Consider the following 231,372-nt stretch of genomic DNA (forward strand, 5'->3'; position numbering starts at 1 on the left):
ACAAGCTGAAACTTTGTCGATTGATTGATTTAATGGGTTTTTTTTATTGATTGATTGATTGATTAATTAATTGTTTGATTGATTGGTTGTCCTTTGCATATCCTCCCGTGTTTGCGAGTTTTGTGTGGGGCTTAACGTATGTTCTAAGCTAAAGTTTTACGTGTCATCATGTTCGTCTGGTTCAATCGCCGCTGTTGCTGAATATGACATAATATATAATAGTCGTGTGTATTTAAATATTCTTTCAATAAACCCAATAAAAAATTTAACAAAGTTGAATGGACTTTGTATTACGTCAAGGTAATGTAAAACACACAGTACGGTGTGTTCCTCTGTCCTAACAATGGTGTGTTGATTCTCCTTACTGATACAGTGATCCGTCTATCATAACACTACCCTTTGGGAATGAAAAATGGTCTAATAACAAAAGTGGTCTCTCTTGGGAGGAATTATTATAACTAGAACTATCTTAAAGCACAAGACATTGGTCTTATGCGGGAGCGTGGTCTCTTGTCGGACTGGTCTCATATAGAGGGACTACTGTAATATAGTTATTGACTGATTTTGTGATACTACGTACATGTAATTAAAATAGGTTAAGAAACAAGCATCAAGTGCATTCAATTATATCATCATAATTAATGATTGTTGATGAAAAGATGCGCCATAACTAAAATCTTCAATACACGTATTTATATTTTATTATTATAATTAAATGATAAGAATAAAACAGAGACGACTTTGATACCTTTAATTCATCATTTTACATAATTTATCATTTTACATAATTCATCATTTAACATTATTCATCATTTTACATAATTTATCATTTAACATAATTCATCATTTGACATAATTCATCATTTAACATAATTCATCATTTAACATATATCATCATTTTACATCAATCATCATTTTACATAATTTATCATTTAACATAATTCATCATTTTACATAATTTATCATTTTACATAATTCATCATTTAACATAATTCATCATTTTACATAATTCATCATTTAACATATATCATCATTTTACATAATTCATCATTTAACATAATTCATCATTTAACATAATTCATTAAACATAATTTATCATTTTACATAATTCATCATTTTACATAATTCATCAATGCATTAATAATTACATTCACTATTTCACTCATCTTTGTCATTTCTAAATTCAAATTCAACCCAGCCATTCATTTAATACCGTATCATATAACACCTTCATAATTTCTTCATAATTGAAATCATAATTAATTAAAATCACCGTTTATTAAACATGCATCAATTCATCATATATTGCATTGAAGTTAATGGTTTGGAAATGCATATTTTGTTTGTATTATGTTCGTCTATGAATGTCACGTCATGGAAAGACATGTCATAATGTTCATATATATAAAAAGCATGTGATTGGTTTTGTGATCCTGTCTATCATTTCATGCCCTACAAGGATTTTAGAATGTTCTAGCATCAGATTTATCATAATCGTGAAAGGCGACTCTATTCGGGATCTTATTTTTTCTCAGTAGAATAATTCTTCCTGTCTCCTCTCTTTGTTGTCGCTATGAGAAAGGTTCTGTGTTCTATCCATTGGCAAAGACATGTCATAGTCTATAAAAGTAGTTGTTTCTCCTGCGGCTTAACGTTCAGAATTAAGAGAAGGGGTAGAATAATTAATGTTGGCTGGTTATTTGGTAGAGCTAAACTTCCTCAGCTCTTCTGTGTAAAATTATGTTCTGTGTGTGTGTGTGAATATTTGCATTACATATCATTAGTAAAAATTTTAATTAGTGGATCTCTTACGTTTTTTACTGCTATTTAACTGAAGCTTTCTTCGAAAGACATCGAACGGCGCACCACACCCGGTCACCATATATGCCGATAAGCACACACTAAAACATTTTTTTTTTATAGAATTTAGGTTTTCTCGTCGAGGAAACAAACTCAGGGGACGAACTTTTTACTTAAGCCTAAATACGAGACGGTATCTCCGAACACGTTGGGACGAATACAATTATTTAAAAACAAGGAAGCAAATAAAAAGTCATGTTTATGAAGTAGGTACAATCATAAGGCCCTATGTGAGTCGACATGTTTGCATAATGCAACCAGACAGAATGTTTTCTCGGTGTCTGGCAAAATGTTTCTATGGGGTATTACAGTTAATAATCATCTAAGTTGAATACTGATGAAATATAATGCATTGTGAATGTTTATGTTCTATTGTGTTTAGTGCACGACATGATTGATGGAATGACTTTAAGGTAGACACTATAAAGCCGGTTACTTTCAAGGATGGCTAGATTTGGAAGTTTGTGTATGGACTCGCAAAAATGCTGCAATATCTAGGCAGAATAGAAAGAATAAGGATGCTACAAGCGACATAAAATTTCAGAATCATTATGCGTTTATTTTCAGTAATAAAATTACAGTTCATAATCTGCCTATGTCATCATGTTGAAATGTGTAGCACGGGTTGCAATAGAATAGCCATATCCTCGTCAAGGTTATAGCTATTTGAAAAATTATGACGCCAACATCTATCGTGATAGCAGATTGGTACATCAAAATCGAATAAAAAATATACATGGCTTTGTCATCTCTTGTCAAATTTGTTCGATGACATTTACCTAAATATCAAATATCAACATTTACCAAATAGAGCGAGTCAAAGGAAAACGTGAGAACATGAATACTTTTTAGGTTGCGTTATATATCGATGTTTTCAATACGTGTGCACCGGTTCAAATGATATTATCAATATGTTAATTTCAAGATGTTATCTAGTCCAAGCTTAGCATAGATTAAGACGTCATGGGAAAATGATACGTATTCTTTCTATATTTCATCAAGAAATATTTTAATCATTTACGTTAAAAGTGTTTCTCGTCATTTTTTAAATAAACACGTGGCGGGTTGGTAAATATCAGCGCGTGCTTTTTCATGTTTAATAAAATCAATACGCCGTCCGTCAGCTCGTATTGAAAAGACGTGTATCGATGTATACTTAATTAAAACATGAGAATGATTTACTCTTGTTTATTGAAGTTAAACATATCTAATAACTGATCAAACAGCTAACCTCGTCATTGAATATTTTAGACAAACATGGATTTATCTTAACGATGTCTCCAGGATGAATTACAATTACAACTTCATACGTAGATTGTAAGTACAAGTATACTGACGAAACGATGTATTTACTTATAACGAATTACTCTGATGTTTACAACGCAGTGTGGATCCTCGTTACGCTTCAATGGACATTTAAGAAATAACAGACGCTGTAAAATTAGTTCTACTTTATGTGTGGTTCACATCGTATAAGTTAACGCCAAGCGTGGGCTGGTGTATAAGTTAACGCCAAGCGTGGGCTGGTGTAGATATTGTATTTAACACTTTCTTCTTGAATTTTTATAAATTTCCAGAACTGTTCATAAAGAGAAGGTTGTGATCAGATTTCTAAAAATAATTACACAAAACTTGAGATAACTATACAAGAAATTTTATACCTTAAAACCAACTACTCGGTGTGTTCTTGTTTCCGGTGCTTTGTTTTTATATTTGACCACAGGGTTCGAGTTATTTTTAATTTAAAGGCGGATGCACTCGTATCAATGCCATGGTTGTATTAAATATGAAGGTTTTAGTTGAATGATTAAATTCATGTGTGAATAATATAGAATGTAATGTTACATTTATATGTGAAAATATTAATAATGTAATTTGAGTAACGTAAATATAATATTATGCGAACAAGATCATGTATACGTAATATAACGTAAGAATGAGATAACATGAAATATTATTAATGTAATGTGCTAGTAACGTGTAATGTATTATAATATATAGTTAATTATAGTGTATCAATGTAATGTGCTAGTAACGTGTAATGTATATAATATATAGTTAATTATAGTGTATCAATGTAATGTGCTAGTAACGTGAAATGTATTATAATATATAGTTAATTATAGTGTATCAATGTAATGTGCTAGTAACGTGTAATGTAATATAATATATAGTTAATTATAGTGTATCAATGTAATGTGCTAGTAACGTGTAATGTATATATAATATATAGTTAATTATAGTGTATCAATGTAATGTGCTAGTAACGTGTAATGTATTATAATATATAGTTAATTATAGTGTATCAATGTAATGTGCTAGTTACGTGTAATGTATTATAATATATAGTTAATTATAGTGTATCAATGTAATGTGCTAGTAACGTGTAATGTATATAATATATAGTTAATTATAGTGTATCAATGTAATGTGCTAGTAACGTGTAATGTATTATAATATATAGTTAATTATAGTGTATCAATGTAATGTGCGCTGGTTAAAGTGAACAGTCGGGCAAGGATGGCGATCCTATACTTGTCAGTGACACTGTAAATGTTATTGAATCTTCTGTAATTCCTGTCAATAATGAAATTAGCGACCATTCAGCTACCCATGCGGTTGTTAAATTGACAGAAGATATTACTAAAACATACCAGTGTAACATGTGGTTGTATAAATATGCCGACTATGATCAGTTCAATAAATTAATCAGAGAATTTCCATGGCAAGAGAGATTTGAAAATTGTTCCGTTGACGAAGCTTGTGAAATTTTCACTGACTCCTTTTTAAACTTTGCTAATATGTGTATACCCAGAAAAATAGTAACTATCAGAAAAAATGACAAACCATGGTTCAACTCGGAATTACTCACTGAAATTAGAAAAAAGAAATCGTTTGCATAAAAAAGCACGTAGCTCTAATAGTCCAGGTGATATATTGAGATTTAAATACCAACGAAACCGGGTTAACAATATGAAAAAATTTGCTAAAGTATCCTTTTTTGAAAATATTAATGGAATTATAGACAATTTTGCTATACACGATTCAAAATCATATTGGAAATTGATGCATCGTCTAATTGGAAAATCTGCTTTATCAGAATCTATCCCTCCATTATATGATAGTGGTAATGGTATATTAGTGTACGATAACAAGAAAAAAACTGATTTACTGAATTTTTACAAAAATATTTTGTTCCATATCTGAAATTATTGATGAACCATGTAACATACCCGAATTTCCATCGAGATGTCAAAATACCATTGAAACTGTATTTTTTTCTGTTCAAGAAGTTAAAGATATTGTTTCAACTCTTAAGCTAAATAAAGCTACTGGTAAAGATACTATTAGTCACGAAATGTTAAAAAAAAAAACAGCTGAAACCGTGTGTTTTCCTTTGCAATTACTTTTTAATCTATCCCTGAGACAGTGTAAATTTCCTAGTCAATGGAAAAGTGCTGTGGTAATGCCTATATTCAAAAAGGGTGAACGTTTTCTAACCTCTAATTACAGGCCGATTTCACTTCTAAGTACTGTAAGTAAAGTTTTAGAGCGGGCTATTTATAAACATCTGCATAATTTTGTCATTGATAACAATCTTCTATATAAGTATCAGTCTGGTTTTCTTCCGGGACACTCTACCTTGTCCCAACTTTTAGAGATTTATTATAATATATGTGTATCGTTAGAAAATAAACAACAAACATGTATGGTATTTTTCGATATTTCAAAAGCATTTGATAGCGTATGGCATCGTGGATTACTTAAAAAACTCTTTTCGTATGGTATCAGGGGAAATATCTATAATTGGATAAAAGATTATAAACGTGATAGAAATCAAATTGTCGTTATTTGTGATTGTTACTCAAATCCTGGTTATTTAAAAGCTGGCGTTCCTCAAGGGTCGGTTCTTGGACCATTGTTATTTTTGATATTCATAAACGATATATCTGAACATTTGTTTTCCTTATCAAGAATGTTTGCTGACGACACCTCTCTCGCGTATTCTTCAAATAACATCCAAGATATTGAACAACACATAAATCATGATTTATCAATTATAGAGCGCTGGTCAAGGGAATGGAAAGTAAATTTTAATCCTAATAAAACTGAAGTAGTTTTATTTAACGGTTCTGTTGAGAAATTAGATATTAATTTGCAATTTGATAACACGATTTTGACTAACGGTGGTTTACACAAACACTTGGGTATAACTTTGAATGAAAATATGAAATGGGAAACGCATATTACTAATACCGCTAACTCCGCCTCACGGCATTTGTCGGTTTTGCGCAAGTTGAAATTTACATTAAAAGGGGAAACGCTGTCTAAATTATATATTGTGTTTATTAGACCTTTATTGGAATACGCGAGTGAGGTGTGGGATGGATGCACCAATTTAGATTCAGAAAAACTAGAAAAAATACAATTAGAAGCTGCCAGAATAATTACAGGTTTAACCTCTTTCGCAAGTAGAAATTCATTATATATGGAAACTGGTTGGGACACATTATCGGAAAGACGGAAGCAGAAAAAATTATTATTATTTTATAAAATTCATCATAATATAGCTCCATCTTATTTACATGATATTTTACCTGATAGGGTTAATGAAAGTACCGTTTGTATCCCCTAGGTGTAGCCTAGTGCTATTTGAAAAATCGTTTCTTCCCAGTACGGTGAAGCTTTGGAATTCATTAGATTTGACAGTAAGATCTTCAGAAACTGTTACAAAATTTAAAACCCTAATCAAACGGAAAAAGACTGTAGCAAGACGGTCAGTTGGAAACAGAAAACTTGATATTATGCATACAAGACTTCGTCATGGTTGCAGTGCGTTAAATGCTGATTTATTCAAAGTTAATTTAGTTTTATCACCATCTTGTCGTTGTTTATTTCCTATAGAAAATGCATTTCATTATTTTTTCCAATGTGACCAATTCAATGACCACCGTGTCATACTTATGAGAAAATTGTCTTTGTATAACACGAATATTAATTTGAAGTTGATACTTAATGGTTCTGATACACTTAGCCCGAAAGATAATGAAAGCATACGCCTGACAATTCAAGAATATATAAGAAATACCAATCGCTTTGTTTGATCGAACAACATTCACTGATTGCTAAATGATGATCGCTGGCATTTCATTGTCAAAACTTGTTTCATGATATTTTTTCTAAAAGAACATTAATGCCAAAATGTATTTGTAAGATATTAATTGTAAAATCATTTATATATCATTTTAGATTGTTTACAAAATTAAGTTCAATTGTATGGAATTAGTCACGTCATGAATGTCAAATGTTGAAACAATTTTATATGTAGCTATAAAACGTGGGTGCTGGTATGGCTAAACAAATCAAATATGACCACCAATAATTATTAATGTTTGTTTCTTTCTTTTTTCTTTCTTTCTTTTACATATAATTTGATATACAATCATTAATGCTGCTATTGTATGTTTGATTATGTAACATCATATACATTTGTATGGGAGAGGGCAATTCTAAGTTGTATAACTTGTGCCTAATTCCTTTTGACTTTGTTCAAATAAAATATGTTTAAACTAAGGATGGCTAAAGTCGGTAAAAATGGTGTGAATGTATCCAGTATAATTTCTTATGAAATGGAAAAATAAAATCTCTCGTCAAAATCTGTCTGCGTACGAAGAAATTAATTTAAGGTATGGAAATTCTAAAACGTCCTCCCGGCTCACTATGTCCGTGGTTACATTTCAACGCAGCCTCGCTTTCAATGCTTTCAACTTTTCTTTATTTCAATGGTCAGAACTGGGAAACTAAGCAGACTGTGGGATGGGGATGGGAGTGGTGATTGGGATGAGAGTAAGGGTGGGGATGAGGGTGGGTGATGGTGAGGATAGGGGTGGGGATGGGGATGTGGATGAGGGAGGGGGTGTGGATGGGGGAGGGGGTGTGGATGGGGGAGGGGGTGTGGATGAGGGAGGGGGTGTGGATGAGGGAGGGGGTGTGGATGGGGGTTATAGATATAAGTGTAAAACATCTGTATTAGTGGTGTACTCGTTTTCTATACATAACTTTTATTTTACAACTGTTCTGCACATTTATTTTTAGTTTTGATCTGCTTAACTACGACAAACAGTTAGATTGAAGAGTTACCTACATAGCCTTATACGCCCACGTAACTTATACAATAAACACAATTTAAGATATTTTGCCACGTTGTTTTAGCAATCATAAGTGGCATGACATGACACTTTTTAAACGATTTTTTTTACCTCACAAATTATCCTTACCTAATCAAGTCAACAAATAAAATCTACATCTTCAAAGAATGACATCGTTACAACCAATTACAGGAAAAAATGTACTATCAAAATACAATATGTACTATCAAAATAAATTACATTGTATGTACTATCACAATTTCTTTGTATCGGGTAGGAAACATCATCAAACAAAAAAAAAAGAAAAATGCGAAAAAGCACAGGATCCTATGGAGAAATGAAGTTATTGTCTTAACAGTTAAAGTACATACAATATATAACACTTTTTTATTATGACACTATTTCCACTGTTGCTATTTCAATATTTTCGTCTGGTGCTATGTAAATGTATTCTCTGTTGCTATGTCACTATTTTCTCTGTTGCTATCTCAACGTCTTCTCTGTTGCTATGTCACCGCTTTCTCTATTGCTGTCACCGTTTTCTCTGATGCTATGTCGCCGTTTTCTCTATGATGCTATGTCGCCGTTTTCTCTATTGCTATGTCTCCGTTTTCTATGTTGCTATGTCACCACTTTCTCTGTTGCTATGTCACCGCTTTCTCTGTTGCTATGTCATCGTCTTCTCTGTTGCTATATCACCGCTTTCTCTGTTGCTATGAAACCGCTTTCTCTATTGCTATGTCACCGCTTTCTCTGTTGCTATGTCACCGCTTTCTCTGTTGCTATGTCATCGTCTTCTCTGTTGCTATATCACCGTTTTCTCTGTTGCTATGTCACCGCTTTCTCTGTTGCTATGAAACCGCTTTCTCTATTGCTATGTCACCGCTTTCTCTATTGCTATGTCACCGCTTTCTCTGTTGCTATGTCACCGTTTTCTCTGTTGCTATGTCATCGTCTTCTCTGTTGCTATATCACCGTTTTCTCTGTTGCTATGTCACCGCTTTCTCTGTTGCTATGTCACCGCTTTCTCTGTTGCTATGTCACCGCTTTCTCTATTGCTATGTCACCACTTTCTCTGTTGCTATGTCACCGCTTTCTCTGTTGCTATGAAACCGCTTTCTCTATTGCTATGTTACCGCTTTCTCTGTTGCTATGTCACCGTTTTCTCTGTTGCTATGTCACCGCTTTCTCTGTTGCTATGTCACCGCTTTCTCTATTGCTATATCACCGTTTTCTCAGTTGCTATATCACCGTTTTCTCAGTTGCTATATCATCGCTTTCTCTGTTGCTATGTCACCGCTTTCTCTGCTGCTATGTCACCGCTTTCTCTGCTGCTATGTCATCGCTTTCTCAGTTGCTATGAAACCGTTTTCTCAGTTGCTATATCATCGCTTTCTCTGTTGCTATGTCACTGCTTTCTCTGCTGCTATGTCACCGCTTTCTCTGCTGCTATATCATCGCTTTCTCTGTTGCTATGTCACCGCTTTCTCTGTTGCTATGTCACCGTTTTCTCAGTTGATATATCACCGTTTTCTCAGTTGCTATATCATCGCTTTCTCTGTTGCTATGTCACCGCTTTCTCTGCTGCTATGTCACCGCTTTCTCTGCTGCTATGTCATCGTCTTCTCTGTTGCCATATCACCGTTTTCTCTATGATAAAAACAGACTGGGTTTCTTAACGTCAATGGTTAACAAGGAAGTGTTAGTATTTAGCTTATGCGAGTTAATCTTCATTTTGTTTTAAAACTTATCATGTCATGCAGAATCTTTTGCATCATGTAAATGCTCCATTAAGTTCGTTTATGATGCAGAACATCGGATACGCATTTTCCAACTTAGAAATTGTTTGCAAATTCCAAATACATGATAAATATGTAGGTTAATATAAACCAAATATTTTTGTCTGATAACTCGGGTAGATAGATAACACCATCCCACACCATGTTGTTAATGTGTTCATACATGTACTTACATTTATACGGTTTATAACCACACACATATGCAATGAGCCGAATCAACATCATCTAAACATTTAAATGTTAAAGATGCTCCACCACTGACGAATTGCATGCTTTCTCTATCAAAAGCAGGAGCAGATGAATAAATACATTTATTCAGTTACAAAAGTTATTTACTTTACACCATTACCACCATGGGAAAGTTTGATCTTTTAATTTTACTTCAAGATTAAAATATTAAAAATAATTAATTGCATCCCGAAAAAATTCCGTGGCGCTATGTCCTATATGAAATGAAGTACTGATTTGACATTCACCAAGAGCAAAATAAGTTATTTTTATATTATTTTTTGTGGTAATTAGACATATATATACACTATTAAACACCAATTACTATTCAAATGATGAATATCGTTTATGCTCTGTAGGCGGTGGAGCATTTTTATTTAAAGTACATAAAAGTTCACTAGGCATACCACAATGTTGATGTTTTATTAAGTTATACAACTTAATCATCTTAGACTGGCGGTTTCATAATATCTCCTTTTCAAACACAGGGTTTAAAATCTAACAAATGCTGTTAGAAAGCCTGAGACTTGAAAGATCTACGAATCATTAGTATGCTGTAGTCATTTCACTTCCCGACTGAATATGTTTAAATCGCTGATAAAATACTAGACATCATTTCCCTTTCTAAAGAAAATAAATATTATGAAGCATCGGAGATTTGCATCGCTGAACTTTTCATAACTTGTTTCCTTTCGTTTCACTGTTTTTTGTTTTTGTTTTTATTTTTCTTAAATTCACATGTATTATTAGTGGGATATATATGCGAGGATACACGAGTTGCTACATAAGCTTGTCTAGCTTGTCTCCTCTAAAAATAGAGCGAAGTCAAGCTTTACATAGAACATGACGCATTTTTCTCCAAAACGAGGCCGCATCAACAAACGGTAGCGTGCAACAAAAAGTCAGATAGCAGTGACAGTTTGCGACGGCATGTTTAGTTAAAAAACAACAACAATTGTGTGAAGTGTGATGGACTGTTTATACATATCATATAATCTAAAACACTTCATGTTACTTACATTCGCTCGCTAGCTTCGTACATCAAACATTTATGAAGTTAGTCTGCGCGCTTGCATACATGTATGTGTTGAAATTTGCAACACTAGTCCCAACAGATCCGGGCAAGTTCCGCTTGAGATGTGGCTTCTGTTTCTTTATTGCGACATGCAATCTCTGAATTTCATTCCCTATAGTTATTCTAAGGTGCTACCGAATCCATTCTAATTTCACGCTTTCGTTCAGCCATTTTGTTTACTTTTAGTGCGTAACAATGCGCATGCGCGAAACTTCGAAAACACAATCGATCGCAGCTTCATTTGCATATTATTCTGCCTGGCAGACTACGTAATAAATCAAGGATTTCTTCAATTTTGTATTCAAGACACATGTGTTCAATCTCATACGCATAAAGAAATTAAATTGAGGTATTTCGATATGTTTTTCACCTTTTCTTCCGTTTATCAGATTTACAAATTTTTTTTTGAGCGAAGCCTACCTTTAGTTATCTACAGTATACTCATGCTTCATTCTTAGAGCTCAGCATAAAGGAAGTCAATTTTGATACTCCAGGGGTTCCGATCACTGACGATCTCTACACTTGTTTGTTGTTTGTTTGATTAATTAACGTCCTATTAACAGCTATGGTCATGTAAGGACGGCCTCCCATGTATGCGATGTGTTGCGTGTATGTTGTGCGAGGTGCGTGTTTTAGGAGACTGCGGTATATTCATGTTGTGTCTTCTTGTATAGTGGAACTGTTTAGTGCTATATCACTGAAGCATGCCGCCGAAGACACCAAGCAACACCCCCACCCGGTCACATTACACTGACAACCGGCGAACCAGTCGTCCCACTCCCTGTATGCTGAGCGCTGAGCAGGAGCAGAAACTACAACTTTTATAGATTTTGGTGTGTCTCGGCCAGGGGACAGAACCCAGAGCCTTCCTCACAGGGGCGAACGCTCAACTCAAGGCCAAAAGTGAGGCAGTGCCAAGGAAGGCATTAGGAAAGATAAAGACAGTTAGGAAGAAGAGAAAAGATAAGATCCTAAATTTAGTCGCCTTTTACGATCATGTTATAGGGGCAGCAGGTACAATTCTAACGCCCTACCTGCAGGGCAGGATCTCTACACCCCTGAACTATCGCATAGCAAAACTTGAGGCAACAGAGTAATTTATTCACTCATCGTCGTCAGTAAAATAGCATATCAGCTTCTACTCAGTAGCGATTATTATAAAAAGAATAATCACAATAAGTATTCAGTGAAATATTCTTGTTGTCTTTTCTCCTGCGTTTGTTAAAATTTTAACATTTTTATAAATCTCAATGAGTTTCGGTTTCGTCCCGTCGTCTATTTGAAACATTATCAACGTCACGTAGATGTTTGAAATCGCATATCTTCCGTTCACCTAATCACCGACGGCTTGATAACAATAGGCTCATGGTCCTTAACGGTCATCTGAATATTGGCACAATACAACATAGTTATTTAAAGGTTTTAGTCATTTTGACCCCTTGTGACCTTTAAAAGCAAATATGGAAGCCCTTCATCCTAGTAAGTCACAGGCCCAATATCAGGTCTCTAGGCCTGTTAGTTATTCACAAAAAGTTAGTTTAAGATTTTAGCCTATTTGACCCATGTGACCTTGGTCGAAGGTCAAGATCATTCATTTGAACAAACTTGGTAGCCCTTCATCCCAGCATGTCACAGGCCAAATATCGGGTCTCTAGGCCTCCTAGTTATTTTCAAGCAATCGTTTAAGCATTTTAACCTAGTTGACTCCTGAGACCTTGAATGACAGTCAAGGTCATTAATTTGAACAAATTTGGTAGCCCTTCATAAAAGCATGCTGCAGGCCCAAATATGAGCATCCTAGACCTTTCGGTTCTTGAGAAGAAGTTTTTTTTAAAGATTTAAGCCTATTTGACCCTTATGACCCTGAATGAACGTCAAGGTCATTTATTTGAACAGACTTGGTAGCCCTTTATCCCAACAAGCTACATGCCTAGTTTCAGTACCCGGCGCGTTCTGGTTCTTGGAAAGAAGTCATTAAAAAAAATTAGCTTCTTTGACCCCTGTGACCTTGAATGAAGATCAAGGTCATTCATTTCAACAAACTTGATAGCCCTTCATCCCAGCATGTCAGGGGCCCAATATCAGGTCTCTAGACATCTTAGTTATTCACAATAAGTTGTTTACAGGATTTTAGCCTTTTTGACCCCTGTGACCTTAAACGAAGTCAAGATCATTCATTTGAACAAACTTGGTAGCCCTTCATCCCAGCATGTCACAGACCAAATATCAGGTCTCTAGGCCTCCTAGTTATTCTCAAGAATTCGTTTAAGGATTTTAACCTATTTGACCCCTGTGACCTTGAATGAAGGTCATAGTCCTTAATTTGAACAAACTTAGTAGCCCTTCTTCAAAGCATGCTACAAGCCCAAATATGAACATCCTAGACCTTTCGGTTCTTGAGAAGAAGTCATTTAAATATTTAAGCCTTTTTGACCCCTGTGACCTTGAATAAAAATCAAGGTCATTCATTTGAAGAAACTTGATAGCCCTTCATCCCAGCATGTCAGGGGTCTTATATCAGATCTCTAGGTCTCTTAGTTATTCACAAGAAGTTGTTTAAAGGATTGTAGCCTATATGACCCCTGTGACCTTGAATGAACGTCAAGGTCATTCATTTGAACAAACTTGGTAGCCCTTTATCCCAACATGCTACAGGCCCAATATCAGTATCCTGGGTCTTCTGGTTCTTAAGTTTAAGTCGTTTAAATATTCTAGCCTCTTTGACCCCTGTGACTTTGAATGAAGACCAATGTCATTCATTTGGACAAACTTGGTAGCCCTTCATCCCAGCATGCTACTGGCCCAATATGAGTACCCTCGGCCTTCTTCTTCTTGAGAAGAAGTCGTTTGAAGATTTTAACCTTTTTGACCCCTGTGACCTTGAATGAAGGTCAAGGTTATTCATTTGGAAAAAAAACTTTCATTCCAGCTTGCTACAGGCCAAATATCAGTACCCTGGGCTTTTCAGTTATTGAGAAGAAGTCGTCTGAATGAAAAGTTTACGCACGGCGGACGGCGGACAGCGCACGACGACGGACGATGCATGACCCTTCGGGTCAGATGACCTAAAAATCAACATATAGCGCTTCGACAGTAAGTGAAAAAACGGAAAGCTCCGTCCTTAATTTGAAAAAAAATGTTAATTAGACTAATTAGCCAAAATTATTACCAAAAAGCTCCAGATAAATTTTGAATTGTCGCTTCAAAACACAAAGATGGCGTTGAAGAAAGAAACGTGCGCGCATCTTTTAATTTTGCCCTGTCAAAAATGCACTATCACCCGTTGCTAGAGGGGTTGCTACGAACGTGTATATTGTCTCCTATTTTACCAAATATCTCTCGATCAATCAGAATTCAAGATATTCACATGAGGTATTATAAGAGAAAATATATACTGATGGCCTAAGGTGAGGCTACAATAGCAATCAGATGCAAGGTTCCTGACGTAATCTATGTATATAAAATGACCCGCGTTATGAAAATTAACATTTACTTTTATTAAAAAGATTGTTCAGAAGGCGACTGATAGTATAATATTAACGTTACGCCAATCACTTCTTACAAAATTATCAATTTCGTTTTACATTCCATTTAAAATCGAAAGCCGTTTCGGAAAGGTTGTGGAACTTTAATATATTAAATGCTGAGTACACGTAGATACACGTAGATACCTACAGGAAACTAAATTTACATGTGTCAGGTTACAACACTTTCACTGTGTAGTTATATTACTGATAACTCCAACTAAATATGTTTCACGACTCACTACATCTATAACAATCATATCGGGTAAAAATATTTTGCACCTGCTGCGGTTATGGCAATTAAAATGGTGTGAAAATTGAGATGAGATGTACTATAATGTCAGACGCCTATATACATAGATAAAACCTGTCACACACCACAGTCAGAGGAATGAGTCTCGACTTCATAGGCTTGCTTGAAAATAATGAAATCCGAGCTGTATGACTAAAAGTAACCATAATTTCCTGCATATTGCCTCCAGGCTATACGATTTTTTTTACACCAGAAGATGCGGCTGTTGCAACTATATTACCAAATTTAAAAATATATATCCAATTTTCCAGTGGTAAAAAAGGTTTTAAATGTAGATGCTATAAGAAGACTAACGATACTGTCAAGAGAATCTTGTCGGTATTAATCATGATTCATCGACTTGTTAAAACAATTTTCCAGTGGTATATTTAGTCGAAAACTACGATAGTATCTAGTTTTTGTCATTCATTGAGTATTATAAGGGAAGTGGTATACACTTACAGATACGTATTGAAAGGGGAGCTACCAATATTCGTAAAACATTCCTGAGTGTGATTAGCCGAAAAGTAGAAAATATGGAAATTCCGTATCTTTTCTACTTTGCGTCGTCTAATCTTATTCTTAGGTGATATCACATGCACATCTCTACTGATTACATGATATCAATCGGCCGTTGTACAATGAAACACACTATAACGTTTACCCTGTAGTCCTACCCGTTATTCAGGTATCACACATTCCACACTCAATCGGATCAACTCGTCATTTTTCTCCGAAACTAGACTCGGAGATACGTAACCATTTTGGACTACTCTCGGTAAAAGATGGCGGCGCCCGCATGGTAACACGCTTCAGCGTAATCAGTTGGCGGATATGAGGTATTTCTTCTTCGACTGCATCTACATCTACTGTACATGGGAGATATATTTATATTATCTGCGATGACGTAGCTCTGAAAGTCGGACGGAAGATTTCTGACAGACGGTCGTCGTCAGAGCTACGAGTCCGTCCCATTGACCGTAGTGATGCAAAACATCCAGCGGTAGAAAATATTAAATTTCAAGTGTGTCATGTAATTTTGTAATTAAATTCAACAAAATCAAACATATTTTACATAAAATGATTGTAATTTTACCCACCTCCATGTCTAAATTATGTTTTAAGCACTTTTGAATGCCTCACATCTCCGACACGGCTCACTTAAATTGGCCGCCATGATGATTCTCGTTAGAAAGTCTAGCGCTCCAAATATGGCATCTAGTACCATATATGGAATGACCTACATGTACAAATTTTCACTACGAAAGAAATATAATGTCACAAAGTTTTTAATATGAACTATAAAAAATAGCTAAATTCTAAATAGTACTAACATTTGTTCGGTTTCACCGTGTTTATTCTTAGTTTGGTGGCTTTTTAAAACTTTTAAGCATATTTTACCTGTTGAGCACGGTTTCTGGTAATCAATCATGGCGGCGTATTTGAACACAATTATACGTGTACCTTGGATTTTACCACTAAAAGTTTATGAAACATTATAATCGAAAGGTTTTTTAATTGAATATTGATCACAGTTGTCAGAACAATAAGTTACAAATGTAAATTATCCGCAAAATATATTTTTATCAGTCAGCCTCAAAGTGCCCGATGTTGATCACACCGGGGCTTGCAACACTGTCCGCAATGGGTTGGAATTCATACCCTGCCGGGAACGGAGTGAAGGCAGAGTATGAACATTCGTTCTAGGGATATATATGATGGTTCATTTGCTTTTGTATATAAATGACTACTAGGAATTCGATACGCTATTACCACTGTTAGCCGATGTCCAAGTGAGTGTTTTTAGGTTTTGTCGTATATATAGGATGCATATTACATAGATATTTATACTTGAGAGTAATCTACTGCAGTACCGACTTATAATTACTGTAGCGTTACTTCTGAAACTTAAATAACTGTAGTTAGCCCCATAAATGCTGGGTACATCAGAAAACAGACATGTGTATACGGCATTTCTAGGCCATAACACGTACGGTGTAACGTTGAAAATGGACCCCCGTTGAAAACTGACCTCGGGTCATTTTTCAACGTTGAAAAATGACCCCGAAAACTGTTGAAAACTGAAGTTTCAGCGCACTTTTTACACCTACCCGTTTAAAATAGACCCCGTTGAAAAGTGACCCCATAAGGACTCGTTTTTTTCACAACAACACAACACGACACCACAACACCACGAAACCACACAGCAAAGCAACACACAAACAACACAACAACACTACACAACACAATACCACACAACAACACATCACATCACACAACAAAACACAACAAAATAACACAACATCACACAACATAACGCAATAACATTTCGTTTTTATGTTAACCATGCTTGTATGGAGCAATTCCTCTAAGAATATATTCTATGGGGCGCGTTAGCGCCCCATATTGAATATATTCTTAGAGGAATTGCTCCATACAAGCATGGTTAACATAAAAACGAAATCCAATCCCTATATTTACACTCACACGACTTTTTATTTATATTTTATGCAATAAAATCGTCATTTGAAAGTGACGTAATTATTCAATAAAAGTCGGTCAAAAGTGGGAGGAGCTTACTCAATTGAACAGCGAATGATGACGCTTCACGTAAGGTAGAATTATTCAATTTTGCTAAAAGTTAATATATAGCGTAATAACATAAAGAATTTGTACACGGCCACATGTGTGAACTCGGTGACCGTTATTGTGCAGCGAGGCGAAGCTGACGCACGCTTACACACTTTAGTTTGCGGAAGTTGTGAAAACACCGATTTTCAAGTAGCTCAATGTGTTTGAGATGTCGTCTGACTTGACGATATTACATCCTTGGGAGCCATGTGATTATATAATCTACGTTTAGATCCATATCGCCATCGATAGATGAAACAAATTCACTTGTGTTCGATGGATACAATGTATTTGTGGTGACGCGGAACTGTCAACACGTGGATTATTAGCGGTGCATGTTTTATAATACACATGATTAAATACTCAAAGAACAAAGACAAGAGGATATGTTTATAACTGACCTCTATCAGAGGGTCTCACACCCGTCCACCCCAAAGGCTCGATCGTAGGACGAACATAGGCACAGAGGTAATGTTATACATTTAACACCCATCATTTTTAACAAAAATGAAAGCACGTCGCCCCGGTCGGGATATTTTTCCGTTTCTTTATACAATTGTTAATTTAAAAATTGTTTGAATCATATATAAATATAAAACATGTATATATTGTTTACATTTTTCCAAAATTCTATGAAAAACAACAATATACACGTAATGTTTCGTCAAGATGTAAACAAAGCCATGTTTTGTTTTTTTTTAAAAAGTAGTCCTTTTACGTTGCACAGAACATTTCCTTACGCAAGTTCAAAGTTCAATGTTACCATGCAGTTATGGTAAACAAAATCGGCTAGTATTAGCGTATAGTGACCAAGCCTAGCAAGTGTAAATATAACGCAATAACACATCACAAAACAACACAACACAACACAACCATACGCAGAACACAACATAACTGATCCATACGCAGATATAATACATGCATTCTTGTATTGCAGGGAATAAATATATATTAACAATTACTGAATATATCTGACAAACGTAAAATCGTCGAAAATATAATTATGAAAAATAATTAAGAAACAAATTAATGATATTCCATAATTATATTTTTGTACCACTATCCACTGGTACTAGGAAGTGAACACCACATAGTACAAACTTTGCATGCAGTTGATAACAACAATTCCTTTTTATTTACTACGTTACCTCAGTGTTATATAGCAATTCCTCAGTCTGAGAACAATTAAATTAACATTATCTACACGGACGAACAAAATGACTATAGAAAAAATGAAAGTTTTGTAGTGCCGTATTCTCCATAATAAACATACAAGCACCTAAAATATTTGAATGAGGTATTTGTTACGATGATAACAATACCAAATTTCAATTCAAATCGAGGTGATTACGTAATTTAAATACCAGCACAGAATGGTCGCTTATTTTAGGAAATGCGGTAACAGAATTCGAGAATCATGTGTACTAGGGTCATATTTCAACAGACCATCCGTTGATAGTTTGCCAAAGCCATTTTTCAACGGTCATTTTTCAACAGACCTGCCGTTGAGAATTGACCCTAGACACTGTCAATTTTCAACGGCATGTTCAATTTTCAACGGCATTCGGGTCCGTTTTCAACGTTGAAAACTGACCCGAGGTCAATTTTCAACGGAGGTCCATTTTCAACGTTACAACGGCACTTCACACATAGGTTTCAGCTGTTATGTTGTTGATGAGCGCAAACAAACATGGTGCATTTAAAAAGAAAAATAGTGGATTTTCTTGATACCGATTTTATAGAATATGTTTATCATGGTAAATATACAGAATAATGCTTCCTTCTAGGCAAATTCGATCGCGCGTATTTCCCCCCCCCTACCCCCCCCCCCCCCCCCCCCCCCCCCCCGCCTCATTTTTAAAACCTCGTGATTCATTTTGAAAAAAAAATATCTACCCTATCGGACAGAGATATCTGCACTTCCGGTGAGGATAAGTTTTCGTCTTATAAAGGGTAAGACAGCCTACACGCGTAGAACATATTCGCGTGATAAACCGGAAGATATGATTCCAGAGAATATAGTTCTAGTGGACAATCAATATCACATTCGAACTCGAGCTCGTGCTTTACGCGCGTGCTAAACTTTGACCTAATGATCATCGCAATCGGAATTTACCTACAATGTACATTTACACATTTCTGTGATATCTACCTGGTAAAAAGACTCTTTGAAGTGGTATTAATACAATATTAGTTAATATTTTTGTGACTGTGAATATTTCAAAATGATTTAGATTCTTATTTGTCACAGTGCAACAAGTTAAACAAAGTGAAATAGAAAAAACCATGTTGATCTATTGTTAGTTTTTTTAATTGCGTATTTGTAGAACACAGTATTTCACACTGGGTGGAAATAACAGAGGCAGAAAAATAACCATTTTCTACCTTACTGCAGTCAATATTGCCGAGATGGAATTTTCCATAATCATTTGATTTGATTTATTCGAAAGAAAAACACAGAAACCATTACCTGATTACTGAAATACTAAATAACATATGTTGGTTACAGACGCTTAATTAGCAAAGTGTATTAAGTGTTTATTGTAGTCGCCAACTCACAATAAATAAACCATAAATTGGGTTTAGACTAGTTTTACTCATAAATAATTCAGGAAAATAATGTAACAATCAATGAATCAGGTTCATTATTAGTAAATGGTTTATTAACCAACTTAAACTATACACAGTTACAGCATCGCGGCGTCCATCAGCTTGACTAGGTTTGACTAGTAACTTTATGAGAGGCTCTGCTCTACTGGAGAGTTCAGGTACAAATCTGGCTAAGTAGTTAACCATTCAAAGAAAAATCTGTAGTGATATTTTGTCTTCTGGTCTCTTCATCTCGATAATAGCTGAAACCTTTTTGCTGTCAGGTTTGATTCTTTCTGAGGTTATCGTATCGCCTAAGAATGTCAATTCTTGTACTCAAATCACACTCTTGTCACTATTGAGTTATAGATTTGATTTTCTGGCAATGTCGAGAACCTGTTTCACACGAGCACGAAACCTGTTCCTGGATTGAAGATCCACAGATTACGATATCATCCATAGAGGTATCTACCCCTGACAGGTTTTCGAACAGCGTGATCGGACATGAACAACAGCTCCTGCTAATATCGACATGATTTCCTTGAGTTGGAAGTTTAGAATGCTCTCTTCTCATGGACTCCTTACAATTTCTAGGGTCAAGACAAAGGCGGAGATTTTCATTGGGTTTTGGTACAATTGCCAAAGGGCTTACCCATTCTGTAGGTTCTCAATCATCTTGTCTAATTCCTTCTTGACTTGGTCATGCTGAGCAAATGGAATCTTTCTACATGCTTCAACAGTTGGTTCCGCATCTGATATAGTTTCAATTGAGACTTTCCCCAGTAGACATCCAAATCCATGAAATACGTCTTCGTAGTCAATTTCGGTGAGCTGTTCTGGTTTAACTTTAAGAATGTCTACTTTCACTTTCGATTTCTGAGAATTGTCACTGTTCTTGGAACTCATATTTTAAAAGCAAGCACTAAGTGAACTAGTCCTAACGCCTCACTACTCTTTCTTCCAAGATTTGTTTTACGTTGCCTGGACATATGATAAATAACACTGTGTGTTTCTTGTTCTTGCGTTTCACTTCGCACAGACATTGTCTTATAGTTTCAATGGGGCCTGCAGTATGCCGTTAGTTTCACTTTCGTTTTGTGTATTCGAGGCTTAGTTCTCATCTTAACAAACTAGTTCTTCCGAATAATGTTTACATCTGATCCTGTATCTATCTTTAATGGTATCAAGTTTCCCTGGACTTGTAGTGGAGCTAATCTATTCGTGTATTCCCGTCATTGCATTCCACAGAGTCTATGAATGATTCATGTTCAATATGTTCTACGTCATTCACTTGTTGTGTATGTCTGTCTGTAAATTTCTCTTTTGATTTGCATGCTTTAGCGAAATGGTTTCTTTTCACACACTTTCTGCATGTCTGTCCTCTTGCCGAACATAGGTTTCCTCGATGTACCATAGCGCAGTACGAACACGTGTTTGATGTTTGTCTAGACTGGCTGTCACCTGGAGTTGCCTTTCGAGACGGTCCCCCTCGGCCAGAATTTCTATTGTTCCCTCTCGCTTTACCTCGCGATCTGATGTTATCAACATCTTGCTCCTTGCTTTCAGCTAAGGCTAATGTTTTCATGTGTTTTTCGGTTATGGACGCGGCTTTACATAAGTCAATGCATTTTTGTAAACTCAGGTCACTCTCGCGTAATAACCTTGCTCGTAGCGCATCACTTCTAATTCCTTAAACAATTATGTCTCGGAGTATACCATCTTTCATGTCACCACATCCAAAGTTCTTTGTCTCAGTTCAGTTAGAAACTCATCAAATGTTTCATCATTTTTTTTATTTCTAATATTGAACACGTGCCGTTCCAGAATAGATAATAAATGTTATATCATTACAAATAACATGCTTACGTTATCATTTTGTGCACAAGAGGTTTTTTTATAATTAAATCAAGTACATAATTTATATATACATGTATTTTATTGGTTTAACCTTCTTGTTAAATATCCTCCACCGCTGGTAAATGATTTTTTTCTCTTTTGAAAATCAGTAGGCGATTTAGTATTTTTCTTCAGTTAAAAAAGTTACTTACACCATTACCAACAATGAAAAGTTTGAACTTCTAATTTTACTTCAAGATAAAAATATTAAAAACAATTAATTGAATCCCGAAAAAAAAATCCTTTACACTATGTCCTAAATGGAATGAAAGTACTGATTACGCACGCACAAAATGCAAAATAAATTATTTCATATTATTTTTGGGTTAATTAGACATAAAAATACACGATTAAACACCAAATAGTGTTCAAAACATGAGTATCATTTTTGCTCTGTCGGCGGTGGAGCATGTATAAATATGTACTTGTATATCTTTTCTCGTACTATATGTACGAGAAAAAATGTCAATTTGTTATCCATAAAAAACGAACTTGATGTGACAATATGTAAGTAAACATATGCTTTGTGGGCGCTGGGTATCATGTATTAAATAATCAGGATTGACCAGAATAATGACGTAATCAACATATGTGACCGGGGTTCTTTATTCGGCGAAACCGTACATTGGACACGAATGGGATGGTAATACATGTGGTCGTATTAAAACTAAAAAAAACAAATCGGAGAACAGGAAGGATAGGTCCCTACTACAGTGACGACAGCTAACATGTACACGTTAAAAGGGTGGCAAGGCAAAATTAGTGTCTCGGTGTACCTGAAAATACCATATTTTCATAAATTATAGAGATATGAATTCTTTAACACTCAGAACAGACTTTTGGAAATTATAAAAATTCTATAACTGTTCTTAAATAAATGAACCTCTTGGTCATTACGATATCGAATCAGTTCTATTCAATACAACAACTCGTTTATCTACAGTTCCAGTACCATAAAATCTTTTGAGTCAATCAATCAAAATGAATAACAAAATAAAAACAAAACAGCAATAAAATAAACATAGAGGAGAGGAATCTAAAGAAATTAAAGCACCGGCAGAATAAGCTATCTCTGTACTGAAAAAAAGTTCGTGGCAGTTTGATATTTTATTCATGTTTTTATTTCAATGAATTTCAATCGAAATGACAATTGTCAGTTCATCTCCCAGAAGCTTGAGTGAATGAATTATGTATGGCCGAACACGAGCATTAATAATATCCAACAGCAAAAATCTATGACTTGACAACATATTCAGTTTTACCTCACATCCAACTAGTGTTTTGCGATACTAATCGAGTGCTTTCTTTCTGTCTGTGTCCTTGTTTATCAAATGTTAACACATTCACAGACAATGCCGCCAAGGTATTAATGACGTCATAAACTGATCCCTTAATGTTATTTGTTAGTTTTTGTTAGCTGTTTGTTAGAATTGTTTGTACGATTCCGATCGATGTTTCATTCCTCTCTCTATATACCAAATACACAAGTACGAACAGTCAATAACAGATTGTGCATATTAAGTACAAATTTTATTGATTGTAATGTTTGTTTAACTGCATCATAAAGAACAAAACAATAGCATTGTTTTCAGGTAAAAAATCACAGATTTGATATTGACTGAATACACATCCGTCACCAACCTACCTCATCATTTAGAATCTCATTATATTTCACTACCAAGTAGGTTCTATTTTGATTTTGATTTTTGTTTAAATATCAAATGTTTAAGTTACATATCGTTACAGTGAAATTAGCAGCAATACAACTTTAAGAGGCCAAAACGTATATTAGATCGGGCATGTATCTTCGTTCTGGTGTTGAGCAAGCTGCTAAAAAAATCATTCTTACCTACTGAACGTCTTTTTGAACGTAAATTGTTACAGGTACTTGAACAATAAACTACTCGTTTTCTATCTATATGTGGGCATATTTACGGCAAAATGTTACCGTAACTTTTCCATACATATGCCAGCATGTATTTCGACAACGAGTATTTCATTGTTCAAGTTCCTATATAAATCTATGTTCAAAAAGAAGTTCATTAAGTAAGGAATATATGGAATGGGTGTTCATAAATAAAATAATTTGTTATTAATAAATATTTAATACAATCAAGATTTTTGAATATTAACGAGTACCTACACGTATATGCTTATGAAGATATCACTACACCTTATTTGCATATTTCGGCAAACAACGTTATATTATGTTGGCTTCTTTAAGATTTAATTGTGGTAGAAGCAAGTCACACAACTCACTTACAAAGGTATTTTATATGGGATTTAATTTAAATTTGTGAGTTATTTCAAGCTTATGTCTTTTATAACTTTTGAAAAAGAACTCACTTATATGAAATAAATTCTACATCCAACAACCACTCATTGATTAATCTCTATATATGTCCGATTATGAGAGTAGAAACATTAAATATGGAATATTGTGGACGAGTTAGTAATCGCCATTATTTGACCATGATGACGTCAATTGAAACAAATTGAACAAGAAGTCACTCTGGAACAGAATTAGATAGTTAAATAGTAGAATAAATATCACAATCGATATTTTTTTCTTTTTCTTCATTTCATGTGTTATTTCTGTACATATTTGTCTTCAGGAAGCTTAAATAAGGATAAAGTCAAACACCATTTAATTACTTTACTACGAAATCGATAACGCTTGTTTCAATCCTACTACGCGAGTTACATTAGTAAGGCAGAACGGCTCACACAGAATAATCAGTATCTGTCAGATTCCCAATCTACTAGTCACAGAGCTTTCACAGTGCCTACCGTCCAGAAGCAACAGTAACATTACTATCTTATTTACGATGCTACCAACAATGGAATCACTTATATCATCTGATTAACACAAGCTGCATCATGGATTGGAATTCAGTGTTGGTTTTTATCTTCATCTTCATACCAAGTAAGTTAAGGTCACATTTTTATTTATTTACTTAATTACTTTTTTTTCTTTATGGGTAATTACTATCTTTTTTTTTAATAAGTCGTGATTTGTATCTATTCTTGTATATTTTCTTTGAAAAGAAAGAAAAACAAACAATTGAAAGAAATGTGATTATTAAACAACCGTCTTCCTTATTATTTATACCCCCGCAACGACGTTCGGGATGGTATATTGGAATCAGTTTCTCTGTCTGTCTGTCTATATAGACACATTGTCTGGACAACTCCTCCTAAACTACCAGGTCAATTTCAATTAAATTTCACAGCAATGTTGGAGACAATGCATAAATATGCATTCAGGTTTTATTTTGACGAAAGTCTGGTTGTCGCGATAACCAGGTCACTATACACAGATTTTGTAAAATTGCCAATATTCATTTTTTTCCTTTTTTTTCAAATTCGGTCAACCGTTGTAACATATGAATGCCTATAATTTGAAAAATCATATAATTCAATAATGGTTCCAAGGAAACATAATGGATGAAAGTTTGGTTGCTATAATTTAAAAGAATAGTGAGGATATTAGTTAGTTGATGTTTTACAGTTCTAGATTTTACAGAAATGCGTATGACGATTATTTACAGTTTTGTTCTAACACAAGATTACACTAATATGTACCCAGTTATGACAAATTGGAACTTGGAAGTATTCGGAAATTAGGACGAGGTGTCATTTTACCCCCGATTTATATTAAGATATATTTAAGAAATATGAATTTGTTTAAAATGTTGTATAAGGAAATTGTTTGTTTTTCTTACTATTAGGACCCCTAAATATCGAGAATATTGTGCATTTTCGTCACAAGAATGTCGCTTTTAACTACTATTTATCACATACATGTATCTATAACCATTTACAAGAAGTAGAAATGTTCTTTAAAAACGACGCGATTAACAATGCTATTTTGTCTAGAAATCATTAGTACTGAATTCAGCTAAATCCTACTGGTAAAGTAATTAAAAGTTTAAATTAACTTACTGAGGAATAAGAGACTAACTTGACAAGAGTGACTTTCCCTAAATGATGGCGTTATGTTGTTTTACCGATAAACACATTTATTTCGCAGAAGAAAAAATGCTTTTTGAAAAGTCACATCATTTAAAGTTAAAATATTAGACACAGCAATGTCTATAATTGTATTAGATTTGTGTTCTCAACCATGTTCCTTTTTGTTCAATTTTGACCAATTGCATGTTGTGACGGCCATCATGAATGCCTATTATTTGAAAAATCATATAATTCAATAATGGTTCCAAGGAAACATAATGGATGAAACTTTGGTTGCTATAATTTAAAAGAGTAGTGAGGATATTAGTCAGTCGATGTTTTACAGTTCTAGATTTTACAGCAATGTCTATAATTGTATTAGATTTGTGTTCTCAACCATGTTCCTTTTTGTTCAATTTTGACCAATTACATCTTGTGACGGCCATCTTGGTTCCTGTTGTGCAAAAGTTGCACATCTACAGGTCACATCTACAGGTCACCAAAAAATAACTTCAAAATAGTTTATGTCACTAGTAACAATATGATGTATAACTTAAAAATACAACAAAAATAAACTTGGACCTAAAACGGATCCCTGCTGACCAGTAAATAAAGTGAGATAACTCACTACTAATAACTACTCATTACTGGTACTCATCATTTGAACATTAATTAATGTTCAATCGTGTATATAAATAATGTTCAATCGTGTATATAAATATGTCGGATTAACACAAAAATAATATAAAGTAATTTATTTTGCTTTTAGTGCATGCGCAGTCAGAACATCGTTCTATATAGAACATAGTGGCACCGAATTTTTTCGGGATGCAATTAAATATTTCCAATATTTTTATCTTCAAATAAAATTAGAAGCTCAAACTTTCAAATAGTGGTAATGGTGTAAAATAAGTAACTTTTGTAACTGGAGAAAAATACCAAATCGTCTGATCCTGTTTTTGATAGTGAAAAAAATACCATTTGTCAGCGGTGGAGCATCTTGAAAAACACTCTGAAATTTAGAGTATGATTTAAATTACATATTGAAACCGATTCCAGGTAAATGGGACCAGTAGTTAAATATCTATAAGTAGTTCAGTTTTGAACAATGAAAGGCTGTGGCGGCCATCTTGGATGCTGGTCGGAAAAACTGAAACCGGTATACACATCTGCGGGTCACCAGAAATGACTTTGGACAATTTCATGCTGGGATGAATGGCTACCAAGTTTGTTCTCTTGAATGACATTGACCTCCATTCAAGGTCACAGGGGTCAAATAGGCTAAAATCTTTAGGAGGCCTAGTGACCTGTCATTGGACTTGTACCATCAATGGGAGCAAAGGACACCATGTTTATTAAAATGAATGACCTTGACCTTCATTCAAGGTCTAATTCATCAAATATATCAGAATTTTTTTCTATTAAAAATGTTCTTTCGGTTTGCCCTATTATATTCTTTGATGTGTTGTATTATGCCAATAGTCAGATGACCTTAAAGCCCATATGACTTCATAAACAAAAAGATATTGAGAATAATGCTTATAATTTGATATAAATAACTCTATCAGGCAATATTTAGGCATACATTTCTGCGATTTCACTTACTATTACAACAAAACAAATTGAGATGTAGCGCATTGATATCTTATCCAATAGTTCAGTGTGGCCAATGACTGTGCCGCTTTTTAAATGTATCCCGCGGGTGTAATATATGAAATTAAATTATACTATAATATTAAGTAGATATTATTTTCATTACGTAAGATTCGTCAATGTTCAGTAGCGAAAACAAAGTGTAGCCATCTGTCTCAAACAAAAAAAACCATTAGATTAGGTTAATACTTATCTAGATTGAAATAAAGTAGAGGATTTTTTTATTTATAATTGCTACGTAACATAAACCAGTACTTTAGAGGTGAGTACTGTTGCAACAGAGGGAGAGACAAATGATGAGTATGGAGGGGTATGATAATTGGAAAAGGGTACACTTTTTGTTAAAATCTTGGATGAACTTAACGGCATTACTACGATTGGTAACTCGGCATTAACACTTCGAACTTATCACATGTTTAAGATACGTTGACAAAAAAATTATCAAAAAATTTCCCACAATTTTGTAGAGATTTGAGAACTGGCACAGATGGTTGCTTTTTTAATGCGGTATCAGTTCTACGGTGAAAATTCCCAAACCTAATGACGAATATGTTATATTAAATGAGGTCGTTAATAACAATTGGAGTTCTCTCTAGCTTCATAAAGCTTAGCAAGACGAGACAAAAAATTGAAAATGATTTGGGAGAATAAATTTCGTTTTAAGAATTAAAAACACTGATACTAGCATTTTTCGCACCAAACGTCAATCTGTGAATCAATAAAGTGCGTGATCAAACTAGATTAATATTTTAAATATTACGGCGCATCGGAACCTGACCTACTTTTGTAAATATTACGGCGCATCGGAACCTGACCTACTTTTGGTTATTAGTGATATGGTCCGAATCGAAACTGATCAATTGATTAATCATCTGGCGGAAACCTAACAAACTGAAAATAACAAACTCAAATATTAGTCATATGATAAAAGGGATCTCTATAAATTATCAATATAAGATTGGTTAATGCTACGAATCTACAGGAATGTGCTTAACTTATCAATTAGAGCTTTGTGTTGTTGATCAGTATCTCTATTTGACTACGTTTGTCAATACAAGTTTTGCATTCTCATGCTCAGTAGCTTATTGATAATCTATTATCCTTTTAAATGTCTTAAAAAGGTTTTATATTAAACGTTCAATTAGGTATGGGAATGTTGCCATTAGGTGTTGCTTACTAGACCTAACAAGTACCAAGCACATATGGGTCACACGGTTGTAACACAAATTACTGTGTACCTCGGAAATAAGCATATCAAGTCTGTTATAACGATGTTTTTGACGTTGTTCAGAACAAGACTGATTTAAGTCTAATTAAGATAATTGCTAGTAAAAAGGCTATTAGATGTGAAAATCAATTAAACATTGATCGATCATTCTTTGCGGCGAATAATACCTATGTTTTTTTATTAATTAATACGTTCCGATATTTTGTGTGTGTTATTACAAAGTTTATCTCAATTAAAAATTGTATTAACAAAAATAAGGTTACCGACACATAACTTGAATCTTGACTTTCTTAGATAGCAGTAAGCGAGTTGTTTAGTTTTGTGACCCTCATCGTGATATTGAGGATGAATTTTATTTTATTCTTATTTGTCCAAATTGCCAAGATACAAAATGTATTAGAAGGAAATTTATAAAAGGACGTTATTGAAAAAAAACCTGTATTGAAGTTCACCAAACTTTTGAGTACTACAAATGTAAAGGAAATAAATCCGCTTTGAGAAAATCATTAATATAATGATGTTTTCCATTCACCACTGCTTAAGTTCAGTGTCCTGTATGTATGTCCGTTGTATTTGTATAATATTCTAAAATTTGTGCAAATAAGTTGAAATACTTAATGCAAATAAAGAATTTGAATTTGATTATACTGGTCGTGAAAATGAATCTCCACAAAAGTATCAAATTCATTTAGATTTACTTATTTCATTGTATATCGCTATTCCGTCTTTGCATAATACAGATTTACCTCCCTTGTGGTTAGGTATCGATTGTTACTTCATTATTTTGTGAGCGCAATTCACGTCGTTTTCCCGAAAAGAATGACATTACGCTCGTAAACACATGACACCACAATCAATACCTATCCGCAAAGATAACTCTGTAATATGCAAATACAGAATATCAATTTTCCGAGAAAAAAAATCGATTATGCATCAAAACATGAAATAAGGTTGCCTCGAAAATTAGATGACGTATGGTTTGTTTATGAACAGAGTTTATACAAGGTGATTATGCATATGTCGGAAGGGTTACAGGTAAGCTGTATATCTTTCTTTTCACGCAGGTCAAACGTTTTGACGATGTTATTTAAAAACTAAAACTTTATCGGTTTTAATTTTTCTGGCTTTCAGAGTCAAGCTTTGTCTTTATATTTACATGAACAACTCTTCATTGAAATTGCACTATACATTTGTCACGTTCTCGCTGTATCGACACCATTATTCTACAGTCTCCCGAAACGATTTAGCAGGAGCATCATCCGCTTAAATGACATGAGCTTTTGTTAAGGTGTTATATTATGTTAATGTAATGATTTGCGACGTGAATGCGTAGCATTGATGTTTGTTAGGCTTAGGAACAGTAATGTGTAAGACATGGTTTAGAATATTAATAATGGAATACATGGTCTTAGAATAATAATCACATTTCATAGTTTAGCTATATCATTTTCGTCCACTTACGTAACAAAAGTGAGCATGTGCTTAGCTATAGCAATCCTTAGGACATAAGTCTTATTTTTTACAGTTGCTATGGGAGATAAGCCGGACAACCAAGGGAAAGATTTCGTTGTTGCCTTCATGCAGAACAGACCAAACGATGCTGACTTTGAATTGTTCATCACGACATTTGTCGACGACATTGTGAATGTCACTGTGAGTACTCCTGGAATCCATGGACTTGGATCGTTTTACAGAGAACTTCAGGTGTCTAGGGGAAGCACAGAATTAGTATTAGTTGATGTCGCACTAAGAATAGATGGGACTGCGTTATCACCCACGGGGCTTTCTGTACAGGCTACTGACGAGATCATCGTTTATGGAGTAAACAGGCAGTTGTACACTACGGATGCCTTCCTCAGCCTCCCCACTGACGTTCTCGGAAAAGAGTACTATGCAATGACATATTTCCCGACTGTGACAAAGAGCTTTCCTCAATATCCTCAGGTCCTGGTCGTCGGGGCTTTCAACGAGACACAGGTTCAGATCACTTTACCTGAAAGCAATGATTTCAGTCACGTGACCTTCAATGGTACTGTATTCAGCGGCGGAGATACGCTGTCGCTCACGATGGATAGATGTGACGCACTACAACTCCAGGCGGAAGGATATTTCGACCTCACCGGAGCAGCTATTAGGTCGGACAAACCTGTAGCAGTTTTTAGTGGAAATATTAGAGCAGTTGTTGGAACGGCAAGCAGTAGTGACCATTTAGTTGAACAGCTCGTATCAACCGAGAGATGGGGGAAACATTTTGTGATCGTCCCAATACCGCACAGAGAAATCGGGGACTACTTCAAAGTTGTTGGAAACACTGACACAACAGGAATTGATATCAAATGCATCGACGATGCTTCAGTGGTGATTTCAGAGACGATAGTGTTGTCTAAAGCAGGAGATTATAAACAAGTCGAGATGAATCCCAAGTCCTACTGCAATGTTCTGGCCAACAATAGCGTGTTCGTCACACAGATCGTGAAGAGTGACAGTAATGATGATCACGACCCCGCTCTCATCCTAATCCCACCGGTAGAACAATACGCAGCAGAATACATGTTTACAACTCCAAGTAGAACGGACGGCAGCTACGAAAATTTCTTCTTGTTTGTGGTGAATGATGGGGATAAAGACGGCCTTCGAGTTGATGGCGTGCCATTGCCGTCCACCATCGACTACGTTAGTATACCGGATACCTCCCTCGTTGGTGGGTACGTGGTCGTCACGGATGGGTTCCACCGCTTCAGTCACGTGTCCCCGATATCCATGTTCGGCGGATTTATGTACGGACGCTATCCCTTTGAGACGTATGGGATGTCAGTTGGTCTAAGGTTGGCAAATATCAATCAGGTAACCCTTCCCCAATGTAAATGAGTATTGTTTTTGTTACATTCAAATCTCGCTTTCAATAAACTTTTCCATTGTCATAAATTGTGTTACCGTATATTTGGTACTTTTGCGATTCATAATTTTTATATTATTTTTTACTGAAACGGGAAAACAAAATAATTTAGTGGTTGTCAAATTTCACAACTTAGTTGTATGAGAATTTTATATTCGAAATATATCTTAACTTTTCCCAGCTAAAATTTTCGCATCAATAGCATTGGAATCTAGAAAATACCATTGCCACGAAAATAAGCGTATATACAGTTGGATTTGTAAACGTAAAAGACATTAATGTCGCATTTTGTAACCATCATTTGTGACGGTTAGTTATATTCAAGGACTTTATTTTATGAACGTTCGATCACCTATTGTAACTTTGTAACAAAGAAGACAATTTAGGAATTTTTTCGTTTTCAGTTTCATTTTGGAACCCTAAAATAAATTTTGAAATTGCGTCAACATTTTATAAATGTTTTAACATAGATAGGGCGGTCAGTTGTATTAAATATATTACACTGGACAGAACGCTTCAGCTCAAAAAATATCCATGGATTATCAATATTCTGGAATACATAAGGACTCATATATCAACAAGAAGACCTCTAACATGTGCTGTCTGTTCCGTAGCCTTGCACCGTCACGGTTGATGGGATGGAAGACGGACTGGATAACGACTGTGACGGACGTATAGATGAGGAACTTTGTACGGGAATTTACACGGGAATAGGTGAGTATCACAAACCATAGGTCAGAAACAAATCCACAGGTCAATATCACAAACCACGGGTCAGAAACAGAAACCACACGTCAGTATCACAAACCACGGGTCTATAACAAAAACCACAGGTCAGTAGCAAAACCACATGACAGTATCACAAACTAAAGGTCAATATATCACAAACCACATGTCAATATCACAAACCACGGGTCAGAAACAGAAACCACACGTCAGTATCACAAACCACGGGTCTATAACAAAAACCACAGGTCAGTAGCAAAACCACATGACAGTATCACAAACTAAAGGTCAATATATCACAAACCACATGTCAGTATCACAAACCACATGTCAGTATCACAAACCATTGGTCTGTAACACAAACCATAAATCAGTATCAAAATCCACAGGTCAGTATCACAAACCACAGGTTAGTATCTCACAGGTCAGTATCAAAAACCACAGGTCAGTAACACAAAGGTCAGTATCACACAGGTCAGTATCACAAACCACAGGTCATTAACACACAGGTCGGTATCACACAGGTCAGTAACCACAGGTCAGTAACACAAAGGTCAGTATCACACAGGTCAGTATCACAAACCACAGGTCATTAACACACAGGTCGGTATCACACAGGTCAGTATCACACAGGTCAGTATCACAAACCACAGGTCAGTAACACACAGGTCAGTATCACACAGGTCAGTATCACACAGGTCAGTATCACACAGGTCAGTATCACACAGGTCAGTATCACAAACCACAGGTCAGTAACACACAGGTCAGTATCACACAGGTCAGTATCACAAACCACAGGTCAGTTACACAAAGGTCAGTATCACACAGGTCAGTATCACACAGGTCAGTATCACAAAGGTCAGTAACACACAGGTCAGTATCACACAGGTCAGTATCACACAGGTCAGTATCACAAACCACAGGTCAGTTACACAAAGGTCGGTATCACACAGGTCAGTATCACACAGGTCAGTAACACAAACAAAGGTCAGTAACACACAGGTCAGTATCACACAGGTCAGTATCACACAGGTCAGTATCACACAGGTCAGTATCACACAAAGGTCAGACCACAGGTCAATAACACACAGGTCTACCACAGGTCAGTATCACACAGGTCAGTATCACACAGGTCAGTATCACAAAGGTCAGTATCACACAGGTCAGTAACACAAAGGTCGGTATCACACAGGTCAGTATCACACAGGTCAGTAACACAAAGGGTCAGTAACACACAGGTCAGTATCACACAGGTCAGTATCACACAGGTCAGTATCACACAGGTCAGTATCACACAGGTCAGTATCACACAGGTCAGTATCACAAACCACAGGTCAGTTACACAAAGGTCAGTATCACACAGGTCAGTATCACAAAGGTCAGTTATCACAAACCACAGGTCAGTAACACACAGGTCAGTATCACACAGGTCAGTATCACAAACCACAGGTCAGTTACACAAGGGTACAAAGTCGGTATCACACAGGTCAGTATCACACAGGTCAGTAACACAAAGGTCAGTAACACACAGGTCAGTATCACACAGGTCAGTATCACACAGGTCAGTATCACAAACCACAGGTCAGTATCACACAGGTCAGTATCACAAACCACAGGTCAATAACACACAGGTCAGTATCTCACAGGTCAGTATCACACAGGTCAGTATCACAAAGGTCAGTAACACACAGGTCAGTATCACACAGGTCAGTATCACACAGGTCAGTATCACAAACCACAGGTCAGTAACACACAGGTCAGTATCTCACAGGTCAGTATCACACAGGTCAGTATCACACAGGTCAGTATCACACAGGTCAGTATCACACAGGTCAGTATCACAAACCACAGGTCAGTAACACACAGGTCAGTATCACACAGGTCAGTATCTCACAGGTCAGTATCACAAACCACAGGTCAGTATCACACAGGTCAGTATCACACAGGTCAGTAACACAAAGGTCAGTAACACACAGGTCAGTATCACACAGGTCAGTATCACAAACCACAGGTCAGTAACACACAGGTCAGTATCACACAGGTCAGAATACAAAGCACAGGTCTATAACAAAAACCACAGGTCAGTAGCACAAACCGCATGTCAGTATCACAAACTAAAGGTCAGTATATCACAAACCAAATGTCAGCATCACAAACCATTGGTCTGTAACACAAACCACGGGTCAGTAACACAAACCACAGATCAGTATCAAAATCCACAGGTCAGTATCACAAACCACAGGTCAGTATCAAAAACCATAGGCCAGTAACCACAAACCACAGGTCAGTAACACAAACCACAGGTCAGTATCACAAACCACAGGTCAGCATCAAAAATCAATGGTTAGAAACAAAAACCACAGGTCAGTAACACAAATCTAGGGTCAGCAACACAGGTCAGTATCACAGATCAGTATCACAAACCACTGGTCAGTAAAACAAAGCACTGGTCAGTAAAAAAAGCCACAGGTCAGTAACACAAACCACAGGTAAGTTTCACAAACCACAGGTAAGTATCACAAACCACAGGTCAGTATCACAAACCACAGGCCAGTATCACATAACACATATCAGTTTCACAGTCCACAGGTTCATAAACCACAGGTCAGTAACATAAACCACATGTCAGTATCACAAACCACAGGTCAGAATAACACACCACAGGTCAGTATCACAAACCATAGGTCAGTAACACAAACCACAGGTCAGTATCAAAAAGCAAAGGTCAGAAACACAAACCACAGGTCAGTAACAATAAACCTAGGAACAGTAACACAGGTCAGTATCACAAACCACAAGTGAGTATCACAAACCACAGGTCAGTACCACAAACCACAGGTGAGTATCAAAAACCACAGTTCAGTATCACAAACTATAGGTCAGTATCACAAACCACAGGTCAGTATCACAAACGACAGGTGAGTATCACAAACCACAGGTGAGTATCAAAAACCACAGGTCAGTATCACAAACACAGGTGAGTATCACAAACACGGTCAGTATCACAAACGACAGGTCAGTATCACAAACATCACAAACCACAGGTCAGTATCACAAACCACAGGTCAGTATCACAAACAGTCAAACACAGTCAGTATCACAAACCACAGGTCAGTATCACAAACCACAGGTCAGTATCACAAACCACAGGTCAGTAACAAACACAGGTCAGTATCACAAACCACAGGTCAGTATCACAAACCACAGGTCAGTATCACAAACCACAGGTCAGTATCACAAACCACAGGTCAGTATCACAAACCACAGGTCAGTATCACAAACCACAGGTCAGTATCACAAACCACAGGTCAGTATCACAAACCACAGGTCAGAACACAGTAACACAAACCACAGGTCAGTATCACAAACACAGGTCAGTACACAAACCACAGGTCAGTATCACAAACCACAGGTCATATCACAAACCACAGGTCAGTATCACAAAAACACAGGTCAGTACACAACCACAGGTCAGTATCACAAACCACAGGTCAGTATCACAAACCACAGGTCAGTATCACAAACCACAGGTAAACAAACCACAGGTCAGTATCACAAACCATAGGTCAGTAACACAACCACAGGTCAGTATCACAAACACAGGTCATATCACAAACCACAGGTCAGTATCACAAACCACTGGTCAGTATCAAAAACCAAGGTCAGCACAAACCACAGGTCACAAACCACAGGTCAGTATCACAAACCACAGGTCAGTATCACAAACCACAGGTATAACACAAACCACAGGTCAGTATCACAAACCAAGGTCAGTATCACAAACCACAGGTCAGTATCACAAACACAGGTCAGTAACACAAACCACAGGTCAGTATCACAAACCACAGGTCAGTACACAAACCACAGGTCAGTATCACAAACCACAGGTCAGTATCACAAACCACAGGTCAGTACACAAACACAGGTCAGTATCACAAACCACAGGTCAGTATCACAAACCACAGGTCAGTATCACAAACCAAGGTCAGTAACACAAACCACAGGTCAGTATCACAAACCACAGGTCAGTACACAAACCACAGGTCAGTATCAAAAACCACAGTCAGTATCACAAACACAGGTCAGTATCACAAACCACAGGTCAGTATCACAAACACAGGTCAGTATCACAAACCACAGGTCAGTATCACAAACCACAGGTCAGTATCACAAACCACAGGTCAGTATCACAAACCACAGGTCAGTAATCACAAACCACAGGTCAGTATCACAAACACAGGTCAGTATCACAAACACAGGTCAGTATCACAAACCACAGGTCAGTAACACAAAAACAACAGGTCAGTATCACAAAACAGCATATACAACACAGGTCAGTAACAACCACAGTCAGTAATACAAACCACAGGTCAGTATCACAAAACAGGCAAAACACAGGTCAGTATCACAAACCACAGGTCAGTACAAACCACAGGTCAGTACACAACCAGTCAGTATCACACAGTCAGTATCACAAACCACAGGTCAGTCAAGTCGAACAAACCACAGGTCATTATCACAAAGCACTGGTCAGTAACACAGGTCAGTATCACAAACCACAGGTCAGTATCACAAACCACAGGTCAGTATCACAAACCACAGGTCAGTATCAAAACCACAGTCAGTATCAAAACACAGGTCAGTATCACAAACCACAGGTCAGCAACACAAACCACAGGTCATTATCACAAAGCACTGGTCAAACACAGGTCAGTATCACAAACCACAGGTCATTATATAAACCACAGGTCAGTATCACAAACCACAGGTCAGTATCACAAACGACAGGTCAGCATCAAAAGCCACAGGTCAGTATCACAAACCACAGGTGAGTATTACAAATCACAGGTCAGTATCACAAATCACAAAGGTCAGTATCACAAACCACAGGTCAGTATCACAAATCACAGGTCAGTATCACAAACCACAGGTCAGTACCACAAATCACAGGTCAGTATCACAAACCACAGGTCAGTACCACAAATCACAGGTCAGTATCACAAACCACAGGTCAGTACCACAAATCACAGGTCAGTATCACAAACCACAGGTCAGTACCACAAATCACAGGTGAGTATCACAAACCACAGGTCAGTAACACAAACCACATATCAGTAATACAAACCACAGGTTAGTAACAGTAATTACAGGCCAGTATCACAAACCACAAATCAGTAACAGCAACACAGGTCAGTATCACAAATCATAGGCCAGTATCACAGGTCAGTAACACAAACCACAGGTCAGTATCACAAACCACAGGTCAGTATTACAAACCACAGGCCATTAACACAAACCACAGGTCAGTATCACAAACCACAGGTCAGTATCACAAAGCTAGAGTCAGTAACACAAGTCAGAATCACAAACCATAGGTCAGCAACACAAACCACAGGTCAGTATCACAAACCACTGGTCAATAACGCAGGTCAGTATCACAAACCACAGGTCATTTATATAAACTAAAGGACAGTATCACAAACCACAGGTTAGTATCACAAACCACGGGTCAGTATCACAAACAACTGGTCAGTATCACAAATCACAGGTCAGTATCACAAACCACAGGTCAGTAACACAACCACATGTCAGTACCACAAACCTCAGGTCAGTATCACAAATCACGGTTCAATAACACAGGTCAGTATCACAAACCATAGGTCAGTAACGCAAACCTAGGGTCGGTAACACAAACCAGAGATCAGTATCACAAACCACCGGTCAATATTAAAAACCACAGGTCAGTAGCAAAGGTCAGTACCACAAACCACAGGTCAGTAACACAAACCACAGGTCAGTAACACAAACCTAGGGTCAGCAACACAGGTCAGTATCACACAGGTCATTACCTATCACACAGGTCATTATCACAAACGACTGGTCCGTAAAACAAACCACAGGTCAGTATCACAGGTCACTACACAAACCACAGGTCAGTATCACACACCACAGGTCAGTATCACAAACCACAGGTCGGTATCACAAACCACAGGTCAGTATCACAAACCACAGGTCAGTAACATAAAACACAGGTCAGTATCACAAACCACAGGTCAGTATCACAAACCACAGGTCAGTATCACAAATCACTGGTCAGTTTCGCAAACTACAGGTCAGTAACACAAACCACATGTCATTATCAAAAGCCACAGGTGACGTAACAATGACTGTAAGGTGGGATTAATCGATGGTATATTGTATCTAACCTGTATTTACTTTTCTCTGCTATAGAATACAATAGATAATCAACAGCAAGTTCGAGTACATCAGGATTCGTCTATAAAAATTACCAGACCTTGTGCTAGGTATTGTTAAAATTATATTCATTATAAACGTGCATATCATAATTTATAAAAATATTGATTCAACAAACGGGTTTCGTCTATAAAATATACCTGTTCTTGTACTAAGCATTGTTCAGGTTACATTCATTATGAACTTGTACATCATAATATATCAAAATATGAAATCAACAAACATACGTAAATGGGATTCAAGTTATGAATAATTCAAAACTGGTACAATGTACAATATAGTATTGAGTACCAGGCAAAATATTTAACATCGTCTCGAAAGCCACCTAGTTTTCTAAAGAAGTTATTTTTCAGAGATATCAGACTCTTTGATTTATTGTTAAAAATATTGATATATTATGTGCTGTTTACAAATCAGTTCTATGTTACATGAACAATAAATGAATAAATGAACTCTATATATTGTGATGTTAGCAAAATAGTAATTTGTTTTCTTTTAGTAACGTAAACGTATCAAGCGCGTTCGTTGTTGGTGTTGACTATCTACAGATACTGTAAATGTAAAGTACAATGTTTGACATGTCACAATTCTCCATTTACCTATCCAATAGGATAAATTAACCAAACAAATGAAATGTGTTTTCACAGTGACAGAGGTACAGACTGAATGTTAGGCATGTCACAATTGTTGTAGTTCTGTCGCTGTTAATTCGCTGTACTGATTGCAGTACTATATTGCTGATTCGCTGTCCTGACTGCAGTACTATATTGTTGATTCGCTGTCCTGCCAGCAGTACTACATTAGATTCGCTGTCCTGGCTGCAGTACTATATTGTTGATTCGCTGTCCTGACTGCAGTACTATATTGTTGATTCGCTGTCCTGGCTGCAGTACTATATTGTTGATTCGCTGTCCTGACTGCAGTACTATATTGTTGATTCGCTGTCCTGGCTGCAGTACTATATTGTTGATTCGCTGTCCTGACTGCAGTACTATATTGTTGATTCGCTGTCCTGACTGCAGTACTATATTGTTGATTCGCTGTCCTGTCTGCAGTACTATATTGTTGATTCGCTGTCCTGGCTGCAGTACTATATTGTTGATTCGCTGTCCTGACTGCAGTACTATATTGTTGATTCGCTGTCCTGACTGCAGTACTATATTGTTGATTCGCTGTCCTGACTGCAGTACTATATTGTTGATTCGCTGTCCTGCTGTCGCTGATTTCATGTACCATGTGACGAAATGACGTTAGCGCGGGATATCGTCTTTTGGCGTCAATTTATCATCAATAGAAACAATATTCCCGTACAAACATTATCAGGTATCACGCGTACATTTAGTACGTGAATGAGACCAATTAGAATACCTTTATATAAATGGTTTTTACCTTGCAGACGACGACGGCGACGGAAGAATTGATGAAGACTGCGCTGATGCCTTGCTAGGTTCGTATATACCCTTGAAGGACCAATATTCTTTAGGGTAATCAAAGCTTCCGTATATCAACAAACCAAAAAATGTACCAATTTTATCAACACAAATATATAATATTTTGTCTTACTTGTACAACAATTTGTCTATCAATTCGTTATTTATCTATCGTGATACGGAAGATTTCTACCCGCCGGTCGCTGTTTGGTGGCCGACACAATAGGGACCTATTTTCGTCAGGGGGCTGTTTGGCTTATTACGAAAATTGACGTTATTCCAAATAAATGTTGAGCAGCAGGCGATTGTGAGATCGTGTTTAAGCTGAAAAATTCTTGATCACATGATCAGACACCTGACTTCCGGTACTTTGTTGACATACTGCTAATCAGTGCACGTGGATAGTCAAACGCTGACGGTAGGGTTTTAAAGTTTCATTTAAAATGGACTTAAGAAAATACCTTCATTTTGGGGTATATTGCTACATCGTTTTTATAAAATCACTTGGTTATAGCACACAATCTTTTTTAAAGCAAGATAAATCTTCCTTGATCAAATCTGCTTTGGCAGACGACACTCTTTATGAAATCATGCGATAGTTCATGAGATATTTATATATAAGCAAAATTGTAAACATGACGAAAACAGGTCCCTAACGAATTTAGGGCACATGACCATAATTACTTACATCATGAATTAAACTGTTTTGTGCGCAAAGTAGACAATCGACTATGTTCTTCATTAGACCTTATTCATTCAATCAGTTTAAATAGGAAATTAAATTATCAATGTATAACGTAAATCGCCATTTGTGCTTATAATGCTGTCGGTTCCGTTTAAAATAATTTTCATCTTTTCTAAGTTTTCATCTGCATTTTCAATTTGTGTTTTGAACGTTCAAATAATTCAATGGTAGCAACGACCGTAATCAACGCATGTAAAAACAATGATGATATTATTACAGTAATGGTGTAAACGACGAAAGTTTCTACAAAATATATATTATTAAAACGTGTGACTGATTCCATAGGTATTTATGCTTAATTCATATTTTCATCCGTGAAGTAATTCATGAGTTAAATATCAAATTGTCATAATTTCTGCTGGGTCGATCCTCAATACTCCAAGGGTCAATATCGCTGTCGCTATATTAACCCCTGGAACATGACATAGTAAAACAACTGAAGGTTCCGTGTGCGACAATAGTTGATCAGGTAGTTTGGTTCTTTTATGTACATCAAAAGAATAATATGAATCAAAGGAAAGCACATTGTGAGATTTTGTAGTTGAGCGTCGCTCTTTGTAAATCTTCCAAGGAAGGCTCTGTAGGCCTCTGATTGGTCAGTATTTTTCTCATGAACTGCCTCTAGGTTGGCTATGACATATTCCAGGGCTGGATCATCACGACAGTGATAGTAACCCCTAGAATATAGAGTATGTCTGGGTCAGACAAGAATTGATATTTGTCCGTAAAGAAGAACAACTAGTGAACATATTCTAGACCTCCCGCTGTATTATCAGCCAGTTGAGACCTAGAACGGCTGAATGAATCTTTTGTGCCTATTTGTAATGTCTTCTAATTAACCATCGAGTAATCAATTAAAACAGGTTTAGTTGCTACCGATTTGTGAAAACATGAATGCCAACTTCTTTTTATCTTTAATTAAATTCGTATGAGATGAACTATAAATATAAACTGAAATAAAATAATTAAAGACTTATCAAACAATCCTTTTAACAACATGTATATAAAACAGTTATTGACTATTGGTATGCGCAATACTTAAAGGATTAAAGTCTCGTGTACAATTGTATATAATCGAGTTATTTGAATAATCGACTATGACTTTGGACGTCATTAAAGAGTTTTGTCGAGACATGCTCATACATCGCCTGTGTTACCTAGGATAGTGTCGGAATAATAAATGAATTGACAAGTTTCGTCAGCACATTCGCTGAACGTTTTTTTTTTTTTTTTTTTTTTTCTCGTCTTTATTTCCCATTGACCTACAGTATGGCGATCATCAATAGCACACACACACACACACACATATATATATATATACCTGGTTACATTTATATCTACTGGTGTGCCTTGATGCGCTTAGTTGTTCTTATCAATAATTGTTCCCGCGCATTCAACGGTTTGAGCTCTTCTTTCTGTCTATCAGATTATGATCATTTCGTCAAGGCTTCCTTCCTATCCCTGAACAACACAGACGTCATCAGGCCGTTGGAGACAGGCTTTAATGTTATTTCCTATTCTTCTATTGCGCCATACATTGTACTGTAACACCTTTTAGCACGTCTCCATTAAAGGATTTGTGCAGTCAATATCTGTTTTTGAAATATACGTCAGAGAATTGCTTTAGGTGAATGAAAAATTAAGTCCCACCCAAAGAATCTCCAAGCTTTTAGCGCTATCGGCTGATTTTGGTCATGATTTACAGGTAGTGTTGGTTCAGAGATAATGAGCTAGGCGGTCACAACAAACGCGAGTGTTATCGTATAACCGGCTGTATTCGCGCCGCAATTTTTTCGTGATATGTTATAATCTTCGCGATCCGTTTGTTCTACAGGAGACCTTACTGTGACTAAGGTGATTTAGTCGTTAGATTTGAAGCTACCAATTCGTACTCTCACCAGCCTGTTAACACAGCTGTTTGCCGCATAGCCGGTTATTTACGCGTCGCAGTTCAAATTAACTAAAATAACGGCGAGGGCGGGGTTATATGTGAGCAGTTTTCAACTGCACGATCTGGCTTCCAGGTTTATATACGATTTATTTAATAATATCTTGAATCATTTTTTTTATGATTATATCAATGTCCCGCGAAGTCGCGAAAATAGAATCACAAAAAATAACCAGACATGTTCCATGTGTACGAATTATCAGTGGATATACCATGTAGTTATGAAAATTTAAAGTTCCAGGTACAGACGACTGGGATGAATGGAGCTCGTGGTCTGAATGCATTAAGACGAGAAATCGCACGTGCAAAAGCCAAGGCATAAGTGATAGTTACTGTCCTAACCTTGATTCCGAAACAGTCTCTTGTGAAAACACAAGCTTTGGTGAGATATTTATTCATTATTCAGAATACTTTGACATTCAAGGTTTTATGAAATTAATTAATCTCGTGTGAAAACACGATCTTTGATGAGTTATCTATTCATTGTTTAGAATACCTGGACACCCAAGATTTCATAAAATTTATTAATGTCAATAAAGACAAATCATAATAGAAGTTATTTGTATCATGAGGCAACAACAACAAAAATGTTAATCGCCATACATCATGATATTTCCAAAGAATGATGTTTCCGAAGAAAGTAGTAGTGTTTAAGACATGTTTTTAATGAGTTAGTTAGTATCTTTTGTGTCACAGCACTAGGCTTTATAATTATGTAAATTCCAGACAGTCAATACACTTCTCTATCCACAGTTTCCTCAGGGTTAACACACGAAGAAATCATTGAGATGATCAATACCTTAAGAGTGAATAAACGGAATACATCGAACTACAAAAGAACCCTGTACAGTGCCCCTGACGACAGGGAAAGTAGCGCAATCATCGGACATGTATGGACTGGAGTCTTAGTTTTCATATTCCTTTTCTTTTTGTATTTGGATCTCGGTAAAATATACAAGCATTTACGAGGGTATTTTATTTGACGGAAGGAGGAGAGAGCTTACCCTGCGACTTTCATCAAATAATAGTAAGACATTTAGAAGATGATGTCACTGGAACTATCTGGACTTAATAATGCTTTTCAAACGAATGGCGTTTCAATATCAAAATGTAAATCATGATGTTATCTATACATGTACTATTGTAAATATTAAGTTGATAAGAGAAAATTACAATGTGATAGATTAGTTAGATAACTGATAGTGTAATGAACTATGAGATAAATGAAAACGACGGTGTAGTGATAGCATAGTAATTTGATATGTACTCTATATACAATACTACCTATAATGTGTAGATGTGAAAATATACATTCCACGAAGAGTAGTGGTAAAAACATACGTATCGAGTATTTATTGGGCAGTGGTAGCTATGAAAGCGCTAGGAAAGGCATATTTGTTTGGTTATTTATAATTTTATATATATATGTGTTAGCACCACTGTTGTATCTTGTGGGTAAGAATTACCAAATCGATGCACTACTGTTGCATTATGATGAAATAGATAGTGTCATTCAGTTTAGCTCTAACAGGACACTCATAAAATCAGTCAACCAATCAAAATATTCGTTAGAGTGTGTAGTGCTATATAAGTTCAATCAAGGAAACTTACAATGACATGGCACCACTGTCACCTGTCTGGAATGGTTATAATTGTAACATCCGGTTACTTTCGCTTTCTCTGTTTTTTGTTGTTTTTTTTTTTGGTTGGGGGGAGGGGGGGGGGGGGGGGGGGGGGGGGTTTCCACTACCGACAAATCATTAATATGTGAATCAATGTACGTGATAATCGAAGTGTTCTCTTTGTAGAACAATACTCATATACTCATAAAAACTTTCCGTCCCGAGAATACGTATACTGGCATATTATTTACAAACGATTGTATTGCTTAGGAGAAATGGCATACACCGTAATGTGTATGTGGTATGTACACGTGTTTTTAAGGCCTGGCTGATACTAAACAAACACTTTTTCTTCTAAATCACCCGTGTCCAATTGTGGCCCTCTGTGGAGGGATACATCTAGAATTGTCTCACTGGAAAGAGTTATTTTCTCGATGGCGAAGCCCGAGAGAAAATAACTGTTTCCAGGGAGATAATTCTAGATGTATCCCGACACATAGGAACATGATTATTTCATTATACCGAACAAAACTAGAAAAAAAATCTCTGTTAAAAGAACCCATAAAGATATTTCCCAACAACAAAGTTGCTATTTTCGTTGTGAAAAAAAAAAATAATAATAAGCAACAACGTTACCATTGTTGGTTGACATTGTAAATGACGTCGACTTCCGGTCACGTGCGGAGCTTCCAGGGGTTTTATTTCCCTGGAGTTCTTTCCCTCGGGGGTTATTTCCCTGGGGTTATTTCCCTCGGTGGTTATTTCCCTAGGGTTATTTCCCTCGCCTTCCAATTTCGGGGAAATATCTAACTTATTCAATGTCATGTGATCAAGTTTAATCCAATCAGAAGAGAAATGAAAGCGAGTTATAATAATTCAAATTATCCCCCGCGAAACGCGTTTGCGGGGGATATTAAATTGGGCTCCGCCCGTCCGTCTGAGATCCTTTTCCGGGCTATAACTCAAAAACCGTTCAACTTAGCTCATTGAAACTTATTGATTACATCAGACAAGTGCCTTAGTTGTGCCTTTTGCTGTTGCGGACCTTCAATTTTTGGATTTTTTCCCGTTTCTGTTTTTCATTTTACAATAATCGCATACATTTACAGTTATACTTGACTATCTTACTTTGACCTTGCTGTATTTTGGTTTTATACCAACTGCGGCACGCGGGCGACCCCTTGTTCAGTTTTGTTATGTAACATACATATATATTTTCATTTGACACATTTTAAAAATTACATTTAAAACCTTCAAATTATATTTATGTAAATGTTGGTTATTGTTGTAATCGTTGTGTATTTATTTTTCCTGTCGACGACGACGATGTGAATGATGATGATATTTTGATGATGATGATGATGATGATGATGATGAAGATGATGACGATGAGGATATTTTAATGATGATGATGATGACGACGATGATAATGATGAAGATGATGACGGTGATGATGATATTTGATGATTATGATTATTATGTTGATGATGATGATGATGATGATGATGATGATGATGATGATGATGATGATGATGGACGATGATTATGATGATGATGATGATGACAGATGATGATGATGATGATGATGATGATGACAGATGATGATGATGACGATGATGAAGATTATGACGACGATAATTAAACATGCTTATAATGTTAATGATGATGATGATGATGATGATGTAGAGGTGTATATAAAAGTCAGACATCGAGTGAGTAGTACTTGCTGTACATGTATATGTGGTTACTGATGTGACGGAATCATATTTGAATTTCTTTTGTTTTCGGTGTGGTTTTAAAGAAATGTAAAAAATGGAAATTCATCTGCACAAAAATCTTTGCCGTTCACTGTCCGCCAGAAATTCAGTAAATAAACATTTTAAATCTGTATTGGACAGATCAACTGGTATTTGTATTTTCAGCAATTATTTCATTATGCTTTTACATGTATCGAGCCTTTACTGTAGTAGACTGAATTATAATGATTAATTCTAATAGATTTTAAAACATCAAAATCGAATCGTACTCCCATCATAAATCTCGAAGAAGCGGTTTAGTTTTAGTACACTCAGATTTTTGTGCTATATCTCCATAACATATAAAGTGTATTCAAACTAATGCTTAAAGATGCTCCATCGCCGACAGAACATAAACGATACACATCAGTTGAAAGACAACTAATGTATAATCGCGTTTATGTGTCTAATTAACACAAAAAATACATATGAAATCATTCATTTTCCTATTGTTGCATGCATAACCAGTACTATTTCATATACGACATTGTGCCATGGAGTGTTTTTTCGGGACGCGATGAATAAGTTTTAATATTTTTATCATGAATTAGAATAAGAAACTCAAACTTTTCAATGGTGGTAATGGTGTTAAGTAAGTAACTTTTGTAACCGAAGAAAAATACTAATCTGTCTGGTCCTGTTTTGATAGAGAAAACATATCATTTGTCGGCGGTGGAGTGCCTTGAAATAACTGATAGTATTTAATCTATTACAACAGCATATTGCTAAGAAAAGAATTCGTATATATACGATCTTACATGGGTGTTCATTTCATATGAAATTTTATGAAACGAGTCTAAGAAGTTTTTATTTTTGCGAGCCTTGGCGAGCAAAAATTAAAACTTCGAGACAAGTTTCATAAAATCTCACATGAAATGAACACAAATTTAAGATACTTTTTCTCACATAACTACAACTACCTACATAACAAAGAATTTCACATCAAAATGTATTCCTAAATTCCAGTGGAGGCCGCAATTTTGTCCCGCTATCCTCGTTATCCTGACGTCACGTAGTTTTTCCTGACGTCATTTTATTGTATCCGTCTGAAGTCACAACAGATTTGCAGCTAATGAAAATCGCTCTAGGTCATATTACACTAGTTAAGCATTGATGTCACTATTTTTTAATTTCATCGGGGTATGAAAAAAAAATTGTTTGCAAACTGTGTGAATCCGCGTAGCGGATTCTCATAAAAGTTTGCAAAAGATTTTTTTTTTCATAACCCGATAAAATTAAAAAATAGTGACATCAATACTTACAATTAATTTTATACTATATTTGATAAAAATGAAGTATGTTTAAATGTAACATTATAGTGGTTTTTCAAGGGTTTCTTTTTTCCGAATCAATACGCAACGTCAACATTTCTATTGTGACGTCACGATACGTCGGTGTTTCGCACCATTCTCGATTTTTTTCCATAGTGGTATGCAAAAAAAATATTGGCCAATCAGAACCAGATTTGGTATGAAAACAAAGAAAAATTAATTATTGACATATGAAAAAATATTGCACAGGCGAATCACTGGATATCAGGCGAATTATGTGATAAATTACCATGTAATCTAGGGATGTCTTCCTATTGATTTACCTATGAAGGATTGACATATAGATTTCTATTGGAATGTAGCACTATTGAGGTATAAAGCCGAACCTGGTCGTCATGGTTATTACTTAGCAACAACGACGTAATATACAGTTGTTGACTTGGGGTGACGGCAACAGATGATTTGTTGGACCCGAAGATAAACTCTGCCCGAGGCCAAAGGCTGAGGGCAACAGTTTGTCTGAGGGTCCAACAAATCATCTGTTGCCCGAAAGCCCAGTCGATAACTGTTTGTTATACCCCATTGTGATGTCAATCCGGTCCAACAGCACATTTTAACTGTCGATTTTAACAGCTCTTTGGACCGCTTGACAGAACAGTTCATTTATTGGTATTTCTGTCAATAGATTTTATATAGAAACTTTTTTTTTATATTTTTGAAACAATATACAGTATGAACGGGAAACTTATTACAATACGTCGCCTACGTCTAAAACAGAATTGATAAGATAATTGGCTATTTAATTCAAAGACTAAAAAATTATAATGTTTTGATCAATAAAAGTAATTAACTACATTTTGAATTGAAAATAATATTGAGTCAATACTTAAAATGTATTCATGAAAGTTCTATAAGTTTTTGTGGGATAAATAGGCCATTGACGTTTGACATCGATTTATGATGGATAGCATTAGGTACGTATTGTAGGCCTAAATAAATAATTATAGTCAAACCTGTCGGACCACTGAAGGGAAGACAGAAAAACGGTCACTGTAGACAGATTGCCTTTATAAACAGGTTGAGGTTTTCGTGCCAACCAGCCAGCCAGTAAATATACCAGAACTATATTAATGCAAAATAGACCTGTTTTAGGATATTTATATATATATATATATTACCATGCATCATTTAATTATGTAAATACATGTCCGTGATTTGTGTTTGTATTATTTTTTTCGTTATAGACACGCGGTTTTTATATACAGGTGGTCGTTAGAGTAGGTTTGCTGTAGTAAAACATTTTATGAAACATATCCAAAATGATTTGACTAGTAATGCAATACTTATACGTCTTCGCTGATTCAAAACTGAGAACGATATTCTAACACTGTTGATTGTTGGTTAAATAGTAAACAAAATAAATCTGAAATAATTATTTCCTTCCCAATTCTTTGTTCTTTATCTAATTTTATTTTTTCTCTCCCTCCTCCCTCTCTATAAATATCCAAACAATGTAATCATACTAATGAAAGAATGACAGAGTGATTGATGTGAATCGAAGATAACTTTATATATATTCATATTTCATGATTATGTGCTGAATATAAAATTGATATATTGTTTGGAAAAAAAAAGAAAACAGAAAAAAAAATGAAAAATTCTGAACACTTGTAGTTCATGCGTCCATACCCAAGTCTTTTGTATTTCCTGAGCAAATCTAGGCAGACTCTTATTACCGATATTCTTCCGTCGGGATCACAAAATGTTGTAAAAATTGAACTGCATTCAGTTGGCCAATGTGGGAGTATGAATGCCAACTGGTGTAACGTTTCGCCCACTAGACGGTCACGTTAAATTTGTATTCTCGCTGTACCACTGTTCCAATAGTTTATATTGCACAAATAACCAAGAGTTTAATTAAGTTTCAATATTTAATGAGTATTTGCATATGAAATTATATATTAACAATAGATGATAAACACTAGCAGTCATACACTCTCATTGAGTCACATACAGAAAGTATATTATTATAGAAATTATTTATGTTGACTACTAAATATTACAAAGAGAATGCTAGAATATTGTATAGAGAATAAACGGTTAGTATCTAACAATACGAGGTTTATTTTGGTGCAAGACTTAGGAAAGCCGAGATGACGAGGTTTTGCCGAGTTATCTCGGCTTTCCGTGTCGAGCACCAAAATAAACCTTGTATTGTTAGATACTAACCGTGTATTCTGTTTATCCTGCAACCATTATGACATTCAAAACGAAAGCAAAATGTCAGTTATTTTCTTAGTTTCGATCGAAGAGAGACGCTTCTTTGATGCGGAGGATAAGATTTATTTATGAATGAACCGAACGAGAATGTACTCATTTTTACTACCGCATTCGCGACCAGTACCAGTAATTATATTCCGCAAAGCGCGAGCGTTATATATAAGAAAAAAGTTCCAATACAGGAGTTCCAAATCTTGGCGGAACGAACCAAGCTCACATACTGACTTTCATACAGAGAATAATGTATGCAGTTTATACGTTAAATACAGTAATCTTCGCTAATACAATATGCGAAGTTGATCATAACAACGCCAGGAATACAAATAATCGACCCTGGAACCGTGTATATAAAATTACAGGTAAATATTGACATAAAACATAGTGCCAGTCGCCGACCTAGTTTGCGCTGTTTACATGTGTTATAGTTCAATCTTATAGCGTCTCTTACTCGCAATAATATGATGTAAAGATAAATATGATAAATTATTACTATTTACATTGTGAATATAAAGATCTACAATCGATCATATATTATATCATTAGAAACGATATATGATAAATGTACATGTTTATGCTACTATACAATGATAGGTGAAATATGGATTAGTAAATTAGAAACGGTATACACAATGTAATTCACTATTTGCAATAACAATTATCAGTTTATTGTGAATGGATATGGATGACTGAGAGGGAATAAGGAGTAAATGATGAATGCATCTGCAACTAATATGAAAGAGGTGAAAGTTTGAGTGCAAGATTAGAATAATCTATTTAAATATGGAAATTGGTGAGAGAGAGGCCTTCTTTGAAATGAAAATATTGTTATTTATTTGTATGTCTATTGAATTATTTTTTTGGGGGTGGGGGGGGTGGGGGGGGGGGGGGGGGGGGGGCAACCAAACGGTCATAACACAGCGAGGACCGTTACACTGGACAGCGAAAAATCCAACATGAAGCGCTAGCTCTCTTCATTAAATTTGCCGCTGTCCAGTTGACACTTTCATACAATTTACTCCCATGATTGCCAACCGAATGCAATTCAATGCTTATATTTATATTCAATTTGTTTTATGATGTATATACAATGAATAAAAAAATCATTTTTGCCAAGAATGGAACAGCCATTTGAACAACCATTTTCCTTGATTTTGTCGAACGTCAATTATGACGTCACAACGATAGCGACGTCATTATAAGCGTATAAACTGATGAATGCCAAATGGGCCTGGTAAGGTTACACAGTAGGATAGTGAAAATATAAATATGATATTTCGTGAATCTCGGGTAGAATATTCTTGATATCTACAAATAAAAGAGTATTTTTCTCTCATAGATCGTCGTTTTATTTCAATTTTACAAAATTCAATAATGAAATACCGCCATTTTGAAATTAAGTTCGAAGAATACCGTGGCGGCAAGTCAAAACTCCATACATGAAATTTGTGATATTTTATACACAAACCCCGTTGTTTGCATCCTTTATAGAAACCCCAGCCAAGTTTCTGAAACAAAAAACTGAGAAATCGTGACGTCACAAAGCTGTATTGTAGGGATATGTAATACAGCCTTAGGCGATATGAGTGTATTGTATGATAAATGTACATATACCAGCCAGTATTGCACCCGTAGGTATGAGAGAATAAGTTGAATTGTCGGCCCATTGAATGGCTCATTGACTCTCGCTGATGGTCTATAACTGTATAAAATATATCTTATTTCCTCTGCAAATGAATTACCAATAACCGACGTGTTATTTTAGAAACTCTTATAATGATTTGGTTATTTAATGATTTAAGTAATTGATAACTAATTTACATTACCAGCTTGATTATACAATCCACTTAACTTTCCGTCATAAATAATGATATATCCTCCTCTTGATTTACCGTTTGAGATATTACTTATTAACCTAATAGAGGTTCTAACAATGTGGCCTCTCAAGTGACCTCTCCAGTCCTCACAAACATCTATATACGTCATACCTATCAACCGCGAGCAGGCTGCCATTGTTTGCGAAAAACATTCTGAACATAACACAACAATAAGTTGTGAATAGTAACATAGATTGGAAATTAACTCGCTCTCTCGTTATAACTCTCCAATACCTTTTTATAATTGTTGATCGAACAAGGAGATCTGGCCATTCTAGCTCCGGAATATTGATCGGCATTATTTCATCACAGTGAATTGGTCAGGCATGTCAGAATGGTAAACTATAGTCTCGTGTAAATAGAGGATATTACATGAAGGACTATGTGATATGAAATTTATCAAACAAGTTCAAGAATTTGATATGCCACGAGCCTTTATGCGAGTGACATATCAGATTATTTAACGAGTTTGATAAATTCCATATCACATCTTCATGAGTGTAAGATTCTAATCATCATATAACTTTAATTTATAGAGATATAAGCAAATCTTTAAGTTTGCACTCCAGATTTCGTCTCTACATCAAACAGTAGAAATCCGGCTCGGATACCTTCTACCCCTACCCTTCAGCTTCTACGCCTACCCTGTACCTTCTATCCCTACCTTGTACCTTCTACCCCTACCCTGCACCTTCTACCCCTACCCTGCACCTTCTACCCCTACCCCGCACCTTCTACCCCTACCCTGGACCTTCTACCCCTACCCTGCACCTTCTACCCCTACTCTGGACCCTCTACCCCTACCCCGCACCTTCTACCCCTACCCTGGACCCTCTACCCCTACCCCGCACCTTCTACCCCTACCCTGGACCCTCTACCCCTACCATGCACCTTCTACCCCTACTCTGGACCCTCTACCCCTACCCTGCACCTTCTACCCCTACCCCGCACCTTCTACCCCTACACTGCACCTTCTATCCCTACACTGCACCTTCTTCGCCTTACCATGCACCTTCTACCCCTACCCTGCACCTTCTACTCTTACACTGCACCTTCTTCGCCTTACCAAGCACCTTCTACCCCTACACTGGACCCTCTACCCCTACCCTGCACCTTCTACCCTTACACTGCACTTTCTTCGCCTTACCATGCACCTTCTACCCCTACCCTGGACCCTATACCCCTACCATGCACCTTCTACCCCTACCCTGCACCTTCTACCCCTACCATGCACCTTCTACCCCTACCCTGGACCCTCTACCCCTACCATGCACCTTCTACCCCTACCCTGCACCTTCTACCCCTACCCTGGACCTTCTACCCCTACACTGGACCCTCTACCCATACCCTGCACCTTCTACCCTTACACTGCACTTTCTTCGCCTTACCATGCACCTTCTACCCCTACCCTGGACCCTCTACCCCTACCATGCACCTTCTACCCCTACCCTGGACCCTCTACCCCTACCCTGCACCTTCTACCCTTACACTGCACCTTCTTCGCCTTACCATGCACCTTCTACCCCTACCCTGGACCCTCTACCCATACCTTGTATCTTCTACTCCCTTCCCTGCATCTTCCACCCCTAACCAGTACCGTCTACCACTACTCTGTACCCTTTACCGCTATGATCTGCCTTCTACCCCCTACCATGTACAACACTCCTCCCTATACTCCACATTCTAGCCCCGATCTTTACCATCTATCCCTATCCATGGGCCGTTACCCTCTAAATTATACCCGTAACCTTCTACACTGTAACTCTTACCCTGTACCCCTAGCCTCTACCCTCTATCTATACCTAACCTATACCTCCTACCATGCACCTCATGTACATGTCTAGCTTACATCACGAAAGTTCATACATTTCCCTTGAAGGCTGGTTTATATGTTGTGTTGAAGTGTGTGGCAGTGTCTTACTCCTTACACATTCTTTGTAATACAATCTAACTCGTTTTTATGAAGTACACGAGAAAGAAAGTGTCACAAAGGTTCCCTGCAAATTTGACAATATTTCAAATACCAAAAGGAGAATAACGGCCTGTAATAATATAGCAATAATCCCGATTATCCAACTTAACCCCATAGTTGTTGATATTTTTAGAAAAATAATGGCATTACTCTTATCAGAATTTGAAGCGACGGATGTCGAAGAGATATAATGAATAATGGATATCAATAAATAATTATTTCCACATAGAAGCAGAAATATTGGGATCACAAACCTGCACAACAGAACGTATATATTTGAAAGAAAACATCTATATGTCCATACCATTTCTCGTTCGGTTCCAAGCAAACATTTGTTATCTTGGTACACACAATTTCAGCAAATGGTAATGCAAATCCAATTAATATATATTTTAGTGATTTTTTCAATTTTTCTGATTTGGTATATGTTTTCGTGCATTTTAAATCTGTATTTAGACGATACGAACAGAGAAACATGAATACAAAAGTGCCTAACCATATGAAGTGCTGAATAATACCAACCCATTCACATTCATTCTCAGAAATTTCAAATACAGACACATGTAAAAAGCTTACCTGGGCTAAGAGTAAAAGTACTACAAGTACAATAACACCAGGGCTGTATAGATGTATAGTACTAGGCTTACCTTGTGTAGCCGCGGACTACTGTGACATCACAAGACCACGTGACCGCCTAGCTCATTATCTCTGAACCGTAGTCGACACTACCCGTAAATCACGACCAAAACCAACCGATAGCGCTAAAAGCTAGGCGATTCGTTGGGTGGGACTTAATTTTTCATTCATCCAAAGCAATATCCTGGCATATTATCAAAAAAAAAAAAAAAAAAAAAAAAAAAAATTTGGCTGCACAAATCCTTTAATCCAGTGTTTGCTCTGTTTCTCGTTTAGATATATATCTGTTTGTGTATATAACAAAGTTCACACTTTTCAACCATTATATGACATACTCGTCTATACTGTGCGCGAAATACGGGACAAAGTATAATACAATAAAAGATCAATTTTGCTTCTACCCATTGGTGAAACACTCTACTGTTCCGTGGGCAACTTGTATATTTGGATTTTTGGCCGTGATTTTAACACCGAGCAAAGATTTATCACGTACGCACCCCCAGACGAGATTTTTCTATGTAAAAGAAGCGTTTCCACAAGCGTAAATAGCGTAGCCCGGTTTGTACGATTAGCCCCGGTGAATATCCGTCACGTAAAAATGGAATGAAACTGGGCCAGGAAATACACCAAACATGGTATTGAGACAGATAAACAAACTATGTTGATGATACCTCTGTAGGTGTCAACATGGACTTTCTTTCCACGAACAAATTGATATTTTGAAAGCAATGTATCAACACATATAAAACAGTCACCGTTCGCTAGCACAATGTCTGAAGGATCTATAGTAATTTCACCGACAGAGAAGTAAGCGTTAGTCAGTGACGCCATATTCGTGGAATGTATTTCCAATTCTTCACTGTTTGACTGATATCTGACATACTTCAGGGCGGGACAGTTTAATTCCTTACGGTCATCGTCAGACCTAGTAGATACAGTGGATTATTAACTGAAATATTTGTCTGACATGTCAGATCGCTTGTTTCAGTCTATCCGTCCTTCCGTCTATATGCCTATTTACAATGGCGAAGGTGTTGTTCACGAGACCGATAACGACACCTGTATACCGTTACCTAACGGTACAACCAGTGCTAGATGTGTTGTTAACGTGACCGCTAACGGCACCTGTATACCGTTACCTAATGGTACCACCAGTGATAGAGGTGTTGTTAACGTGACCGCTAACGGCACCTGTATACCGTTACCTAACGGTACAACCAGTGCTAGATGTGTTGTTAACGTGACCGCTAACGGCACCTGTATACCGTTACTTAATGGTACCACCAGTGAAAGGGGTGTTGTTAACGTGACCTCTAACGGCACCTGTATACCGTTACCTAACGGTACCACCAGTGATAGAGGTGTTGTTAACGTGACCGCTAACGACACCTGTATACCGTTACCTAACGGTACCACCAGTGATAGAGGTGTTGTTAACGTGACCGCTACCGGCACCTGTATACCGTTACCTAACGGTACCACCAGTGATAGAGGTGTTGTTAACGTGACAACTAACGACATCTGAATTCCGTTACCTAACGGTACAACCAGTGCTAGATGTGTTGTTAACGTGACCGCTAACGGCACCTGTATACCGTTACTTAATGGTACCACCAGTGATAGGGGTGTTGTTAACGTGACCTCTAACGGCACCTGTATACCGTTACCTAACGGTACCACCAGTGATAGAGGTGTTGTTAACGTGACCGCTAACGACACCTGTATACCGTTACCTAACGGTACCACCAGTGATAGAGGTGTTGTTAACGTGACCGCTACCGGCACCTGTATACCGTTACCTAACGGTACCACTAGTGATAGAGGTGTTGTTAACGTGACAACTAACGACATCTGTATACCGTTACCTAACGGTACCACCAGTGATAGAGGTGTTGTTAACGTGACAACTAACGACATCTGTATACCGTTACCTAACGGTACCACCAGTGAAAGAGGTGTTGTTAACATGACCTCCAACGGCACCTGTATACCGTTACCTAACGGTACCACCAGTGATAGGGGTGTTGTTAACGTGACCGCTAACGACATCTGTATACCGTAACGTAATGGTACCACCAGTGAAAGAGGTTTTGTTAACGTGACCGCTACCGGCACCTGTATACCGTTACCTAACGGTACCACCAGTGATAGGGGCGTTGTTAACGTGACATTTAACGGCATCTGTATACCGTTACCTAACGGTACCACCAGTGACAGGGGTGTTGTTAACGTGACCGCTAACGTCACCTGTATACCGTTACCTAACGGTACCACCAGTGAAACAGGTGTTGTTAAAGGCCCGCTAACGGCATCTGTATACCGTTACCTAACGGTACCACCAGTGATAGGGGTGTTGTTAACGTGACCTTTAACGGCATCTGTATACCGTTACCTAACGGTACCACCAGTGAAACAGGTGTTGTTAAAGGCCCGCTAACGGCATCTGTATACCGTTACCTAACGGTACCACCAGTGATAGGGGTGTTGTTAACGTGACCTTTAACGGTACCACCAGTCATAGAGGTGTTGTTAACGTGACCGCTACCGGCACCTGTATACCGTTACCTAACGGTACCACCAGTGATAGAGGTGTTGTTAACATGACCGCTAACGACACCTGTTTACAGTTACCTAACGTTACCACCACTGATAGGGGTGTTGTTAACGTGACCGCTAACGACACCTGTATATCGGAACCTAATGGTACCTACGAAGATAGGGAGTGTTGTTTACGTGACCGCTAACGGCACCTGTATACCGTTACCTTACGTTACCGCCAGTAAAAGAGGTGTTGTTAACGTGACCGTTAACAACACCTGTATATCGTTACCTAACGGTACCACCAGTGATAGGGGTGTTGTTAACGTGACCGCTAACGACACCTGTTTACCGTTACCTAACGTTACCACCAGTGATAGGGGTGTTGTTAACATGACCGATAACGGCACCTGTATACCGTTACCTAACAGTACCACCGAAGATAGGGAGTGTTGTTAACGTGACCCCAAACGGCATCTGTATATCGTTACCTAACGATACCACCAGTGATAGAGGTGTTGTTAACGTGACCGCTAACGACACCTGTTTACCGTTACCTAACGTTACCACCAGTGATACAGGTGTTGTTAACGGCCCGCTAACGGCACCTGTATACCGTTACCTAACAGTACCACCAGTGATAGGGGTGTTGTTAACGTGACCGATAACGACATCTGTATATCGTTACCTAACGGTACCACCAGTGATAGGGGTGTTGTTAACGTGACCACTAACGGCATCTGTATACCGTTACCTAACGGTACCACCAGTGATAGAGGTGTTGTTAACGTGACCGATAACGACATCAGTATATCGTTACCTAACAGTACCACCGAAGATATAGAGTTTTGTTAACGTGACCACTAATGACACCTGTATACCGTTACCTAACGGTACCACCAGTGATAGAGGTGTTGTTAACGTGACCGCTAACGACACCTGTTTACCGTTACCTAACGTTACCACCAGTGATAGGGGTGTTGTTAACGTGACCGATAACGGCACCTGTATACCGTTACCTAACAGTACCACCGAAGATAGGAAGTGTTGTTAACGTGACCCCAAACGACATCTGTATATCGTTACCTAACGATACCACCAGTGATAGAGGTGTTGTTAACGTGACTGCTAACGACACCTGTTTACCGTTACCTAACGTTACCACCAGTGATACAGGTGTTGTTAACGGCCCGCTAACAGCACCTGTATACCGTTACCTAACAGTACCACCGAATATAGGGAGTGTTGTTAACGTGACCACTAACGGCACTGTATACCGTTACCTAACGGTACCACCAGTGATAGGGGTGTTGTTAAAGTGACCGATAACGACATCTGTATATCGTTACCTAACGGTACCACCAGTGATAGAGGTGTTGTTAACGTGACCGATAACGACATCTGTATATCGTTACCTAACAGTACCACCGAAGATAGAGAGTTTTGTTAACGTGACCACTAACGACACCTGTATACCGTTACCTAACATTACCACCAGTGATACAGGTGTTGTTAACGTGACCGCTAACGGCACCTGTATACCGTTACCTAACGGTACCACCAGTGATAGAGGTGTTGTTAACGTGACCGCTAACGGTCCCTGTATACCCCTACCTAACGGTACCACCAGTGATAGAGGTGTTGTTAACGTGACCGCTAACGGTTCCTGTATACCTCTACCTAACGGTACCACCAGTGATAGAGGTGTTGTTAACGTGACCGCTAACGGTTCCTGTATATCGTTACCTAACGGTACACAGTGATAAGGGTTACGGCGCTCGCACTGTAATCGTTACTAACGTACCAATGATGGGGGTTGTTAACGTGACCGATAAAGACATCTGTATATCGTTACCTAACGGTACCACCAGTGATAGGGGTGTTGTTAACGTGACCGATAACGACATCTGTATATCGTTACCTAACGGTACCACCAGTGATAGGGGTTTTGTTAACGTGACCGATAACGGCACCTATATACCGTTACCTAACGGTACCACCAGTGATACAGGTGTCGTTAACGTGACCGCAAACGTCACCAGTATACCGTTACCTAACGGTACCACCAGTGATATAGGTGTTGTTAACGTGACCGCTAACGTCACCTGTATACATTTACCTAACGTTACCGCCAGTGATAGAGGTGTTATTTACGTGACCGCTAACGGCACCTGTATACCGTTACCTAACGGTACCACCAGTGATAGGGGTGTTGTTAACGTGACCGCTAACGACACCTGTATACCGTTACCTAACGTTACCGCCAGTGGTACAGGTGTTGTTAACGTGACCTCTAACGGCACTTGTATATTGTTACCTAACTGTATATCGGAACCTAATGGTACCTACGAAGATAGGGAGTGTTGTTAACGTGACCGTTAACGGCACCTTATACCATTACCTAAAGGTACCACCGGTGATAAAAGTATTTTAACGTGACCGCTTACGACACCTGTATGCCGTTATCTAACGGTACCAACGGTGATAGATCTGCAGTTAACTTGACCACTAACGATACCTGTATACCGCTAACTAAAGGTACCACCAGTGATACAGGTGTTGTTAACTTGTTTACTAACGATACCTGTATACCGCTAACTAAAGGTACCACCAGTGATACAGGTGTTGTTAACGTGACCGCTAACGTCACCTGTATACCGTTACCTAACGGTACCACCAGTGATACAGGTGTTGTTAACGTGACCGCTAACGGCACCTGTATACCGTTACCTAACGTTACCGCCAGTGATAGAGGTGTTGTTAACGTGACCGATAACGGCACCTGTATACCGTTACCTAACGGTACCACCAGTGATAGGGGTCTTGTAAACGTGACCGTTAACGGCACCTGTATATCGGAACCTAATGGTACCTACGAAGATAGGGAGTGTTGTTTACGTGACCGCTAACGGCATCTGTATACCGTTACCTAACGTTACCGCCAGTTAAAGAGGTGTTGTTAACGTGACCGTTAACGGCACATTATACCATTTCCTAAAGGTATCACCGATGATAGAAGTATTTTAACTTGACCGCTAACGACTCCTGTATGCCGTTATCTAACGGTACCAACGGCGATAGATCTGCAGTGAACTTGACTACTAACGGTACCTGTATACCGCTAACTAAAGGTACCGCCAGTGATAGATCTGTTATTAACGTGACCGCTAACGACACTGTATACCGTTACCTAACATTACCACCAGTGATACAGGTGTTGTTAACGTGACCGATAACGGCACCTGTATACCGTTACCTAACGTAACCACCAGTGATAGGGGTGTTGTTAACGTGACCGATAACGGCCCCTGTATACCTCTACCTAACGGTACCACCAGTGATAGAGGTGTTGTTAACGTGACCGCTAACGGTCCCTGTATACCGTTACCTAACGTTACCACCGGTGATAGAAGTATTTTAACGTGACCACGTGTATAATCTAACGTACCGTGATAGACCAGTTAACTACCACTAACGATACCTGTATACCGCTAACTAAAGGTACCACCAGTGATACAGGTGTTGTTAACGTGACCGCTAACGTCACCTGTATACCGTTTACCTAACGGTACCACCAGTGATACAGGTGTTGTTAACGTGACCGCTAACGGTCCCTGTATACCGTTACCTAACGGTACCACCAGTGATAGAGGTGTTGTTAACGTGACCGCTAACGGTCCCTGTATACCGTTACCTAACGGTACCACCAGTGATAGAGGTGTTGTTAACGTGACCGCTAACGGCACCTGTATACCGTTACCTAACGTTACCACCAGTGATACAGGTGTTGTTAACGTGACCGCTAACGTCACCTGTATACCGTTACCTAACGTTACCACCAGTGATAGAGGTGTTGTTAACGTGACCGCTAACGACACCTGTATACTGTTACCTAACGTTACCGCCAGTGATACAGGTGTTGTTAACGTGACCTCTAAAGGCACTTGTATATCGTTACCTAATGGTACCTACGAAGATAGGGAGTGTTGTTTACTTGACCGCTAACGGCACCTGTATACCGTTACCTAACGTTACCGCCAGTTAAAGAGGTGTTGTTAACGTGACCGTTAACGGCACCTTATACCATTTCCTAAAGGTACCACCGATGATAGGAGTATTTTAACGTGACCGCTAACAACACCTGTATGCCGTTATCTAACGGTACCAACGGCGATAGATCTGCAGTGAACTTGACTACTAACGGTACCTGTATACCGCTAACTAAAGGTACCACCAGTGATAGATCTGTTATTAACGTGACCGCTAACGACACCTGTATACCGTTACCTAACATTACCACCAGTGATACAGGTGTTGTTAACGTGACCGCTAACGACACCTGTATACCGTTACCTAACGTTACCACCAGTGATACAGGTGTTGTGGACGTGACCGATAACGGCACCTGTATACCGTTACCTAACGTTACCACCAGTGATAGGGGTGTTGTTAACGTGACCGATAACGGCACCTGTATATCATTACCTAACGGTACCACCGGTGATAGAGGTGTTGTTAACGTGACCGATAACGGCACCTGTATATCATTACCTAACGGTACCACCAGTGATAGAGGTGTTGTTAACGTGACCGATAACGGCACCTGTATACCGTTACCTAACGGTACCACCAGTGACAGGGGTGTTGTTAACGTGACCGCTAACGGCACCTGTATACCGTTACCTAACGGTACCACCAGTGATAGAGGTGTTGTTAACGTGACCGATAACGGCACCTGTATACCGTTACCTAACGGTACCACCAGTGATAGATCTGTTATTAACGTGACCGCTAACGACACCTGTATGCCGTTATCTAACGGTACCAACGGCGATAGATCGGCAGTGAACTTGACTACTAACGGTACCTGTATACCGCTAACTAAAAGTACCACCAGTGATAGATCTGTTATTAACGTGACCGCTAACGACACCTGTATACCGTTACCTAACATTACCACCAGTGATACAGGTGTTGTTAACGTGACCGATAACGGCACCTGTATACCGTTACCTAACGTTACCACCAGTGATAGGGGTGTTGTTAACGTGACCGCTAATGACACCTGTATATCATTACCTAACGGTACCACCAGTGATAGGGGTGTTGTTAACGTGACCGCTAATGACACCTGTATATCATTACCTAACGTTACCACCAGTGATAGAGGTGTTGTTAACGTGACCGATAACGGCACCTTTATATCATTACCTAACGGTACCACCAGTAATAGATGTGTTGTTAACGTGACCGCTAATGACACCTGTATATCATTACCTAACGGTACCACCAGTAATAGATGTGTTGTTAACGTGACCGCTAATGACACCTGTATATCATTACCTAACGGTACCACCAGTAATAGATGTGTTGTTAACGTGACCGCTAATGACACCTGTATATCATTACCTAACGGTACCACCAGTAATAGATGTGTTGTTAACGTGACCGCTAATGACACCTGTATATCATTACCTAACGGTACCACCAGTGATAGGGGTGTTGTTAACGTGACCGCTAACGGCACCTGTATATCATTACCTAACGGTACCACCAGTAATAGATGTGTTGTTAACGTGACCGCTAATGACACCTGTATATCATTACCTAACGGTACCACCAGTAATAGATGTGTTGTTAACGTGACCGCTAATGACACCTGTATATCATTACCTAACGGTACCACCAGTAATAGATGTGTTGTTAACGGGACCGCTAATGACACCTGTATACCATTACCTTACGGTACCACCGGCGACACATGATATCGACCTTTCCATCCATACAAAACACTTATGTAGTTTTAAATGAATTCGGAAAGACAAATGATTAAGACAGTGTAATAACCTATTATTAAATGATTTTTAGTACATCACATGATAATTACTAGGAATGCGATTGGATAACAGCTATGATCTATTTTGCGACAGTTCCCTGTCCTTCTTGACTACGGGAGACTAAACCTGACTACGGGAACTATAGTAAAGTATAGTCCCCCAGGAATGAGCACGCGACCAAATATATGACGTCATAATGAATGTCATGTGACGTACTAAATCTATTAAGGCCCTTTCCCTCGGGAACAGTTCTCCTATAGTGTTGTCTGGTGAGGTATAGTCCCCTCGTCTTCGACTCGAGGACTGTACCTCGCCAGCCAACACTATAGGAGAACAGTTCCCTCTGGAAAGGGCCAAAATAGAATAAGAGTATCTTAACTCAAATCAAAATGTACTATTTAAATGTCATGTCAATAATTACCCATGTGATATCGGCCGGTGTAACGTTGAAAATGGACCTCCGTTGAAAATTGACCTCGGGTCAGTTTTCAACGTTGAAAACGGACTCCGAATGCCGTTGAAAATTGAACATGTCGTTGAAAATTGACAGTGTCTAGGGTCAATTCTCAACGGCAGATCTGTTGAAAAATGACCATTGAAAAATGACCTTGGCAAACTATCAACGGATGGTCTTTTGAAAAATGACCCTAGTACATTCACATATATAGCTGTTGCACAAACATGATTCTCGAATTCTGTTATCGCCTTTCCTAATATAAGCGACCCTTCTATGCTGATATTTAAATTACGTAATCATCTCGATTTGAATTGAAATTTGGTATTGTTATCATCGTAACAAATACCTCATTTAAATATTTTAGGTGCTTGTGTGTTTATTATGGAGAATACGGCACTACAAAACTTTCATTTTTTCTATAGTCATTTTGTCCGTCTGTGTAGATAATGTTAATTTAATTGTTCTCAAACTGAGGAAATGCTATATAACACTGAGGTACATGTAACATAGTAAATAAAAAGGAATTGTTGTTATCAACTGCATGCAAAGTTTGTACTATGTGGTGTTCACTTCCGAGTACCAGTGGATAGTGTTACAAAACTATAATTATGAAATATTATTAATTTGTTTCTTAATGATTTTTATGATTATATTTTCGACGATCTTACGTTTGTCAGGTATTGCCTGCGATACAAGAATACATGTATTATATATAGATCTGCGTATGGATCAGTTATGTTGTGTTCTGCGTATGGTTGTGTTGTGCTGTTGTGTTGTTTTGTGGTTGTGTGTTTTTGTGTTGTGTGTTGTTTGTTGTGTGGTATTGTTATGTTGTTGTGTGATGTTGTGTTGTTATGTTGTGTGTTGTGTTGTTATGTGTGGTTGTGTAATGTAATTGTATTGTGTGTTATTGGTGTGTTGTTGTGTTGTTGTATGCTGTGTGGTTGTGTGTTGTTGTGTTATGTGATGTGTTGTTGTGTGATGTTTTGTTGTGTAATGTTGTGTCTTTTTGTGTTGTGTTGTGCTGTAATGTGTGGTTGTGTAATGTTGTTGTGTTGTGTGTTGTTGCATGCTGTGCGGATGTGGTTTGTGTTGTGTTGTTGTGTGTTGTGTTGTTGTTCCGTGTTTGTGTAATGTGTTGTTGTGTGATGTTTTTGTGATATGTTGTAATGTTATGTTGTGTGATGTTGTATTGTTGTTAGGTGTTGTGTTGTTGTGTATTGTTGTGGTTAGGTGATGTTGTATTGTTATTGTGTGTTGTGGTGTGGTTGTGTTTTGTGTTGTGTTGTTGTGTGATGTTTTGTTGTGTGACATCGTGTTGTGTGATGTTGTGTTGTGTGATGTTGTCGTGTGTTGTGTTGTTGTGTATTATTGTGTTGTGTTGTTTTGGGGTAATGTTGTATTGTTGTTGCGCGCCTGTGTGTTTTGGTTGTGTGGTGTTTATGTGTTGTAATGTGATGTTTTGTTGTTATGTTGTGTTGTTATGGTGTTGTGTTGTTGTTGGGTGGTGTTGTGTTGTGTAGTGTTGTTGTTGAATGGTGTTGTATTGTTGGTGCTTGGCTGTGTGTTGTGTTTTGTTGTGTTGTGTGATGTGTTGTTGTGTGGTGGTGTGTTGTGTAGTGTTGTTGTGTTGTTGGTGTGTTGATGTGCTGTGTGATGCTGTGTGGTTTCATGGTGTTGTGGTGTCGTGTTGTGTTGTTGTGTAAAAAAGGAGTTCTTATGGGGTCACTTTTCAACGTTACACCGGTGCGGGGCAAACTCTCTCAACCTCACTTCCGGTAAGATTGTACAGCATTTTTATGGTAAACCACAACTCGGGCTCCTCACTAGAACATATTTTTTTCAATCAAATGAAACCATACATGTACGTAAACTTTCGCACCTCGCAAAAACAATATTTGTACAGTTGTCAGAGTTGGAAGTGAAGACTATTTATACATGTATTGGATTGTTGGTAGAAAAAATAATGTAACAGGAATTAGCCGATTCGTTGATCCCTCCAAGGCCGCTTCTCAAAGACAATAGACAAACTTCTTTTTAGTCTATCAATTTATTTAGGTGGAACATGTTTAAAATTACATAACAGTTTTGGCCTTCCTCTAGGTCTCTCTCTTTCTCTCAAAGTCGCTAGTATAGTAGGAGATAGCTCTACAGCATTGTAATTGACATATGACGAATATACGGGCGCGTTGACTGGTCAGATACCATCATAGTTTTAAATATAGAAACGTAGAATGACCGGATGTACCACCTCGGTATATAGTATTAGTAAATGGGAGATAACTCCATGAATTGTGAGGAAATATTCATATTATTTAGAATTTAGTTACTTTCTCTTTGACTCATTTATGAATAGGTATATAAAAACCTATTGAATACATATATAATATCCAAAATTCCCAAGCCATGATGTTAGGCTAAGTACCTTGCCGTATCAGTGTATGCTGCTGTCGCTGGCTGAGCAAATCTGACAAGACAGTTGAAATCGCGCGCTTATATAAACTTTCCAGCGATCACGTGACCGAATCTGACCAATCGCCGCTTGTCCGGCGCCGTACAATAATCTCTTCGCCGGACAATAAAATCAATAACATGACAAAATCTCTAAGTAATTAACTATCGCATGTCCGTTTGATCTACGATTAATTTACACATAATAAAGTACTAGAATATGACGTGTCCGTCAGAATTTACACAATAACAATGTTTCTACTAACTTGTCCGGCACTTTGGTATAGATACTATTATAGTACCGGAAGTACACTGATGCTCTCTGACACGAAATATAGTCCGCAGACTTTACTCTAAATGTATGCGTTACACAACGCATCGTTCTCACACTTTGATACAACATTCTTTCAAATCACTCTTATGATATTACTATAGAATATAATAAGTTATTTAGCAAGGCTTTCCTTATCCCTATTCTGCTACTTAGTCGCTACGTAAACAAAGATGGCGCCCGCGAATCGGACAACTCTGGTAATCGCGCATAGACTGACGATAACGCCTCAGTTACACTTCCAGGTTGTAGTATCAGGATGAGAATCCAATATCACAAGTATGTATAAAGTCCTTCCAACTGACGAAAGTCTATTTTGATATAAAATAAGAAGATTAACAGACTTTGTTGCTCCGAATTCCTTCAGTTCACAAATCCATGTCGTCCACGAAAATCCACTAGATGCATCACAACTGTGATTATCGGTAAACTATTACTATAATGTGAATATATATATAGGTAAAAATCTATGTCCTGACTTCCCAACATTTCCCATGTACATTAATTTGGTATCCTAAGATCTAAATAACCAGAATCTCTCATGACACACACGCACATTGCAAATGGCCAGAGTATAAACGTTACTGGTAAATACAAGTCCCACGTTTATTACAACTTCCCCCCTCCCAAGCTGAAAATTCTCCCGAATTTTATCTATTGATGAAAGTTCTTGTTAATTTCAGATATTCCTTCACCATCCACGATAAGTTCACTGTTCCTTAGACACAATTCCCGTTAGGGTCTCATCGAGGTGGAGGGCAGACTGTACCTTAAACACAGCTCCCATTGTTGTCTCATCAAGGTTGAGGGCAGACTGTACCTTAAACACAGCTCCCATTGTTGTCTCATCAAGGTTGAGGGCAGACTGTACCTTAAACACAGCTCCCATTGTTGTCTCGTCGAGGTGAAGGGCAGACTGTACCTTAAACACAGCTCCCATTGTTGTCTCATCAAGGTTGAGGGCAGACTGTACCTTAAACACAGCTCCCATTTGTCGTCTCATCGAGATGGAGGGCAGACTGTACCTTAAACACAGCTCCCATTGTTGTCTCATCAAGGTTGAGGGCAGACCAGATTAAAGGCGTAACGGTACCCCAGCCTTATCTAATATGTCAACAAGATAGTCTGTGGACTGGTCCCTAATCGATGATGAGGCTTCAACCTGTCTCAGGAACAGCAGTTGATCTGGAGAGTGCTGACGAGAGTTAATGATCTCCCTCAAGGCCTCATATGTATAGTAGCGAGATTTCCTGGTCACCCCTTCTACTGGCGGCAGATCTGTTCCAGGTAGGCCCAACATATTATACTTGTCAAGAAGATCTCCCCGACTGCGTGGTACTACGACTTCGTCAGTCACGCCTCTCTCGAGTGTCATGGCTGCAAACTCCCAGGCCCTCAGCTTCTGGTCCGCTGTGAACGATTTCCAGCCAAGAGGCGGCCATCTAATGGAAGATATCACTGTCTGTTTCTCAGTCCAAGCTCTTCTCGATGGAGCAACTAATGGCATGCATCCCGTTCTTAACATGTGCTGCGCTCTCATTCCATCACAGTTTGGTTGGTGACGACCCTTCTCTTCATTGGCTACTCCCTTGCATCTACTTGGGTTGTCAGCTGTTGGTACACTACTGTCGCTAATGTTGGCTGGTGGAGCGCTTGGTGTTGGAATGCGACGGAGGTCGAGGACTGTCTCCTGGCTGCCACCATCCTCGGACCTGCTGACTGGACGACTTAAATCAAGTACAGCAGTACTGGACAAGTCTTGGGGCTCGGAAGATAGCTTGGTTTCCGTCTTCTGCAAAACTGCTGGTGTAATTGCTGCTGTCTCTGGGGCTTCCACTGCCTCTTCTGGCCTAACAACGGGTCTTGTCACAGATGAATCACCATCCACACTGAGGTCCATAACTTCCTCATGGGAGTCATCTGGGAGATTGGCTTCCTGCGTAGATGGACAAGCGACCTCGCACACGTCTCCTGGAGTTTGGCTTCGGTTCTCATTGAGTTGTTCCCCGGCGGCCTCTGCAGTGAGCACTCCGTCTTTATCTCCACTTGATTCAACCCTTGGTTCCACCCTTGGTTCCACTCTCCTTCTCTTTGCTGGGGACGGACTGCCATGACGACGGCGAGCGACCGGAATTGATATCTCACCCTGCATGAGAGTCTTGATGGCCTTGGGGGCAATACCCAGCACCGCCGATAGTTTAAGCCGGAGAGCTGTTTGATTTCCTTTCAGTACCCGCCGGACTGGTGTACTGGACAGCGTTGAAGGAACTGTCGTTGATATCCTCCGGGCGAGGCTGGCCATGGTCGTGCTGTTCTGTAGAGCCTTCTCTTCCAGCTCAATGGACCAGAAGGTCCTCTGGTCCCGGGAATACATCTCTACCTTGGCGTGGCGGCTTGTTAAAGATATATGCCCGATGATAACATCCGGTGCACCTATCTGGGGGTTGGAAGGTGAATATGCCCTGGTGTCTTCGTCGTAGTCTGGCACAAACTGGCTCTCAGTCGATGGCGACCTCTGGATTCGGCGGGACGTATCCCAACCTGACCGGAATGATGTCTGCGTCTTGTCTGTCTTCCGGCATTTCCGAAGCCAATCTAGAACAGCTTCCCTAGCCTGCAACGCCTCTGGAGATTCCCAGCTAGTAGGGGTGACTACTCTTCTGTAGTCCTCCGGGTGGACGGACAACCAGAACCCGTTGGCCTCTGTCAGGAAAGCATCTAATGTGGCTTTCAAAAACGTCTTATGCTTCTTCTGACAATGGGGCTGTAAATCTGCTACTCTCCGGAATGTTTTCTCCTCGTCGTAGCACCAGGGGCATACTACTCGTAGTACAGAGTGTGGTGACGACATCAAATGAGTCTTTAGATCTCGGTTTGAAGGAAATGATGATGTGTGTGATGAGCACAACCAGCAGGTGAACACCTTCGTAACAGTTGAAGTCATCTGTGAATGAGATACAATTGATCTTTAAGTTAATTTCATCAATCTATCCTAACGCATCCCTAAGATGGTACATCTTCGGGTAAGCTACTCAACGAGATTCTTCGGTTACACGGATTTGATACATCTACACGGCGTGGACGAAGAGGAAGGCTGGTTAATACAATCATACAGTATATCAGCTACATATTTACAACAAAATAAAACGCGTGGCAATTCTTTACTCCCCTCTAGCTTCAAGCTTTACATGACTAACTGCTCGGCTATCCAACGCCATTATGGACCTGCCGAACCGGATGAGACCCGACTGGGTGATCAAGCCAGTCGCACATCCATCGAGAGCTCTCTTTTCCTCTAGCGTGTGCGCGGCACCTAGGCATACAGTCAATACTTCCGAGCTAGAATAGAATTCCACCTCATGCGTTCAATACGGCAAGCCCAGTCCGTAACTGTCCTCCGTCAACAAATAAATACTGCAACTGCGTCACTCCGTTGCTCTAACCTCCCTCACTAATTTCTTAACCCACACCAGCAATGATCGTCCTTTATATGGAAGCAGGCGGTCAACATGGTACAAGTTTGGTTGCTTCTTCGCTGACCTCTGGACCTTATATGTCGTATCATCAATCCTTTCCAGGATTACACAAGGACCCTTCCATGCACATGTCAGCTTCTTACAAACACCTGTCTTCTGTAATGGCTCATACAACCAAACAACTTGACCAACATCCAACCCATGTCTCCTACTGGCTCGTACATCATATTGTCTCTTCTGATATTCACTGCTCCGTTTCAATGCTTTACGGGCCATCTCGTGAGTCTTGCTAAGAGTTTTCTGTAAGTTAAGAACATATTCGTTTTCATCATCTTCATTATCTGTCTGAATTTCAGGTTGGGCGACAACAGCTTGCAGAGGCATCACAATCTCTCGACCAAAGACCATCATGTTTGGAGTCCTGTGGGTACTGCTGTGAACTGACGACCGATAGGCCATCATGACCTGTGGCAACAACTCATCCCATGTGGACTGTTTCTTCTCACAGTACATTGTCAACATAGCTGTCAGTGTTCGATTAAAGCGTTCAACATTACCGTTACTCTGTGGTCTCATACTTGTTGTTCTTGTTTTGTCTATTTTCAGTAGCTTACACATCTGCTGGAAAGTCTCAGACTCGAAATTCCTACCCTGGTCTGAGTGTATCTGGAGTGGAGTTCCAAACCTACAAATGAATTCATCTACAAACACCCTACACACCGTTATAGCTTCCTGGTTTGGCAGAGGATACGCCTCTGTCCACTTTGTGAAACAATCACAAACTACTAGAATATATCTGTTATTCTTGTTTGTCAAAGGCAACGGACCCAGGATATCAATTTCAATTCTCTCCATAGGTCCACCGGTAATAAATTGCCTCATAGGAGCAGGTTTGTTGTTTCTTCCTGTCTTACGTGCAAAACATCCGCAGGTCCTGCAATATTCTTCAACAGTTGCTTTCATATTTGGCCAACAGAATGCGGTTTTTATTCTCTCCAAAGTTTTCTCAACTCCCAAATGACCAGCTGTTGGAACATCATGATAAAATTTTAGGACTTCCAGTTTCTTCTCTTCAGGAACTACAAGTTGAAGGCAAGATCCCCTATTGTCATTCAGCCACTTCCTGTATAGCATGCCAGATCTAATCTCAAGTCGTTCCCACTGGCGCCACAAACATTTCACGTCGCTTGTCATCCCAGAAATGCTGCTCCATTCAGGTCTGACTTCATCAGCTTCCTTATGAACCATTATCGTGGATGTCTTTGGATCCTGAAGTTGGAGATGGTGAATAACTTCTGGCTCCCAACCTGGCAGCAGAGCTTGATTGCGAATAGTCTCCTGAATTTGTTTGCTTTTGTGACCCCTGGTAACAGCTTTGACATAGTTACATTCCTCTACATCACCACACTCCTCGGCGCCATGTTCATCATCCAAGCTTTGCTGACGTCTACAGGTGTTACATGGGCGCCTAGAAAGAGCATCGGCATTGGAGTGTTTAAGTCCAGGACGGTGTACCACTGACAAATTGTATGTAGCAAGTTCTTGTAACCATCGAGCTACCTGGCCGGTAGGGTTCTTCAGATTCCTCATCCATGTTACAGCTGCATTGTCCGTCCGCAGGAGTATTTCCTGGCCATACAAGTAGCAATGATAATTCTTCAGGGCGCAAACCACAGCCAACAGCTCCTTTCTAGTGATACAATACCGCTGTTCATGATTGTTCATAGATTTACTGAAGTAGGAAATTACCTTCTCTGTGCCATCCTGAAGCTGAGACAGAACTGCTCCAACTGCATGATCACTAGCATCAGTGTCGAGGATGAATCCTACACCGGGGATAGGATATGATAAAATTGGTGGAGAAACCAAGGCTGCCTTCAGCTGTTGAAAAGCTGATGCATGATCATCGTTCCAGTGATACTTTTGGTTCTTTTGACTTATCTTATGCAACGGGCGGGCAATGTTAGCAAAACCTTTAACAAAGCGACGATAATAGCTGCATAGTCCTAAGAAGCTTCGTACTTCTTTTGTGCTAGTGGGTCTGGGCCAGTTCTGAACTGCATCAACCTTTGCTGGATCTGTGTGTATTCCTTCCTCAGAGACAACGTGGCCTAGGACTTGGATGTGTTTTTGGAAGAAATGACATTTGGATGGTTTTAGCTTTAAAATTGGCATTGAGTAGTCTCACAAAGACAAACTCAAGTCTTGATAGGGTCTGTGCAAAACTGACAGCTGGTACAATAATATCATCCATATACAGCAAGCAAATTTCCCACTGGAGTCCACGCAATACATCCTCCATGAGTCTTTCGAATGTGGATGGTGAGTTTGCCAGACCAAAAGGCATAACTTTAAATTGGTACAATCCTTGACTGGTGGAAAAGGCTGTTTTCTCTTTATCCTCTTCATTCATGCCTATCTGCCAAAATCCCGAATTAAGATCCATGCAACTGAACCACTTTGCTCCGGATAAAGAATCTAGACATTCGTCAATCCGAGGCAAAGGGTATGCGTCTTTTACTGTGACATCATTCAGTTTCCGATAATCCACACAAAACCGAGTACTACCATCCTTCTTTGAAACTAGAACGATAGGCGAGGACCAGGGGCTACTTGATGGTTCTACAACACCACGTTCTATCATCTTTTCCAACTCTGCTTTTTCGATGTCCCGCTTACCAAAGGGTAGTCTGCGTGTTGGTTGGCGTATGGGATGGGCAGTTCCAGTATTGATTCTATGTTGAACTCTATCTGTACGGCCAAGATCACTAGATGACTGTGAGAAAACATTCTCATATTTCGTCAGCAATAACGCCAATTGTCTTCTCTCATCAGCTGAGATGTGAACAGAGCTTCTCTCCAGCAAATCTGTTAAATGCGGTGGAACCTCTTGGTTATTGGAATGATTGTCATTGTACTCTGCGGATGTCACAGCCTGGACAATATCTGGGGCAGATTTCCTCATAGTAGGACTCGCATGTTCCCAGCCGCATATTTGGATACAAGGTCACAGGTACACTCCCAAAGTTAACAATAGTTACAGACTTCTCTTCCATACGAGTATTGACAATGCCTGGAAGCAAGAGTACATCTTGATCGGCAAAAGTATCCGTCGTCATCTCAATAAGTCCAGCATCAGCTAAATGAGTTGAACCCGATATATAAATACGTACACCAACACGTGAAAAAGGTGGAACTACGGTAGTCTCAGTTGCAGAAACTTTACATACCATCTGTGTTTCTCCGCCAAGCCAACAAGGAATGTCGCCGGTGTTTGTACAAAGTGCCAATTTCCTACGGACTATCCTGGTTATGTGTTTCAGAAGAAAATCTTGTCCCAGTATGGCATCCCCATCGATGTCACAAACAGTAATGGGTATGTGATATATGGTATCACCAATTAGGATCCCAAGTTCCGTACGGCCTTGAACTTTCACTTCATTACCATTTACATCTAACAACCTGCGTGAATTTGAGGTAAGATGGTAGTCACTGCTTAAAGAATGGAAAACAGATGTCGGGATTAAAGTAGCTGTTGAGCCGGTGTCAATCAAAAAGTTTACAGGAATTCCACAAAGATTTCCTTGTATGTATAGGCCATTGTCCCATTTCTTGTATGGTTCTCCAACATTTCCTAGCCACATCACACTTTCGTTTCCGCTGGGCCTTTCTTCCGTCATACCTAGGCCCTCTGAGCTGACGGATTGGAGTTTCCCTGAATCTGTTGATTATTACTTGGATTCTTCTTATCAGGACAATCCCTCATGAAATGATTTGGAGATTGACAGATATAACAAGTCCGGTTCCCGTTCGGTTGTCCGGTGCCACGGTATGACTTCTTATTGCCACTCTCAAGTCTCGCAAGTCGTTCCTCCAGCCTTTTAAGCATACTTTCTATTCCTCCAGAGTTGCTTGATCTGTCAACTGGCATATTGTCTTGGGAGTGTTGGGTTTGCTCACTGACTGCTCTAACTGTTGACCTCTTCTTGTCATCTTCTCCAAGTATTCCTTCGTATCTCTCCACCACCTCTACAGCTTGTTCTACAGTTTTACAATCTTTATCAATACACCGACATTTCATCTCTAAAGTAATGCTTTTATAAAGTTGATTCAAAGCTAACGCTTCCTGTGCAGTTGCACTGAGATTTACATAGGCCCGCTGTGACATCTGTCGAAGGTCATCCCCAAGGGCAGCAATAGTTTCAGTTGGTTGGCGTTTACGAGCTTCAAACCTTGACAGCCACCTATTCTGTTGTCTAGAACTCCCAAATCGTAGCTCCAGCTTATCAATAAGACTCTGGTATGTCTTCCGGTCGGCCGAAGGCAAACTGATATAAAAGGTTCGTGCTGGTCCACGAAGGCATGCTGCTAGGGCCAATACTTTCTCATTGTCTCCCCATCTTCCAAGTTCAGCACATGCATCAAAATGGGATATGTACTCCTGCCAGTCTTCAGTCCCTGTATACTTCTCGGGCTTCATCTGGATAGTCTTCCTTGGTTGGAAGCGACCACTTGGCTCCGGAATGCGATTTGGCTCTACATAGCCAGATGCGTCTTCGAATTCCTCAAATTCCACTGTTTCATCATTAGCTATATCATCCCTGTCTCCTTGACCTTGCTCATCAGGTTCCATGTCATGTCGGAAAACTATGTCGCGATCCGGTGAGTTCGCCATCATAAATTGTAAGACTCGGATAACTATAACACAAGTTGGATAATTTTAAAAATATGTACAAAGTTCCACTACACTAGCAAGTTGTCAAGGCGAGGTCCGTATCCTAGATATCGTAAAAAGTCTGATATCCCACTTCTGACACCATTTGTAACAGGAATTAGCCGATTCGTTGATCCCTCCAAGGCCGCTTCTCAAAGACAATAGACAAACTTCTTTTTAGTCTATCAATTTATTTAGGTGGAACATGTTTAAAATTACATAACAGTTTTGGCCTTCCTCTAGGTCTCTCTCTTTCTCTCAAAGTCGCTAGTATAGTAGGAGATAGCTCTACAGCATTGTAATTGACATATGACGAATATACGGGCGCGTTGACTGGTCAGATACCATCATAGTTTTAAATATAGAAACGTAGAATGACCGGATGTACCACCTCGGTATATAGTATTAGTAAATGGAAGATAACTCCACGAATTATGAGGAAATATTCATATTATTTAGAATTTAGTTACTTTCTCTTTGACTCATTTATGAATAGGTATATAAAAACCTATTGAATACATATATAATATCCAAAATTCCCAAGCCATGATGTTAGGCTAAGTACCTTGCCGTATCAGTGTATGCTGCTGTCGCTGGCTGAGCAAATCTGACAAGACAGTTGAAATCGCGCGCTTATATAAACTTTCCAGCGATCACGTGACCGAATCTGACCAATCGCCGCTTGTCCGGCGCCGTACAATAATCTCTTCGCCGGACAATAAAATCAATAACATGACAAAATATCTAAGTAATTAACTATCGCATGTCCGTTTGATCTACGATTAATTTACACATAATAAAGTACTAGAATATGACGTGTCCGTCAGAATTTACACAATAACAATGTTTCTACTAACGTGTCCGGCACTTTGGTATAGTAACTAAATAGTACCACAAGTACACTGATGCTCTCTGACACGAAATATAGTCCGCAGACTTTACTCTAAATGTATGCGTTACACAACGCATCGTTCTCTCACACTTTGATACAACATTCTTTCAAATCACTCTTATGATATTACTATAGAATATAATAAGTTATTTAGCAAGGCTTTCCTTATCCCTATTCTGCTACTTAGTCGCTACGTAAACAAAGAAGGCGCCCGCGAATCGGACAACTCTGGTAATCGCGCATAGACTGGCTATAATGCCTCAGTAACACTTCACATGTTGTAGTATCAGGATGAGAATCCAATATCACAAGTATGTATAAGTCCTTCCAACTGACGAAAGTCTATTTTGATATAAAATAAGAAGATTAACAGACTTTGTTGCTCCGAATTCCTTCAGTTCACAAATCCATGTCGTCCACGAAAATCCACTAGATGCATCACAACTGTGATTATCGGTAAACTATTACTATAATGTGAAATATATATATAGGTAAAAATCTATGTCCTGACTTCCCAACATTTCCCATGTACATTAATTTGGTATCCTAAGATCTAAATAACCAGAATCTCTCATGACACACACGCACATTGCAAATGGCCAGAGTATAAACGTTACTGGTAAATACAAGTCCCACGTTATTACAATAACAAGAAAACATGCTACAACGTACCAATGAAAATTCCTAGAATTGCTGGGCTATTGATGCACCTACATTTGTAATTGCTGGATGGTGTGGCACCATATATTTGTACCATTGCTGGGACTTGGTGGTGGCACCTACATATTGTACCATTGCTGGGACTTGGTGGTGGCACCTACATTTGTATCATTGCTGGGGCTATGTGGTGGCACCTACATTTGTACCATTGCTGGGACTTGGTGGTGGTGGCACCTACATTTGTATCATTGCTGGGGCTATGTGGTGGCACCTACATTTGTATCATTGCTGGGACTTGGTGGTGGCACCTACATTTGTACAATTGCTGGGACTTTGGTGGTGGCACCTACATTTGTACCATTGCTGGGACTTGGTGGTGGCACCTACATTTGTACCATTGCTGGGCTTGGTGGTGGTACCTACATTTGTACCATTGCTGGGGACTTGGTGGTGGCACCTACATTTGTACCATTGCTGGGACTTGGTGGTGGCACCTACATTTGTACAATTGCTGGGACTTGGTGGTGGCACCTACATTGTACATGGTGTGTACATTTGTACATTGCTGGGACTTGGTGGTGGCACCTACATTTGTACCATTGCTGGGGCTTGGTGGTGGCACCTACATTTGTATCATTGCTTGGGCTTGGTGGTGGCACCTACATTTGTACAATTGCTGGGCTTGGTGGTGGCACCTACATTTGTACCATTGCTGGGGCTTGGTGGTGGCACCTACATTTGTTCATTGCTGGGGCTTGGTGGTGGCACCTACATTTGTACCATTGCTGGGGCTTGGTGGTGGCACCTACATTTGTATCATTGCTGGGGCTTGGTGGTGGCACCTACATTTGTATCATTGCTGGGACTTGGTGGTGGCACCTACATTTGTATCTGCGTGGTACTACGACTTCGTCAGTCACGCCTCTCTCGAGTGTCATGGCTGCAAACTCCCAGGCCCTCAGCTTCTGGTCCGCTGTGAACGATTTCCAGCCAAGAGGCGGCCATCTAATGGAAGATATCACTGTCTGTTTCTCAGTCCAGCTCTTCTCGATGGAGCAACTAATGGCATGCATCCCGTTCTTAACATGTGCTGCGCTCTCATTCCATCACAGTTTGGTTGGTGACGACCCTTCTCTTCATTGGCTACTCCCTTGCATCTACTTGGGTTGTCAGCTGTTGGTACACTACTGTCGCTAATGTTGGCTGGTGGAGCGCTTGGTGTTGGAATGCGACGGAGGTCGAGGACTGTCTCCTGGCTGCCACCATCCTCGGACCTGCTGACTGGACGACTTAAATCAAGTACAGCAGTACTGGACAAGTCTTTGGGGCTCGGAAGATAGCTTGGTTTCCGTCTTCTGCAAAACTGCTGGTGTAATTGCTGCTGTCTCTGGGGCTTCCACTGCCTCTTCTGGCCTAACAACGGGTCTTGTCACAGATGAATCACCATCCACACTGAGGTCCATAACTTCCTCATGGGAGTCATCTGGGAGATTGGCTTCCTGCGTAGATGGACAAGCGACCTCGCACACGTCTCCTGGAGTTTGGCTTCGGTTCTCATTGAGTTGTTCCCCGGCGGCCTCTGCAGTGAGCACTCCGTCTTTATCTCCACTTGATTCAACCCTTGGTTCCACCCTTGGTTCCACTCTCCTTCTCTTTGCTGGGGACGGACTGCCATGACGACGGCGAGCGACCGAATTGATATCTCACCCTGCAATGAGAGTCTTGATGGCCTTGGGGGCAATACCCAGCACCGCCGATAGTTTAAGCCGGAGAGCTGTTTGATTTCCTTTCAGTACCCGCCGGACTGGTGTACTGGACAGCGTTGAAGGAACTGTCGTTGATATTCCTCCGGGCGAGGCTGGCCATGGTCGTGCTGTTCTGTAGAGCCTTCTCTTCCAGCTCAATGGACCAGAAGGTCCTCTGGTCCCGGGAATACATCTCTACCTTGGCGTGGCGGCTTGTTAAAGATATATGCCCGATGATAACATCCGGTGCACCTATCTGGGCGGGTTGGAAGGTGAATATGCCCTGGTGTCTTCGTCGTAGTCTGGCACAAACTGGCTCTCAGTCGATGGCGACCTCTGGATTCGGCGGGACGTATCCCAACCTGACCGGAATGATGTCTGCGTCTTGTCTGTCTTCCGGCATTTCCGAAGCCAATCTAGAACAGCTTCCCTAGCCTGCAACGCCTCTGGAGATTCCCAGCTAGTAGGGGTGACTACTCTTCTGTAGTCCTCCGGGTGGACGGACAACCAGAACCCGTTGGCCTCTGTCAGGAAAGCATCTAATGTGGCTTTCAAAAACGTCTTATGCTTCTTCTGACAATGGGGCTGTAAATCTGCTACTCTCCGGAATGTTTTCTCCTCGTCGTAGCACCAGGGGCATACTACTCGTAGTACAGAGTGTGGTGACGACATCAAATGAGTCTTTAGATCTCGGTTTGAAGGAAATGATGTGTGTGATGAGCACAACCAGCAGGTGAACACCTTCGTAACAGTTGAAGTCATCTGTGAATGAGATACAATTGATCTTTAAGTTAATTTCATCAATCTATCCTAACGCATCCCTAAGATGGTACATCTTCGGGTAAGCTACTCAACGAGATTCTTCGGTTACACGGATTTGATACATCTACACGGCGTGGACGAAGAGGAAGGCTGGTTAATACAATCATACAGTATATCAGCTACATATTTACAACAAAATAAAACGCGTGGCAATTCTTTACTCCCCTCTAGCTTCAAGCTTTACATGACTAACTGCTCGGCTATCCAACGCCATTATGGACCTGCCGAACCGGATGAGACCCGACTGGGTGATCAAGCCAGTCGCACATCCATCGAGAGCTCTCTTTTCCTCTAGCGTGTGCGCGGCACCTAGGCATACAGTCAATACTTCCGAGCTAGAATAGAATTCCACCTCATGCGTTCAATACGGCAAGCCCAGTCCGTAACTGTCCTCCGTCAACAAATAAATACTGCAACTGCGTCACTCCGTTGCTCTAACCTCCCTCACTAATTTCTTAACCCACACCAGCAATGATCGTCCTTTATATGGAAGCAGGCGGTCAACATGGTACAAGTTTGGTTGCTTCTTCGCTGACCTCTGGACCTTATATGTCGTATCATCAATCCTTTCCAGGATTACACAAGGACCCTTCCATGCACATGTCAGCTTCTTACAAACACCTGTCTTCTGTAATGGCTCATACAACCAAACAACTTGACCAACATCCAACCCATGTCTCCTACTGGCTCGTACATCATATTGTCTCTTCTGATATTCACTGCTCCGTTTCAATGCTTTACGGGCCATCTCGTGAGTCTTGCTAAGAGTTTTCTGTAAGTTAAGAACATATTCGTTTTCATCATCTTCATTATCTGTCTGAATTTCAGGTTGGGCGACAACAGCTTGCAGAGGCATCACAATCTCTCGACCAAAGACCATCATGTTTGGAGTCCTGTGGGTACTGCTGTGAACTGACGACCGATAGGCCATCATGACCTGTGGCAACAACTCATCCCATGTGGACTGTTTCCTCTCACAGTACATTGTCAACATAGCTGTCAGTGTTCGATTAAAGCGTTCAACATTGCCGTTACTCTGTGGTCTCATACTTGTTGTTCTTGTTTTGTCTATTTTCAGTAGCTTACACATCTGCTGGAAAGTCTCAGACTCGAAATTCCTACCCTGGTCTGAGTGTATCTGGAGTGGAGTTCCAAACCTACAAATGAATTCATCTACAAACACCCTACACACCGTTATAGCTTCCTGGTTTGGCAGAGGATACGCCTCTGTCCACTTTGTGAAACAATCACAAACTACTAGAATATATCTGTTATTCTTGTTTGTCAAAGGCAACGGACCCAGGATATCAATTTCAATTCTCTCCATAGGTCCACCGGTAATAAATTGCCTCATAGGAGCAGGTTTGTTGTTTCTTCCTGTCTTACGTGCAAAACATCCGCAGGTCCTGCAATATTCTTCAACAGTTGCTTTCATATTTGGCCAACAGAATGCGGTTTTTATTCTCTCCAAAGTTTTCTCAACTCCCAAATGACCAGCTGTTGGAACATCATGATAAAATTTTAGGACTTCCAGTTTCTTCTCTTCAGGAACTACAAGTTGAAGGCAAGATCCCCTATTGTCATTCAGCCACTTCCTGTATAGCATGCCAGATCTAATCTCAAGTCGTTCCCACTGGCGCCACAAACATTTCACGTCGCTTGTCATCCAAGAAATGCTGCTCCATTCAGGTCTGACTTCATCAGCTTCCTTATGAACCATTATCGTGGATGTCTTTGGATCCTGAAGTTGGAGATGGTGAATAACTTCTGGCTCCCAACCTGGCAGCAGAGCTTGATTGCGAATAGTCTCCTGAATTTGTTTGCTTTTGTGACCCCTGGTAACAGCTTTGACATAGTTACATTCCTCTACATCACCACACTCCTCGGCGCCATGTTCATCATCCAAGCTTTGCTGACGTCTACAGGTGTTACATGGGCGCCTAGAAAGAGCATCGGCATTGGAGTGTTTAAGTCCAGGACGGTGTACCACTGACAAATTGTATGTAGCAAGTTCTTGTAACCATCGAGCTACCTGGCCGGTAGGGTTCTTCAGATTCCTCATCCATGTTACAGCTGCATTGTCCGTCCGCAGGAGTATTTCCTGGCCATACAAGTAGCAATGATAATTCTTCAGGGCGCAAACCACAGCCAACAGCTCCTTTCTAGTGATACAATACCGCTGTTCATGATTGTTCATAGATTTACTGAAGTAGGAAATTACCTTCTCTGTGCCATCCTGAAGCTGAGACAGAACTGCTCCAACTGCATGATCACTAGCATCAGTGTCGAGGATGAATCCTACACCGGGGATAGGATATGATAAAATTGGTGGAGAAACCAAGGCTGCCTTCAGCTGTTGAAAAGCTGATGCATGATCATCGTTCCAGTGATACTTTTGGTTCTTTTGACTTATCTTATGCAACGGGCGGGCAATGTTAGCAAAACCTTTAACAAAGCGACGATAATAGCTGCATAGTCCTAAGAAGCTTCGTACTTCTTTTGTGCTAGTGGGTCTGGGCCAGTTCTGAACTGCATCAACCTTTGCTGGATCTGTGTGTATTCCTTCCTCAGAGACAACGTGGCCTAGGACTTGGATGTGTTTTTGGAAGAAATGACATTTGGATGGTTTTAGCTTTAAATTGGCATTGAGTAGTCTCACAAAGACAAACTCAAGTCTTGATAGGGTCTGTGCAAAACTGACAGCTGGTACAATAATATCATCCATATACAGCAAGCAAATTTCCCACTGGAGTCCACGCAATACATCCTCCATGAGTCTTTCGAATGTGGATGGTGAGTTTGCCAGACCAAAAGGCATAACTTTAAATTGGTACAATCCTTGACTGGTGGAAAAGGCTGTTTTCTCTTTATCCTCTTCATTCATGCCTATCTGCCAAAATCCCGAATTAAGATCCATGCAACTGAACCACTTTGCTCCGGATAAAGAATCTAGACATTCGTCAATCCGAGGCAAAGGGTATGCGTCTTTTACTGTGACATCATTCAGTTTCCGATAATCCACACAAAACCGAGTACTACCATCCTTCTTTGAAACTAGAACGATAGGCGAGGACCAGGGGCTACTTGATGGTTTCTACAACACCACGTTCTATCATCTTTTCCAACTCTGCTTTTTCGATGTCCCGCTTACCAAAGGGTAGTCTGCGTGTTGGTTGGCGTATGGGATGGGCAGTTCCAGTATTGATTCTATGTTGAACTCTATCTGTACGGCCAAGATCACTAGATGACTGTGAGAAAACATTCTCATATTTCGTCAGCAATAACGCCAATTGTCTTCTCTCATCAGCTGAGATGTGAACAGAGCTTCTCTCCAGCAAATCTGTTAAATGCGGTGGAACCTCTTGGTTATTGGAATGATTGTCATTGTACTCTGCGGATGTCACAGCCTGGACAATATCTGGGGCAGCTTCCTCATAGTAGGACTCGCATGTTCCCAGCCGCATATTTGGATACAAGGTCACAGGTACACTCCCAAAGTTAACAATAGTTACAGACTTCTCTTCCATACGAGTATTGACAATGCCTGGAAGCAAGAGTACATCTTGATCGGCAAAAGTATCCGTCGTCATCTCAATAAGTCCAGCATCAGCTAAATGAGTTGAACCCGATATATAAATACGTACACCAACACGTGAAAAAGGTGGAACTACGGTAGTCTCAGTTGCAGAAACTTTACATACCATCTGTGTTTCTCCGCCAAGCCAACAAGGAATGTCGCCGGTGTTTGTACAAAGTGCCAATTTCCTATAATCTATCCTGGTTATGTGTTTTAGAAGAAAATCTTGTCCCAGTATGGCATCCCCATTGATGTCACAAACAGTAACGGGTGTGTGATATATGGTATCACCAATTAGGATCCCAAGTTCCGTACGGCCTTGAACTTTTACTTCATTACCATTTACATCTAACAACCTTCGTGAATTTGAGGTAAGATGGTAGTCACTGCTTAAAGAATGGAAAACAGATGTCGGGATTAAAGTAGCTGTTGAGCCGGTGTCAATCAAAAAGTTTACAGGAATTCCACAAAGATTTCCTTGTATGTATAGGCCATTGTCCCATTTCTTGTATGGTTCTCCAACATTTCCTAGCCACATCACACTTTCGTTTCCGCTGGGCCTTTCTTCCGTCATACCTAGGCCCTCTGAGCTGACGGATTGGAGTTTCCCTGAATCTGTTGATTATTACTTGGATTCTTCTTATCAGGACAATCCCTCATGAAATGATTTGGAGATTGACAGATATAACAAGTCCGGTTCCCGTTCGGTTGTCCGGTGCCACGGTATGACTTCTTATTGCCACTCTCAAGTCTCGCAAGTCGTTCCTCCAGCCTTTTAAGCATACTTTCTATTCCTCCAGAGTTGCTTGATCTGTCAACTGGCATATTGTCTTGGGAGTGTTGGGTTTGCTCACTGACTGCTCTAACTGTTGACCTCTTCTTGTCATCTTCTCCAAGTATTCCTTCGTATCTCTCCACCACCTCTACAGCTTGTTCTACAGTTTTACAATCTTTATCAATACACCGACATTTCATCTCTAAAGTAATGCTTTTATAAAGTTGATTCAAAGCTAACGCTTCCTGTGCAGTTGCACTGAGATTTACATAGGCCCGCTGTGACATCTGTCGAAGGTCATCCCCAAGGGCAGCAATAGTTTCAGTTGGTTGGCGTTTACGAGCTTCAAACCTTGACAGCCACCTATTCTGTTGTCTAGAACTCCCAAATCGTAGCTCCAGCTTATCAATAAGACTCTGGTATGTCTTCCGGTCGGCCGAAGGCAAACTGATATAAAAGGTTCGTGCTGGTCCACGAAGGCATGCTGCTAGGGCCAATACTTTCTCATTGTCTCCCCATCTTCCAAGTTCAGCACATGCATCAAAATGGGATATGTACTCCTGCCAGTCTTCAGTCCCTGTATACTTCTCGGGCTTCATCTGGATAGTCTTCCTTGGTTGGAAGCGACCACTTGGCTCCGGAATGCGATTTGGCTCTACATAGCCAGATGCGTCTTCGAATTCCTCAAATTCCACTGTTTCATCATTAGCTATATCATCCCTGTCTCCTTGACCTTGCTCATCAGGTTCCATGTCATGTCGGAAAACTATGTCGCGATCCGGTGAGTTCGCCATCATAAATTGTAAGACTCGGATAACTATAACACAAGTTGGATAATTTTAAAAATATGTACAAAGTTCCACTACACTAGCAAGTTGTCAAGGCGAGGTCCGTATCCTAGATATCGTAAAAAGTCTGATATCCCACTTCTGACACCATTTGTAACAGGAATTAGCCGATTCGTTGATCCCTCCAAGGCCGCTTCTCAAAGACAATAGACAAACTTCTTTTTAGTCTATCAATTTATTTAGGTGGAACATGTTTAAAATTACATAACAGTTTTGGCCTTCCTCTAGGTCTCTCTCTTTCTCTCAAAGTCGCTAGTATAGTAGGAGATTGCTCTACAGCATTGTAATTGACATATGACGAATATACGGGCGCGTTGACTGGTCAGATACCATCATAGTTTTAAATATAGAAACGTAGAATGACCGGATGTACCACCTCGGTATATAGTATTAGTAAATGGGAGATAACTCCACGAATTATGAGGAAATATTCATATTATTTAGAATTTAGTTACTTTCTCTTTGACTCATTTATGAATAGGTATATAAAAACCTATTGAATACATATATAATATCCAAAATTCCCAAGCCATGATGTTAGGCTAAGTACCTTGCCGTATCAGTGTATGCTGCTGTCGCTGGCTGAGCAAATCTGACAAGACAGTTGAAATCGCGCGCTTATATAAACTTTCCAGCGATCACGTGACCGAATCTGACCAATCGCCGCTTGTCCGGCGCCGTACAATAATCTCTTCGCCGGACAATAAAATCAATAACATGACAAAATCTCTAAGTAATTAACTATCGCATGTCCGTTTGATCTACGATTAATTTACACATAATAAAGTACTAGAATATGACGTGTCCGTCAGAATTTACACAATAACAATGTTTCTACTAACTTGTCCGGCACTTTGGTATAGATACTATTATAGTACCGGAAGTACACTGATGCTCTCTGACACGAAATATAGTCCGCAGACTTTACTCTAAATGTATGCGTTACACAACGCATCGTTCTCACACTTTGATACAACATTCTTTCAAATCACTCTTATGATATTACTATAGAATATAATAAGTTATTTAGCAAGGCTTTCCTTATCCTTATTCTGCTACTTAGTCGCTACGTAAACAAAGATGGCGCCCGCGAATCGGACAACTCTGGTAATCGCGCATAGACTGACGATAACGCCTCAGTTACACTTCCAGGTTGTAGTATCAGGATGAGAATCCAATATCACAAGTATGTATAAGTCCTTCCAACTGACGAAAGTCTATTTTGATATAAAATAAGAAGATTAACAGACTTTGTTGCTCCGAATTCCTTCAGTTCACAAATCCATGTCGTCCACGAAAATCTACTAGATGCATCACAACTGTGATTATCGGTAAACTATTACTATAATGTGAATATATATATAGGTAAAAATCTATGTCCTGACTTCCCAACATTTCCCATGTACATTAATTTGGTATCCTAAGATCTAAATAACCAGAATCTCTCATGACACACACGCACATTGCAAATGGCCAGAGTATAAACGTTACTGATAAATACAAGTCCCACGTTTATTACAATAACAAGAAAACATGCTACAACGTACCATATAAGGTCCCGGTAGATTGCTGGGGCTTGGTGGTGGCACCTACATTTGTACCATTGCTGGGACTTGGTGGTGGCACCTATATTTGTACCATTGCTGGGACTTGGTGGTGGCACCTACATTTGTACCATTGCTGGGACTTGGTGGTGGCACCTACATTTGTATCATTGCTGGGGCTATGTGGTGGCACCTACATTTGTACCATTGCTGGGACTTGGTGGTGGCACCTACATTTGTATCATTGCTGGGGCTATGTGGTGGCACCTACATTTGTATCATTGCTGGGACTTGGTGGTGGCACCTACATTTGTACAATTGCTGGGACTTGGTGGTGGCACCTACATTTGTACCATTGCTGGGACTTGGTGGTGGCACCTACATTTGTACCATTGCTGGGGCTTGGTGGTGGCACCTACATTTGTACCATTGCTGGGACTTGGTGGTGGCACCTACATTTGTACCATTGCTGGGACTTGGTGGTGGCACCTACATTTGTACAATTGCTGGGACTTGGTGGTGGCACCTACATTTGTACAATTGCTGGGACTTGGTGGTGGCACCTACATTTGTACCATTGCTGGGGCTTGGTGGTGGCACCTACATTTGTATCATTGCTGGGGCTTGGTGGTGGCACCTACATTTGTACAATTGCTGGGGCTTGGTGGTGGCACCTACATTTGTACCATTGCTGGGACTTGGTGGTGGCACCTACATTTGTATCATGCTGGGGCTTGGTGGTGGCACCTACATTTGTACCATTGCTGGGGCTTGGTGGTGGCACCTACATTTGTATCATTGCTGGGACTTGGTGGTGGCACCTACATTTGTACAATTGCTGGGACTTGGTGGTGGCACCTACATTTGTACCATTGCTGGGACTTGGTGGTGGCACCTACATTTGTACCATTGCTGGGGCTTGGTGGTGGTACCTACATTTGTACCATTGCTGGGACTTGGTGGTGGCACCTACATTTGTACCATTGCTGGGACTTGGTGGTGGCACCTACATTTGTACAATTGCTGGGACTTGGTGGTGGCACCTACATTTGTACAATTGCTGGGACTTGGTGGTGGCACCTACATTTGTACCATTGCTGGGGCTTGGTGGTGGCACCTACATTTGTATCATTGCTGGGGCTTGGTGGTGGCACCTACATTTGTACAATTGCTGGGGCTTGGTGGTGGCACCTACATTTGTACCATTGCTGGGACTTGGTGGTGGCACCTACATTTGTATCATGCTGGGGCTTGGTGGTGGCACCTACATTTGTACCATTGCTGGGGCTTGGTGGTGGCACCTACATTTGTACCATTGCTGGGACTTGGTGGTGGCACCTACATTTGTATCATGCTGGGGCTTGGTGGTGGCACCTACATTTGTATCATGCTGGGGCTTGGTGGTGGCACCTACATTTGTACCATTGCTGGGGCTTGGTGGTGGCACCTACATTTGTACCATTGCTGGGACTTGGTGGTGGCACCTACATTTGTATCATGCTGGGGCTTGGTGGTGGCACCTACATTTGTTCCATTGCTGGGGCTATGTGGTGGCACCTACATTTGTATCATTGCTGGGACTTGGTGGTGGCACCTACATTTGTACCATTGCTAGAACTTGGTGGTGGCACCTACATTTGTATCATTGCTGGGACTTGGTGGTGGTACCTACATTTGTACCGTTGCTGGGACTTGGTGTTGGTACCTACATTTGTACCATTGCTGGGACTTGGTGGTGGCACCTACATTTGTACCATTGTTGGGACTTGGTGGTGGCACCTACATTTGTACCATTGCTGGGACTTGGTGGTGGCACCTACATTTGTATCATTGCTGGGACTTGGTGGTGGCACCTACATTTGTACCATTGCTGGGACTTGGTGGTGGCACCTACATTTGTATCATTGCTGGGACTTGGTGGTTGCACCTACATTTGTACAATTGCTGGGACTTGGTGGTGGCACCTACATTTGTACCATTGCTGGGACTTGGTGGTGGCACCTACATTTGTATCATTGCTGGGACTTGGTGGTGGCACCTACATTTGTATCATTGCTGGGACTTGGTGGTGGCACCTACATTTGTATCATTGCTGGGACTTGGTGGTGGCACCTACATTTGTATCATTGCTGGGACTTGGTGGTGGCACCTACATTTGTATCATTGCTGGGACTTGGTGGTGGCACCTACATTTGTATCATTGCTGGGACTTGGTGGTGGTGCCTACATTTGTACAATTGCTGGGACTTGGTGGTGGCACCTACATTTGTACCATTGCTAACTACGTTCATCTACCGTATCCATCGTGAGCTCAAGACTGTACGCTAAATATTTGAAGAGATTGATAAACTCCGCCTTCTCGGATTGCTAAGCAATTTAGCAATAGACATGTGACGTCACAGATGTGTTTACATAATGCATCGATTATAATGTCATGCCATTATCTTCTCTGTAGATGATGAGAGAAAAATAGGTAACAGTAGGACAGCCTGGGATATTTTTATTAAGTGGGAAGCCCCTCTTTTGAACCATGCATACAAAATGAAAAATCAAATTTATTCTAAAATTGGTACATTCAATATTAGGTTTGATTTAAGTTTCATTTTTTAAATGTAAGCATTACTGAAATGGGTCAGAGATTACAATTCTGGAGTCCTCAAGAAATGCGTCTTAACCGGAAATCCTAGCTTTACTTGAAGCAAAATCCATGGCGCGGATGCAGGCAAAATGATTGAAAACTCTGCAGGATTGACCTATGAAATAATGAATGAAATAAATACTAAAAATGTGTACAATTTTCTGCAATTTTGGCCATATGAACAAGATATTTTGCCAATTTTCAGTCATTCTTTTGTAGTAGCATGGTATTCACATGTAGGAATAGGTACAATATATGGCCAGATCTATATCTAAATATTATATTGCTATTGCAAATGTTGTGCAGATTTATGATATTCATATTTTTGTACATGTATTTTTTTTCAATTAAATAACTATGTTTAGATTTCTAAAGCTTGTGCTTCATTTTTCTAAATTGTCCAAGTCTTTTGTGGCATACACGACTAGTTTAAGTATATCTTATTAGCTTAACACAGAGTTAGTACAAGTGCTAATCTTTGGAAATTGACAGCGACAAACACTAATATCAGAACTGAGCTTAACAGTCTCTGCATAAAACCTTTTATATTTGTCGGTAACAAATTAAAACTGTTAACCTGTACTATACCTGGCTACATGTAGAACTAATTTACATACCCGGTCTACTATACCTTTGGGCCGGGTACGAATTGGTCCCTATGTGTCGTAGTGAAGCACTGCCTCCGAAAATCACTCGGGCATAGTTTTCTATACTTTTTTGTAGGTGTCCAATTATTTTATGCGTATACGTGCATTTATATATTATTTTTGCCCAAAACAAATTTAGCTACCATTCTTAATATCTACCGTACCGTTCACAGGACGTCAAATTCACAATTTGTGGACTTGTCGTATAAATTTCCTTCAGAAAGACCTTCACATGTGTTATGTAAAAAAAATAATGCCTCGATGAGAATTTTATATTTTATGTGGTTCAGTTTTATTGCCTAGTAGATAAGAGATATCAAATCAAAGTGCCAAGGCCACGCATAGATGCTGTGAATGAAGGACTCAAACAAAGAAATAAAAGAATTAGATTATCATTTATATTAAATTTAGTTAACATGTTGTAGAACATTGTATTATATAATATATATTATTACTCTCTCTACCCTGGTAAGTCTCTTTATTGTTTGGTGCGAACTGGCAGAACTGAACTTGTTGATTTTCAGTGGAGGGTGTAATGATTATGTCGGCTAACGTGCAAGGGCTATCGAGTAGAGAAAAACGTAAAGATGTTTTTTCATACATAAGGAATTCTAATTATAATATTTTCTGTTTACAAGACACGCATTTCACCGAAGATAAAGAAGAGTTCATCAAAAACGAATGGGGATATAATGCTTATTTTTCATCTTTTCGTGGAAATTCTCGTGGTGTGGCCATTCTCTTTAACAATAACTTCGAATTTAAAATTCTTAAAGAAAAGATTGACAAGACTGGAAATATTTTAGCACTTGAGATAGAAATCGAAGGTTCACATATTTTACTTGTTAATATATATGGTCCTAATCAGGACAGTCCTGACTTCTATGCAAAAATTTCTGATATATTAGAAGAATTCAACTGTGCACATGTTATTATATGTGGTGATTTTAACCTTGTTCTAAACCCTGATCTTGACTATGACAACACATATAAAAATATTAATAATCCTAAAGCTAGAGATAAAATTTTCGAAATAATTGACAATTTTGGTCTTATTGATGTGTTTAGAGAACAACATGAAAATGTTAAGAGATTTACATGGAGAAAAAAGAACCCGATTAAGCAAGCACGTTTAGATTATTTTATTGTTTCAGAAAGTTTATTACCCAGTGTTAACTATTCAGGTATAGACCCTGGCTACAGATCGGATCATTCATTTCCAAAAATACTAATGAAGTTGAATAATTTTAAAAGAGGTAAAGGAACTTGGAAATTTAATAACTCACTTACACATGATTTAGAATACTTGAAAATGGTAAATGATTGTATTGAGGATGTCAAGAAACAGTACTGTCTACCTATTTATGATTTAATAGATAACATTGAAACTATTTCTAATTCTGAGATCCAATTTCACGATTACTGATCAATTATTCCTAGAAACACTACTTATGGAAATTAGAGGAAAAACATTATCATACTCAGCCTTTAAGAAAAAGCAGCAAAATTTTCAGGAAGATTCTCTCAGGAAAAAGATCATAGATCTTGAGGAACAGGAAATTATGAACTTAGATGAGTTAAATGAAAAAAAGAAAGAGTTAGAAAAAATAAGATCCCATAAAATTAAAGGAAGTTTCATAAGAGCAAGAGCCAAATGGACAGAAGAAGGGGAAAAACCCACAATTATTTTTTTCAATCTAGAAAATAGAAATTATACATCAAAAATTATTCCAAAACTACAAACTGATAATGGAGACATTATATCTAAACAGGAAAACATACTGGAAGAAGTTTGTTCTTTTTATAGAAATCTATATAATGTTTCAAATACAACTGATGCACACAATGTTAATTTAAATCAGTATCTTAATCATTATGATGTTCCAAAGCTAACCAAACATGAGTCTGACGATTTAGAAGGGGAAATTTCGCTTAAAGAGGCAGGTAATACTTTAAAGAATATGAAAAACAATAAAAGCCCTGGATCGGACGGTTTCACAACTGAATTTTTTAAACGTTTTTGGGGAAAATTAGGTGATTTTATTATTATGTCGATACATTTTGGGTATCAGACAGGGCAACTTTCAATTACGCAGAGACAAGGAATTATAACTTGTATTCCTAAAGCAGAAAAACCTAGACACTTTATCAAAAATTGGAGACCAATTTCGCTTCTTAATATTGTTTACAAAATTGCATCTGGAACTATAGCCAATAGAATAAAAACTGTTCTTAATAAATTGATAAATGATGATCAGACTGGTTTTATTTCAGGACGTTATATTTGTGTGAACACAAGATTGATATATGATATTATGCAATATTCTGAAGAAAATGATATACCGGGTATGCTACTGATGATTGATTTTGAAAAGGCGTTTGATTCAGTTTCTTGGCTATTTATTGAAAAAACTCTTGTTCTCTTTGGTTTTTTGGCAAAAGTATTATCCATTGGTTTAAAACTTTACACAAAAATGTTCACTCTACAATAAATCAGGGGGGTAACTTATCTTCATTTTTTGACATTAAGAGGGGCTGTAGACAGGGGGACCCATTGGCACCATACCTATTTATATTCTGTGCAGAAGTGCTAGCCACAAAATTAAGAAATAATGAAAATATAAAGGGTATGAATATTGAAAACTGTCCTATTTTATTATCACAATACGCTGATGATACATCACTTATACTAGATGGAAATGAGAGGTCACTTAAGGAATCAGTTAGTGAACTGAAAGAATTCGCAATAATTTCAGGATTAAAGATGAATGTAGAAAAAACTCAGGTAGTTTGGATTGGGAGCAAAAAGTACAGTCAAGACTGTTATTTACCTGAGCTAAACTTACAGTGGGGGAAGGAGAAATTCACACTATTAGGTATAGAATTTAGTGTAAATCTTCATGAGATTCCTAGACTTAATTATGACAAAAAACTAATAAAACTCAAATCACTAATTAAAATTTGGAAAAGAAGGTCTTTAACACCTATTGGTAAAATTCATATCATAAAATCGTTACTTATATCTCAATTTAATCATCTATTTATATCTCTTCCAAACCCAGACGACAAATTTGTTAAAGGGACTAAATCGCTAAAAAATCATGTAATAAAAGATAAAAAGAGTTATAAGACTAAAATTAATTGTAAAAGTTGTGTACTTTGTGTTAATAACAGTATTTAAAAGTTTGTATAACAATTTTGTTCAAAATGGAGAAAAACTGAAAATAAATAGGACCGACCTAGTCACTATTTCATATTATTATCTTTCGGCGAGTGTAAACAACCTCTATGTGCATGCGCGACGCGTGAACATTCCAAACATCCGATCGAAGGAAATTTCATCTGTCTAATGGACATATCTACTATCGACTGAAAACACAAATTTATCGACTACAGGTTCCTGATTACTGTGTTAATCTAATAAACGTTGAAACGTATGCAAAAGTTTTGTGAATAGTTTCTAAGTGTAAATAATCCTATACTGTACAGGTTTTTGTAGCCATAAAGAAGGGTTTTCATTATATTATATGGTTTTATACTTGCTTCTACCATTATTTTATTTTCATTTGTCATGATATTATGTACTATTCCGCTAAACCTGCCAATATTATTAGGCTTTTAAAAAAATGGCCTAATATATAGACTTTATAATAAGGAAAAAATGACGAAAAACTAATATTATAGGCATGTTTAGCGGACTAAGTAAGTACGTGTATTTCTTTTATCATTATATCAATATTTGACATTCCATATACATTGTATATCCTTAGTTATAATGTCTATCCGTCTAATGGGCATTCCCTATATATCTCTAGTTATAGTCTTTGTCCGTCTAATGGACTTTCCTTATATAGCCCTAGCTATAATATATATCCGTCTAATGGAAATTCCCTATATATCCTTAGTTATAGTGTCTATCCGTCTAATGGGCATTCCCTATATATACCTAGTTATAGTCTCTATCCGTCTAATGGACATTCCCCTATATGTCACTAGTTATATAACTTTTTTACACCCGATTTACTTAAAAAAAATCAGCCTAACTATATATATAAATTTTATGTGTACTTTTATGTATTCAAAGCAAAAATATACCTTACATATACATTGTAGACCTATGTACATATATGTTTGCTTAATAATGTACATGTACACCTGTATTCATGTATAATATATACATAATTAACGGGTGAAAATACCTCTCACTTCTTGTCATATTTCCATCAAATACTCTAAAGCTTCATAGAACTATGCTGTTTTATTTGGCAATGTAGATACAGGGGCGTAGGAAGCGGGTGTGGGAGGTGGGGGCGGGGTTGGAGGGGGGGGGGGGGGGGGGGGGCAAGGACGAGGGCATACATTTCTTGTTTTCGCCGACTGAAATGTTCTAAAATTGCACATTTGAAAGAAAAAAGGGTCCTCCTGCACATTTTCGTGAACTAGACTTAAAATGTCAATCAGGGGGTTCTACGTACTATTTAAAAAAATGTCTCTTAAAAGATTCATCTGTTTATATGACTTAGCAAAACAATTAATTCATTATTATTTTGTGTTAAACAACAATGTACCGATGGTGTGAAGCCAGTATGTTCAGATCGAGTTGCATAGATATGACGGCATTCACAATTACCAATTCTTAATGCAGGTAAATTTAAATAAAAAAAGTATTATGTTAAGAACGCTTTAAAATCATTAAAATATATCGTAAAACTCATCACAGCCATTCTAAATCTAATATTTTTACCCGGGGGAGACCCTCGGACCTCCTCAAACACCCAAATCTCGCGCCATCAGGCGCTCCCACATTCATCAAAATGCATCGTAAAATTCTAAATCGTAATATTTTTTTTCTCGTAGGAGATTGTCGCTACCCCGCCCCCCCCCCCCCAACACCAAAATATCGCACCTTTGGCGCTAGCATGGCAATTTGCGTATTCATTAGTTTCCGTTTATCGACGCCACTGTCTATATATGTGTACAAGGATTCTACTCAACGATATATGAAAAAAGTTTATAAAGTATATATGGTTGTGTGTTGAATTAAAGAATCAATCTCTCCTCCTGCGGGTGCGGGGCGAGGAGGGGGGTCCAAATATTGAGGACCTTTGCACCCCCCCCCCCCACATTACGTTTCTTTGTATCGGCTATTACGCTTAATCAGGCCAATGTAACCGATAAAATATAAGTTGCCTCTTAGTGGTGTTATTACATCTATATCCATTAGCCGGATGAGATTTTCAGCGACCTCGATTCCGAACTCAATGATGCACTCGGTTCTTTCCGTTGTAAACATTCAATGCCGACAGATACAATTTCTTGTTGTGTTTGGCGATATTTTAACGTTGATAAACATTGCCAATAGTTCAAATTAAATGTTGTAATTTTGAAAACTTTCTAATTTCAGGTATAAGAACGTTTGAAGGAAGTCAAAAACCCTAAGAAATCTATGTAAATCTAATGATTTAGTAACTTTAAGAAACTAAACTCTTTGATATATGATTTTCTGTGGAACGGAAAACCAGACAAAATTAAAAGGGAGGTAATTATTCAAAGTTACTGTAATGGTGGTTTGAAAATGGTTAATATTACTGCTTTTATAAATTCTCTGAAGCTGACATGGATAAGAAGGCTTTTCAAAACTAATGAGAAGTGGCAACATATAGTAAAAACTTATGTAGATGAAGACCGTCTTGTCAATTGTGGTTTAGAATATATAAAAGTATGCATCAAAAAGTGTACAAATAGATTCTGGATAGATGTCTTTAACTCTTGGTATGATCTGATTGCTAAATACCACGATAAATTTATTAAAAAAATATACTTAAAGTCCAAATTTGGTACAATAGTAAAATAAAGATTGGTGGAAAAGCTGTTTTCTATAAGGCATTTTACCAGAAAAATGTTTGCATTTTGAATGATATAATAAAAGAAGGCACATGTGAATTCTATTCCTTTGAAGATTTTATTCATAAATATGAGGTAAACACTAATTTCTTACAATACAAAGGCCTTATATCTGCAGTGAAACACTATATTTCAGCATATGATACATCTGTCTGTAAGATTTCCTACCCATATATACCATTAAATCTTCATTTTATTCTTAAACATGGAAAAGGGTCGAAAATCTTCACACTTTGAAATCATAATAAAATACATAATCTTTAACTTTAAACTAATATATGCTAATATAAACTAAACGCAATATGCAATCTGATAGGAATAAATAGTAGATATATATATGTGTTTATGTGTTTTAGTAATGTATTTGATTACCATGTAAAATACTTTTTGAAAGAATATAAAAAATCAATATCTTTAAGTGGGTGCAAATGAATGAAAGATGAGTGCAAGCATTTTCATACATTGCATATTGTACATGTATTGATGAAAAACCTGAATAAAAAGTAAATTATAAATAAAAAAATAATATATATTATTGTATGTTGAATTTTTGAGTTAAACAAAAGATATTTATTGTTTTATCATAATTAAAGTTGATTCAACCATCATAAGTTAAATAGTTTTTTTTCCTTAAATATATCTTATATATTAAAATTTCTTATTTCTGAAATAAGAAGATTTATTAAACCAATAAATCTGGTAAAAATCTGGGTGCCATTTTCGTTTAATACACATACACATACTAATTACTGAAATTATCAATTTCATCAATGTCTCTTTAACTTTGCTTTGCCGATTTTTGACTTATAAATCATGGTCAGATACTCTTGTCAAATAAAAAGTCATAATTTGGTTACCTTCTATAACAATTCTTTGATGTTATGGAACATTGTTGCAAATATGTTGTGTGTCATTGTTTAAACACGGCTTGAACAAATAGAACAGCAAGTGCTATGCAGTGCACTTTCACTACGGTAATATAGTAATGAGGTTTAAAGGGAGACAACTCGAGCTTTCACATCTCTAGATGGAAGAGAGCGTAGTAATTTAAACAGATATAGTTCGTAACGTCAACCAAATAAAAGACTTTTGCAAACACATTTAAACCTTATTTTTTGTATAAATCATTAAAACAAACATAATTAATCATCATTTATAGCATCAATTTTGTACCATTCAACTAGATAGATAAACTAAGAAAATCTACTGCGGAGGAATAAATTAAGAAGGCGTTGTGTGTGATTTTCGGTAATACACAAGATCTGAACCAAGATCAAAACGAAATAGTTCTAAGTAAACATTGGAAAACAACTCTGATTGTGTGATTGTACACATCGATTATCGTTGTGACAATTACTATATATGTGTGTTTATTATTTTATACCTTAAATAAGAGTGTGAAAGTAACAAAATAGCATATAATTTTCATCGCGGATTCTTATTGTTGTTTGGATGTGCTCAGGCTTGCTTAGCGTACCTACATATGATTGCTGTTTTACAGCATCAATAAGTACGATAAAAATGCAACCAACGTTTTATAATGGTTTGCATAATCATTACTTTGCTCCATTAGCAGTAATAGGCACCAATTGTAGCTCTAAAGACGACACCATTTTCTGTCAAAAAGTCTTTTGAGCTACAATATTGGTGCTAGGCTACATGTATATGCTGTAGCCAATAGTACAGGTACCGTGCACTAACACAAGCTCACAAATTATAAAATCGCTTCCAACAGAACAATTGAAATCATCATATCGTTGTTTAATTTCCATATTCTCTCCAATCAAAAGTTGAAGTTTCCGCGTAGCCCACTTAGCTCTTTAGGAGGCTTACATGTATACTAGTCGCATGTGTGTGATGAAATATGTACTTAGGCACCTTAACATATCTTTCTTGGATTACACAAGGATTTATAAGTGATATACGTCCTTGGATTACACTATATGTTATAAAAACTGTATTTTTTCGGTTATAAATTGTTTCATGTGGGATCAATAGAACAATTGAAATTTTAGCGAAGGATACGATAGGCCAATAACCAGCACGTGTTTTTAGATGGAGGTTTATACATTAGTTTTTATTTATTTTATAGAATAGTGATCACAACAATGTCAGTAAGAGTCACTTCAATGACAGCCTACTTCCATTATGTACTAATACAACTGCAGTGTAAAACCTGAGTTTTTATACTTGGAATGCAAAGTTTAGTAACTGACACTGATAGCTTCAATACAGTATAGCTTGGATGGACATCGGATTATATATAAGTGCTACTAGTCAATAAGAGACATAGGCAGATTTGCAACAGAATATATGATAAGATTAATCAAAACTTCTCCACAATTTTACCTCCTACAACGATGCTTACCAAAGACATATCTTATCCAATTCAACTAGATGTAATGTGTATATGCTTGAAAAAAGGTGATTTATGCTATTCATGTTCTTATAGAATACCATAGAATGTATTGCTTATAACCAGAGTATCAATTTATTTTACATGGTATGTGCAGTTTTGTCTAAAACTTCTCGATTTTCGTTTTAAACGTTTTAATCCTTATCACTTTAATTTCACCAAAAAATAAATTTTATGAAGTCTCCACCTTTTAGTACTACCTTGAGTTGTTTGATTTTGATTATTTTCGTCACCTTGTCCATGCGATTAATCAATGCAAACAATACTTTCAGTTTAACCTAGTAGAACTTTCAAATCAATTAGTTGATTTGTTTGTTTTTCTTTCAGTCGAAATGATTTTTTAATGATATAGAAATTTCAACATCGGATTACAAATTACTCTTATTTATGTTCAGTTGTGTATGAATGCAAATTGCTAACATAAATACGACTAATATGTGATTATTCATTCAAAGCTTGTGGGACGGGAGCTCGAGGGGGAGAGCACGTTCCATCGTAAATACGGAAGTATGTAATGAATAAAGATAACGGTCTATTAATTTACACATACATGAACAATTGTTAATGTATGGGCCAATTTAAGGTGCACATATACGAATCAACTGTAATTCGTTTTTATATTTCATTTTTCATCGGTCAATACTTTTTTGTGTTTATTAAAGTGACTATTCCTCTAGACTTTATTGTTGAAAACAGAAGCCATGCAACCTATTACATGTATATAGTTGCGTAGGAAGAGGAAACATAATGGAGGGCAAATATCCTCAATATTTTACCGGCTTCACAAGACCGGCACATTTTTGTGTAACTCAAAATAATTATGAACTGATAGTCTTTCTAAGATATATAAATAAGATAATCTTTTAAGACACATTGTTTGAAATAGTAGAATCACTTGATGGACATTTTAGTTTAGTTCATGTTTATTGAATTTCTATTATTAAAAATTTAAAACATTACGTGTTTGAACGTTTTAGGAAATGCGGCGCGTAGCGGAAAATTTTCTAAAATGAAGTACCGAATATGTGCAGGAGGACCCTTTTATCTTTCAAATGTGCATTTATAGAACATACATTTCAGTTATCGAAAATGGGGGGAGACAGGTTTGCTGCCCTCCTCTGCTTCTACGCCCCTGTATATCCTAAAATTTTACACCGTCGTTTAATTACAAATTTAAATGTATTGCCAATCAAATATCTAAGGCAATACCAAAGGACCCTTTTGATAGAAGTTCAGGTTCTGATATATTTGATGAATTAGACCATGAATAAAGGTCCCTTGATCCCAACCATGCCTCTTAGTTATTTACAAAAAGTCGTTTTTAGCCTATTTGATCCTTGTGACCTTGATTGAAGGTCAAGGTCATTCATTTGAACAAACTTGGTAGCCTTTCATCCCAGCACGTCACAGGACCAATATCAAGTCTCGAAGCCTCTTAGTTATTTACAAGAAGTCATTTAAAGATTTTAACCTATTTGACCCCTGTGACCTTTAATGAAGATCAATGTCATTCATTTGAACAAACTTAGTTGCCCTTCATCCCAGTATATCACACTGTCGCAAGCCCAATATCAGGTCTCTAGGCATCTTAGTTATTCACATGTCCTTTAAAGATTTTAGCATATTTGAACCCTGTGACCTTAAATGAATGTCAAGGTGATTCATTTGAACAAAGTTGGTAGCCCTTTATCCCAGCATGTTACAAGTTCAATATCAGGTCTCTAGGCCTCTTAGTTATTCACAAGAAGTTATTAAAAGATTTTAGCCCATTTGAACCAGCATGTCCAAGCAGAAGGCATCCAAAATCTTGTAACTGTACTAAATCCAACAATGTGGGATATATAGAGACTTCACCTGCTGGCTTCCCTGTGAAACTGCAGGGTATTCCTCTTAAAGTTGTATGGTCTATAACTTTCGCTCTTTTTGTCATAGTGAAAACTGTTTAAGTGTTATAAATATTTTTCTCCTTCTGCCTGAGTTTTAAACTTTCTAATTTTACCACTTTTTATAAAGTTGCAGCACTGGAAGTATCTTTAATTATAAAAGTAAAAAATCTTTTTAATGTGTACACGTGAAAAATAGGCTCGAAAGATGCCGAATCATTCCCAACTCTTCCGAACATCGTCTCGACAATCTCGAAGTAAAACGAGGGTTGTGTTTTCATAAACAAAACATGTGGTCGACCTCATCAGACTCTATCTACAAAGAAAATAATGCTCGCACATTACTATATTTGATCCACACAATATTTTACGGTAATGTGTAAATTGGATGTTTCAAATACTCTATCTGTGGACATATACCAGCATGATTTGCTCATATAAACAAGTCACTGAACATGGCGGTGATTGAAGGCGCTTTATTCAAAACCAGGAATATATGATTCCTAGATTTCGGCTCTCTTATAGGCCGACACATGCTTTTGGGGAGCCTAAATCAATCATCAAGTTACATGTCAATGTTTAAATATCAAATGTTTAAGTTACATATCGTTACAGTGAAATTAGCTATTTCTCATCAAAATATAACAATAATACAAATCCTGGGAGCATTTTGATTTATTTTACTGCATACTTCTAAAATATTCTATACAATATCAATGAAAAGTCCTGAAACAGGTAACAAAACAAAAATATCTGGAATACTGACATCAACACCACAAATACTTACACAAAAATTGTAAAACAAAATTAAGTAAACAACAATAATGTAAACTGTAGCGAAGGACGCAAGTCCAACATAACCCTCAATACTGCACACGTTGTACGAGGGCATAACTCACAGGCAAATAAAAAGTTCTTCAATACTCTATGCTATCTGATTTAATATAAGGTGTAAATGAAGTGTTTGTAGAAATCTGTTTAATTGTGAAGTAGTATTTTCAACAAGTGAGAAAACAATATATTTATCAAATATTGACCTTTAGTGGTGTCAATATGGTGTTATATTAACCTGATGGAATTTGAAATAATGACCTTGCCCAAGATGAATATTTTATAGATTCTACCAGGTTATTATGAAACCATATTGACCGAATCAAAGGACCTGTATTGTTATATATATATATATATCAGATATGGTTCAAAATGCAAATGCCTTATACATTGTGTAACATGTACCATCACACGAGCAGACTCTTGCGCTTACAGATAGGAAAATAATATTTTACACATGTAATATTAAGTTCTTGAAAATGTAGGTACATACTTTGATCAAAATTGAATCATGTTTAATATATCGATCAAAATAACTGTTTACAGGAAAATTTAATTCCTTGTCATTAATTGAAATAATTTACAGATTTAATAAATCTAATATCAATGATTATAAGAAAATCTTTAAGTGATAATAACATCCTTACATAAATATGGTGAATACACATTTAAGTGAGAGAAGAAACAGTAGTCATAATCTCATTCTACTTGAGAAAGGAATATCTGAATATAAAATTTTACAAAATTTTAGAAATTTGTTAGAAACCCACAATAACCACATATTTTGGGAACATTAAATTGGATACATGTACAAAAGTAAGAAGCATTGAAAATATCTAGTAGTGTAAATCTACCCCCCCCCCCCCCCGATCCCTCTTACCTATAACAGGCATAAATAAACATGAAATAAACATACTAATTGTATACATGTGTGTCTACATTGGTATGGGGCCAGCCCACAAAAAAGCTCTTAAGTACAGAATAAATCAATTTATTTTTATACACATAGGAAAGTTAAGAAAAAATTTATATCCTGAACAAAAATGTAAAAGTACTTTTACCTGTCCAGCAAAAAATTAGGTCCAACATTCTATGCACTATATGTGACTACAAACGTTTTTTTTTTTTTTTTATTCTGTTGGTTTGCTTGTTGGGGGTAATATGATTTAAATGTTTAAGTGTGGGTCAAAAAAGTAAATATGTATGTTTAAAGATCATTATAAATCTATTGAAATTGAAAGCCAATATTTCTAAGTAAATATGTATGTTTAAAGATCATTATAAATTTATTGAAATTGACAGCCAAATCTTTAAAGATCATTATAAATCTATTGAAATTGACAGCCAAATGTTTAAAGATCATTATAAATCTATTGAAATTGACAGCCAATATTTCTAAGTCATTTTTCTACCTGGTACCTGGTGTTCTGTCTTTGTCTCCGAAAAGTATGACGTTACGCTTGCAAACACATGACGTCACAATCAATACCTACCCGCAAGGACAGATAACTCTGTTATATGCAAATACGGAATATAAAAAAGTGGTTATAAAAAGAAATCATTAACAAATAACCATAGACTATTCATCATGAGACTTTCTAACAGAAAAGAATATGGAAGTCAACAGAAATATAAAGACAGACATTTAACACACCAGATATACCAAAAAATTATTAAATAACAAGTCAAAATTTGAAAATGTAAGAAAATGCCAGAAACATGGCTACATTTTTAGAATTCTATTGCGACAAATAAAAGCACTGCACAAGGAAAAATTGCATTAGACTAAATCTCAAACAGGAAAAGTCTTCAAAAATATTTACAATATTAGTGATGGACAATCGTCACTACATTAAACATTTGTGGTTATCTCCCCTTATTTCAACAACGCTCCATCATTCCACTTGATAAGGAATCTGCACTACACTGGCAAGGCTAATCTGCATAGATCGTTAATATACCTACAACATTCTTTATAGGAAATACAAAAGTTTCTGCAGGAAACAGTATTGCACAACATCAAATACATTTTGTAGTCAAAATCAAATACTATCATAAAAGGACTTTAATAAGAGCAATAAATATACTGGTAGGTCAAAATATAGGTTATGAGAACATGTCAGTTTATTTGTATAGAAAAAACTTCAATGTATCTTGAGAAAGATATCTCAGAAGAAAATTTTACAGAGCTGACATAAAAATCAGCCATGGATCTAAGGGAAATAACTCTCCCGTCAATAAGTTTTCTACACATTTCATTTATATTGCACACAATAGACTAGTTCTCCTCTCCCACAGATCACAAAGAAAAATAATGCGTAACAAATTCAAAAGATTTTCTGCTCTACTTGCCTTTTTGCCTGTCCAGGTCAGTTAGTCCAAGCAAGCGTATCCAATATATGATACTGTACTCATGAAAAGGATTGAACGCACCAGGATACAGACGTTCGTCACTTACCAGTATTGAATCATAACATCAAATTGATACAGCATTATTTTACCATCAATGTCAAAATAAATACCCTATTTAAAATCACTTGCTATGACAACCAAAGGCTGTTAAAAATCCTAATTCTGTTAAAAAAAACAACCCAAAAAACCAACATATTTTTTTTGTCGTCAGATTCCTACACACACTGACAGACACTGATAGCACTTAATAACTGGATACAACATCTAATCACATTTTGTCTGTGATTTTTATGCTAATATATTATATAGTGTCAGTATCCAAACAAAATAAAGTAATTATCTCTTGCTGTGTTACCTACAACTTAATACAGTCGTTACTTTAGCCAGAATATCAGTAGTCATGAACACCTCTGTTGAAGTCCAGAATCCATTTTTTTCCTCGTTATTTTCCCTGGGATGGTATTTGCATTATATCACTGGACATTGCTGTGATCATGAAATTTTATTCCTCGAAAAATATTGAGAAATGATTGAGATACTGGGTATATATATGCTTCAAACCAGATTACGAAAATTGAAAACCGCTCAAATTTAATTTCATCGTTTTAGTTCAAATTGTGAAAATTTTGACTCGGGGAAAATAAGCGGACATAGGCTATTTGGATTTTCTATGTCATGGTTTAATATCATGTAAAGAATTCCAAACAATAGTATAAGTTTTACAGAAAGATTTCCTGAATAAATATTCTTGAATATACACATTAACCAACATACATAACAGCCTATTCGCTACCTCTAAAACCTAACAAGTATTGACAAACAGCTTAACATTTTCACTCAGATTATTCTCTGAAAAAATGCACAGGGAAATATCTTTGGTTCCAATCCTCTACTTTATACTAATGTTTGTAAATGTGCCGTGATATCTATAAAAAGTGCTTACTTTTCAATATAAACAATTAATACAATAACAAAAATGTTAAACGAATGCTGAATTTAAATTCTGTACATGCACTTGTGAGATATTTTGTGACTAGACGTACTGTAACCAATATTCCATTCATATCTGTTTATAAAACCAGAATATAAATGTTAAAATATCTAAAATAACATATTCTGTCTTTGCATATTACAGAGTAAGCTCCCTTGCGGGTAGGTATCAATTGTTACGTCATTATTTTGTGAGCGCAATTTTACATTGTTTTCTCCAAAAAATATGACGTTACGCTCGCAAACACATGACGTCCCAATCAATACCTACCCGCAAGGGCAGATAACTCTGTAATATGCAAATGCGGAATAATGTTAAAGTCAACACAAACACCAGATATGCCAAGATTAGAGAGACAGATAGTACATAAAGAGCAGACATTTTTTCCAGAAATCATAATTATATTGTCAAGGACAATTCATGACATTTTCTCCACTAGATAACAAAATATTTTATGTGCTAATATCAAGATTTAAATTCAAAGTACATAATATTTTTATAGTCTATTCAAATACTTGAGGCTGAATTTGGATAATGAATACTAATTTTTGTTCAGAAAATAGAGACAATAAATCAAGATAATTAACTTTTTTTTTCGTAAGTAACCTAATAAACATTTTGTTGAGCTCTTGATTGGGTGCTAGGATAAAAACTCATCCAATATATCAAACATTTTGGCTAATCAATGTCATTTTGATAACTTTAATAACTCTAATTAACTCGGACCACAGCTGTCATTCCTAGGGGGATAACTCCTAAAGGTAGGCATCATAATAATACAGAGAAATATAACGTTTGAGGTAGGCAGACATTGACTCTTAAACTGCACAAAGAGGACATAAGTGAACAAAGAGTTGATGATATAGATTTCAGGGTTACAAGTTTGTGGAGATAAAAAGTTTAAAATTTAAAGTGATAGACAAGAGACGTCACTAAATGGAAACGGAAAAGGAATTGGAGATCAAAATCTAAATAAGAAGAAATTCATTATATAAGTACATGTATCTGCATTTTGTGAGTATGTGTGAAGATTACATATAATCCATTGTAATATGATAATACCATATAGTCCATCAAAATCTCAGAATGGTCAGCCCCTCTGTACTTCTCCCACTGGTCTACATATTGTCCCCAATATATAAAAACAAAAAAACAGAGTTCTTACAAAACAATCTCAATGCTATCTAGTCCTAGATATCGTTAGATCCAATGGCTTTAGAATCTATTTCCAAGATAACCAGCTAAAACCCACAGATTTCTATTTTATCTGAGCATGTCCAGAGCCTTAATCGATGTTTGCCCTCTTTTACTTTAGAATACAACTTAATTCTGATCACTTTATTTGTAGCTCTTCTACTTCTGGAAGCTCTTCCATCTATGAGGTGGAAGATCTTCTGAGAGGATTTCTGTTCTTAAAAGAGCATAAATCGAGTTGACCTTAGACTTCATCTCGCAGCAACATAAACATTCTAACTTATTGTTGCATATAGCACATAATGTACAAGGAAACAATGATAAAGAATACTGTACCAACTTAAATTACCCAGATTATTAACAATAACTTCAACCAGAAAACAAAAGGGCATCGCTACCCAGACTACATGGCAGTCCTATAGCTAGGTATGGAGAAAACATAACCTCAGAATATCCCAAAATTTCTGAAATGAAATACTCTCGGCCTTATTCCTTAATTTCACAGAGAGAATAAAGATCTATAAACAGAATCCCAGTACACCAGAATCTAAACTTTATCGTTATTTCTGACCCAGTACACCAGAATCTAAACTTTATCGTTATTTCTGACCCAGTACACCAGAATCTAAACTTTATCGTTATTTCTGACCCAGTACACCAGAATTTAAACTTTATCGTTATTTCTGACACAGTACACCAGAATCTAAACTTTATCGTTATTTCTGACCCAGTACACCAGAATCTAAACTTTATCATTATTTCTGACCCAGTACACCAGAATCTAAACTTTATCGTTATTTCTGACCCAGTACACCAGAATTTAAACTTTATCGTTATTTCTGACCCAGTACACCAGAATCTAAACTTTATCGTTATTTCTGACCCAGTACACCAGAATCTAAACTTTATCGTCATTTCTGACCCAGTACACCAGAATCTAAACTTTATCGTCATTTCTGACCAAGTACACCAGAATCTAAACTTTATCGTCATTTCTGACACAGTACACCAGAATCTAAAGTTTATCGTTATTTCTGACCCAGTACACCAGAATCTAAACTTTATTGTTATTTCTGACCCAGTACACCAGAATCTAAACTTTATCGTTATTTCTGACCCAGTAAACCAGAATCTAAACTTTATCGTTACATTTGTATTTCTGACTCAGTACACCAGAATCTAAACTTTATCGTTATTTCTGACCCAGTACACCAGAATCTAAACTTTATCGTTATTTCTGACCCAGTACACCAGAATCTAAACTTTATCGTTATTTCTGAAGCCTTTACCTATGTGAGTTTCAATAATTGGTAATGGTAGCACCCTAACAGATAACAGTAAAGGCCATGCTGAAGCATTTACATGTATAAATCGGCAGCACTTAAGCAACTTCTACAGCTTTTTACACTTTAATGGCATGTATATTTAGTAGAGAGATACAAATACATTGATATGCAGTCATTAGTATTACAAAATTTCAATAGTTGGAATCTTCATCGTTAGTATTTTCCTGCCAATCATAGAAAATATTATCTATCCTCCATTTTTAAAATCTCATAAAAAATCACGAAAAATGTAAACTTGATGCCTTGTTGCATTATTAAAGTGAATGGTCGGGCAAAGAAAACCAGTGTCAATGCGTTCTTTGGCCTTCCAAAAGACCTTGTATATGATAATGATGGTCAAGTTCTGCTTACGGTGTCCAGGTTTGACCATTGAAATTGTGGGGAAGCCCCGTGTAAATTTAGCACAGTTCTGAATATAAATTCGCCTAACTCTTTGAAAACGAGGCTGCGTGGATATGTCAACAGGGACATGTGTTTCTCAGTAGTGTCAGTTACGTTTCGTGTGATAAACCACTAACTACGGTAGCCATGTTTTGTTTACTTCGGAAAGCTGGTGGATGTTGCGCATGCTTTAAGAGTGAACTGCACTGATAGCCGGTCAGGAAGACGTATTAGGATTCCTATAATATATATTAATTTCTTTGCATACAGAGCGATTTTGATGGGAAATTTCATTTTTCTATTTCATAAGAAATTATACTGGATATATTAACACCATTTTTACTGACTTTATCCTTTGTTTGTCCGACTATTCGCTTAAACAACTGTTAAATACCAACATTAATTCCTTACCAGAAAACACCATCCTTCAGGACACATTTTCAAGGACAAATTATATAATGTAAACATTGTAAAGATTTGATTGCAAATATTGAAACATATCTTTTAATTACAAAGATAATTAAAGATTTTGATTTATAACTGGATCTAAAATAATGCAATATAAAAATTAAAGTTTTTGAGATTCATAAGAACATGTGTAATAAATTGTTATCATTGTCAGTCTAAACAGGAACTTCCTAATACCATCACTAAATAATTTTTAATTATAAATCATAATTTTTTTAGTTTCCTGGCAATAATTTAACATTATATTGTCAATGTTTATTTCTGTCGGCATTACTTTACAAATACATGTATATAGTAAGGGAGATAACTCTAAAAATGAGTTTCTTGTAATAACGTTTTTCCAGTCTAGATATATACACCCAGTGCTACAATTTATCAAAAACAGATATCTCTCAGTTGATATGGTGATATTTGTTCCTTCCAAACTTCAAAGGGTTTTTCAGTAGTTTGATGGAACAAAATAATGAACATATTCATCAGTAGTCAGAAATACACATGTAGCGGAATAGGACTGGGTCGATCATCAGTGACCAGGTAGCTCAGCTGCTACATTTTCTCCTCTCCTATTACACACTTAACTTAATATGGAAGTTTGTTGTCAATAATATCAGTTAAGATTTGTAACAATGAAAATTTGATTTTTTTTTTTTTAAATATGGAAGAAAAATATGGCACTGTCAATTTGGTAGGGATTTCTGAACCCAAAGGAAAAATTTGGACATACACTGTATATATATAATTTTAGCAAGTCTCGTCTCATGCTGACAAGCTAAAACCTTTCACATCGGTCAAAACATCACTGTCTGCTCAACAGTCTAACATAAGATTCTTTTATTCTAGGCCTAGATCAAACTGCTTTGAGCTTTCATTATTCTTATGTTATTTTGGTCAGGGTTCCATTACATTTAATCTCTCTCTCTCTCTCTCTCTCTCTCTCTCTCTCTCTCTAACAGGCTGTATGTCTGACTAAATAACCCATAAATACAAAAGACAAAGACATTTAACATTTCTATGCAAACCGGAGTGTTAAAAAATGTGTGGATATCATTAACTGCTGAATGTGTAATCATCACAGATAACTTAACAACCAATTAACAAACTTGTTAATTACTCTTAACATGACCATTATTAGACTGTCGTACATCATGTGGCATTGTACCATTAGTCCCACTTATAAAATGTTTGGCTGTGACGCTGTTTTGTTGCTTGTCTATAGAAAATGTATTAGTATCTTCTATATGACTACTCGGACTTTGTATACACCCGTTGACCTTTGATGAACTTCCTCGGAAGATTAACTGTTCTTCTACGTTGAGCTGATGTGTGAAGCCCATACGGACGACAATCCAAACGCAGAGTTTTCCAAACAACGGGATCATGGCCGCCTGGTGCAACATCGACCAGAGATGATACCACTGTCCATAAAAAGGATCCGTATACGCAGGACACATCATATTGTTAAGATTTACAAGTGAAAACTGAAATTACAAAAATAAAGGCTGGTTTAGTGTTGGCTTGATCAAATTTTAATATTAGTCATCACAACTTTTCTCATCTTTTTTGTTTGATTCAAAATTATCAGGTTAATTTTTTTTGTGGAGAAATGGAAAATGAGTGAAGAACTTTAATTCATGAGCTATATCATTTAAAATTACTATTACTACAAATTACTAATAAAACTAATTAGAATTAGGCCCAAAAAATGAATTTTTCATTATAGAAATGAGATTTCATTTCGAAAAATTTGACATAATTTTTTTTATTTAAATTGTCAAGAATAAAGTTTTGCATTCTTGCTATAAGTATAAGATTTATCCATTACCCCCAGTACTTACTAATTTTTGGATTAATATTTGTGCCTAAAACAATGTGCCAAGATATTGAGAAATATCATCTCCACAAAAATTACCAATAATACAATATTAAAAGGATAGTCAGGCAAAGGAAGGCTAAAAATAATGTTAACATTTCCAAAAAATAAAAGTTCCCATCAAAATCGCTCTGTATACGAAGACTTTAATTTGAATTAAAGGAATCCTAAAACGTCCTTCCAACTGGCTATGTCCATGTTGATATTTCCATGCAACCTTGCTTTCAAAGAATTTATTTTCAAAACTGTGCTTAATTGACACAGGGCTTTTCATAATTTCAATAGTCAAAACTGGACAACGTAAGCTGAAGTTGACCGTCATTTTGATATGGAAGGACTTTTGGAAGGCCAATAAACACATTTAGACTGGATTTCTTTGCCCGAATATTCACTTTGAGCACTGTAAAGGAACAAACAATAAAGGCAGAAAATTATGCTTATATAATTAAATGTGAAAGTTGGAAAAATATATCTATGGATGACATCACAGTAAAACCTGTCTATAATGACCACTGAAGGGAAGACAGAAAACGGTCACTATAGACAGGTTGCCTTTAAAGACAGGCTGAGGTATTCTAGCCAACCAACCAGCCAGAAAATATAACAGATATATATGCATTAAATATTGAGACTTTTTCAATGTTTACTGAAACCCTGGTAACAGTTTAAAATGGCGCAGAAAGCTGAGAAACTTAGACATGTTTATTATCTTCTGTGTAAATTCAAGAGAACCAGGGACAAAGAGGTCAGCGCTTTTAACACTTTGTTAATACATACATAGACAAAATAATGTTCAATTTTTCTAAACAAAATACACATACTCCAGAAATCAAGTGTGATTTACTCCGATCTTTTAAGTTTGTGATTTACTCTTGAGGAAAATAAAAACTTGAATTGTTTGTACAACATAAGTAGTACTCCTACCCTATCTCCATTAAAATTGGATCAAGCCGTTAGAATAGGATGCTCTGTCAACATTCTGAGTGGGTAAAAAAAATTACCCACCGATAGATAATGGGAAAATGTGTCCTAAATAGTTATTGAAATAAACTTCCATGAAAATTCTCAAAAAAAAAAAAAAAAAATACAATGCATCAGAAATTATGAATTAAATTGATTTTTTATCAATTTCAACTCGGATAGTTCAAACTCATGATTTTTCCCTGAAGCATAATTTGGGATGATTTAAACTGGTCCATCAATATTTCTTTCAGTTTGTTTGAACTAACTAAAGGTTTACTGTAATGACTTTGTTATGGTGAACAGATTTAGATCACATTATCAACTCCATACTTACATAGGCTAGAAACTGCAGTGGTATAAAGTGGTAGACATACTGTAGGCCAGTGGCGATGAAGGACCAGTTGAGATCCTGCAGTGGTTCTGCTGTATATACACCTGTAATTGAAAAGGTATCAGTAACTAGGCAGAATAAGGGGAGGTAATCAGTAACTAGGCAGAATACGGGGAGGTAATCAGTAATTAGGCAGAATACGGGGAGGTTATCAGTAACTAGGCAGAATACGGGGAGGTAATCAGTAACTAGGCAGAATACGGGGAGGTAATCAGTAACTAGGCAGAATACGGGGAGGTAATCAGTAACTAGGCAGAATACGGGGAGGTAATCAGTAACTAGGCAGAATAAGGGGAGGTAATCAGTAACTAGGCAGAATACGGGGAGGTAATCAGTAACTAGGCAGAATACGGGGAGGTAATCAGTAACTAGGCAGAATAAGGGGAGGTAATCAGTAACTAGGCAGAATACGAGGAGGTAATCAGTAACTTGGCAGAATACGGGGAGGTAATCAGTAACTAGGCAGAATAAGTGGAGGTAATCAGTAACTAGGGAGAATACGGGGAGGTAATCAGTAACTAGGCAGAATAAGGGGAGGTAATCAGTAACTAGGCAGAATACGGGGAGGTAATCAGTAACTAGGCAGAATACGGGGAGGTAATCAGTAACTAGGCAGAATACGGGGAGGTAATCAGTAACTAGGCAGAATAAGGGGAGGTAATCAGTAACTAGGCAGAATACGGGGAGGTAATCAGTAACTAGGCAGAATAAATGGAGGTAATCAGTAACTAGGCAGAATATGGGGAGGTAATCAGTAACTAGGCAGAATACGAGGAGGTAATCAATAACTAGGCAGAATAAGGGGAGGTAATCAGTAACTAGGCAGAATACGGGGAGGTAATCAGTAACTAGGCAAAATAATGGGAAGTAATCAGTAACTAGGCAGAATTAGGGGAGGTAATCAAAGTTATCATATTCCAAATGACTGTTTAGAACAACAAGAGGCCTATGGGCCTTAACGGTCACCTGAGTTCGGATACAGAATGAAACAAAGACATATAAACACTATATACATGTATTGGCCCATCAGGTCCTTGAAGTCAGTCAGTGATTTTATAAATTTGACTTTTTAATCTATAAAGATTAATTGGTCCCTTCAAATCTGCAAATTCAGTAGAAAGATTTTTGAAATTTGTGCCTATTTAACTCCTTTTGGCCCAATCTCTCTGGCCCCTGGGGGTTAGCTAGCCAATATTTGCCAAATGCTATCTCAGGCTTATAATTCTAACCCAATTTGACTCATTTCCTATGAAAACTAAGCAATTAAATTTTATTAATGTTCATAAATGTGTTTTTCCTATAAACTTAAGTAACTTCTCCAGGGGAAAATCTGAGATCCCAGGGCCATGAAATTTACAATTCTTGTAAAGAGCCTTAAAACCTTTCAATCTATGAAGAGTATCTGGTTCCATCAAATCTGTAAATTCAAAATCAGATTTTTTCAAAGGAGGTGTTGCATGGCCGCCCACGATCGATTTTTAATTTTTTGGTGCAAATACATCAATCTGCACATAATACATATGGGAACAGTACTTATTCTATGAATAGATTAATCTTGCGAATACAGCGCCACCTTTTATAAGTTTTACGTCCGATTCCTACTTGTGCGCATTTAATGTATCATATTAAGGCATACAAAAGCCAAAGATAAATTATTTTGGTGTAAGAACATAGCATTTTGTATTATCTTTTTAACGATATACAATGCTTCATCATATCTGTTGGGGTTTTCTTGCAATTTCCTGTTTTGCTCTTATTTTTTCTTGAAAATAGAGCAATTTCATTTCATTAGTTTTTAATTAATTCCTTAGATAACAATGACAAACCCCGGAGAAAGAGAATAGGATAATGAGGATATATGTATTTTTAAAGGGGAAAAGAGAATTGTAAACATAATTATTTACGGTACAATCGGCCTGTATGTACTGTAAAGTTTACCTGTGTAAGCCGTGTGCTCGGCCGTCGGCGGCTCGGCGTTTTAGAAATCGCAAAAACATTGAATATAAACGCAGAAATACTGAATATAAATGCAGAAACTCTTAATTCTATCGCCGAATCTGTTAATTTCACCGTCGCATCGGAAAAGTTTGGCGATTCCCAACCTCCGACAATGTAGCAATAAATAGCCGTGCACGTAACGAAGTTGGGTAATTGTGACTGATACCCTCTGTTATTCGGCCGTCAGCCGTCACGACCCACGGCGGACAGAAAAATACTTAATTTTACGGCAGAAATACTTAATTTTATTAATCGAATTGGAATTCTGAGGAAAAGTCTTAATAAAAAGGGTTAATACTGAATAAAAAAGCACATATGCTAATCCTGCCGAAACTTGTTAAAAATTAAGTATTCTGCCGTTGTTCTAACAAGTTTCGGCAAGATTAACACATTTTGGGTTACCAGTGTCATTTGTAATAGGAAATGAGTCAAATTTTGTAAGAATTATCAGCATAAGATGGCCATTGAATCCTACTAACAAATTTTCCATGATTGACCCCCAGGGGCCTTTGGGGTGGTGTCAAAAGGGGTCAAATAGGCTAAAATTTCAAAAATCTTCCTCTGAAATTCTGGAACTGGTAGAATCAAATACTCTTCATAATTCATAGATTCAAAGGTCTTAAGTTCCGTTACAAAAATTGTGAATTACATGACCCTGGGGTCTCAAGTTTCTCCCTGGGGAAGAGGTCAATTTTACTATAGTTTATATAGGAAAAACATATTTATGAACATTATTTGCTTAGTTTTCATAGGAAATTATTTAAACTGGGTTAGAATTATTAACCTGAAATAGCATTTTAGTGTCAAATCCATATTGGTCCTGGCTGACATCCAGGGGCCAAAGTGGCAGGCTAAAAGTGGTCAAAATGGCTAAAAGGAGGTGTTGCATATAGGGTGAAAATCCGCCCACGATAAATTTTTGATTTTTGAATTTAAATTAGTTAATTGCATTAATACACATATGTCTATAATACTTAAAACCCGATTGGACTATTATTATGACTACAGCGCCCCCTACATTGACACTGGTAAATTTAAAGCCTATTGGGCCTTTTACCTAGCATAAGTCATAGTAAAAACATTAAAATCGCGTTTTCGTTGTGATTGAAAATACCACATAAAAATGCCTTTTTAACGACATATCACACTTGGTTGTATCCAATATCATTCTATCACAAATCGAACGTAAATATCAAATATGACAGAAAATACGACTTTTTGAAGTTTTTTTTTCGTTTGAGCGACAGAATAGTAGAAGGCACTACTCGAGTACCCTAAAATTTTGATGTTTAAAATTATATTCAGATTATCATCGTTTCACCATAAACAGCTCAAGTTGATGAATCACTGGATATGCCCCGTTTTTTTAGATTAATTTCCCCTACCCCCTGTTTTTTTCCCATAATATCAAAGTACTGAGAGTACACTGTCATATATTATCGACTTTACAGTAAGAGTAGAACGTGATGATGAGGTGTGTATTTCGACCAAACCTTGAAATTATCATCATAAACTCGTGTTTATAATATTTTTCGGAAATTCTACTTATCCGTTTTGAAAGAGTGGGACACATAATACTGACAGTTGTTATTTAACATATGCACAATGACATGTTGCATTCCAGAAACTGTATAAGCATTAAGGTAATAAAGATCAAAAACGACAGTAGGTGTCATTTGCCCACGGTTAAAGGGAACAATCAATGTTGCCATCGTCTCATGAAGGGCGTTAGAATTGCACCTGCTATACCAATTGCATGATCGTAAAAGGCGACAAGATTTGGTACCTTTTTTGCTGGCGTCAATCAGACATCAGACGAGGCTCTATGTCTCAGTTTACCTTTAGTAGCCTATAGGTATCGCGAAATAATACTAACAAAAAGTTTACCAGGTACTGATTACATATTACTTATGTCATGGCGCGGCGTCCGTCGTCCGTCCGTCCGTCGTCCGTCTGTCCGTCCGTCCGTCCGTCCGTCAACATTTCCTTTAAATCGCTACTAGTCATAGAGTTCTGCATGGATTGTAACCAAACTTGCCACTAACATTCTTGGGGGAGGGGGAACAGAACTTGTATAAATTTTGGCTCTGTCCCCCCCAGGGCAGGAGGGGCGGGGCCCAATAGGGGAAATAGAGGTAAATCCTATAAATCGCTACTTGTCCTAGAGTTCTGCATGGATTGTAACCAAATTTGACCACAAACATCCTTGGGGGAGGGGAAACAGAACTTGTATAAATTTTGGCTCTGGTCCCCCAGGGGCAGGAGGGGCGGGGCCCAATAGGGGAAATAGAGGTAAATCCTTTAAATGGCTACTAGTCATAGAGTTCTTCATGAATTGTAACCAAATTTGGCCACAAACATCCTTGGGGAAAGGGGAACAGAACTTGTATAAATTTTGACTCTGGTCCCCTGGGGGCAGGAGGGGCGGGGCCCAATAGGGGAAATAGAGGTAAATCCTTTAAATCGCTACTAGTCATATAGTTCTGAATGGAATGTAACTAAATTTGGCTACAAACATCCTTGGGGGAAGGGGAACATAACTTGTATAAATTTTGGCTCTGATCCCCCGGGTCAGGAGGGGCGGGGCCCAATAGGGGAAATAGAGGTAAATCCTTTAAATCGCTACTTGTCGTAGAGTTCTGAATGGAATGTAACTAAATTTGGCCACAAACATCCTTGGGGGAAGGGGAACAGAACTTGTATAAATTTTGGCTCTGACCCCCCGGGGGCAGGAGGGGCGGGGCCCAATAGGGGTAATAGAGGTTAATCCTTTAAATCGCTATTTGTCGTAGAGTTCTGAATGGAACGTAACCAAATTTGGCCACAAACATCCTTTGGGGAAGGGGAACAGAATTTGTTTAAATTTTGGCTCTGGTCCCCCGGGGGCAGGAGGGGCAGGGCCCAATAGGGGAAATAGAGGTAAATCCTTTATATCGCTACTTGTAATAGAGTTCTACATGAATTGTAACCAAATTTGGCCACAAACATCCTTGGGGGAAGGGGAACAGAACTTGTATAAATTTTGACTCTGGTCCCCCGGGGGCAGGAGGGGCGGGGCCCAATAGGGGAAATAGAGGTAAATCCTTTAAATCTTTTCTTGTCCTAGAGCTCTACATGAATTGTAACCAAATTTGGCCACAAACATCCTTGGGGGAAGGGGAACATTACTTGTATAAATTTTGGCTCTGATCCCCCAGGGGCAGGAGGGGCGGGGCCCAATAGGGGAAATAGAGGTAAATCCTTTAAATCGCTACTAGTCATAGAGTTCTGAATGGAATGTAACGAAATTTTGCCACAAACATCCTTTTGGGAAGGGGAACAGAACTTGTATAAATTTTGGCTCTGGTCCCCCGGGGGCAGGAGGGGCGGGGCCCAATAGGGGTAATAGAGGTAAATCCTTTAAATCGCTACTTGTCATAGAGTTCTGAATGGAATGTAACCAAATTTGGCCACAAGCATCCTTTGGGGAAGGGGAACAGAACTTGTATAAATTTTGGCTCTGTCCCCCCCAGGGCAGGAGGGGCGGGGCCCAATAGGGGAAATAGAGGTAAATCCTATAAATCGCTACTTGTCCTAGAGTTCTGCATGGATTGTAACCAAATTTGACCACAAACATCCTTGGGGGAGGGGAAACAGAACTTGTATAAATTTTGGCTCTGGTCCCCCAGGGGCAGGAGGGGCGGGGCCCAATAGGGGAAATAGAGGTAAATCCTTTAAATCGCTACTAGTCATAGAGTTCTTCATGAATTGTAACCAAATTTGGCCACAAACATCCTTGGGGAAAGGGGAACAGAACTTGTATAAATTTTGACTCTGGTCCCCTGGGGGCAGGAGGGGCGGGGCCCAATAGGGGAAATAGAGGTAAATCCTTTAAATCGCTACTAGTCATATAGTTCTGAATGGAATGTAACTAAATTTGGCTACAAACATCCTTGGGGGAAGGGGAACATAACTTGTATAAATTTTGACTCTGATCCCCCGGGTCAGGAGGGGCGGGGCCCAATAGGGGAAATAGAGGTAAATCCTTTAAATCGCTACTTGTCGTAGAGTTCTGAATGGAATGTAACTAAATTTGGCCACAAACATCCTTGGGGGAAGGGGAACAGAACTTGTATAAATTTTGGCTCTGACCCCCCGGGGGCAGGAGGGGCGGGGCCCAATAGGGGTAATAGAGGTTAATCCTTTAAATCGCTATTTGTCGTAGAGTTCTGAATGGAACGTAACCAAATTTGGCCACAAACATCCTTTGGGGAAGGGGAACAGAATTTGTTTAAATTTTGGCTCTGGTCCCCCGGGGGCAGGAGGGGCAGGGCCCAATAGGGGAAATAGAGGTAAATCCTTTATATCGCTACTTGTAATAGAGTTCTACATGAATTGTAACCAAATTTGGCCACAAACATCCTTGGGGGAAGGGGAACAGAACTTGTATAAATTTTGACTCTGGTCCCCCGGGGGCAGGAGGGGCGGGGCCCAATAGGGGAAATAGAGGTAAATCCTTTAAATCTTTTCTTGTCCTAGAGCTCTACATGAATTGTAACCAAATTTGGCCACAAACATCCTTGGGGGAAGGGGAACATTACTTGTATAAATTTTGGCTCTGATCCCCCAGGGGCAGGAGGGGCGGGGCCCAATAGGGGAAATAGAGGTAAATCCTTTAAATCGCTACTAGTCATAGAGTTCTGAATGGAATGTAACGAAATTTTGCCACAAACATCCTTTTGGGAAGGGGAACAGAACCTGTATTTTGGCTCTGGTCCCCCGAGGGCAGGAGGGGCGGGGCCCAATAGGGGTAATAGAGGTAAATCCTTTAAATCGCTACTTGTCATAGAGTTCTGAATGGAATGTAACCAAATTTGGCCACAAGCATCCTTTGGGGAAGGGGAACAGACCTTGTATAAACTTTGACTCTGGCCCCCCGAGGGCAGGATGGGTGGGGCCCAATCGGGGTAATAGAGGTAAATCCTATAAATCACTTCTTGTCCCAGAGTTTTGCTTGGATTGTGACCAAATTTGGCCATAAACATCCTTGGGGGAAGGGGAACAGAACTTTTATAGATTTTGGCTCTGACCCCCTGGGGGCGGGAGGGGTGGGGCCCAATAGGGGATTTAGAGGTTAATATTAAAATTCCTTCAGAAAAGAAACAATGAACCTGTATTCAGAACATTACTTGGCATTACAAACCAGGTGAGCGATACAGGCCCTCTGGGCCTCTTGTTCTCATCCAACATCCTTCATGAAAGTGCATCCTTCAATGGCCATTGCTTTCTAGCAGCTTCATTTTGCTAGAGATTTTCGTCTAACTTCTTAGAACAAAAGGAGACCGTAATACGCATATCAATTAGTTTAAATCATAATATGTCGGTCAATGTTGATATTACTATTTAAAAAAATACTATTGTTACTAAATTAATTCTGGGGGAAAATCTCTTGGTTCTGTCCTTTGGTGGGGCAACACCGTAGAATATATCAAATGACATACACCGGATGCCGTCCTTAAATGACTATAGCTGTAGTAGTAAGTCAGTAAAAATCAGCGAATCAACCAGTTTGCTTTCGCGGTAGACCGATTCCTGCATTCTTGACTCTATAAAATTGTTTTTAATGTTTGTTTGATTAAATCAACGTCCTATTAACAGCCAGGGTCATGTAAGGACGGCATCCATGTATGCAGTGTCTCGCGTGTATGAAGTGCCTGGTATGTGATATGGGAGACTGCGTTATATTCATGTTGTGTCTTCTTCTATAGTGGAACTTTTGTCCTTTTCATAGTGCTATATCACTGAAACATGCCGCCGAAGACATCAAGCAACACATCCCACCTAGTCACATTATACTGACAACAGTCGTCCTACTCGCTTAATGCTGAACGCTAAGCAGAGTGTGTCTCTGCAAGGAGACAGAGCCCAGAGCCTACCTCACAATCTAAGACGTAACGTGAGGAGGTGTCAAGGGTGACGTTAGGAAGTATAAAGTAAGTTAGGAAGAAGAGATGCTAAGATACGATTCTGAATTTGGTCGCCTTATAAGATCATACAATAAGGACAGTGGGTACAATTCTAACGCCCATTAGTTCATTTTTAGCCCACCATCAACAGATGGTGGGCTATTCAAATCGCTTTTTGTCCGTGGTCCGTCGTCCGTCCTTCCGTCCGTCCGTCCTTCCGTCCGTTAACAATTCTTGTTACCGCTATTTTTCAGAAAGTACTGAAGGGATGTTTCTCAAATTTCATATGCAGGTTCCCCTAGGGCTCTAGTTGTGCATATTGTATTTTGGGACCAATCGGTCAACAAAATGGCCGCCAGGCAGCCATCTTGGATTTTGATAGTTAAAGTTTGTTACCGCTATTTCTCAGAATGTACTGAAGGGATCTTTCTCAAATTTCACATGTAAGTTCCCCTAGGGGCCTAGTTGTGCATATTGCATTTTGGGACCAATCGGTTAACAAGATGGCCGACAGGCAGCCATCTTGGATTTTGACAATTGAAGTTTGTTACAGCTATTTCTCAGAAAGTACTGAAGGGATCTGTCTCAAATTGCATGTGCAGGTTCCCCTAGGGGCCTAGTTGTGCATATTGCATTTTGGGACCGATCGATGAACAAGATGGCCGACAGGCCGCCATCTTGGATTTTGACAATTGAACTTTGTTACAGCTATTTCTCAGAAAGTACTGAAGGGATCTGTCTCAAATTGCATGTGCAGGTTCCCCTAGGGGCCTAGTTGTGCATATTGCATTTTGGGACCGATTGATTAACAAGATGGCCGACAGGCCGCCATCTTGGATTTTGATAGTTAAAGCTTGTTACCACTATTTGTCAGAAAGTACTCAAGGGATCTGTATCAAATTGCATGTGCAGGTTCCCCTAGGGGTCTAGTTGTGCATATTGCATTTTCAGACCCATCGATGAACAAGATGGCCGACAGGACGCCATCTTGGATTTTGATAATTGAAGCTTGTTACCACTATTTCTTAGAAAGTACTGAAGGGATCTGTCTCAAATTGCATGTGCAGATATCCCTAGGGGTCTAGTTGTGCATATTGCATTTTAGGACCGATCGGTGAACAAGATGGCCGACAGGTAGCTATCAAGGATTTTGATAATTAAAGTTTGTTACCGTTATATATCTCAGAAAGCAGTCAAAGGATCTTTCTGAAATTTCATGTGTAGTAATATGTAGTAAAAGCTTGAAAAGCAGAGAAAAGATCCCTCTTTCCTTTGTCAGACAAAGATCGTTCTTAGGTGGGCGCCAAGATCCCTCTTGGATCTCTTGTAATGTCATGAAGTCATCTAACCCGAAGGGTCAGGATGACCTATAGTCACCATGCTTCATCCATTGTCGTGCGCTGTTCGCATTTCGTCCTTCGTAAACTTGTCAGCCAAACGACTTCTTCTCAATATCCGAAAGAAACTGATATTAGGCATGTAGAATGCTGGAAGGACTACAAAGTTTGTGGAAATGAATTACCTTGACCTTCATTCAAGGTCACAGAAGTCAAAAAAGCTAAATCTTTAAACGATTTCTTGCGAATATCTAAGATGCCTAGATACCTGATAAGGCCTTTAGTATGCTGGCATGAAAGGCTACCAAGTTCATTTAAGGTTACGAGGGTCAAATAGGCTAAAAACTTTAAACGACTTATTTTGAATAACTAAGAAGTATTGGAATCTGATATTGGGACTGTAGAATGCTAGCATGAAGGACTACCAAGTTTGTTCAAATGAATGACCTTGACCTACATTATGGTTACATGGGTCAAATAGACTAAAATCTTTAAACGAGTTCCTGTGAATAATTAAGAGGACTAGTGACCTGGTATTATACATGTAGCATGTTGGGATGAAGGGCAAATGTTCTTAAATCATCTTGCCCGATAGGTCAGGGTGACATAGTGATCGTACTTGGTGCGCCGTCCGTCGTGCATACACTTTTCATTCAAACGACTTCTTCTCAATAACTGAAAGGCGTCGGAACATGATGTTAGACCTAACGTATTCTTGAATAAAGGGCTACAAAGCTGTTTGTCAAATGAATGACCTTAACGTTAATTCAAGATCACAGGGTCCAAATTGGCAAACATAAACGACTTCTTGACAATAACTAAGACACCTTGCAGTATGCTGGAATAAAGAGCTTCAGACAGGTCTAATGTATGAAAATCTTAAAACAGCTTTTCAATAGGTGAAATGCCTAAAGAACTCAATAGTGGGTCTGTACTACTCCACATAATTTGTTTACTTGACCTACTTTCATGGTAACATTTTAAAAAAATATATCAGACACCAAGTACGTCTATTGAAGAGCTCCTAGCGTGCAATATCCAATGTGTTGCCCCCAAAAAGTTACGCAATTTCAGTCCACTGGATTCTTTTTTCATTACTGTATAGTTTGACCATGTTTTATTGTGTGAATAATAGTCAGACATGAGGTGTTTGGCTTAAGAATGAAATCCTAGTTATCCATGACATGTTTATGACATATCAAAACAACAGTATATTCTTTTGAGAAATATCTAAGGTCAACATATAAATTACACCGGTATACGTTTTGCTTAATGATGCATTTGCTTATCAATTTGTAAATAAACCCATGACGACATAAATAGGAAATACTACTGACAAGTGGTGTAGGAAATATATGTGATATTGACCTTATTTTGCTTGATTGTCTAGTCAAATATATGACCCTAAAATTAACATTTTGTGAATAGTCCTATATGATATATACGCAAAACTAGGTCAAAGGTCAATACATGTCAGTTCGACCGAACTTTGGTACACCAACTTACATGGGATACGTTTTACTCAAGTAATATTCATGATAGAGCCGAGAGAAGGACAGTTTTCGTTTTACATTTTTAAGTTTCAGTACTCTCAGTACTTTGATATTGGGTAAGCAATAAAGGGGGTAGACGTAAAAAAGTGCTAAAAAGTTGGCATACCCAGTGATTCATCGACACAATATTTCCATGCTTCAATAAATGATATATGAAGATATTTTTGATTTCTAAAATTTTAGGGTACTCGGGGTTTGTCATTGTTATCTAAGGAATAACTGTACTATTAGTGAATCTAAACTACTTATTAGAGTATGCCGATACTGTCTGGAGTAACTGTACTATTAGTGAATCTAAACTACTTATTAGAGTATGCCGATACTGTCTGGAGTAACTGTACTATTAGTGAATCTAAACTACATATTAGAGTATGCCGATACTGTCTGGAGTAACTGTACTATTAGTGAATCTAAACTACTTATTAGAGTATGCCGATACTGTCTGGAGTAACTGTACTATTAGTGAATCTAAACTACTTATTAGTATGCGATACTGTCTGGAGTAACTGTACTATTAGTGAATTAAACTACTTATTAGAGTATGCCGATACTGTCTGGAGTAACTGTACTATTAGTGAATCTAAACTACATATTAGAGTATGCCGATACTGTCTGGAGTAACTGTACTATTAGTAAATCTAACTACTTACTTATTAGAGTATGCCGATACATACTGTCTGGAGTAACTGTACTATTAGTGAATCTAAACTACTATTAGAGTATGCCGATACTGTCTGGAGTAAACTGTACTACTATTAGTGAATCTAAACTACATATTAGAGTATGCCGATACTGTCTGGAGTAACTGTACTATTAGTGAATCTAAACTACTTATTAAAGTATGCCGATACTGTCTGGAGTAACTGTACTATTAGTGAATCTAAACTACTTATTAGAGTATGCCGATACTGTCTGGAGTAACTGTACTATTAGTGAATCTAAACTACTTGAATCTGTTCAAATCGAAGCAATGAAATTAATTACAGGATTGCGAAGTGGAACATCACATCATAAACTTTATTCTGAAACAGGTTTGGAACTTCTATCTACTAGACGTCACAAACATAATCTTATTTTAATGTACAAAATATTAAATCATATGACACCTATATACTTATATGACATAGTTGCACCATTTATAAATAATGATGTTCCACTTCACAATCTGAGGCACCATAGACTCTTTAACACTCCTCGTTATACAACAAATCTTTTCGGTAATAGCTATTTTCCTGATGTCATGCGAATTTGGAACTCACTTGATACTGATATAACTTTAGCGCCATCTTTAGGTATATTTAAAAGAAAATTGAATATTGCAAATCACGTTCCTCTACTTATCACTCCTACTTTCTTAAATTGTAACCCTAGAAAACTAAATATCATTCTTTGTCAACTAAAGAATAATACTAGTGATCTTAGCAATGATAAATTTACTGACCACCTAATTCTTGATCCATCATGCTCATGTGGCTATCACACTGAAGACCCTACCCATTTCTTTTTTTACTGTCCTAATTATACAGATTTAAGAAACTTGATTAATGATATTCATACTAAAGTTGGTTTTATAAGTACAGATTTACTCACTTCTTATGATATTGATTTACCTGTAGATGTAAATGAATTTATTTTATCTAAAGTCAATCAATATATTACGTCATCTAAACGTTTATAATGATATCTTTTATCTCTCTATATTAATTTCATATAGATCTATTTTCTCAAAATCCTTGTACATCTTAACTCATTTGTTATCTAATGTTATCTACAATTACTGATTATGTAGATTTATATAAATTTACATATGTATACAATTTATGCCTACATCAAAATTCTGTTTATATGTACATATTCTGTCTTCTGTCTTAGTCACTAGCCTATATACTGGAATGAAAGGAGAATGAATGAGTGTGTGTAAGCAGTTAATAATATAAAATAAAATAATATCTTAATTAATTGATTGAATTATATGCACTATCATGTAGAAGTTTTATATAGGCTATGCCTTGTTATCTTATCCATTTATATGTATTTGCATATAATAAAATTTGTTGAAATACATCCTTGCTAGGATGGAAAGCTCACGGAGACGAAAAATCTGCCCCACCGAAGCCACACATATACATTTCACGGTGTATATATATATATATATAGCTTAAATAACATCTAAAAACATTTTGTAGTGGGTTTTCACAAAAGGGTTACTATCGTTGAAAAAGGTCAATATGTTTCCTGTCAAAACAGTTATTTAGATAGCGTACTATCTAATCCTCTGGTTAAAATCACATGGATCTGAAAATTAGTTACAGTATATAATTATGGACCCACCACTGGAGTGCCCTAACTTGGACCATTTTTAGACGTTTTAAATAGCTAGGTATAGATACAAAAATCGGTAAAAATCATACATTCAGTGGCGTAGGAAGATGAAACGTAACGGGGGGGGGGGCAAAGGTCCTCAATATTTTTTAACACCCCCCCCCCAACGTAAAATATGCTTTATGTACATTTTTCATATATTTATAGCCAGCGGGGACGCTAAAAGGAAATTAACGAATACGAAAATTGGCCAAATTAGCGTGTGAGCGTCAAAGGCGCGAGATTTTGGTGTTTTAGGGGTCTGGGGTGACCCCCGGGAAAAAATATTGTATTTTAGAATGGCTGAGATGAGTTTTACAATGTATTTTGATGATTTTGCGAGCGCCCGAAAGGGCGAGATTTTGGTGTTGGGGGGGGGGGGGTCCGGGGGTCTCCCCCGGAGAAAAAAATCACGGTTTAGAATGGCTTAGATGAGTTTTACGATGCATTTTGATGAATTTGCGAGCGCCCAAGGGCGCGAGAATTTGGTGTTGGGGGGTCCGGGGGTCTCCCCCGAGAAAAAATTACGATTTAGAATGGCTGAGATGAGTTTTACAATGTATTTTAATGATTATAAAGCGTTCTTAACATGGTAATTTTTCGATTTAAAGCTACCTGCATTTAGAAATGATAATTGTGTCGTCATAACATTATGCAACCTACTCGATCGGAATATACCGGCTTCACACCATCGGCACATTGTTGTGTAACATAAGAAAATGAATTAATTGTCTCGCTAAGACATATAAACAAATTGATCTTTTAAGAGACATTTTTTAAAATAGTGCATAGAATCCCTTGATGGACATTTTTAGTCTAGTTCGTGTGTATTGAATTTTTACTATTTAAGGTTTGACATTATGTGCTTGAACGTTTTAGGAAATGCGCCGCGCAGCGGAAAATTTTCTAAAATGAAGTACGAAAAATGTGTAGGAGGACCCTTTTTTCTTTCAAATAAGCATTTTTACAAAATTTCAGTCGGCGAAAATGGGGGGGCAAAAAGACATGTTTGCCCCCCCGTCCTGGGGAACGGGGGGGGCAGTTGCCCCCCCTGCCCCCCCGCTTCCTACGCCCCTGACATTGTACTCAACATAGGCCTAGTACTATATATGTAGAGTATGATTTTTACCGATTTTGTTCTTGACCCCTAAAACAGGTCTAATATTTGTAGGCACACATGTACACATTTCGTATAGGCCTAAGAACGGAGTAGTCTAGTTATATCTAGTTCTGTTTAGTTTCAATTGTAGTAAAATTGTATACCTCATTTTTATATGATTCTTCAAATATATAGATCTATAAGGCCAAGGATTTACGTCTTTGATTAGGAAAACTTAAAAAACCAGGGAATAATAGACCTCGTGGTCGAAATAACCAACTCAAAAAATGGCGCCAAATATACGTCATCAACTTTTCGGAAGTCCTCTTCTTTTATAATTTTCAAGGTGAAGGTTACCGAAGACTTTCCCAAGATGCTGTCGACAACGCGAATCCAGGGAATCCTGACTGTAAGTTTATATTTATTGGTTCAAAAGCAAAATCAGGTTAGCAGTTCTTGTTTAATGTTGCACAGGGCTTGTATTGTGATATTATTGCAATCGTTTGATTGTGCTGTCGGTTTGGGGTATCGCATTTATAAAAAATAACCACGTGAATTTTTCCCATCGGTTGACCTAGATCGGTTATTGGTCGTTAGGGAAGAAAACCAATCTTTTATCAATCGAACTGAATGATTTAATTAAGTTTGTAGTTCCCATATATTCTGTTTCAAACTGTTATTTGTCAGACACATTTTACCTCGTCATTTTTTAATTTTTTACCTCCTTTTTTATCATAAGATGTGTGCATCTTATTTGCATACCGGTGTAAACTAGAAGCACATGTTTGCCTTGTTTTTAATTTAAGCTGAGCCTGAGGGTACTGTAGTGACTGGGAAAGGATAAACTAATACATATATAGAAAATCAGTGAATCTAAAATACTGATAACACTTGGAAATACAATGATTTACGTATTTCTCCACAATGAACACATTTTTTCCAGACAATGTTCTATTTTTAGAATACCAACTTATTAATTACATAACCTTATTTGGAATTGGGGACCTATATTATTAAAGGTCTAGAGTTGTATGTAGACTAGATTTGCCTGTATATATATGGAAAAAAAATACAAAAAAATACAATTTTACTTTTATTTCTATTATAGAAATAAGGATAAAAATCTTTTTAATTACATAATAAATACTAATGATTTTGAAATTATAGCACTCGCTCCCCACGGTGTGACTGTACAATGAAGCACGTCTTCTAGTAAATTTCAAACCTTTATTTGCACAGGAAACAGTGTCATCAAAGTTTAGTAACATTTAAATGCAGATCACTTAAAATATGTTACACCAGAAACATATTTTATATATAAATGTACAGTCTGTGTGTTAATTCTTTTCAACTCTGTTAGTCCTTTGGACTAGTAAACCCCAAAATTTTACTAGGCTGGCTATTTAAACATTAGTCCAAAATAAATGTACAGCACTTTGGTCATTATTAGTTTAAGATTTTTGACCAAAGTGTTCGTGAACGCAAATTCTAACAATAACGCATATGGACTGAAATAATTGCCTACAGAATGCACAAAAAATGTGTTGAAAATTCAACTGACCACTAGATATAGTTTTTTATAATGATTTTTAATGGGCAGGAAGTCTTTAATCCAATCGGACTAGTAAGTAGTTCATTACAATTAGCACTAATCCGGCTGTAAAATTACTAGTTATGGGCATTGGACTAGTGCTTAAAGGCGCAGACTGCATGTATGTATAGAGATTGGAATCTCCTTCTTTGTCTTTGTTGACAGGCAGCAGGACCTCTGGTTTATATGCATTTTCCCTTGGCTAACCAGTGTTAAGTATATTCTTTTAAACATGATATTTTTGCATCAACACAAAGTTTAAACATTTATCATGGTTTGATGTGACCTGTATTCCAGATTTATGTTATTTGATATGATTTATGAAAGCATGAATATCAACAATTTCACCAGGTTTTTCGAAAAATCAGACATTAAAAAACTGGAAGTGCATTTTGTTTTATTGATATATTAGTTAAAGACTTAAAGTATTATTTTTTCTATCCAAAATTGTACACAAACTATCTGAAAATTACTGAACTTTTATAACATATCAAAGTTATTCTGCTGTATTTAACTATTTAAAGATGCTCCACCGCCGACAGAGCATAAATGATATTCATCATTTAAACAATCATTAGTGTTTAATCGTGTATACATAAGTCTAATTAACACAAGAAACAATAAAAAATAATTTGTTTTGCCTTTGGGTCATGCGCAATCAGTACTTCATTCCATATAGGATATAGTGCCACAGATTTTTTTCGGGATGCAATTAATTATTTTTTATATTTTTAATTTGAAGTTAAGTTAGAAGCTAAAACTTTTCAACGGCGGTAATGGTGTAAAGTAAGTAACTTTTGTAACTGAAGAAAAATACTCAATCGTCTGCTGTTGTTTTTGAAAGTGAAAAAATACCATTTGTCAGCGGTGGAGCATCTTTAAGAGTTTATCTAAAAACCCCTTAGCACATACAGAGGTACATCTGCCGATTATAAAAATGGCAAATTTGCCAATCTCTATGTATACATGTTTCACCTGCTGTTCAAGGCAAAACAGTAAATAAAATGAAAAGTATTTAATTGTGTAAAATTATTAACTATATTTTCATGCCCAAAGACTTTTTATCATGTTTTTTAAGTTATCACAATCTGTCATTTGGACTACTTGACCCCAAAAATTTACTAATCAGACTATTTAATCACTAGCCCAAGTTAAATGTACAGCCGTTTTGCTTCAGTCAATAGTTTACAATTTTTTACCAAAATTACAGTCTGGATGCTTTCGTGAACACAAATAGCCTCACAAAATGATGCATCCGGACTAAGATAATCGCATAAAGAATGCACTTAAATGTATTCAAATATGCAATTGACCATTGCTCTTGTAAATGAATATTGAACGATTTTAATCGAATTGGGAGCTACTAGTCCAATCCAAAAATTACTAGTCATGGGCATTGGACTAGTGCTTTAAGTCGCAGACTGTTATCACATGTACTGTACATACATAAAAGGTATACATACATGTATATAAATTATATATATATTGTTAAAAACAACCAGAAGTCAGTTCCATGCTAATACACAACATTAAGTTATGGAATTCATTATCGATACACAGTAGTCACTATATACACTTAGAATGATGTGGCTATATTGAAAAGGCATATTGTGTGAAATAAAATGATCTGTTTGCTGAAAAAATGTTCTTTTTAGATGAAATGAGGTGTACATGTGTACCTGTATGGTTAATGATTTTCTATTCATGATCCCCTATTGTTGGCAGGTCTGTACTGCCATAACCTTACATTGATTTATCCCTTATGAAACAGTCTTGGCGTTTTAAAGAATACAACAGCGGTTATCTGGTTGATCACGTTGGGATGACATGCTGATAAGTCTTAAATTCCCTATTTCATTTTTCTCTTGATGCAGCAAAAACTTTTCCCTTTCAACAAATTACAAAGCCCTTAAGATATTCGAAACTTTTTATACTTTTATCAATTTTTAAGCAGACTATTTTTATTAGATGGGCTGTGAATAGGGATCAATTTGAATTACTTAATCATGAATGTGTGCCTGCCAAGAGTTTAAACATGTAGGTTGTAGAATGGAGTGTTTCTTTATATATGGTCTGATAAATTGAATTATTCTCTTAATTAGCTCTAACTAAACATCAAATATTTGGTATTAAATTGTAGCAATTAGATTTCTTAACAAGAAAAAAAAATAGTCAATGCAGTGTGTGGTTAAAATACCAAAGTTACTGATTGTGGTTACATGTAATATTTAATTTATAATGAGGAGAATGAAATATCATGTAAAATTGTGATTTCCAAGCAATATTTTAGAAAACATTTGACTGAGATAACAGTACTTGACTTAATAAGGTAGAAATCAAATGAAGGGAAGAAGTAACAATTAGGAAGCTGTTCAAACCTTTTTGTCCATTCCCGTTACATAAGTGATGTATTCAGTATCCATGATGGATGCCAAAGGCATGGTCTCATATAGAGACATTTCCAAGACTACTTAACAGATGTCAGAGAGTGGCCCTGTTACTGTTACAACTACAGGGAAAACATTCAGTTATTAATTCATACAAATTCGTTTCTAGGCTGCCTGCAGATCTCATTCCATGCGGAATGTGGCTCGGGCACTATGGACAGGAAAAGAATCCATCGGGGAGGATGATCCAGACATGATGGCTATCATCAAACGGGAAAAGGCCAGACAAGTCAGTGGATTGGAGCTGATCGCATCAGAGGTAAGATGTAGGCCAGGTCAAAATAGGTTAAAAAGATCAAAATATCCAAAGTCTTCCCACTCCCAGATGTGAGAATAAAACTGCTACATGATAGGGACGTAATTTACAAGAATTCCATGACACTAGTGTACCTGTTTTCTTAAAATATTTATTATTTAATTATCGGCTCAATCCATATACAGTAAGTCGGTCAAACCTTTATAGATTTGTTTGATATTATACATTGGTTCATGCCGACATTAAGGAACCAAAAATAATCAGATCATCAATAAGGTTGTGGGCCTTTTATGATTCCATAACAACAACTTTCTTTGGAACAGAACTTTGCCAGTCGAGCTGTAATGGAAGCCCTTGGGTCCTGTCTCACAAACAAATACTCAGAAGGATATCCAGGAGCTCGGTAAGGCACTGCCATGCTTTCATTTTAAATTGGTCGCCATAGAAGTAACGATTATTGCCGTACGGAAGTCGGAAAGTTCACAACCAGTTCTCGGAAGAGTTCGTACAGACGTTACATAGTTACGGTAGTCACATGGCGTTCTCGGCAACAACGTTACAATGTTGGCTAACTTCAGCTTATTTGACTGAATGGGACCCACTTAGAGATATTCAATATGTATTTGATTTTTATCAAAAGTTTCTGAATCATAATAGCTCATCTTGACTTTGATTTAGTCCCATCTCTGCATGATTTACAATTGTTTGTTACAATAAAAAATTGATGCAATCATTTAAAAGTCTGCATATGCTTAAAGATGCTCCACCGCCGACAGAGTATAAATGACATTCATCATTTGAACAATAATTGGTGTTCAATCATATATATATATATGTCTAATTAACACAAAAACTATAATAAAATAATTTATTTTGCCTTTGGTGCATGCGCAATCAGTATTTCATTCAATATTGGGTATAGTGACACGGAATTTTTTCGGGATGCAATTAATTATTTCTTTACATTTTTAACTATAAGAAAAATTAGAAGCTCAAACTTTTCAATGGTGGTAATGGCGTAAAGTATGTAACTTTTGTAACTGAAGGAAAGTACTAAATTGTTTGCTCATGTTTTTGATAGTGAAAAAATACCACTTGTCAGCGGTGGAGCATCTTTAAATAATATATATTTTTTAAATTGAAATAAAAATTAATGCTTGATGTGATATGCAGGTACTATGGTGGTAATCAGTTCATTGATGAGGTGGAGAGACTTTGTCAGCAGAGGGCACTAGAATTGTTCCGGCTGGATCCGGAGCAGTGGGGGGTCAACGTCCAGCCATACTCTGGTAGTCCGGCCAATTTTGAGGTGTTCACTGGTGTACTTAAACCTCATGACCGTATCATGGGATTGGATCTGCCTGATGGAGGACAGTAAGTTTAATTAAATTTCATATCTGTTTGGTTAAGTTCACACTTAATAAGTCCTTACATTTCCTTTTATTCAATCTCTGTACCGATATGTTAAAAAATTTTCTGCTCTAGAAGGTAGACAGTGATTGTCAGTGTCTGAAAAGTTATGTGCAGCTAGACTGTCAGACCAGACAGTGAATTTTTTAGTTACATTCGGGACAGAATAAAGGCCCTTTCCCCTAATGATATTTTGCTTTATTTTCCCAATTTTATATAAATTTTTCCAAATAAAAGAAAACTCTTTAAAATATACATGTTTCAAGAAATATTCAATTTATTGTTTTCTCAATTTAAAAAATACAGGCCTCTGAAATTATTGAGTTAGAAAATCACTGCCAGATATATATACAAAGACAAAATTGACAGAGACACTTTAACAATAGATAAAAACTAAATATCTCTAGTCTACTGAAAGTGTTTAGAGACAAGTCCTTAAGATTTATAAATCTTAAAATTTGTCCATGCGGGTTAGTATTTAGGATCTATTTGGATTTGGATTTATTTACATTACGCTGTAACTCATGGTTTCTAATGTCTTACATTACAGTTTAACTCATGGTTTCTAACTTCTTACATTACACTGTAACTCATGGTTTCTAACTTCTTACATTACACTGTAACTCATGGTTTCTAATTTCTTACATTACAATTTAACTCATGGTTTCTAAATTCTTACATTACACTGTAACTCATGGTTTCTAATTTCTTACATTACAATGTAACTAATGGTTTCTTATTTCGTACATTACACTGTAACTCATGGTTTCTAATTTCTTACATTACAATTTAACTCATGGTTTCTAATGTCTTACATGGTTTCTAATGTCTTACATTACAGTTTAACTCATGGTTTCTAATTTCTTACATTACAGTTTAACTCATGGTTTCTAACTTCTTACATTACACTGTAACTCATGGTTCCTAATGTCTTACATTACAGTTTGACTACATTACATGGTTTCTAATTTCTTACATTACAATGTAACTCATGGTTTCTAATGTCTTACATTACAGTTTAACTCATGGTTTCTAATTTCTTACATTACAGTTTAAATCATGGTTTCTAATTTCTTACATTACAGTTTAACTCATGGTTTCTAAGTTCTTACATTACACTGTAACTCATGGTTTCTAATTTCTTACATTACAGTTTAAATCATGGTTTCTAATTTCTTACATTACAGTTTAACTCATGGTTTCTTATTTCTTACATTACAGTTTAACTCATGGTTTCTAATTTCTTACATTACAGTTTAACTCATGGTTTCTAATTTCTTACATTAAACTGTAACTCATGGTTTCTAATTTCTTACATTACAATTTAACTCATGGTTTCTAATTTCTTACATTACAATTTATATCATGGTTTCTAATTTCTTACATTACACTGTAACTCATGGTTTCTAATTTCTTACATTACAGTTTAACTCATGGTTTCTAATTTCTTACATTACACTGTAACTCATGGTTTCTAATTTCTTACATTACAGTTTAAATCATGGTTTCTAATTTCTTACATTACAGTTTAAATCATGGTTTCTAATGTCTTACATTACAGTTTAACTCATGGTTTCTAATTTCTTACATTACACTGTAACTCATGGTTTCTAATTTCTTACATTACAGTTTAACTCATGGTTTCTAATTTCTTACATTACAGTTTAACTCATGGTTTCCAGACGGATACAAAGAGAATCTCGGCTACATCTATCTACTTTGAGTCTATGCCATATAGAATTAATGTAAGTACCAAATACAGTTTTTGTATTAGGTTAATTTTCCATTAACAATAAAATTGTCTCCATCTTTAGATGGTGGTTGAGTGGTTAAGATGTCCTGACATATTATCACAAGCCATCCACCTCTAGGTCTACAGTTCAAATCCCATATGGGGTAGTTGCCAGGTACTGACCGCTGGACCTCGGTGGTTTTTCACCAGGTACTCTGTTTGCCACAAAATCCTGGTTCATCCTTAAACAACTCTGACTGTTAAACACTATACAATAAAACTAATCCATCTTTATAATAATGTTTGTCAGTGCCATACTTCAATGTTATCTTTTGACTCAAGATCCTTTTGCTTAATGTCTGCAACAAGACACGAAAGAAATTCTTTTAAACTTTGAACATATTACTAATACAGTTGAAGGGAGACAACTAATTCAGATTTCAGATTTTCCATTACTCTTTGTTAACATAATGGAAAATTTGAAATTTAGTTACACATACTCCATGGTATGAATTTATTTCTCAAAAGGCAGCTTATATAAAAAAAGTTCATATATTCAATTTATATCTTTAAAACCATAAAAATTGCATGTATGTATGAATTGCTCCAATCTAAAAAGTCATATAAATACTCTTTAGCTGGACTTACCTGATATTTGTAGTTGAGTTCCAATAAACATTATACATTAGTCATAAAGAAGCTGAATTGCGTTTTAGTATCTGAAAATGAAGGTCACCATCTCTAATGCTTCTATGCAATGTGAAGTAATATTGAACTGATTATCCATTGTTACAAGTCAATCCACAACCTTCATATTAAAGGATTGTACTATATAATTACTAAATACCTAAACTGGAATGAAACACAAAATACAAGCTGACTTGGTCAATTTGATGTACATTGTAAATGTATATATTCTGATCAGTAAATTTTATAGTTCTGAACAATTTTCATTCCAAGAAAATATTCCAAGATTCAAACAACGTCAATGAATTTGAAACAATTCTTACTGTCAGAAGTCCTTTTTCAAGTTGAAGGCTGTAACTGATGTCCTATTTGTTATATCCTGGTTTGAAGTGAGGTATTTCACTTAAAAAAATTTTTGTCAGAATAAAAAAGAGAAATTTCTTGGTCCACAGAACAAAACAATGTACGATGGGCGTAAACATGTACGTGGCTTTCATTGTCTGCATGTTCTGTGTGACTCAGTTTAAAAATTTACTACCAAACATTTGTAATCATACAGCATGGTTTAAACTACCCGACGTGCTGGAGAATGTCATTCCCAATCCTCGCAATAGCTTCAGAAGCAAGCAAAACATATTTACAACTAATGATTTTATAAAGTTCAATTCCATTTTTAGCCCACCTTCATATTCAAATTGCTTTTTGTCCGTAGTCCATCCTTCCGTCCGTTTACTATAAATTCTTGCTACCACTATTTCTCAGAAAGTACTGAAGGTGTCTTTCTAAAATTAGATATGCTGGTTCCTCTGTGCCTTAGTTGTGTAATATTACATTTTGGGACGGATCAGTCAACAAGGTGGCCATAATGCATTTTGATATTTTAAGTTTTAAATGCAGAAAAAAGATCCCGCTTTCTATTTCATACATAGATCACCAAGATTTCTCTGGGATCTCTTGTTGAATGTATATTTTAATTAGCTATGGAACATTATTTTTTTTTGTTAAATGAGGTCCCTTCCCCCCCCCCCCGCCAACCCCCCAACCCCCCGACCTCACTTTTTCATACGCAACATACTTTTCAAAACTTAAATACACACATTAACTTTTGTAAGAAATACAAACCTTAGTTATCTGCTATTCTGCGGTGAAAAGATTCAAAGATGGTCAATGAAGCGAGCATTATTTTTTGAAATTCTTTCATGAATTTTACTTCTAAGTAATTGAAAATTCTTAAAAATCTTAACCACAACAAATTTGTTAATAGACTGGTACTTATCACATACAAAATGGAAGATGAAATGTATTAAATGCACATATAATGTACTGATGTGTTGTTTTTGTTGTGTCGCCTGCAACACAAGGGTGACATAGGTATCACTATGTCGGTGTCAGTGTCAGCAGAGTCTTGGAACAGGTTTCTGTACGATAACATTAGTATTTATTGTCCGATTTCAATCAAATTTGGTATATAGTTTTATATCAATGAGATCTCGGATGGGTTTAATAGTTAAATAACTATTTTTCGTATTGTTTTTAACTGCTGTGCAGGCGACACATCCACTTGCGTGGAATTCTTGTTTTAAGTATCTGCCGGGTTATTCTTTCTTGCCCCAACATCCTAAACCTGTGTTTACAGACAATGACACTGTATTCCACATTCTGAAATGAATGAAAAAATGCTAACATGCATTTTATCTGATGCAAACCATGCTAATATTCATGTACATCAGAACTACATCTCTCATCAAAGATACTGTTTATCAAGTTGAAAATCATTCATGCATAAATTACTTGTAAAGTCACATGACATCAAATTTTATATATTTTTATTTACAATCTGCATAAAGGATGTGTAGCTCTGTGATGGAAAATTTTACAAGATTTTGTGGTATGGATGAGTGATTTTGTTGAAAAGCGTCTTACCGTGACACAGGTAAAGCCCATAACAGCTGGTATATTGTACATAAAAGCAGAGAGAGAGTTAGTGAGATTCGAACACAGTATAGGTTAATACAACAGAAGTACACATATGTTGTCAGATGTTTCATTACTTTAATATCTTACAAGAAACTGGCAATATGATGTGGCTCCCTCTTTTGGAAAAATTGGTTATATTGCAGTCCCTCGTTCTACATTCAGCAGAAAAATTATATATTTTCATCCATGGTATTAAAACAAAATACCAATGTAATGGTCATCACACTACAGGACAATTATGTTAACAAGACGTAGATCTCAACCTGAAATAAGTTACAGTATTCGCTGAAATTAGCGCCCCTCCCCTTTTCTGGAGAAGAGTTGGAAGTTGTATAAACATCCCTATCCCATGGATATAACAATGTTTTGATGCTTTAACAATGTTTTACAACATGTGATGCCTCTTAATATCAACATTGCATCACACATACATAATAATGTGTTTTAAAGGGGTAAAAGGCATATGCATGTTTACTATAACAGATTAATGTACCATGGGTACAGAAAGATTTAAGATAAGGCTGAACGTCCACAGCTTACATTTTTGTTCATTAATAAGTGTCCCCTTTGTTATAATTATTTAAGAACCCTGGGTGTTAATTACGACTAATATCGTTGTCCGGTTAAACCACCCTCATATATGCAGACATGTCAATAGACCCTAGGCAAAGCTCACGATAATGTTTTTGTTAGAAAAATAAATATTGAAACTATGCTCAACCCAACTCCTCCATTTAATACAGTATTCCGTCTTTGCATATTACAGAGTTAGCTCCCTTGCGGGTAGATATCGATGTCTATTCATTATTTTGTGAGTGCAATTCACGTAATTTTCTCAGATACATATGACGTTACGCTCCCAAACACATGACGTCATGATCCATACCTATCCGCAAGGGCAGATAACTCTGTAATATTACGTAAGTTGTATTTATTGTCAGCCTTTCCACTACATATACACATTATAGGATATCAGTTGATATAAGCATATTTACTCAACTAACATTCACCCGTTTATGCTTCACCAAGCTAAGTTATGGTGAAAATAATGAAAATTAGACACTGGCGGAAAATCCAGTTATGCAGTATATCAGTACAATTTATCAACCCAACATAACATGAAACATATCACAATTAAATGGATGTTATTGTGTTCAACAGGTAGGAATATATATCAGCATCTTGATGGTAATCAAAAACAAACGAGTTAATTGTTTCAGGATTTAATTACTTTATAGTACTGTAAATCCAAATGTAGAATCCAGAACAATTACATGTATATTTAGAATGGTGTTTAGAATTAAAAAAAAAAAAAAAAAAAAATAACTGTTATTATCTGTTGGTAATGATAAATTTAATGGCTTTAGTGATTCAGAAATAAAACAGCTTTACCTACTCTGTATTTGATATTTTATAAATGATGAGAAATCATTGTGGAAGTCTAACTTGATATCTGTTGTTATATCTTTGTGTTGTATGTTATACATTGTAGCCTTATCTGTTGTTATATCTTTGTGTTGTATGTTATACATTGTAGCCTTATCTGTTGTTTTATCTTTGTGTTGTATGTTATACATTGTAGCCTTATCTGTTGTTTTATCTTTGTGTTGTATGTTATACATTGTAGCCTTATCTGTTGTTTTATCTTTGTGTGTTGTATGTTATACATTGTAGCCTTATCTGTTGTTATATCTTTGTGTTGTATGTTATACATTGTAGCCTTATCTGTTGTTATATCTTTGTGTTGTATGTTATACATTGTAGCCTTATCTGTTGTTTTATCTTTGTGTTGTATGTTATACATTGTAGCCTTATCTGTTGTTTTATCTTTGTGTTGTATGTTATACATTGTAGCCTTATCTGTTGTTTTATCTTTGTGTTGTATGTTATACATTGTAGCCTTATCTGTTGTTTTATCTTTGTGTTGTATGTTATACATTGTAGCCTTATCTGTTGTTATATCTTTGTGTTGTATGTTATACATTGTAGCCTTATCTGTTGTTATATCTTTGTGTTGTATGTTATACATTGTAGCCTTATCTGTTGTTATATCTTTGTGTTGTATGTTATACATTGTAGCCTTATCTGTTGTTATATCTTTGTGTTGTATGTTATACATTGTAGCCTTATCTGTTGTTATATCTTTGTGTTGTATGTTATACATTGTAGCCTTATCTGTTGTTTTATCTTTGTGTTGTATGTTATACATTGTAGCCTTATCTGTTGTTATATCTTTGTTGTATGTTATACATTGTAGCCTTATCTGTTGTTATATCTTTGTGTTGTATGTTATACATTGTAGCCTTATCTGTTGTTATATCTTTGTGTTGTATGTTTATACATTGTAGCCTTATCTGTTGTTATATCTTTGTGTTGTATGTTATACATTGTAGCCTTATCTGTTGTTTTATCTTTGTGTTGTATGTTATACATTGTAGCCTTATCTGTTGTTATATCTTTGTGTTGTATGTTATACATTGTAGCCTTATCTGTTGTTTTATCTTTGTGTTGTATGTTATACATTGTAGCCTTATCTGTTGTTTTATCTTTGTGTTGTATGTTATACATTGTAGCCTTATCTGTTGTTATATCTTTGTGTTGTATGTTATACATTGTAGCCTTATCTGTTGTTTTATCTTTGTGTTGTATGTTATACATTGTAGCCTTATCTGTTGTTTATATCTTTGTGTTGTATGTTATACATTGTAGCCTTATCTGTTGTTATATCTTTGTGTTGTATGTTATACATTGTAGCCTTATCTGTTGTTATATCTTTGTGTTGTATGTTATACATTGTAGCCTTATCTGTTGTTATATCTTTGTGTTGTATGTTATACATTGTAGCCTTATCTGTTGTTTTATCTTTGTGTTGTATGTTATACATTGTAGCCTTATCTGTTGTTATATCTTTGTGTTGTATGTTATACATTGTAGCCTTATCTGTTGTTATATCTTTGTGTTGTATGTTATACATTGTAGCCTTATCTGTTGTTTTATCTTTGTGTTGTATGTTATACATTGTAGCCTTATCTGTTGTTATATCTTTGTGTTGTATGTTATACATTGTAGCCTTATCTGTTGTTATATCTTTGTGTTGTATGTTATACATTGTAGCCTTATCTGTTGTTTTATCTTTGTGTTGTATGTTATACATTGTAGCCTTATCTGTTGTTATATCTTTGTGTTGTATGTTATACATTGTAGCCTTATCTGTTGTTTTATCTTTGTGTTGTATGTTATACATTGTAGCCTTATCTGTTGTTTTATCTTTGTGTTGTATGTTATACATTGTAGCCTTATCTGTTGTTATATCTTTGTGTTGTATGTTATACATTGTAGCCTTATCTGTTGTTATATCTTTGTGTTGTATGTTATACATTGTAGCCTTATCTGTTGTTTTATCTTTGTGTTGTATGTTATACATTGTAGCCTTATCTGTTGTTATATCTTTGTGTTGTACGTTATACATTGTAGCCTCAAACCGGTTACATTGACTATGAGAAAATGAGGGAGACAGCAAAGCTTTTCCGCCCTAAACTGATCGTAGCTGGAACAACGGCCTACTCAAGACTGCTCAACTACCAGGCATACAGAGAGGTAAGAACTAGTTAGATCTGTTAGTGTAACATGCAGCACATTTGAACTGTGGGCTTATTATTCCTGACCATGTTCTGTTACAGATTTGGACTTATTCCTACCATGTTACAGATTTGGACTTATTCCTGACCATGTTCTGTTACAGATTTGGACTTATTCCTGACCATGTTCTGTTACAGATTTGGACTTATTCCTGACCATGTTCTGTTACAGATTTGGACTTATTCCTGACCATGTTCTGTTACAGATTTGGACTTATTCCTGACCATGTTACAGATTTGGACTTATTCCTGACCATGTTCTGTTACAGATTTGGACTTATTCCTGACCATGTTACAGATTTGGACTTATTCCTGACCATGTTCTGTTACAGATTTGGACTTATTCCTGACCATGTTCTGTTACAGATTTGGACTTATTCCTGACCACATTCTGTTATAGATTTGGACTTATTCCTGACCATGTTCTGTTACAGATTTGGACTTATTCCTGACCATGTTCTGTTACAGATTTGGACTTATTCCTGACCATGTTCTGTTACAGATTTGGACTTATTCCTGACCATGTTCTGTTACAGATTTGGACTTATTCCTGATTATTCTGTTACAGATTTGGACTTATTCCTGACCACATTCTGTTATAGATTTGGACTTATTCCTGACCATGTTCTGTTACAGATTTGGACTTATTCCTGACCATGTTCTGTTACAGATTTGGACTTATTCCTGACCATGTTCTGTTACAGATTTGGACTTATTCCTGACCATGTTCTGTTACAGATTTGGACTTATTCCTGACTATATTCTGTTACAGATTTGGACTTATTCCTGACCATATTCTGTTACAGATTTGGACTTATTCCTGACCATGTTCTGTTACAGATTTGGACTTATTCCTGACCATGTTCTGTTACAGATTTGGACTTATTCCTGACCATGTTCTGTTACAGATTTGGACTTTATTCCTGACCACATTCTGTTACAGATTTGGACTTATTCCTGACCATGTTCTGTTACAGATTTGGACTTATTCCTGACCATGTTCTGTTACAGATTTGGACTTATTCCTGACCATGTTCTGTTACAGATTTGGACTTATTCCTGACCATGTTCTGTTACAGATTTGGACTTATTCCTGACCAGTTCTGTTACAGATTTGGACTTATTCCTGACCATGTTCTGTTACAGATTTGGACTTATTCCTGACAGATTTGGACTTATTACCTGTTACAGATTTGGACTTATTCCTGACCATGTTCTGTTACAGATTTGGACTTATTCCTGACCATTTCTGTTACAGATTTGGACTTATTCCTGACCATGTTCTGTTACAGATTTGGACTTATTCCTGACCATGTTCTGTTACAGATTTGGACTTATTCCTGACCATGTTCTGTTACAGATTTGGACTTATTCCTGACCATGTTCTGTTACAGATTTGGACTTATTCCTAACCATGTTCTGTTACAGATTTGGACTTATTCCTGACACATTCTGTTATAGATTTGGACTTATTCCTGACCACAGATTTGGACTTTTCCTCTGTTACAGATTTGGACTTATTCCTGACCACATTCTGTTACAGATTTGGACTTATTCCTGACCATTTCTGTTACCTGACCATGTTCTGTTACAGATTTGGACTTATTCCTGGACTTATTCCTACATGTTCTGTTACAGATTTGGACTTATTCCTGACCTAGATTTGACATTCCTCTTTGTTACAGATTTGGACTTATTCCTGACCATGTTCTGTTACAGATTTGGACTTATTCCTGACCACATTCTGTTACAGATTTGGACTTATTCCTGACCATGTTCTGTTACAGATTTGGACTTATTCCTGACCATGTTCTGTTACAGATTTGGACTTATTCCTGACCATGTTCTGTTACAGATTTGGACTTATTCCTGACCATGTTCTGTTACAGATTTGGACTTATTCCTGACCATGTTACAGTTTGACTTATTTGACCAGTTCTGTTACAGATTTGGACTTATTCCTGACCATGTTCTGTTACAGATTTGGACTTATTCCTGACCATGTTCTGTTACAGATTTGGACTTATTCCTGACCATGTTACAGATTTGGACTTATTCCTGACCACATTCTGTTACAGATTTGGACTTATTCCTGACCACATTCTGTTACAGATTTGGACTTATTCCTGACCACATTCTGTTACAGATTTGGACTTATTCCTGACCATGTTCTGTTACAGATTTGGACTTATTCCTGACCACATTCTGTTACAGATTTGGACTTATTCCTGACCATGTTCTGTTACAGATTTGGACTTATTCCTGACCATGTTACAGATTTGGACTTATTCCTGACCATGTTCTGTTACAGATTTGGACTTATTCCTGACCATGTTCTGTTACAGATTTGGACTTATTCCTGACCATGTTCTGTTACAGATTTGGACTTATTCCTGACCACATTCTGTTACAGATTTGGACTTATTCCTGACCATGTTCTGTTACAGATTTGGACTTATTCCTGACCACATTCTGTTACAGATTTGGACTTATTCCTGACCATGTTCTGTTACAGATTTGGACTTATTCCTGACCATGTTCTGTTACAGATTTGGACTTATTCCTGACCATGTTACAGATTTGGACTTATTCCTGACCATGTTCTGTTACAGATTTGGACTTATTCCTGACCATGTTCTGTTACAGATTTGGACTTATTCCTGACCATGTTCTGTTACAGATTTGGACTTATTCCTGACCATGTTCTGTTACAGATTTGGACTTATTCCTGACCATATTCTGTTACAGATTTGGACTTATTCCTGACCACATTCTGTTACAGATTTGGACTTATTCCTGACCATATTCTGTTACAGATTTGGACTTATTCCTGACCATGTTCTGTTACAGATTTGGACTTATTCCTGACCATGTTCTGTTACAGATTTGGACTTATTCCTGACCATGTTCTGTTACAGATTTGGACTTATTCCTGACCATGTTCTGTTACAGATTTGGACTTATTCCTGACCATGTTCTGTTACAGATTTGGACTTATTCCTGACCATGTTCTGTTACAGATTTGGACTTATTCCTGACCATGTTCTGTTACAGATTTGGACTTATTCCTGACCATGTTCTGTTACAGATTTGGACTTATTCCTGACCATGTTCTGTTACAGATTTGGACTTATTCCTGACCATGTTACAGATTTGGACTTATTCCTGACCATGTTCTGTTACAGATTTGGACTTATTCCTGACTATGTTCTGTTACAGATTTGGACTTATTCCTGACCATGTTCTGTTACAGATTTGGACTTATTCCTGACCATGTTCTGTTACAGATTTGGACTTATTCCTGACCATGTTCTGTTACAGATTTGGACTTATTCCTGACCATGTTCTGTTACAGATTTGGACTTATTCCTGACCACATTCTGTTACAGATTTGGACTTATTCCTGACCATGTTCTGTTACAGATTTGGACTTATTCCTGACCATATTCTGTTACAGATTTGGACTTATTCCTGACCATGTTCTGTTACAGATTTGGACTTATTCCTGACCACATTCTGTTACAGATTTGGACTTATTCCTGACCATGTTCTGTTACAGATTTGGACTTATTCCTGACCACATTCTGTTACAGATTTGGACTTATTCCTGACCATGTTCTGTTACAGATTTGGACTTATTCCTGACCATGTTCTGTTACAGATTTGGACTTATTCCTGACCATGTTCTGTTACAGATTTGGACTTATTCCTGACCATGTTCTGTTACAGATTTGGACTTATTCCTGACACATGTTCTGTTACAGATTTGGACTTATTCCTGACCATGTTCTGTTACAGATTTGGACTTATTCCTGACCATGTTCTGTTACAGATTTGGACTTATTCCTGACCATGTTCTGTTACAGATTTGGACTTATTCCTGACCATGTTCTGTTACAGATTTGGACTTATTCCTGACCATGTTCTGTTACAGATTTGGACTTATTCCTGACCATTCTGTTACAGATTTGGACTTATTCCTGACCATGTTCTGTTACAGATTTGGACTTATTCCTGACCATGTTCTGTTACAGATTTGGACTTATTCCTGACCATGTCTGTTACAGATTTGGACTTATTCCTGACCACATTCTGTTACAGATTTGGACTTATTCCTGACCACATTCTGTTACAGATTTGGACTTATTCCTGACCATGTTACAGATTTGGACTTATTCCTGACCATGTTCTGTTACAGATTTGGACTTATTCCTGACCATGTTCTGTTACAGATTTGGACTTATTCCTGACCATGTTACAGATTTGGACTTATTCCTGACCATGTTCTGTTACAGATTTGGACTTATTCCTGACCATGTTCTGTTACAGATTTGGACTTATTCCTGACCATGTTCTGTTACAGATTTGGACTTATTCCTGACCATGTTCTGTTACAGATTTGGACTTATTCCTGACCACATTCTGTTATAGATTTGGACTTATTCCTGACCATGTTCTGTTACAGATTTGGACTTATTCCTGACCATGTTCTGTTACAGATTTGGACTTATTCCTGACCATGTTCTGTTACAGATTTGGACTTATTCCTGACCATGTTCTGTTACAGATTTGGACTTATTCCTGACCATGTTCTGTTAACAGATTTGGACTTTTTTCCTAACCATAGATTTCTGTTACATGTTACAGATTTGGACTTATTCCTGACCATGTTCATGATTTGGACTTGTTTTGCACCATGTTCCTGTTACAGATTTCCTGACTTATCCTTCATGTTACAGATTTGGACTTATTCCTGATCCATGTTCTGTTACTAGGATTTGGACTTATTCCTGACCATGTTCAGATTTGTTACAGGTTTTGGGTACTTATTCCTGTACCACTGTTCTGTTACAGATTTTGTGACTTATTCAGTGACCATGTTCTGTTACTGATTTTTGGACGTATTCCTGGACCATGTTCTTTACAGATTTGGACTTATTCCTGACCAGGTTACTGGTACAGATTTGGTAACTTATTCCTGACAACCATGACTTATGTTGACCATGTTCTTTCTTTTTCCTGACCATGTTATGTTTACAGTGGATTTGGACTTATTCCTGACCATGTTTCTGTTACAGATCCCTTGGACTTATGCTTATAGTTACAGATTTCAACTTATTCCCTGATACACATCTTCGACCCATAAAACACTGTGAGGTCACAGATTTTGGACTTATACGAACCCATAAAACACTGTTACAGATTTGGTACTTATTCCTGTACCATGTTCGTTAAAGACTTTGACTACATGCGAGTTGGAGGTGACCATGTTCTGTTACAGATTTGGACTTATTCCTGACTGCTTGTTTCTGTTACAGATAGGGAACTTTTTCCTAACGGGACCATAAAACACTGCGGCTCAGGTACAGATTAGGTACATCTACGATCTTGATAAAAACACTGGCTGAGTATTCACTAGGTCTACACCTGACGGACTTATAAAACACTGCGAAGGTTTGGATTAGGTGATATAGTTTACAGATTTTACAAACTGCGAGTGGTCCAGATAGGTATATCTACGACCACTAAACACTGCTGATAGGTCTAGATGGCTAGGTACATCTACGACCCATAAAAACACTGTGCGGAGGTCCCACAAGCTAGGTACATCTAAGACCCATAAAACACTGCGGAGGTCACAGCTAGGAGCGTACATCTACGACCCTATAAAACATGCGAGGTCACAGATATGGTACATCTACGACCCATAAAACACTGCGAGGTCCCAGGTAGGTACATTCTACCACCATAAAACTGTGACTTATTCCTGACCATGGTCTGGTAGATATGGTATTCAGACCTAGGTTACAGCTATCTACATCTACGGGACCTGTAAAACCACTGCCGAGTGGTCATAGCTAGGTACATCTACGACCCATTAAAACACTGTGAGGTTACATGCTAGGTACCATGCTTACGACCCATAAAACACTTGCTGAGGTCACAGCCGCGGTACACATTTCTGGACGAACCTGACCATAGTTAACAGACTTGCGATGTATCAGATAGGTACATCTACGACATGTTAAAACACTGCGAGGTCACAGGTCTACGGTACATCTACGACCATAAAACACATGCGAGGGGTCACAGGATAGGTACCATCTATTTCCATAAAACACTGCGAGGTCCCAGAATTGGAGGTACATCTACGACCATTAAAAAACAACTTTTCGAGGTTTACAGCTCCCTGACAATTTAGAACAGATTTGGACTTATTTTCCTGACGGTGGGTCACAGATAGGTACTTATTCCTGACAAACGCCATATAAGATCAGTATTATTGGTCCTGAGAATATATTCTGTCTACGACCCCATGTGGACTTATTTCCTAACCATTTCGTGTTACAGATTAGGTACATTATTTACTGACCAAGTAACAGATATTGACGTGATTCCTAACCTATGCTAGGTACAATCTACAAACTTATTCTAAACCACTGCGGGTCATAGAGTAGGTACACTACGGACCCATAAAACACTGTTGAGTTTACAGATTAGGTACACTACAATACATAAAGCACTGAGGTTACAGATTTGGTAACATCTTACAGACCCATAAAACACTGACGTGGTCCACAGATTAGGTTACATCTACTGACCCATAAAAAACACTGTGAGGTTCACAGACTCCTGGAACATCTGCAGGGACCCATAAAACATGCTTGAGGTCACAGCCTTGGTTCATCTACGAGCTTATTTCCTGACTACCTGCAGTGCGAGTAGGTCACTGCTAGGGCTGGACATACGACCCTAAACCATGTTCTGTGACAGATTTGTCACGTCTCCTGTTCATGGCTACTCAACCGCCACCTGTAAAACACTGACGGAATGGTCACTCGATAGGAACATCTACGGACGCCCATAAAACACTGAGATGGTCACAGTTAGGTAGATCTATCGACATCCAATTAGAAAACAACCAGTGTGATGGTCTACAGATAGGTACATCTACAGCCCTAAAAACACTGCAGATGGTCCACAGATAGGTTACATCTAAAACCCATAAAACACTGCGACGGTCACAGATAGGTACATCTACGACCATAAATTTGGACTTAGGTCTGACCATTTAGGTTAGATTTCGACCTATGGTTAACCACTTCGAGGTCACGATAGTACAATACTAACGACCCAAAATTTCACGGCGAGACCATTGGTTAGTAAGATCTCACGACCCAATAAACAATTGCGAGGTCACTAGATTTAGAGACATTATACAACCCATTAAATCAACTGCGAGGTCAACAGATAGGAACATTCGACCCATAATACTCTGCGAGGGGTCCTAGGTCTGGTACATCTACGACCCTAAACCATCTGCGAGGTCACAGTAGTACCCTAGACCATAAAAATACTGCGACAGGTCACAGCTAGGTACGTCTACAACACCTAAAAGCACTGCGACGGAGTCACAGCTCTGGTACAAATCTGGACGATTCCCATAAAACAACTGCAGAGGGTAACAGCTAAGGTACCCTACTGATCCTGCTAGGTCTGCCGAGGTCACAGCTAGGTACACTACGACATTAAAACATGCTGGAGGGTCACCGATGTACATCTACCGGACATGTAAACTACACTGCGAGGGTCACAGATTGAGGTACTTATCTCCTGACCATTAACACATGCGGAGGTCACAGATAGGTTTACATCTGAGACCCTTAAAAACACTGTGAGGTACAGGTAGGTACATCTAACGACCCATAATCACTGTGAGGTTGTCACCAGCTTGGTACATCTACAGCCCAAAATAAACACTGTGAAAGGTCCCAGGGTAGGTACAACTTCGACCCATATATAAAACACTTGTGACGGTCACGAGGTCTGGGTACATCTACGACCAATATAAACACGGTGAGGGTCACAAGGTCGGTACATCTTCGACCATAAAGCACTGCGAGGTCACAGATTTTGGACTTATTCCTGTACCACTGCGATAGGTGCGGTTCACATGTTTGGTACAATTAGACCATAAAACAATGCGAGGTCACCAGTCTATTTGAGACATTTACGCACCTAAACACGCATGAAGGTGGGTCACAGCTAGGTTACGATCTACGACCTGTTAAAAACACTTGTGAGGTTCACACATGCTAGGATTACTTATCTTCGACCATATAAAACACTGCAGAGGTCACTGCTAGGTACATTCTACGAGCCATTAAAACACTGCAGGTCACAGATAGTTTCTACAACCCCATAAAACACTGCGAGGAACAGGTAGGTACATCTACGACCATTAAAAACACTGTGAGGTCACAGCTATAGTACATTACGACCCATAAAACAGCTGTGAGGGTCACAGATAGGTATAATCTGACGACCCTAAAACACTGCGAATGGTCACAGTAGGTACATCTACAGCTGTATAAAAACCACTGTGATGGTCCCAGCTATGGTACATCTAAGACCATAAAAACCACTGCGAGGTACAGATAGGTACTTCTCACGACCCATTAAAGGACACTGCGATGGTCACAGCTAGGTTAAATTCAATGCTCCGTCCCATAACACTGTGGAGGGTCACAGCTAGGTACAGCTACGACCCAAAAAAACACTGCGATGGTCCTAGATCGGTATATACTACTACGACCCATAATAGACAACTGTGATGGTCACAGCATAGGTACATCTACGGACCCATACAACAACTGTGAAGGGTCACAGATAGGTAATGTTACCGGGCCCCGTAAAACACTGCGAGGTCCTAGGTCGGTACATCTACGACCCATTAAACATCTGCGAGATGTCACAGCCTCGGTACACCTTACGACCCCATAAAACACTGTCGAGGTCACAGATAGGTACATATACGGACCCATTAAAACACTCGCGTGGTCCACAGCTACGGTACATCTATCGACCCATAAAAACACTGTACGAGGTTCACGCTAGGTACACCTACATAACAAATAAAACTATGTGACGGTCACAGCTAGGGTACATTCTTACGGACCTCAAAAAACAATGCGAGGTCACAGATAGGTACATCTAAAAACCCATAAACACGCGCTCGGAGGTCACAAGATAGGTACATCTACGACCCATAAAACATGCGAGGCTCGCGTTCTGATAGGTACATCTAGAGGATCCCATTTAAACTCACTGCGAATCCTCGAGGGTCACAGCTGGTACATCTACGACCCTTAAAACACTGACGACGGTCACAGCTAGGTCCACCTACGACATAAAACACTGCCGATGGTCAACATGATTAGGTACCAATCTACAACCCATTATAAACACTGCGAGGTCACGGATAGGTACATCTACGACTGTAAAACACTGCGAGGGTCACAGATGGGTACATCTACGACCCATACTAAAACCACTGCGAGGTCACAGTAGGTTAATCTACGACCCATAAAACACATGTCGATGGTTATCACTCACAGATAGTTTCACTTTCTATAACAACTCATTAAAACACTGCGGAGGTCACAGAATAGAGTTAAACTATAGAGACTAATTCGACCTGTATAAGCTCATGCCGAGGTATCATGCAGTCTAGGTACAAATCTACGACCCAGTAAAAACACTGCTGGGATAGGTCAAACTGATAGTTGTACTTCTTATCGTCACCCTAAATAAAAAACATGGTGCGAATGACGTCACATAGATACCGTTAACAACTACACTCACTCCATAAGACGAACACTGTATGACAGATGGCCTCACCAGATAGCGTACATCTAACGGTCCCTAAAAACACTCGCCAGGTTCACTCAGGCAAGGTACATCTACCGACCATTATGAAAACTCTGCGAGGTCACGGATGGGTACATCGACAAGTAACAAAATACATGCGAGGCCACAGATAAAACACATGTAGGACCTTTTACCACAGTTGCGCGGGTCACGAGGAGTAGGAACAATCTACAAACCATAATAAAACACTGCCGAGGGTCACAGCTTGGTCCATCTAACGGATACCCAGAACACCCGTCGAGGTCCACAGCAAGCTACATACTACCGAACCATAAAACACTTGCGAGGTTTACTATCACATGATATGGGTTAATATACACAAAAAACAACCGATAATAACACTCGCGACGGTCACTAGGTCAGGTACCACTCTACGACTCACTATACAAAACACCTACTCAGTATAAAGCGGAGTCACCGATAGGTACATTCTGACGACCCTAATCATCAAACACTCGCGAGGTCACAGCTAGGTACATCTACAACCCATCAAAACACTGCGAGGAATCCTATGGATGGGGTTACATCTACATAACACGAACCCATAAAAACACTGCCGTCGGTCACAGTAGGTACAACTAAGGACTAGTTTGTCTGCGCCGGGAGTCACAGATAGGTACATCTAAAAGAGCCCATAAAACACTGCGAGGGGTGGGGGTCACAGCTAGGTCCGGTACATCTACGGACCCATAATAACACTGCGGAGGTTCACAGCTAGGTACATCTACGACCCATAAAACAACATGCAGATTAGCAGGTACCCAGGTAGGTACATCTACGACCCATAAAACACTGCGAGCTACGGTACAGTACACAGCTATGGTACACATGTCTACGACTGCGGAGGTCCCATCTACGAACCATAAAAAACAAAAAACCAGCTGTGAGGTCACAGCTAGGTACCATCTTACGACCCATAAAACATGTCGCGAGGTCACAGATAGGTACATACTACGACCCAATAAAACACGAGTGTCCTAGGTACATCTACGTAAAAACACTGCGAAATGGTCCACAGATTAGGTACATCTACGACCCATAAAACACTGCGAGGTCACAGATAGGTACATCTACGGACCCATAAAACACTGCGAGGTCACAGATAGGTACATCTACGACCCATAAAACACTGCGAGGTCACAGATAGGTACTATAAAATACGCGCGACAGGTTCTCACCAGGCGCTATTACGACCCATAAAACACTGCGAGGTCACAGCTAGGGTACATCTACGACCCATAAAACACTGCGAGGTCACAGGTAGGTACATCTACGACCCATAGAAAACACTGCGAGGTCCTAGGTCGGTACATCTACGACCCATAAAACACTGCGAGGTCACAGCTAGGTACATCTACGACCCATAAAACACTGCGAGGTCACAGATAGGTACATCTACGACCCATAAAACACTGCGAGGTCACAGCTAGGTACATCTACGACCCATAAAACACTGCGAGGTCACAGCTAGGTACATCTACGACCCATAAAACACTGCGAGGTCACAGCTAGGTACATCTACGACCCATAAAACACTGCGAGGTCACAGATAGGTACATCTACGACCCATAAAACACTGCGAGGTCACAGCTAGGTACATCTACGACCCATAAAACACTGCGAGGTCCCAGGTAGGTACATCTACGACCCATAAAACACATCATGGCCACTGTTGTAAACCATGATTTCCCCAACCGATCACGAACTACAGTTTTGTTATCCCCCCGCCCATATGAAGTTGGCGGGGGATATACATAATGGGTTCTGTCCGTCCGTCTGTCCGTCCGTCTGTCCGTCGTACGAATTGTTTCCGGAGCATAACTCTAAAACCAGTAGAGATATTTCCACAAAACTTCATACACACATTGGTCTTATGGTCTAGTAGTGCCTTTTGCTATTTTTAGGTTTTCATTTTTTGCATTTTTTCCGTAACCATGGAAACATTGCTGAAAATATTATATTTTGTGTACCAGTGTTCACGTTTCCGGAGCATAACTCTAAAACCAGCAGAGAGATATTTCCACGAAACTTCATAGACACATTGATCTTATGGTCTAGTAGTGCTTTGCTATTTTAAGGTTTTCACTTTTTGTACTTTTTTCTGTAACCATGGAAACATTGCTGAAAAATGGCAGATTTTTGTGTAAGAAATCGTTTCCGGAGACACAATCTAAAACCAGCAGAGATATTTCCATGAAAACTTTCATAAGATCACATTGTTCTTATGGTCTTAGTAGTAGTGCGTTTTTGATATTTTAGGTTTTCATTTTTGCATCTTTTTCCATAACCATGGAAACATTGCTGAATTATATCATATTTTTGTACCAGGTTTGTTTCAAAATTTTGTTGTCTATAGGTGTCAGTAAATATTTCCTATTGTCTATAGGTGTCAGTAAATATTTCCTATTGTCTATAGGTGTCAGTAAATATTTCCTATTGTCTATAGGTGTCAGTAAATATTTCCTATTGTCTATAGGTGTCAGTAAATATTTCCTATTGTCTATAGGTGTCAGTAAATATTTCCTATTGTCTATAGGTGTCAGTAAATATTTCCTGTTGTCTATAGGTGTCAGTAAATATTTCCTATTGTCTATAGGTGTCAGTAAATATTTCCTATTGTCTATAGGTGTCAGTAAATATTTCCTATTGTCTATAGGTGTCAGTAAATATTTCCTATTGGTAGGTCAGTAAATAATTTCCTATTGTCTATAGGTGTCAGTAAATATTTCCTATTGTCTATAGGTGTCAGTAAATATTTCCTGTTGTCTATAGGTGTCAGTAAATATTTCCTATTGTCTATAGGTGTCAGTAAATATTTCCTATTGTCTATAGGTGTCAGTAAATATTTCCTATTGTCTATAGGTGTCAGTAAATATTTCCTATTGTCTATAGGTGTCAGTAAATATTTCCTATTGTCTATAGGTGTCAGTAAATATTTCCTATTGTCTATAGGTGTCAGTAAATATTTCCTATTGTCTATAGGTGTCAGTAAATATTTCCTGTTGTCTATAGGTGTCAGTAAATATTTCCTATTGTCTATAGTGTCAGTAAATATTTCCTATTGTCTATAGGTGTCAGTAAATATTTCCTGTTGTCTATAGGTGTCAGTAAATATTTCCTATTGTCTATAGGTGTCAGTAAATATTTCCTATTGTCTATAGGTGTCAGTAAATATTTCCTGTTGTCTATAGGTGTCAGTAAATATTTCCTATTGTCTATAGGTGTCAGTAAATATTTCCTATTGTCTATAGGTGTCAGTAAATATTTCCTATTGTCTATAGGTGTCAGTAAATATTTCCTATTGTCTATAGGTGTCAGTAAATATTTCCTATTGTCTATAGGTGTCAGTAAATATTTCCTATTGTCTATAGGTGTCAGTAAATATTTCCTGTTGTCTATAGGTGTCAGTAAATATTTCCTATTGTCTATAGGTGTCAGTAAATATTTCCTATTGTCTATAGGTGTCAGTAAATATTTCCTATTTGTCTATAGGTGTCAGTAAATATTTCCTATTGTCTATAGGTGTCAGTAAATATTTCCTATTGTCTATAGGTGTCAGTAAATATTTCCTGTTGTCTATAGGTGTCAGTAAATATTTCCTATTTGTCTATAGGTGTCAGTAAATATTTCCTATTGTCTATAGGTGTCAGTAAATATTTCCTATTGTCTATAGGTGTCAGTAAATATATTTCTTGGTGTCAGTAAATATTTTGTCTATAGGTGTCAGTAAATATTTCCTGTTGTCTATAGGTGTCAGTAAATATTTCCTATTGTCTATAGGTGTCAGTAAATATTTCCTTTGTCTATGTCTATAGGTTGTCAGTAAATATTTCCTATTGTCTATAGGTGTCAGTAAATATTTCCTATTGTCTATAGGTGTCAGTAAATATTTCCTATTGTCTATAGGTGTCAGTAAATATTTCCTATTGTCTATAGGTGTCAGTAAATATTTCCTATTGTCTATAGGTGTCAGTAAATATTTCCTATTGTCTATAGGTGTCAGTAAATATTTCCTATTGTCTATAGGTGTCAGTAAATATTTCCTATTGTCTATAGGTGTCAGTAAATATTTCCTATTGTCTATAGGTGTCAGTAAATATTTCCTATTGTCTATAGGTGTCAGTAAATATTTCCTATTGTCTATAGGTGTCAGTAAATATTTCCTATTGTCTATAGGTGTCAGTAAATATTTCCTATTGTCTATAGGTGTCAGTAAATATTTCCTATTGTCTATAGGTGTCAGTAAATATTTCCTATTGTCTATAGGTGTCAGTAAATATTTCCTATTGTCTATAGGTGTCAGTAAATATTTCCTATTGTCTATAGGTGTCAGTAAATATTTCCTATTGTCTATAGGTGTCAGTAAATATTTCCTATTGTCTATAGGTGTCAGTAAATATTTCCTATTGTCTATAGGTGTCAGTAAATATTTCCTATTGTCTATAGGTGTCAGTAAATATTTCCTATTGTCTATAGGTGTCAGTAAATATTTCCTATTGTCTATAGGTGTCAGTAAATATTTCCTATTGTCTATAGGTGTCAGTAAATATTTCCTATTGTCTATAGGTGTCAGTAAATATTTCCTATTGTCTATAGGTGTCAGTAAATATTTCCTATTGTCTATAGGTGTCAGTAAATATTTCCTATTGTCTATAGGTGTCAGTAAATATTTCCTATTGTCTATAGGTGTCAGTAAATATTTCCTATTGTCTATAGGTGTCAGTAAATATTTCCTATTGTCTATAGGTGTCAGTAAATATTTCCTATTGTCTATAGGTGTCAGTAAATATTTCCTATGTCTATAGGTGTCAGTAAATATTTCCTATTGTCTATAGGTGTCAGTAAATATTTCCTAGTTGTCTATAGGTGTCAGTAAATATTTCCTATTGTCTATAGGTGTCAGTAAATATTTCCTATTGTCTATAGGTGTCAGTAAATATTTCCTATTGTCTATAGGTGTCAGTAAATATTTCCTATTGTCTATAGGTGTCAGTAAATATTTCCTATTGTCTATAGGTGTCAGTAAATATTTCCTATTGTCTATAGGTGTCAGTAAATATTTCCTATTGTCTATAGGTGTCAGTAAATATTTCCTATTGTCTATAGGTGTCAGTAAATATTTCCTATTGTCTATAGGTGTCAGTAAATATTTCCTATTGTCTATAGGTGTCAGTAAATATTTCCTATTGTCTATAGGTGTCAGTAAATATTTCCTATTGTCTATAGGTGTCAGTAAATATTTCCTATTGTCTATAGGTGTCAGTAAATATTTCCTATTGTCTATAGGTGTCAGTAAATATTTCCTATTGTCTATAGGTGTCAGTAAATATTTCCTATTGTCTATAGGTGTCAGTAAATATTTCCTATTGTCTATAGGTGTCAGTAAATATTTCCTATTGTCTATAGGTGTCAGTAAATATTTCCTATTGTCTATAGGTGTCAGTAAATATTTCCTATTGTCTATAGGTGTCAGTAAATATTTCCTATTGTCTATAGGTGTCAGTAAATATTTCCTATTGTCTATAGGTGTCAGTAAATATTTCCTATTGTCTATAGGTGTCAGTAAATATTTCCTGTTGTCTATAGGTGTCAGTAAATATTTCCTATTGTCTATAGGTGTCAGTAAATATTTCCTATTGTCTATAGGTGTCAGTAAATATTTCCTATTGTCTATAGGTGTCAGTAAATATTTCCTATTGTCTATAGGTGTCAGTAAATATTTCCTATTGTCTATAGGTGTCAGTAAATATTTCCTATTGTCTATAGTGTCAGCTAAATATTTCCTATTGTCTATAGGTGTCAGTAAATATTTCCTATTGTCTATAGGTGTCAGTAAATATTTCCTATTGTCTATAGGTGTCAGTAAATATTTCCTGTTGTCTATAGGTGTCAGTAAATATTTCCTATTGTCTATAGGTGTCAGTAAATATTTCCTATTGTCTATAGGTGTCAGTAAATATTTCCTATTGTCTATAGGTGTCAGTAAATATTTCCTGTTGTCTATAGGTGTCAGTAAATATTTCCTTTGTCTATAGGTGTCAGTAAATATTTCCTATTGTCTATAGGTGTCAGTAAATATTTCCTATTGTCTATAGGTGTCAGTAAATATTTCCTATTGTCTATAGGTGTCAGTAAATATTTCCTATTGTCTATAGGTGTCAGTAAATATTTCCTATTGTCTATAGGTGTCAGTAAATATTTCCTATTGTCTATAGGTGTCAGTAAATATTTCCTATTGTCTATAGGTGTCAGTAAATATTTCCTATTGTCTATAGGTGTCAGTAAATATTTCCTGTTGTCTATAGGTGTCAGTAAATATTTCCTATTGTCTATAGGTGTCAGTAAATATTTCCTGTTGTCTATAGGTGTCAGTAAATATTTCCTATTGTCTATAGGTGTCAGTAAATATTTCCTATTGTCTATAGGTGTCAGTAAATATTTCCTATTGTCTATAGGTGTCAGTAAATATTTCCTATTGTCTATAGGTGTTCAGTAAATATTTCCTATTGTCTATAGGTGTCAGTAAATATTTCCTATTGTCTATAGGTGTCAGTAAATATTTCCTATTGTCTATAGGTGTCAGTAAATATTTCCTATTGTCTATAGGTGTCAGTAAATATTTCCTATTGTCTATAGGTGTCAGTAAATATTTCCTATTGTCTATAGGTGTCAGTAAATATTTCCTATTGTCTATAGGTGTCAGTAAATATTTCCTATTGTCTATATGTGTCAGTAAATATTTCCTATTGTCTATAGTGTCGTAATATTCTATGTCTATAGGTGTCAGTAAATATTTCCTATTGTCTATAGGTGTCAGTAAATATTTCCTATTGTCTATAGGTGTCAGTAAATATTTCCTATTGTCTATAGGTGTCAGTAAATATTTCCTATTGTCTATAGGTGTCAGTAAATATTTCCTATTGTCTATAGGTGTCAGTAAATATTTCCTATTGTCTATAGGTGTCAGTAAATATTTCCTATTGTCTATAGGTGTCAGTAAATATTTCCTATTGTCTATAGGTGTCAGTAAATATTCTATAGTCTATAGGTGTCAGTAAATATTTCCTATTGTCTATAGGTGTCAGTAAATATTTCCTATTGTCTATAGGTGTCAGTAAATATTTCCTATTGTCTATAGGTGTCAGTAAATATTTCCTATTGTCTATAGGTGTCAGTAAATATTTCCTATTGTCTATAGGTGTCAGTAAATATTTCCTATTGTCTATAGGTGTCAGTAAATATTTCCTATTGTCTATAGGTGTGTCAGTTAAATAAATTTCCTATTGTCTATAGGTGTCAGTAAATATTTCCTATTGTCTATAGGTGTCAGTAAATATTTCCTATTGTCTATAGGTGTCAGTAAATATTTCCTATTGTCTATAGGTGTCAGTAAATATTTCCTATTGTCTATAGGTGTCAGTAAATATTTCCTATTGTCTATAGGTGTCAGTAAATATATTTCCTGTTGTCTATAGGTGTCAGTAAATATTTCCTATTGTCTATAGGTGTCAGTAAATATTTCCTATTGTCTATAGGTGTCAGTAAATATTTCCTATTGTCTATAGGTGTCAGTAAATATTTCCTATTGTCTATAGGTGTCAGTAAATATTTCCTATTGTCTATAGGTGTCAGTAAATATTTCCTTTGTCTATAGGTGTCAGTAAATATTTCCTATTGTCTATAGGTGTCAGTAAATATTTCCTATTGTCTATAGGTGTCAGTAAATATTTCTTTGTCTATAGTGTCAGTAAATATTTCTTTCTATTGTCTATAGGTGTCAGTAAATATTTCCTATTGTCTATAGGTGTCAGTAAATATTTCCTATTGTCTATAGGTGTCAGTAAATATTTCCTATTGTCTATAGGTGTCAGTAAATATTTCCTATTGTCTATAGGTGTCAGTAAATATTTCCTATTGTCTATAGGTGTCAGTAAATATTTCCTATTGTCTATAGGTGTCAGTAAATATTTCCTATTGTCTATAGGTGTCAGTAAATATTTCCTATTGTCTATAGGTGTCAGTAAATATTTCCTATTGTCTATAGGTGTCAGTAAATATTTCCTATTGTCTATAGGTGTCAGTAAATATTTCCTATTGTCTATAGGTGTCAGTAAATATTTCCTATTGTCTATAGGTGTCAGTAAATATTTCCTATTGTCTATAGGTGTCAGTAAATATTTCCTATTGTCTATAGGTGTCAGTAAATATTTCCTATTGTCTATAGGTGTCAGTAAATATTTCCTATTGTCTATAGGTGTCAGTAAATATTTCCTATTGTCTATAGGTGTCAGTAAATATTTCCTATTGTCTATAGGTGTCAGTAAATATTTCCTATTGTCTATAGGTGTCAGTAAATATTTCCTGTTGTCTATAGGTGTCAGTAAATATTTCCTATTGTCTATAGGTGTCAGTAAATATTTCCTATTGTCTATAGGTGTCAGTAAATATTTCCTATTGTCTATAGGTGTCAGTAAATATTTCTATTGTCTATAGGTGTCAGTAAATATTTCCTATTGTCTATAGGTGTCAGTAAATATTTCCTATTGTCTATAGGTGTCAGTAAATATTTCCTATTGTCTATAGGTGTCAGTAAATATTTCCTATTGTCTATAGGTGTCAGTAAATATTTCCTATTGTCTATAGGTGTCAGTAAATATTTCCTGTTGTCTATAGGTGTCAGTAAATATTTCCTATTGTCTATAGGTGTCAGTAAATATTTCCTGTTGTCTATAGGTGTCAGTAAATATTTCCTATTGTCTATAGGTGGAACTGATAACCACTTGGTTCTGCTGGACTTGAAACCCAATGGAACAGATGGAACACGTGTTGAGAGGATTCTCGAGTTGTGCGAGATCTCTGTCAATAAGAATACAACAGCTGGTGACAAGAGTCCATTTACCCCTGGTGGCCTTAGAATAGGTGAGAAATTTAATTCAAGCATTTGCTTTGAATACATTCTTCTGTATACCACAGAGTAATCTGTGGGTAGGTATTGATTGTTAGATTGTTTTTGTCAGTGTAATAGGGGAGGAATGAAAAATCGTATTTCCCTGAGAATCATGTTGTCATGTTGACTGCTCATTTTTAAACACAGAGTTATCTTCCCTTTTAATTGTATAACAATGACTAACGTAAAGTGGCTATTGTTACTCATCACAAATTTAAGCCATATTTACCTCAAAAATAGCTCCCATTATTTTGGGTTTAACAAAGAATTTATGTCTTCAGTGGCTGGGTGATATGAAGGTTTATTTAATCAGATATGCCCTTGGGATATATTACATTTTCTGGTAAATAATATAAGACTCTTTCATATGTGGATATGAAGGATAGGGATATTCTATCCGAGGGTCACAAAATGTAGTAAAACCCGATTACAATTTGTGATCCCGAGGGTAGAATATCCCTTCCCTTCATATCCACATATGAAAGAGTATTTTTGCCATAGACCAGCCAGTATTACACCTGTAGGTATGAAAGAAACCTCCATATCACTCCATAAATGTATATATAATTTCCCATCACAAAGTAATAGCCTTGTGATTGATACCTTTTTGAAAGGGCAGACAACTCTGTGATTATCAGAGGTAATATGGACTTCTGAGTACATGATAAGGATGATTTATAATCAACAAAGTTACATTAACCAAGGTATTTTCATAAGATAATATTGCTCTGAAATATATGAACCTTTTTTCAATAAAACAGTGTAGAGTCATATATATATGGCTATTCATTATGTACTGTTTAGATTGAATGTAAAGAAATTTAAATTTGAATTACGAAAATGAAAAAATTTGTGGTATACCAGCTAATTTAAAGTTGAAATGTTTTGAAATTAACAAAAGAAACAAATAATACCAAATTATAGAATTGCTGAATTAAATGTATGCAATGATGGTCTTGTTTTGTTTAAGGAACTCCTGCTATGACTTCGAGAGGAATGAAGGAAGCAGACTTTGTAAAAGTGGTGGATTTGATTGATCGTGGTGTGCAGATCGCAAAAAATGCTCAGAAAAATACTAGTAAGTCATCAACATGATTAGAATTGTTTACAAAAGATGGCTGATTAGGGTCGAGTGTGCTATGGGGAGCTGAGAACAGAACCTTATAAAGCCTTATTCATTGGAGAAAAATGACTCAAATTGGCTCAATTTAATGCCTTGAGTGAGCTCGAATGTTCGTTCTTGACCAAAACTTTACATGCAAGAATTAGCTAAAAATAGAAGTGTGTATATTCGAAAGAGTTGATTGTGTAATAATCACAATGGTCATTTAACTTGTGTCACAAATTGACAATGATCATGTTACTGGTTGTAATGGTGTAGAAAAGGTTAAATCCACTTATCTTAGTGACCTGATGGGGAGGCACAGTTCTTGGAGAAAGTCCACTTGCCAATAAATGTTGGCTGTGTCAAACTGAAAGAGCCAGTAGTAAGACACCTTATCCACTCAGTCCCAAATAAATCATCTGACAATTTTAACTTTTGGTTACCATGGTACTCAGGTAACTATGTCAAGTTATCTGAAATGGCCATTAACTAGTATTTGAATCATTTTTGTTCAAACTTAGTCAATAATTGTCATGTATGATTGAATGTCTATAATTTGACTTATCACATGACATGCTACAATAACGTTACCAAGGAAACAAAATGGAGAAACATTTGGTGACCATCGTCTCAGAGGTGGGGGATGGGGGGAGAGTGTACAATTATAGTTTGAACTAATATTAAATGACACTTAAACATGTATTGTGTTATTTCTTACAGAAACAATTAAGGAGTTCAAGGCCTTTGTTGATTCTGATGCTGGTATCCAGTCACAGATAGCTGCTCTCCGTGAAGAGGTGGAGACTTTTGCTAGGAGTTTCTCCATGCCAGGATTGGAGGAACGATAGACAGACATGGCCTTTAGGTCACCACTGATAAACTGTTTATTTGGTCCCCTACATCTTTCTCATCATACTACATCTTTTTGTCAGAATCTTCAAAACATAACAATTTTTAAATTGTTCACTGTATTGTAAAGAATATGCTTTCTCTGATACTTGAACTGTCTTTATTTTAATTTGAAATCTTTTTATTCCTGATATTGTGATTGCATCACACAATTTGCCTAAATCTGTGTCGGCTTTTAATTTGTGATTGGTCACATGCTGCCTTGCACAAGTCTGTTAGTGTAGCTCTGCAGGACAAACCGTTGTTGTCCTTGTAGAGAAAGTTTAGGGACAATTAGGAAAAGAGTAAGACAATTACTTGCATTTGCAATGAAATCTGTTGTCAGACTGTAGATATAAGCCAATATAAGGACAATAACATTAAAGAAGAAAATTTCTAACATTTAAGACTGGTTGTGTGCAATTAGTGTTGTGTTAAACAGTGTGTCATGATGTTTGGTTCTCATGCAGAATCTATTGTGACATTTCAGAACGACAAATGCAGTATTTTATTGAATTATACCAGATAGTGTTAACTGTTGTTTTACACAATGAGATTTTTAGATATGAGATTTTTGTTAGATTTGTTTTTAAAAAATACAGTGATTTTTATTTGGATTTTGTTTTACATTGTATCATAACTCTCCACATACTGTATTGAAGGTTCAATCTGATAATGACGGTGATAACTAGTCTGGTGAATAGTATTGAATTAGCCTTATGTTGAGTAGTCTTCTGGTCAAGATTATTGAATTGGTTTCCATGGTGTTCAGTTTTATGAGTGTTAAGATTGCGGCTGAGTCAGGTGATATGAGATAGTGCTTAACTTTGTGTTCTTTAGATTTTTGTGCGAGATATAATGCAGATTTGCATTTCACATGAACAGAATAAAAGCAAAAAAAATCCTCTTTGTTTCCTAAATAAAGGATGACTTACTTGGTAGTTAATTTAAAGTTTTAGTTATCAGCTATTTATTGGGGCCATTTTTAACATAAATTCATTGTGCCATTTTTTTCTTTAATTTGAAAGTATTTAGGCCAATATTAGAGTGTTTCTTAAAGTGAATTCAGTCTAACAATATTTCATGTTCATTGCTAATGTTGAAACCTCAGCTACCTGGTAAATACAAAGGATGTATTCTTTAGGGATTAGACAGTCGGTGACAATTTTCTATTAGCGTGCAAGATGTCATTTTCAAGGATATCGTTTTTTGTAATTTAGAAAACAATATTTTCTTATTATGAATGGTTTTCTTCCCTGTTGAAAAAAACATTTGTTCAGTTCTGCTATAGCTTGAAACGATGAAGTCTTCTTAAACAGATTAGCTACTATACGAATGATTTACTTTGGTGAATAGATCTGAGGAAAAGATTTTTTTGTTCAAATCTTTTCACATATATATATTATATATATAACAAATGTATACATTTAAAAACTGCTTTTATAAAGTTTTCCATAATGGTGTTGAACTTATCATCGAAACAATTTTCTGTCAAGTTAAAACATCTAATAAAATATATTAAAATTATCCCTGTTGTTATATTTATTTGTATGCAGGATATTGATCCCATGTTCCAGTTTCCCAGCAGTACAGACATTTTTCTTTTCTAATTTCTCAACAAAAAATCTAGTTATAGCATTAAATCAGCCACCATCCTTGATAATTCAGGGGTTACCATCACTGTTGTCATATTCACCCCTGGATTATGACATGGTAAAACTGTCCGGCTTTTTATGCCAAAATTTCTGACTTTGACCTTTCAAGGTCAAATTTTAGTCGGATGTGGTGTTCATATCTTATACAAAAGATCCCAAAGGATGAATCTGATGATGTAAGTCATTTTGGTGTCTGCATTGGAAACCTCAGGTTAGTGCAAGTGATGTAATTCTGTTATCCACAACAATGGACATGGATTTCTACAACCATTTTGGATTATAATTGTGATTGGTGTGGACAATCTTTAAAGAGGAAAATGACGGATTCTGAAAATTCATATAGAGGCCCAGTGGGCCGAAATAACCAGGTAAAGATTTTGGTGCAAAATGTAATACTGTTATCTGTCACAACTGTCTACAACAATTTTGTTTGAATTATAATTGTTTTAAGGTGTGGACAATCACTTTAAGGGGGAAAATGCTGGATTTTATGAATTTCAAGAGTCCGAATGGGTCGAAAGTTATGTAATGACATTGCTATTCAAATCGCTTTTCGTCCGTGGTCCGTCCTTCCATCTGTTAACAATTCTTGTTACCGCAACTTCTCAGTAAGGACTGAAGGGATCTTTCTCAAATTTCATATGTAGTTCCCCTAGGGCCGTAGTTGTGCATATTGCAGTTTGGTATCAATCGGTCAACAAAATGGCTGCCAGGCAGCAATCTTGGATTTTGACAATAAAAGTTTGTTACCGCTATTTCTCAGAAAGTGCTGAAGGGATTCTTCTCAAATTTCACTTATAGGTATCCCTAGGGCCCTAGTTGTGCATATTACATTTTGGGACTGATCGATCAACAAAATGGCTGCCAGGCCGCCATCTTGGATTTTGACAATTGAAAATTGTTACCGCTATTTCTCAAAAAGTACTGAAGGGATCTGTCTCAAATTTCATGTGCATGGTCCCCGAGGTCCCTGGTTATGCATATTGTATTCTGGTACCAATCGGTGAACAAGATGGCAGACAGGACGCCATCTTGGATTTTGATAGTTAAAGTTTGTTATCGCTATTACTCAGGAAGTACGGAAGGGATTCTTCTCAAATTTCACATGTAGGTTCCCCTAGGGCCCTAGTTGTGCATATTGCATTTTGGGACCAATTGATCAACAAGATGGCTGACAGGCCGCCATTTTGGATTTTGACAATTAAAGTTTGTTACCGCTATTTCTCAGAAAGTGCTGAAGGGATCTTTCTCAAATTTCACATGTAGGTTCCCCTAGGGCCCTAGTTGTGCATATTGCATTTTGGGACCAATCGGTCAACAAGATGGCAGACATCTTGGATTTTGACAATTAAAGTTTGTTACCACTATTTCTTGGAAAGTGCTGAAGGGATTCTTCTCAAATTTCACATATAGGTTCCCCTAGGACCCTAGTTGTGCCTATTGCATTTTGGGACTGATCGATCAACAAGATGGCCAATAGGCTGCCATCTTGGATTTTGACAATTAAATTTTGTTACCGCTATTTCTCAGAAAGTACTGAAGGGATCTGTGTCAAATTGCATGTGCAGGTTCCCCTAGGGGTCTAGTTGTGCATATCACATTTTCGGACCATAAAGTGATTAAGATGGCATGACAGGCTGCTATCTTGGATTTTGATAGTTAAAGCTTAATTTAAAATTGTTACCATTTTTTCTCAGAAAAGTACTGAACTGATCTGTCTAAAATTTTATATGTAAGTTCTCTAGGACCTTAGTTGTGCATATTGCATATTTAGATCGGTCAAAAAGATGGCTGACAGGTAGCCATCACACTGTTATATATCTCAGAAAGTACTCAAAGGATCACTCTCAAATTTCATATGTAGTAATATGTAGTAAAAGTTTGAAAAGCAGAGAAAAGATCCCTCTTTCCTTTGTCAGTCATAGATGATTCTTTGGTGGGCACCAAGATACCTCTGGGATCTCTTGTATTTAATTATACTAGTAAATAAAACAATCAACAAACTTCCAGAGGCAAGCTTTGCTGTTCGCAAACAGTTCTTATTACAATTGTAAGGAGCTTTAAACTTTAATTTTCAAAATCAAAGATGGCAGCCCAGAGGTTGCAACAGGCAAATTAAGCGACTAAGGGGAACATATACTTCAAAAGGACAATCCCTTCAGTGCTTTCATAGAGATAGTGATAACCAAAATCAAAGATGATCACCTGGAAAATATCTTCGTTTTCAGATCAGTCCAAAAATGTTATAGGCATATATAACTTTAAATTGATACTATAGTCATACAGAGTTTTGCATACATCCTTGGGGGGAGGAGAAGCAGAGTTTGTATCAATCTTGTTTCTGATCCCCGGGGGCAGGAGGGATGTGGCCTAATAGGGTAAATAATGGTTAATCTTTTACCTATCATTAGTCATAGAGTTCTTCATGGATTTTAACTTGATTTCGCCAAAAACATCCTTGTGGGAAGGAAAATAGATTAGAGTATATGTAAATCTTGTCTCTTACCTCCCTGGGGTAGGAGAGATGGGCTCAAAACATGTAAACAGTGGTAAATCCTTTAAATTGCTACTACCAGCTGGTAGTCATTGATTATAACCAAATTTGGCCAGTTCAAAGATTTTAGCCTATTTTACCCCTGTAACCTTGAATAAAGATCAAGGTCATTCATTTAAACAAACTTGATAGCCCTTGATTTCAGCATGCCACAGGCCCAATATCAGATCTCTAGGCCTCTTAGTTATTCACAAGAAGTTGTTTAAAGGATTTTAGCCTATTTGACCCCTGTGAACTTGAATGAAGATCAAGGTCATTCATTTGAACAAACTTGGTAGCCCTTCATCCCAGTATGCTACAGGCCCAATATCAAATATCAGTACCCTGGGCCTTCTGGTTCTTGAGAAGATGTCGTTTAATGATTTTAGCCTTTTTGACCGGTGACCTTGAATGAAGGTCAAGGTCATTCATTTGAACAAACTTGGTAGCCCTTGGCCTTTAAGTTATTGAGAAGACATTATTTAAATGAAAAGTTTATGCATGACGGACGGCGAATGATTACAATAGGTCATTCTGACCCTTCAGGTCAGATGACCTAAAAACGCTACTAGCAGTGTATGAAAGTAACTGAATTTTCCATAGACAATCGGTCTACATAGAAAGAAAGTTCTATAGCCCCAGCCATTTTTTCATAGAAATGTTATATCATCACATACATGTATTGTTTTAGAAATAAAAAGGACCGTAAGATTGATTGTAATGCTTCTAAGGGTTTTGTAATACTAAAGCAACACAAACCAATGGAAATTGCTAAATTTACAGATTTTTCATACTGAATTTTATTCTTTATCCTTGTCAAGCATGTCACTTAATATAGATCGACATCAGAATTTGTCAATGAATGCAAAATAGAAGAATTTTATGTCGAAATTGCTTAGCCAATAGGGCCACATGATAAGATTTTACATAGACCGACCAGATTTTCTATAGACTCGGGCCAACTTTACCCGTGAACACTGCTTCTAGTCATAAAACTCTCATTGGATTTTGACCAAGTTTGGTCAGAAACATCCTTGGGGGAATGTGAACAGATTTTGTATCAATTATAACTCTGACCCTCCTGAGGCAAAAGGGACAGGGCCAAATAGGGGAATTTTTGGTAATTCTTTAACACTACTAGTCATTAAGTTCTCATTGGATTTTGACCAAAATTGGTCACAAACATCTTTGGGGGAATGCGAACAGATTTTGTGTAAATGACGGCTCTGATCCCCCTGGTGCAGAAGGGGTGGGGCCCAATAGGGGAAATAGAGGAAAATTCCTTAAAAATGCTACTTGTCATTTAGTTTAGAGGAATTTCAACCAGATTTGGTCTAAGATATCTTTATGGGGAAGGGAACAGATTTTGTATAAATGGTTACTCTGACCCTCCAGGGGCAGGAGAGGCAGGGTCCAATAAGGGAAAAAGAGGAAAATTTCTTCAAAATGCTTCTAGTCATAAAGTTCTTATTGCATCTTTGGGGGAGTGTGAACAGATTTTGTATAAATGATGGCTCTGACCCCCCTGGGGCTCCAATAGTAGAAGATGAATTTGTTTTGAAAAAGCTAGTAGAAGTCATAAGCACATCAGTAAATTTTGGCCGAATTTTATCAAACAATCTTTTGGGAATGGGAAAAAATTTTGTACAGTGGCTCTGCCCAACATCCTTGTTTCGGTCCCTCCCTCCTGTTGTATTTTGTTGAAATTTTTTTTCAGATAATCATAGGCCTTTTTGTTATTCATCCTAGACTAATTGACTAACCAACTTTAGGTGAACAAAAAGAAAAACTCCAGAAGGAGAAATTCTTAAGAACCAACGTTCTGCTATAAGTTTGTTGTGGATCATCTTCTTGGTCGACAACTGTTAGTATGTATTTTTAATCATAGTTAATGTTTACGCATTCTACTATCTATCCCTTGTAATGTTTCCTTTGCAAAAAACAGAGAATGAAAAATGATGAAAAATAAAGTCAAAATACCAAATCCAATATTTCAAAATAATTTTCATTATTAAAACATACAAGTAATATCTTTACAACAAGTTAAATTCCAATTCACTCTGCGTCAATTTTCTCCTTTTCTTTTCCTTTTGCATTGTCTTTCTCTTTGATTATTTTCTTAATCAATGTGGTGTCTTTTTTCCTTTCTTTGATAGCAAACAAATCGTCTATATCTGAGTGAACTTGTATTGGTTGTCGAATGTTTGTCCATACATAGCACAAATTAGGATCGCGAGAGATTGTTGGGTATGGGCCGTATTTACATTTGAAATAGTCAGAAGGTGCATGACAAACAAACTCCATGAATTCCATTTTTCTTGGGAGATCTTCTTCTGGACCTATAAAACAAAGCATTGATCAGTTACTGTTTCTCAGTGCACTCCTTCAAACAGTGTGAATGTAAAGGAGAAATAAACTTAAAATAAGTTATTGTGACACAAAACAGATCTAGCTAAAACCATCAATGCCATATCTAGTGTAGCAAAATAATGACAAACAGTTTATCAATTTCTTGTATGTAACTAACAGAATTTAATGCACAGAGATACAAAGTTAGCAATATATATAGCAGCTGTTTGAAACGTTCACATAAATCCCAGAAAGACATATAAATATAGTTTAAACATTTATATATAGGTGTATCAGTGTTTTTCCTGCCTATAAATTTGGGCCGAATCCTAATAATTTTTTTGTTCTTTTTTCCAAAATCAATGTCTAAATTTCCCAAATCAGTGAGTCTTAAAGGCATTTTGTGTGACAAAACAAAATCAAAATCTGGAAATCGCAAACCAGAATGTCATTAGTATGTACGTTCTTAGAAAAGCATGATTGTTTATTTCTACATTTTCCAAAATTTCCATAAACACTGTTAAAACTTTTCTTCTCAATTTCCTACTTTTATCACACAAAAATTCACAGGTTTCACCAGGTGGCAATTCCGGAAAATACCTAGGAAAAACACTGTGTATATATAGCACTGTAATGCAGTAATAATTGAATGTATATACTAATAAGTTGAAAAAATGTATATCTAAACCTTTTCCTTTGTTTTGTCAATAAAATATAAATCAAAATGTGTGAAAATGAAGAATGAATACCCAATATATATGTGGCCGGGTCAAATCTGTCCTTTGGACTACTTTGTGATGGCAGTAGCCAAGAAATGATGGCGCTCTTCTCGTTGTACTGGTCCTTCATAAAGCCTCGTATCTGAGCATAATATACAGAGGAATCGTGGTCCACAAGTGAAACTATGTCGCCTACTTGATAGTAGCTGCCCTGTAAGGAAAACAATTTATAAATCTTCAAAATCATATTTTGTGACATCAGGTGTGACATTATTCTTTAATCATATGTACTTGGTCCAAACAGGTTTAAGACATATATACTGTATGATAAACTGAACTTTCCTTCTTCTAACTCGTTCTTGTGAGCATTATTCTTTCTATATGTTAATTTCTCTTTCAACATGAGGTATTATTAAACTTCTAGCTGTAATCTTGTGAAATCCAGTCATGATTAAAGAAAAAAAAAACAATTCTAAAGCAAAATTTCAAGTTTTTTTCCCCGTTTATTGGTAGAAGCATTTCGATTAAACTCTATCAGAAGTATACTAAAAGAAATAACAAATTGCAGCAAATGTTTCTGTTATGGAGCTGCTGCCTTGCATATCCCAGAGGTTTGACTAGGCTCATTTCAATGAAATATGATTGCATCCCCACTTTAAATGATGTTTTACACCAAATCAACCCTTAACCTTAAATATTACGACGTCAAGGATTTAGTTCCATATAGCATATAGTTACATATAATTTTTCGACTAGGTGAACTGAACAATGACCAAAATGTAAGTATTTAGATCAATGCATGGTGCAGAGCCAAAACTTTAGCAAACTTACGTCATGGAAAACACTTTCTCCTGTTATGACTGTAGAAATAGCTGTAGGTGCCTTGACAGGTTGCTGAAATCAAAATGACAAATAACAATAAAACCTCATTACACTGAAATAGACTGAATAACCAGGAAGAACCGCATCTGGAAATGTCTACCCTCTAGCTAGACAAGGACAGCCACAAACAGTAAATATTAACACAATCATTATATTTATATGCTATATAGTCTAAAGGAAGTACTATTAACTATTCATATGTAATCACACATTGTAATTTTAACCATGAAATTACTATACATCCTAACAAGCCAATAAAGTTTCTATTGATGTTGGACTGGTGAGATACTGGTGAGGTGAGAAATTGGGGCATGAACCCCAGACCTCTGAACACTATAGTTGGATGCAGCAAATTTACTGTAACAAGTCTAGTCCCACTAAACGGGCTGGGCACAACCCTGCATATGGGTAACAGTTGCCTTTTTGAGTAACAGTTACCTGTTTGAGTAATTACTAAGTTACCCAAAGAGAAATTCTGTGAAAGAACAAGAGATCCCAGAGGGATCTTGTTAATTGGCGCCCACCTAAGAACGATCTTTGTCTGACAAAGGAAAGAGGGATCTTTTCTCTGCTTTTCAAGCTTTTACTACATATTACTACACATGAAATTTCAGAATGATCCTTTGACTGCTTTCTGAGATATATAACAGTAACAAACTTCAGTTATCAAAATCCTAGATGGCTACCTGTCGACCATCTTGTTCACTGATCGGTCCTAAAATGCAATATGCACAACAAGACCCCTAGAAGAACCTGCACATACAATTTGAGACAGATCCCTTCAGTACATTCTTAGACATAGCGGAAAAAAACTTAAATTGTCAAAATCCAAGATGGCCTCCTGTCGGCCATCTTGTTCACTGATCGGTACCAAAATGCAATATGCATAACCAGGAACCTAGGGGAACCTGCACATGAAATTTGAGACAGATCCTTTCAGTACTTTCTAAGAAATAGTGGTAAAAAGCTTCAACTATCAAAATCCAAGATGGCGTCCTGTCGGCCATCTTGTTCACTGATCGGTACCAAAATGCAATATGCATAACCAGGGACCTAGGGGAACCTGCACATGAAATTTGAGACAGATCCTTTCAGTACTTTCTAAGAAATAGTGGTAACAAGCTTCAACTATCAAAATCCAAGATGGCGGCCAGTCGGCCATCTTGTGAATCAATCGGTCCCAAAATGCAATATGCACAACTAGGCCCCTAGGGAAATCTGCACATGCAATTTGAGACAGATCCCTTTCGTACTTTCTGAGAAATAGCTGTAACAAAGTTCAATTGTCAAAATCCAAGATGGCGGCCTGTCCGCTATTTTGTTCATCGATCGGTCCCAAAATGCAATATACACAACTAGGCCCCTAGGGGAACCTGCACATGCAATTTGAGACAGATCCCTTTCGTACTTTCTGAGAAATAGCGGTAACAAACTTCAATTGTCAAAATTCAAGATGGCTGCCTGGCGGCCATTTTGTAGACCGATTGGTCCCAAAATACAATATGTACAACTAGGGCCCTAGGGGAACTTACATGTGAAATTTGAGAAAGATCCCTTCAGCACATTCTGAGAAATAGTGGTAACAAACTTTAACTATCAAAATCCATGATGGCTGCCTGGCGGCCATTTTGTTGACCGATTGGTCCCAAAATACCATATGCACAACTAGGGCCCTAGGGGAACCTATGTCTGAAATTTGAGAAACATCCCTTCAGTACTTTCTGAAAAATAACGGTAACAAGAATTGTTCACGGACGGAAGGAAGGAAGGACGGAAGGACGGACCACAGACAAAAAGCGATTTGAATAGCCCACCATTAAAAATGCATGGAATCTTCCTGCTGAAATAACGTTATCTCCCACGATAACGTCATTTGACGCCATTCCATCACCAATAGAAACAATAGTACCGCACAAACGTTATTGGGTATCACGTGGTACGTGGTACCAGAATGAGTCCCATTAAACTTTTTTTATCAAAAAATGGCGTAATAATTTTGAAATGGCACCATTAATTACTAACATAGCTTAGTACATTATTATTCAAAATGGGACAAACTTCATTGTCTCAATTTTGGTAAAAGTCACAAACTAATTGACATTAGCTACTGTTGTAGTGGAAAAGATATCGCGCTAATTCGTGAAGCATTCCATATTTTTTTAAGTAGATTTAGTATTAATTTAGTATTCATTTAATTGACAGTGCTCAATGTGATTGTGGTAATCATACTGAAGACATTAACCATTTTTTCTTCTTTTGCCCACTTTTTATACTTGATCTTTAACAGAATTGGCTATACATGTACATGTATATATATCTCAGCTGACATTCTAATTAAAGGTAGTCTTCTACTTTCTGATGATGATAACAACTATATTCTAGACAATGCGTCCAAATATATAATATATACAAAAAGACTGTTGTGATATAATAAAAATATAACTTTATATAATTACATGTTGATATATTCAGTCATATACTTATTAACTATTAATTAATAAACACATTTAATAATAAATTATTTATACATATTCCCATTTAATTTACTATCTTTACTCAAATTTAAAGGCTCCCTGATTCATTAATATAATTCACAGGGTAGGAACGTGCAAGGATGTGTGTATTAATTAATTTGAAATTTGATGTTTAATTTGTATTTATAACATATGCATGTTGTACATTACTGGAAGAGGGAAAGGGTTGATATAGGCACTGCCTGTAACCCAATCCCATTGTGTATAATTTATATACAATAAAATATTTTGAATTGTATTGAAATTATATCACCTTCTGACTGACTTTTCTGCTACTACAAGCTTAAGGTCTCTCTATAAAGGTGTGGGAAACCAAATCAGGTACGACCAGCCATTGATTATGTCTCGTCAAAAAACAGTTAGTCAGGAAAAGTCAGTCGGAAGATGATATCTTTTCCGCTATAACACGTAACAACAGTAGCTACTATGACATTTGCACTGAATTTCCCTGATGGCTATACACTGTAGTCAATGGAGAACACCTAAATTGTCATCTTACAACAAAGTGAGACAACAGAATTTGATATTTCATGCACTGAAACATAAAGTCTTAGATCAGTTGTAAGGCATTCTAAAAATTATGACGCCCTTTTTAGATTATTATTTTTAAAATAACATTACGTGTTTTCTTTTCATATGATTCCTCATAACTACTTGATTACTCAAACAGGTAGCCTAAATCAAGGACGTATATGAGAAGGATAAGTCACACTGGGTTTGGGGTATGTCCAAGGCAGACACTTTTGTGTTTGTGCACTGACCGTAACGTTCGGCGATGACTGATATCCGCCGGCGCAGCCTCTGATGTAGCTTGTGGGTGCGAGGGTAACCGTCTTACCACAGGTGTTCGTTTCTAATATAAGTATAATACTGGGTCAAGGTCTATAACTCGGCCGGCAATATGACACTACCCAATTTCAGAAAAAGTATGATTATTAACCAACTGTTTAGAATATGGTAATAGGAATACTCTCACTCGACAGCCAGATAATTTATCTTTAATTTGGTATATGATACAATATAAATCATGCCGTATAAATGTCACTAGGTATCCAGAAACATCGGAAAACAGCCAGATTTCAACTGGTCGGACACTGTGGTGTCCTCCGATAAACACGCTTGGGCTCTAATGGGTAGCTCAAAAACCACTGCATGTCAACATTTCAGCTTCATAGGAATTAAAGTTTGGTAAAAAACAAACTTACCGGAATGTTAGTGTTTATCTATATACCATCCATTTGCTCAATACAGCCTTTTGAAATTTACGATTGAAAAAATGTGTGTCTCTAGCCGTCATGTAAGTATGTGTGCAGTAGATTTGTTTTGTCGGCGTTGATTGGTCAATTAAGTTTCGAGAGCCAATCAACGCCGACAAAACAAATCTACTGCACACATACTTACATGGCAGCTAGAGACATAAATTTTTTCAATCGTAAATTTCAAAAGGCTGTATTGAGCAAATGGATGGTATTTGATAAACACTAACATTCCGGTAAGTTTGTTTTTTACCAAACTTTATTAAAACCATTAATAAAGGGCTGCGTTAGGCAAATGGATGGTATTTATCCATGGATTTACTAACCGGTAAGTTTGTTTTCTACCAAACTTTCATTCTTATGACGATGAAATGTTGACATGCAGTGGTTTTTGAGCTACCCATTAGAGCCCTGGCATGTTTATCGGAGGACACCACAGTGTCCGACCAGTTAAAATCTGGCTGTTTTCCGATGTTTCTGGATACCTAGTGACATTTATACGGCATGATATATATTGTATCATATACCAAATTTAAGATAAATTATCTGGTTGTCGATTGAGAGTATTCTTATTAACATATCCTATACGGTTGGTTAATAATCATACTTTTTCTGAAATTGGGTAGTGTTATATGGCCGACCTAGTTATAGACCTTGACCCAGTATTATACTTATACTTATATTAGAAACGAACACCTGTGGTCTTACTTTCTGAAGCGGGCCTTCATTTCATGAGCTGACGTATTTTTTTAACGAAAATTTAAGACATATCCTCTAAATCTTCCGTCCTTAAAACAAGTGATAAATGTTGTGAAATTTAATAAATTTTACATTGGTGTTTTGTTTGATTCGATAAGACAAGTATTTGTAGAGAAAAATGGTTTTTATTCTCGGTTCATCTGTGTCACGCGTGGTGTTTAGTAATATAAAGAGGCAGTCACGAATCCTTCTCACTTATAAATCCTTGCCTAAATGTTACTCAAATGGGTAATTATCAAATGTATATTTCTGGTGGTAAGTAAAAACCGAACGAGATGAAATGGGTAACTGTTACCCAAATGCCATCCTCGATACTCCAGGGGTTCCGATCACTTTCGATCTCTACACCCCTGGACTATCTCACAGTGAAATTGAAGGCAGCTCAGCGGAAAACATTTGACCAATCACGGGCTAGCAAATATTTCATTTGAAGACTACAGAGAGAGCGACGCCTAACATCAAAGCCACAGAGTCAACCACAGTGTACCGTTATACGGCTCTTTTGATGTACATCAAATGACTAAGTTACCTGTTCTATTCTGTTGCCTCCAGTTTTACTATGAGATAGTCCAGGGGTGTAGAGATCGTAAGTGATCGGAAGCCCTGGAGTATCGAGGATGCCCAAATGCAGGGTTGGGCCCAACCTGCTCAAGTTGGTGTATATCAATCCACACCTAAAGTAAAGCCTACGATTTTATTTCCTGATTATAATATCTATATTTTCTATATCTATATTTTTAGTTTTAGTATACTTACGTAACCATATTAATAAACTTACACTTTTCTTGAAAATAATTCTTCTGCTTTTCCCCTTTGTGGCGATAGCTTTTGTTACCGTCTGGAATTTGTGTTTGGACGGCTTGATCCTTGCACTCTTTCTAAGAACCGGTCCAGATCCCCCGTTACTACCATTAGATTTCGATAAGATAACAGATCCGTTGTTTCCGTTGCCATCTTTTCCGTTTGTACCTCCATTTTTCAAGCTACACGGGTTACAGACCACCTCTCCGTCTCCCCCTTTCCTCCATATTGCAGAGTTTCCAGTTTTACAAGTCGAGCAAATCGGCTTTGATCCAAGTGGCATAATTGTATGGTATTCTAGCGTTGAATCAAGTGGGTGAAGGAGAATTTCGTCTTTGTGTGTTCGATCACTATATGGCGTTACACGTTTGCCTCCATATTGGTTTTATAGAAACAAAGTTAGTGCGACAAAACGCTTCATTTGCAGGTAGATTACATTAAAGGAAGCGTCGGTATAACTCGGATAGTATTTTTCTACCTCCGCATATAGAGAGTACTCATTTTCGGCGGGAACTTTTAAAAATGGAGCTGCCACCTGTCCTCGTGATAACTAACGTTTTTGGCACACTATTTAGTAAATTACAATCTGATTCTGAAAGAAATGAAAGAAAGGAAAACAATTTATCCATTACTGATGATCAAGTTAATGCGTTTTCAAATCATTTCCCTATATATTTCTTCAAAAATACATTCCGGTTGCCGACATCAACGATTTATAAATAAGTAAGAATTAAAAGTGTGTCGGAAACTGGAAGGTGTTTTTTTTTGAATGTAATTTGTCCTTTGAGGCTGCGATGTGTCTGTATGAAACATGATAATCTTAATAAGAAATTCTGATCCAAATAAGAAAAGAAAGCATGACCGGGGATACGAAATTATATTCATATCATTATTTTTTTTTTTTTTTTAACCATTTTCCGATATTTATAAGATATTTAGGACACATTTGAAGCAAAATTTCTGTCTATGTTTGATTAGTTAGCGTCCTATTAAGACAAGATTCCTCTGAGAAGTCAACGTTTTCTTGTAATTAAATGTTAATTTTTTCTGATATAGTTTTTTTGGAAATGGGAGTTAATACTATAAAAGAAAATGGAAGAAAAAACTGTTTGCTCGTTTTTGAGTGGAGGAGACGTCATATAGTTTGAAGTGGATTTAATTCTGCAGACTGCATGATCTTTTATAGACGTCCAGTTTTTAATAAAGAATACGTAAGCTATTTTTACGTACACTACGCTTAGAACTTAAAATAGCAAAGAAAAATAATAATATACAAGTGTATATATATTTTAATGAAAGACGATCTACAGTACAAGGGTACACTGGTAACCCAAAATGTGTTAATCTTGCCGAAACTTGTTAGAATAACGGCAGAATACTTAATTTTTAACAAGTTTCGGCAGGATTAGCATATGTGCTTTTTTATTCAGTATTAACCCTTTATATTAAGACTTTTCCTCAGAATTCCAATTCGATCAATAAAATTAAGTATTTCTGCCGTAAAATTAAGTATTTTTCTGTCCGCCGTGGGTCGTGACGGCTGACGGCCGAATTACAGAGGGTATCGGTCACAATTACCCAACTTCGTTACGTGCACGGCTATTTATTGCTACATTGTCGGAGGTTGGGAATCGCCAAACTTTTCCGATGCGACGGTGAAATTAACAGATTCGGCGATAGAATTAAGAGTTTCTGCGTTTATATTCAGTGTTTCTGCGTTTATATTCAATGTTTCTGCGCTAATATTAACACATTTCGTCGCTTACATCGAGCGGGCGCGCCGAGCCGTGACGGCCGAGCACACGGCTTACACAGGTAAACTTTACCTTGTGAAACGAGACTTACAGTACGTACAGCCGCCAGCCGATTGTACCTGTAAAATAATTATGTTTACAATTCTCTTTTCCCCTTTAAAAATACATATATCCTCATTATCCTATTCTCCTATCTTTTGTTGTTTTCTTTCCCGCGTCTCGTCATTTGAGCTATGCATTTTGCACCTTTTTTCGGAAGAGTTCCGATACGAGCGGTAACAAATAAATATGTGTATATACACGGGGATTAACTATGACAAACAAATTATGTGTTTGATTATGTGCAATTACATGTATGTATATTCTTCTCACAAATTTGAATTGTTGACGATATTAAAATAAGATCGTTTTCCATAAAATAAATAAATATTTGTTATTTACTGACGTTTTGAAAATGGATATCTTTCATTAAAAATATTTTTGATGAATCTGGTCAGTCAAATATCTTCCTCAATAAAATACAAATGATTAACAGTTTTTATAAAAGTTTTATGAAACAGCGCCTTCAAGATCAGTTCACACAAAAATGGTTCTCAGATGTGGAAAATTCCTCAAGAGGGCAAACTTATCTAATATATAAAAAAATAATTTGGATTTGAAAAGTATCTTATAAAATTATCGGAAATGAATAGAGTATACATAACTAAATTCCGTACATCAAGTTTAAAAATTCAAATTGAGACTGGAAGATGGCGTAATGTTGAGAAACGTGAAAGAATATGCCATTTATGCAATGAAAATATCGGGGATGAATTTCACTATCTTTTTGTATGTAAACACGAAGAAATAAAAAATATACCTATTAAATATATCCCACAGTATTATTATAGTAATCCCAGTCTTCATAAGATGGGTGGCCTTATAGGTATTTGTAATATCCAATTATTGAAGAAGGTGTCTCTATTCATTAGAAAAATGATGGTATTTTTGTAGATGTGAATAAAAGCTACGATAGTAGTACGGTATAAGTATTGTTAATTTCCAAATTAATTGTCCATATTTTAGTAATTGGTAATGCTATATATTGTCCATCCTGCCACGTGCAGTTAAAAATGTAACTTGTATTTTTTATAATCCATGTAACACAGTTTAATGTGTCTGGGAGACTATAATAAAATCTTTGAAAGATATTTTGCTGTTGCCTTTAATTGTAAAATGCTGATTAAGTATTATACATAATGATCTGCTTTTCAGGTTTGCTGAATTGATTTGATATACATTAAACGACCGATATCATATTCTGGTAATATTTGATGTACTTTGTGGCACGTAATTCCAGTATTTATTTATTTCTGCGCTTATATTCAATGTTTCTCCGTTTATATTCAATGTTTCTGCGTTTATATTAAATGTTTCTGCGCTAATATTAACACATTTCGTCGCTTACATCGAGCGGGCGCGCCGAGCCGTGACGGCCGAGCACACGGCTTATACGGGGAAACTTTACCTTGTGAAACGAGACTTACAGTACGTACAGCCGCCAGCCGATTGTACCTGAAAAATAATTATGTTTACAATTCTCTTTTCCCCTTTAAAAATACATATACCCTAATTATCCTATTCTCCTACATGTATATTTTGTTGTTTTCTTTCCCGCGTCTCGTCATTTGAGCTATGCATTTTGCATCTTTTTTCGGAAGAGTTCCGATATGAGCGGTAACAAATGTACACGGGGATTAACTATGACAAACAAATTATGTGTTTGATATGTGCAATTACATGTATGTATATTCTTCTCACAAATTTGAATTGTTGACGATATTAAAATAAGATCGTTTTCCATAAAATGAATAAATATTTGTTATTTACAGACGTTTTGCCGTTGCCTTTAATTGTAAAATGCTGATTAAGTGTTATACATAATGATCTGCTTTTCAGGTTATTTGGGTAGCCATGAAAATGGCTTTTTTATAAAGGATTGGCTGATTATAAGATCAAGCCCTCATGTGTCTGATGGCCCGGTCAATGCTGTTGGAGAAAGCAACTTCCGCCGACGGTTTCAGGTGTGTACCATCTTTAGCTCAGATTGAGGTTGTCTTCAACAAGTCTCTGTCGTGTTGCCAAATGATGTCAGGGTGTTGTTTCTTCATCATTCTGTTGATAAGTGATGCGGTCTTGTTGAATTTGCGATCGTGTCTCGGAAAAAGCTCGCCGAACATCACCACTTCTACACCCTGGGCGATAAACAGTTTATGGATTTCTTGAAGTCCAATTGTACAAGCCGTTGACTGGTCAGCGATGTCATTTTCGCCTATCTGTACAAAGACGGAGTGATAGATGGAAAAATCTTCGGCTAGTACGATATCTCTCAGCTGTCGAAGCTTCAAACCACCTCGTCCGAAGTCATGGAATGACCAATTGGGTAGTGGTATTTCTTCTTTTCTCCATCGGGCGATGAGGCGTCTGATAAAGCTGTGACCGAGGATGCAGGTCTTCTTGGTGTCGCTGGACAGGTATCGGTAGGTTGCTTCTTGAAAGGTATTCATGTTGTATGATACTATAAGGATTGTCTGAGGGAGTATTTATAGCCTTGGCCACTGATATTTTTTGTCGGAATGACAAAGACTATAAAATCAAAACAAGATTCCGGCAATTAAGAAGTTTAATATGTCATTAAAAAGATCACTCTTTCTCACAATTGTTTTTTTTATTTGATATTACATAATTACATGTTTGACTTAAATAAACAATGGTGATATACTGACTTTGCTAATTAGTCAGTGTTATGGTAAAGGTTTTTACTACTACCCTAATAGTTTACACATAAAGTAGTGAGGTTTCAACGAATTTTTTAAAATTATTATTTCTTTGTCGATTAACTTATTGAATCTGAAACTTAACGACATACATTAATTTTTTGTACGTTTCTGATTCAGTATGCATTTTTTATACTCGTGACGTCGTTACACCTAAAATATCTTTAAAAGGGTTTTTTCCTAATATTACTATCACTGGACAATATTAAAAACGTCTTTAAAAGCAACTGGTTAGCTGGGGATATTTGTTAGATCTAAGTACAACTCGTTATAGGAAATGACATCGGGATATACCGGTGTCTGTATTAATCATCATATCTTATTTCTAAAAAAGAGACACAAAAATATCCTGATGAACCGTCATGGCACGAATCGAATAAAGCACTAATAAGAAGGTCACATAATAACAGAATTTTCATACAATTTTCAGTTTAAGAGCACACCTTTCGAAACCCAGTTACTGGGAGTTATCATAGCTGGCATGTTATTTATTACACCATAAAATACACATTAACATGGAATATTGTGTCAACACAAACCGACCAACGGGTAGCAATTTTTTCAAGGCTATATTTAGTGCGTGACGTAATCGATACACGTCACTATGATAAACATAAAATATCATATGAACGATCACTGTGCTATACATTTGTTAAAAATTATATACTCAAAATGCTAATCAACGAAAGACAGAGACTAGATTGTCAGCGAAGTTCGGGAAGACCCTTTTTAACCCAGTACACTTTAATGGGGGTTTACAAAGAATGAACTTTACAAAAAAAAACTTATTGCCAGTATATGTTCTTCTCTCTCTGTCAGGTGAATTATATTACCTGTACATTTACTTATATGTTGTCGCCATAGATACACCTCTCAGGTGTACTGTGTACCGCACACGTGTCATCCGACTAATTAACTCCACAGATAACGGCGCCGTGGACAAATTTAGCTATATTGCTTGCCCTATTGGGGCCATCCTGACACCACGGGTAGGAGTTAGCTAGCGGTACCCTGCGGGTTTTTTTTTTTTTTTTTTTTTTACTTTTTTTTTTCAGAAACACAGTCATACAGCTACCTAATAATTTAATGAGACCATAGTATATATAGTTTCATATGTAGTGTATGTCTAATTTCTGTGAGCACTTTTTCACACCGCGGTCGCTTATAATAAGATGATAATATGATACTAAGGATTTTTGTCTAAAATACATCCTTGATGATACCAAGGACGTATGTGAGGTGAATAAGTCACGCTGGGTTTTGGGCAAGTACGACGTAGGAGCTTTTGCGTTTGTGTACTGACCGTGACGTTGGGCGACGACTGATTTTCCGTTGATATCCGCCGGCGCAGCCTTTGATGTAGCTTGTGGGTGCGAGGGTTACCGTCTTACTTTCTGAAGCGTCATTTCATGAGTTGTCGTATTTTTTAACAAAAATTTAAGACATATCTTCTAAATCTTCCGTCCTTAAAGCAAGTACTAAACGTTGTGAAATTTTATTAACTTTACATTGGTGTTTCGTTGGACTCGATTTCCCGGTTCGTCTAGCGTTACGCGTGGTGTTTAGTAGGGTAAAGAGACAGTTCTCACTTATAAATCCTTGATGATACTTTTGACGATGTTGGGATACAAAATGGGGGTGGTTTCAGTACCAAGTATTTATGAATTGGCATATATAATACATTCACTTGACTTTATATATATATAATCATTGACACACACGCCATATTGCAAGTCAGCAATTTTAGGAGATTCACGTAACAGTACATCCGGGTACTCGGTAATCTGTACACATTTACATTTTTATTATGATAAAATGGTGCGTTAGTCCGATAACTATTAGGCCTAAATCAAGTTCAAAAAGTGTTAATAAAATACGGGACACGATTACATATATACAAGGATTTATAAGGGATTTATAAGCATTTATAATTCCATGATATATTTAAAGGATTTGTGCAGTCAAAAATGATAATTTCAGTTTATGCTGGAAATGGCTTTATTAGACCGTGTAGAAACCTCTCCGTGCCGCGCGCGACCGGAATAACCTGTAAACCGCCGATATCGAGGTCAAATTTTCTGACCGCCCGATTATGCATAATTTTCTAGCCCTAAACCGTGTGACGTCACAATAGTCCGTGGCTTATTGCTGTACTTTAACTGATGTGCTATCACTTACATCGACGGTCACAGGAAAAGCCGATCAAAGATTTTTTTTTATGATTACTTTTGAGTGAAGTTAATCGTACAATAACTTTGTCTCGAATATAAATAACTAAAAAAGTGAAATTCGATTTTTCAAATACTCTAATTTGTGCTCTAATAGCAGGTATCTTCGTGTAATTATGAAAGAAAATCCACACAGAAATAAAAGTTTCCGATTTTCTGTCGAGGAGTTCAGCAACGAATACGCTTTAATTAAATAATATTTTCCTGTAGTCTGTATCTTTGATACATTGTGAATTGCAAAGTTTGTGACTGTAGAATGAAAATTTTACGTAACAATTGAAGAAATTCTTGATTAAAGCATCAAGGATATGATGCTTGACATACGTACACACCGATGATTTATCATTACAAACATTGTGTTGTGTGTTGCTAACCGAATAAATCGAGATACATTTATTACAATTCCGTAAAACGTTTCAACATGTGGTAGAAAGAATTTACTTTCGATATTATAAAAGATCTAAATATTGAGATATTAAGCAAAACAAACTATTTTTTTCAGACCGTGCGGTCGCTTTCAATTTTTAATCGATATACTAGTAGATACACCGACATTATAGATATATAATTGGTGTGTTCCCGCTACGCCTACATTCTATAACAATAGATAAAAAGATCAAAGAAAGTGTTATTATAGTCTGTTTCAAACAAGTTTCTGATACATGTACTTCGTCTACTTACCTGGAGTTTACCTATGCGTGCATGTAGAATAATAGTAGTTTACTAGAAATTATAGTAAAAAATATAGTAGTTTACTAGATAATTCATCAATATTACATGTACATTATAGAATAGTCCTCGTGATGAAATATCATATTATAAAACATTTATTATGATTAATACATTAATGAAAAAAACATGTTGAAAATTTCCTGCAAAAGTGTGTTGTAAAATGCACATTCTTACGGCATCATAATCTTCTTCGTGAAAATATGTGATTTGTTACATCATATTCTCAAGAATTAAACCTGCGATATGTACACCATTGAATGAAATATCACCTATAAAACTCTCTAAGTCACTTCTTATTCCATACCAATTTGTATATGATGATTTGGAAAGAAGTTAAACTTACAAAAATATGCATGTAAGTAGGAAATATCATGTTGTATGCGATCGATTTCAAGGTTTGTCATACCTATTTTTGCTGATTACATGATGGATGCTATTTTGCTAATTCCCTTATATTAGTCGCTGCCATAGGTTTCACATCATTTTTAATTCTTATTTTTTTTTTTTTATTTATTTTTTTTTTTTTTTTACAAAATTAACGTTAGTTCTCCTTGTGAATGTATTTGCCGTCTATTTGATAAGAAAGTAGACATTTCATTTAAAATCCGTATATTTTGTCATGGATTGTATAACTTATGAACTTAATTAAGGACAACATGTATGGTTTAAGCCCTTTTTGTTTCACGAATACGTCATTTTTCAAATTCCTAATTAAGGTTGAAATTCAAACATCGAGTACAAATTCCTTGATGCAATTAGATATAACGGTTGTATAGCATTGCGGCTGCAGTTGTTATGGTAACCATGCATCCTAATATGATATATATAAGTTACTTAAAAACAGAAACTGGAAATTTTGTCAATTATTTTGATATGCTAAATATAGAAAACATAGAGCGCATCATTAAACAAAACTTATAAAGATGTAACTTAAGTGCCTGTATATTCTCAGGTAAAATATTACATGTATGTACATGTGCATGTATTTAATTTAAGTTTCTGATTGACTCAATAATTTTATTTTTTATAAGTTACAAATAATTTCACAGCTCTCCTGATATAACTTCGGTTTGTCTTCATAAATTTGGTATCAACTCAAGCTCATAATCCAGGTAAAATACATAGTATGAAATATGTTAGCCGAAAAATTGAAATTGAACGCATGTAGGAGGGAATCCGTCCGTTAATATTCGAGATTTGATACAACTGCTTTGAATAATCGTATATTCATCTGTGGTTGGACAAGGGGAACATTTGTTTCATCTTTTATTTGCTACAAAAGCCCAAAATCTATTTTTTTTCTCTAAAAATATTGTAAAGAATGGATGTTATACGCACTAACATTACGATGTTTGCCTCTAAGGTCGTATGCTATTAAGTTTTATTAGATTCCATAATATAAGAAATTCATTCGAAATTGATAGAGAAATATTGTCATAAAAATATATATAATGCTGTTATGTGTGGCCAAAAATATCTGCGACAAATATATTATTTTCATTTGTTATTTTTTGGTCGTCTTTGCAAAAAAAATATATATATATACGTATACCTCTAGATACAATTACCAAAATCCATCTGACGACCTTTTGCCCATAATGCAAAACATAGTATATATGTCCAGGTAAAAAATCCAGGTAGATCACACACAGGTAAAGTTACCTTTATGATACAGACTATAATTGTTATAACAACATACTTGCTGGTAGATGTTTTTAAAATGTAGGCGTTCCGGGATACAGCCATATAATTAGCCATGCCTTTGGTTTGATGGTTATGTAATACCTTGACCAGGATGTTATTTACCTGTACACAACGCCAGTCATCGAACTCACCTGTAATTACCTGGCCGCGGGCAATTTGCTATTCGGTGGACTATATCGGGTATTTGCTATTGTCTTACTGTCAATCAGGTTAGGACATCCGTTAATTGGATTGTGATTTGAATTATGGAAACCCCGTACATCTATGCTCTAGGTTTTTTTTATTATCACCTCCATTTTTAAAATGAAGATGTAAAAGCAAATGGAAATAAAATATACCTGATCATACCTAGGAATACATATTACATACACACATATATATATATGTCGTCCGCAGGTAAAACAAAAATGGAAGGTGACTTATTCAGAAACAAAAATGGTTCTAAGAACTAGTTCAACTAAAGGTTTAACCTTAAAAATTATTCCAGTCTAGACTGTAATTACGGAATCGTGGCATATAGCAATCTCCAGTAATTTCTAAGGTATTTGTAAAAATTCTAAGCATGTATTTTCACCGTTTCGAATCTTAATGTACATGTATAGTCATACAAGAAGGGTTACAACATTATCACACTAAATATACTTATTTAAATATCACTTAGTATATTTTTAAAAAGGTACAAGATATTATATCTATTTTTAATGCCTGTATACGAGTAATTTCAATTTTCATTTGAACACTGTATGTGGTTACTTTTTGGATTATACGATAAATGTTCATATATCATACTATTAAATCTCGGTATGATATACAAAACGGTCGACAATGAATATACTATTAAGGATTTAGTATAATTTTGAAATAATGAATTTAAATCTACACTTAAACTGTAATATAGGAACATATATCAGAAATACCATTGATGTATTTCTGCTTTTTAGTAAACGTTATGGATAAAGTTTCAAAGGCAACAATATAGATATACATATTATTTTCGGTATAAGTTCGGTACTGCAGAGATTTAAATAGATATTTAAATCTCTGGGTACTGTAACTCCAATATCACATAACTGATAACCGTCCACATTTTATTTTTACTCAAAAACGGTGCCGTGTTTGCATCATATCGTTATAGCAGAAGTTTGAATGAAATAAAAACACGGATTCTAGATATATTCATGCTAAATTTTGGGGGATTTTACTCGTAAAAAGATAGTGTTACATTATACTTTTTTTTTATTACACTGAAATTTACATCATATGCTATCTAAATCTCAGTCCAGACTGATCCGAACATCATTTTGATATCGCTATCAAATTGGACTGATTATCTAATCTAAAGTTAAATATATGCTTGTTTGAATTTTTGAAGTGGTGTAAATGGAATGTTTTGAAACTGAAAATATCTACATCATAAAGCTAGAATAACCATTTACTCGAAAAACTCAAATTGTAGATCTAACGTATACGTCTGTATACATGTATAGTACTAGGCTTACCTTGCGTCACGGCTCGGCGCGCCCGCTCGATGTAAGCGACGAAATGTGTTAATATAAACGCAGAAACATTGAATATAAACGGAGAAACATTGAATATAAACGCAGAAATAAATAAATACTGGAATTACATGCAACAAAGTACATCAAATATTACCAGAATATGATATCAGTCGTTTTATGTATATCAAACCAATTCAGCAAACCTGAAAAGCAGATCATTATGTATAACCAAGGACGTATATGAGAATCTTTGTGTATAACACTTAGGCAACAGCAAAATATCTTTCAAAACGTCTGTAAATAACAAATATTTATTTATTTTATGGAAAACGATCTTATTTTAATATCGTCAACAATTCAAATTTGTGAGAAGAATATGTACATACATGTAATTGCACATAATCAAATACATAATTTGTTTGTCATAGTTAATCCCCGTGTATATACACATATTTTTACACATAACCTAGACAGTTATTCATTTGTTACCGCTCGTATCGGAACTCTTCCGAAAAAAAGGTGCAAAATGCATAGCTCAAATGACGAGACGCGGGAAAGAAAACAACAAAAGATAGGAGAATAGGATAATGAGGATATATGTATTTTTAAAGGGAAAAGAGAATTGTAAACATAATTATTTTACAGGTACAATCGGCTGGCGGCTGTACGTACTGTAAGTCTCGTTTCACAAGGTAAAGTTTACCTGTGTAAGCCGTGTGCTCGGCCGTCACGGCTCGGCGCGCCCGCTCGATGTAAGCGACGAAATGTGTTAATATTAGCGCAGAAACATTGAATATAAACGCAGAAACACTGAAATATAAACGCAGAAACTCTTAATTCTATCGCCGAATCTGTTAATTTCACCGTCGCATCGGAAAAGTTTGGCGATTCCCAACCTCCGACAATGTAGCAATAAATAGCCGTGCACGTAACGAAGTTGGGTAATTGTGACTGATACCCTCTGATACCCTCTGTTATTCGGCCGTCAGCCGTCACGTCCCGCCCCCACAGAGCCAAAATTTATACAAGTTCTGTTCCCCTTCTTCCAAGGATGTTTATGGCCAAATTTGGTCACAATCCAAACAAAACTCTAGGACACGGCCCCACCCGTCCTGCCCTCGGGGGGCCAGAGTCAAAATTTTTACGAGTTCGGTTCCCCTTCCCACAAGGATATGTTTGTGGCCAAATTTGGTTACAATCCATGCAGAACTCTATGACAAGTAGTGATTTAAAGGATTTACCTCTATTTCCCCTATTGAGCCCCGCCCCTCCTGCCCCTGGGGGACCAGAGCCAAAATTTATACAAGTTCTGTTCCCCTTCCCCCAAAGGATGTTTGTGGCCATATTTGGTTACATTCCATTCAGAGCTCTATGACAAGAAGCGATTTAAAGAATTTACCTCTATTACCCCTATTGGCCCCGCCCCTCCTGCCCCCGGGGGGGTCAGAGCCAAAATTTATACAAGTTCTGTTCCCCTTCCCCCAAGGATGTTTGTGGCCAAATTTGGTTACATTCCATTCAGAGCTCTATGACAAGTAGTGATTAAAGGATTTACCTCTATTACCCCTATTGGGCCCCGCCCCTCCTGCCCCCAGGGGAACCAGAGTCAAAATTTATACAAGTTCTGTTCCCCCTCCCCCAAGGATGTTTGTGGTCCAAATTTGGTTGCAATCCATGCAGAACTCTAGGACAAGTAGCGATTTATAGGATTTACCTCTATTTCCCCTATTGGGCCCCGCCCCCTCCTGCCCCAGGGGGGACAGAGCCAAAATTTATACAAGTTCTGTTTCCCCTCCCCAAGGATGTTTGTGGCCAAATTTGGTTACAATCCATGCAGAACTCTATGACTAGTAGCGATTTAAAGGAAATGTTGACGGACGGACGGACGGACGACGGACGCCGCCCCCATGACATGATCAAGCTCACGGCCCTTCGGGCCAGGTGAGCTAAAAATACTTAAATTTTACGGCAGAAATACTTAATTTTATTAATCGAATTGGAATTCTGAGGAAAAGTCTTAATATAAAGGGTTAATACTGAATAAAAAAGCACATATGCTAATCCTGCCGAAACTTGTTAACAAGAGGCCCAGAGGGCCTGTATCGCTCACCTGGTTTGTAATGCCAAGTAATGTTCTGAATACAGGTTCATTGTTTCTTTTCTGAAGGAATTTTAATATTAACCTCTAAATCCCCTATTAGGCCCCACCCCTCCTGCCCCCAGGGGGTCAGAGCCAAAATTTATACAAGTTCTGTTCCCCTTCCTCCAAGGATGTTTGTGGCCAAATTTGGTTACAATCCATACAGAACTCTATGACTAGTAGCGATTTAAAGAATTTACCTCTATTTCCCCTATTGGGCCCCGCCCCTCCTGCCCCCCGGGACCAGAGCCAAAATTTATACAAACTCAGTTCTTATTCTCCCAAGGATATTTCTGGCCAAATTTGGTTACATTCCATGCGGAACTCTGTGACTAGTAGCGATTTAAAGGATTTTACCTCTATTTCCCCTATTAGGCTCCGCCCCTCCAGCCCCTGGGGGGCCAGAGCCAAAATTTATACAAGTTCTGTTCCCCTTCCCCCAAGGATGTTTGTGGCCAAATTTTGGTACATTCCATTCACAACTCTATGACTAGTAGCGATTTAAAGGATTTACCTCTATTTCCCCTATTGGGCCCCGCCCCTCCTGCCCCCAGGGTGATCAGAGCCAAAATTTTATACAAGTACTGTTCCCCTTCCCCAAAGGTGTTTGTGTCTGATTTTGGTTACATTCCATGCCAAACTCTAGGACAAGTAGCGATTTAAAGGATTTACCTCTATTTCCCCTATTGGGCCCCGCCCCTCCTGCCCCCGGGGGATCAGAGCCAAAATTTATACAAGTTCTGTTCCCCTTCCCCCAAGGATGTTTGTGGCCAAATTTGGTTACATTCCATTCAGAACTCTATGACAAGTAGCGATTTAAAGGATTTACCTCTATTTCCCCTATTGGGCCCTGCCCCTCCTGCCCCCAGGGGGTCAGAGCCAAAATTTATACAAGTTCTGTTCCCCTTCCCCCAAGGATGTTTGTGGCCAAATTTGGTTACAATCCATGCAGAACTCTATGACAAGTAGCGATTTAAAGGATTTACCTCTATTTCCCCTATTGGGCCCCGCCCCTCCTGCCCCCGGGGGGTCAGAGCCAAAATTTATACAAGTTCTGTTCCCCTTCCCCCAAGGATGTTTGTGGCCAAATTTGGTTACAATCCATTCAGAACTCTATGACAAGTAGCGATTTAAAGGATTTACCTCTATTTCCCCTATTGGGCCCCGCCCCTCCTGCCCCCGGGGGGTCAGAGCCAAAATTTATACAAGTTCTGTTCCCCTTCCCCCAAGGATGTTTGTGGCCATATTTGGTTACAATCCATGCAGAACTCTATGACAAGTAGCGATTTAAAGGATTTACCTCTATTTCCCCTATTGGGCCCCGCCCCTCCTGCCCCCGGGGGGTCAGAGCCAAAATTTATACAAGTTCTGTTCCCCTTCCCCCAAGGATGTTTGTGGCAAATTTTGGTTACAATCCATGCCAAACTCTAGGACAAGTAGCGATTTAAAGGATTTACCTCTATTTCCCCTATTGGGCCCCGCCCCTCCTGTCCCTGGGGGGTCAGAGCCAAAATTTATACAAGTTCTGTTCCCCCTCCCCAAAGGATGTTTGTGGCCAAATTTGGTTCCAATCCATGCAGAACTCTATGACAAGTAGCGATTTATAGGATTTACCTCTATTTCCCCTATTGGGCCCCGCCCCTCCTCTGCCCCAGGGGGGTCAGAGCCAAAATTTATACAAGTTCTGTTCCCCTTCCCCCAAGGATGTTTGTGGCCAAATTTGGTTACAATCCATGCAGAACTCTAGGACAAGTAGCGATTTAAAGGAAATGTTGACGGACGGACGGACGACGGACGGACGGACGACGGACGCCGCGCCATGACATAAGCTCACCGGCCCTTCGGGCCAGGTGAGCAAAATGAGGAAAAGTCTTAATATAAAGGGTTAATACTGAATAAAAAAGCACATATGCTAATCCTGCCGAAACTTGTTAAAAATTAAGTATTCTGCCGTTATTCTAACAAGTTCGGCAAGATTAACACATTTTGGGTTACCAGTGTGACCGAATAATGCTCAAAACTGTGTTTTCCCTATATAAACTTTGGTAAACTTAACCCCCTCCCCAGGGGGAAACGAGAGACCCCAGGGTCATATAATTCAAAAATTTTGTAAAGGACCTTAAGACCTTTCTTTCTTAGAAGAGTATTTGATTCTACAACATCTGTGAGTAGAGAAGATTTTTGAAATTTTAATCAATTTTATCCCTTTTGGCCCTCCCACAGCCCCCTTAAGGGTGGTGACCATATAATTCACAATTTTGATTGGTCTTATGCCTAAGAAGGTTTGTACAAAATTTCATTGAAATTGCTTCAGCGGTTTATGAGTAGAAGTCGAAAATGCAACAAGAGGCCCAAGTCATGGTAACCATATTCGATTTGGGATCAACCAGAGATGTAACAACACTTTGTCAAGATCATATCAGGGTCATTCCAGGCAAGTTTCAGCCATTCTTTTTTTTAAAGTAGGTCAAGGTCATTTATTTTCATAAATTTGGTAGCCATTCATCCCAGCATACCACAGGCTAAATATGAGTACCCTGGGCCTTTCGGCGGACAGCGGATGTCGACGGACGGTGCATGATGACGATAAGTCATCCAGACCCTTCAGGTCAGATGACCTAAAATCATCTAAAAATCCCATATGAAATAAATATTCAATTATGATCTTATATCTTTGTGAAACCATTACAAATAGGAATCTGTTACACAGTTATGTAAATTCTCCAGAATCGAAATATCAGAACTGCAAAACTTACCTCCTATCATGAGTAGATATATAGGAACAACCAACATCAACGTGTGCTGTATATAGTAGGTATGGACTTCAAATGGCAACTGCAATAGAGGACAATAAGAAATTCAATTGAGAAAATTAACAGGCATGCCTAACAGAGTTAGCAGGTAGGTATTGATTGTGATGTCATGTGTTGGCGAGCATAACGTCATAACTTTCGGAGAAAACGACATGAATTGTGCTCACAAAATAATGACATCACAATAAATTCCTACCAACAAAGGATCTAATTATATAACTGTGTAATATGCAAAGACAAAATAGTGAATCTGTGATGATAATAATTTCTGTTTCTATTGAGTCATCATACCTTGTGACTAATTTGTCAGGCTAATAGCCTGGTCACTTTGTCAGGCATCTCTAGCCTTGTCACTTTGTCTGGCTTTAAGCCTGGTCACTTTGTCAGGCTTCTAGCCTTGTCACTTTGTCAGACATCTAGCCTTGTCACTTTGTCTGGCTTTAAGCCTGGTCACTTTGTCAGACATCTAGCCTTGTCACTTTGTATGGCTTTAAGCCTGGTCACTTTGTCAGGCTTCTAGCCTTGTCACTTTGTCAGGCTTCTAGCCTTGTTACTTTGTCTGGCTTTAAGCCAGGTCACTTTGTCAGGCTTCTAGCCTTGTCACTTTGTCAGACATCTAGCCTTGTTACTTTGTCTGGCTTTAAGCCTGGTCACTTTGTCAGGCTTCTAGCCTTGTCACTTTGTCAGGCTTCTAGCCTTGTCACTTTGTCAGACATCTAGCCTTGTCACTTTGTCTGGCTTTAAGCCTGGTCACTTTGTCAGACATCTAGCCTTGTCACTTTGTCAGACATCTAGCCTTGTCACTTTGTCTGGCTTTAAACCAGGTCACTTTGTCAGGCTTCTAGCCTTGTCACTTTGTCAGACATCTAGCCTTGTTACTTTGTCTGGCTTTAAGGTAGCTCCATACTTTTGGAAAAAACCATGTCATTTTTTTCTAACAAGTCTTATTTTCTTGCATTTTTCATGTAGATTTCAAATCTGTAAAGATAAATGGGTGTTCTCGAACTACTTTTTGAGATATTTGAGCTTGAAATATACCATCCATGCAAATTTGCTGACCGAAAATAGAAAAATTCATAAAATTATGTTTTCTGTAATATTAGGGTGAATGTAGTCTCGATCCTGTTGATTTTTTGTCCTAAATTTCTTACGATAGAACAATATACAAAACTATTTTATTTTTACAAATGCCAACTAATTTTTGTTATTTCCCAGGACCGTTTCTATACGTAATTACCATGTTTTGCCATATTTTCGCCCGTAAAAAATCAATGAATAGGCCAAAAAGGAAATGAAAACCCATGTCAATTTCACAATATTTGTATATGATATGCCCAAGGTAATATGTTTTTCAAATATCATATAAAAACACGGGGTCCTCGATCAAAATTTCACAATTTTGTAAGCTTGAAGTTTGTAACTCGCAACCCTACCCCCATTTCATCCAGTGCTAAGATGGGTTATATTTGACTATTTTTTGAAAATCATGCCGCAAAAAAACATTCCACATCAGTTCATACGTTTTTGTGATATTATATCTGGTTTATGTCTGTTTGTTTTTATGATTTTCTCCAAATTGTGTGTTTAAAGGAAATCCGTATGCGATTTTTTTAGAATTCCGGAATTTCGGTCCGGCCGGGTCCCGTCTTATGATTTATAGCGACGAACGGCACTTCCGGTGTTTAAAAATCCATTCCCATTTACGACAGGGACCGCAAAAACCTCAGAGATAGCATATAATTTTCACTTCACTGCTTTTATTTGATTTATTTAATGATTTTAAACATTCAATATTATATGTAGACAATTTTCACCTATTGAAAAAATATCCAAGTGTGATGTCGTGGTGTATCGGAAACCATTCTGGAATTCAAAACAACCTCCGCAACTTCCGGTATAGCGTCATATGAATTGGCGCGATTTTCAAAAGTATGGACCTACCTTAAGCCTGGTCACTTTGTCAGGCATCAAACCTTGTCACTTTGTCTGGCATCAAGCCTAGTCATTTTGTCTGACTTCTAGCCTTGTCACTTTGTCTGGCTTCTAGCCTGGTCACTTTGTCAGGCTTCAAGCCTTGTCACTTTGAAGCTCTGTCACTTCAACAAAGTGAAAAGTTGTGTTGTATTATGCTGTTACAAATTACTTGACCAAATTCAAATGAAATGGAAAATTTCTTTGTCAATACCATTATGAGACATCTTGACAATACAATGCAATAATATAGTATTACAGAGGAAGCACAAACCAATACCATTAAATATTATATGATTATATTGTAAACTCTATTGATCCATGCCCATATCATGGATGTTTAATTGATTAAGTTGACTGGCTGATACAGCTGATAAAATGTTATACATCTATAAAAGTCAATGATCATTCAACTTTAAGTGTAACACTTTTCAGCTCATAATATAACTGTGAAATGTCTAAAATAAGCAATACTTGGTAAGTGCTAACAATTGTGAATCCTGACTCGCTATTAAATCCAAAATGGCTTCTTTAGTTCTGGTGTCCATAGGAAGTTGAGAAAGTTATTTGCAATATACATATTCAGTGTTCTCCCTTAAGGATTTTTTTTCGAGCTGGTCCTAAGACCGACCGACCCTAAAAGTTACGGGTCCTGAAAGTTACTAGTCCTGACTGAAAGTTACTGGTCCTGACTAAAAGTTACTGGTCCTGACTAAAAGTTACTGGTCCAGACTAAAAGTTACTGGTCCTGACTGAAAGTTACTGGTCCTGACTAAAAGTTACTGGTCCTGACAGAAAGTTACTGGTCCTGACTAAAAGTTACTGGTCCTGACTAAAAGTTACTGGTCCTGACTAAAAGTTACTGGTCCTGACTGAAAGTTACTGGTCCTGACTAAAAGTTACTGGTCCTGACTAAAAGTTACTGGTCCTGACTGGTCCTGAGTAAAAGTTACTGGTCCTGACTAAAAGTTACTAGTCCTAAACTCAAAATTCCTCCTTGTAGTTTACATTAAATTAACAGTTTTACTAACAAAAACATCTACGGTACATACAGTACCTGAACCGTTTAACGTTCCCAGCCTAACGCAAACGCAACGCAAAAAAATCGTCCGTTAGCTAACGCTAACGATTGCTAACGCTAACGATTAACGATTAACGATAAACGATTAACGCAATACCGGCTAACGATTAACGCAAAACGCAAAACGATCGGCTATGATAAACCGGAAATACCATTGTTATAATCACGGACACGGCTTGACGGTAAATAAATTACGGATATTGACGTTCTGAAATACAAACGAATGTACAAGAAAAACTGGAGTATGTTCGGGATTAAAGTTTCTGTATATCATATAAACATTTGCCTATGAAAACTATATGGACACGATGAAGTCAAAGACGACAGTACTCAATGCAAAGTTTCTACTTTACATGTACAAAATGTACGTTTACAAAATGAATTACATGTGCAACTGTGTGTATGGAGAAAGAATGGTATTATTCTAAAGTGTCATTTTACCCGATATTTTAAGAAATAACAAATTGTTACAACATCTCTTTACTGATAATAACACAATGAAGTCAAACACGACTGTACTCGATACGAAGTTTCCACTTCACACGTACGTTTACAAATTACGTGTACAGCCGTATGTATTAAGAGAGAATTGTATTATTCTAAGTGTCATATTTGTCCGACATTTTAAGAAATAATAAACAAATTGTTACAACAACACTTTATTGATAATATTACCGTCACAATGTCATAACTTTAGTGAAGCGATCAGGCGTATACTGGTACTTTAAATAGTATCATGGTATTGAAATGACGAATAAAACATTTTCACACAAACACATTTAAAATGCAGTAAATCAAATTTCCATCTATATGTTTGATTTCTATTATCGATGTTTCATAACTAAACAATTGTAATAATTAACATCTTATAGTGTTTCCCGCATCAATAACAAGTTTCAGGGTTTTTGTAGATTGTCGAAAGGCTCTTCCGCTTATCATGGAAAATTGTATTCTCGGAATATTTGTTCCATTACGGATTACACGCTGTATATTACAAGGGTGTGCATTCATAAAAGCTCATTACTTACAATTGACTAGGCATCGATTTTAGGGTCGTACATGTACATTTACAAATGCACGTACATACGCCACAGCTACTGTAATAAAGATTGAACATTTGAATTCGTGTTTCACCATTTGCAGTTCTCTCATTTTATAGTTCATGCATATAATAAAGATACATGTATAAAGAATGAAAATATTTCACTTCCAGTTATTTATATTCAAATTAAGTCAATTATGCATAATCATTGATAACAACGACGTTGAAGATAGTGATGCACATGCATACATGTATGTACACTGAAGATTATATACTGTAAAATTGCATTGCGACAATTTTCTACGTATATTTGTAACTGGTGTAAGAAATATAGTTATTTGATCACATTTCACATCAAGCAACTCGTTTAAACAAATTAATTATTCATACAATGTATAAGTGTAAGCTAATTCTTTCCAACGTAATCTATACTATAGGAAAGCATATTGCACACATCAAAACTTTGAAATACGACAGTACATATATGGACGTGAAATGTACTGTCACAGTGTACGGGGCACAGGTAAGTTGGGTATAAAGTTAATTTCCCTCCCAAGAAGGTGTTAATTACAGGTGAACTCCGCCCGTGGCCAGCTACAGGGGGTCGACCCAAAGTAACACCAGTCGTGACCTATATACCTGTACAGGTAAAATACCTGTGCGCGTCACGCTGGGAATTGAAGAGATTCCAGTTACAAATAACAACGAACACGTGTAAGAAGGTGCCCGTGACTGTCCAGTTTTTATTGATATGAGCCGATTTGACACGCGTACAGTACGTGTGAAGGCTTACAATGTAACGTACCCCTGCACAGTTCGAATAATCTACACGTGTTCTACATGTAGTTGTAGGATTGCAAACATTTACATCATTTTATTCCATTTTCATATAAATAAAAGTACTGATAAATTGCGTTTAAAAATATGTACATGTAAATGCCAAATCTCACCTATTCCTCGTGTTCAAACTCATATTAAAGATTTTTAAATTTCACGAATTTATTTACAAATCTTCCAAGTCTTTTTTTTGCGTTCTTCGTACATTGATAATATTCAACATAACAAGAACAATTTTATGCAGCGTGTCTGTAATAACATTTTTATATTTTCATTATCTGTTTTAGCTATTTTCTTGTGTAATCTATCAGTCGTCGTGGATACACGAAGCGGTAAACGTAATATCTTAGTAGATAAAAATGAACATTATATCCGGATCGTCAAAGCATATCACCGGCATTTGGTTTTATTTTTAGTGGTTAACGTTAGCGGAAGTGGGTCCTGCTAACGATTAACGCAAACGATTTCTAACGCAAACGATTGTAAACGCAACTAACGATTAACGATTGCTAACACAAACGATAACGATTAACGATAAACGATTGCTAACGCTAACGATTGCAAACGGAAATAATGCAAACGCAAACGAAACGCAAATTTGGGAACGTTAAACGGTTCAGGTACTGTATCTATTTTCGTGTGCTCTCAATGAAGTTGACTGAAAACCACAATATTACGAAAATGGTTTTGTATAGTTTATCTTTAACCTTTCTACAATGCTACTGCCATTTTTGTTTGTACATCCTCTATCTGGACCAAAAAATTACCGGTCAAGGACCAGTTACATGACAAAAATTGTCTACCCTACTATAAAGTAACCGGTCACGGGCAGACGGACAGGCATTAATTTCGAACACTGTATATATTTATATTATTTAATTCTACCAGGGCGTTATAACACCTTATGGACCTCAGCAAAGGTCCATAATTGATATTTATCACATAATCAGGTTGATATCCGTCTCAGTCAAAATTTTTTTCCAGTTCATATCACATCATATTCACCAGCACAAAAGTCCATAATTGTAAAATATTATCACATAATCTGCCTGATATCATGTGATATGGCCCTAGTGACAGTGTGATATTATACAATTATTGACCTATTTTCAGGTGGATACGGTGAGTTATCAACCTGAGTAAGTGATATATCCCGAGACCGGAGGCCGAGGGTTATATTATTTTCGAGGGTTGATAACTCACCGTATCCACCTGAAAATAGGTTGATAACTGTTTTATTATATGACATTTAAAGGATATTAACCCAGATCTTCAAAAAGACTTTTAAAACTACAATAAACAAATGTTCCTTTTACAAAAGTAGTTTATCTATTACATGTAGCATATGGTAAATATACAAATGCTTCTTGCTAATTTTTTACCAATCAATGAGTATATAAACAATAAGTTAGTGAGCTGCCTATAACACGGTTCAAAACTGGCCAAATGAGAGTTCATTTTTGACTTGGCGAGTTGAAAATATTGTACTTGCAATTTTTGGCAAGCGAAAGCATTTGTTGTTATTCTCAATAAAACGACAATCAGAGAATCAGACGTGATACTTTTATCATATTTAACTAGTTTTCATTTGCATAAAATGCCACATTCTAAAAATAAACTGTTTTTACACTACACTACAGTGACACTTAAAATGTTCAATATTTATTGTTACCTAAAATAAATAGATATAATGTCAACGAATTTGGTTGTTTTTAAATTTGACTTAAATTTTTTAATTTTCAAAGCGGCAAGCAAATGTCTGATTTGGCGAGTTGAAATTTTACCAAATTAAATTCTACCCCTGCTATAAGTGTACATTATGCCCCCCTCCATGAACTTTCCTAGGACATAGTGCCAGTTCTACAAGCAACTATATGTGCCCCTTTGGGAAATTAAGGCATTATACAGAGAAAGGAAGATCAATCTTTAATCAATAATGATGTTGGAGCGTGATCATACACATGTTTACTATTGAGGTTGAGCCAAAGAGCAATAGATTTACTACAGTGCCATGTAAACCACAAATAAAAGGATTGGTAGCAGAAAACAATGATAGCATACACCGAAATAAAATGATCTGTACTGTAAATTCAGCGAATATTGTTTGAATGGTTGTTTTACAGGATTCTGTCTATCATATGGTTATTCTAACAAATCAGAATTTCAAATTCAGTCGACAAAGCCCTGTACTATATACCAAGGTGCTTTCTTTTTGGTGTAAAAATCACATGTTTTTTTTTTTTTAACAGATTTTTAATCAAATGAGGGCAGTAATCATCTTTTGCATTTTTAGAAACTGCGGTCATTTTGTCACCGAAACACATTATCTATAAGAGTGTTGAAGCATAGAAGAGACATGAGTGATTTCCAAATCAGGGTTGATACTTAAAGCGTGACTTTCGACACAATATTTCATTTTTTTTCTTCGCATATACCAAATTCCACCTCCGCATACCAAAACATGTACAGACCTCGGACCCCCCCCCCCCCCCCCCAACTTTCTGTCATAGTAGATTTGTTTCCTTTGATAGTGTAAGGCTATAAAGGTGTGGGACTTTAGTTCATAGCTGTCTCGTGTGACCCAATGTATAGCATAGGCATACCATTATCACCTTTAGTTCATAGCTGTCTCGTGTGACCCAATGTATAGCATAGGCATACCATTATCACCTTTAGTTCATAGCTGTCTCGTGTGACCCAATGTATAGCATAGGCATACCATTATCACCTTTAGTTCATAGCTGTCTCGTGTGACCCAATGTATAGCATAGGCATACCATTATCACCTTTGTAGTCAGCCTGTGCAGTATATATCAAGTCACATCCTCTAACAAAGAAACTCTGTTTAAGGATGATGGTACAGTACTCTTGCTGTGTTTAATATGCCAAGACTTGATGCACACCTTTGGACAGAGCCAAAGTTGATGCCAAACGATATTCAAATAAAGAGGCCTATCCATAAAACTGAGGATGGGTGACATTTCTCTGTTAGAGAATTAGCACTGAAATCAATAGGTGGAGCACAGTGTAACTGGTATGTAGCAGGTTCGCCTATACTACTGTCACACTCAATTCTCAATTGGACTGAAATCTTCTTACCCTAAAAAACTCAGACATTTTGTTTATGTCAGCTTCAGTCCAACACCATATGTGCCCTTAAAAACTTACCTTACTTTGTTTTAAATCTCTTGAGAGAAGTTTTTCTTCCTTAACCATATTCAATGCAATTAGCACCCAGGGTGCATAAAAAAACAACAATGGGGACCCTTATTAGGGATAAAAAATGTAAGTTCTGTATGAAAATTTTCTAAAAAATGTCGACCATATTCTTAGTATTTGTGTACTCATGGCACATGTACATAGATCTGTCAATAGAATCATGCCTACGCCTTTCTTCCTTCCAGACATTATTACGACGTGATTTACATGTGAAAGACTCGCAGGTTCACGTAATGAGGGATACCAATGTTAAAAGTATTACAGAGTTGTAGAGCATTGTTCAATTCATGGAATGGGGCGTTTATTTACCTTTCTTCAGAAGAGAGGAGTGGCCCTTATAGGGGGAGGGGCGCAAATTACAAAAAACATGTTAAGTCAATTATAAATGGTAACAAGAATTGTTTAGGGACACCCGGTGTGGGATAGGAAGATATTTTATTTAAAAGCATATACTAAAAAATAATAAAAAAATCCTGAAATCATGGACACAATCACATAACATGCACACAACAATGATAGTGTACAATTTTTCTTTGTCAAGCCAAAATCTTAAATTTACAAGAGGCTTAAAAAATCACTGTCACATGACAGACTCTCACATGAACAGTTGAATATTTTTCTCCAATATATTTAACAAAAGATGGTAACATTTCAATTGTTTAAATGCATTTACACAACATCCCACATCCTCATAGGGATATCTCAATATGTCAGAATTACTGACATCATCCTTAATCGACATCACATAATATATTGATATCATGTCTTTTGTCTAGATAGAGGGGCTGTCTTTTATTGCAGTTATCATACAGCTAGCAGCTGCATGATAACCCAATCAAGTACTGAGATTTATCCAAGTATGATCAGTGCAAGTGAAAATGTATTCAACTGAGTGTGATATAAATATTGCAACAAATCTAAAAATTCTTTTTAATATTCAACAGGTGGTCCGGTGGTGAAGTGGTTAAGCCGCTTGCCTTTCACCTAGCGGGCCAGGGTTCGATCCCTGACAAGGACATGAAAAGGTCAGGGGTCATCACCTGCCTGTGGGTTTTCTCCGGGCACTCCGGTTTCCTCCCACACTAAGACCCCTCACTCGCTTACATATGGGCCATCGAGAGTGATTTACATAAGTTGTATAACTTGTTTCTCAATCGATGTAAAATAAATAAAGTTTATATTTTAACAGGTGTCATTAACCGAAACTAGTAGTTTAAACATGATCAAAGTAAACAAACTGTACAATTAAACATAAAGAGAATAATATTATAGGAGAAATCTCCTGATTGGCTGAATGTGACTTACCAGTCTTGTGTTGGTGACTGGAAATAGAAGGGCTATTGGTGCTCCGGTCAACAAGTGTAGATGGAGTCGGAAAATAACCGTTAAGGAACGTGTTGGAGGGGCTGCCAAACAGTATATCTGAAAATAAGAATATATCATTGTAAAATAAATGAAGGAATTGAAAATTGACCTTTTTATATCTGTGCTAGGGATCGAACCCCGGCCAGCTAGATCGAAGGTGAGTGGCTTTATTACTACACCAACCCGTCACAGACTGTATCTCCTATATCATCTGAGGCTATATAGCTATATACGGCAAAGGAAGACTGATAATTTGGTGTCAGGTTTGAGGAACATTTCAAACTCTAATGCTAAGTAATTAGAAGCTATATTGAGCAACAGCTTAAAATCCCCATATACTGTATTCAATTCAACCCAATATACTGTATTCAATTCAACCCCCTCCCCATCATAATTAGCGCCCCTCTGATTTTTTGGCTTCCATTTCACTTACAAATCGATTTATGGCTTATACTTTGTAGAGTTATTTTATGAAAGGCTAGTCCAAATTTGTTTCTATTAAGCACCCCCTTATTTGCTTCAACATTTAAAGCATCCAGGGCACTTATTATGTTGAATACGGTAGCAAGTATTTAATGTGCATGTATTGCAATAACATGTAACCACATCTCAGACAAATTACATATAAAACCCTCAGGAAACTTGGTCTTTTTCAGGCTGCATCTGCTCTTACTGAGTTTTACTCAACATATGTCTATCAATGCATTATACATGACTGGAGACCACAAACAATAAGTGATATGGATTTTTATACTGGTACATGATTTTTTTTCTTCACATATCCAGTGGATTAGCAAAACAGATATATGCTAAGGTAACTGGTTATATTAGTTTTACAAACACACTACTGTAAGCCAACTTTCTTTCATGTGCGATTTATTTTCCGAATTATGCAATCAAGGTAAATTCACGAAATATATCCGTGAACTAATATTTTAGACAATTCTTGCACAATTTAATTCAAAGATGTCTCCATTAATTTTGATTCTATGAAACTAAATCTCAGCAAAATTGTTTTAAACAGAAATCTTGAAATTTTTCAACTGTGAAAGGAGTTTGGTTCACAGTATACATGATGGCATTCATTTTATTATATGATTAGATAAGTGGTTCTATTATAATATTATGCAACATCATAAGGTTATGATGATGCTGTAAATCATTTAGATCTGGTACATCAGCTATCCAGCCGATCCTAAATACGCATAGGGATCGAAATCCGAACCTTATATATGTGTCTAATGCTGCATGATCCACTGAGTAAATTCCAATTGTTAAAATAAAATAAAATTTTACACTATGTCTTTATGATATGTTTATCCTATTCCTTTATTGTGCAGCTATTTCCACCAAAGCTCTGTTTGAGTACCGAAATGAAATTCTCCGTTGTGACACTTTGGTAACCATGACGAACCACACATACTGGTGTAAGAATGCCCATGATGGCATGTCGACTTTGTGCTAAGTTGATAGCAGTCACAGCAGGTGACGTGTCCTTACATCAACACATACATGTTGTTTACATCTGTACATGTGTATCTGATTATAGTAACATGTTCACTGTACATATACCCCTGACACTGGGACAATATGCAACGTGGATAACGACACTTGGACACGATTCAACGTGGATAATGACACTGGTGCATGATGCAGCATGGATAACGGGAGAGACAGAGAATGCTACCCTGCTCCATTAGGAAGCCATTTCTGTTTCCTCTGTAATTGATTAATGACCATAATGCACTACTGAAACTTGTATTTTAACAAGATTTTTAGTATTTGACTCAGGTTTCCCATTTAATAAATTTGTATGAAATTTAAAGGTATTATTGAGCAGTTTTCATTTTTCAATTGTATTTTGTTATGCTTTTTATGGTATTTTTATACTGCTGGCGTCCAGTAGCTATGGATTAACATAGCAGATGTTATCCACTTCCTGTCATGTGCAGAGCTTCCAAGGGTTATTTCCCTGGGGTTTATTTCTAATTCCCTGGTGTTATTTCCCCCATCTTTCAATTCCAATGAAATATCTAACTTGTTCAATGTCATGTGATAAATTTTAATCCAATCAAATCATTCTAAATGAAAGTGAGGTATAATAATTATAATTTTACTCCAATGCTAGGGACTTCAATGTAAGGGTTCTGTATATATTAAGTCACAAATTATGCATTGCTTTCTAATTAAGAGGACAAATGTATTGGTGTTAAACTTGGATTCATTTGGTGTAATTGACTGTACATACCACTATGTGTAACCTATGTAGGCTAGGGCTGTGCATTACATATATTCTATGTTGGGCAGTAAATTACATATATTTTATGTAGGCAGTAGATAACCTATATATTCTATGTAGGGCTGTACATTACATATATTCTACGTAGGGCAGTACATTACATATATTTTATGTAGGGCAATACATTACATATATTCTATATGGGGCAGTACATTACATATATTATATGTAGGACAGTACATTACATATATTCTATGTAGGGCAGTAGATTACATATATTCTATATAGGGCTGTGTATTACGTACAGTGGAACTCGGTTAATACGAACTCGAAGGAACTGCGATAAAACTTCGAGTTATCCGATTGTTCGAATTAAGCAAGTTCTCATGTCTACTGCAGTATCTTTACTTATGATGTGAACAAGAGAGATGTCAAAATCGCCGATGGTAGTTGCAAAATTATAACAATAAAACCGAGATATATATTTTGAAATGCTGTTCTACAAAAAGAAAATCGGCATTTTCGGCGAACTCGCTGTCCAAAAAATCTCATTTCGAGTTATAAGAACATTTTATGTATGGTTTTTGTCATTCGGACCCAAAATTTACTTCGTATTATCCGAGTTCTTTGAGTTTCCCGAATTCAAATTATCCGAGTTCTTTAAACAAAGATAAAGAGGGAATTCGGCCGGGACCGGCAAAGTACTTCGTATTAAGCCGGGTTGTCGAATTATCCGAGTTTGTATCAATCAAGTTCCACTGTATATATACTCTTAACTCGGTCGATCTGATAGATTACCTTGTCTTTTCTTTGTCTCTCAATCTGATTGATTACCTTGTCTTTTCTTTGTCTCTCGATCTGATAGATTACCTTGTCTTTCCTTTGTCTCTCGATCTGATAGATTACCTTGTCTTTCCTTTGTCTAATTAAACAATGATAAATACACAATGGACTAAATCTAACACATGTTCTATTTAACTAATGTCATCAACCCGATACACCAGATTCAATATACACACCAACTTTACCCATGAATGCACCACTATATTATTAAATGTACACAGAGGGTGGTTATTCAAGATCAATATCAGATAAAGTTTGGATAAACAAATCAGGTTTAATTATTCTCAGATTATAAACAAACCCAGATATATTGCATGACCCTAATACATTGTTCCACTATCACAGTTAGTACATCTATGGTGGATGATCTGTACCACTGATGGACCTAATCAGCCTTGTGGGCTACAGCGACTCAGTGGTTATAATCATGTGTAATAAACTGAGCTCTCTACATAGATATTGATCCCCTTATACTCTATATACAATACCCATCATGCTGATGTCTTACAGAAACTCATCTACATCAGAAATATTCCAAATGATCACATGTGTTTTGAGCTTGTTTACATGAAGGCTTTACAAGAGGGAACCTGCTAACTAGTGTACAGGCCAAGGTTGTTCTACATCCACTTATATACCAGCTACAGAGACTGAGATTGATCATTCCATGCTGTAGGTGGGACCTTGGATAGCATATGTTCAGTTTAGCTTATTATCATATGTGTATTTGGTGCAAAAAAAGATGAATTTTGGTGACTTTCATAATTACCCCTGCTTGTGGTGATAATCATGATTACCCCTGCTTGTGGTGACTTTCATGAATTATCCTTGCTTGTGGTGACTATCATGAATTATACTTGCTTGAGGTGACAATCATGATTACCCCTGCTTGAGGTGACAATCATGATTTCCCCTGCTTGAGGTGACTATCAAGATTACCCCTGCTTGAGGTGACTATCAAGATTACCCCTGCTTGTGGTGACTACCATGAATTACCCCTGTTTGTGGTGATAATCATGATTATCCTAGCTTGTGGTGACAATCATGATTACCCCTTCTTGTGGTGACTATCAAGATTACCCCTGTTTGTGGTGACTATCATGAATTACCCCTTCTTGTGGTGACAATCATGATTGTCCTAGCTTGTGGTGACTATCATGATTACCCCTGCTTGTGGTGACTATCATGATTACCCCTGCTTGTGGTGACAATCATGATTACCCCTGCTTGTGGTGACAATCATGATTACCCCTGCTTGTGGTGACAATCATGAATTACCCCTGCTTGTGGTGACTATCATGATTACCCCTGCTTGTGGTGACTATCATGATTACCCCTGCTTGTGGTGACTATCATGATTACCCCTGCTTGTGGTGACTATCATGAATTACCCCTTCTTGTGGTGACAATCGTGATTACCCTTGCTTGTGGTGACTATCATGATTACCCCTTCTTGTGGTGACAATCGTGATTACCCTTGCTTGTGGTGACTATCATGATTACCCCTGCTTGTGGTGACAATCATGATTACCCCTGCTTGTGGTGACTATCATGAATTACCCCTTCTTGTGGTGACAATCGTGATTACCCTTGCTTGTGGTGACTATCATGATTACCCCTGCTTGTGGTGACTATCATGATTACCCTTGCTTGTGGTGACTATCATGAATTACCCCTTCTTGTGGTGACAATCATGATTATCCCTTCTTGTGGTGACAATCATGATTATCCCTGCTTGTGGTGACAATCATGATTACCCCTTCTTGTGGTGACTATGATGATTACCCCTGTTTGTGGTGACTATCATGATTATCCTAGCTTGTGGTGACAAACATGATTACCCTTGTTTGAGGTGACAGTCATGATTACCCCTGCTTGTGATGACTATCATGATTACCCCTTCTTGTGGTGACTATCATGATTATCCTAGCTTGTGGTGACAATCATGATTATCCCTTCTTGTGGTGACTATCATGATTATCCTAGCTTGTGGTGACAATCATGATTACCCCTGCTTGTGGTGACTATCATGAATTACCCCTGCTTGTGGTGACTATCATGATTGTCCTAGCTTGAGGTGACAATCATGGTTACCCCTGTTTGTGGTGACTATCATAATTACCCTTGCTTGTGGTGACTATCATGAATTACCCCTTTTTGTGGTGACTATCAAGATTACCCCTGTTTGTGGTGACAATCATGATTACCCCTGCTTGTGGTGACTATCATGAATTACCCCTGCTTGTGGTGACTATCATGATTGTCCTAGCTTGAGGTGACAATCATGGTTACCCCTGTTTGTGGTGACTATCATGAATTACCCGTTTGTGGTGACTATAATGATTACCCCTGTTTGTGGTGACTATCATGAATTACCCCTGTTTGTGGTGACTATCATGAATTACCCCTTTTTGTGGTGACTATCATGATTACCCCTGTTTGTGGTGACTATCATGATTACCCCTGTTTGTGGTGACTATCATGAATTACCCCTGTTTGTGGTGACTATAATGATTACCCCTGTTTGTGGTGACTATCATGATTGTCCTAGCTTGTGGTGACTATCATGATTACCCCTGTTTGTGGTGACTATCATGATTGTCCTAGCTTGTGGTGACTATCATGATTACCCCTGTTTGTGGTGACTATAATGATTACCCCTGTTTGTGGTGACAAACATGATTACCCTTGTTTGAGGTGACAATCATGGTTACCCCTGTTTGTGGTGACTATAATGATTACCCCTGTTTGTGGTGACTATCATGATTACCCCTGTTTGTGGTGACTATCATGATTGTCCTAGCTTGTGGTGACTATCATGATTACCCCTGTTTGTGGTGACTATAATGATTACCCCTGTTTGTGGTGACTATAATGATTACCCCTGTTTGTGGTGACTATCATGATTGTCCTAGCTTGTGGTGACTATCATGATTACCCCTGTTTGTGGTGACAATCATGGTTACCCCTGTTTGTGGTGACTATCATAATTACCCCTGCTTGTGGTGACTATCATGAATTACCCCTTTTTGTGGTGACTATCATGATTACCCCTGTTTGTGGTGACTATCATGATTACCCCTGTTTGTGGTGACTATCATGAATTACCCCTGTTTGTGGTGACTATAATGATTACCCCTGTTTGTGGTGACTATCATGATTACCCCTGTTTGTGGTGACTATCATGAATTACCCCTTCTTGTGGTGACAATCATGATTGTCCTAGCTTGTGGTGACTATCATGATTACCCCTGTTTGTGGTGACTATCATGATTACCCCTGTTTGTGGTGACTATAATGATTACCCCTGTTTGTGGTGACTATCATGATTGTCCTAGCTTGTGGTGACTATCATGAATTACCCCTGTTTGTGGTGACTATAATGATTACCCCTGTTTGTGGTGACTATCATGATTGTCCTAGCTTGTGGTGACTATCATGAATTACCCCTGTTTGTGGTGACTATAATGATTACCCCTGTTTGTGGTGACAATCATGATTATCCCTGTTTGTGGTGACTATCATGAATTACCCCTTCTTGTGGTGACTATCATGATTATCCTAGCTTGTGCTGACTATCATGACAACCCCTTCTTGTGGTGACTATCATGATTATCCTAGCTTGTGGTGACTATCATGATTATCCTAGCTTGTGGTGACAATCATGATTATCCCTGTTTGTGGTGACTATCATGAATTACCCCTGCTTGTGGTGACTATCATGATTATCCTAGCTTGTGCTGACTATCATGACAACCCCTTCTTGTGGTGACTATCATGATTATCCTTGCTTGTGGTAACTATCATGATTGCCCCTGCTTGTGGTGACTATCAAGAATTACCCCTGCTTGTGGTGACTATCAAGAATTACCCCTGCTTGAGGTAAAAATCATGATTACTCTTGCTTGTGGTGACGATCATGAATTACCCAGGTGCTTGTGGTGACTATCATGATTACTGCTTACCCCTGATAACTACCGATATACGCCAATTAGCTGATTGTATCGCATATATACACATACGGAACAATTACTACAGTGATACAATAATGATTTATGTATAGTTCATCCCACTTTTTAATTGGTTTGTTTTAGTATTCCATGGAGTATTTCCCCGAGCAGTTAAGGGTCTGGCAGGATGCATTAATTTATATATACATATGATCAAATCTAATGTACTTCTCGGTGCAAGCTAATGCTGCTTGTAGTCTTTTTAGTTATAGCTAGAATTTTTTTTAAAAGAGGCCACGGTGGGTGGCTGATCATGAATGGGTGATGCCCTGAACAAATTACCACAATCCCTCCATCTTTGGGTCATGACTCTGAATTCCATGCACTGCCACGTACTGGCTTTCCCCACCATTTAAACCTGGCATGCCTCTATATGACCCTGGATGTTCCTAGATGTTTTACAAATCAGACCAATCCAAACGAGTGAATATTAAGTACGACTCTCCATGGTCATGGCCACCTGAGTCTCTAGAATATCAACATTATAAATGTACATGTATATTACGACCTCTTCCAGACATTTCCAGGTGCATCTTCGTTGACCTATTTAGACTGTTTTTACCATATTGACACTTTCGTTACAAGTTCTATTCAAGTATTCATGAAATCAATATTCATTGCCATCTGTTATTAATTGATTAATGTGTGTTGGCAGTCTTACATGGAATCGCCAATAACATAATCCACCAGTCTACTTGTCTGCTTTTAATTGTTTGATTTTAGTAACAGCTGCTATAGACAGTAAATGCTGACATATCACATTATACAAAGTTTATTAATTTGGTTAGATTAGCTATAAATCAATAATTATCTATTCATCTGTCACTATGACGACAGTTCATGCAGCCAGGGACCTTGTATGTTATACTTAAGCTAACAAATAAGTAAAACGTCAAACAACACATGTACAACAGCTTGTAATTTGTAAACACAAACATCTCAATACAATATATCTTTAAACCTAGGATTTGCTAGATGTTCAACGCTTAGCTCCATTAATTGTAGATATCTTGATTTTTTCTGAACATTATTTGACGAATTCCCACAGAGAAATTTTGTTGTGTTTTCCTGATTTTTATGAGGTTGATTAGTTGCATCGGCGCGCCGGGGCAACAGTTTGCCATCACAAAGAGGGTCAAGGTTTGATTCCCAGTTCAAATGTGAAAATTTACAGGGCAAAGTGAAATTGAGGGGATTTGAAAGCTTACCTGAATGATGGTCACAATATGACACGGATTCAGAGTATAAATCATTTGTCCTGTAGCGAGTTTGAATCCAAGTTCGATTCCAAAAGTCAAACACATCACCACTAACAGGACACGTTTCCCACATCGGTCTGTTTTATCAATTGGAGTCACATTTTTAGGGAGCGTAAGACGTAACAAAGAGGGATATATCATGAATCCCGCTACAATACACGCAAATATACTCTCCAATATTCTTTGAGATAGTACGATAAAATTCCGACATTCCTCACCGCCATTTCCCGCCAGGTCAAAGTTCACTCCGTTATACGCCCAATCAAACATGCCTCTCTCAGGGGCCACAGTTGACTCTGTGTTGGTCACCATGGTTACACAATAGGTCAAAGTTCACACGATCATGATTAATTTTCTTGATTACCTGAAAAGAAACAAAAGTTAAATAAATCATCAATCAGGAAACGATAACAATAACATTTATAACTGCAGTAAACCAACTCTCTCATGTTTGATTTCCTTTTGCAAATTGTGATCTTAATAAATTCTCAGCGAAGTAATATCTTCTCATTTATATTGAAGTCTGTGAATGTTTATTTTGTGAACATGTTTTGAAATGAAAATTGCTAAAATTAGTATCTGAAAAAGAACGGTGGTTTGTAGATATCTGACGATTTTTTGATAAAAACTAGCTCAGTATACATTGAAATGTCCGCAATATCACAATTCCTCTGCCTCCATATAAAATAATAGGACACTCATGATCACTGCACACATGGGTAATATTAGTACTATGACATCTTACAACAGATGATTACAACAAGTTAATTGATGCTAACAAAAATGCGAAAAACAAAACAGCTCAATGTTCTAAACTCAAATGATTTGATAAAAGAAATCAACACCTTTGTCATACTGAAATAAACCATTGAATTAGAAGTGATACATACATATACAGCAGTCTTCACCACACTGTATGCAGTGTCCACCAACTTTTAAAATGTATACATAATCCAGGTTTAGAAACGCTTCAATTTAAGTATATCCCTGTATTGTTGTCAAACTATCAATAGGAAGAATTTGCTTCCTTTTCCTGAGAACAAGGATCCAGAGAATTAGACTTAAATCCGGCTGGTCCTCTTCCTATCTCGTAACAGTAACACATACATACCTAGGCCTATAGCCACTGTGAGGAGAGCATGAACCCCGATATTTGTTTACATGTCGTTATATCATGTACACAGTGGAAGGGTGTGATGAGATACACATGTAAAATGGACAAGAAACATGCCTTAATTTACACCACAAATATGTACACACTATAATATATACACTTCCACAGTTAACAACCTGCCTTAGTGACCACCTCTGTATAAGGACCACTGTTAACTGAAAAAGATTCCTAAATGATCCTTTTCAATAATATATAGTTTGGAAATTATTCTGAGAGATGGCAATTTAATTCATAGGCCAATTTTACCATTCATTAAAAATGGAACATGTCAGAAGCCACTTAAAATGTCATAACCTGCCTGTCAAATATGCTAATAATTATCTGTAATATTCATTAGAATTACAGGAAAGGTTGAAGACCAAAGTCGCTTAATTTACACAAGGTCATAGCAAATTAACTCAATTCACCTCTGAAGACAAATTTGAATTCTTCTACTTCAAAGAATGGAAGAGTCCATCATAAATTTTCAGGGGTCAATGAGTTATAAATATGATGGTCTAGTTTGAATGAATCAAAGGATGCAATTTGCAATTGAATTAAAATAATACACTGAATCAAAACAGTCTATGAACATGTACAATTAACACATGCTGGATATAAAAGAACTACATATATATATATAGATCATGATTACTTGCTATATATATATTAATTTTGTCAACTTTATTTTCATATTTATGCCCTAGGCCGCAGTTCCACGGATTAGAGTAGAATAGGAAGGATCTGACTGCAGGATGCAACTGGTAGGCACATGCATACATGTTACTTATAATACTCATATATTTAATTTGCAAAGATAAAAATCAATTAGTTCAGATACGCGAAAGTTTAAAAAAAAAAGGCCGGACATTCGGACCGGCTGGAACTGTGAGAAAGCCGGATCGAACAAGATTTTGCCGGACCGAACATTAATGTGAATTTTTGAAGTAAACATAACTTTCTGCTTTAAGATTTCAGGCAGCTGTTTTCATGATTATCTAATTTTTCTTATACAGTTTACATATTTGCCAGGTTCAGCACCTGCGTAATACTTCAGAGACATCATTTCTACTGACTTCCAGTACGCAATAATTGCCGGACGGTCGGTCCTGACCAGATTTTAAAATAGGCGGTCTGAGTCAAATTTTGCAAGAAATTCCCTGGACCGGCAAATTTCGCGATGTCTGCTAGTTAAATATTTACATCAAATCATGATGAATATGATTTTGAATTTGAGCTATTTGTACCATATGTGTAAAGATGTTCCATCGCTGACAAATGGTATTTTTTGTCAATCAAAAACAGGAACAGATGAATTAATAACTTTCTTCAGTTACAAAAGTTACTTAATTTACACTATTACCACCATTGAAAAGTTTGAGCTTCTGTTTTAATCCAAGATAAAAATATTAAAAATAATTGAATCCCGAAAAAAATCTGTGGCACTATATATATCCTATATATCCTTTATATGGTATGAAGAACCGACTGCGCATACACCAAAAGCAAAATAGATTATTTTCTATGATTTTTTGTAATAATTAGATATACATATACATGAATGAACACAAATTATTGTTCAAACGATGAATATCGTTTATGCTCTGTCGGCGGTGGAGCATCTTTAACCTGTAAATTATTTCAATCTTAACTGATACTGCAAAATGTCAAAGGCTCCCAAAAACAGAATATTTGTTGAAAAAATGTTTCAATAAGTCTGTTAGAATATTAGTAAGTGAACTATTACAAGAGGTCTATAACCTAATTAGTAGCACAATCACAATTTAATTAATTAGCATCAGTAACAACATTAATAAAATTCAATAAACATAGTTTTGCTCAAATCTAGCTCAAACTTTCAGATGAGTAAAAAATAATTAGGTTGTCTCCTAAAGCTATATAATTATGAAAACGAAAGAGGTAATAATTAATTAATAATCATTCCTTACTAAGGGAAGATAACTCTGTCGGTGACAGGATCTTTATAAAAATATTAATTAGGTTTCAAGGTTTATTATATCGAGTTCGTCTATATTGGAGGATCAATAAATAAAGCGTAGAACATTTTAAAATTTAATTGAATGTTTCTGTGAATGGCCATAAAGTTTTCCCTCAGGAAGCCACATAATTTTTTTTCCATTATACTTTTCCAGACCTGTTCATAACAACAGGTGTAAATAATATATTTATGATCATATAGCATGCCAGATATGACGGGCTATGAAAATTATCAACAACTTTGTGACAATTCTAGCTGGTTTGCACTTGTAATAATACCAAAAATATCATCTGATTTGGTTTTCATCCATGTATAAGTCACACTGGTGTATAGGTTGCACCCCCAATTTTCAGGGAAAAAAGTCGCAACTTATACTCCCGAAAATACGGTAACTTTATATAATTATCATTGACAAGAGTTGTTTAAAGAATTAAACAACATGTAATTGACCCTTGTGACATTGATTGAACACATGTGGTAAACTTTCATCCCAGAATATGTCACAGAGATCAGGTCTCTAATTAGTAATCAACAAACAGCTATTTTACACTCCAACTGTTTTATTCTCCAACACATTACTCTGGTATCATTTTTGTGGGACTGGAGCTTCAGGCTGTAATAAACAGGGTAACTGTTTACATTGAAGCAGTTGGTCCCCACATCTTTTTTCAGCATAGGAAAATGAAAGCCCAATCAAATACATAATAGGACCCCATTTAAAATTTTCTAAATCTCTATTTCACTCATAAGTAAATACAATGTAAGATTTAGAGATAAGTTTGAAGGCTTATGATATAAGTACAACAGTAATGTTTCTTGATTTATATATATATATATATATACCAAGAAAAAAGTACGTGTCCATGTAGAGTTGAATATATAAAAAATTAAAGTCAACGACTTTCCTCTTGTACATTCACCATTTCATGATGGCTCTCCTGAAGAGCCATCATGAAATGGTGAATGTACAAGAGGAAAGTCGTTGACTTTTATTTTTTATATATATACCATATATATATATATATATAAAAGGTATCATGGTCTCTTGTGTTGCTGACAACTGCATTATAATTTGTGAATAATTAAAACTTAAAAATATTATTAATTTGTAGTAGAACTAGAAATGCACATCACTTCTGATAATATAACTCCAGTTATGTTTTGTCAACAGGCCTTAGATATTGTTTAATTGCTGCCAATGAAGAGAATAATAGACCATATATCCTTACAAGGATTTATAAGTGAGAAGGATTTAAGACTGTCTCTTTAAATTACATTACTAAACACCACGCGAGACACCTATGAACCGGAAATAAAACCATTTTTCTCAATAAATACTTGTCTTTTTGAGTAAAACGAAACACCAATGTAAAGTTTATTAAATTTCACAACGTTTATTACTTGCTTTAAAGATGCTCCACCGCTGACAAATGGTATTTTTTCTCTATCAGAAACAGGAGCAGGCAAATTTTTAATTTTCTTCAGTTACAAAAGTTACTTACTTTACGCCATTACCACCATTGAAAAGTTAGAGCTTCTTATTTTACTTCAAGATAAAAATATTAAAAACAAGGACATAGTCATTCAGATCCCCCGCCAATGGAGATATCAAAGCTGAAGTAAGTTTGATTGCGGAGACTTATGTGTATGAAAAAAAACAGGAAAAAGGAAGTTGAGCTAAAGAAAGATGGAGTATATAATTCAAGTAGAGCGGGGCTGCAATTGTTGAATCAGGTATACAGCCTTGACATTTATATTAGACTATATACACAAAGATGGGTGGAGTTTTGCAAAGTAACATTTACCATTTACCATGATATTTTCAGCAATGTTTCCATGGTAATGGAAAAAGTGCAAAAAATGAAAACCTAAAAATAGCAAAAGGTACTACTAGACCATAAAAAGAATGTGTCTATGAAGTTTCGTGGAAATATCTCTGCTGGTTTTAGAGTTATGCTCCGGAAATGAACCTGCTACAAAAATATGATATTTTCAGCAATATTTCCATGGTTACAGAAAAAAGCACAAAAAGTGAAAACCTAAAAATAGCAAAAGGCACTTCTAGACCATAAGAACAATATGTGTATGAAGTTTCATGGAAATATCTCTACTGGTTTTAGAGTTGTGCTCCAGAAACAATTCTTACACAAAAATCTGCCATTTTCACCAATGTTTCCATGGTTACAGAAAAAAGTACAAAAAGTGAAAACCTTAAAATAGCAAAAGGCACTACTAAACCATAAGACTAATGTGCCTATGGAGTTCTGTGCATATATCTCAACCGGTTTTCATGTTATGCTGCGGAAACGAACCTGGTACAAAAATATGATATTTTCAGCAATGTTTCCATGGTTACGGAAAAAGTGAAAAAAATGAAAACCTAGAAATAGCAAAAGGCACTACTAGACCATAAGAACAATGTGTCTATGAAGTTTCATGGAAAAATCTCTGCTGGTTTTAGAGTTGTGCTCCAGAAACTATTCTTACACAAAAATCTGCCATTTTCACCAATGTTTCCATGGTTACAGAAAAAAGTACAAAAAGTGAAAACCTTGAAATAGCAAAAGGTACTACTAGACCATAAGACCAATGTGTCTATGAAGTTTCGTGGAAATATCTCTTCTGGTTTTAGAGTTATGCTCCGGAAACGAACCTGGTACAAAAATATGATATTTTCAGCAATGTTTCCATGGTTACAGAAAAAAAGCAAAAAATGAAAACCTAAAAATAGCAAAAGGCACTACTAGACCATAAGATCAATGTGTGTATGAAGTTTCGTGGAAATATCTCTACTGGTTTTAGAGTTATGCTCCGGAAACCATTCAGACGGAACCCATTTGTATATCCCCCGCCAACTTCGTTGGGCGGGGGATAACAATAAATTGCATCCTGAAAAAATTCCGTAGCACTATGTTCTATATGGAATGAAGTACTGATCGCGCATGCATCGGAAGCAAAATCAATTATTTTATATTATTTCTTATGTTAGTTAGACATATACATACACGATTAAACAACAATTACTGTTCAAACGCTGAGTATCGTTTATGCTCTATCAGCGGTGGAGCATCTTTAAGAATGGAATATTTATAGGATATGTCTTAAATTTGCGTTAAAAAATATGACAGCTCATGAAATGACGGCCCACTTCAGAAAGTAAGACGGTAACCCTCGCACCCACTGCGCCGTTGGATTTCAAAGGAAAATCAGTTGTTGCCAAACGTCATATGTAAACAAACCTGTTATATCCAATTTCAGAATAGAACAGATTTTAATCATAGATTTTATGTCATGTTTAAACAAATATAATAAATGAATGGCATCTAATTGATACACAATCCCTAAAATTAGGTCCCTTCATGATAAAATGGAAGCTGAAATATATGTTTTCAAATTATGAAAAATGTCCATTGTTAAAATATAATTAATTTCAGCCTTCATTCACGTTCATATGTAGCGAAATATTCTGAACATAGTGTACACATAACAAACTAGGCATGATAATGAGAGATTTGCTTAATAAATAAATAAGTAAATTTAATTTAACACAATTAAAAATCTAACAATAAAGTAATCAAATGTATGTCGCTATGTTGTAACTTTATGTGTTGTTTCTCATCTGTTTTTCAGGGTCGAACAAAGTTAAATGAACTTAGATATCTATAAATAATTCAATAGAACAGAATTTGAGCGATCGTTTGAAGTTGAAGAACAAAGACGTTATCGCAAAACAACAATTGTAATATCTTAGGCTTCTTGCCAAATAGGCTAGGCTACAACCGATTTAGAAATCAGCTTGACACAATTTGAAGAACAAACCTCTAGGCCTACTTCTAAAAAATGTCGATATCTCTTAGCTTGGAAATATAATGTTAATCGTGCAGTTCTTACCATACGTGTCACAGGCAGCGATCAACATGTGACCTTCCGGGCCGGTGTAAACATAGCACTACCCCTGTCATTTTGACAGTGCCCGACTGTTTACCTTAAACCGGAAGTGAGACCGATGTCAATATTTTCAGAGTATCTTAGATATTAATCATGTTGTGTGTAAAAATATCTGGTTATATTTGTATTAATAATTTAATATGTTTGACATTAAAATAATCATGAATAAAAGTATAAATTTAATTTAAAATCAATTCTAAATATAGAACAAAATTAATCCGCTTTATCCTGTTTCAAGGACAAGAAACGTACGGGAAATTTGATTGGTTGTATTTCAATGAGGGGTTTCCCCAAACGCACGCTGTACGACAGAGCACGTTTTCTCAAAGAATTATCAGATAAATACAGATATGGTTCTTCTGACAGCTTTTCCTGCTCCTGCTGAATTAATCCGACATACAGAAAACGACACTGTGGTCAATATCGATGGAACTGGGTATGGGAACGGCACGTTGTACATAACTGAAGCGTAAGCATTGCTAAAATGATTTTTAAGAATTCACTACCTGCCTACATGTTTATAAGTTGTTTTGGTTTGTATGTTAACAGCCATTTTAGGAAGACCTCCCGCGTGTGAAATGGTTGCGGTGTGTGGGTGTTTGTAATTTTTGGGAGGCTGAGGAATATTCGTGTAGGGTCTCTTTCCAATAGAGGATCTCGCCTTTTATAGTGCTACATACAGTTATCAGGTTATAATCAAATAGAATCTTTCACCCCCTTTGGAGGCTTACTAATCTTTATCCCGAGGGTTGAGATCTCCTATCTCATCCCAAAGGGAGTGAATGATTCTTTTTCTCTTTCTCCATGCACCACTTTGTGTCTTTAATAAATGTGTCACTAATGCAAGTGCGGAAGACCTGACCTCAATGAATCAAGGTCTTTGTGACATTATTTTATTGTTGTGAGATTATAATACTAATACTGCGACGTCCTGATACTGTTGTCGTGAAGTCATACCATTGCACGTACAAATTTCTTGTGTAGCTTGTATACCCCTGTCCGGGGTAAGAGAAAGATGTATCTCACTAAATCATCTAACCGAAGACACCAAACAAGCACACCAATGACCCCCTGCGGGACGGTTATCGAGAAAATAATACTTCAATCGTCATAAATAATGAAATATCAAACAAGGAGTTGATTACGTTATTTAAATATTGATATGCATGTGCAAAAAATGTTTGTAGACAGTGTAAAAATGATCTTTTGACTGACTGCTAACTTGCACACGTGTTACAGTTACACATATGTCGGTCTTTCCTGGCATTAATTCTGTTAAACAGTTTTGCTGTGTTTTACCTAAATAATCAGCAATCCATTGTATGCACGTAAAATAAAGGTAATTTAGTTCATAATACTGATGTTATAAACACAGCACTGACGTAAAACATTGTTGAATTGATCTCTGCAACGACATGCATTTGCTCCATACACAAAGGACGAAGCCCATTTACTTCCGGTACAGTAGCGAGCGGGAAATTTGAATGAGTAAGGAGAAATTGGAGTTTCAAAGATCTTTGACATTTATAGGTCCGAACATTTGAATAATTTTCGAATACATCAAACGAATATTGGAATACCAAAATCTGCTATTCGTTTTAGCTCTACCCCCCACCCCCCCACCCGGTCACCGAGCAAACCAGTCCTCTCTCTCCCTGTACATGTATTGCTGGGCGTTACCCCTTTCACATATAGACTATGCATGGTAGGGGTGTAACTATACATCAGACTATAAATGTATTGAGATTGTATGTCTCTCATCTCTATCAATTGATGGCAAATTCAACTTAAGTCAATAACAATCGCCGATTCTATGCCAATTTATCAATACTGTATTTTCCATACAATAAGCCGCACCTGTGTATAAGCCGCAGAGGCCTTTTTCTATGAATTTTTCAGGTTTTCTACACGTATAAGACGCATCGTTATATAAGCTGCACCAAAAAGTTAGGCTCATGCACCCACGTAACCATCTGTAGGGCTGAAACAATTCATCGCTATACACATTGAATCGCGATATTTGTAAGTCAATACGATTTTACGATACAGCCTTCATGTGTCGGTTCGATATGATGCAGTCTTTAGACTCCCACTTGAAGCAGTAAATCTTAGCCATATCAAGATATTATAAATCAGACTCTGAGATCACACCCAAAATAGATGTGAACAGTCTCTGACCATCTCCCAACCGGTTTTGATTGACAGTCTGGGCCTATTAAGTCTTGTAGTAAGCTAGTGTCACTATTCACATGTGTCTGTTGCAGAAGTCGACCAGCCGGTCTGAGTCCGATTTTGGAAACAAGCTACCAAATTTTAAAGCCTTTACAATAAATGTTATGACTACAGCTAGTAAGAATCACATCAACAGCAAACACTTTTAACAACTGTTAATGATTTACTCACGTTTGCAGTGTACAATAGGCCTGTACTGTCTGAAGTAGTCATAAAGTTTGCAATCGTAATGGCCGCCATTTTGGTATTGGTAATTATAATAAAGGAGTCGGATAGGTATAACAAATCCTGATTTAATTAAATTTCAAATGTTATTAATCAAGTAATGATAGAAAATGTCAATAAATTGTACAAGTACAAAAAGACATGTACAGAAATTTTATGAGCACATTTTCTCTAAACATTATTAAATGTAATAATTTAAAGATACTCCACCGCCGACAGAGCATAAATGATATTCATCACTTGAATAATTGGTGTTTAATCGTGTATAAATATGTCTAATTAACATAAAGATAATATAAAATAATTTATTTTGCCTTTGGTGCATGAGCAATCAGTACTTCATTCCATATAGGATATAGTGCCATGGATTTTTTTCGGGATGCAATTAATTATTTTTCATATTTTTAACTTGAAGTAAAATTAGAAGCTCAAACTTTTCAATGGTGGTTATGATGTAAAATAAGTAACTTTTGTAACTGAAGAAAAATACTTAATCGTCTGCTCCTGTTTTTGATAGTGAAAAATTATCATTTGTCAGTGGTGGAACATCTTTAATTAGTAGGTCAAAAAAGATTTTATAAGTACTTTAGGCCTATAGCTAGTTGTTTTGAGAACAAGTCCATAATAGAATGATAATTATGTCCAATTTTGAACCATGTTCAATCAATTTAAATAAGTCCATTATTGCTTTTTAATGTTTCAAACTACAATGTATACAAATATATGAACCTTGTTAATGTTTTATTTTTTGTTTTACAAATATATGAACCCAGTTTTATTTTTGTTTTGTTTAATACAGTTACATTGGCTACAGGTACTTATACTCAAGTCATTAATTGTTATTCATCTCTCTTTTATTAATTCATTATTTATGTTATATTTTTTTTACCTTTTTTGTTATTTGAGATATATTGATGTTTGTTTACATAAAACATAAAAAATGCTCTTCTTTTTTATTTTTTCTGTTTAAGGTATGATTTATTAATGCATTAGTTGTACATTTTAAGATCAAGATGTAAAAAACAACTGTTAAAACAAAAAATAACACAAAAAAGAAGTATCGTATCGAAAATAATCGTATCGAGAGCACGGTTCTCGTTAAAAGCCGGTTGCCAGCAAAAACAGCCGTCTATTTCCTTGTTTACAACCGGCTATTTTTGTCAGAAATAAATATTGGCCAACACTGGGGCCTGTAGCCCCCAACCACCTATAAGTAATTTTTAACCATCTATTAAAAAACTTAGCGAGAACCCAGGAGAGGCATGTATTTTGATATGTATCGTATCGGAGTACTGGTGTATCGTTGCAGCCCTAATCATCTGTGTATACGATCAATCTCTAATGAAGTATGGTAATGCTTATCGATCGATTAGAATCATGAAAATTGTCTGTAAACTTGTACTGTAAATATATAACAAATAAAACTCACTATGATGTAAATATCTTTAGCAAAATAGATTTGGTCATGTTTCTGTACGTTGTTTACTCTGCCGTTACGTATAAGCCTACTTGTGTGTAAACAAACATGGCGGCCGTACGAATTCACGCTTACTCTCTCTCATATTTCAGCATGCCAGTTAAAATACTTTCTTCAGTATGCATATGAGCTTATTTTACATGTAATTCACGCATATAAACTTGATTGTCGATTATTTCGTTGAAATCACAGCGACAGGATTCCAAGAAATACACATGTTAAGGTTCATGTAAAGGCTTTAAACAGTGATATTTTGCAAGCCTAAAACTCATTACTGTGCTGCAATTGAACAGAACTAATTTCATTAATTGTTGGTATATACCCTGGCTAACTGTCAGTCTTACTGTTGATATGTAATTTGTGAAGCTGTTCGTAAAATTCAGTAAAATATGAGAAAAATGTATATTTCTGGAGAAGAAATAGAACTCGTGTGAATTGCATTGAAGTAACATCAAGTGTTTTAGATTATATGGTATGTATAAACAGGCCATCGCATTTGTTTTTTACTAAACATGCCGTGGCAAACTGTCACTGCCATCTTTGTTGCACGCTTCTGTTTGTTGCTGCGGCCTTGTTTTCCTTAATTCTACGATTGAACATGTATCTGGTAGGTTATTATTTTTATCTTGATGATATTTTCATCACATATTATATCGTTTAAACACTTTTATAGTCATTTTTTCGATGTATAACTTTACAAAACTGGCGAGTAAAACTTACGATTTTCACATGTAAATCACTATGTAATAATGCAAAAACATCGTCAGATTTTGGTTTTCGTCCACAGATAAGCCACACTGGTGTATAAGCTGCACTCCCGATTTTCAGGGGGAAAAGTCGCGGCTTATACTACGGAAAATACGGTAGTTTTAATAGTCAGATATTTTGGACTAAAATGATGTAACTCGCAAAGGATTGACACAGTAACAGAGTAACAGTCATGATAAAATATCACTTATTCCATGCTATTCAATCAATAAACACACGACATTGTTCTTGATCATGATTGTCCATGTGCTTGAGTTGCCACTGACTCTAGCAATACTGACTACTGCGATTGTAGTCTGCAATAATTATTCTATTGCAATAATGTTTTGCCCAATTGTGCCATTAGCAATAGTTAAATTGTAAGTGATAGTTACCCAAATGGTGTGTCTCAGCCAGGGGACAGAACCGAGAGCCTACAATTCAAACACCGTATGTGTAGGCCAGGGACATCACTACCTTGCAAATTCTTATATATCCCAATTGGAGTATGGATTAGAGAAAAGGCTGTTTTTGCTTTGTTTAAATTTGACTTAAATTTCAAAAAAGTTGGAAGTGCTTTCACTGATAAGTAGTAGCTGCTATATTTGCCTAGAAACAGGTTGAGCACAGTGCTGAAATTAGGCAACTAAATAATTACACAAAAGGGCAACTGATTATTGTTACTAACAATGCTAGTGTTCAGAGGATCTGGAGTGTGAACCGCAGTTATCAGGGGTTTCATTATCTTTCAGGAGAGGCGGTACAATTGCAATTTCAGGGGGTACTTTTCTATACCATCTGTATGCTATCTAATGTAATTTAGCCCCAATCAGGAGGTACCACAGCTAGGTTCAGCCGGCAAAAAGTACCGGGTACCGCCTGATATTGAAACCCCTGAGTCATATGTATTTTACTGCTCTTACTACAGCTAACTTTCAAATGAAAGAAGTTCAAAGAACATTTATCTAGAATCCAGAGTTCACTGTACAATTTCGTCAGGCCACACATTGTCTTGCTCCTATTTCAAATGCATGATTCATGTCTAAGTCTCTTATTTTGTTAAAAGCCTGTAAAAAGACTTATAAAATTTTTCCACATGACGTCAGGCCTAGAATCGGAACACCTTATTATGTTCTAGAAGCTGTTTATACTTCCAAAAGAATCAATCACATCAAAGATTTCATATGTATCATAAGTTGACCCCGAACAGGAGTTATTAGATCTTCTATTGGAGCATACTAGTACTGTACAGTATTGTAGTGGAGCAGAATTACAAATCTAACTCTAATTAGATTATTTAAAGAGCATGCAGGTTAATATGACCTATATGTGAGCATAAATTAATAAAACCATTTACACGTATCATTGCAGTGTTGTAGCCTGGCTTAATGCTGAGGGGAAAGGTTTCTCTCTGGATTACCCTAAAATCAGTCTACACGCCCTCTCCAGAGATACCTCAGCTTTTCCTCAGGAATGTTTATACCTGATGATAGAAGGTAAACTACCAGGTAAGAACTACAAACTTCCTAAAATAGTTTTTAGCTCCCCTGGCCCAAAGGGCCGGTGAGCTTATGGCATGGCGCGGCGTCCGTCGTCCGTCGGCGTCCGTCGTCCGTCTGTCCGTCAACATTTCCTTTAAATCGCTACTTGTCATAGAGTTCTGCATGGATTGTAACCAAATTTGGCCACAAACATCCTTGGGGGAAGGGGAACAGAACTTGTATAAATTTTGGCTCTGACCCCCCGGGGGCAGGAGGGGCGGGGCCCAATAGGGGAAATAGAGGTAAATCATTTAAATTGCTACTTGTCATAGAGTTCTGCATGGATTGTAACCAATTTTGGCCACAGACATCCTCTAAGGAAGGGGTCAGAGTTTATCTATATTTTGGTTCTGACCACCCGGAATAGGGGAAATAAAGGTAAATCCTTTAAATTGCTACTATATAGTCATAGAGTTTAGCATGGATTGTAAACCAATTTTGGCCAGAAACATCCTTGGGGGGAAGGGGAACTGAATCTGTATAAATTTTGGCTTTGACCCTCTGGAGCAGAAAGATTAGGGCCCAACAGGGAATATAGAGGCAAATCTTCCTTCACAAAAGAAACAATGGTCCTGTATTCAGAACATTGCTTGACATTACAAACCAGGTGAGCGATACAGGCCCTCTGGGCCTTTTAGTTTTATTGCAAGAAAACTCAGATGAAAAGAAAAAAAATTAAAAACAAACTAACCTCCCTAACTGTTTTAAAGGATGTTACTGGAAATACATATATTATTAAGTTCCCCCATAGGAGTTGGGGAACTTATTGTGTTTGCTCCATTTCTTATCATTATTCTTCTTCTGGTTCTTCTTTTTCCGCTGCAACTTTGTCCGACCATTTTCTCAAAAACTTAAGTCGGATTGCCATGAAATTTTGGGAGGTCATTTCTAGTGACCTGAAGATGTGTCGACTGGTTTCATTATTTCCAACCAGTCTCCAAGATGGCCACCACAGCCTTTTATTGTTCCAAATTGAACTACTTATGGACATTTAACTACTGGTCTGATTTGCTTGGAATTGGTTTCAATATGTAGTTTAAATCAGATTCTAAATTTTTGAAGTGAAAAAATACCATAATTATGCAAAAAATTTTTTTTAAAAAATTGACTGTTTCAAATTTCCTACCTTGTTCTGGAGTTCATCAGGGATCCATTTTAGGTCCACTTTTATTAGTTTTTGTTAAGTTTTTGTTATTATTTTGTTTTTTTCTGATATAAATGATATAATTTACATTGATATAACGCTATATAAAATGAATGATCCTGAGATAATCCTTATTACAGCTGCCATTTTGAAAATAAAAGACAAATTTTTGAACCCCGATGGCCGTCAAGGCATGCAATTGGTCAAATTGAACAAAAAGGAACATGGTTGAGAACACAAATCTAATACAACAATTACAGACATTGCTGTGCCTTTAAATATATTAACTTTAAATGCTGTGACTTTTCAAAAAGCATTTTTCTTCTGCGAAATAATATTTATTAACTGGTAAAACAATGTCACATCATTATTCAAGGGAGGTCACTCTTGTCAAATTAGGCTCTGTGGAGATGTGGGGAACTTAATGTGACGGCATCCATCGCAATTAGATCTTGTTTCATTTGGCCTATTTATAAGCCTGGATATCTGTACTTCTGAAGATACTCTGTTACATCCCTTTTCAAGATATCAAGTTGACTTACCTTTAATTCAAACGTTTGAATGATTAAATGCAGTACAAAAATATAAATCCTTGGCATTTCTTTATTACCGTTACAGCAGCAGTTGATCCGTCGGAGCGTCAGGACAGCGAGGAGGAGGAAGAGGAGGATCAGAGTCAGGTCATCACAGAGGTACGCTTTGTACCCTCCGATAAAAACTCACGTGAGTATACAGCTTACCTCATACTGAAAACTTGTTACATGGTCTTATTGATATATAGGATCTTAAATGAGTGTTCATTTTATATGAGATTTTATGAAACAAGTGTAAGAAGTTTTTGTTTTTTCGAGCCTTGCCGAGCAAAAATTAAAACTTTGAGACGAGTTTCATAAAATCTCATATAAAAATGAACACAAATTTAAGATGCTTTTTTTCACATAATTACAAAATATTCGAAATCCTTACGTCATGTCATTTTTCCTGTCATTTCCAGCCAATGAAATTCGCTCCAGGCAATATTAAACTAGTGACATATGCAAAAGGACCTCATTTCAGCGCAAATTCTGATATATATATTTATTCATGTAATAGCATATGTATATTAAGATAGTTATCATGATTCAGTAATTGTGATTTTTTAAACAGAAATTGTTTACATCACTAACTGAAATGTGTATATCTTTTTACAGTGCAGACCTTATTTACCTCCATGTCGGACTGTCAGGCCCTCCACCCTGATGAACAAGATACAGATTCAGAGGCTGAACAAGGTAAGGACATCACTGACAAAGACAGCTTTAGGATGTATACAAATTCAGATAAATATTTACCTGTGTACATATTATAACAGATTCCATATTTTTGCATTAAAAGGTAATAAACATCAACAAAAAATCTGCTATATATATGAGTCAAATTCTCGGTTTTCTTTTCAATTGATATTTAAGAGTTTAATTTTGTCAGGAATTGTCACAATAAAGTAATTAGAATTACAGGAAGACTATGATTTGTTAATAACCCGTTGATTTAAGCAATGAACTGCATTCAATTGTCAAATATGGGAGTATGAATGCCAACTGGACAGTGACAATTAATGAAGCTTATTAGCACTTACAGAGATTTTATATCTGCAATGAGTTTAACAATTCATTATTGTCAACAATGGTTTCAACACAGTAACTGGTACTGGATAATAATTTTAATATTAACTCTTTGTTAGCAAAGATGCGTGATCACTGGCACGACAGTTGTTACATCACTATGATACTTATATCAAAATAAGCAAATGGCAGTTAATGTACTGGTGAATGCCAACTGTGTTTGGTAAGGTTACTTAGTGGGGTAGCAGTGAAAGTGTAACTATAACCTATGTATTATGTTACAGAGGAAGATATGGTATATTACCATGGCGACGAGGGATATGACCACCTAACTCAACAAGGTCAGGCTACATTACAGCACCTGGAGAACCTACTTATATCTGGTCAGGGCGATGGTCAGCCTAATGGTCAAGTACAAAATGGTACGTATGGTAGTCAGGGTAATGGTCAGCCTAACAGTCAATACAGAATGGTAGGTATTGTAGTCAGGGTAATGGTCAGCCTAATGGTAGGTATTGTAGTCAGGGTAATGGTCAGCCTAACGGTCAAGTACAGAATGGTAGGTATTGTAGTCAGGGTGATGGTCAGCCTAACGGTCAAGTACAGAATGGTAGGTATTGTAGTCAGGGTGATGGTCAGCCTAACGGTCAAGTACAGAATGGTGGTCAGCCTAACGGTCAAGTACAGAATGGTAGGTATTGTAGTCAGGGTGATGGTCAGCCTAACGGTCAAGTACAGAATGGTAGGTATTGTAGTCAGGGTGATGGTCAGCCTAACGGTCAAGTACAGAATGGTAGGTATTGTAGTCAGGGTGATGGTCAGCCTAACAGTCAAGTACAGAATGGTAGGTATTGTAGTCAGGGTGATGGTCAGCCTAACGGTCAAGTACAGAATGGTAGGTATTGTAGTCAGGGTGATGGTCAGCCTAACGGTCAAGTACAGAACGGTAGGTATTGTAGTCAGGGTGATGGTCAGCCTAATGGTCAAGTACAGAATGGTAGGTATTGTAGTCAGGGTGATGGTCAGCCTAATGGTCAAGTACAGAATGGTAGGTATTGTAGTCAGGGTGATGGTCAGCCTAACGGTCAAGTACAGTATGGTAGGTATTGTAGTCAGGGTGATGGTCAGCCTAAGGTCAAGTACAGAATGGTAGGTATTGTAGTCAGGGTGATGGTCAGCCTAACAGGTCAAGTACAGAATGGTAGGTATTGTAGTCAGGGTGATGGTCAGCCTAACAGTCAAGTACAGAATGGTAGGTATTGTAGTCAGGGTGATGGTCAGCCTAACAGTCAATACAGAATGGTAGGTATTGTAGTCAGGGCGATGGTCAGCCTAACAGTCAAGTACAGAATGGTAGGTATTGTAGTCAGGGTGATGGTCAGCCTAACAGTCAATACAGAATGGTAGGTATTGTAGTCAGGGTGATGGTCAGCCTAACGGTCAAGTACAGAATGGTAGGTATTGTAGTCAGGGTGATGGTCAGCCTAACAGTCAATACAGAATGGTAGGTATTGTAGTCAGGGTGATGGTCAGCCTAACAGTCAAGTACAGAATGGTAGGTATTGTAGTCAGGGTGATGGTCAGCCTAACGGTCAAGTACAGAATGGTAGGTATTGTAGTCAGGGTGATGGTCAGCCTAACAGTCAAGTACAGAATGGTAGGTATTGTAGTCAGGGTGATGGTCAGCCTAACAGTCAATACAGAATGGTAGGTATTGTAGTCAGGGTGATGGTCAGCCTAACAGTCAAGTACAGAATGGTAGGTATTGTAGTCAGGGTGATGGTCAGCCTAACAGTCAAGTACAGAATGGTAGGTATTGTAGTCAGGGTGATGGTCAGCCTAACAGTCAAGTACAGAATGGTAGGTATTGTAGTCAGGGTGATGGTCAGCCTAACAGTCAAGTACAGAATGGTAGGTATTGTAGTCAGGGTGATGGTCAGCCTAACAGTCAATACAGAATGGTAGGTATTGTAGTCAGGGTGATGGTCAGCCTAACAGTCAAGTACAGAATGGTAGGTATTGTAGTCAGGGTGATGGTCAGCCTAACAGTCAAGTACAGAATGGTAGGTATTGTAGTCAGGGTGATGGTCAGCCTAACAGTCAATACAGAATGGTAGGTATTGTAGTCAGGGTGATGGTCAGCCTAACAGTCAAGTACAGAATGGTAGGTATTGTAGTCGTGATGGTCAGCCTAACAGTCAATACAGAATGGTAGGTATTGTAGTCGGGATGGTCAGCCTAACAGTCAAGTACAGAGGTAGGTATTGTAGTCAGGGAATGGTCAGCCTAACAGTCAATACAGAATGGTAGGTATTGTAGTCAGGGTGATGGTCAGCCTAACGGTCAATACAGAATGGTAGGTATTGTAGTCAGGGTGATGGTCAGCCTAACAGTCAATACAGAATGGTAGGTATTGTAGTCAGGGTGATGGTCAGCCTAACAGTCAATACAGAATGGTAGGTATTGTAGTCAGGGTGATGGTCAGCCTAACAGTCAAGTACAGAATGGTAGGTATTGTAGTCAGGGTGATGGTCAGCCTAACAGTCAATACAGAAGTAGGTATTGTAGTCAGGGGATGGTCAGCCTAACAGTCAATACAGAAGGTAGGTATTGTAGTCAGGGTGATGGTCAGCCTAACAGTCAATACAGAATGGTAGGTATTGTAGTCAGGGTGATGGTCAGCCTAACAGTCAAGTACAGAATGGTAGGTATTGTAGTCAGGGTGATGGTCAGCCTAACAGTCAATACAGAATGGTAGGTATTGTAGTCAGGGTGATGGTCAGCCTAACAGTCAAGTACAGAATGGTAGGTATTGTAGTCAGGGTGATGGTCAGCCTAACAGTCAAGTACAGAATGGTAGGTATTGTAGTCAGGGTGATGGTCAGCCTAACAGTCAAGTACAGAACGGTAGGTATTGTAGTCAGGGTGATGGTCAGCCTAACAGTCAAGTACAGAATGGTAGGTATTGTAGTCAGGGTGATGGTCAGCCTAACAGTCAAGTACAGAATGGTAGGTATTGTAGTCAGGGTGATGGTCAGCCTAACAGTCAAGTACAGAATGGTAGGTATTGTAGTCAGGGTGATGGTCAGCCTAACAGTCAAGTACAGAATGGTAGGTATTGTAGTCAGGGTGATGGTCAGCCTAACAGTCAAGTACAGAATGGTAGGTATTGTAGTCAGGGTGATGGTCAGCCTAACAGTCAAGTACAGAATGGTAGGTATTGTAGTCAGGGTGATGGTCAGCCTAACAGTCAAGTACAGAATGGTAGGTATTGTAGTCAGGGTGATGGTCAGCCTAACAGTCAAGTACAGAATGGTAGGTATTGTAGTCAGGGTGATGGTCAGCCTAACAGTCAAGTACAGAATGGTAGGTATTGTAGTCAGGGTGATGGTCAGCCTAACAGTCAATACAGAATGGGTAGGTATTGTAGTCAGAGTGATGGTCAGCCTAACAGTCAAGTACAGAATGGTAGGTATTGTAGTCAGGGCGATGGTCAGCCTAACAGTCAAGTACAGAATGGTAGGTATTGTAGTCAGGGTGATGGTCAGCCTAACAGTCAAGTACAGAATGGTAGGTATTGTAGTCAGGGTGATGGTCAGCCTAACAGTCAAGTACAGAATGGTAGGTATTGTAGTCAGGGTGATGGTCAGCCTAACAGTCAAGTACAGAATGGTAGGTATTGTAGTCAGGGTGATGGTCAGCCTAACAGTCAAGTACAGAATGGTAGGTATTGTAGTCAGGGTGATGGTCAGCCTAACAGTCAAGTACAGAATGGTAGGTATTGTAGTCAGGGTGATGGTCAGCCTAACAGTCAAGTACAGAATGGTAGGTATTGTAGTCAGGGTGATGGTCAGCCTAACGGTCAAGTACAGAACGGTAGGTATTGTAGTCAGGGTGATGGTCAGCCTAACGGTCAAGTACAGAATGGTACGTATTGTAGTCAGGGCGATGGTCAGCCTAATGGTCAAGGACAGAATGGTAGGTATTGTAGTCAGGGTGATGGTCAGCCTAATTAACAGTCAAGTACAGAATGGTAGGTATTGTAGTCAGGGTGATGGTCAGCCTAACAGTCAAGTACAGAATGGTAGGTATTGTAGTCAGGGTGATGGTCAGCCTAACAGTCAATACAGAATGGTAGGTATTGTAGTCAGGGTGATGGTCAGCCTAACAGTCAAGTACAGAATGGTAGGTATTGTAGTCAGGGTGATGGTCAGCCTAACAGTCAAGTACAGAATGGTAGGTATTGTAGTCAGGGTGATGGTCAGCCTAACAGTCAAGTACAGAATGGTAGGTATTGTAGTCAGGGTGATGGTCAGCCTAACAGTCAAGTACAGAATGGTAGGTATTGTAGTCAGGGTGATGGTCAGCCTAACAGTCAAGTACAGAATGGTAGGTATTGTAGTCAGGGTGATGGTCAGCCTAACAGTCAAGTACAGAATGGTAGGTATTGTAGTCAGGGTGATGGTCAGCCTAACAGTCAAGTACAGAATGGTAGGTATTGTAGTCAGGGTGATGGTCAGCCTAACAGTCAAGTACAGAAGGTAGGTATTGTAGTCAGGGTGATGGTCAGCCTAACAGTCAAGTACAGAATGGTAGGTATTGTAGTCAGGGTGATGGTCAGCCTAACAGTCAAGTACAGAATGGTAGGTATTGTAGTCAGGGTGATGGTCAGCCTAACAGTCAAGTACAGAATGGTAGGTATTGTAGTCAGGGCGATGGTCAGCCTAACAGTCAAGTACAGAATGGTAGGTATTGTAGTCAGGGTGATGGTCAGCCTAACAGTCAAGTACAGAATGGTAGGTATTGTAGTCAGGGTGATGGTCAGCCTAACAGTCAATACAGAATGGTAGGTATTGTAGTCAGGGTGATGGTCAGCCTAACAGTCAAGTACAGAATGGTAGGTATTGTAGTCAGGGTGATGGTCAGCCTAACAGTCAAGTACAGAATGGTAGGTATTGTAGTCAGGGTGATGGTCAGCCTAACAGTCAAGTACAGAATGGTAGGTATTGTAGTCAGGGTGATGGTCAGCCTAACAGTCAAGTACAGAATGGTAGGTATTGTAGTCAGGGTGATGGTCAGCCTAACAGTCAAGTACAGAATGTAGGTATTGTAGTCAGGGTGATGGTCAGCCTAACGTCAAGTACAGAATGGTAGGTATTGTAGTCAGGGTGATGGTCAGCCTAAGGTCAAGTACAGAATGGTAGGTATTGTAGTCAGGGTGATGGTCAGCCTAACGGTCAAGTACAGAACGGTAGGTATTGTAGTCATGGTGGTGGTCAGCCTAACAGTCAAGTACAGAATGGTAGGTATTGTAGTCAGGGTGATGGTCAGCCTAACAGTCAAGTACAGAATGGTAGGTATTGTAGTCAGGGTGATGGTCAGCCTAACAGTCAAGTACAGAATGGTAGGTATTGTAGTCAGGGTGATGGTCAGCCTAACAGTCAAGTACAGAATGGTAGGTATTGTAGTCAGGGTGATGGTCAGCCTAACAGTCAAGTACAGAATGGTAGGTATTGTAGTCAGGGTGATGGTCAGCCTAACGGTCAAGTACAGAATGGTAGGTATTGTAGTCAGGGTGATGGTCAGCCTAACAGTCAAGTACAGAATGGTAGGTATTGTAGTCAGGGTGATGGTCAGCCTAACAGTCAAGTACAGAATGGTAGGTATTGTAGTCAGGGTGATGGTCAGCCTAACGATCAAGGACAGAATGGTAGGTATTGTAGTCAGGGTGATGGTCAGCCTAATTAACAGTCAAGTACAGAATGGTAGGTATTGTAGTCAGGGTGATGGTCAGCCTAATGGTCAAGTACAGAATGGTAGGTATTGTAGTCAGGGTGATGGTCAGCCTAATGGTCAAGGACAGAATGGTAGGTATTGTAGTCAGGGTGATGGTCAGCCTAACAGTCAAGTACAGAATGGTAGGTATTGTAGTCAGGGTGTATGGTCAGCCTAACAGTCAAGTACAGAATGGTAGGTATTGTAGTCAGGGTGATGGTCAGCCTAATGGTCAAGTACAGAATGGTAGGTATTGTAGTCAGGGTGATGGTCAGCCTAATGGTCAAGTACAGAATGGTAGGTATTGTAGTCAGGGTGATGGTCAGCCTAATGGTCAAGGACAGAATGGTAGGTATTGTAGTCAGGGTGATGGTCAGCCTAATGGTCAAGGACAGAATGGTAGGTATTGTAGTCAGGGTGATGGTCAGCCTAATGGTCAAGGACAGAATGGTAGGTATTGTAGTCAGGGTGATGGTCAGCCTAATGGTCAAGGACAGAATGGTACGTATTGTAGTCAGAGCGATGGTCAGCCTAATGGTCAAGGACAGAATGGTAGGTAGTATTGCCAAAATTTATTATGAGCTCTTGTTTGTACTTGTGTTGAAATCAGACCTATATATTGTTATTGTCAAAATGTTGGTAACTTTTGGTGATGAATAACATATCAAAAGCTCTCTAGATCTGTGAGTGAAAATGATAACATATACAATTTGAGAGGTGGATGCCAGCATCCCTCTGGGAACTGTTTTAGCCAAAACCCATATTTACAAAAACATAAATGTAACCCGGTATTTTGTAGGGACTACGGTGACTTCAGAACAGTTCGAAGATGCTGACGAAATGGACCAATAACTGACAACAAAAAAATTCCTTGACCTTCATTGATATGAGGCCTCAACATTGATATCTAATGGAGCAGTGACCTTGAGGTAGACCCTAGCTACTGAGCTGATGACCTTGGGGATGTGTAACCGATCTTCAAACTGGACCAGGATCGATGTCCTAGTTCTGTGACAGGCGTTATTCCACATTGAGCTAAATCTCCACCATAAGTCTCGTGTCTGGAATTGACTTTTTTATTTCCATAGTCAGTCCAATAATCTTGGAGCAAGTACTATAAGCTTGTCCAATGTAAGAATTCTACAATTGGGACATTTATGAAAATAGATTTGTGGATTATCCTGTCCAGGTTCTTGGTGGCCTTCAGTGTGTTGGGGTCTCTCTGTAATGTGCAGATGGATGTCCTAAGATAAAGCTAATGACTGCTTGTACTTTTCTGTATAAGTTATATGTGCTGTAACTGGATGATAATTTTGACATGCTGTTTTTTTAGCTCACCTGGCCCGAAGGGCAGGTGAGCTTATGTCATGGCGCGGGGTCCGTCGTCCGTCCGTCCGTCCGTCCGTCAGTCAACATTTTTTTTAAATCGCTACTTGTCATAGAGTTCTGCATGGATTGTAACCAAATTTGGCCACAAACATCCTTGGGGAAAGGGGAACAGAACCTGTATAAATTTTGGCTCTGACCCCCCAGGGGCAGGAGGGGCGGGGCCCAATAGGGGAATTTGAGGTAAATCCTATAAATCGCTACTTGTCCTAGAGTTCTGCATGGATTGTAAATAAATTTGGCCACAATCATCCTTTGGGATTTTGGCTCTGACCCCCCCACGGGCAGGAGGGGCGGGGCCCAATAAGGTAATTTGAGGTAAATCCTATAAATCGCTACTTATTCTATAGTTCTGCATGGATTGTAACCAAATTTGGCCACAAACATCCTTTGGAGAAGGGGAACAGAACTTGTATGAATTTTGGCTCTAACCCCCCGGGCGCAGAAAGGGCGGGGCCCAATAGGGGTAATAGAGGTAAATCCTATGAATTGCTACTTGTCCTAGAGTTCTACATGGATTGTAACCAAATTTGGCCACAAACATCCTTGGGGGAAGGGGAACAGAACTTTTGTAAATTTTGGCTCTGACTCCCCGGGGGCAGGAGGGGTGGCAGTGTTTTTCCTGCCTATATATTTGGGGCTGAAATAAGGCCCCATTCCCAATTGTATTTCTTGTTATTTTTTCCCAAATTTATGTCTAAATTTCCCAAATCAGTGAGATGACGCCTATTTTGTGTGACAAAACAAAAAAATTCTGGAAATCCCAAGTCTGAACGTGGTATTTTAGTATACATTCTTACACTTGATTCTTAGAGAAGGATAATGGTTTATGTCTACCTTTTCCAAAATTTCCATAAACACTGTTAAAATTTTTCATTTCATACTTTTATCGCACAAAATTTCCCAATTTTCAGCAGGTGGCAATTTCCCAAAATGCCCAGGAAAAACACTGGGTGGGGCCCAATAGGGGAAATAGAGGTAAATACTATAAATCACTACTTGTCCTAGAGTTCTGCATGGATTGTAACCAAATTTGGCCACAAATATCCTTGGGGGAAGGGGAACAGAACTTGTATAAATTTTGGCTCTGACCCCCCGGGGGCAGGAGGGGCGGGGCCCAATAGGGAAATAAGAGGTAAATGTTCAAATTCCTTCAGAAAAGAAACAATGAACCTGTCTTCAGAACATGACTTGACATTACAAACTAGATGAGCAATACAGGCCCTCTGGGCCTCTTGTTGTTAGTAATCTATTGAGAACCTAGTTTTGATGAATGGAGCTGTAAAACCCATTCAAAAGCATGGACATGATGTCTTATAAACATGTTACAACACAGAATGTATGCACCATATTATATGATAGTTTCTTGTTTTCATGCTTTATGTTTAAATGACAAAATATCCGTACAAGTCACCCAATACTTATTGATAGTATTGTGAAGATGTTAAATGAAATGGTAGACCACAACTCAGCTTCTTGATTTGACCATATATTCATTTTACTGCAATGTGGTTGTAAATATCATAACTTTTGGCAGTACTGCCAAAATCAGTTTAACTCTTTGATATTTGACTTTGTATAATAGAAACCTATGCATTGTAAGTATAAATGTAATTTTCAAAATATTGGTAATTTTTGATAGTAAATATCTTCTTGATTCATGAGTATGAAAATGATGGCACATATAACTTTAAAAGATCTTGCCTTTTGTTAGGAATTGTTTAATAGTGCTATCAGTTTACTTAACACAATTTAAAACTTCAACTGTAATGTGATGGATATTGGAAACTGTTGGTTGCATGTGTGCTAGGAAAATTTTTAGTTTCAATCTAAATTTGTTCCAATGGTAAGGCTCATCGCATACCACAAGTTAATTATATATATATATTATGAAAGAGTCACGGATAGCAATGGAATTGTCCTTATTAAGAATTTGTTGGTTAATACTGTAAACCAATTTTCATAGCTAATAAATTTCACGATATACATTTCAAATCAAAATTGCGAAGATTACCATTCACAGATTTAAAATCAAATGAAAATTCCTTTCAATAAATATATGGTATAGGTTTTCATTCGCGATGATAAACTTTTGTGAATTTACTCGGATCACGAAAGTTTGTTTATACCTAACCATTTTAACATGGTGAACAGTGGAGACTATTTAAAGTTAAAATACAGCATCAATAATTGGTGCTATAATCTATTTGTTAAAGAAATTTATCATTTCTCTTCACTGTTAATCGATTCATTAATGAGGCAGAGCCAACACCATTTTAGTTCATTTGTCATGACCATTTACTTCTGAGAACCAATGGTTTGAGAGAGGTTTGAGAGATGGAAAGAGAATGAGAGATATGAAGGTTATCATTCATTATATACTTGGTTGTTTATTTGTAATAAAACATTCTTTTTCAAAATTGTTTTTGTTAATATTTGTTCACGTTGATAAAAATGCACTATTCTGTCTTTCCATATTACAGAATGACCTCTGTGCTGGCAGATGTTTATTGAGACGTCATTATTTTGTGAGAGAAACTTGCGTGGTTTTCTTCGAAAAGTATGACGTAACACTTGCGAACACATGATGTCACAAACAATATCTACCCACAAGGGCAGATAACTGCAATATGCAAATGTGGAATATCCCAAGGGGAAACTATTTCTGTGAAATCTACAGGACAGAAAAGCTTTGTCATGACAGAAAAGCTTTGTCATGCATATTTAGAATATGTAAGAAAAATTCTTCCAAATACTATTCTCATTTATTTTGACTTTACACAAATACCGTAATTTATTTCCTGCGTATTACTGCAGGCTAAACAATTTTTACAACAGAAGATCCCAAATGGGGGCTATCTCTGGATACTGTTCTCAATTTTGCAAAAAATGTGCTAGCTTTGTCAAGCTATTTCATATACATAGTAGGTGAATAACTGAGATACCCATATATACCAAACTATTTTCACATGAGCTTATTTTCATTTGAAACCTAATATGAAACAAATAATATGCTAAGGGTAACTTCTCGTCTTTGAGTAAACCTATGCCTCGCTCCCTTTCCAAATGAAATAACTGTAACATATAGACT

General features: G+C 37.2%; 10 protein-coding genes across 11 annotated transcripts; 6 read left to right on the plus strand and 4 right to left on the minus strand.

Annotated features, from left to right (window-relative positions):
- Positions 1–24,679: 24,679 nt before the first annotated feature.
- LOC138307400 (IgGFc-binding protein-like) lies at positions 24,680–44,593 on the plus strand. Its single transcript, XM_069248133.1, has 6 exons — positions 24,680–24,969; positions 30,404–31,722; positions 32,389–32,488; positions 40,152–40,202; positions 43,114–43,260; positions 43,632–44,593. Exons 1-6 carry the CDS (start codon positions 24,924–24,926, stop codon positions 43,859–43,861), a joined length of 1,893 nt encoding a protein of 630 aa, XP_069104234.1. The 5' UTR covers positions 24,680–24,923; the 3' UTR covers positions 43,862–44,593.
- Positions 44,594–50,627: 6,034 nt separating this feature from the next.
- LOC138307138 (uncharacterized) lies at positions 50,628–53,408 on the plus strand. The gene is made up of 2 exons (XM_069247767.1): positions 50,628–50,637; positions 52,291–53,408. Exons 1-2 carry the CDS (start codon positions 50,628–50,630, stop codon positions 53,406–53,408), a joined length of 1,128 nt encoding a protein of 375 aa, XP_069103868.1.
- A 1,930-nt stretch (positions 53,409–55,338) lies between these two features.
- On the plus strand, positions 55,339–58,630 carry LOC138307140 (uncharacterized). The gene is made up of 6 exons (XM_069247768.1): positions 55,339–55,793; positions 55,881–56,387; positions 56,758–57,032; positions 57,299–57,448; positions 57,894–58,043; positions 58,290–58,630. Exons 1-6 carry the CDS (start codon positions 55,339–55,341, stop codon positions 58,628–58,630), a joined length of 1,878 nt encoding a protein of 625 aa, XP_069103869.1.
- Positions 58,631–61,012: 2,382 nt separating this feature from the next.
- Positions 61,013–62,632, plus strand: LOC138307141 (uncharacterized). The gene has a single exon (XM_069247769.1). It carries the CDS (start codon positions 61,013–61,015, stop codon positions 62,630–62,632), a length of 1,620 nt encoding a protein of 539 aa, XP_069103870.1.
- An 18,700-nt stretch (positions 62,633–81,332) lies between these two features.
- On the minus strand, positions 81,333–82,403 carry LOC138307142 (uncharacterized). Its single transcript, XM_069247771.1, has one exon. The coding sequence runs from the start codon at positions 82,401–82,403 to the stop codon at positions 81,333–81,335; it is 1,071 nt and encodes a 356-aa protein (XP_069103872.1).
- A 16,740-nt stretch (positions 82,404–99,143) lies between these two features.
- On the minus strand, positions 99,144–212,188 carry LOC138307401 (transmembrane protein 164-like). 2 transcript variants are annotated; one of them, XM_069248134.1, is made up of 6 exons: positions 212,097–212,188; positions 205,003–205,417; positions 196,643–196,759; positions 187,131–187,209; positions 109,275–109,375; positions 99,144–107,585 (listed from the first exon to the last, which is right to left on the minus strand). In XM_069248134.1, exons 2-6 carry the CDS (start codon positions 205,363–205,365, stop codon positions 107,211–107,213), a joined length of 1,035 nt encoding a protein of 344 aa, XP_069104235.1. In that variant the 5' UTR covers positions 205,366–205,417; positions 212,097–212,188; the 3' UTR covers positions 99,144–107,210. The 2 variants fall into 2 exon arrangements, with proteins under 2 accessions (XP_069104235.1, XP_069104237.1); XM_069248136.1 differs by lacking the exon at positions 212,097–212,188 and adding an exon at positions 205,944–206,788.
- Positions 109,437–121,624, minus strand: LOC138308038 (uncharacterized; the record flags this gene model as incomplete). The annotated part of the gene is made up of 2 exons (XM_069248987.1): positions 121,606–121,624; positions 109,437–110,059 (listed from the first exon to the last, which is right to left on the minus strand). Coding segments are annotated over exons 1-2 (642 nt in total), but the record flags the coding sequence as incomplete, so codon positions are not given.
- On the plus strand, positions 123,907–159,540 carry LOC138308039 (serine hydroxymethyltransferase, mitochondrial-like). The gene is made up of 9 exons (XM_069248988.1): positions 123,907–124,033; positions 127,772–127,921; positions 128,242–128,321; positions 129,092–129,292; positions 130,992–131,073; positions 137,199–137,331; positions 155,837–155,992; positions 156,991–157,098; positions 157,846–159,540. Exons 1-9 carry the CDS (start codon positions 123,998–124,000, stop codon positions 157,971–157,973), a joined length of 1,074 nt encoding a protein of 357 aa, XP_069105089.1. The 5' UTR covers positions 123,907–123,997; the 3' UTR covers positions 157,974–159,540.
- Positions 164,188–172,716, minus strand: LOC138307402 (GATA zinc finger domain-containing protein 1-like). The gene is made up of 4 exons (XM_069248137.1): positions 171,479–172,716; positions 166,101–166,163; positions 165,300–165,480; positions 164,188–164,540 (listed from the first exon to the last, which is right to left on the minus strand). The coding sequence occupies exons 1-4, from the start codon at positions 171,782–171,784 to the stop codon at positions 164,257–164,259; spliced, it is 834 nt and encodes a 277-aa protein (XP_069104238.1). The 5' UTR covers positions 171,785–172,716; the 3' UTR covers positions 164,188–164,256.
- A 244-nt stretch (positions 212,189–212,432) lies between the features above and the next one.
- Positions 212,433–230,701, plus strand: LOC138307403 (methylosome subunit pICln-like). The gene is made up of 6 exons (XM_069248138.1): positions 212,433–212,622; positions 218,206–218,342; positions 220,138–220,242; positions 220,710–220,790; positions 221,405–221,542; positions 227,695–230,701. The coding sequence occupies exons 1-6, from the start codon at positions 212,504–212,506 to the stop codon at positions 227,745–227,747; spliced, it is 633 nt and encodes a 210-aa protein (XP_069104239.1). The 5' UTR covers positions 212,433–212,503; the 3' UTR covers positions 227,748–230,701.
- Positions 230,702–231,372: the final 671 nt, after the last annotated feature.

The sequence above is a fragment of the Argopecten irradians genome, chromosome 14 (assembly GCF_041381155.1).
Source record: "Argopecten irradians isolate NY chromosome 14, Ai_NY, whole genome shotgun sequence".
NCBI lineage: Eukaryota > Metazoa > Mollusca > Bivalvia > Pectinida > Pectinidae > Argopecten > Argopecten irradians.

What these genes read in the sequence shown, in the direction of transcription:
- LOC138307403 (XM_069248138.1), top strand. Translation starts at nt 212,504, where the DNA reads ATGGTTCTTCTGACAGCTTTTCCTGCTCCTGCTGAATTAATCCGACAT. An exon ending in ACCCTCCGATAAAAACTCAC is followed by an intron (nt 220,243 to 220,709) that starts GTGAGTATACAG and finishes ATCTTTTTACAG; the next exon opens with TGCAGACCTTATTTACCTCC. An exon ending in AGATTCAGAGGCTGAACAAG is followed by an intron (nt 220,791 to 221,404) that starts GTAAGGACATCA and finishes ATTATGTTACAG; the next exon opens with AGGAAGATATGGTATATTAC.
- LOC138308039 (XM_069248988.1), top strand. Translation starts at nt 123,998, where the DNA reads ATGCTGTCGACAACGCGAATCCAGGGAATCCTGACT. An exon ending in GAATCCAGGGAATCCTGACT is followed by an intron (nt 124,034 to 127,771) that starts GTAAGTTTATAT and finishes ATTCGTTTCTAG; the next exon opens with GCTGCCTGCAGATCTCATTC. An exon ending in CCCTGGTGGCCTTAGAATAG is followed by an intron (nt 155,993 to 156,990) that starts GTGAGAAATTTA and finishes GTTTTGTTTAAG; the next exon opens with GAACTCCTGCTATGACTTCG.
- LOC138307140 (XM_069247768.1), top strand. Translation starts at nt 55,339, where the DNA reads ATGCCTATTTACAATGGCGAAGGTGTTGTTCACGAGACCGATAACGAC. An exon ending in GCTAACGACATCTGTATACC is followed by an intron (nt 56,388 to 56,757) that starts GTAACGTAATGG and finishes GTGTTGTTAAAG; the next exon opens with GCCCGCTAACGGCATCTGTA. An exon ending in CTGTATATCGGAACCTAATG is followed by an intron (nt 57,033 to 57,298) that starts GTACCTACGAAG and finishes GTTACCTAACAG; the next exon opens with TACCACCGAAGATAGGGAGT.
- LOC138307402 (XM_069248137.1), bottom strand. Translation starts at nt 171,784, where the DNA reads ATGCCACTTGGATCAAAGCCGATTTGCTCGACTTGTAAAACTGGAAAC. An exon ending in GAGAAAGTGTTTTCCATGAC is followed by an intron (nt 165,481 to 166,100) that starts GTAAGTTTGCTA and finishes TTTTCCTTACAG; the next exon opens with GGCAGCTACTATCAAGTAGG. An exon ending in CCCGGCCACATATATATTGG is followed by an intron (nt 164,541 to 165,299) that starts GTATTCATTCTT and finishes TTTGTTTTATAG; the next exon opens with GTCCAGAAGAAGATCTCCCA.
- LOC138307400 (XM_069248133.1), top strand. Translation starts at nt 24,924, where the DNA reads ATGGATTGGAATTCAGTGTTGGTTTTTATCTTCATCTTCATACCAA. An exon ending in GGGAATTTACACGGGAATAG is followed by an intron (nt 32,489 to 40,151) that starts GTGAGTATCACA and finishes TTTACCTTGCAG; the next exon opens with ACGACGACGGCGACGGAAGA. An exon ending in CTGCGCTGATGCCTTGCTAG is followed by an intron (nt 40,203 to 43,113) that starts GTTCGTATATAC and finishes GAAAATTTAAAG; the next exon opens with TTCCAGGTACAGACGACTGG.
- LOC138307142 (XM_069247771.1), bottom strand. Translation starts at nt 82,403, where the DNA reads ATGACGGAAGAAAGGCCCAGCGGAAACGAAAGTGTGATGTGGCTAGGA.
- LOC138307401 (XM_069248134.1), bottom strand. Translation starts at nt 205,365, where the DNA reads ATGGTGACCAACACAGAGTCAACTGTGGCCCCTGAGAGAGGCATGTTT. An exon ending in ATATTGTGACCATCATTCAG is followed by an intron (nt 196,760 to 205,002) that starts GTAAGCTTTCAA and finishes TCTTATTTTCAG; the next exon opens with ATATACTGTTTGGCAGCCCC. An exon ending in ATATCTACTCATGATAGGAG is followed by an intron (nt 109,376 to 187,130) that starts GTAAGTTTTGCA and finishes TTTCAATTACAG; the next exon opens with GTGTATATACAGCAGAACCA.
- LOC138307141 (XM_069247769.1), top strand. Translation starts at nt 61,013, where the DNA reads ATGCCGTTATCTAACGGTACCAACGGCGATAGATCTGCAGTGAACTTG.